Source organism: Aptenodytes patagonicus, chromosome 1, assembly GCF_965638725.1.
Source record: "Aptenodytes patagonicus chromosome 1, bAptPat1.pri.cur, whole genome shotgun sequence".
In the NCBI taxonomy this organism is placed as follows: Eukaryota; Metazoa; Chordata; class Aves; order Sphenisciformes; family Spheniscidae; genus Aptenodytes; species Aptenodytes patagonicus.
In genome coordinates, this window is record NC_134949.1 from 96,855,340 (window position 1) to 97,143,697 (window position 288,358).

The 288,358-nt window shown below is 40.5% G+C and overlaps 1 long non-coding RNA gene and 1 other non-coding gene across 3 annotated transcripts; both read left to right on the forward strand.

The window, feature by feature from the left end:
* Window positions 1–5,123: 5,123 nt before the first annotated feature.
* Window positions 5,124–5,197, forward strand: TRNAI-AAU (transfer RNA isoleucine (anticodon AAU)). The gene has a single exon. It is a non-coding gene; the product is annotated as a tRNA-Ile (tRNA).
* Window positions 5,198–61,201: 56,004 nt separating this feature from the next.
* Window positions 61,202–189,001, forward strand: LOC143155863 (uncharacterized). 2 transcript variants are annotated; one of them, XR_012994481.1, is made up of 3 exons: window positions 61,202–61,265; window positions 90,341–90,404; window positions 188,732–189,001. It is a non-coding gene; the product is annotated as an uncharacterized LOC143155863 (long non-coding RNA). The 2 variants fall into 2 exon arrangements; XR_012994482.1 differs by lacking the exon at window positions 61,202–61,265 and adding an exon at window positions 88,410–88,466.
* The last annotated feature ends 99,357 nt before the right edge of the window (window positions 189,002–288,358 follow it).

The following is a 288,358-nucleotide window of genomic DNA, read 5'->3' on the forward strand; positions in this document are numbered from 1 at the left end:
CTCATCTGCAAGCAGGCTTTAGTGAAACCATATGGTACTTTGACTTTTTACCATTCTAAGTTTTTTAGAAAGCTATCAGGAAACTGACTTTATAAAACAGATTCTAGAATGAGGTTTCAAACCACTCTGGAGTAATAGTTAAATTCCATCTTCCAATTGTAAATGTAAATTACTCCAAAATGTAAAGGGATGAGTGTTGTTTGATCTGGCTTAAACTTACAATTCTTTCTAAATAACAATGGGGAAGATCAAACTATTTCTATCTGCAAGAAAGCATCACTCGAATTGCATGGGAAGCTTCTGTAGTCTAATCCATTCTGCCCATCCATAGCAGGAACAAAACCAATAGGTGCTATTTAAAAATGGAAAAGCTGCCAACAATTTCAGCACTAATAATGAGATGGTATTCATATTAACTCATACTGGTGATCCCTGTAATGCTAACTGTAGGCTTAATGTGGCATGTTAAATGGTAAACTGATGCTTGGTGTTAGCTGGAGGCTGAGAGTTGCAGAGCATCTCAAAGCACTTTCCAAGGGAACAAACTAATCCAGGAATTGTGACACAGGCAAACAAGCAAAATGTCTTTATGTAGAATCTTCTACCACCAGCCTGGGCACTAAAACAATACTATCGAGGTTTCAATCCAAAGTGCTGCCTGCTGGGGGGGTTAGCTGTATGTGTATAGCTACACTACCTTAGGGGCAAGCCTGCTAAGGGGATATACTGGATGTCAGTGTCTTCTGCCCATATGTTACAGAGAATGTCCAGGTCTTCTGAGAAACGTGTGGGACTTCTGGTGTCCTTTGGACAGCTTACTCCTATGTCAGATTTGTGGCAAATTTGGCCTTAAATAAGCATGGTGATGGCATGCAGACATTGCAAGACCAGCTTTCATAGTTGGTGGTTCATTTTAAATGGTTGAAGGGAAGGCTTTTTGTTCTTCCTGGGACTCTTGAGTTGTCCTCACCTGTTGCTGGCCAATGTAGAGAAGCTGTAAAATATGTTTTGGTTATTCCATTCAAAGTATGACAGTCACTACTGCTGTACCAGGAACTTACTGTGGTGGTTATGCTGGGTATAATGTCCTGTTTCTAGATGTGATTCTTGAATCTGCAGGTTTCTAGTTCAAAACACTGATAATGGCTGGACAAGAATGGTCCTCTTGACTGTTTTATTCAAAACTCATAGTAGCTATTATTAAAAATGCTGTAAATGTAGGATGTATATACATGTTATACTTCAACATGCACTTTATGACCACCAAATGTTTACTTTGATTGGGGTAATAATAATAATTTTATTAAATATAACGTTATGGGTCTTTATTCTGTTTTGATGCACAGACATGCAAATAACTTGTATTAGCATTTTTGAGTGAGATTTCAATGGTAAGCTTTATTAATAAATCCCTGGGTAGTGCTCAGGCTGATAACAACATTAGTTGTCTGTACCCTTTTATTTGATCAGCTAACGAATTTTTTCCCTAGTTGTAATTCTGAATTGATGAGACATTAGGAACAAATAGGACATGGCTGTGGGATGCCTAAAGCTATATTTTGTTTTTAAATAACCCGTTCAGATCCATTTTGGACTGGGTAGTGAGCAGTGACCAAAGATCACTTTGTCAGGTGCCTTACTGGCCTATGTGAAATAAGATCTTAATGGGTCCTGCAGCGCAGGCACTCAGGAAGGGGCAGAGGGAAGCCAATGAGCGTGCTCTGTTCTACTTTCTGCTGAAACATCTTATTTCTTCTGGAAGATGGTCTTGCTTTCACACACAGGCAGGGTTCATGATGGCAGGGCCTGTTGCAGCATGTGATATGTAATACAGGCTGGAGCACAGTGTGTGTGTGTGTGCAAAGTTGATGTAGTTATAACTTGGCAATTTATTGCCAGTAAAAAGGAAAAGAAATTATTTGCTTGGGCGCAGAGGTAGGACCATCTTTATAATCCTGAACAACGCTGGGTCTGAGGAAAACATAGCTTTCCTCTGTAGACAACATACTGAGGCATAGCTCTTGGGACTGCAGCTCAAAGCACAGCCAGTGCAGGTTGTGCTGGGGGATGCCTGAGAGCACCAAGCTGGGGCTGCCTTCAGTGCAGCGCATTGCATTCTATGGGCTGCGTTCATTGCAGCGCGTTGCTGGCACATGGCTCCAATGCCAGCAATGTGCCATGGATGGCAGGGGAGCAGGAGAGGTCAGGGAAAGTGCTGCAGCGTGGGCGGATGCTGGGTGACTCGTGGCAGGGAGGGAACAAGCAACTGAAGAGAAGATCTGAGACAGAGCACAAGCACCTGAACCTTGTTCTTCCTTCAGTCTCCCACTGTCTGGGCCCCTGGTTGTTTAAATAGAAATGCTTTGGAGTCTTTGAAAATACTCTATATAATGCTAAGGTTATGAGGGGAATATTATAGCAGAACTTCTAAATGTGCTGTAAAAGTCTGAAGTTGTTGAGACGTCTGGCTGAGGGCCTGAATTAGCAAAACCCTTAGAGCTGAGATTCTATTTAATAAAGCACTTGTGAACGCAATTCACTAACATCAGTGGTGCTGAAGAATGCTTGCAAACACTTTGCATGTACAACCTCTAAATTCCATAATGTTACGGATATCCACTATGTAGCCTGGTAACTGTTTCTCATTCTAGGCTGGTTTGTTTCTTTGCTCGAGAGTATGGATCCCACACACTGGAGAGAAACCAGAGGTTACTGTTCAACTAAAAAAAAATGTTTTCTTGGAGACAGCATTGATCTCCTGGACTGCTATGTTATCTGTCACTGTCTAATCACAGAAAATCTGTTGCTTGTATAGCAGAGCCTGAGTGAGACTCTCCTAAAAAGGTAGGATGCTATTTCTGTGTGTGGAAGAGGGTTTCGGAACAACAGGGGGGTTGGCATTTGGCATGTGACTGATTAAACTTTGAAGAAGAAAAGTCTGCTTAGCCTGGCTAGGAGGCAGTGGAAAGAAATAGCCAAAGGGCATAGAGTTTTTCCATCTTAGCATTGCATAATTGGACCAGATTTGATTACAAAACAATGGTGGACAGCTGTGAATTAAGAGGTGATACATTACTGCTTTGAGCTACTTCTGGTGATAGTCTGGCCAGAAAGATGATTAATCCTCATCCCTGCTCCCTTGCTCTCTGTGGAGCAACTGACCAAAAAAAGTAATTAGCTAACTGTTTCTTACCAAAAACCAGACTGAGAACCTGTGTGCCAGACACAGAAATAAACGTCTGCTGTTCCCATACCTGCCACTTATGCTCTATCAGTCCAGAGACTACCCAGACTCCATACACAGGCCCATGCTGCAGCTTGTTTGGGAGTACTTTTCCTTTCTGCCCTTTCACTTTTCAGCTTTGTCTTAAGATTCCAGATGTGGCCTTGCTGTTGAATGTTTGAGTCAGTTTAGCCTAACACAGGGTGACATTTCTTGGAAAATATAGCTCGTTATCAAGATCCCAGAACATATGGACTTCCTGGCAGTTGGCTGGTTGCATGGAGATCAAATAGAAAAGGGGAAGGAGGAATGACAGTTTGGAGTCTCCCCCTTTCCTGCCTCCCCCCATGCTCCTTCCTCTGCTTGTTTGAAAGCCCCAGACAGCCTGCAGGAAAGTTTCCTGGGCTGATGAAACAAGACCCTCAAGGGTGAAAGAGATGACATATGTGGGAGTCTTTGGCAGAGGTTAGCACTTGGACAGCAAAGCTAGCCATCTACTATTTGACTACTGCTGCATATGTACTGTAACCTGGGGCTCCTTAATTGTTTTTATAAAACTGACTGCTGCCTTTCTGTAGGGGTGAAGAGAGATGTCCAAGGTGGATAGAAGCTGATGGTGTAAACAAGAGGTTCAATTAGAACAAGGAGCAGCAGCGGCTGAAGTATCAAGGAATGGCCCTCAGGTAGGGTAATGCTTCTGTATATGCTGTCCAAAAGCCAATGACAGTGGCAGTTACTGGGAGAAGGGTGCAGAGACGAAAGAGCGAATGTTCCTCTGTACAGATGAAGAGGTGACTGAGCGAGCACGGAGCAATGGTGCTGAGGAGGATGGCAGGACTGGGAGGCAGAGATGTGAGGGTTGGGACAGCTGAAGAGGAATGAGATGTAAATTATTTGATTGGTTGGTTCCTAGGGATGAAGGATTTTATGATAAAGCTGGGAAAAATGCGGTTTGGGGAATTTGGTGGCTCTTTGAGGAAAGTGCTGGTAGCAGATGGGCTAACAGCAATAAAGGGGAACTGATGGTGTGCGTGAGGCAAAAGAAGCATGGGGGGGGGGCACTGACCACAAGGATGAGTATGGGCTAGAAAAAACAGGGTGCTGTCAACCCAGTGATCGTGAATCAGTCTCCCATCCCAAGCTGTGATACAGGTATTCTTTGGTCTTCCTCTACAATGAGATGTGCCAAGAACAAGTACTTGAAAAGCTTGACTTTTTTTATTACAGTCAAGGCAGGAGAATTAACATTTTAAACAAGAAAACTTTGACTATGTAAGACACAATAGAGATAAAAAGGAACTGTGAATGACTTTTCCCTGTGTCACTGTATCCTTCCAGGGAAGGTATTTGCTTCCAGGCTCAGTTTCATTCAACTCTGCTGGGTGAATTTCAGTAGATGCTGGTCAAACTTGCCTGGTCCCTGGTTCGTCAGAGGCCAGGCTATGGGTCTGCTCTTAGTCTCACTCCTGCTGCAGGCTGTGCCGAGTCTTAGGCAGGAAGGGACCCTGGGAGGTGTCTTGCCCAAAGCCCCTGCTCAGAGCAGCATCTGCTGTGAGGGCAGGCCTGGAGGCTGCTCAGGGCTTGCCCAGGAGTCTGGAAAACCTCCAAGGATGGAGCCTGCGTGACCTTATTCTGCAGCCTGCTCTGTTGCCTCCCTGTCCTCACCGGGAGAAGGTTTTGTGCTCCTGTCCTAGCCTGGAGGCTCTGCAAAAGAAACATCCCCCTGTCACGCAGGGCTCTGCAAGGAAGCGTAGCCGGCGCCCCGGGGAACACACGCCTAAACCCCGAGCAAGCGGCACTTGCCCCGCAGGGAGCTGGTGCGGGTGTCAGCAGGGCAGCAGCGAGCGGCCTGCTTCCACTGCCGCAGACGGGGCACTTCCCGGAAAAGAGCATAGGAGCGGGCCGGTTAGCTCAGTTGGTTAGAGCGTGGTGCTAATAACGCCAAGGTCGCGGGTTCGATCCCCGTACGGGCCAGTGCTTTTGCCCGCCCCGACTCGGGGAGCTGCGGACGGGCCGGGCTGAGGGGCGGGAGTGCCGGGCCCCCTGCGGGAGCCCTCTGCGTTGCGGTGGCGGGGGAGGCTTCGGTTTTCCGCTTCGTTTCCCCTGAGGCGGAGAACGGGATCGGAGGCGGCGCGTGCCTGAGGAAGAGCCCGGCCCGCAGGGCGGGGGGGATGGTGGGAGGTGAGGGAGGAGGCGCGTGGGGGGCCGGTGCTGAAGGAAGGGGAGGCGGCGAGGGGCGCCGTCGGGACAAGTGGCTTAAGCTGGGCTTCAGGGCCCGCCCGGGGTGTAGAGATGAGCTGGGGGAAGGCGAGCAACTCTGAGAGGTGGCAAAAGTCAAAATGGAGCGCCGAAGGGTAGAGAACAAGGGGAAGGGATTTGCAGGGAAAGGGCAGTGGGGGCAGGGAGGAGGAAAGTGAAATAATCGAAAATGCAATAGAAAAAGAAATATGCAGGTAGAAAGCACACTCAGCAAAACCTTAAATCTTTCCGTGGGACATCACCCAAATATTAAGTAACTTTTGCCTCAGAGCATCTTCTCATCTTGTGCTTCTGTGAAGTCTGCAGGATTTCAGATGGTCCTTGCTTTCCCTTCATAGTCATGGTTAACTAAAACTTCATATCAGGTCTTTAGCATGTTAGTGTAACTCTTTGATAGCTCTCTATTGTCAGAGGCTGGAACCAGTGCTGCTGAAGTGAGTGGGGTTTATTTCTCCTTTTTTCTTTGCAGCAGGAGGACAAGCCAGTCCAAGACCTCCCTTGACAGCCTGATTTTGCAGAGAATGTTCTGAACTCCTCTTGAAAGCAGTCCCTGTACAGTATTGAAATTTAGATATTCATATAGGAGATATTCAGGCTTGCTAGACACTTGGCAATCTGTGCCAAGTTAATTTTTATTTATTAAAACATCTCAGTTTGGCCTGGAATTTTTTCTTACGTAAATTCATAGAGCAGTAGGTCTGCAAGAGTGGCTGAGACGGATCCCTGCTGGCTCAACTGGCCTGTATGTGAGGGTGTTTTGTCTCTAAAACTTCTCTTACGAGCTAAACACCATATTTTCTCCTATCTACCTCTGAACTGAAACAGGATTTCTCCAGAGGAGGGAAAGTTTTTCGTGCAAATGTTTTCCTTGTAGAAACCAGTGGTTTCATTATTGGAGCTGCATACCGTAAGGCCACAGCTTCTTTGGGAAAATGTCTTGAGTTAACAGCTTCCTATGGATTTCTTCCACAAATTTGCTAATATGCCCTTCGCTTTCCAGGCCTGCTCCTTAAGGCTTCTTCCAACTGCAGTGTTTGAGTCAAAATAAGTGGTGGTAATCAAAAAGAAAAAAGGAAGAAAAGCAGGTGACACTCATTTCAAAGTCAGTGTTTTGACATTGCACCTTCCCTATGGTGTCGCCAAGGTACAACAAGGGCACATGAGAAGTGTCATTCCAAAGTCACAATGTAATTTTTAAATTATACAGATGAATATTCATGTTATCTAGCATCCAAACTGCTGTCATGACTCCGTCAGATGTCAAGGGAGAGTAATGTGGTGCTGGTTTGACCTTCTGTCTTGCTACTCCACTCAATGATCCTTCTCAATTCCTTTGGGTCCAGTTATAGTGGTCAGGACTTGACTGCATATAATGACATCCATTGTAAATGAAATGAAAGGAGAAACAGCATGGTGTTTTGTTTCAGGGAAAAAAAAAATCTGGGAATAATATTACTTTGTTTTATGTTTCCCACATTAGGAATCAGAATTTTATTGCAGCTGTGTTGTTGTATAGCAAAGTCCTTGCTATAAACCAAGGTGATGCAATGACTCCTTGGCCACTTTTTTCAGTTTGGTTTGAATTGCTTATATTCAGTGTGGGTTTTTTGGCAGCCAGGATTGTATGGGCATATTTTCCCTAAATTTAATTTTGGCAGATGGCTGTCAGATTGTGAGGGTCAGCCATTGTCCCTAGGGGAGTCATTCCAGAGCCCAGTCTTCAACCTCAAAACTAGTTGGAGAATAAAAAGAGATTAAACAAACCAACCCATGTAGTGGAATAATGCTCTCGTGAGGACAGCAGAGGAATTTCCATTCTGAATGGTCTGCAATGGCAGATGCTGGGGCATATTCTGGGGTTACTGTTCAGTGTTTTGTTTAACCTGTGATTGGATTGCATAACACTGAGCCTGGAAGGTGTGTTGGTTGCTGTGTGCTTGAAGTGTGGTGTGAAACACAGCTCCTCTGTGCACAGCAGACAATGATGGAGAGGATGAACCTTTCTTATTGCCTGTGACGATGCTGAACATTGACAGCTGAGGAGGAACTAATCAGTCTTGCCAAACATCATCTGTTACCATTTCAGATATTAACTACTGCATTTTAGAGTTACACAGACCAAATAAGCCAATTTGTTTCATATTCTTCACTGAGGACTGCGTTTTTCTTTGCATGAAATACTACTAGGAGGGCTCTTAAATTCAAATAGTTGAAGCTAGCCAGAAAGTGGGTTTACACCATATTAAATTTGGTAGATGTGTATTCATTTACTCTGTAATGTTCTGAAGCATTTTCTTTTCTGGCCATGTCACAGGTTAATCTTATTCCTTATATTGTGTTTATTAGTAGAGCATCTAAGTGTCTTGTGATCAGGGTGGTTTATTCATTGAGTTTTCCATTAGGGGTCATAATTATGGTGAAAATCTGAGTGGCAAGGATTCATCTGGTATCAACAGAGTAATACACAGATACAATCCAGAAACATTATTGAAATCAAAGGCAGGATGTGGTGGAAGGGGTTTTTCTTTAGATTAACTTGTGTGTGACTAAGTGTAAGCATTAATGCTATTATCATAGGTGAAGCTTAACCTTTGCTTAAAACTGGTGAGTGTAGTGTTTACTTTCCATGCACTAGAAAAAATGGCAGCTCCATCAAAAAGCCCAACTCTGTCACAGCCCCAAACAAAGGTTTTCATTTAACATTGTTGTGAGCAGAGATGCAGGTGGGAGGGGGATGGGGAAGTGCTGTAGAAACAGACCCAGGAAGGAGCTGCCGGCCAAGAATGTGGCCAAATGGGCACGGGCAGCCCAGTGCTGCCGAGTCCAGGATCTGGCTAAAAAGAGCTGGGAGCTGTAAGCAAAAGCCCAACAACCAGCCCCCTGTTCAGGTCCTCTAGTGTCTCACAAACAGGGGTTATTCAGGAAAGGGGGCTGCATGAGAGGGATGCCGGCTTCCAGTTTTTCCTTCACAACTGAAATAACAAGGACCCTGAATTTTTGTCCTGCAGCTCACATCAGAACTTACTGCTGAAGCTGGAGAAATATTTTCTTCAAGTTTCTATGTTCTTAGAAAGCAATCGCTAAAATTGAAGTATGAGCAAATCTGAGTAATGTCTTAAAACCCAAGAAAGTGTGGTGGGCTGGACTTGAACAGGAATCCCATCCTTGCTCTTGAGATACTGTATAAAAGGATTAAGTAACTTTGTAAACAAAGTATCTGGTAATTTCTCCCCCAGTTTTGAACTAATGCCTGCCTGTAGAGTTACTAAGTTTATAATAGCCAAACAGTCCTTTTTTCATTGTGGAAGAATTCAGCAAGCGATGCCTATAGTACAACAGGGCTGTGTGGAGGTCACTGAATTCTCATTTAAACATGTACCATATAGAACCAGCTGGAAGATAAGTGTGAAAATAATCTGGCTCCTGGTGTGTGTTTCTGCTTGTTTTACAAAGAATAAATAAACTTCTCTTACTAGATTAGCAGGAGTAGCTATTCACCAATTCTATGTAAGGCTTCTTTCTTTGTGGTGAGGTACAACAAGTTTTCAGTTTAATAGGTATCTAGTCACTGTTTCAGAGGGAAAGTAAGCTAGAGGTAACACAACCTTTGGCGATATTCTCTCAAAGCTAAAAAGGAAGCATGTCGAAGTCTTGGTCTGAATTTTCTTATTTTCAGAGATGAAGAAGAATACAGTTTTAAAGACAAATAATATGAATATATTATGCTATGTCATTTTTGTCATTAACCATTAATGTAAGGAACAGTGAAGGGCAATGGGGGTAGTCTGGAGTTTGGCATCCTCAGACCTGTGTGGAAAAAATGTCGTGCTGCCCTAGAGGGGGACAGCAAGCGACTGGTCCCTGCTATTTGATAGGACCAAGGCTGACTGTGCCTTCTCATGCTCCTGAACAGACAGTATAGTTGTTAAACTTTGTCTCTGAGGCTTATCTGAGTCACAGCTGGCTAATAGCCATCACACCTTTTTGGAAGCAAATCGTCTGCTTTTCTATTAAATGGTTAAAATGCTGCATAGGTACGCAGACTGCAGCACACTCTGACTTGGTTTCCTAATGCTTTCAGGGGGAGAAATTCTGTCTTGTTCTAGGCTTAAATCTAAACCAGAGTGGGGAAGACAAAGCTGAAGACAAAATCCCATGGTCCTGACATTAATTCCCTGGTGGTAATCAGCAGCTCATATTCCCTCCTTGTACGCACTGTCTGTTAAAGCAACCATGAAAGCACAGAGCAAGCGGACAAAGCGAGATAGCTCATCTCCTGTATGCCACTCCGCAAGCTTGACAAACCCTCATGGCAGACTTCACAGAAGGCAACTCTGGCACTGAGCTAGGGGGTTGCAACTCATGCTGTTGGGGTGCGGGACAACTGTCAAGGTGGGTTAGTTTTAAGAAACGAACACCTGACATTGTACCCCTGAAACAACGCTTACCAAAATGGCCCTCAGCTACAGTTTCTGCCGCTTGGACTGTATTGCTGAGAAGTGGTTCAGCCTGCAAAGCGCAGCAGAGGTTTCACCGAGGGTCCAAAACTAGGCATAAAAAGGACTTCTTGGTTTCTGGGCCTTTCTTCCTCGGCCAGAGAAGATTCAAATATCTGGTCAATCCAAGGTCACAAAGACAGGTGTCAGTGTCATGTTCGTCCCGGTTGTGCTTGAAAGCCACTTTTTGGCTAGAGTGGGTTTTGCATTTCTTTGTGTTGGCTTTGTGGAGAATTCTCCTGAAGGTCAGGGAATGGGACAGGTTGAATGGGAGAGTTGAAGAAAATACGGTTCAAGGAGCAACTTATTTGATGCATAGAAGGAAGGCAAAGATAATTGTCACATGCCCAATGAAGTTTCACTAGCTTGTTAACATATGCTATCACCACTTTCAGTAAGAACAGCTTTTCGGTGAACCCTTTGTTCTTGAATTATTAAAACTGGTTTAAGGAGAAAATCTTCCTACATTCTACTTAAGCATGACTTTTCTGGTTTTACCGTTATACATACAAATTGAAAAACTGAATAAAAGCAAAATGAATATAATCCTGTATTTTACCACAAAGTATTTCATTTCAGCAAAACCAAGGCAGTGTGGGCCCAGCATCTGACTAAGAATTAAAGGGCAAATGAAATTACAGGTTCTCGATTCTGCTTTTGACTCCATGCCTAGGCCTTCAATTCTTCATGTCTGTCTTTCCCCATCTGTACAAAAAGGGGAAATGCTTATTCTAATTAGGAAGCACTCTTGAAAATCCACAGAGAAGTAGTACAAAATCTATCTCTATACAAAAAGAGGTGGTTACCTTACTGTATCTAGCTGTAGAATAACCTGTTGGGTTCATCTGCACACCTTCTAGCTAACAGAAAGTAGCTGGTCTGGTGATGAGTTAAAAATATTAGCCATTAGAATGTTTAAAGTATGAATTTATTTCTACTAGGCAGAAAGCATGCTGAGACTTCCCTATGGTGATGGAACTTTTAAAAGTGGTAATTTCTGCCTAATATTGGTTTTAATGAGGAAATTGGATTTTCTCCTTTCATGTGTACATACTTCTACTCTTCTCCACCTTTGTTCTCTAACAGATAGGTTTGCAATAACTCTGCCAGCGATGTAAAGGGCAAGTTTTCTTTTAAGCAGCTGAGGCTCTAAGCAACTGATGTTGAAGCAGCAGATAGAGAATATACTTTTATGGTATGTTTTGGTGGATACACTGACCAGGGTCTTCCTTCAAGAGCACTTATGAAAATATTTGCTTTTTAAGGAGTGAATCTGAGGTAACTCTGGCATTTTGTGGGCAACAAGGATAAGAAAGAGGTTCCACTGCCTGCATACACCTTCTTTTTCTCCTTTGTCTCCTTTTAGATAACTATTCTGGGAACAAGCTGCTGAAGGCAAGCTGACTGGTTCAAAGTTTAATTTTTTTTTAATGAGGAAAGAGTGACTCTGCAGAGATGAATAACTAGAGAACTCCAACAGGTCATTCTCTTCAGCTCTTGGATTATGTTTCTAGCTCACATGATGCCTTTTTTCCTTCCTGCCACCCTACTAATCTCACCTAGTCTTAAAAAGCAAAGTTATATTGTTGTGTAAATTACCAATACAAATGATTCTCCAGTTACTTCTTGTCATATCTGGCAATCTTGCTAGTGTTAGATGCTAGGCAGAATCCCTTTTGCTCTTCGACAGGTTGTGGATCTGCAAGAAAAAATGGGACTTCAGTTTTGTCAGATGTTCAGTGAGACTTACAAAAGTACAAGGATGAGCTTTGTAGAATGAGAACATGCCTCTTTTTTCTTCTAGGCCAGTTTTGTTTTCTGACTACAGTTGTACTTATATTTCCTCCTCCACAACCAAAGGCAAAACTGATTCTAGACTTGGGCCATTGCCTGCCAGTTGGTAAGAAATTTGAGGGGAATGTCATGATTAAGATTAGTAAAGGAGGGAAGGACAACAGAGGGTGGCAGGAGCCCAGAATAGAATAGGCTGTTCTTACAGTTCTTCCACTAACTGCATATAAAACACTGGCTGTACCCCAGCACTCATCTAAGTGGAAAGCATGGTAGGAAAATATTGTATTTCTCCCCAGCTGCTGTCTGAGGGTGGTGGTGGTGTCTTAAATGTACTGTTCAGAGCAGCTCTGCCTGGCCAAAGAGATTAGCCAGAAGCCTCACAGCCTTTTCATTCTCCCTTGTGATGTTGTATAATGGTCTCCTGCACCTGAGCTGTACCAAAAGAGCCATAAAACTACCAGGAGATTAGAAATGTATAAATTCAGGCAAGCTCCAGGAAAGCTGGGGAGGAAGAGGGAGGGTGTAAAATTTTGCTAAGACACAGCTGCTCGGACTCCCAGAAACTTCTAATGTTGTTAACTTTCTACAAGTGAGATGCCAGTCTCCTTACCTAGTTGAGTTTGCTTCTGATTCTTCCAGAGAGACAGTCCTGTTCAAGGCTTCACGATCTAAATTCCCCTTGAAGCCAAAAATGCCAAGACGGAAAATCTTGACACTTGAAAAATCAAAATAAATATATTTCAGTCAGTGGAAATGCACTCCTTTTGACAGTAGAGAATTGCTCTCATTTCCCCATGTTAACTCTGGATATTTTGGATTTTTCCTATCCTGAGTCAGAGCAAGATGTTGATCTTAAAGGGAATTGCACATAAACCCCAAATTTGGGTCAGGCTAATCTGTTTTGATTTGGACTATTTTAATAGATAAACTGAAATATCTAGTGAAAAATCACTGTGTCCGAATTTCTAAACTGTTGAGATGCTTGGGTATATTTCCCAATATAAGATGGAAACTTTATTTACACTAGGGATATTTCAATGAACATGCATTTTCAAAACCGTGTTCTGACTGAGAAATTCCTGGTTCATTCTATTCTCCAGCAGCATGTAATGTTTGAATGAAAGGACATCTCTGGCCTTTTAGATTAGTGGTATTTACAAAATTGTTAGATGTCTAAATATTACAAGATTTTTGTGTCACATCTAGGTGTTGATGGAAACAGCCCTACTGTGCAGCAACATATGTTTTTCATCACCTCTAGAATGACTGTTTCTCAGAAGTATTGACTTCCAGTCAATACTGACCATTCACTTTAGAATGGTCTTTAACTGCACTTGAGTTATCTGCACATTTTGCAATTGCTTAGCCTCGTCCTATTTCTCACAGATCTTGTGTAGTCTTAAACAATTATTTTCTTTTGTTTTTATGGTTTTGAAATACTTAGTCTCCTGTAGCTTGCACTAATGTTCTTTTTTCAGTCTGAAACACAGGAATCTTCAACCCCAAAATGGTACTTATCCTCTCTGTTTACAGTTGCTTAATGTGTATAGTGCCTCTTCCAGCACGTGTACGGTCACTGATACACTTACTGATATGTGCCTTGAATTGCTGAACCCTACCTGAGCGTAGTTAAGGTGTACGTATCTGACAGCTGAAATCATGCTCTGATCAGCATTGATCTCTCCAGCCTATTAGTCAACTCTGCTAGACTCTAGTTCTTATTTGTAAATCCTTTCGTGACATAGAGATCTAGGTCAGTGGTGTCAAACTTCATTTGGTTACTTAAGTAGGCACCTATGGCCATGAGCTACAGTACTGCTGAAAAATAGGCAGCATCCCACACTAAAAAAGTTCAGTATATCTGTCATACTGGGAAAGAATTACTGCTGTTTTCCTTTATAACTGCTGTACATAATTAGGTATGACATTAAAACTGTCTTGATTGCTAGCTATTAAATTTTGATCACTAGGAGGCTTAATTCTCAGTAATGGTACATTTCTTCTGGGCTCCTAGTGCAAGCAGAAACAATCTCCTGAAACTTCAAAGGACAAAATGGTTTACTTCCAGGTTCACAGGCAGATGAGGGTCTACACTGTGGTGTTGTACAGACACACTTTGCTTTACAAAGCCTTTACCATAACTTTAATTAGAAGTACGTGTGAATTAAAGCCTCTAATTCCGATTAGAGGTTGGACTATGTGGGTGAGCAGTAGTGTTTTATATTCCCCTTGTTTCTCCTCTCAATACTTGGGTCTGGAATATCTATGGTACATTGTGCCATTTTTTCTTCTCTGAAACACATGAATGAATCTTCAGCCCGAGATTGTCCGCTCTGTTTACAGTTGCTGTACTACATGTATGGTGCTTCTTTTAACACATGTACTACCACTACGATATACTAAGTTGCATGTTCAGTCCCAGAACAGGTACTGGACTCTTTGATTCATTGCCCCTTCAAAAAGGCAGCTATGTGCATATGTATGTTTACTTATATTTTGTACTGTGATATTTCCACTTTTCTCTTTTTGCTTCTGAATCTAAATCAGCCTGGGCTCCTAGGATTTCATCTCTCTTTACCTGGGCGCTTTGCCCTCCTGTTGCCTGGCCCTACCAATTCACTCCTTAACCTAGGCTTCCTTCAAGTGTACACCTATAATCCTTTACTGTGGAAGATACTTTGGTTTGCAAAGATGAATACTTATTTGAATGCCAAAATGTTAACTTTGAATTCTTTGTATTAAACATTTAAACCGACATTGATTCTGTCCAACTATGCAGGTTTTGTAGCTGTTACTTCTGTGTAGATCAACTGTTTTCTTTCCTATCTTCTTTTCTTCCATGTCGAAATGTGTTGCGACTGATCTGTTTCATTGAAGCGTATCACATACCTAAGGCAGGTTCAAACCTGAGGGACTCCGAAGTGAGAAGTCTTGTATTATCAGTCTCCCAAGGCAGTTGCTAGCTGCTATATGTTTTGTCCGTGGCTGGTTTGAAGTTCTTTCCATCTGACATCAGTTCTGAAAGCCTTTATGCTAGAAATAGCAGGAGAGAGAATTATTTTCTATTTATAACATCTGAAGAGGGGAGGAAAAACATTTACATCTGTGAGGTTTTTAGAAATTCCTCATACATTGTAGGTATAGTTCAAATGATAATGTTGCCTATATATTCTAACACAAAATTAAAAAAAAAAACTTTCTTCCAGACTGGATTTTTTTCCCCCAAAGTGAGTGTGTTACAGAAGTGAATATATAACATTCATATGTAACTTTTCAAGGAACAGGATATTAATGGGACATCAGAAGATCCCTGTTTAGAAGGGGAAGGAAGGGGGAAACAAAGTCTGAGAAATTCTGTTTTTCTGCTCCGAATGTCAGTGCAACTCTGCATTACTATTCAGCACATATGATTCACACCTAAAAGCTTGTGTTCTGGGGTTCTACAATTTTCATCAAATGCCCAGACAGAGCATTGTAACCTTCTGCAAACGTGCACTTGATAGGCTGGCAGTGGTCCAAATGCTGGCAGAAGCACTTGCACAAACACAAAATGTTAGCTTTTTCTTCTCTTTATTTTCAGCCAGACACAATTCAGCAGCATTCCAGATGACATGCCTTCTGTTAAGTAAGGGGAAAGAGTGATGAATGCCTTCAGAAGGGAAAACATGATGCAGTAGCATCAGTTCAGCATAGTCTTCCTCTCTGGTTAGTTCTAGCCCCAACTAGTTCTACTTAGCTGCCTGATTTGGATGATCAAAGATGATCAAGCCCATCCTGTTTGCTCACGGCTGCAAGGGTTTTTGAGATAAATCCAAAGTGACTCCCGTGGTCTGAGAAGGTAAAGGGGGGAAACTAATGATGGGAAAAGGGGCAGAGTAAAATGGAAAAAACACTATCTGCTGCATCAAATTACACTGAAGGATATTTTCTGTTAAAACTGGTTAGTAGCATGGGGTTTTATTTGCTTTTGTCCCCTAGTCCTCCTCTGTAAGTGAAAGTGAGCTGTGAGGCTGACATACAGTTGTAGAGACTTCTGCTGGCTTTGTGTAGGCAAAGGGTACGTAAGTGTAGGGAGATAAGAAAACCAACTCCTCTTCAATTTCTGCTAGAAGCAGCCAAGGCAAGGCTGATTTATCTCCAGGAAAGATGCTGATGGATGTCCAAAGTATTGAAGTCCCATCTCTGAAAGCATAAAAATAAAGTGTTTGCTTCCGAGTAATACCTATTACTCAGAAGAGCTCTTTTACCTCCTCCCTTTCTGTTCTTTGTCCAGTAGGAGTGAGAGGGGCTGAAGAGCACTAGTGTCCTGGGAACTGTTGTCTACTGTCAGTCATTTTCAGAGAAGTCACCACTTACAGTGACCCTGCATTTCACTGAGGGATGTATGAAGTTTCACTACAGGCAAAAAGAAAAGTTACAGAAATACACTTTAGTCTGCCTATTTTTCTCATTCCTTATAGACAGGTACTACGGCCCCCTGAAAAAAGGGGGTTGCAATGCCTGTGTAGAAGAACTAAGATCAAAGGATCAATTGCACCTTAATCAAAATTATTGGTTCAAAAAATACCATATAAACTAAACCTTACTTCATTTTGCTGTAGCCAAGGTCGCTGCAGACTAAAGGCCTTGATCTTAGACCACAAATACCAATGAGGATGCAATATTGTGCATGAATTTTGTGTGTGCCTGTGCTAGCCCAAAGCTAGGACCCCTCCAGGGACAGCATCCTTTCCTGCTGTTGCCAGCACAGCCCTTGTCCCTGCTGCTCAAGCAGTGCTCCTGGCAAGCACAGGCACTTGGGCCATTGCTGCCCTGGAGATAAAAGGTGGTAATTGGGTGTTACAGGCAAACCAGAGCTCTGAGGTGACTGGGGAGGGTATAAAAGAAGTTTATAATGAGGCATAGAAATGGTGAATGAGGAGAGATTGCTCAGTGTCTCTCAACCAGGGCAACAAATGAAACTCTCTGATGGATCAAACCAAACATGAGGCACGTCCTCAAACAGCACATGCTTAAAGTGCTCCAAGAGGTGCCACATTTTACGTGGTCCCAAAAGTGATTGGATCAGTTCAGGAAGGAATGTCTCTTCAGGGATTTTAAATGCAAAAGCCCTGGGCAGCTCAGGAGGTCCCTGGGCTGAAGGTTGCTGGACAGAGGGGAAGGGTAGTACTGCAGAAGCATCCCTACTTGCTAGTTCAGTTCCCAAGGCTCTGCTGTTTCTACAGGTGGGCAGAAGACACTGGGCTTGATGGACCTTTGGTCCATGTGTTCTCTCAAAACCCTGTATCAGACTGAGAGCGCATACGGAAGGTGGGGCGTTTGGGCTGTGTTTTGCTTTGGAGGAGAGGAAGCAGTAGAGACAACTGCTTTCTGTGGTCAAAGTCTGTCCCGTTATCTGCTAATTGATTTTTTTTTTCAGTGACTTAAGCAATAGATCTGTGCTATCCTTTTTATTTTTATTCTATATAATAGATTTTTTTTTTACCCTCTTTAGGTGGTGGTGATCTGGTTTAAGGAAAACCTTCATTTTTTGCAAATGTTTTGACTGTTTTACGTATGTGTAAATACATATACACGTACATTTACATCAACTTCAAAAATCAATTGTTTTTTAACCAATCTGCTATAATGGTAGCAGCATCAGGTACATCAGCTTGTGAGAACTTGTTTTCCTTAAAGTGCAGCACTTGCATATGCTGAAGGGCGGCAAGTTAAAACTTTGACAACTTGATCCTTATTTTTTCTTGGATAAGTTATTCTGAAAATTCTGGGAATAGCACAGCGTGCACCATTCAGGTTTTGCATGAGCTACTCATATGTTTGCAAAGGGAAGGCAAATATCCTAAGTGTGGCTACCCTATGAAAGCAGATTAATAACGTTTGCAAAGGAGGCAGGGATGAAGAACACTGAAGCTAATGTAAGAATCAACCTGATAGATGGTCTAGGATAAGCTTTCTGCATTTCTGTGGTTTCACAGTGAATCTGGTCATCCACGTGCTAACTTCAGGGCATGGGAACATAGGTCTGGAAAAGACCTGGATAATTAAGTCCATTCTTCTATTGCAGGCAACAGCAGCAAATAATCATATCATAAATGTATTAAAACCACATTTCCTCTGGCTTCACGCTATCCAGCGAAACTGATTTATGCTCTTTTGAGTAGCTGAGCTGCATTTGTTGCCTGCCAGTTGCCTGCACTTGAGAGAGAGAGAATTTGTAGCAATTGATCAAGAAGATTGCCATCATTATCAAAGAATAAAATCCCAGTTCACTAGGGGGAAAAAACCAAAACACAAAAGACAAGGAAAACAGGTGAGGTGTGTTAATGAGTTGACAGCAAATATTGAGCACACATTTCAGACATCCTCTGATTAAGAGCAGAGGCTGCTTTCTAAGGACAGTTGAGTAAAGAAGCGGGACTTCACTTGTCTAGTCTTCAGATCACATACTGCAACTCATATTCAAGTGGTATATGTGGATTTTAGTGCCTGGCTTTGCATATTCATATTTGAAGACTGTACCCTGTTTGTTCCTAAGCTCACTGTATTAAAAGCTAACAATAGGAACTTAACAAATTAATTTTTTGCTTGCATTAGAACTTGAATGGAAAAGGTTAAAAGACCTGGGGGCTGGGGGGGGGGAAATGTATTTTGTAGTTGTGTGATTTACAATAGTAGCCTGTCTTATCTGTATCATCACTATATGATGAAAGAGAAAAATGTGAGAAGCAACAAGAATATATCATCATAACAGTAACAATGTTTATCACATTAGACTTGTCACTCTTGGAATGATTAGATACTTGTCCAATATATAGTAGGTGGTGTGCTTCCAAAATGTTAATGTGTTAATGAATTAGATGTTTTGAGATGCAAGCAGAAATTTTTTAAGTTATTACATAAAGTTGTTTTTGAGTTTTGATAAATGATCCAAAAGCTATTGGATTTTTCTTATTCCATGTTTCTTTTTCTGCTGATGACAGTAATGTGTTTTGACCCAACCTTTAGTACATCTCTGTGGCATTTCCTCCTGTAATTGGGTTATGCTTCTTCTCCCATTTACTTGCTAGTCTGGGGACATGAAGAGGTTAACAGGCAAGGCATTCCCTCCCTATTTGTGCTTTCTACTACCTTTCTTCATCCCTGACCCTTCACACTGCTAAGAGGAGTGCTAACATTCAAAATGGATGAGATGATGTTTTGAAATTGATAACTCAGCTCCCCGTGTTACTAGTTGAATATGAATCTTTGATAATGTTGTTTGTTCTTTTAGTAACAAATCTTCATCAGTGCTGGATGCTCTGTCAGACAGAGCCAGGGGTTATGACTATGTGCCTGTTTCACTGTACCATAACCATATTCTGCAGACAGTCCAGACCCATGCCCCCAAACAGCCTGCATTCTCACAAGAATGATCTTGCCAAATCAGACAAAGTCCATTTAGCTTAGTATCCCACCTCTGATAATGGCCAGTAATGTCTGGCAGAGGGTATGGGAGCAGGTCTGGCATTTAGCAGTATTTTCCCAGAACGGTCTCCCAGACAGAGCAATTTGTGACATGGGGGCATCCTGAACCAAAAGTGGTGATTTGTATTAATAGCCCTCAGCAGACTTTTCTTCCATAACTGTGTCCAGCCTCTTTCTGACCTACGGAAATGTATCGACAATGTTCTGCGGCAAGGAGCTCTGTAGCTTATTTCATGTTACTTCAAGAAACACCTTGGGCTTGATACTCCTATCTCTGAGTTTCTGTTGATGCTGTACCCCTACCTGCTCCATAGTTCTTCATTTGGAAGCTGGTAATCATTTTGCCTTTATACTCAGTATCCACAGTTGTATATGTTTTTATCATACCTGCCCTCACTTCGAGATTTTCTGAGATAATCAGTCTTAATGATTCCCATCTGACCCTTTTCCAAAGGGGAGGAAAAGCTCAATGCATCCTGTTAGTTAAATACTGCAAAGTTGTTGCAGAGAGTAAAGCAGGCATTACCCCTGCTCTAAATGCTTGGGTGGTGTCACTCTTCCATGCTGCAGCAGCAGGACATGCAGACACCGCTCACCAGGCACCAGAGCTGGTGCTTGCAGGACTGACTGGAAGTTTCACCTGTTTTGGACCTGATTTGGTTTTTCCCTCAGAGAAGGTTGGTGCTCAGCATCTCCTTTAGAGTGAGGAGAGAGGGCTCAACAGCTATGAATATCAGGCCATTAATATCTGGTTCCTGGAGCCTCTGAACTTCATTTTTTGGCAATGTTTCTCCACCCTTCTGACTTTGTGAAACGCATCTCCTGGAGTCACTTCTTCATGGCGTGGTAGAAGTGTTTTCCTGAACTGCAGGGAATCAAGATACTTTGGTTTTGCCTGTGCAATAGTTGCTGCTACTTCCTAACAGCTGAACTGAGCATTCAGAGACTTTAAGTATAGAAATAGGACATTAAGAACTAGGTCATGCTTTTCCAAGAAAGAAGACTAGCTTCCTTTGGACTGATTAGTACTGATAATTGTGCAAATATGCTCCCGTGAGACAGAGGCAGGTTAAGGTTATATTTCTTTACTAAGCTGGTTTGATGCAAAAAGGACTCCAAAGGAAAAAAGCTTTCTCTGGATTGCCCTTATTGGTATTCTGTTAAGACAATAAAAGGCGCAGAGCTGTTTATTTAACCACTTTCTACTCTTTCATGTTTCCCAGGGAACACGGGTAGATGTAGAGACCTGGGCTTGGAAAGGGAAGATAATTGTCTGGCCTCCTTCAGCAGAAGGTTTATAAGAATACCCTTCAATGATCTGTGTTTGCACTGTGTGCAACTGCGATTTCAGCTCTGCCCTTGAAACACAGATTAAGCAATGCTGCCAACTTGTATTCTTCTGTCAAACATTTCACTGGCTTGGAAGTCTGTACACAGCCTACAATGTACATCCTCTGCCAGGGTTACTGCAGCTTGGTGCTTGGTTGTGGGTTTTTTTTTTTCCTCTTGAGCAGAGGACGCAGTTCAGATACTTGTTTGCTCCTGAGATAACATGATTCCTTGTATTTGCTGTTTTGAATATTCCAAATTTGTGTTGTCACTGCTGAGGAATCCACTGACTGTGAAGTAAAGTTGCTCCTGCACAGGAAGTGTAGGGGAGGGTATCACCCCGCACAGCATATTTCTGTTTCTTTCCTATAGTGCTCTGCCTTTTAGGCAGCCAGCCTCAGCTTGCTCTTCCTGGTCCCTTTCCAGGGATTTTGCTCTTTTTTTTTTCCAAACAGCATTTTGACAACAAAGCTGCAGGCATGTCTGCTTACATGTTTTCTCACAACCAATGCACCCGTCCTTGAGAGAAATTCACTGACTTAATATTAACATGCTCCTCCCTTTCCTTAGAGTTAAGTATTTGTCACTCTTCAGGGCCAGCTGAACCAGTGGCTCCTAGAGAGATATGACAACATTTGAAAGCATGAATTCATATACGTAATCTGCCCATTCCTTAGGAATTTCTCAAGTTCTTGGGTATGTTGACCCTCTTCACCACCAAAGGTACTCATGGGCAGTTGCTCTGAACTGTCCCTACTTTGTCCTTTCCTTTTGCTGTAGTGCATTTTTAAAATGGGCCAGTAGATCCTTCACAAACTCCACAGCTGTGGCATTTGCTTTCTGATGAGGCTTGACTTCTGATTCTGCAGTGGAAGTACACCTGTAGGAGTGTTTGCCTCTTGGAGGCAGAAGGGCCAGCATTTTTGGTGTCACATTACATTTGCCTGTACCCTTCCAGCGCCTGCAAGTTTCCTGGTGTGTATTTGGTGTTCCTGTGGAGTAAGGTGTTGGTGTTGGGTGGCAGAAATGATGTGCGAGGCCTGAGGTGTAGCAAATGTTACAGCATTATCCATCATTGGAGAATCCTCTTATAAATCAGTACATCCACTAGTTTCAAGGCTTCTATTAGTATAAATATGCTGGCAAGAAAGACCATACTGATCTTTTGGTGATGTATCCTATGCGGTGGTTCCAGCAGGATGGAGAATGCCATTTAACAAAACCTGGGAACAATTGCTGAGTTGTAGTTGTAGGTAAAATTCATTTGTAGCTTTCGTGGATGGAGTTTTCTTTTGGCTGGCAGCAAAATGCTCGTTGATGTAGTTTTCTGAGAGAAGTCACTTATTTTGGATCTGTTTTTTCTTTACCTTCTTTTAGAAATGTTCGTTAGGATATTATGGTTTTGAGGAGATGTAGTTCTTATGTGCCCGATTCTGTATAGCTTAAGGATGGACTGCTGTTTGGAGGAGAGGCATAGCACTTTCTGAAAACGGAGGGTTTTTTTTAAACTTCACTTAAAAAAAAAAAAAAAAAAAAGACGACATTGAAAGTCAATTAAAAATAAGGCTCTCAAAAAAATTAAAGAAATCGGTGACCTATTTAAGACTTGTATTCTATGGTAGTTTAGAAAACTTCTCATCTGAGAAAGAAGTAGAGAGAAGCAAAACTGCTAGGGTTTGCTGAGGATTTAAATCTGTACAAGGTGAACCAAAATGCCTCTTTTTCATAAGATCAAATTGTCAAGGGATGTGGGAGAAATGAGTCCTTGGTGCGTTGATACCTTCACTGTAGTGAAGTGAGTGCCTGGTCAGGGCTTTGGCTCTCTTGGTGACCGGGAGTTTCTCTAGGACTCAGCCCCATGTAGTGGGATTCTTGTGACAGTGACACCTCCTCTCCATGGCCCTTGGTCTGTTGAACTTGAGATCTGCAGGGGTATGCACTCACTTACATCAGTAATAAACTCTAGGTAAGCCAACTGGGGTGCAGACCCAGAATGAAGCTTAGAGCAGGGCATCAGGGGCTAGAAATCCATGTGGTTTCTCAGCAGTGTAGTGATTTTTTTTAAATTATTATTATTTGTAGTTTAAACACTTGGTCAATCTTGTTCTTGCAGAACTCAAGTCTTATGTAGCCTTTCAGCTCTTAAGAGACTTCATTTTCTCTCAGGATGCAGTCCTCTTCCATGGGTTGGATTTATTGCCGGATTGTCTGAGGAGGTTACATTCATTCAAAGCTGCCTTCTGAATTTTTTCATTTCATAGTGGAAAGAAAAATTCTACTAGCTGTATCTACAAGCTGTACCTTGCCCAACAAGCAAGGCCTTTGCTTCCTTGTTGACAAATACAGATATAAATATATATATGTATATCTGTATACACATATTTGCTTAACTTACCTTATTACGGAAATAATACAAACAGCCTGTTGTTAAGCTGAAAGGTACTAATAGCTGGCAGCTGGTGGTGGTAAATTTCTCTAAAAAGTCTGAAAAATAACCTTTTAACGAGTCCAGAGAAGTAAAAAAGCTGTTTTAGTAGTAATGAAAACTGCTGTGGATAAAGACATGCCAGCCTAAGGTGGTAGGTACCTATAGCAGGTACATCCAAGCTATAGGCACTGAGAGGTATCCTTGGTTGCAATAACAAGGCATGGTTTTTTGCTTGCAGGATGCGCACGTAGAAAGAGCAAGCAACAGATTTTTGCCTTGACAGGAGCTGAAGTAGCTTCTCCAAACAAAGCTTATGTGAGAGACACTTGAGGTTTCTGAGGTAGGAAACTGCCAAGTCTTTGCTCCTGCTGTATTTGAAAGGTGGGTGGATGTTTTGAACGTGTTTGCAGTTAATAAACTGATTTGCAGTTGTTAATTTGTTTTCAGTGACTGAACTGTGTTCTAATGGATGTAGAGCTGTGAATATTAGCCAACTGCTTGGGCTAAGGGCCACAGACATCAGACTTCTCAGATTATCTGGATGCTGATATGGGAAAATCCATGTTTTGGGTCAATTAATAGAGGGAGGCTTACAGTCTTTTTGGTGGGTGTGATGAGCCCAGAGCAGGATATGCCTCCCCAGGCATGTGGTTGGCAGCGTGCTAGGGGTCCTGTGCTCCATCAGAGGCCCACCGGCTGTCGGGACCTCTGTGGGTGGTATTGCTTTTACTGTGCCCAGCTTCTCTCCTCTCTCCGGCAGCAAGTGTGACCTGGAGTACAGCTGCAGACAGCTGGTAAGTGAGCAGGAGGTGTCCTGGAGCATGAAACTTGGTGAGTTCAATAAGTGCTTTTTCATAGGCAAACAAAGCAAGCTCCTGTTTAAACTTTTGCCAGTCATAACCTTTCTAGTGCTAAACAGCCTATAATAAAGTTGCTTAACATGTGACACAGCATTAAATTGTCACAACTTTATTAACATTGATCTTTGTTTTACTTTTTGATAACATCTTTTGTTCTTTTTTTATTTTAGAAGTGTGCAAATCAAGCTTGGAGAGATAGTGAAGCAAAGTTGGGCATTTCTAACTTTAACAAAATAAGCTGCAGTGAGAGAGTAAGGTATGGCAGGTCAGAGATACCAAAGTGAGAAATAGCAAGGGTTTCTCTCAAGGATCAGGCAGTAAAGTCTCACTCAGTAGTTCAGGAAGCGAGCTGTTGAATAGCTTAAAAGTACGAGGAGAGCCTCCCCTTGCCTCAGGTCAGAAAAAGGAATGTGACTTTTGGCTCCTGAGACCCCAATTCTCAGTTGCTCTCTTTGAACCAGAATGTAAGGTAACAAGAAAGAAGGATAGCTGCAATCCACCTTTGTATTCTGGGACAACTGACAGCTCTTAGGTATAATATTAGAGCAGCTTCAGAACGTCCTGAAATTGCACAGTGCTTTGCAATCTATGCCAGCCATAGAGGGACCATAGCACAGGGTCCTTATAGCTTGCGTGCTCTCTGCTGCTACTCAGCCTTTGGCCTGCTCCCAGTCCATCTTGTTCTCAGGATGGCATTTCTAACTCCTTTAGGTCTTTTTTACCTCTAGCCAGGTGGAGAAAATGCACTCAACAAGCTCAAGAGCCCTTAAGTTCAAAAGCTCAAGAGCTGCCTATCCCAATGAGCATGAAATCAAGCAAAGGTGGCAGGGGGCCTGCATGGGTGAGCAAGGAGCTCCTGACAAAACTCGGGCACAAAAAGGGAGGGTACAAAAGGTAGAAGCAGGGTAAGGTGGCACAGCTAATAGTTAGAGTAACTGTCCGAGCTTGCAGGGATGGGGTTAGCAAAGCCAAAGTCCACCTGGAGTCAAGTTTGGTGAGGGATGTGACGGGTGATATAAAGGGCTTCTACTAAGTACATCAGCAGCAAAAGGAAGCCAAGGGGTAACACGGACCTGCTGCTGAATGGGGCAGGGGCTCTGGTTACAAAGGACAGCAGAAAGGCCAAAGGTACTCAATACCTTCTTCAGCTTGGTCTTTAATGGTAAGATCTAACTTTCAGGAATCCCAGGTCCCTGAGACCAGAAGAAAAGTCTGTAGCAAGGAAGACTTGCCCTCAGTGGCAGTGGATCAGGTTAGGGAACACTTAAACTGGTCACACGCAAGTCCATGGGATGCGATGCCCCCGTGCATGCTGAGGGAGCTGAGTGATGTGATAGTACAGCCACTTTCAGTTACCTTTAAAAAGTCACAGTGATTGGAAGATGACTGATGACTGGAAGACAGTAAATATCACACCCTTCAAAAAGGGCAAGAAGGAGGATCTAGGGAACTACAGACTGGTCAGCTTCACCTCCATCCTTGGGAAGGTAATGGAACAACTAATCCTGGAAACCATTTCTAGACACGTGAAGGACAAAAGGGTGATCAGGAGTAATCAGCACGGATTTATGAAGGGGAAGTCATGCTTAACCAGCCTGATAGCCTTCTGTGAAGAAATGAGTGGCCTGGTGGAGGAGGGAAGAGCAGTGGATGTTGTTTAACCTGTCTTTAGTAAGACGTTTGACAGTCTTTGACAGTATCCTCACAAGAAATCTGATGATGTACAGGCTATATAACTGGATGGTGAGGTGGGCTGAAAACCAGCTGAACTGCTGGGCTCAGATGGTTGTGATCAGTGGCACAAAGTGTAGCTAGAGGCCAATCACGAGTGAAGAACCCCAAGTGTCAATACTAGGTCCAATGCTGTTTATCCTCTTCAATAATGATCTGGATGATGGGACCAAGGACTTAGGGACTTTTATCATCTTCGTATCATCTGCAAGTTTGCAGATGATACAAAACTGGAAGGAGTGACTGGTATGCCAGAGGGTTGTGTTGCCATTCAAAGGGACCTGGACAGGCTGGAGGACTGGGCAGAGAGGAATGTCATGAAGTTCAACAAAGGGAAATGCAAAGTCCTGCACCCAGAGAACCTCATGCACAAGTACAGAAGCTTTCCTTCCCACACAATCTCATCCAAAGCTGTGCTCAGGTGAAGCTTCTCTTTCAGTTCAGCTGCATACCACTGCTCTTAAAACTGCTGCAATTTGATTCCTGTTTATGAGGTCCACCAGGCTATAAATAAGATTAATATGGAGATATGCTTACAGCTATGGAGTTGCCTAACTTAGATTGAACTTCCTTTAAAAGGTTTAGTGATCCATAATTGCATTTTTTAGTAATCGTACTAAAGCATATTCTTTACATTGATCATTTTAGTTGTGTTTCAATTGTTTTTGAATTGATCACAAAGAAACTGACTGTGTTTTGGCTGGTTATCTTTAGAGCTGAACATGAAATGATCAAACTCAGTTTGTGAAAATGTCAGAATAATTTTTAATTTTCTGGCAAAATGTCTGTAAACTGAACACTTCTACACTCAAGCTTCTTCAATATAGGAAAACCAAGTCAGTTGCAAAGAGTATATAGGTCTTTGGGGTCTGCAAAATTGGAAATATCTCAGGAAAGAAAGATGATCTCTTTAAGTATCAAGACAGTATTTTGCAGGAGAAGAAGGTATTGATCTTGGTGAAGTGAATTTAGGTTATACCCTTGTTCTATCCTTGTTCTACCCGATGTGACCTATGGAAACTCTATGGGTTTCAGGATCATCAATTTTGTAAGTGGTAATAATTTAACTGCTTTCACTTAAAAATGAAAAAATAATACAAATTTTAAAAAATTACTTATATGTTAGCCACTTCCTATCTATTTTACCTAATAAAGAAGTTGAATAATATATTGACATGAAAATTTGAAGAAGAAAAAAAATTGAAAAATTCTCATCGCTTCTAATTAATTCTTCCTTTTCTCCCCCCTTGAGTGTTTAAATTTAATAGCAAAAGAACAAAATTGCTGTGTGATTGCCTGCCCTCACCTCTCCAACGTTTTTTGGAAACTCTTAGCTAGGCATGCAGAGATAACACAGTCCTGACAAAGAAGAAATGTTGAGCTTGTCAGAAAGGAAAATGAGTTGCTGGTTGGTGACTATCACCAAGCTACTTAGTTCCCCTCCCCCTCTCCTTTTTTCCTAACATACCTGTCTTGCTCTGATAAAATGAAATTTAGTGCCATACTTGGAAAAGGAAGGCAAAATGGGATACTGGTTTGGATGTATGAAATATATGCTTCAGTGCTACCACTGAAGGCATCAAGACTGTAGGAATTTAAAAATGAGTCTGTTTTGCAGAAATACTGAGAAGGCTTTTTATCTTAAAATTTAGTTTGACTTCCCACATAGGACAGGCTTATAATGATTTCACAATATCACTTCTACTTCACAGTCACAATTTCTGCTTGGGATGGTGTAGCTTACGCCAACCTTAGGCATTGGTATTTCAACCAGGGAAAATGCACACAAGATCTGAGGGCAGGGGCAGGCCTCTCAAATGGCTTAATATCTGATGCATGTGGTGGTTATCTGATGAGGCAGGAGCTGCAGGCTTCTGCTGGAGACTTAGCTGGTTAGTAGACTTTCTTTGAGGATGGAGCTCTGCTAGGTGAAAACATACAGCCAGGTGCTACCTCTTTTCTTGCAACCCTGTGCAGCAGCATTTGGTCAGCAAATCAACCCACAAGTTGCACGGGTAGGTGGAGCCATGGGCTGCAGCAAAAGGTCAGGTCACAGAGGAGCATGACAGTCTCACTGTGTTCTGCCTTGCTCTTGGTATAGAACACTCGACAGGTCTGTATACTTCCCAGTGTCTTACTTAGCCTTTTACCATTCCTTAGGAAAAGGAAATGTTATAGTGGCTGCTCTGATGGAGTTGTGGAAGCTGTGGAAAAAGGCCCAAGGCAGAGTGGAATTTGAGCTATCTGTACCTGACGCTCTCCATGATGAGTTAGCTTTCGTTTTTGTCCCTGAAGCTTCTGTGTCTGATCAGCTGCATTCAAATTAATGTGGTGTTTCAGTATGTACAAACAGGCTGCTGCAGGCAGAATTTTTGTTCCGCGTCCATGTTCTGAGCAGTGATGTATGGCTTGCTGTCCACTTGTTGCTTGCGACTGCAGTGTCAGAGTTGGCTTCTCTCTGAGGGATTAAATGAAACAAAAGTAGGAAATGTATGTTTGGGTGCCTAACCTGCTCCTTGCCGATGCAGCAAAAAGACTTCAGGTTTCACTTGCTGTGTGGAACTTTTTCCCCTGTCACTTCTAATATTGTGCTTCACACATAGCTAAGGACCTAATGTTGCTGATGCAACTGTACTTGTTTAATTTTATGTCGTTGACTGTGCCACTTAGTGTGCTTAGTCATCTGCTAAAAATCCTTTTGTTAAGATTGAGAACCAAACACAACACTGAGTATTTGATCCTACCTACTTATGCAAGGCTAACATCCTTTGCTTTTATGTTTAGCTTGCTACTACGAAAATAATGAAATATTTATTCAGCTGTTAAGGATCAGAGTTTTCCTTCTCTCATGATTAGATGGTCTGCAGACGATGTTCCTTAGAGAAGGAGAAAGGCTCTGGCATTCTCTAGGACCGCTGTCAGGAGAGGCTGTACACTGAGGTGGGGCATGTATTGTTATTTTAATAGGCTAGACTTTTTTTGCTCAAAGGAACCGTGGTCAAACCCTTTGAATTTTGGCTTGTCTGTTGATGTGACAGGTGGCTTGCTGCGGTCAGCCTGCCTCCTGATCGTCTGTTAAATGCTGTGGTTCTTAGGCGGTGGGGTGCTCTGCAGCCTCTCCTTTTCTGTTAGGTTTTGTAGGATTTAAATCAACATGGCTGATACTACAATGAGCTGCAGTGAGCGCAATGTTGTATCGCTATAAAAATCAATGAGGACAGAAGCACGATCAGATTTCTAGGACTACCAGGAAGGAGAAATTTTTTTTTCCTTTCCCACTTTCTGGGGTATGTGGGTACCTTTCGCCTGGGATTTCTACCTCGTTGACTGAATGCTGGGTATTCTGAGCATCTCACCTGAGGGGTATATTACTGTACAGATGAAGCTAGCTGAGAAAAATCTTCAATATATTTAGCTCACCATATGTTTTCAGAAAACTCTTCTCCTGGAATGAACGTTTTTAAAAACAAGCATATTAATAGGCTAGCATCTGTTCATTTAGTTGTTCAGACCTAGAGTGCGCTTAGACAAGAGATAGTAAATGGTGGAGATGAGGGAAGGAGAAAGTATAATTAAATGACCTCTGCTTTCCCTCTCAACAGTCATACACCCACACACCCTAAAGAATCACCAGTTTCTTGATGCTGTATGATTTTCTTATTTCCATTAGATTAAACATTTACTGCAAGGGTATGTGAACCTCAGGCTGAACTTCAGGTTGAAGTCTAGTTTTTGTATCATTGAAAATCTCAGCCAAATTAGTCTGTTCCTGACAATGCTGCCAGTGGCAAAAAAAAGGCATTTTATCAGCTTAATCCTCTATCAGTGGCCCTAATATGTCCAGGCCTTGAAGAAGGGACTTGAAACTTAAAAGAAGCTGACTTTTCTGTTAGAGTTCAGCCTCTACCAATTCTGGGAAATGCTACTAACGTGCAGCTAAGCAAGAAGCCTGTGGAAAAATATCACAGCTCTTTCATGCCTCATGAGTTTGTTGTAATTGTCAGACAAGATTTTTAAATGTTCTGCATGTGCTGTGTGATTTGTTTGTTCGTTTGTTTTTTGTTTTGTTTAACCTCAGTCTTTCACTGCTTCCATGTGGGATGGCTCTCCAGTAACAGAGCATCCTTGTCTACAACGCAATCACTGAGAGCAGTGGCATCATCACTTCATTTTTTTCATGTGAGTTTGTGTATGAGCAGAGTATTGGTATGCAAAGGTGGGCTGGTCTTCTTGTCTCAGAAGACTCAGGTACACCCCAGTGTGCAAAGCACCACCCCAGTGTGTACAGGGATAGGCAGCGAGCATCCTTTTTCATAAGGACTGGTAGGTAAGGTTACAGATGTCCATAGAGCCAAGCCTCATGGTTTTCCTAGCAACAGCAGCAATTGGAATTCTTATGAATGTATTGGGTTATGTACAAGAAGGTACAGACTGTGGTTTGTTACAAAACTATGTTGGCTAGCGTTAAGTCCTCCCTGTTGGCATTCAGTCTGTATCCGTAGGGCTTTAGGGGAGCTCACTGGTCACTTGCAGAGGCGATCAGCTCCGACGCAGGCGCGTCCTGCAGCGGAGTGGCGGATCGTGGCGTACAGGGGGGTTTCCTGAGCCGGGGAACCCACAGGGGAGCGCAGAGACCCGCCGGGAGCCGGCAGCTCTCACAAGGGCAGCTGATGAGGCGTGGGCACGCCAGGAGTAACGGCTGCCACCCCCTACTCCCACTAAAGGCAGCCCCAGGGAGCGCTAGCCACCAGGATGGGCAAACAGGGCATGGCACGTCAGCGAGGGAGGGCGTGCAGGGAGGGCGCCTCTTCGAAGGAGAGGCGTTCCACGGGCCGACTGGGGGGACTCGGCGCACACATAACCCTGCAACTGGGCACAGGTCAAGGGCACTCATCCTACCTGACCCTCAAGGCAGAATGGTGGGCACTCGTCTGAGGGTAAAGGCTGCGGCTCCAGCTGGGGGGTCTGCACCATCTACCCCAGCGGCGGCCGATGCCTCCACACAGACGGAACTGCTGAAGGGGGAGGCTGCGGTGCAGACCTCAGGCTGCAGGAAGTGCCTAGACCTCTCTCCTGGGGTAGGGACAGGCAGCAGACCTGCCTGCAAAAGGTGTGCCCAGGTGGAGGACCTCCTGCAGCAAGTGGCTGAGCTGCAGGAGGCAGTGAGAAGACTCCATAACATCAGGGAGGCAGAGGAGGAGCTAGATAGCTGGTTCTGACGCAGTCTGCAGCGGACCCACAGCCCATGGCCAAACAGCCAAAAACTCCCCCACCGGCACACGCAGAAGGGAGCGGGGGGGGCCAATAATGTAGAAGAATGGATGGTTGCAAAGGCAAGGGCCAGCAGGAGGAAGAGACTTCCCCCGAAGCCTGAGGTGCCCTTGCAGAACCGCTTCACTGCTCTGCAGGCCAAAGAGGAAAGTCCTGTCACACCAGGAGAAGCGCTGGAGCTGAGCAATGCAGCCCGATCTGACCCTGTGTAACAACCAGTGCCACTAAGAAAAGGTGACAGGTGATAGCAGTAGGCAACTCCCTTCTGAGAGGTACGGAGGCACCCATTTGCCGACCTGAAACACTGTCTAGAGAGGTGTGCTGCTTACCGGGGGCTCGTATCAGGGATGTCACTGAGAAGCTACCAAGCCTCGTACAGTCCACTGACTATTATCCGCTGCTGCTGTTTCACGTGGGCACCAGTGACACAGCCAGGAGCAGTCTGAAGACTATCAAGAAGGACTACAGGGCCCTGGGAGCAGCGGTAAGGGACTCGGGAGCGCAGGTAGTTTTTCATCAATCCTGCTGGTCAAAGGGAAGGGGTTTGAAAGGGCCAGTTGAATCTGGCGAGTCAATGAATGGTTACGGGACTGGTGCCACAGCCAGGGGTTCAGCTACTTAGACCAGGGGACTCATTTTGGGAAACCTGGTCTACTGGGGGCTGACGGGGTCCATCTGTCAGAGAAGGGGAGGAGCATCTTCAGTCATAGGCTTGCCAAGCTGGTTGTAAGAGGGCTTTAAACTAGAGATGCTGGGGGAGGGGAACCTAAATCCATCCCACCCCTACCAGTTTGATGCCAGGGCCAGCAGTAGATGCCCAGAGCCTGGAGAAGGAACACAGGTCAGCAGGAGAGCGCCTGAAGAGCAGCACAAAGGAACTCCAGCCAGTAAGACAGCTTCATCGGGGACCCAGCTTAAATGCCTCTATGCAAATGCGCGTAGCATGGGGAATAAACAAGAGGAGTTAGAGACGTGCGCACGCCTGCAGGGCTATGACCTTACTGGCATCATGGAGATGTGGTGGGATGGCTCCTATGATTGGAGTGTTGGGATGGAAGGATACAGGCTCTTTAGGAAGGACAGGCAGGGGAGATGAGGAGGGGGTGTCACCCTCTATGTCAATGGCCAGCTGGCGTGCATGGAGCTCTGCCTGGGGATGGATGAGGAGCCGACTGAGAGCTTATGGGTCAGGATTAAAGGGAGGGCAGGGACAGGTGACATTACGGTGGGGGTCTGCTACAGGCCACCTGACCAGGAAGACCAAGCGGGTGAGGCCCTCTATAGACAGATAGGAGCAGCCTCATGCTCACAAGCCCTGGTCCTCATGGGGGACTTCAACCACCCCGACATCTGTTGGAGGGACAACACGGCAGGGCATAAGCAATCCAGGAAGTTCCTGGAATGTGTCGGTGATAACTTCCTTCTCCAAGTGGTAGGGGAGCCAATGCGGAGAGGTGCTACGCTGAACCTTGTTCTCACCAACAAGGAGGGACTGGTGGGGAATGTGAAGCTGAAGGGCAGCCTGGGCTGCAGTGACCATGAAATGGTGGAGTTCAAGATCCTTAGGGCACCGAGGGGGGTGCACAGCAAGCTCACTACCCTGGACTTCAGGAGAGCAGACTTTGGCCTCTTCAGGGATCTGCTTGGTAGAGTGCCATGGGACAAAGCCCTGGAGGGAAGAGGGCCCCAAGAAAGCTGGGTAATATTCAAGGATCTCCTCCTCCAAGCTCAGGAGCGATGCATCCCAACAAAGAGGAAGTCTGGCAAAAACACCAGGAGGCCTGCATGGATGAACAAGGAGCTCCTGGACAAACTCCAACAGAAAAGGGAAGCCTACAGAGGGCGGAAGCAAGGACAGGTAGCTTGGGAGGAATACAGAGAAATTGTCGGAGCAGCCAGGGATCAGGTTAGGAAAGCTAAAGCCCTGATAGAATTAAATCTGGCCAGGGACATCAAGGGCAACAAGAAAAGATTCTATAGGTACGTCGGGGATAAAAGGAAGACAAGGGAAAATGTGGGCCCTCTCTGGAACGAAACAGGAGACCTGGTTACCCGGGATATGGAGAAGGCAGAGGTACTCAATGACTTTTTTGCCTCAGTCTTCACCAGCAAGTGCTCAAGCCTCACCGCCCAAGCTGCAGAGGGCAAAGGCGGGGACTGGGAGAATGAAGAGCCACCCACTGTGGGAGAACATCATGTTCGAGACCATCTAAGGCACCTGGAGGTGCACAAGTCCATGGGACCCCATGAGATCCATCCGCAGGTCCTGAGGGAACTGGCGGATGAGGTTGCTAAGCCACTATTCATTGTATTTGAGAAGTCGTGGCAGTCCGGTGAAGTTCCCACTGACTGGAAAAGGGGAAACATAACCCCCATTTTTCAAAAGGGAAAAAAGGAAGACCCGGGGAACTACAGGCCAGTGAGTCTCACCTCTGTGCCTGGGAAGATCATGGAACAGATCCTCCTGGAAGCTATGCTAAGGCACATGGAGGACAGGGAGGTGATTCGAGACAGCCAGCATGGCTTCACCAAGGGCAAGTCCTGCCTGACCAACCTAGTGGCCTTCTATGATGGGGTGACTACATCAGTGGACATGGGAAGAGCTATGGATGTCGTCTATCTGGACCTCTGTAAGGCCTTTGACATTGTCCCCCACAACATCCTTCTCTCTAAACTGGAGAGGTAAGGATTTGATGGGTGGACTGTCCGGTGGGTGAGGAATTGGTTAGATGGTCACATCCAGAGGGTAGAGGTCAATGGCTCAATGTCCAGATGGAGATTGGTGATGAGTGGCGTCCCGCAGGGGTCCGTATTGGGACCGGTGCTGTTTAATATCTTCATCAATGACATAGACAGTGGGATCGAGTGCACCCTCAGCAGGTTTGCAGATGACACCAAGCTGAGGGGTGCGGTCGACACGCTAGAGGGATGGGATGCCATCCAGAGGGACCTGGACAAGCTTGAGAAGTGGGCCCATGTGAACCTCATGAGGTTTAACAAGGCCAAGTGCAAGGTCCTGCACCTGGGTCGGGGCAACCCCCAGGATCAATAGAGGCTGGGGGATGAAGGGATTGAGAGCAGCCCTGCCGAGAAGGACTTGGGGGTACTGGTGGATGAAAAGCTGGACATGAGCCAGCAATGTGCGCTCGCAGCCCAGATGGCCAACGGTATCCTGGGCTGTATCAAAAGCAGCGTGGCCAGCAGGTCGAGGGAGGTGATTCTGCCCCTCTACTCTGCTCTGGTGAGACCCCACCTGGAGTACTGCGTCCAGCTCTGGAGCCCTCAGCATAAGAAAGACAAGGACCTGTTGGAGTGGGTCTGGAAGAGGGCCACGAAAATGATGAGGGGGATGGAACACCTCTCCTATTAAGAAAGGCTGAGAGAGTTGGGGTTGTTCAGCCTAGAGAAGAGAAGGTTTCGCAGAGACCTTATTGCAGCCTATCAGTACTTAAAGGGGGCTTATAAAAAAGATGGCAGCAAACTTTTTAGCAGGGCCTTGCAACAGGCCAAGGGGGAATGGCTTTAAACTAAAGGGGGGTAGATTTAGAGTAGATATAAGGAAGAAATTTTTTATGCTGAGGGTGGTGAAACACTGGCCCAGGTTGCCCAGAGAGGTGGTGGATGACCCATCCCTGGAAACATTCAAGGCCAGGCTGGACGGGGCTCTGAGCAAGCTGATCTAGTTGAAGGTGTCCCTGCCCACGGCAGGGGGGTTGGACTAGATGACCTTTAGAGGTCCCTTCCAACCCAAACTATTCTATGATTTTAGGGGTGGGGATAGGTCTTGCATTCTGTCTAGCAGCAGCAAAATAAGGTACCTGGATACACAGTGGAAGAGTGCAGGTGTTCTTTGGGAGTGAGGGGGCCAGGCCTCAAGGTCTTCATAAGAGAAAGTTCAGCTGATCATCCAGCAGGGTGCTAAATCACCCTGCTGTTGCTGCTAGTTTAGGCCATGGAGCCCAACCTCTCTTACTTCAGAAGAGAGAAGCCTTATCTTAAGGGTTAGCGTTTGGAGAAAAAAAATAGGAAGGAGAAGGAAGCTTGGCATTTTGCTATAACTCATCCTTGAGTTTAAGGTGGCTCCAGGTCATCTGTCCTTGTTGAATGACTTCTCAGAAGACTGAAAAGCCCATGTGAATGCATCTAAAGAAGCAGGTGAGATCCCAGCTTTTCTTCTGAAAAGTTCCAGAACATAGCAGACATACTCAAAAAGTCATAATTAATATGTTCCCTCTAGGTGCTGAAGAAAGAAGGCTTCAAGTGCGGGATGTGACTGGTGGCTGCCTTAGAAATTGAATGGATTTTGGAACATGATATTCTTGTATTTTCAAACTGTGTACTGCCACAGTGGTCTGGAGCAGGAGGAAAGATAGGGATGTGGGAACAGGTTGAGCTGTGGGAAACAGAAAGGAGCTTTCCCTAGAGATGCCGGCGTTAAATTGGAACATGCTCAGACTGTGAGGGGTAAGCGCGGGGGGGCAATGGATTTCTTTTGGGTGGTGTGGGAGTCTGGCACTGTGCTATTTTATTTAGAGTTCTGAGACTGCTAAAAATGGCCCCTACTATGCTTCAGGTACTTTTGACATAAGTTAGAAATACATGACAAAAATACCCTCAGTGCAGAAGTACAAATAAATATTTCAAGGAAAATGACAGTAAAATGAATTTAGGGTTGAGAGTTCACATTAATAATGCAGGCTGGTCTACAGCACCTTCATTTTTCATCTGTAAAATGGGGATAATGATGCTGACCCGGTTTGTAAATGAGCCCTGAGATCGTCTGATGAAAAGCATCACCAGCAGAAGTTGTGGTGGTAGAAATCGGTGTTAGACATGTGGTATAATTGTTTCAAACTAGAATTTTATAAGTACTGGGAAATCCAGAACAGAAGTTAAAGAAATCCAAATATTTTTAAGTGTGGGAATGCTCTCACAAGGTATATAATACTTCTGCTGAGCAGTGATGCCATATGGTAACCATGCAATTACAAGCAATATGGGTTTTTTATAGTCATGGATCAAACTGATCTTTTTAAAGAAACATAAATTTTCTTGACTTGGCTCCTTCTGCCATCTGTCTGTCACTGTCACTCATCGATTCCACATCACAGGCTGTTTCTCACCACCTTTCTCTTTCACCGCTTCCTACTTCTGAGGCCCTTTGGCCAGCAACTATACCACTGCTGAGCACTTTGTTCTTTCTGCAGTGTTTTCAGTTTATGTACCTAGGCAGTCTCTGTCGTCTTTTTCCTTCTGACTGCTTGTCTTAATCCTCTACTGTCAACTCCACCCAACCTTTTTACTCAGGCTCTGGTATCCTGAGAAAGCCCCTTTGTCCCAGTTTCTTTGCTTGCATACAGGCCTGAGTTCTGCCCTCTACTTGTCAAACACGTCTGCATCTGGCTCCCCCACCCATCCTTCACCTCCACACACAACCCTCTCTGCTGACTTTCCCACCATCCTCCTGACACGGTCACTCTGTTTTTAATCGCTTTGCTATATCCCAAACTTAGCTTCATCCTCCTCTCTCCTTGCCAGCACTTTGACCTGGGACCTGCAACTGCCTTCCCTTTCACCCTGTCAGTGCTGCCTGTTATGCCAGAGCCACCTTGCTCTTTGCCCCTTCAGTTTTGCAACAACAACAATAAGAAGAAAAATCTATGCAAATCTCAAACAAATAAATAACTAGGAAATGATTAGAAATAGATCACTTAAATAAAACCAAAAATGTTAGACTCTCCAGGTATAGTCACTTGTCTAGAAAAAGACACTGTACTTCATTTTACTAATGTGTTTTATTGACCTTGCTTATATTTAAAAAAAAAAACCACCAACACTTGGCTTCTGATCCTAGCCGTACATATTTAATTTTGTGTGCAGTATATTCCTTTGGACTCCAAGATAAGCAGGTGAATAAGCTTTTCCCAGATCAGAGTGTTGGAAGGCAAAAAGCAGTGTGGAGCTGTGGCAGAAAGACCAAGGGAGGTGATTAAATAAATGGTGGTGGGTCTGTATTCACATGCTTCTTTTTAAGTGTTCTCCAAGGCCTCTTGCTTGTGTTTGGTTCTGATGTGTAGAATGATTGTCAAGGAAGTAAAGAAAACACTCTTTTCTCCGTTATTTTTTTGGCTGTTAATTTCTCAGACTGCTAAAACTTCAAATGCTAGAGGCTTCACCAGGACTGATGGCTTTTATTGTCTCTTTGTATTCGTGTGCCTGAGACCAGAACAGGACTGACCCTACGCTAATAGAAAGATGGAGTTGGTTGAAAATTCTGCTAATAATGGAAAACTACCTTCCACTGTAGCTATGCAGCAGGCACTTTGTAATAATAAATCTGTCAGGCTTTCTCCCTTCATGGTGTTACAAATGTTTGCAGACTTTTTAACAGAAGGGACGTTTTTATAAAGGAAAGGCAGACAGTTTATATGATTTCTTTTCTGTCTGATATGCAAGTTTGGTAAAATGTTATGTGTAGCTTTAGTAATTTTGAATCTATGGGGTTTGAGGATTAAGTGTTACTCCCTGGTTTTTGACAATGTTATTTGACAGATTAAGAAATAAAATGCTAAAATAATCTTGCATCTGAAAACAAAGATGGAAATAGAGCAGATGTCATTTTGCAAATGGGGAGTAAAAAGGCTTTTGTGTTTGCCAGCATGTGTAGTTTAGAATAATTTCAGTGCATCAGGAAATGAGCTTTAAATTATTCTAAAGTGGTTGATAAGTAGGAGCAACACAGTTAAATTTATTAAAGCTTTTTTGGTAAATAACTGATATAATGTTGCAATAAGAGTACATTATATATTATAAAATGATACATTATGTAAATAGATGTACACACTTTTCCTTCTGCTTGATACTGGATTCCACACTGACTAATAATTATGAAGGAGCTCAGTCAGTTTTTCTCCAAGAGCCATGAGTATTTTAGCTGTGGAAAATTGGCAGGTGTGTTATTTAAATTACTTTCTCCATCTCCACACAGCTTTCAGCTTGATTTAAAAATAAAATAATAATAATTAAAAAATCAGCCCTAGAGGAGAAGATAGGCCAGCCTGCTTACTACAAGTGGCTGGAGGAAAAGATGGGAATTTGACGTTTCCCCCAGTGTCACCTGAATGATGTTCAGAGACCTATTGCTCTGGGCGATTTGCTGCTGTTGAACTCCTACGCTCGTCTATGTCTAATCCAAATGCTGGTTTGAATACAGTCTTGATTATCTCTGACTGTGGGGAGTGGTATATTTGTGCTTTTATTAAGGCAACAATACTATTAACAGTAAAACAGACTGTTATTTTCAGATTTTCCAGAAGTCAGGTTTAAGGTAGAGTGTCTCTTGAGAATTCTTATCTAGTTAACACAATATTCTCATTTTACAGGGCATGCCTCATACCATGCCTCAGCAAGACCTCTGCAATAATTGCAACGTGAGGATCTGTTCTCTTTTTGCTGTTAATGGATTGCAAAATTTTCTTCACATTTACTGTCAGAAATGGGACTTGTGGTGAGTCCATCATTTGTGTGGGCACCTTCTATATAGAAGTTTTGCCCAATGGTTTGGGAAAGTTTTACTAAATGTTGAACAGAGGTATGAAGCGTAAGTACAAAACAGCTATTATGTTTTCTGCTAGTAAGTAAATAAAGAGTAAGATCCATTAGCTACTTCTGGCAGTCACCAGTTGTTAACCCTTTACCAATGAGGTGCTGATGAAACCTTTATTTAGAATATGACCAGACTCTCTCTCCCAGGTTCTCAGCTCTGAGGGAGTGTTGTGGTTTAACCTCAGCTGGCAACTAAGCACCACCCAGCTGCTCACTCACTCCCCCCCAGTGGAATGGGGGAGAGAATCGGAAGGGTAAAAGTGAGAAAAGTCGTGGGTTGAGATAAAGACAGTTTAATAGGTAAAGCAAAAGCTGCGCACGCCAGCAAAGCAAAACAAGGCATTCATCCACTCCTTCCCATCGGCAGGCAGGTGTTCAGCCATCTCCAGGAAAGCAGGGCTCCATCATGTGTAATGATTACTTGGGAAGATAAACGCCATCACTCTGAACGTGTGTGTCGTTCCCCCCCCCCTTCTTCTTCCCCCAGTTTATATGCTGAGCATGACGTCACATGGTATGGAATATCCCTTTGGCCAGTTTGGGTCAGCTGTCCTGGCTGTGCCCCCTCCCAGCCCCCTGTGCACCTGCAGCCTTCTCAGTCGGTAGAGCATGGGAAGCTGAAAAGTCCTTGACTAGTGTAAGCGCTACCTGGCAACAACTAAAACATCGGTGTGTTATCAACTTTGTTCTCCTCCTAAATCCAAAACACAGCCCTGTACCAGCTACTAAGAAGGAAATTAACTCTATCCCTGCCGAAACCAGGACAGGGAGAGAACTAGGAATATTTGGGAGCATGAAAATGCACTACCTACCTGCTAAACTGGGTAAGGCTCAGTATCTCATTTAGTGGAGGAGGCACTAGAGTCTCATGACACCATTCTTGTATGCCACTATAAACTTAATACCAAATACCATGCCCAATCCACGTAGAAAGTCTTTCAGAAAAATTGTCCAGGACTGTGTGACGTTGGACTATCACAGCATTACTTCATGAGTATGCGCCTCCATTTTTCTCTTGAATTTTAAACAACACTGTTTTTTCACAAGTGTCCCATCTGTCTGATCTCTCTGGACAGGTGAAGACACCTTGGCAGAACTACTAGGAATGGCAAGTGAACTTCTACAGCTGACTTCAACCTCCACACTCTTCCCGATCTGTATTTACTAAGTCATTGTAGGTGGTATGTAAATAATTATGCAGATGATTAATGGGTACTGTATCTCCTGTCACCCCCAGATGTTGTCAAGACATTGCCAGAAGCTCTGGAAGGGACATTAAGGAATTCATTTACTATAGTGATGCAGCAGTGTTGTGGTCAGCACCATAATAACTATGTACTTACAGAAAAACACTGCATATGTAACTATCAGAAATCAAGTATTTTTGAAATGTCCACATTTTCCAGTGAGATGAGGAGTCAGAGGTGCCTCTTTAGCATGAGACAGAGATGCAACAATATCAAACATTGCTGTAAGGAATGGATAGGGAAGCACTGTCCCTTCCCTTCCCCTCTTCTCCTCCTTCCCCTTCTGCCTTGCCACATGATACAAATTTGTCTTGTGGCTATAGTGGCATAAACCCATAGAAACATCACTTAAAGTAAATGGATTTTCTGCTGGTGTGACTCAGAGCAAGTTTTTTTCCCTTTCTCCAGAGTCTTTATCTAAGCCTGCTGGCATTAGTAAAAGAAGACAAATAGTTATACAACAATAGTATGGAAAAATTGCTGCAATTTTCCTAAATGCATCACGATATTTATGTTACATCCAATTTAAATAAAAAAAGATAAGCAGGAAGGGACTGTGGAGTTTAACACAGCAAGTTCTGCTTCATGTTTATCTCCACCTCTCTTCTCCCTGTGACATTTGCTCACTTTTTTTCACTTTCTCTCTGTTCTTTCTAGGTGCAAGCTCCTACCTTGAGGAGTACAACAGTCATGGTGTAACTACACTAGTGTCTTCTCAGGTTAGACTGATCTAACGAACTAATGTAAATTATGTTCATTGCATTTGTATCACAGGTTAATTCTTCTCAGAGCTGTACCTTTGCTCAGCTGTGATAGGCCTAATTACCCCTTCCTCTCAGGGTCCTCCTCCAACATGTGCACCTTCCAGGCTTGTCACATGGATGTATTTTGCACCATTCCTTTTCTTCCTTCTCTGACTGGTTCACAATAGTGCCTTTAAACTGGGTGCCTCTCTGATCCCTTCAGATAATCTGAAAGAAAGGCAGTTAGGAGCAAAGGACTATGTACCCTTGTGAAAACTGGGGGGTGGGGGGGAACCCACACTGAGGGAAATGATCTGAAATCTCTTGGTGCACACCTGCGGTCCCTGCTAAGGGATGGAACCCATGGCACGTGGGGTAGTGGGAGGGGGACCCAGAACCACAGTGTGGGAAGGGAGTGGGACACCCAGCTGGGGGGCAGGGGGAGCTCAGTAGAGGGTGTATCAAACCCAGCACTGGGCAGAGGAGGGATGTCTGGTACTCAAAGTGATGAAAATGGAGGCAATAAGGAGCAAAGAACTGAGGGGTGTTATGAAGCACTTCTGGAGTGCTCATTGAACCTTCCTCAGTAGCAAGAAAGAAATATGACCTTTTTACAGTACTTAAATTGAATCAGATAAAGAGTGACCCTTTTGGCTGGGTTTTAGTCTGGGGTTTCTGAATCCAGCTACTACTACTTTTAATCAAAGTCTTCTCTGAGCTCTGTCAGTACTCTCCTCTTCGGTGGTGTTTTCTTTCCCCTCCTGCTTTCTGTCTGACATGTTTCTCCCTGAATCTACAGTTTCAGTTGTGGTTTCAGTCCTTCTGCTGTCTGACTACCTGTAGACTTTGAAATGGGAGGCAGAGTGGAAGGAGTAAGTGCACCCCGCAATGGGTTGTGTGGCAGCGGGGGAGTGACCCCTGAGGATCAGCTCTTTAAGGGGAAAAGATAGAATTAATGAGGCAGGCTGTCAAAATTGTGTTGCTTGTTTTCAGGACCTGTGCTCCTCCAGTTCAAACAAAGTATTTGAGCATCCACGCGGGGAGAGAGGGGTGCATTTGAAGGTACAGGGGGCATTGAAACAATTAAGATGTTCCTGGTTTGTATTAGTAGAAACTTTCCCCCGTCGGCTCTTCTATCCTCAGTGCTGGATTTCTGTCTCTTCTTGCCAGCTGCTGGCACTTCTGACCGTTGTCTGGCATTATCACAGCCAGCTTGTCTGGATGGCCTTTTGTAAGGGTTGCCATGGGATGTTGCTTTGTCCAGGAATGTTTATTCTCTGTTGGTCAGGTACAATACCCATTAGCTTTTATCCATCTTAATTCACTCTAAAACAATCTGATTTCTTGGTAAGAGAGTCCTTTTAATATGTCTGATGGTAGGATATCACTGGTAGGAAAGGAGTGGATTAGTGTGCTGAAACTGTGTGCAGAGCTAGAAATTTTTTTTTTTTTTTTTTAATAATTGGGTGTGACAGTGCTGTGACAGGAATTTTATGGAAGGTTGGAAGGAAAAGCATTTTGGAGTAACCCTGATATTCTGCTATGTCCCCAACCCTGGAGCCCAAGCAGCAATCATGGGGCACTTCTTCCCTGCTCTTTCCAGCTTATTAGTCCCATGCTGTAAAGTGTTTTGAATAAATCCCTGTAGGAAAAACGTTTGCTGTTGGCTAGGTTTGCCAGAATTGGAATTATGCTTGGACAGAGCTGCGCAGGTTATTTGGGGGGAGAAGCCTAGTCATCCTGGGAGGCAGGCTAAATGGAAGTAGATACCCTGCCTCCATCTGACAGCTGATTTCCAGTGCAGAGGGTAAAGCAATAACTGCATGCCACAACACTCTTAACTTATTCTTTGGTTTTGTTTTTTTCAAATTCTTTTTCCTCTTGCATTATCAGAATTGATATCCAGAATTGAACTGAACTGCATTTCCCCAAGTCCTTTGTGTGTGTGTGGGGGGGCTGGATGCAATGGGAGCAATCAGCAGGAAACAGGCTGTAGATGGACTGAGATACCAAGGCAGGTCAGGCTTAGCGATGGGATGCCAAGTGCTTTGCTTCATGATGCTTAGTGGTTTGTTAGAGGCACTCTCTTCCCTGCTGGTGGTCTGAGCCTGTTTGTACTCCTGATGTTTACCTGTGATAGCCCAGTCTGATCTAACTGCCCTAGGTGGGAGAGACAGCCTGACAGGTAGATGTGTGAAAGAACAGAGGAAACATGTCTAAGTGTAAACAGCAAGTGAGAGCACAATTCCTTCATTGTGGCATGCAGAGTATATGTGAAACACCTGTATGAAATTAGAAGCAGTAATGACAACAACAGTGGTGCCAATGAATTTTGTCGTGAACCATCCTCAAGAATAGCTTATTGAAAGTTTTTCCTTTGGAGTTTTCAGTGTAATGGGGCAACATAATAAGGGAAGCAGGAAAATACCATTTTGGGCAAGGACATCTGGCTTTGGTTATCTACTATGTTTTTCCATTTTAAAAATTACAGTGTGGTTTTTCCACCACTACCACCTCTTATGTCTCCTATTGTGTGAAAGGTGTTCTTTCATATTCAGTTACTAGTTAATGCTATATACTGCTTAGTAGAATACTATCGCCCATCTCTCCCCACTCTGCAAGTTCTCTGTGACTTACTGAGGAGCTATTTACTGATCCATGCCTTCACTGGCTGTTTCTCTGAAGACCAGATTGATCTGAGTTTAACTGAGTGCATGCAGTACTTATTTTTAAGGTGGTCATCTTAAAAGTTGCAAGCAATAAATGTTGTAAAGCTGTCCAATGCTTCAATGTTCATCAATAGGTGGTGCTCTTTGCATTTTGAGACCTGCCCACTGTTTTCAGAGTGTTCTTACCAGTTACAGCTTCAGCTGCATCATGTTGTTATAGAGATAGAACAAAGTCCATGGGTACTCATTTGTGTTGGGATGATAATTGCCCAGTGGCTTCCTCATCTTCAAACTGAGGACTTCATCTGTACTGTACAGAGCTACTCTCCGGACCATGAGAATGGCAAGATCTCTGCTGTGTCTCTGTTCATACTTCACTTCTAGCAGTTTGTGTGCCATGGCAAGTCTTCACCTAGAAGCTCAAGCTCACGAGTTCACAAATTCCAGCGGAAGTGGACCATTACCCTCCCCAGGATAATAACTCCAGTTATGAAAAGAAAAATTCTCTATTGGGATCTACAGGCAGGTTGCTTCACAGGCAGGTGAATGTTAGCTGATACTTAGAGGGCAAAATTGAAGCCATTGATAAAACCCCAATTTACTACAATGGGACCAAATTGACCCTCAGGGTCTTATAGATGGTTCTTAACTAGTCACCCAATAGAGAGGCTGATTTTCATCACTTTTAAAGAGGCTTTGCTTCTCCAAGCCGTTGAGCTTATTAAAGACTGCTTAAATAAGCTGTTTGTAATCGCTGCTGATTGTTTCCCCTCTTTATTTAACAGACTAAATATATTTATAAAATCTGTTTCTGTTCCCCTGTGACTAGCATTAATGCACTTGGTTATTTTATTTCCCTTATCACTGTCATATAACTCTGAACAGATTAATATATGTTGTAGTCTGCTGCTTTCCGATTTCTCAGTGCATATTCATTTTTACCCTCATATCTTTGAGCAGACTCTCCCAAAACCACATTAACCTAACCTTGTGCCTTGCATTTTCCTTTTTTGGCTAATTTGTAGATCTTTGTAGAGATTTGCAACACACAAAAGCCTTCTCCCTGCTGGCAATCCTCATACTTTATACTGCATTCTTGATTTTTTTTCCATAGTGCTTGTATATACCTTTACAGTAAAATATGGAAGGATGAGGAGGAACATTTTTCAAGAGGGCTTTTGCCTGTGTTGTTTAATATTCCATATAATTCCATCAGAAGGAGGGTATCCATTGCTCAGCTTCAGAGGCTGCAAGCATTGCTACTAGTTTTGGGTATTGGCTATCTTTGTATAAAGTTGGTATACCATGGAGAAGAGATGCAGAACTTCATGGATCTTTTGATTGTTAATGCGGTAATACAGCAAATAAACAAAGCTGGACAAATAGAAAAACAAGGACTGGTGGATATTTATGCACATTATGCTATCTTTAAGTGACCAGCTCTGGTAGCCCATGTTTGGATGACGTGTGTTCCTGTATCAATCTTGACAATTAAAAAAATCCTGCAGTGATATTGTCTTAGACACCAGAGGTTTTGAATGAATTTTCACAGCAACAAAGGCAGCATGTGAAGGGATGCCCATGCAGCTATGGGGCAGACTCAACAGGAATCAGCTGCAGGCTGGTGGTCTCTAGTTCTGAAGAAAGAGAGGTTTTTGCTTTTGAATCCAGGAATGTGGGGTTTCCTGAAGCCCCTTCAGGGAAAGTAAGTCTTTCTTTTTTTCTCTTTGGGACACTTGTCCTGAGGAACAGCCATGCCCTGGGGGCTTCCAGTTATCCAGAACTACAATGAAATGTTAATTGCTTGCTGTAAAAATGGGACCAAATCCAAACAAATCTCAAACATCTTCCTCCCTACCAACTGCATTTCAGATTACCAGCTCTGTGCCTGAACTGTAGTTTTTGCAGTGGTTGTAAGGATAGTCCTTTGTAAAATTTTTAAAACTGTCATTTTCTGCCTTAAACATAGGCTCTATGTTTTTCCAAGTTGAACTTTCTACATCCCTGCTGAGATGAGCTGAAAATTCCTCCTGTTGAAGAGCGTTGACACCCAGATTTCAGAAGAGCTGTGAGAAATATTAGACATAAACCTGTTCTGGGATCATGAAAAAACCTAGGGTTATTACAGTAAGACTAACAACTTTGGAAGGGATGTCTTCCAAAAATACTGGAAAAGCTTTTGCTGTTGAAGACTATCTCTATCCATATTTGTAGAGACCTACACAGATTATGTTCATGTGTGCAGCAGAAAATCTTCCATGAAGCCAAGCGCCACAAGGATATATTGGTTTATTAGCCAACGACTATAGCTCTGGCCTTGTCTGGGACTTCCTAAGTTCCTAAACATCATGTTATTTCTGTTTATCCTGGTGCTGCATAGTTGTACTGGAAAAAAGTGCTTCATGATCATTCTTAGATGTGTAATACAAGAGTAAGAGGCATCCTCAGTTACAAAACAAGAGCTGAGTGGTGCAGGGCTTGCCCTCCAGCATGTAAGGATTTGCTGATTAAGAAGATACCTTGAAACTGCCTCCTTCTGGGCCCTTTTGATCTTTTCTGCCCTCTCATTTCATCCTGACTGCTTCTTTGCTTTCCTGGTGTCTTTAGGGGCTCCTAGAATTTTCAAATTCAAATGGCTGAGGGATGTGCCATCTGTCTAGCAGGCACACAAATGCCCTGAAGATGGTCTAGTTCAGCAAGTGCATAACATAATACAAGCCTTTCTTTTGTGACATGAGAGCCGGGATTCTTAACAGAATCGTGAAATCAACATCTTTCTTTTACATTGAAAAGAAAAAGCCCAATTGTGAGCAGTGTCTGAAGAAATTCATGCTGGGCTAGGCCATTGGGCCACCCCGCACAGTGCTGCCAGGTCTGTTTTCAGAGGAATTTGGCTGTATAGTGCTCAAGACCTTCAACATCATCAATTTTTTTCTTTTGGTGGCTCGTTCTTTCTCTCTCTGTCCTTAATGAAACTGCTCTCACTGATTGATATGTTTTTAATGATTACCCTCACCATATACTCCATACTATGGTGATTTACAGTCTTTAAGATCCTTTTTTATTTGACAGCTCCTTCCTACTCATTTTTTGTCTCTGCGTGGCAGATACTGCAGTGATATTGTAGTGCTGACAAAATGGGAATTACAAAAAAGCACTTACCAACCTAATGAAGCTGTGGGGGGAGAGGAGAGACAATGAGTGTTTAAAGCCACTTTCTGTTTAACTCATCCACCTGAGCAATCAGTGTTTGTATTGAATGGGCTTGTTCATAATTCTGGGGGAAAAAAAGTCAAACAAAAAACCAAACCAAACCAAAAAAACAGTTGTCTTGAAAGACGTTGGTCTGGTCGTTTAATGAGAGAATGGCACTTGATGTAGGGCATCTCACAAGGATCTTCATCAGGCAGAGACCCTTTGTATTTCTGTAAAAACATTTTTCTTTCCCACAGGGCTGATAATATTCTCAATTGCTAAGATGGTGGCTGTGATATCCAGAGGGCAGAAATGGAGCCCCAGGGACTCATGCACTTTTGTGTTAATCTAGGAAGACAGAAATGCCAAACAGAAAGAGAAGTTTCCTGGGATCTAAACGTTCTTAGCTCATTACTGAAAAATAAATTGTATTGGCTTTTACCGTTTCTTATTAAGTGATTATAATCTCTCATTTTTGTCATTCCGGCTCTGTTTTGCTTGGTAGAGAGCAGCCTTCTGAGAATTCCCTCCCAAGGAGCAGGGATGCTTTCTGATTGAATACCCCCTGTAAAAATACCCACGTCATTTAAATGAACAGGATTTGTATCTCCCTTCAGCTTAACTGTTTCCTGTTTCCCACAAGACACCCTGTCATTGAGCTACTTAAGCCATATGAACAGCACAGCAACAACACAAGCAAATCAAGGCTTGGCTTATAGCATTTTACTGTCTCTTTATGGTCTCTGTGTTGTAGGTGGTATTGTTTCTGAACTGGAACTGGAGAAAATCTATTTGAAGCAAGCAGCTCAATGAATATGGTCCTTTTATTCTGATAATGAATTATCTGTGTAGAAACTCACATGAACAGAAGCCTTTGTTGCTAAAAAAAATTATCATGAGAATAGTTTAGAAAGAACATATTTTGGCTGACCATCTGGCTAGACGCATGCGGCTAACATAGTAACTATTACTTTAGTTATTTCCTATACCTAACTTGCTATTTGCTCTTTGTGACTGATGTCCTGTGTCAGGTGGTATTGCTTTTTTTCCCCCTCTGTGTCTGACTCCCAAACCCACGGAGGAGCTATCAAATATTTGGGAAACGTATATTCCCTCCATACATCTGACTGTTCTGACAAACAAGAACGTACCTGTACTATAGTATTTGTGTAAAGTGGGTCAACAGAATAGGAAGGCAATCAAGGAGAATTTACATTTGGACAAGGGTTTACAAGTAGCTATTTTGCATTATTTGCCCGGCTCAAGCGTGAACAAAGCTGATTTAAGTACTTTCCTTGTTCACAGATGGCACATAAATAGTAACTACAAAAGTACTGTGTTTTCTACATAGCTGGATGTTGTTTCTTTTAAAAGTCTCTGCATTTTTTTTATAGAAGTTTATCTATCTTAGCTAATTCTATCTCCCCTATTACCATAGTATCTGAACATCTCATAATCCTTGATGTATTTATCCTCATAACACCTCTCAAAGAAAGGGAGGTGCTATTATCTTCTTTTTATGGGTTTCTTATTTATGGTTCTATTCCTTCAAGATTGGAGATAAGTTGGCTTGAAGAGTTAAAATCCTGTGGTATACACCGCCTTGATCTCCCCCACCAAGTCACCATTGAAGGTTACGGTTCCCACTCCACAGCCAGGCTGTCTGTGTGAGGAATTCCCTAATGCATTTTGGGCAAAATGAATGGAGGAGGCAAACACTCACTATTTAATTTGCTGAAATAATCTGACTTCTTTTGACTGACATCAGGGCTTTTGCCATCGTGTGAGCAGCTGAGATGAAAGGTGTGTGGTGACAGTGGCCAGAGAAGAGGAGCTCGGGCAGGATGAAGGTCACAGGATGAGGAGGTGGATGCCAGCCCTGAAGGGCGTACTGTGGTAGTGCCACTGTGCCAAACCAGTTGTAGGCTGCCTGTCACAAGGTGGATTCAGTTCATACGTCCTAGCTGTGTGCTGTCACCGTTTCCCTTGTGCCAGCACTGCCTGATGGCACCGTACACTTGCCTAAGGCCGCTAAACCAGAGGAAAGTTTACTCTGCAACAAAGGAATTGAGTAGATTTCAGCAGGGATTTCTCCCTCCCCACCTTGCAGTGGTCAGGCAAGCATCTATGCTGGAGCAAGGAATAAACAGAAATGTGCCACAGGTGGCTGTTGCTGAAGAAGGGCAGAATGTCACCTATCTCAGCAGAGACTGTGTCATGAAACTTCACCCCTGACAGACTGTCTCAGGCGCACTGCAAAACTATATGTGAAATGACTGGCCAGGGTTATGCAAAGTCTGTAGGAGGGCAGAGACTTCTGCCCATGTTTTCCAGGTCCTTGGCTGCAGGCTGACTTTGTCCATCTGTGAGCTAGTTCAGTTCTTTTGGTCTCATCTACTCGCATCTGTTTTTCTGTTGTCTAATCCTGAATGTGGAGGTTACAGATTTTAAAAACAGTATTTCACATGGGGTCTGGTTAGCTAAAGAATTTATAGTGTGAAATAGTCTTATGCTTGGTAATCAGAGTTATGCTAAAATCTCCTTTTAGTAAGTAGTATTTCCATACTTTTTTTTTTTTTTTTGCAATGGGATGTATTGCTAATTTTAATGCTAGCCCTCAGAATTTGTTGGAGCTACATGTGGGTTTCTAGTAGGTCTATATGGTCTGTGTCTCTGGTTTCACATTACCTAAGTTACTATGTGTTAACAATTAGCTATCTTGTAGCAATTCCAATTTCAGAAATTGTTTTTGTAAAAATATAAATTATTTTTAGATCTTTCTTTATTTTCCCCTTTTCTGGAGCAAGTGTAAGAAAATGAAGATATGTGAGGTGCTTCTATTGAGCATATCAAAATGAATACAAAACAATATACTGAAGTGAAACATTTTAGTGTAACAAAACATTTTTGTACTTGGTATTCTTTCCCCCCGTATTTGACTTAATGAGGAATTTTGATTTTTTAAAAAAAACTTTCATAATGAAAAAGTATCAGATGTTGTAAATTTTGTTAAATGATGGAAAATTTAGCTCTGATCAATTCTCCATGTTGATGCTCTGAAAACTGGAAAAGAAATCAATCTGGTTTTTAACAGATTTGACAATAGTTTATATAGTTTTTGGAAGCAATTCGGAACAGAAAGTTTCATTTCTTTGTCCCCTAACAAACAGAAAAGCCTGCTAATAAGTTCTTCAAACAAGCTGTCCATAAAATAAAAAAAAGACATCGCAATAAACAGGAGATACTAAGTGTAACATTAGCTCTAAGAAACAGGATGAGCAGGAACATTAAAAAAAGATCAGAAAGGGTAGAAGAGCACATTAAAAGCCAGATTTGACTACTGTTCTGCTACTATGCCCTTCTGTTTTAATTAGGAATGGGCAAATCTCATCTCATGGCAGAGTTTATAAACAAGGCTATCTGAAGTTCCTAGGCTGCATTCTTCTCTGATTGAGAAACCTATTTGCGAAGCGAGTCAGACAGGGCAGTGTCCCTAGCAAGTCTGCTAGAGTGTTTTTCAACGCTTTAGTTTTCTAAACTAGGGAGTTTTTATGAGAATGGCCTTTTTTTTTTTTTTGTCAGGTCTGGTATTCCCAGGTTCAAATATATACTATGGAAAGTCTTCCTTGTGTCAATTCTAAGCCTTTCTTGTAGACTTTTGTTGATGATTCTAGTTCCAAGCCAAATTCAGGGTCTCCAAAACCTGTTTTGCGCCTTGAGACTGTAAGAAAATGTTTCACTATTGTCAGCAATGTAGCAAATCTTGGAGACTTTATAGGAGAGGAAGACGATTTTATTTTAAAACAAAACTGACTTCAGTTGTTTGCAGTTATGCATCCAGGTCTTGTGAGTATGCGTGTAGAAGAGTGTGAGACCAAATAGTCTGTTCAACTGTCTGGCCCCAGGATGCACATGTCCGAGTTGTCCACGCAGGATTTTGTGCAATGATACTTAGAAAAAGGGATGCCAGCTACTCTTCCAGGCTGGTGGCCATGTGCTGGTTTTGGGTGCACCTTTTTGTACTGTTCAGGACCTTGTAGTTATCAGTCTCTCCTCCTTGTGCCACCTGTGTGGGTCATTGGGATTTACTGCCTGTCCGTCGTATTGTGACCTGGGTGTTCGGAGAAGCTGCAGAGAGATGTGTGCTGGAGTCTTGGTGACTAGCTAATCTGACAGCCACCAGCACCTGCCCTTCATACAGTCCCACTCCTGACCCCCCCTCATTTCCAGTCATTCTCCAGGCCTACCAGTCCTAAAATTTCTCTGCAGAGGGAACAGGTCTCTGCAGGTGGAGACAGCTGTGGGTAGGTAAGTAGGGCTGTGTGTTATTCTCTGGGCTTCAGTCCCAAGTAGCCCTTCTCCCTTTCTTGGTCTTCCTTCCTAATTGTATTGAGAAGCATGAAATGAAAAAATATCGACTGAACATTCTTGAACATTGGACAAATAAAGTAAAATTACATTTTGAGCAAACTGGCTGGTTGTATCTCACTGCATCCGCATTTGTTTATAACTTAGCGGGTAAAAATCTGCTGCCATTTTTAGAAGAATTCTTTTGGGTATTATATATTACATTGTTGAAAGAGCAGTTCAAATCAAGTTTTATGCTAAGGCAATTTTGTTTGTTGATTGTTTGGTACAACAGTGAAAGAAAAAATGATTGTTTTCGTAGTGTCCTCTGTGAAGCTATGTCTCCCTCTGTTATTACTGGTTCCAAAGATTTAAAACCAGAAGGAATCCTTACTGTCACCAAGGCTGACACCTGCATGTAAAACAAGGCACACGGTTTATCCAGTAGCTCTTGTATCAATCCCTTAATTCCTGCAGAGCTAAAGCATAAAAAGGTATTGTAGAGGAGTCAGGCTCTCTAGCCGTCAACTCTCTTGTCTACTTTGTTGATTAGTTTGCAGCTTAAGTTAGAAGTTACTGAAAGTCCTTCTCTTCAGAATGTTGTTTTACTCAGTGTGAAATTAATTAGTGGGCTAGATCTGGTTTTAAATATGTCATTAACAGGGGAAAAAATCATCAGAAGCAACCTATGATTTGTCAAACTACTGTTAGGATGCTCACCAGTGCATGCAGAGCTGAAGGAAGCATAGTCCCTTCTACAAGGCCACTGTGTAAAGTGTTTCTCAGTGGGTTGGCTCACAAGAAATGCTGTTGTACCTAGCGTGGAAGTAAGAGGCTTTCAGCCTCTCATTTTCTGTTAATGTATTACATTAGTATCTAGAAAAGAAATAAAAGTTTTCGATTAAACATGACATAAATTTAAGTATACATCATTGGTATGTAATATGCAGGCTTTCTAAACCACAGCTAGTATTTTTTTTATCTTCCAGTGTTTAGACTGTTTTACCATCTGGGATTATGTCAGCATTATATGAAGCAGTCTGTTGCAAAAATTAGCAAGAATGAAATTAATGTCAAAATCAATGTCAAAATTCACCTCAGGGTAAAATATATATATATACACACATGTGCATGTATGTATACACAAAAAAAAATTCCAAATGCCCTTAGTTTTCTTAACAATCTGTATCTAGTTTCCTGTCTAGATTATGTTTTAATATATGAACAGAATTATTGGCCAAATATTCAATATTATGCCACTAAAAATCATGTGAAATAGTGAAAATATAAATCAAAATGTCAGAAATATTAATTTGTTTTCTGTTTTTCATGTTTATATATCATCTTCCTGGTTTTATTTGCAGCCATGAGATCTGGAATTATAATCCTATCTTAATGAAACCAGAGTGTGACAAAACACTTAGAGCATGAGTTTTTATAAGCAACCCGTCAAATATTGCAAGTTTAAATAATGGTAGCAAAATGGCAGTATCTTAACAGAATAGAGTTTTTAATGGGTGGGGAAATGTGCAAAATGTGACTTGGGATTTCTTTCTGTCTTTATTCTTTGCTTTCTGTCTTGATGACTATATTTTGGCAGTCTTTAAGTATCTATTGAAAAAATAAAAGCTAGATTCTGTGAGTACCGTGCCATTGAATTGGGTCATATAGTTTGTACCACTTAGATTGTTCACGTGTAAGAGTTTTTGCTAGATTGGCACCTATATTCTTCTCTGTTGCCAAAATGATAGCAATGACAGAAATTAGATGTTTTTTTCTTGCTAACTTAATCTTGCAGAAGATTGTTTACAACAAACATGATTATCCTGGTCATTAAATTTCCCTACTAACATACTCATTTTCATGGTATGGGAAAAACAAAACCTGATGAGGTGTCTATTTAAATATTGTTTTGTTTTTGTGTAGGATTCATCTTGGAGGGTGCTATGGATCTGCAACCTAACCAAAAAGGTACAGTACAGCTTGGTGTTGCTGAAGTGCATGTGAATGGACTTCAGTATGTCAGATCCTGTAAAGTGGAGCAGATGTCTCTGTCCCAAGGTCTGCAAAGTGAAGCAAAGGAGGGGATGGGGCTGTAACTTTACCATGACACTGCTTTTGGCTGTTGCAACATTTGCCACTATTGTGTTCATCTAGAATAGTCATATATGTGCTTTGATTTTTATTGCAAGGAAGAGGGGAGAAGAAGAGGAGAGTTTGGGTATGGAGAGGAGGGGCATACAGATGTGCCTTTATATGCTGTGGTTCATGAGGCATATTGACCACGGCTCCTTGACCAGCAGCACGGAGATATTCTGGGCTCTGCTCCTGAGAGAGGAGGAGGTTACGGCCGTGTATTTTTCCTCAGTCTTTTACCCTTCTACTGGATCAATTCTCACCATTTTCCTGGACATCTATTTGTGTGGTGAGGTCTTCAGGGAGGACGCTCTTGTTCTCTCTGCATTATATGTAGTGCCCCAGGGGCCCCTGACTGAAGGTGGGCTCTCTCTGCTAATAGTAATGGACTTTCTGCCTCAAGGTGGTTTTATCTTTAATCCTCACAGTATAGCTGTCCCTCGACCTCGATCTTTTATGATAGAAATATAGTGGCACAGATAGACCGATTTTTAATTTGACAAAAATAGAAATTTGTGTGTGTGTACAGTAAGGCCAAGTTCAGATCCCTAAAGTCAGACTAACTTCTATTTTTAACCATGCGAAGTAGAACTACGTTAACATATGCAGGGAGTGGGTTTTTTGTCTTTAATATCACAAGCATTAGCTACAGATCTTTATAGGCTTCACTTTAATTCAGGCTTTTCCCCTCTGTCAAGTAGCTGTAAAATTAGGACACATCCCATCCATCGCTTAGTGGGGAGCAGAAGGGAAGGAGAGGGCTGTGCTCTGCGTGGAGGTTTACTGCAGGTGGCTTGTGGCAATGTCACCAAACACGGGAGGATCTATAGATCAAAACAGTGCTGAGGACAAGTTATGCAGGGTGTATGTATTTTCAGGGACATTTGCCTCAGACTGCCGTCAGCTTGGACCCATGCACTTGAATGGTTGTTTGCAGCCGCAGAGCATTAGGTGTGATGCTAGTATGCACCTTCCCAGCTAAATTTCATTTGGAAGGGATCTCACTGTGAGGCTGCTCAATGATGCAGACCAAAGTGGAGATGAGACCTGCTTTGAAAGCATGCTCCCTTTTGAATTAAAAAAAAAAAAGAGGAAACCCCCACTAGGTGCACCCCAAGTATGACGGCGTATGAAATGTTTGGGCCCCGAGGGCACCATCAGCCCTGACTGTTCCTTACCCAGCCCCCCCCAAGGGCTCCTGCTGCCCTGCCCAGGCCCCATTTCAGCCTACTGGAGCCTCCCATGTCCCAGGACCCCATGTCAGCCTCCTGGGGCCATCAGCCCCTGCCTCAGCAACACTGCAGCAGGGCTGGTCTCCCTGCCCAGCCATGAGTCCTGATGAGCTAAGCCCACATCCCAGCCTGGGTGGGATGGGAGGTGCCTGGGGCTGCCCTGGTGTCCCCAGCTGCCCTGCTCCTGGCTGGGGGTGGGACAGGCACTGCCCTGATCCCCAGGGGAGCCCCTACTGCTCCCGGCCCCTGCAGTGCCCTGATGGAAAAAGGGTTGTTTTAAGGCCTTATGTATGTTGGGGGGAACTCCAAGTTTTGCAGACAGGGATTCATGCATTTGGACTCCCAAAAAACACCTTTGGCCCTCTCTTGTTGAGAAGGACCTATGTGCTTAGCAACTTCCGGAAAACAAGGCTGCTCTTGGTTTCAGTGCCCAAATGTGGATTTATGTCCCAGATTCTTCAAAGTATTTTGCTGCTTCATTACTTTTCCTTGTAACAACAATCCTGGCTTGTTTTATGTTTGAAAAACGTTGGTCTTGACCTTCTGGTGTGCTCGCTTCCTCACTTCTGCTCCCGATGCCTGAGGTACTGAGGACAGCTTCTGTGCGGCTTGATTTCAAGTGGCAGACACGGTACCAGAGGGGAGGAGTGTTAGAGCTGTGTATTTTGTGGTATTCATGTATTGTCAGTTTTCCCCTTCTTCTGCTCCTCTGAAAAAGGGCATGCTATCTCCAAGAACTGCGGGCAGGCAGCTTTGGACTAAGGGAAGTCAAAGGGAGAAGATGAGCCAGTCATCCCCAGGAGTGCGCTTTCTCTTCATTGCCTCTAGCTCTTGTTTTTCTGTGGATCTCATGAATCAGCTTTTGCTATGTGTGCTGCTGTTTCACCATGGATATTTTGGATAGTTGTGCATTTTTCAGTTTGTTTGCCAAAATGTTTGGGATCCACCTGATTCTTAAGCAACTATTCCACTTGTGCTGATGAAAAGAGAGCACAGATGGCTTCTGAATTAGAAAATTGCAATACATGCACTTTGCCCTTCAGCCTAAAGCTGCACTGTTCCAAAAACACAAACCAGTGGTACATCCTCTGTCTTACATGCTTTAAAACAACATAACCTTAGCTGGTGTGGAGTGAATTGGAGGAAGCAGACATTCTTCTGACGTGGAGGCTGGAAATCAAGTATTTAATAGCTGGAAGCAAGTATTCTACACTGGAAGTATTGACATTCTCAATTACAGTGGCAACATCAAAGCTTTCTACATGAAGCGTTAGCCAGCCCTTGAAACATATGGTAGAATATTTTTGTGGTGCTGCCGCTCTACTATGGTGTATTGGATTTGCGCTTGCATCATTTTCTTCCATTAGTTAGGCTCACCCTACTTCACCTTTCCAATTTATTGGAACTTAACTGTTCATTGTCAACTGACTCAGGAATGCAGAGCCAAACTCCGTAGCCAACATATGGCCTGAAGTTAATAAATTTAAATGCATGAAGTAGAGTAAATTAGAACTAGTATGTTAATGTTGATAGCTTTTACCGCAAAACTCTTATTACATCTGTCTCGGAGAGTTTGATTTTTTCAGATGTTCTTCATGCACATCATATTGTACATATGCATGGCATCACAACTCTTTTTTTTCCTTACAGGGGCCTAATGGGAAAACATGAGTTTTTGTACAAATAAAAGCTTTGCATTCACTGAAATGGAAATGATACAATTTAATCTTTTAGTAAGACCTTTGCTGACATTCTCATAAACAGTAAGAGGAAAAAATGGAAAAACATGTTGGGATGTGGCTGAGAGAAAAGCTCTTTCCTTCCTTAGAAGAAGGAAGTATTTTCTCTCTCCTTCCCTCCTCATGCTGGCAAAACATACAGGTAGTAGTAATGTGCAGGCAAACCTTTCATAAGTCAACATCTGTTTAGGCTCATGGAAAAAAAGGTCTCAGACCTGAGTGTGCTTTCACTACGTGTATTCATTTTATTTGTACAGAAAAATGTGAGAAGCCCAGTTACCTACAGGTACGTTGTCTGAATTTACTGATCTCTCTTTAGGTTGGCTTGGAAATAATATCATATTGTCCCTGTGCATTGGCTGATGGGTTGAGGATACAATTTTATTACCACTACCATCTGAAGGTAGCTACTCATTTAACTTGCTGAGGTCTGAGTTTCACTTCCAAATTTCTCCATTTGAACTGGGGAAATTTTAGCACTTTTGCCATCCAGCATTTGCAGGGTAGTTTGGTTACTTCCTGTGGAAAGCTGTGAGCCTCTCCTGACCAATATTAAGATTTCACTTCCCTTTACTCAAAGCAACGAAACAGCCATCGTTGTCTCTCATTTCTCCTGATTTTTATCGACGCCAGTTCCCAGGGCTGCCGTTGACTTTAACGGGAGCAGGACAAGCACCTTAGCTGATACTCTTTCTTGTTCTCCTCCTCCCTCAAGATCTGCAGTGATCAGGCAACAATATTTTATTTTGTTCTGTAAGGGCCAGAGACAGAGGGGACTCCTGTGGCACCCCTTCTATGGAGGGAGTAGGAGGATTACTGGGGTTGATGATCTGAGACCAGCTGAAAGACTGCATTGGCTTTTTTCTTTCCCCCTCCTAAAACGCCAAAATGACAGGCTAAAAGCTAATACCCTTGAGGCTTTAGTAGGCACTCTCTCCACTGTGGGTCTATGTTGGACGTCTTACTCAGCCCAGAGGGCAGGTTTTGGGGTGGCCTTCAGCCCGATATGCCCTAAATCTTGCTTCCGCTTTACTGCGTGGCCTGGGACAGAGGTCGGTCGGTGGGGTGCAGCCCTGCCCACAGGCAGACCTAGCAGCCAGGGCAGCTCCACAGCTGCCCTTCGTGTGCAAGGGCAGTGGTGCTGGGAGAGATGAATGTGCCCAGGGTTCTCAGGCTGCACCAGGGTTTCCTGCAGCCACCAATCCCCTCGTGATGTTGGTGGGTCTCTTGTGATACTTCCTTTTATTCTCTACCTTGGCACACCTACACTGGCACAATTTTTGTATCAAGTAGGTGGAGAATCACCCTGTTTTGTAAATAGCTGTTGAGCACTTAGGGGGAGGAAGGGGGAAAAAAAAAAAAGCTTTGCCCTCAATGGAGATCTGCTGGCATCTTTCTTCAGCTCCATTCCACCTCCCTTTCTTCCCAACCCCATGCCAAGCTCCCCCATCTATTCTCCCAAGCCCTGGAAACAGAGGAGGGAAGGCAAGCTGGAGATAAGGCAGCTGGAATAGAGATTAAGGCATTACCTGGTCCCGCAAAAAAACTCTATATGCTTTGGCAGCACCTTGCTTGTATTGCATCTCAGATTAAATGGCTGGATGTCATGAGGCCATTGCACGTGGCAGTGCTCCATGGATTTCTGAGGGTTGTTCAGTAGTTTGAATTCCCACATACGAAGAACTGGCCAAAACATGGTTTTTGTGGAAAAATGTCTCATTATACTTCATGTTGGAAAACAAAAGAACTGACAGTGATTAAGTATGGATATTCACAGATGGCAGAAATAAAACTTTATGAAATGGTATCAGATGAAGCAGCCAGAACTGGTATACCAGTCATTCTGCTGTTAAGTATTCGTGTTAACCAGGGGAACAATTTGGATGGTAAGGGCATATTGTTCTGTCTCTGTTAGAAGGAAACTAAGTAATGGAGAGGTTAAATGTCTTAAGTTACCCGGCCTTGTGCATGTTCTGTGTGTCCCTGTTTCTCCCCCTGCATTGTGCCTTAGTCCCAAAGCTTTATCTTTTTTCCTGTTACGTTATATTTAAAAAAACAGGAACATGGTATAAAATATATCTGATTATATGAACTACAGTGTTAGTTAATTTGTGGTTTAGTTTTTGGTGCTTTTTTTTGTAAGATCAGATAGTTGACTTCATAAATGTAAAACAAAACCACATATGTAAAAAAAAAACAAACCACAAAACCACCCCACCCCCCCCCCCCCCCCCGACTGAATCCTCTCTTTTGTCTGCGCTCCCCAATCCTTTGACACAAAAGTAAATGCTCTTTTATGGACACTTTGAAGAAGAGCAAAGGAAATGAATAGATATCATCCCCAGAGAAGAGAAGGAGGAATTTCTTCCAACTCCTCTTACTCTGTTTACCAGTGATTAGGATGCTTGTTGAGGTAATAGGAGATTTGAATGGATTTTCCTTTTGTCTCAGAGGAAATATGAACAACCCCATGGAAAAATGTGTGCCTTATATACAAAATAGGTGTGGATGTCATAATCTTCTACATATACAGCGTTTAAGAAAGCATTTTTTCCTGATTTTTTTTTTTTGTTTCTTCCCAGATGGCTGGCTTGAGTAGGAATCTTATGTGAAGGTGTTGAAAAGCTTTGTGGCTGAGCCAGGGACTGAACTCAGCTCTCTTTATTCTTAGATAAGCAATCAAACGATGAGACTGCACTTCTGTATGCCACTGTTTGGCTCCCCCTCCCCAAACGGAGTCAAGCCCCTGTTAGCTGGCTCCTAAGTTTCTCTCTGTTCCCCATTCCTTTCATAGGTTTTGGTGACTACTCAGAAGCAGCAAATATACAAGATGCTTGCAAAAGTTATCATGTTGTTAAAAGAGAAAATTGCTGGAGAAGTATTTGTTCAAACAGCTTTGGCTTGAAGTCTAGGTTCTGCAAGATTGATTCCTTGGATGGTATTATTTGCCCCTTGGGGGTTTGAATATATTTGCACGTTTAGACGTTTTCTGCTGCAGTGAAAGTTTTTGCATTACGCTTGACTTTCACAGTAAGCAGGCACTTACATAAACAAGGAGGTAATAACTAGATTCTTCTTAGTATGATCTTAAACTAGTCTAAAATGCATTAATTGAAAAAAAATAGATAATTTGCCTCCTCTGTGTGTGGGAAAGGCCCTGAGCATTTTTGTTGCCTGTGATTTCTAGCTCTATCATTGTTACCCTTCTACAATGTCTGTTGTGTCAACAAAAATAATCTACTTTATGAAATGCAAAATTATGCATCTGCTTGACCCTACTTTAAATGTAAAAAACCCTGCGCAAAAAGAACTTAGGTAGAAGCAGAGAGAATTTCTTGCTTGTGTTCAGATATACAGCTCTGATTCATACAGACGCCTGTTGAGTTTTAATGCCACGCTTAAGCCTTATTGGTTAGTGTGTTTTTTCTCCTATGTTTAAACTGTGCTTTTGCTCTGCAAATTTTTCAGATGCTCTCTGCTGAGAGATGTAAACACACAGCCCTGAAATGTTCTAGGAGAACCCTTAGATGTCTCTGAAGGTCAATGCAAGCCTGGATAACAGTAGTATACAGGAATTTTGGGCATAGCAGTGGTAGGAAAACAAGAAACTAGAAATTGGATTACATCAATCTATTTTTGGTTTTGATAAAGTAAAGCAGTTTTGGTTTGAAACAGATTATAGAGCCATGAGCAATTCAGGCAAACACCTCTTCCATGCCTTTAAACTATTTTGAGTTTTTTACAAACTTGTCTGCAATAAACAAACGTATGCATATAAAAGACAGTATGCAGACCTATGCTTAACAGAGTATTTGTAACTTTAAATTCCCACAAATCTGAAGATTAAATCTCTTTTGCACTTGATACTGTGTAGCCAGTCTCTTGAGAGCCTTTTGGCTTTGAGAAATGAAAGTATGTAAATTCGAGGCACAAAGATATACAGAAGAAAACTGCTTTTTGTCATGAGAGAACTCCGTTTCTACTTTATGTTGCAGACTCTGCAAAACGCTATACCTGGTATACCTCATGGATCACCTCTGTAAAGATAGTGGTGGTATGCTGTCAGCTCTCTGCAGTTTTGGGTCAAGGATCTCTGCATTTCGTGGGCAGGATTGGTTTTAAAAGTGATATAAAAATGATAGATTTCCCTAGAGTTTTTCCTCATTACTTTTTTCCCTTCTCTTGTGACACAAATCAAGACTCTTGTAAAATCATTCACCTTTGCTTCTTATTTACATTTTTCAAACACTTTTTATAAGACTGGGGCAGACTGGAGAGCTTGTTAGAAACTGTTTAAGTAAAACTTCAGCAAAATATTAGATGTATGAAGAAGCAGCGCTCTTTCTCTTCAACCCCAGACACCTTTCTCCCTTTCCTTTGTGTTCTTAGTTTTGAGGTATGATTAAGAAATATTTATTCATTACAAGTTGGTATCCGCCCAGTTTGGTGTTCCTTGTATCTTCTTCTGAAGCAACTGTGGCTCCTGGATACCCTTGTGCTGGATACTCTGAGCAATGGTATTGGATGCTCTGCGGGAGCTAGGCATTTAGTCAGCATCGGTGTTTTAATTTAAACTCCACCTATTGCTTTAGTTCCCATTATTAATTACATGGGGGATCCCTGCACGCCAAGAGGCAAAACCTGCTCCGCTTTCCCTGCGGGCAGAGGCTGATGCCGCTGGAGCGGTGACCAGGCTGCTGGAGCGGTGACCAGGCCTCGGGAAGGCCCCTCGCCTGGCAGGAGCGGAGGCAGCTGGGCGGTGCCCACACTTCTTGCTCCGGCTGCCTGCTGCTCTCGGGGTGGCAGGAGTTAAAATTATGCCTAACTGGTGAAATCTGTTTAGGATTAATTATAAACCAGGTTTAAAAGTAGGCTGATGAGGGGCCCTGCCAGATGGGACCCGCCTTTGTGTTTCTCCCTGGCAGCTGTGGGTGTCGGGAAAAGAAATCCCCTCCCCCAGCCCGTCTATCGGATATTCTCTCTGAGGTTACAGTTCAAGAAAGAAAACGAAAAACACAAAAAAGCCCCAAACACACACAGCGAGCGGGAGCTGCTCTCAGACACACCCCGGGGCGCTGCCTCCCCCTCCCGGCGGGCGGCGGCTGCGGGGCCGGCCGCACTCGGGCTTCCGAAGGCTGCGAGCGGAGCGAACCATGATCCCATCAGAGGGGGGAGGCGAGAGAAGAGCGGTTTAACTTATTTTATTCTTTGCAAGCCTCTGCATGCTGGGTCAAAAATTTTGTTTTGAGGGAGATTTTGGTACTCACCGTGATCTGACCAGTTGATGTCCCTTACCTTACTTGAAATTGGTTCCCCCCCCCCCGCCTTCTCCCCCCCCCCGCCTTCTCCCCCCCGTGTTCCCCCTTTCCCTTCTCTCCTCCTTCCTTTCTTTGGAAAAAAGAGGAAGTTTAGTTCTGAGTTAGGTCGACGTACAAGGTCGCTGGTATTACCGAATACCCTGGCTGGCTGGTAGGGTGAAGTACAGGAGGGATTTGTAAGTTTGTTTTAATGACGGTCAAAGACAGTTTTTGATCTTCTGAAAGGGTCTTCCCATGGATTTCCTCTCCCCCCGCCCCCAGCATCTCCCTCGTTTGTGTAAGACCGCAGGTATTCAGGGACAGACCCAAACTGCGGTTTCTTTCTTAATACGTTTCCCTTGTTCCGTTCCCACTTACTGCAAAATAACTCAGTGCAGCGGAGTTAATTAATTCCATTATGTGCAGTGGAACTAAAGCAGTGGAGAAAATACTGGATAAGCGTAATGGGGCCAAGGATATCTTTATGACAGCAGAGCTATCTTAAAGCTGGCTATTCTGGTGCGAGATTAAGAATTGCAGTTTGTTTTATCTTTGGAAAAGAGTCTAATAAAAACACCTGTGAGGAAATACTCTGTGCCACTTGAAATACTTGCATACCAAAAGAGCTGAAAGTATTCTTGTTACTAGAGATTCAGAGTACCTTTCTTTTCCTAGTTTCAGGGTTTTTCCTTTGAAGATGTCTAAAACAAAGGAAAAAAAAGCAGTGAAGTCCCTTTTCATCTCCTTTCCTACCCTTTTCTAGTCATAATAATCTGCTACTTTTAAAGTTTAGTCTTGTGACTCAGAGAAATACAAATGCTTCTTTTTAGAGGTGTCAAGAATATGTTAGTAAATGGATACAGAGAAGTTTGCTGCCCAAAAGCTTTTTTTCCTCTTTTAAAAATTATTTTATTTTTGATCAGCATCTTCTCTTCATCTAGAATTATCCAGTAGATTTCTTTGCCTGCAGCCAGCTGGCAAATCTATAACTAATCTGTAAATAACTGTCAGCAGCTAAAATGGCAAAGGGGACACAACGGAACAGCTGTATGGCTGCCCCCATTACATATAGCTTGTCTGGTCAAGCCTGGCAGGAGCTTTGCTCCACCGGAGCTTGCAAATCCACCCTGCCCAAAGCCTGCAGAAACTGTGTTTTGTTTGATGTGCACTTTAGTGAGGCTACAATGTAACCCACGAGTGGACTTACTTCATCTCCCCTCCTTACAGGAGGAAGTGCTATTTTTCTAACCCTAAATCTGCTGAATTTGATTGTAGGCCTCTGATTAATGTGCTGAGGAAAAGGCATGCAATGTATTGTGCTTCAGAGAAGGTGCACCCAGCTCTCTTGTGAACAGCAAGTCCAAAAGGAATACACAAGGTGCTGCGCATGGCTACACCTTCCTGGAAAGCATGGCACAGAAGGAAAAGCTCTACGTTTAAAAAACAAGCAAACAAAAATGAATGAAGCAATTTTCACTTTATCTAATTTGAATTTTAATAGATGAACATTTACAACAGTGGCAGACTGGAAGGAAATGATGATTGAGAAGAGCCAAAGGAGGGCATTACTAGATAATTACTGTACAATTTGAAATGCATATTCCATTCTTTCTGTACAGAATTTTACAAGCTCCTCATGGTATATGGAAAAGTTACAGCTGAGAGTCACAGCCAGGAATATAGCAAAATACAGGCCCTATTGATAGCAATCTGTGGTTTTCTCTCTAGCAGGTCCACAAGGTCTTGGTTGCAAATAAAAAGATACCCTGGTGGCCGTGCTTGTTCATCAAACCAGAAAGAATTTGCAGATCACGTGCACAAAAGAAAGGAGGCACATAAACTCTAAAGTAGGATGCGAGAATAGTGAGTGTGAGAGAGGGTGAGTGAAGGTGTGGAAGTTGGTTCTTGCTTTTTTCTGACTGTAAATGGAGAGACTACTAAAATATTCTCTACTGTGACTTTAGCAGGTACTCCCTTTATAAAAATCTTGATGATACAATATTTAGAAACATTTGTCAAATGGTGAGCAAGTTTCCACCAGAAATCTATCTCTGCAGTAAAACCTTAGTGCCTGAGCAATTAGAAAAAACATAAATCAAAATTGAATTTTAAACTGTTATGGGGTTTCAGCTTGGGTTTGTTGGCTCTGTGTTTCTTCTCTTTGTGTAGCTTTTCAACAAGTGTTTTCAGCTTTCTGCAAGTACACAGATGTGTCACGTTAAAGAGTGGATGGAGCTGGGCTTTTTATACCCACTTGGTGAAAAGGAAACAGAAGGAGAAAAAAACCCTCCTTTCTGAAAAGAACATAGTACATATAATCACCGCTCCGTTTGTGATTTAAAAACATCTGTTGAATAAGAATTTATTTCAGCAGTGTATTTGTTTTCTCTACTTTGCAGGGCTCACTTGAGAGAGGGGCTAGATTACCTGTATCTTTAATATCTGCTAGGCTTTTCATTGCTGCTCTTCTAGCAGATGTCTAGCTTGATTGTTTCTCCAGTTCTTTGGTGCAAATCTGCAGAAAAGGAGTATTTTGTAAGACTTCATTGCATTGTCGAAGGTGAGTTGAATTTCTAAGTTCTCTGAAGGGGGAGGTGGGCTATAGTACAGAGGTGTGCATGGCTGAATGCTGCCCTTTAGCTTCCACTCATTTGTGTGAGAGGAAAATGGACAAAAGAAAGCCCTAGAAATTTATTTTCTGTATTTGGGAACATGTGCGTTTTTGCTCTTGGAGACATGTGCTTCTTGCTCTTGAAGCAAGCTGGACTACTTTTATTAGTGAAAACAGATGTGGGCTTTGTATTATGCTCTTATTTATTGTGTACATTATTAAGGAGCCCTTTGCCAGCTGTGTTCTGGAGAGTGCCTGTTTTACATAGAGGTGAAGCTGGAAAAGTTACGTGGAAAATAAATATGTTGGTCTTGTGACCTAAGCTTTGGTTCGGTTCAGTTCCTCATGCATAGGAGCCCCATGAAACAACTCCAGCGTGAACCTGCCTGCAAAGAGAAGGGAGAAGACCAGTACATTTTACCCTTGGCCTGCAGGGAAGGGAGACAGTAGTTTTTTTCCTGATTGAGAACTGTCTCCTGGCATCTCTAGACTGGATTCTGTCATTCTGTATTGTCTTTAGAATAGGCAGCTGGTTTTATCTCATTCTTGCTGTTCCTCGGATTTTGAGGCAGGGCTGCTGTAGCCCCAGAAGGCATGGGCAGCCGTAGCTCAGGTGGGAGGCGGGTGCCCTGTTCCTCCTCACTCCTGCCAGCCCTTGCTGTGCTGAAGTTTGCAAGGACCATTTTGCAAGGCTATTTTGGTTGTATGTGTAATGGCTTCAAATGACCAAGAATAGGCCTAGCATGGGCAAAGTTTGTTGCTAAGACACTTCAGAACAGGACATCTCCTTCCGTTTTCTGGGACAAGGTCTTGTGGTCGAATGGTGTCCGTGCTGGCATGTGAGGTGGTGCGTGGGAGTGTTTCCCAGTCTCATCTTGCTGGTATTGCTCCAGCAGTAACACTGCAGAAGAATAGGCAGGTGGCGGCTTCTACTGTTCCAATTAGCCCTTCCAGGCCTGCGCATTTGTAAGCTAGTGCTGAGGAACTTGAATTGCTGATGCTGTGTCTGTTCAAGGGCTGGGGGGGAGGGGGGGGGGAAGAGGCCTTTCATAACTAGAGCTGTTAGTCTGGCTGTTTTAGCCTTTATTTTGAGTAACTTTTAAATTTTTTCTCCAAGTTTCACACAAGAGTCATGCGGTTGTGATTTTCTTCCAGAATGAAAGAAAAGAAAGGGAGTAGGAGACATTCCTCAGAAATAGTATCACTAAATATAAGTCACTAAAGAAAAATAGAAGGAATTAGTCCCATGAATGAGTCCAGATTAGCTTCCCCTACTGTGATACACAGTTTTTCATCCTACTTTTTTGGTACTGTCTTTTATGTACTAAGGTTAAAATACTTGCCAATGTAGCTGTAGTGTCATAGTGCCAGCACTGTCTAGCAAAAGCACTTTATACCTGCCAAAACCACTACTATTAAAGTCATTTACATTGGATTGCTAAACAAAAGCAGTTATGTCATCAAAAGCTCAGTTAGATTGCTGTAACTGCATCTAAACAAGAGCTGTTGACGATGTAGGAATATTGCCAAAAATTGTACCTCTAACCAACACTGCTACATAGGCAGGAATTTTCCAAAGTTGACCTGAACTGAGAGACTCCCCTACGTGCATGTGTCTGTATATCTATTTGTCTATCTGTCTCTATGTGTGTATACAGATATATGTATAAACTTCCTTGTCAGAAAAACAAGGATTCCCAAGCTGCTGCTTTTCTGATTTGAAAAATGTAATTTACTTTTTTCTTTCTTTTTTTGGAAAAAGGTCAAAAAGACTCTTTGCATTCAGTTTGCCTGCCTTGGCTTAATCTTATCCAGAAGTTAAACATTGGGCATCCCTCTACTAATCAGGAGAAAGCAAGAAGCAGTTCCGGGAGTAAGTCACGTATCATTTGTCTTAGGAAGGCTCGCTATGCCTTTGAAAGTGTCTGTCTCCCTCTTAGCTTACAGAAGGAGCCCAAATAACCTTCTAATGGCCAATATCAGGTGTGGTGTACCTCCTTCCAACTAACTTTCTAATGAATTCAATGGATGTAAAGAATAAGAACACCTTGAGCTAATGCCAAACTCGTTGTTGAACTGGAGGGAGTCCCGCCGGCAGGCTGCAGCGGCTGGGATCCAGGCTGGGCTCCTATGAGCTGCTCCACAGCCACCGGGAGTGGAGCGGCTGCTGGGTGCGTGCTGGGGTCCCCTCGTGCTCTGCTGCCGTGGGTGGTGTGGACCTTTCCAAAGTGGGTCGTAAGCCTGTCCCCTGTTTGTCAGGATTCAGTGCCTGTTAAAATGCCCAGTGCTTTTGTCTGCTGCTCTTTCACCCTTACGCAGGAAGGAGCCCATCTCTGCAAGCCTGCAGTTGTTCCTCTGAAGGAACCAAGCAGTCTATAGCTTTTCTGTCGTTGGGATCAGCTTCCTCCTGAAGTCACTGAAAATCTACTTATTCCTGACAATCCTGCAGCACTGGTAGTAAATCCAGCAACGAGTTGAAAGCTATCTGCGAGCATTGGGGCATACTGGGTCTCTCTATTAACTAGCAAAAAACATTTTGAGTGTTTCGTCTCTGTTTCATTTACTGGTTTGAAGTCCGTGGTGCTTTGTACTTTCTCACAAGGTGTGACAGTCACTCATGAATGACTTTTATATCTTCTTGTGCCAGAAACCATGCAGCACCTCGTTCTGTGAGCTTAAAAGCCTTTGCAGCAAGAGTCTTTACATTTCTTTGTGCCATAGCTGTGAACATTGTGAATTTAGGAACATTTTTTTTCAAAGGCTGGGGCACATGCTAACTCCACAGAGGTTGGGTTTAAAAGCACCGTGTTTGTTACCCCAGGCACTGAAAGGAATTGTGTGGCTCTGTGTCCTCATGGGATTTTGTGTTACTTGATTTTTATCAGATTTCACAAATACCTGCTAACTTTTCCCACTATGTTAGCCTTAGAGTTTGGGAATAATTTTGCTTTGTTTTGCTTGTTTCTCGATAGAATACCCATGGCTCAGAGAATGAAAGGAACAGCACAACTGATGAACAGAAAATTTATGAACAGAAAATCAGTCCGAGCTGTTTTAATCAATTGATGATGAAATTATCTGTGAATGTGTATTTTCACTATTTGACCAGTTTTATATATGGCTCAATAATATTCATCATAGAAAATCTCTTCTGTTCCCCCTTGTCGGCTGCTAAATAAATTACTAGGGAATAATTTTTTGTCGTTCAGACGGATCTATATTGCACAGGGATGTCTGGATTCTGCTATTACCAAGTAGTCCATTTTGTAGCTTTGCATCCAGCATATGTGTGTGTTTCTGAAGTTTGAAAGAGTTTGATCCCATGTCTTTCACGTAAGTTCCTCTGCAGGCTCACAAAGATGTATTTGCTTCTGCTCGTTATTATTCCACCTTCTTCAAAAATTAAGTGTAGGAATAATTGTGTCTCCCCCCTTTCCAATTCCCCAAGCAGACTGCCAGGGTCTGCAGCCCTGTAATATTCTGAGACACCTGAAATCAGTTCTTAATGAAAATCACTGGTTTGCTGTAGGACCAGGACTGGCTCAGAGCTTCTGAGAATTAGAGGGAAAACTAAGTTTTTCTGCTAGTGCAGTGAGACAAAAACAAATTCCTTTGTCCTCTGCTGAAGGTGGTGAAATTCAGTTTTGTGCTGGCAGTGGAGTTCCTCCGGGTGCAGCTCTTCTTTGCCGGTCTCTTAGGATTCAGTGGCAAGGATGAGGGATACATCTGGCAAACACTGGCCGCCTTTTCCCCATCCCTCCTGAGACCGTGCGCAAAACCCGCAAGATACCGTCATCACCTGAGGTGCACAGATGCTAAAGCTGTCAGTGCCCACCACTGTTCCAGGAACTTGCTTGGTCTCAAAGCTGCTGAAGGATGGTGATAGGGTGGATGCTGCTGAGACAAGGTGAGCTGGGCCACATAGGGAGACCTAGGAGATGATTCTTAATTGATCAAGGCTGTATTTAAGGAGTAGTTTTACATATGTAAACCTTGTTGGTGATCAGCAAATGGAGTTGAGTGAAATTCTGTGAGCTGCTTGTACGGAATGTATAAATCCCATGAATTATGTATTGGTTTTAGGATTAGACAACGGAACCATAAAAACCAACTTTGCTGAGCCACATTTTCTCAGCCATGCTGGCTCTGGAGGGCAATTGTAAAGTAACTTCATAATAATTTGCCCTATTCAGTTCCTTTTACAATGCGGAAAGCTGTGTAAAGTAATTTCTGGCTTTATTTAATATTCACTACTCCCCCCCCCTTTTTTTTTAAAGTAGAGAGCTCAATTTTAATCGTGCATTACAAAGGGAGAAAAATATGTCTCTTTAGAAAAGTCTATTTTAAAATAAGGTAGAAACTTAAGCTAAATCTTCACAACAGACACTTTCAATACCTTTTGAAAATAAAATGCACAAAACCAGTATTTGGTTTCTAAATGCACAATATAGAAATATATTGAGAGTTGATTAAAATACTTTCAAAGAAATGTTACTTGACACACATACTACATGAGCCACAGTCTTTGTGAAATCTGCATTGTAATGTTTTGATAAAATGGGCTTTGAGGTATGACACATTATACTCCTGTCAGTGGTCAGAAATCTGAATAAACTGCAAAGGATTACATAGTTCAAGTGAATGAATACATAAAACAAGTTCTTAGCTTTCAACTCCTGGCTATTTGATATTCAGCCATAACTGCCTTGTAACTAAAAATGCAAAAGGAGGAGTGAAAAAAAAATCACAGGATTTTAGATATGTACTCATAACTAGATATTTTGGATCATCTTAAAAAAAAGATATAGCCTGATACTTTGCATCTTCTGCGAAACATTGTATGCATGCTTTGTTTTCTCTCTTCCTGAAATCAGTTATCCATATCAAATTGCTATGGGCAGGGTTATGAAAAATCCAATTTATGGTTGAATTTCTTGGTAATATTGACACAAAATTACTTAGGATGTTTTAGAGAGAGGATTTTTTGAAGGGCATGTTTGGCATACTGGCTGCATATGATATGACGGATACTGTGCATTCAGTCACAAGGTGGCAGGTAATCATACTCTATTCAAGGGCAAAAGAAGGGCAATATTTTTGGTTGCTAATTATTGTCCTTAGCAAGTCTATATCCTTTATCCAAGGGGAATGCATTGACCATAAAAACCCACAAAGGTAAAATTCAAGTGGTTTGTTCATGTCACCAGAATTCCAAGATAAATGTTATAACAGGGATCAGCCATCATGTATTATATATCTATAGACAGTGCACATTTTTCTCCCACTGTACTTCAGGACTGAGACTTCTCTAGATGACAGTTATGGAAAATCTGAAGTGCCTGGAATGTGCAAAAATAGAAAGTTCTGAATGCGTTTAATAAAAATTTAATTTGTGAGTTATATCATCATAGAAATAACTACTGGTGGGTGAAACCCAAAGGTGCATCAGTTCAGACAAAGCTCTATATATGAACTTTTTAAAGATTTCAGTCTTTCTTGTGGTGTAGGCTTTATATCACTTTCATTCCTCCTTTCTTACACTCTTCTTCCGTGTTTTTTTATGACTAAATTAACCTGCTTGTTTACAGCAAATCTTAACACACCTTCTTTCTTATTAGTGTTTCAAACAGCTTATCTTTTACACTCCCAGAGCATACTGGTATAATGTGTTTAGTGAGCTTTTTTTTTTTCCTTTTTTTCTTTCCCCTTGTGGACTTTGGCAAGGGTGCCCTGTACAGATCTCCTGTCTTTCTCTGACTCCATTGCTATATTTCTGAAATGGTTCTTCCCCAGACTTGCATTTTTCTGTGCAGGATTTTATCACAGGGGTTTTGCAGACCTGCCAGGACTCAGCATGAAGTTCTTGCGGGTTTTGGCTTGTCTTTCTGTCACAGTAGAGAAATCATATCAATCACTGATCAACCCCAAGTCTTGATGATCAGTGTGGGGCTCTTACAGGTTTGCAAAGCTTAAACAAAAAATGTTGATATAAACAACACTCCATGGTTTATGTGGTTCCCTAGTTTGTCCCAAAGGCTCCCACATCGTTGTGTATAGACAAGCAGAACCAAATCTTGGTGAGTAGAGAGCAGCAAGCAAGTACTGGAGAGTAAAATGAGGGATTACTATTATAGCAATATTCTGAAGTAGCAAGCGAATGGAACTCGGTGAAAAAAACAGAATTTTGTCATGTATCCATTGTACTGGCATCATTAAAACAGGCATTTTTGCTTTTTTTTTTCTTCTGGATAATGCAGTGCTTTTGTATAGTTTTTTTCATGTTACTTACCTTTAGAGGTGTTCTGCAAGGGATGGGATTGTGAATAGATTGCTTGTAAGTAACAACTAAAGGTACTATTATTTCTAAGTTCAACAGGAAACATTCCCTTGTTATTTCTTCAAGTTGTGATTGAAGAGCCATAGACAGAGCTGCTATTTGCTAAAAGAACATTTTATTAGCTCTGGTGACAGCAGCAAATCACCTTTTATGAGAGGCGATTTATCCTCCTATTGGACCTGATTTTGATATTTGCTCTGGTGTAAATCAGGAGTAACCTACTGTTAGAAGCTTGTCCATTTGCACTGAATATGAAAGTAGAGTAAGTGAGGTAAGAACTGTGTTTGCTGGATCTAAGAAAGTAATTCTCTGGCCTCTGGTACTACTTACGTCTTGTCAGACTTCATTATAATTGGTCAAGACAACTGTTGGGACAGTGCAGTTCTACCTGTTCAAAGTCATGCCTGTCTCAGATCATGACTGACTCTCTCTCTCTCTCTCTATGTGTAAGCAGCAGTATCCCCTGGGACTCTTCAGTCATCTCTGCTAACTGTACCTTGAGAAAAATTATATCAGCTCTTAAAAACTGTGGAACTTGCTCTAGAATCCAGGACCTAGTTCCACTCCAGTGCAAGTGTGGCCTGGTATAACTCCCAGGATGTAAAAGGCAGTACGCTCATGAGGCAGGCTGTACTAATTTGATGAAGTTAAAAGTGAAAGCAGTAATTAAGAGGTCAAATTTTGTGTGGGGACTGGCAAGATATGGGAAGTGCAACTCTGCTGGCAGTTGTGTGAAAAGATGAGAAATCAGACCAGGAGAAGATGGTGTGGCAGGAGGTGGTAAAGGATGAGGAGGCCTCACCCCCTCACCACAGGAGCCCCAGGAAGCGCTGGAAGGGCTTCCACTGAGAAGGTGGCTAAACCATGGGCCTCTGTGCTGCCTCGGTGGACATGGTGATTCAGATCTAGACCATATGAGGAGGAGGTGAATAAGAAGGAAGAGGGAACTGATTAGCCCTGGGCAGTGGATTCTTCTATTTCCTTCCCTAGAACAGGTGCCAGCAGTAGGTGCCTTTGAAACATGATGGTTGCTAACTCAACGTTCAGAGATTTGTCTTCCTCATGCAACTAGAAAATTATGGCGCTTGTCATAGTATGTTATGTTATAGACACGGACTTACAAATATTTTCATATACACTACTGAAGATCTTTATGTCTGTAGTTTTTCACGTCTAGTATAGGAAACTATCTAAACATGCAGTTTGGAAGAGGCTCCATCTCTCCTTGGTTTCCTATGCTTATTGTGCTCTTTTTAGTCTCACTTGCCTGTCTTGGGACTCTGCATGTCAGCTGGACTGGGAAAGAAGGCATATGAGAGTGTGAAAAAAGAGCAAATGCAGTATAAGAGTGAGGAGTAGAAAGAAGGCAGAGAATCCAGTATCATTCATGAGGAAATACAAGGCAGGGAAATTCATTGAATAAAATAAAAGCTAGAATACGTTCTTGATGTATCATGTCAAGGGAAAAATAATTAAAAGTCACTTTCACACTGTTTCAAGAGATGGAATCAGGGATGAATGGCACAAAAGAATTAAATCTATTTATGTAAAAAGTACATCTTGATCTAAAAAAAAAAACCAAACCACTGGGAAACTGGCAAGGTAGAGGTGTACTTGAACTTTTCTAGCGTTTTTGGAGTATTACGTGATTATTTTTCCCTACCTGTGACTGATGGAAAAAGCTGTGAAGCATAAGAAATATTTTGTAGAATGGCTTCTAAAGGTCTGATAAAAACAGCAACCCTGTAACTAATTCTATGATTGTTCAGATTGTCTACTCTAGATGTGTTGAAAATTTGTCCCCTGACAAGTATCTTCTTCTGCTCTGACTTTACTTTGTTTCCTTGCTATCTGAGCTTATGGACTTGCTGACAGTGATGGTTGAGGATCCACACCATACTGTGGGTAGTTTGCACCACGTTACTGGTATGAAAAAAGATTTCCCGGGGTAATACTGAGTCAAAGCAAATTGTTCCAACACTACTACCTTTTTTTTTTCTTTTTTTTAGCCTAGGACTTTTGATGGGGTTCACTCTAGGCTCTTTTTACTCCATCCACATTTCTGAACCTGTTTTTGATGTCTGAAGGGAACTCTCATAACTAAACACAGTCCAAATAATTCTTCTAGCTACACTGCAAGATTTTTTTTCAGTGCATGGTGGATCTAGGATTAACAGACTGTCCAAGCATTTTCATACAAAATACTCTCTGTTCCAAGGACAGTTATGTTGAATATAAGCTGCCTGCCGGGTTTCCCCTTTTGAAATGGTAGCATCATCTCTATGCTGATGGGCTGGACCTGTACTTGTTTGAAAGTTTGTTCTTCTTCTTTAAGGCCTGACTAGGCCTGTTGTTAAATTCTGCGATCTTTGCTGCTTTGATCATTCACAAGGGAAGCCCTTGGGCAAGAAAGAAAATGATAAAGCTGGATGTTTATGGCATACTGAAGCCTGGACTTCTGAACAGTGTTTCTCTACAGATGGTGTCCTTAGAAAACCTTAGAGAGATTTTCGCATCTGCAGGTGCATGCACCTGTGAATGCGTTTGAGAACTACCAGGTCATATAAAAAATAACAAAGTACATTGTGAAATATCACAAACTATTTTAAAATGCTACAAAACTTTTTTCAGATATTGCTGGCAATACAGGGAAACTACTGTACAGGAAAAATGAACTTTGATATTTGAGAATATGTGGATAGGTGTTGATATGAAGGTTTACAGGTTTATGTATACCTTAAGAATTATATAAATATTATCTGTCTCTCAACTAAATAAGAAATCATACTTCTCAAACTACATACTGCAATATTAAGATAAATACTTCTTTTCTTCATATTTACAGCAAAGTGGAATAAGCCGTTCTCCTCTAAGATCATTGCCCCACAGAAATTCACAATGTTTCATAAAATGCACGGCAGATACTAAAATTAATAGACTTTGCAAATCTTCTTTTGAACTTGATCCTGATAATAGGTATTTTACAAGGGAAAACTGTTAAGAACTTGAGGAACTGAACTTTTCTCAAAAGCAGTCATAGCTTTTGAAATGTGACTGAGTTTTATGTCCAAGAGGTTTTTAAAAAGTGGGGTGGGAGTAGGGGTGGGCTGTCTGTTTGAAACATCCATTAGGACTGGAAGTTCTGAAGTCCCTCTCATGTCACCTTTTTGCGTGGAGCACTGTTGACAAGTTGTGGAAGATTCACTGACAGGTACAGAGCAACATATGCCTGGATACTCTACTGGCAAGGATTTGAGTTATATTTTTTTAACGGATAGTTTTCATTTCAAGCATATATTTTCTCCTCCTGATTCAGTACTTTTTTAGCAACTAGAGATGAATGCTAAAAATGAAGAAGTAGTTCTTTAATCGACCCATCCTATTGACTCCCACGCATTCGGTACCGGCACCTTCCTCATCTTTGAGGTGTCTGAAGAGGTATAGAGGCAGGATGAGAGTCAGAGACGAATCTGAATGCTTGTCCTCAGACTAATGGTCCCAAAACACAGTGCCAGACTTTATAACAATATGCTTCCTATGAATAATGAACAGGTCTGGCTTTATGAAAGATACCTTGATTCAAAAAACAATTTTAAAAAATGACAGAATAACCCTTATTCATTGTATTCTGCTAGCTAAGAAAGCAAAAAGACAGGAGCATAATATAAAGTTCTATTTGCTGACAACTAAATCAAAAAATGTCATCCCACTGGGCACACAAATACACAGTTTGGAGGAAAATATACAGGTGAGGACTGTACACTGTATCCTGTTCCTTCCCACAAAGAGAGCTGAGTGTATTTAAGGGCCTCATCTTTGTGAGTTAGTAGTATTGTGGGCAGAAATGGTGAAATGATGCAAAGCACTGTTTATGATCTCCGTCTCCATTTCAAATGGTGGTTAGTTTCTGTGGCTGCGTTGGCTTATTTAGATAGCGTTTCTGCTTCTTCACTGCATAGATGGGTGTAGTGATCCTTTCTGAGCAAATACTCATTGTCTTCCATTAGCAAAATGCTGCTGTTTGTCATAACTGGGGAGGGGGCAAATATCCCAAACTCCCCCGAGACCCTGTCAGATACTTAAGATAAACTGTGTGAGTTTTAGTCTTCTATTGAGGGCTTTTTAAGGAGGCCTTGTTATAAGCAATCTTTAGAGAATTAAGTATGAGAATAAGTAATCTCTGGAGAACTAGCACAGAAACCCCCAAATCTGAAATCACGAGTGTCTGGGCCAGACAGCCTGGGTTAGTGGATCAGTGCAGAAGTGTGGTGGTGACGATAGATTACACACGTGATGAGCGTTAACTCCCCTGGGGATGCAGAGGCAGGCTATATGACATAGGGCATGACACACATAGGGCATGTATACCAAACTGATTGTGATTTCACATACATGTCGGTTTGTTTTTTTTTTTCCCTAGATAATCCTGTCTGTAACTGGAACCCTTGCTTTCCATGAACGTTCATACCAGCTGTGAGGTTGAAAGCATTGGTATCACTCATTTGCTTAAAAAAAAGTTTGCATGTGGGGAGACTGTGTATCTGTAACACTTGGAAGTAATATGGAAGATGAAAACTAATGTTATAATTCAGCCCCAGAAGTTGCTTACATTTCCAGAGGCCAATGAATGAAAACAAACATGAAATTCTTATCAATGTTCGTTATACTATAGTTAGCACAGCACAAATGGTCAAAGACAATAAGGAGTGCATATAACTTATTCTTTTTAGTCTTTCTCCCGTCCCCCCCTGTTTACCGTTTTCCCCAGAACTACGTATTGGAACGGTGGAGAAATGAGGTGACAACTTTGTCTTCTGCTGAAAGTTTCTTTTTAATTTTCTGTATTTTTTTTATGGCGACCAATATTTTTATGAAATTGTTGATATTCCTGTTGTCTTTAGTTGGTGCTGAAGATGTGAAATACTTCAGAAACAAGTTTTAATTCAAAATGAAACTATTGTCTCTGAAAGCATTAGCTCAAGACAGAACAAACTTAGCCAAAATAACGTGACACTTCCTATTTCTCCACTCTTGCTAAAGCCTAAATTGACAATCTGCCTTCTCAGTGACCTCTCACTTTTCAAGAGCTTACAGCCTCACTTCCCTGCCTAACTATTCCACATTACAAGTTATGGCTGAAATTGTTACTTTTGTAGTAAAATATTCTTGAAAACTAAGTGTCTTGCCTGACTGTTATGTCCAGGGAAGCATGAAAATTGTAATAATAAAAAGATTTGCTTTGTATTCTTTACATTTACACTTTCAAATTCCAATTACAAAAATGGACACTGATAAAATGTAAACAAATATCAAGTTATCTGCAGTCCAAATTTCGTGACAAATGACTTTTTAAAAAATATAATTTCTCAACCCTCAGAAGCTTTACTCAGTGGGAAAGAGTAAATACTGAATAAGTGCTTGCGAAGCAGAAGGTTAGATTTGCTTCTAAAAAAGCTTGCCTCTGCTTCTCTGGTTGCTCAACCACATGTATCTTAACAGAACTGGAGTAGTAACCGTAGGGCAGAGAAGAATGTGATTTGAGAAACTTGAAGAGTAGCAGATTGGCAGCACAGCTTAGACAAAACCTGAAGTTTCTTCTCTCTGTCTCTTCTTCAGTCTTGGTTATATGTAACTTGATGGGGGTTGCTGGGTATTTTTTTGAATCTCTAAATTTGGATTGGCTTGGATCTCTTGAGTTTGATACAGTTTTTTTCCTTCTGTCCTTACCAATTCTGAGGTGACCAAGACCTCATTTCTGCAACTGGCAGTCCTTCTCAAACAGCTCTCTGATGTACCCACCAGAAGCCCTCTGTAGTTTTGTGGCCTATGCAACATATTTTGTGCCTGTAGGATTCCTGTTTGCTTTTTTAATACGTGCAAAACCATTATGTGGGCACACTTGTCTTCTGGTGTTGACAGACTGTACTTGAGATGATAGCACCTTTCCACCTGTCAGAAGTTGTCTGTTTCCTTTTCACAGGAAGTTTTCTTGTAATTTATCTGAAGGACCTATCAGGACATAATTATTCTGAGCAAGAACAGGGGAAATGTGGAATTATTGTGAAACAACATCCTTTTCTTGCACTTTTGCTAGTAGTGCACAAATGAATCATAGACTTAGTGAACACACTCAAGAACTAATGCTAATAATTGGCAATAGATAAAAGATGAGAATGGACTAGTAATAACAAAGACAAAGAGCCAAGTCTGGGCACAGTATGTAACTCGGCAGGAACACATCCAGACACACTTACAGCAGAAACTGCAATGCAGCATGATGTTACACAGAAATAAAACTTAGAGCTGTGCAAGTAATGGATTTTTCAGTCTAGTGGCCAAACTTAAGCATCATGTGTATGGGAAGGCTCATGTTGACTCAACACTTAAGGTTCTGAGGGGTTTTTTTGGTAATGCAAAGATCTGAAGAATGTCTTTCTGTTAAGTTACAAAAGCTATGGCTGCACAAAACACTTGGTACAAAACTCAGATAATTATCTTTTGAAGGTATTTAAACCTTAAAAATGACATTAATTTCAAAATGGATGTGCTGTTCTATTTTTAAAATGTCAAAATGCTTCCATTTCCCCCCCTTACTTCCTACTTGAACGTATTTATCAAGTCTGATCAAATTTGTGAATTCCTGTCTTGGGGTACATTAGAGGGCAGAAAAATGAAAAAGAACCTGTGTTTTTGTGTAAATTCACTGAATGAATAGTTCATCATATTTACACCCAATTACTTTTGTGTATACACCATTTTTTCCCCAGAAAATTTGATGATAGATTGCAATTAACTCATCAAACACTTCTGTCTAGAAATTTAAAAAAAAAAAAAAAAAAACAAAACTTGTGATGGTTACATTGAACCTGTAATAGTTTGGATTTTCCATTTGAAACATCTAAAAAATTCCTCTCCCAGAAGATTGCATTTTTCAGTCATCATGAAACAGGTTTATGATGATTGTGAGTATGAATTTGCTTTCTCTTCCTTTAAGCATGTGTCTTCATGGGCAAAATTGCTGTATGTGTAATTATATGCATACATATAAACAGGGAGTGTTCTGTAATACGACAGCCCTAAAATTTGAGGCATAACATACACGTTCTTGCCTGTGCAGTTTTTTTATGTGGGGTAGGTATTTGTGATCACGTAACTAATAAGGTTCACATTAAGATTCCAATAACTAGTTCCTTTCTATGTAGCACTTTAAGGGCAGAGAGGCTTTTGCAGCCAGCCTAAGCTTCTTGCTCTCTCCAGGCATCCCAGACTTGTTATAGCTGCTCTGGGATTTCCTGTGTTTTCTTAGTAGAGAATGTGTTGCTGCTCTGGCAGCAGTGTGAACTTGAGCTAATGATGTTCATGTATTAATATTTTTGATACACTGAGAAAGGCAAGCAAAGGAAGCAAAATGTTTAATAGGTTCAGAAGTCTCGAGGCATTTCTTCTTGCAGCACTGAAGAGAGCTCTGAGACTGTCTTGGGGATGGGGAGGAAGGGCAGCGTGACATTATAACAGAAAAGGGTCGTACTTATCAAAGAACTGTTTTCTTTACCATAGAGCCATGCAACTATCGGGCTTCTTGTCTCTGTATGTTTGTCTTAGACTGGGAGACTGCAGGTAATGAGAAGGTGTGATGCAGGAGCTCTGCTGCGATGATTGTTTTCATCTCCATTTGCAGTCACCTGGCTGCAGACCATAATAATGTCAGGATATTGCTCTAAGGACAGGAGCTTTCACCTGGGATACTTATGCTCTGCACTCTGTGCCTTTACATTGGCAAAACAGCTTCTTGAAACTGTTCTCTCTTATGGATATCTTACTTGCTATTTCTAATGATTTGTGCCATTTGGGCACATTTTTGCCTTTAGCCCTGAAAAAAAAAAAAATCTGGCCTTTTTGGGGTTTGTTGCCTTTAGATGTTTTCAACCTCTTAGAAATGTGTTGGGAGGGGGAAAACATTACATCTGTGTTCTGTAGCTAGGTTCAGGCCTTATATTCTAGGAAGCTTGCAGGAGGGACATAATCTGTTGATTTTGTGTGTGCATGGAATTTGGAAGATGTTAGTGTTTTCTTTCAACATGAAATGTGATTCATTAAAGTACTTCTCAAAGCTGTTATTTTTCCTTTGACAATGATGTGGAGGAGCTTACCTCCCAGGTACAATAAAGAGGGATCAAAACAGTAAGTACTATAAAAATAAATAGAAATAAATTAGAGGAAAAAACACTTTTTAGTAGCCTGGAATTTCATGTTAAATGGGTTTGGCAGGGTGTTGAGCAAACTAAGCTGCTACTATGAGATGGAGTGAGGATTTTGGGTTCCTTTTTTTTTGGTGTTCTTTAGCTCTGGCTCAAATACAATTTAGTTTCTTATGCAGCAAAAGAAGTTTGACTCCTTTTTCTTGTCAAAGAAAATATTACTAGGCTACAGCAGAAAAAAAAGGAAAGGATTGTTGAGCAATCTTATATCAGTGTATTGGTTGTGATGAAGTATGTACTGTATTCATGCTTTGTAGGTTTAAATGTATAGATGTCTTGTGGCAATATCGTTACAGTATCCTCAGATAACTACTGCTTTTTTTGAGGGGGGAGGAATTGTTGGTTTTATTTTATGAAATTTCAAAATGTCATATACACTGTGTGTTAAGTGGTTGAACTTTATGTTGATTTGCATCAGTATTTTGCAGGATTAATTTTCTTTATGAATATAAAAGACCAATTTAAAAAATTTTCTTGGTACACTTCTCAACCTGGTCTCCACTTAAACCATGTGTTTTTTAAAATAAATCACTTAATTTGGAGAGACGTTAATTATCTCCAAAACATGCACCTCGCTGTTGTGAACCAATATGCATCACACACTTCTGAGATTAATTTCCACAGAGCATTGGTGCAAATATGCCAACATTTAAAAGTTAAATACAAATGGATCCAGTTGAAAGCCAGTCACAGAGGTTCCCATCTGGGAAATAACTATGTACTTAACTTCATGTGCATGAATATTAACAATGAAGTTAACTGGATTATTTATGTAAAATCAAGCACATATGCTAAGGCCCATTTGTGTCATTTCCTTCTCACTAAGGACGTGAAAATGAATATTAATAAACTCTGCAGAGGAGTCTTGCAAAGATGTCTATATGTAGGCAGGTGGTTAATTTTTAAGGTCTGTGGAGTCAAAGTATTTGTGTCTGTAAAATGTAAACATGTGCAGAAGACTTGGCAGAATCAGCTCATGTGTCTAAGCAGATGTATTTATAGTATCAAACCACACTGGTTTACTCAGAATAAAGCCATTATTTGAGTGACTTTTCAAGCTGAAAATACTCTGGGAATTTGGAATGACAATGAACTTCCAAGTATTATTAAAAGAAAAATAGTCTTGTACCAGCTTCCTGTTAATTTTAATTGTATTACACCTCATTCTTAATTCAAATGAGCTAAACTCATCACTGGCTGTAAATCCATAGGGTGTTTATTTTCACTCATGTTTTCTCCCATGAAATGCATTATTAGCACATCATATTTGAGTCCTTGCTTATTGCAGATAAGTTCTTTTTCCATTCAGCGATAATTTCATATTAAAATAGTGTGTACATTAGCAATGTGATTTAATTCTCCAGTTTATTTATGTTTGAAAGGCTAATGTTTCCCAAACCACAATTTAAGGGTGCATGTAGCAAGGCAAATTACAGGTTCCCAAGTGAGTCAAGTTGCGTAAATTGTCAGCTTGCATTGACATGCAAAGGAAAGTTCTAAGCTGTCATAAGTTACGTGTTGTGGGGCCAGACAAGAGTAGGGTAACAAGCAAATCAAGTGAAAAAGGAATTTGCCCAGCAGGAATTCCCTACATAGCAGGTAAAATTGCACGACTTGTGTAAATCATGGCAGAGAGAATGGAAAAACAGATTGTAGTTGTTTATCCTCATAACTTTTCCCTCATTCAAAGAAGATATTCCATAAGCTTTCTATTTTAGGGGAAGATAGTGGCACTTAGGTCCCTGCCATGAATTGGGTGATCTATCGCTGTATCTCATCAAGAGCAATTCAGCTCCTTTCTGCCAGTGCAGACAACACTGTGCATGTAAAGATCTCACTTTTCTCCAGCAGAGGTGGTACTAATATTTTACCAAGGATTTCTGTGAAAGTAGTATGTGAATATTTCTGCAAAAACACCTTTCCTGGATGGGCACAAATTTTTTTTCATTAAGACTCTTCACTATGAATATTTATTGGGTCCTGGAAAATATCAGGGCCAATCCTACCTCTGTAAGGCATTGGTGTGCTTGCGAGAGACTTTATGCCATCAACTGAAATTAGCATAAATAATCCTGCAGTGATTAGGACATGTTGGCAGTATAGAAATGGGGTCAACTTTTGTAACTTGAAGTATGCTATAGCAAACTGTTATGGGCTTGAAGGGTGTGTTGTTAATGCTTGGTGTGGTGGAAGATTATGGTCCCAATTTATAGGCTGACTAGTAGTTTCAGGAATTTCTAACCATGAACTGTCTCAGAACCTTCCACTCATTTCTCAGCCTTACTTTGTTGAGAGATTCTTGGAAAAACTTTTGTAAGAGTGCATGTGGGCACAGCAATGCACTTATCTCAAGCTGGTGTAGATTTTCTAGGACCCTGTGACACCACTTTGATTCTGCACCTTCTTATCTGCTTAGACAAGCCTGGCAGAGTGTAAGATCATCAACTATTATTGTATCACTTCTCAATCAAAGCAATTCTTACTACATACTGTCAGTTACTTTCAGAAGTGAAAACGATGATGGCCAGCAGCATTTCTAAGCTGATAATTACTTGACATTAGAACTAGCGGAGGAGGGCAGGACATTGTCCAGGAATATTTATTTGAATTTTAACATGAATTTTTTTCAACCCCATTCATTCCTCACTGGTTCATTCTTCCTGTGAACACTTGGGCAGTTGATCCTGACTGACATGGAGACTTAACTGGATGGCTGATGTGTGTTTTGAGGTGGCTGTTGTCAAAGGGACATTTTGTTGGCTTTTAAAAAAAGTGTCAAGGACTAGAAATTGCAGTGGCAAGGTATGCACCTTACTTGTTTGGCTACTTTAGAAGAAAAAAAAAAACAAACAAAAGAAAATTAAATATTGGGCACCTCTCTACATCCCTGAGTGCCAAAATACCTCTGACTGTGGCCAGAAACAGTTGCATTGCATTGGTAGGAACAATTCTATGAGGGGAAAGGCAGTTCATATATTTGGTTCAACTGGAGAATGGAGACAAGATCGTGCAACTTCACTCATCTGTTGCAATGAACACTCAAGCTCAGACATCATAGACTTGCAGAAAGCTTCTTTGTAATCAGAGTGTAACCCATTGGGTTTTTTGCATGTGGATAATACAATTTTAATCTACACTTGTTGGAGAAGTTGCTTTTGCTTTGCTCTACTGCATAGTATGCACTGGCCCTCAGGGGAATATTTATTTCTTACAGACTTGCTGTAGGTTGAAATCATGGGTTTTTTTGTGGTTCTTGTTTTCTCATTGTTTTCCTCTCATTCATGGCTCACCTGAAAAGTTATAACTCCTTCTAGGGTGAGCCACGGTATGGGTCTAAGCTGGATAAATCCATAAGGTAATTTTGTTTTCTGTAGCTTAAATATGAGACTGAATAGATCGATTCTGTTCCTTGATGATAGATTTCTGTTGTGGTGGGGGCGAGAAGTGAAGTTTCTTCCCTTACTCAGTGTTGTGTGTAAAATTACTCTACCTGATTTGTGCCTATCAGGTAGTACTGTGTGATTTCTGCCTCCCCTCCCTCCCCCCTTTTTTTTAATCACATTATCCCAACTTTAATGTTAATGCTCTCCATTATCTTTCCAGATTGCATTTAGTTGGATCTTTAAAAGGGAGAGACATTGGTAAGTCTCTCAAAAAGCTTGCTTTTGTGCTGATCATATCTTTTCCTGTGATGAGGCTACAGTCTAAACTTTACTGAAAGATGTTGCCTGGGCTTTCCCATTTACTGTCTTCATTATTACAGACTTCATACAGCTACTACAGAACCACAGCTTTCTATCAGTTCAGTAAGTGTAGTTTCAACTACAGAGTAGTCTTGCCATTGCATTTCAATTTAATGTGGCCTCCACTGGAATTTTATCAAAGTAAATTCTACCATTTTGGAAATGCTTCCTGATATGTCACTCATAACATACATACCTGCACACAAATTACCCATCTCTGTATACTTCATTATTTCATAACACATTAAAATGTCCAAATTTGACGTGGAAAAAAAAAAAATCCAGAATGAAAATAAAACATCCCTCTGAATTGTGGACTTCAAAGGGAAATGCCACTTGCAATGGGATTAGTTGAATTTCTGCTTTTTCACATGTTCCTATTCTGGATTATGCAAGTGCTCCAACTCAACAATTTATTTTTCTCATTCCCTCTTTCTTACATGTGGAATCCCATATCTGTTTTTACAGAGTTCTGAGTATATTTTCACAGTATGTTTAAAAACTTTCTTTCGCTCTTTCTGCTGAGTCCGTTCTTGCTTCATTGTCTCATCATAGTCTCTGAAAGCAAATGTATTGACCCTTTGTTGCCAACAGTCCAGCTGTTTGTCAGAGTAAACTTAAATCTGCTTCCTCAGGAGAAAAAGTGAATAGAGGCTTGTTTCAATCAACTTTGCAGTACTTACATTGCTTAAACACACAGACTTCTAACATTAAGAAGAGAGAGTTACATAGTAGATACTTAGGGTGGTACTGAGTAGCTGTATAGGGATTTAAATAGTTATTTCCCATCCACAAGAGAATAACTACGGGCTTGAAAAAAGATGCAGGAGTCACTAGGAAGATGAGTGACTAATGAGGAACCCACTAATCCTGGGATGAGCCCCAAGAATTCCAGAGTCAATGTATTTTCATTTCCTTATGGCAGACTTTCTCTTCCATCAGATTATTTTCCGTATAATTTCTACCCTGTTCCTTAGAAACACAAGAAAGGGTTAGAATGGTCCAGCTCTTAGCATGTAGTACATGATGTTTCCATCCCTCTCCTGAGCAATTACACACTTAACTGCAAGAACTAATGTCCAGCCGTGTCAGAGGAAGGGATTGGTGACATAATGTCAATCCAGGAACAGTGCAGGAGCTCAGCTTGAGCCACTGCCTCACCCCGAGTGAGATATTTGCTGGAGCACAAGTCGGTTCACTTTCAGTCCAGCAGGAAAGCAGGACTTTCCAGGGGGGAGGAGGGGGCCCGGGCTCTTGCAACTGAGTGAATAAGTACTGTCTCCCTCTCAATTTTGAACTGTACTCCATGTCTTGATCCTTCCACCCCTACCTGTGCACAGCAGTACACAGGCCTTGGGAGAATGAGGTAGAGGGCTTGAGATAATCCCAGATTTAAAGGCATAGGACAGATGGTCATGCACCTGGCATCTGAAGGTGTCCTATAACAAAGTATTGAGAATGATAGCCACGCTGCTTAGATGGGAGAATTTAGCGAGTCCACTTAACATCTTAATTCGTGCAGGTTGCTTTTGACCAAATGTTCAGCTTACGGTTCAGTACTACGGGAGCAGACGTTCAGTGACTATATCTTATTATACATGACAAAAGAACCTTTCATATTCTTCTTGTCTAGCAATGCAATTCTTAAAATGTGGTGTCAGTAGCCTGCAGATGGCTTCCACCAAATTATGGGAATTCTAAAATTGTTTTAAAAGCACCAAATCAGACTCCCCTCCTGTAAAACATCTAGTATGTTATGCTGTGGTTTTCTTTAATGGTGGTAGCATGGAGATAGCACCTTTTGCGAAGCTGCAAAGTAGAAGCTTCTTGCCTGTGTAGCCTTTAGCATTTTCAGAAACCGGTGCATCCAAAATAGGCATGCGGATGTAGTAGAATAACATCTTTTGAAACTTCTTTGAACCAGCGAATTCAACTGTGAGAAAATCAATACTGTTAAGTCAGTTTTAACCATAAACAGGGCAAAAGGGAAAAGAAAATAAACCAAAAATATTATGGAGCAGGAGAAGGGGTGGACTTTGCAGAAGATTGTAAGTCAGGTGAAATGATAGCTGGCAGCTGTGTATCAGAGTCCCCCAGCACAAGGAAGGGAACATGTTGTTCTTCCCTGAGAAACCTAAGGAGATTCTAGCCCGTGCCAAGTCCTAAATATCACAAGTACTTTTCTGAAATGTATGTGTGTGCTCATATCCCTTAGTGAAGTTGCTGTTTTACTGAAATACACTGAAGATTAGTCCTATGTCCACAAAAGTCAAAGAAAGGATGTGTGCTGACTTAAAATGGGATCAAAGTTTTTCTGAGTCATTTCTACTGTGGTTTATTACAAGCAAGTAATAATGATACTTGCTATAGAGTGAAATGAGGTTTTAAAAATGTTTGGGATACTATTTAAAACTCTGTCATTGAATAATTACTTTTAGAATGGTGAGGCTATGTTCAGTCCAGGAGGATGGGAATGGGCAGGTTTTGAGGAATGCTGGAATTACAGGGCAGTGTGGATGCTGCAGGAGTGGGCTAAGCTACACTCAAGGAAACAAATATTCCTGACTGACTTGGTAACTGAGTAACCTTTGGTCCTTTGATAGACAATCAGTCTTAAGTTTTTCTGTACAGGGAGGATATCGTACAGTAAGCTGGAGCGGGTGTTTACAATGCGCTGTCTAGACCTCACTAAATCCCTGTGTGGGTACACCCAATGCACGTGAAGTATGGCCACACAGTTGCTATGAGTATCCTGTAGCAATGTCCATCTTGACCAACTGGGCTAACTTCCTGGTGCTAGCTGCTCCCTGCGGAGTAGGCGCAGTCCAAGTAGCCCCAGGGGCTGCTTCCCCACTGGTGTCTTTATGGTTCATGCAAAGTATGGTTTGGCTTTCTTGGGAATGCGATTTTCCTTTAAACTCATATTTCAAATGTTTAACTTTGAGGACTCTCCTAACTTTGCTCTTCTTTCTGTCCCTGAGTGTCAGATTCCTACCATGTGCTTGTAGCCACTTTACTGTGGTAAGTTTTAACTAAATGAATGCATGACTGTTATGCGTTTGCCTTTGCATTAAAATATTTGGGATACACAGCATCCCTAATTACTAACTTTGCTTCATCTTCCTTCATCTTGAATCTCTTGGTAATGATATTTTTGAGATGGGAGCTGTTAATCCTTTTGTTGAGATCAGCCATATGCTCTTTTCCTCTGATTATAATTACTTTCTTTTTATAAATTGCCACGGTATTATTGAATGTGCATTGGTGAGGGAATTTGCACTTTGGCTGGCAGGGAAAATGTTACAGGTGTGAACTGTGCTGTGTAATAATCTTCACAAGAGCTGTCTGATTTTTTTTTGACAGTTTTTCATCAAAACTATACTCTTATTGAAGTTGAAATGTTGGAGGAAATGGATTATTCTGACAAACTTTGATAAGAAAAAAGTTGAAACATTAAGTTTTGACAACTCTGATTCATTTTGTCTTGACTTGAAATTTTAATATCAGCTATTGGTATACTTAATATCATATGCACATATAATTTGCATTTAGGCTTGTGTTCATCTTGTTCTAATCTCTTTCTCTGCTCTAAGGCAAGGTTAACTAAAACTTTGCCATTCCTGGCAGAACCATTCTTAAAGTTCTCAAATCTATTATCTCCGCAAGTGATCTATTGTAGTGTTTTCAGATGTTTTTCCTATCCAGAACAAAAATAAATGCGCAATGTTCAATTTCACGGCGGAAAAGATTTTAGTTGTGGACCAACTCAACAACAATAGCTTGTCCTGCTATTTTGGGCAGTGATTTCTTCATGTTGTGTAAGCTAAGTAGAGCCAAGTCTAGGGTCTATGAAGGTCATGTTTTGCTGGGAGACTAAAAAAAAAAAAACCCAAACCAAAAAAACCAGCCACCTAAAAAGATGTCTTTGTTTTATGGAGTTCTTGATAAAATTAGGCTCATTTATATGTTTGTGTGTATATATATACACATGTGTTTATATATATATATGTTTTTTTATATATATATCACTGTATCTAGTTATATGTAACACCGAAGTGTTACCAGACATTCAAAAGTTTGAATCAGGATTTAGTTTCTGGTTTTCTCCAGTGGGGTATAAAATTGACTGCATTTCAGAGTTTCCTGTTATTTCCTTGCCGTCATAAATCCTTCCAATTACATTCTGTTGTCTTCTGCTTGAATCTGGTTAGGACTCTTCATTTCCCTGTCCTTACTCTTTGTGCTGCCTTACACAACTCCCCCGAGATGATTCCTTATGGAAATCAGTGAAATTGTTTTGTTTTGTTTTTCCTACATGAAAAATTCTAATTAGAAAAACAGCACCCATCAAAACCTAGACTTGCACAGTTGCAGCTCTAGGGAATCTGGTTCTGAATCAGCCTTGCAGATTGAGGTCTCCTGCAGCTCTGGGAGTATGCTGGAGACTCCACCAAGGGAGTGGAGTGAATGAACATAAACCCGTGACTTCATGAAACTTGTAACTGTAGCTTAAATTCAGAGCCTCCAATGAGACATCTGAAATGCTGATCTGAAAATTTAGGAGAATAATAATATAAGAGAAATATTAGTACCCCTGTGTGGCTGTTTTCTACCTGTTTCTCATTGGGTAAGACTGCAGAAGTCCTCTTTCACATGGCAGTTGGCCCATGTGTATGTAATGACAAATTTACTGTGAGGTAAGCATATGGGCATGGACGTTTGATTACGAAGTGCACGTTGCATTCTAAGTTTGTGAGGTAGCCGATTCCTTCATAATTTGTTATGTATCAATTAGTCATAACAGCTGGCCCCAAATGGCTTCTAACAGGCTTCTCAGGTTGCATCTCTCTGAGCTGGAAAAAAACATGTTTCCTTACTTTATACTACCTAAGGTGAATCAGTGCAACTCTGATGTCATCTTGCAGGTTTTAAAAAATATGGAGATAACGTCAACCTAACTGCTAATCTTCTGTAGTCTTGCTGGTATTTTTTCTGAGGCAGAATATTTAGCATTTTACAAGTGTTGTGTTGGTAGTTATCTCTATCACTATATCTAGTTATATCTATTGCAGACTGCGTGGTGTTTAAATCTAGATTGGATAGCCCTCTGCATGTAGGATGCAAATAAACGTGCACTCTTACTTTTAAACAAAGTAAATGGTGGTCACATACAAGGACTCAGGAAAAAAAAATTGATTAATTAAGTGATGTCAGAATGAAGTTCACCAAAAGCAAAAGACTGTGATTGTTTTAAATTTTCAGCTGCAGACAACAGAAAAATCCAATATATGCCGATTTCTTTTAATAACTGTGCTTCATTTTTCAAAGGCAAAAATTAAATCATACAGCTTTTTTGAATATGCACATGTAGTAGCAGACATGATTTTGTGTTTTCTTATAGAAACTAGCTGACATTTTTAAGGCTGTTGAAGAGCTATAGGCTGTATTTAAAACCAGAATTAATACATATTCTAATCCCCAACATGGCTTTGAAAATATCAAACAGCATTTATTAAGTGGAGAAAGAAAAACATAAGGTCACATTTCTCGTTCTGCAGGCATTAATGGATCAAATTGGGAAAACAATTTCTGACCATGAAACAGAGGAAATGGTTATATTTCTGTTTTCACGCTAGCTAAAATTGGGCTAGCTTGTCCTGATGAAATATTTCTGTTTTGGAAAAAAAGATGATTGAATTACTCCAGATTGTTTTAGGGCATGCATCTCTCTCACAGTTGCTGCTGAAGAATGAAGAAGATAATTGTTTTGATTTAATAATTTGCCTTTTTAGTACAAATAATATTATGCTTAATAGTAAATCAAGATGACCTGGCAGTTTTACATTCAGGTTGAACAGATGAAAGGGAGATAAAACACTGCAATGAGGTCAAAACAAAAACTCATTTTCATTGACCTGCAATGAAACCATTTTATGGAGGAAAAAAAAAGTAGCTAGAAACTTCAATATTTTTTTTTTTTTTTTAAGGAACAAAATAAAACTAAATTTCTTTGAACTTTTCTGTTATGGATATGTTCTGCTTTTTATGGCTGGGTATAAACATTGAATATTTCTGTTTTATTTGGTAGTGTTAGGAGAAAGCTATGCTGGTGGTCAGTAAATATTAATGATAAAATACTGTCTGTTCATAAATTCATTATTTTGTGTGTTAAATTTTTACACAGAAATATTCACTAAAGTTTAATGTAATGAAGCAAAATATAAAAGCTGAAATAATAGATTATAGTGGATTTTAAAAAGCATTTTTGTTTCAGGTAATCTCTAAACTTGTGCATCTGTTCTGATTTCGAACAAATCCAATTTTGAAATGTTGTGAGACCTGCAAGTGTAGTTCCCAAGCACTCAAGTTCATTTTCTTGTCACTGCAGGAGACATTTGTTATTGGCAATCTTGGAGGAAAGCTATAGTCTTGAGTGGGAAATGAAAAAGGTAATTTTCATTAAAATACAACAATTAACTTGCATGAAAATTTGAGACTACAGCCAATTCAGCCATGTAAATAAAACAGATGTTTTCTTGTGATAAAAGCGGGGAAAAACATGGCAGAGAATTAAAAAACCTGCCTTTTTATGCTTGCTTGAATGATTATAGAGATTGCAGGCCAGTGAAATACCAGATCCAGAGCACATTCCTACTAATTCTTCAACCTCTCCTTCTGTATTGGGGTTTTTAAATGGTCTTTCCAACCCATAAGAGGCAGCTCATCTCTCTCCTATTAAAAATGATGATCCGTCTACAGTTAATGAGAGACTGAAGTCCATCAGAAATGTGAATGGTGGCACAAGGTATTGAAAACTCATTCCTGGGAAACATCTAGGTGGTATTGAAAAGTCTAAATACTTCTGATTTCAGGTGGTTGGCCTTTTGATGAAAAAAATCAGTGAAGGCAGATACTTTTCAAAACTAATTAAATTGTTTTGAAGAAGCCATTTTGAAAATTTTCTCAAAAATCATTGAAGACTAGATTTTTCCATCAAAATCTAGTAGGGGATACTTCCAAGCAGCATTCTCGATATATGGGTTGTTTGTTTCCCAAGGACTGTGTGTGAAGGATGTGACAATATTCTCAAAAACCACTGAAGTATGAAGTGCTGCTCAGAAGGGAGGAGACCCAGCTAACACCTTGCCTTCCCCTGACAGGCAAGGGACCTAGCTGCCCTCGCGTTGCACTGCTCGGCCCTTCAGGAACTGAAATAGAGCCATTACTGGGTGGAGGTAGCATTGGGGAGGCCTTGGCAGCAAGACTCACTGAGCATTAACTTTTAAACATGACTTCTCAACTGTGGGGGTCAAAGCAAATCAGGAGAGAGCACTAAGAAGGCAAAGGGGGAGATGAGGTGGATAAGCTGGGGTACGGTGGAGACGGTGCCTGGTGAGTGCTTCAGGGCTTCCTCCTGGGAAGGCAGCCACTGATGGCAGCCCTGCCTCTGACTGGAGAAAGCCCTTGCTGCAGTTGTGGGACCAGCCCAGGCCAGGCCCTTTTGGGAAGGCCACCTTCCACTGCAGAAACTTGCCACAGGTAGCACAGATCTGTTTCTGAGTATTGGGCCCTGAGGGCACCGGCAGGCTGGGACCTCCATTTCGCCCCCACCCTCCAGGCCTGGGGGTGCCATTTTGTCTCAGCAGGGCCCACAGATCTGCCCCAGGTACCACTAAGGGGGGTGTCCGTGTCCTGACTGGGCTCCTTGGATGTCGCCTCGGGGCCCTTGAGGAGCCCCATCACTGCCCCTGTCCTGGCTGGGGGCCTGGGGGCTGCAGCCAGCCGGGGGGGCCCTGCCCCCTGCAGCTCCCAGGCTCCTGTGCATTGGTGGGGTGAGGGAGGTTCGCTCCTGCGCCAAAACTCTGTGGGGAGGTGGCTGGATGTCTGTCGGACCCTGCTGAGAGCCAGCCTGCATTGCTGGGCCTGGGAGAGGCCTTGCGCTGGAGGCCGGTGGGAGGGGGACAGGCCTTGCTGTGGGCCCCACTGCAAAGGCCTCCTTGTGGTTTCGGCTAAGTACCGGGATGCATGTGCCAGCAAAAAAGACAATAGGGTGGTTTTTAAGAAAAAAGGACAGCAAGATAAAGATGTATATTATTCTTGAAATGAAAGCCAGCGTTTTATCTGTGTGGATTCACCGATTTTGGTTAAAATTAAAGCACTGATAGTGGTGGAAGAGAGAGCCTGTGTTGTCCCACACAAAGCAAAAGGTAAACATGGAGACTGCAATAAATAATGCAGTTGTATATGTTCTTGAAGGCCACACTCTAGGTACTTTATCACAGTCTTTAACTTGACTCATTCCTTTTTTTCTGTTAATTTTTAGGACCAGCTATGCTGCCAGCTCAACAAAATGAGAAAAACAAAATCTTCAGGCAAATTATATTCATGTAAGTGTTTTATTTAATTGCTGCACTTGCTGGGGCCAAGGTCTAAAATAAAAAAAATCAGTGTACTGTGTGTTAGAAATACTAGATATGGTATCAATTTTCATGACAAAAAGCTGTTTTAACTGATGTTAAATGGCACCTCACAACTCTGAAAATCCATATCACTTAAGCATGTTTTTCCCATGTCATTTAAGAATTTTGGTGTACATAGGTGAAATATTAAGAAACCTCCAAAAGATGAATATAAAAAGACTTAGTTTTCAGTGTTGTCAGTCAAATATGTTTTTATTGTATAATGACAGTAGCTGTACCTCTCCCCCGATACATTTTTTGAGAACAAAAACAGTGGCTTGGAGCTGGAATAATTGAAAATCAGTCAGTCTAAAACTAAACTTAAAATATATTCTATTCTACTATCAACAACAATAAGAATTGCTCAGTACTGCTCAGTAATATGTTGACTTTTGGCATAAATGCATTTAGAAAAACTGTTTGCATATCTGACTAGTGAAAAGACAAAAAAAGAGATGGTTTAGTTTGTTTTCGCTTCTAGAAAAACTTGGAAATAAAAGGATTATTTAACCACTACCCTGTCACCAGTAGAATACAGCTTATCAGATTGTTCTCTTGGGTAAAGTATGATAAAGGTTATCCTGTAAATAGAATATTTTAATATGGGTTTAAAATGTCCTTCAGATATATAGTCATAGCTAAAATCAAGGGTTTATGGATTTTCTTTGAAAGCTTACAAAACATTCACCATTATTGATATTAATAGCTTTTGAAGTATTCCAGGTCTGTTCTATGTGGGTGATTTTAAATGTGGGGATAGTATTTTTAACTCTGATCATCAAACATGAGCTTTCAAAATATTTCACTCAGTTTTGGGGGGGGGGGAGGTTGAAAACATGAAAATCTATGTAAAAGGAAAAACTTTGAGGGGATTTTGGAGCGTCAGATTATTTTGCTGAGACTTTGTTTCAGACAGCTGTGGTTTTTTTGCACTCTTTCTTTGTACTATATTATAAAAGCCATACATCACATTTTATGTAATAGATAACTAATACTTAACAATTTAACAATACTATTAAATTTGAAAGTTTTACCATGTTAATTGTCGTATTTAATTTTTATATGTTTTGCTCCTCTCACATCCACCACTTTTTTTGTTATTAAACAAAGGTGTTGAAAAGGCTCTAATTGTTAAGGTTATGAATGGAAAGCCAAATAGTTGTTTTGGAATAGCTCTTTGGAAGGGCTCTCCTACTCTGATTTATACGAGAATGACACTGACACTGTGAAATACAAATTGCCAGTTCTTTGCTTCAGATTAGTTCTTTCTGCTTTCAAATGGATTCTTAAAAAGAGTAAGACAGTCCCCAATACTCAGTCTTGAATCATAGTTCTTTCTGAACCACGGTTATCCCTGAATAAGTCAGTTTGTAGACAAGCTATTAGGCCAAGACATCTCAGGAAAACACTTTATTCTGCTAGGGAATGTTGCAGTAAAAGTAATGGAAAATACAGAGGTCTAATAAAATCAAATCGTGGCAGATAAATAAAGGAGAGATTAGTGGTATTTAAAGAAATGTGTTAAGTATATGTAATTATCTTTGAAAGAGCCTTGTTATTGAGGCAGAGCAAGAGGGCAAACTGTTGGCTTTGAATGTCAGTGTGTAAGAAGAATTGCTGCAAATTGGAGTAGACACAGCTGCTATTAATGCCTGAAATTAATCCCCCCCCCCCCGCATTTGTTAGTTCTGTATTTCTTTTTTTACCAGCAGTGGAACAAAGTATCTGGTGAAACAGATTTTCTTTTTTTTTTTTTTTAAAATGCATATTTTCTGAATAGAGTATGAAAATGGCACAGAAGAGGGAAAAATAATCTCTGCTTGATACTGGGGTATTTCATGTATGGAGTATTGTACCCCTGCCTTGTCATATCACACCACTGAAATGTGATCATCGTCAAATCTGCATGATAAAATGCATAATAATCAACCAAAAAAATCAGTGTCTTGTATTACTATTCATTATTACTTTATTGTTTATTTACATGGGACTAAAACAGGTAGGCTGTATTTTTATATAGTACGTACTGTATATATTATATATAAAAAAATAAGGTCTTTACCTTTCAGATACAGCAATCTGTAAAAATTGCATCTCTCTCTCTCTATATATATATCACCTGCTACTGGAGTTCCAGTTACTCTTCTGACACTCCTGTCTTTTAAAATATCTGTCGCTCTTTTAGAATAAAGCATAATTGCTTTTAGCAATCTTGCTTTTCTCTGTCAGGATTAAGAGGTACAAGCGGCAATAGCTGCATATTAATGCCTTTATTGTGTATAAGACATTTGGATACCCTTGCTTTACCATGGCAACATATTGCTATTGAATAGTATTATTGGCTGCTGTCAGTAATAGAGAGTCATATTCATAAATTACCAAGGCTAGCAATACTACTGACTGCTCTTGTAATCTGGAGGGTTGAAGGGAACTGGAAGCAAATTACAACAGAGATGTCAAGCAACGCTGACTGATGAAGTATGGAGCAAGTAGAGTTTGAAGCTACTGGCATAGCCTTGATTTGCAAGGATTTTTTTTTTTTTTGAGCATCATCCATTCATCCCTTTAGGTTGGTGGTATAAGGGAATACTGTTACAGAGCGATGGTAATTGTAGCTACAAAGACAATTGCGATTTCTATTGCTAACATAGGAAATAAGGAGATTCTTGGGCCTGTTATCTTTCAGTTATCACAAAGATGCAGACATTCTGCTTCTGGACTTTGTAAAGTTTCTGTCTGGGTCTGAGACTTACCACTGCAATCTATGTGTTTTAATTATGTGAAATGAGAAATCATCCAACAGTTCCTCCCACGTGGGGATCCAGATTATGTTGGCAATCCTTATTTAGATCTCAGAGTGAGCTTTGAATCTGTACAAGAAAAAACAGGCTGGGCAACATGTATTGAGCTTTGGCCTTTGCAATGAATGTTTTACACAGATGCATTTGAAACGGGTTCATTTTTTGCAATGTGTTATGTTAAGCACAAAGGAGAAAACACAGAACGTTTATTAGGACATTGGCCAGAAAGCCCACGTCTGTGGACTTCTAAATTCATATCTAGGCACCGAGATCTAAATGGCCTAATTTTTAGAAGTACTGAACAACCCTAGGCACCACAGAACTGATGGTTTGCAAAGAGGAAAGGGATTGGAAGCATAAATTTGGATCCCAGTCCTTGCAAAGCAAAGGCTGTGTCTGCACCCTTGCAATTCCACAGAACTAATGTTCTGGCAATTGTACAGACTTTTGGAAGAATCTTGTAATTTACTAATGTTTGATATGAGTTGTAGATCCTCTAAATAAAAATATTGGCTCACTGGGAATATCAATGTTCAAGATTGTGCATATTCTCCTTATTTTCTGTTCCCCAAAGGAGTTCACCATGTGGCCAACAGATGTACAACATTAAGACCGCCGATCTTAAGTTCTTGCATTTATTGCTCTTCATTAAGGCTACTTTCTTCATCAGAGTTTGAATCTAGTAAATCTTTCTTTATTTTCCTTTCCTTCCTTTTTTATTTTAGATGAACTTTTAGAGAAGTAATTAAAGCTCATGCATAATTTGTTTCCAAGTGTGGTGGGTTTTTTTTGTTATTATACCAGGTCTCTCCTCCTGTATTTCAATTTACTAAAATAAAAAGACTAAATTATGAAGCTTGTATTTGGGGTTTGACCAACACTTCAATAAATATTAGTATAGTTGGTTATTTAGATAGATAATACTATGTTGACTTTAATTCCCATATTTTATTTAGTATGTACTTTTGCCTTTTCAAAATTTGCAACTAAAATCATCTATATTGACAGAGACTGATGTTCTTTTCCTTAGCAAGTAAAAATGTGAGGCTAAAACAACTTAAATGGCATATGAAAAATATTTTAAATTGGGTTTTATAGCATCTCAATTCATTGTGCTAAATTGTTTTTTTTAACAGTTGTCTTTGCAAATTCTCTAACCATGCAAGTTATTTGTAGAAATTTGAGACAGTATTTATTGCTGGGTAATGTAAACACAAAATACATGGTTTTTTTTTAAAATACGTGAGCTAAAATTCCTAAGCCTAGGTTTCTATTTCTTAAGCTTTAAGGGGGAGAATTTTAAAAATGCAGAGTTGTGTGAAGATCCAGATAGGTGCCTGTTAGGATTACTAAGACTCTTTCAGTTATGAGTCAGCTAGAGCTATGAAATAGAAAGCAAATTAGGGGTAGTTAATGTTGATGTCTTATGCTGCTGAAGTGGCTATTCTGCTTTTGTGTCCAGAGCAAGTCTTGACTGCTGTAAGCTTGTTGGGTGTATAGCATGTTCCAGATGCAGATGTGTCCTAAGCCCAGGTGAATTAGGTAACTTGTCTGCCGTAAATGCTGTTGAAAAACGCCTACATTACTTTTTTTCATTCTTGGTTCTCTAGATATCTTTGAAAATCTTTTTCTGCGTTGGGAGTTTTGACACAGTCACCAAGTGACATTATGGATTAAACTGCTAACGGATTAAAAGGTGGCTCTGTTTACAAAAGGTGGGAAACTAAAATGGCAAATTCTGTTCAGCCTTGACAGTACACAGGAGTGAACTGACTTGATGAATGTAAACAAACGAAACACGTTTTACATTTTCTTTACTACTGGTTACTCTTGTTATAACAACAGACAGTTGATAAATGTCTTCAAGTAGTAAATTGCAGTCTATCTTCTGGTGTGCTTTCACCAGATTTGCTGACTGGGTTTGTGCAAGTGTGTTAAACCAGGGTACACTAAGGTGTGTAAGATGGATACATCTGAACTGTCTATGACATCTTTTTACCCATCACCCAGCCTTTGTTCAGGTTCCTTTAAATGTCAGAGGATGAAGGTTTTGCCCTTGTTTGCTAATGTGGTTGGAAGTCTGTTGAAGAGGTGATTGTTGCAGTTGTTATTCCAAGAAGTCTTTTCTTAGACTCTCTGCAGACATCATTTTAATACTTTCCCTTGACTTAACTCTGGGGTATTCTGTGATTTAGAAAACTCAACAGCCTTAATCTTCTGAGTGGCTCTGTAAGACATTCTAGAGCTGTATTTTGAAGTGAAAAGTAGCTTTACGTCCAAAAAAGGATGAGATTTTGCTTTTGTTGAACTTGCTAGGGGTTTTTTTGTTGGCTTCAGGCCAAGACTTCACTGAGCTGATCTGAATGCTTAAGAGACAGTTTGAATATCTAAATGTACATATTCTGTGAAATTTGGTTACTCTCTCTTATCCACAGAAAATATCTCCCACGTATGTATACTTGTATCAAAGGAATGCTTTTTTTGTTTTATTTGCATAGTCCCTAACAAAGTGTGGTATGATACTTGCCTGGGGCTTTTGAATGGTATCATAATTCAAAAAATGAGTAAATATCACGTTTGATTTAACAATTCTAGCAGTTGCTCATAAAATGTTTGCAGTACATTTCGGTTTGGATTTAAAAAAAAAAGCCCCACTAACTGCATGAATTATTAAAGACTTTCAAAACTCAAACCTCCTAGAACTTGAAGCGTGGAAGTACTCTATATACAATGTGTTAGTAGAAACTTTTTCTAGTCCACAGAATTTATCCTGCACTTCATTGTAAACTAATATGACAGATTGAAATGACTAATGTTACTTGATTGACTGAATTTACTTCATTGATGTGTCATGAGAAAATGTGACTTTCTGTGGGTAGGCACATGGGCTTTGTCAGCGATTTGTCACGTTGGTAAACTATTAATACATAGATATTAGTACAGGTGATGAAAACATCCAAGATATGTATCAACTAATTAATGTTGGGATTATTCTCATGTTTTCTGATTTCTAGGCTTTATATGGTTTAGACCAGGCAAGCTGTTGCCAATAGTTGTAGCTCAGTTAATTAAAGAGAGCACCAAAATCCTATGGAATCTATATCTTAACCTATTTGTCCTGCTGTGCCTCCTGAATACTGTCTTGCCAAAACCAATTGGACTTCATTCATGGTATAACAAATTCCTTTTATCTTTCTGCAAGGAAAATTGGATAAAAGGAGATACCTCTGCAGTCTGCCTTACAAAGTATGAAAAAAAAAAAAAGTCCAGAATAGAGAAGTGCATGTGTGACTGTAAGGAGATGTACTGTATAACACTGTGTGTATGTGTTAAGCAAACTACAGGCAAAATATATGACATAGTTTGCTTTACCGCTATTAAGACCCACATTTCTAGTGTTTGTAATGAGACACTTCTACACAGCTGTGCAGGCTCCTGAGCATTAGTGTGTTTTGTGGTGAGGTCCAAGTGGGACTAACCTTCAGGATAGAGCAACAAGAACCCAGATACATGGTTAGTGTAAAATGACTTGTCTGGGAGGGCTGCAGGTGGAGCACCGTTGGAAAAGCTGTCTCCAGATACTGAAGGACATGTCCACCCTGTAGTGCAGAGGTTTGATTAAACCTCATGCGTATACAGCTGAGTTGTTTTTAAACTGGGTCAAAACAGCAGGGAAGCTGCAGTGGTGTGTGCTTTAACCACCAGATAGAGTACTCCTCACTGTGAGGCTCCTTATGCTGCACTTAACAGCTTAGCTTGCTTAAATAAGGTTTGGCTAAACAGGGTGGTGATAGCCCTTCGATGCAATACCAGCATCTGTTTTGTTGCAGTTAATTTCACTGGTGTCTCCCCTTGTATTCACATGTCTTTCTGACTTAGAAGCAGGAGCCAAACTGAGATTGTGAATGGTACACCTCCCAGAGTGCCAAACGCCCATACCGGCTCTTTCATGTACACTGGCTGCAGATCAGCTGGTCCTTACCAGGACTTCTGCCTTTCCATGTTGACCACCAGCTGCAGGCTCATGCCAACACCTGTGTAACAGCTCTTGGAAATGGTCCTGTGGGTTTCCTTGTCTTGAGCAGCACAGCCAAATTGGACACTGCAGAACTACTGGAATGGGATGCCTGTAGCATGCCTCTGGAAAGGCATAAAGGCAAATATGTTATTATCCCTACAAAGTACTCGGGTGGCCTTGAGCAGTGCATGCATTAAACTGGAAATTATTGAAGCATGAGCCCGACACTAGTGTTTCACTCAGTCTGTGAGGAATCCCTGCGATCCAGGACATGCCCCTCTGGAGACTTAGCCTTATCTGATCTGTCCATAGCTACTGCATTAGTAAAGAAGACCAACTCCTTCTCTTGGAAACATCCAGGAAGGCTTATATCTTCACTTTTATGCCTTACATCTCTTAGGGGGGAAAAAAACCCCAGTCTTTCAGCTGCCACTTTCAACGTTCTCATGCAATGCAGAGTTTATTTGCCATGTAATTATAAATGAAGGATGAGAATGTAAAAGAAAGGCTAGGCTGAATATAAATGTAGTGTGTCCAGATACAACAGCAGGCATATTGTAAGCTGGTAAATATAAAAAATAAAGATGGGTCAAATTAAAAATAAAAAAATCTTGCATCACAGACTTTTTTTTGTGGCTTGGTTCCTGGGCTGTCCATTTTCATTAAGTCCAGTATTAACATAGGAAGTTGGTTTGGTCTAAGCGAATTTGAGCCTGACACTGCTGGTTTCCCTGAGCTCCTGTGTCACTTCCCTCTGGTTATTGCACTGTTCTCTTTGCCCTCTTGTGCCTTTATACTCAAGTATGAAGTCTTTTGCAGACTACTGTAGACTTCTACTACTGCTTCTAGTAGTCATACATGAGTACCTCAGAAAGCAGTTTTGGGGAAGATGTCTTGGGCCATTAGCCAAGGTTTTTATGAGTGATTACAGGGTGTTGGATGCCCTATGTTTCAGACACTGTACTGAGACACCTGAAAGGAGCCTGATATTACTTAAGAAGTTACTCAGTACTGATCTCCTACGTTCAAGTCACAGCTGAGCATCCTAGGATAGACATTGCATGTCATCAGTCACCTATAAAAGTCTACTTGTTCCCAGCTCCTAACCATATCTCCAAGCACAGGTGCTAATGAGCTCTGCTTCCTCCTTGTCCCAAGTTTGTTCAGGCAGGCTCCTCTGAATTTACAGAATGTCTTGTGAATATGAAGAAGATTTTAGCATGCTTTCTTTGTTATCCTGTAGTAAAAGTCAGAAGAGGTTTTGTGATTATCAAGAGATACCTGGTGACGTCAAAATTCTGCCCTGAGTTTTGTGTGCTCTTTAGGTGGCACAAATACTTTTTTTCCTCCATTTTGGGACGAAATCAGAAGTTGAAATGTTGGGATCTTCTGTCGCATAGAGATTTTAAATTACTTGTATTTGCACTGCATGCTAATAAATGCTGAAACAGGTTGCAAAAAAATTGGAGAAAAGCTATGAGGATCATACACACAAACTTGATTGACATGATTAATGGGCTATTGTTTGTAACACAATGGAAGGTGCAAAACCATAAAACAACAATGATTTAAAAAGCTCTGTGTATTGTATTGGATACCTTAAAAGTACTGCAGGCCAGAATTAAGATCAGAAGTGTTCTGGCAAAAGTGTTAAAGTGAATCTGACAGGTTGATTAATGTGTTTGAAGAAGAGCAGAATGCTGGAATAGCGATTTTGAGAAAAAATAGAAGCAGGTTGGATACACCAGGACAGGCTGTATTCCAGCACTAAATGGGGTGTACTACTTCCTATACATTTTGTAATAAAGACTTGTATAGAAAAAGACCCAGGTATATTCAATGCAGAGAACATCTTCTGATGTTGCATAGTCTTTCATAGAAACCCTGATTCTGTAATGGATTTTAAACATGTGCTTAACTTTTTAGACACGTTTAAGTCTTTTTGAGATTGATGGAGCCTCATAATGTGTCTAGATTGAAGTAAACATTTAACTACTTTCCAGCAGGGAGGGAGGGACATTTTAAAAAAATTGACTTTTGAAAAAGTAGGTTATGAAACAATATTTTAAAGTTTACCAAATAAGGATATGTGACAAAAATGTATTGGCTATATTGAATCTTGAGGATTGAGAGTGTCACTCCTGCCATGTTTTGATAAATTACATTGTGTGTTGCTTTACTGACAAAGAAACAGAAATAGTTTCCTAAATACAATAGGAAATATTTTGTCCTTTTTCACATTTTGCTTTGGGTTTGCTTATCTATCAGATACTTTTATGGCTTCCAGGATCCCCAGGCAGTGAAATACTGCTATAAGTAGGAAACTACTGTATTTACCTAATGTCCTTTTCTAAATTATTTTATATTTTATGCCAGAATGCTGTTAGATATATAATGCTAGAAAAGCAATTGCTTGCTTGTGTGATTACATGTGCGGTTAAGATTACTTGGATGTGGATGGTTTAGTTGGCCCTGGGAAGCGTAGATCTACAAGGTTAAGTTTGAAGATCCATTGTATTTAGTCTGAGCTCCTATACAACAGAAGAGATACAGGAATAAGTGTGTAGTCTTACATTGCGACTGAGCTTCTGGATCTAGATCTATTGATCTACACTGGATTCAGTAATCAGAACTGGAGATGCTAATCAAGTAGTAACTTTTTTAAGTCCTATAAGCAAAGGCAATGTTGCATTTCAGCTTCACACATACCTTAAGAATGCATTCATCTTTTTAACTCTGTGAAAGATTAGAAATGGGACCAGATCTGAAGGCTGCTTTTTTGAAGACTTCCACCAAAAGTTATTCAAAGTCCATGATTTATTTGAATGTTTTTGGTCAACACAGTTGTTTTTTTATTTTCTGGAGAGGAGAGAAAATGACCCTTCGGTGCTACAAATTATGTATTGTAAAGAAGGTAAATATTTCTGAGTGTTCTGCTTAAAATTAAAACTATCCCTCCCCAAAAAGACCTGTGTACAAGGAGATGTACCATGAAACTGTAAGGCTCAGCATTTTAAAATTGAAAAAAAAAGTCCAAACAAACATTATTTTACCCAGCTGGTCTCTGGAACTTACTGATAAACTATTTGGCTGGGGAGGAGGAAGGACAGATTTTCAAAAAAGAAAAAAGAAACAAAAGAAACACAGAAACAGTGTGTTGGACCACTTACATAAAACATCAAGAATATACATTACTGCAATGTCAGGGATGGGAGTTTAGAAAAAATCCTACAAATTTGTGTGAGGCATAAACTCTCATGCTTTTAAAAAATATCCCAACAACAACAAAAATCCAAGCCAACTCAATCTTAACTCAACCTTCTTTTTGAGGACAGGAGCAGTTCTCCTGTCCAGAGAGAACAAACATGTCTTCCTCACCATATCATGTTACTTGCAGGACTTTTAATGATAACTAGCAAGAGAAGAGGAGCCCAATAAAGAAAGCTTAGTTTTCTGCAAATAAAAAGCTTCAGATAAGGTTTGACTTTTTTTCCTGAAACTATTAATCAAGCTTGGACTCGAAGAAAATGGATGATTACAGCTGAATCATTTCCATGTTTCTAAATCATATGTAATCCCATTTTATTTTGCGTCTGCCACTGTCACAAATGCAAACTTGCGAGTCCAGGTTAGTCCTTGGAGTAAACTGCATCCAAAGAAACAGGCTTAATTTCTGAAGTATAATTGGATTTGTGTGTTTGATCATGACTTTGATTATGACTTTAAAAGGATCTGTTGATCTACAAGGTCTGACTCGAAAGGTTGCTACATAATGAGTTACGATCTCATTGGTATAACACAAAAGGTTTGTTTCATACTATAATTTGGGAAATGGTAAAAGCTTGTTGTCACAGAAGACATTAATTCTGTAAACTCTTGTGGGGTTCACATTGAGCAAATGAGAGACTTTTCTTTAAGTGATAAAGCCTGATCCTCCGAGATGAATGGCTGTGAATGTGCTGAACATCTTACAGGATCTGTCTCTTAATTACATTAACATTTGGCTCACTTGTAAATGATGCCATTGACTGGTTATCTTCTAGCACTGCCTCCAGTTTGGCGTAAGGTGGAAAATCTCCTTTACTAAGGAACTGTGTAAAAATACCTTTTTGTGTTACATTTGTTGGAGCTGCACATCCAAATAATGTTCTTGAATGTTTTTTATTGCTAGAATCATCATGACTACAGTTGGATTCACAAAGTGAATCCCTTGTCCCAAAAGCACAGAGGACAGGCTGGTACTGGGAGCAGCTGTCAGAGGATTTGTACTGCCTGGGTTCTGTTCCCAGCTAGGTGACCTTGAGCAAAGTCACTGAGCCACTCTGTGCCACCCTTTAGTGACTTTTGTGAGTTAGGTACCCAGCTCCCAGGGGTATAGAGCTGGCTTAATTAATGACTTGGTAATGTGTTTTGAGATCCACTGATCTGAGCTTTCAGGCTGTGTTATCAAAGCAATTGTGCCTGTCCTTACCTATGTGCAAACTGATTACAGCTGTCTCCTCTTGCTGTCTCCTAATCATGTCATCTCAAGTCTGTTTGCTGTGCTTCTGCTTGACTTGTCTGTCTGACTACCTTTTCTGACCACTTTATTCCTCTACTGCTTTTGCTTTCTCCGCTGCATTAAGCACAGGCATCTTTATTGTCCCCTGAATAGCTATTGAGTCTCACTGACCTTTCAGGTTTAATTTTGTATGGCAAAATAGCCCCCAACTCTCTGTTCTGAGAATGTGCAGCCTTCAGCGTATTTCTTCCTACAAGCATCTTGATTTTTGTTATGCTACCCCTTGTACTTTGGAAGAATCTCCCTGTACACTGCCCGGCTCCTCCCCCGCTATCCTTTCCCTTTTGTCCTCTCCTGAGGTTCAGTTCAGGAAAATGCTATGTCACCATCTCTAGAACTCACTAAAGACTTACGCATGGGAGTTGTTGCACTGATTTCTGAGTTGTGCATGTGCTAAAGGACTTAGCAGTAAGATGTTCGATCTGCTATAGATTTTAGCCCTTAAATCTTCACTGGAAAACCTAACCTGGTTAGGATCTTGCATTTGCCTTGCTGATATATGTACCATTGTTTAGCTGGGTGTAGTTATTACTACAATAGAGCAATTGCACCTCCTCAGATAGCTTCTTATCTGCTCATCTACTTATTCACTAGTATAGTGTGAACCTAATTTCTTTTTGTTACTTCAAAAATTCCTTCAACCCGAACAAGTTGTAGCATAAGGAAAAATGCTCTTAGAACTAATACAGTAATCATCTTCAATTCCCTGTGCGTTATCTGGATTTTTTTGTTAGTAAGCAGAGTAAAAGAAAGAATAATTTTCCAAGGTTTGTTATGTATTTCTTTTGTGTGTGTGTATGTATATGAACTTTTACAAAAATGTACTCAGAGGAAGAAATCTTTTAAAGGTTTATTTTCAAATATAACTAGAATGAATAAAATGTTCTTGAAAGATAGGAAGCGATATAGAAAAAGCATTTTTATGCGGAACAGCTCAAGTCAAGTCATAGTGCCTGTGATGCTACAGCTTTTATCAAGGCAAAGCCTTGATTGTTTGCTCTGGAAGGAACTGAGGGCAAAATCATTTGGCCTGTAAATGTACCTGTTTTAATTAGTGCTCCTTGCTGTTCCAAAGAATTGGTTCTACCCATCCGGTGCAGAAATGTAACTCTCCTAGAAAGTCTTCATCCAAGAGTGCAAGCAATTGCATGACAGGATGATAGATGCCTCAAAAAGAAGAACATTCACATGTGATGGAAAGAAGGAAAGACAGAGACACCAAACATCTGGATGAAGGTGAGGAGGTGAATTAGAAAATATCCAGCATGATGGTGAAGCCCAGCTGGCAGAATATGAGAAGTAAAAGTATCTATAAAACATTTATGAGAATTTGTGGTAAAAGTTATTTGGCTACAAAACATTCTGCTTGTCATTCTACAATGACAGAGCAAGGAGATATGCAAGCTTTCCACATGGCTGATAAAACCATATCCTGAAAACAATGTCCATACTAATATGTATGCCCGTATAAGTTACTTTTTTGATACAGCAAAAGGTAAAGAAAGGAGACATCCCACACTTCAGTAGTGATGAGGTTGACAGACTTCCCAGTTTTGGCTGAGAAACATAGGTCTTCAACTGAGGACAATATAAGCCCATACACTTACTTTTTCATTCTGATACTATTACCCTTTCACGTCCTAACAGAAATGACAACTAGATTGCCTTTGGTTGTTGTTGAGGTCTTAAAGCCAAGTATCTTGAATTAATTAATCCTGTCTGTGCTGTCTACTGGGGCAGAGTGATGGTATGAACAATATTTGTTCCCTGTGCTTCGGAATCAGGTCGTCTTCTGGGTCTCAGCCAGCTGGGAACTTTTGTGGAAGCTCTGTGGACAGTCAAAGAGCTGACCTTGAGCCACGAGGTGTCAGAATAACATAGATGTTGTCATAAGTGACCAAAATGACAGACTAGAACTTAGCAGATATTTTCTAGGTGTCTGGAATGCTGACTTTTCAGTATTTTATTTCATTTATTTTAGTAATAGTTTACAGAATGAAGTCACTCCTTTTGGCTGAGGGAACCTTGAGCATCTCTAGGGAAACCCGTGAAGATCAGGTGGGATCCATACAGGTGTAGAAAGCTTTTCTCATGGAGGTCTTCAATGCTTAAATTAGGGAAAAACCTGTCTTAGAGTCTGACACAGTTTTCAGTAATTTGCAGAGATTCACTGACACTTTGGCCTCACTTTAGTGGGATGAATGTACATGGGGACTGGTGGGTGTGCTTGCCTTCACTGACAGACCAAAGCTGTCTCATACCTAAGGCTGTAAAGACTTTCATGCTCATACCCACAAGTCTAGATTGCTTCTGTTGCCATCCTGTTTAACAATATGTAAGGGGTAACAAGTGAAATGGCTCATATTTATTGACAGAAATAGACTGCAAACCAGATTAATTTGGTTTGTGGAGAAGAGGCCTGAGCTACAGAGTATGAGTAATAAGACCTGAGACAAAGAGCACAAGGCTTGTGAATTAATCGGTCTTTAAGTTGGAGACTGAAATGAATCCAGCAGAAATTATTATTTAGAATTTATTGGACTCAATGAAATGAAACCCAGTATTAACACAAATAAGTGCTTGAACTGTGGAAAAGGCAGACCTGATTTACAGGATATGAACCTAAATATGCAACTAGTCATTTTAGGAAAAAAATAAGCAGAAGGTTAAACAAGAAACTGGAAATGGATTTACCTATAGTGTCAAGATCTTTGTCTTCTGAGACCTGCTTCCATAGCAAGTACTAATGAAGAATGAGAAAATTTTTTACTAAGGGCAATTGTAGCTGGGAAAACATTCGTTTTTACAAACTTTAAAATATGCTAAAAGAGCTGAAAAATGTTAAGTGGTATTGTAGCTAGGCAAGAGTGGCCTAACTCAAAGAGAGGGGGAAAATGACATCGTGACAAAAAAAGAAAGAGTTAAGCAATCTGGACTTGCTTTCAAGTGGCCAGATTGTACTTCCTAAATAATTGCTGTGGGATTGGGCTCTCTTTGGTTTCATTGGCAACGTGTGTTGAAGCCAGAGCTGAACGAACTATTTACAGCGAATAATTTATTTGATCAATGTCGTCCTCTTTTCTGTTCATGAATTATCTGCAAACAGTTATTTTCCCCACTAATTTGTTCATTATTCAAAATTGCTCAGCAAATGCTTTATGTGAGTGCCTTTTTGGATCGTTTTTCCTCTCTTCCTTTGGAAGGTTATGGTTATACAAGGAGGGTTTTTACAGTGGGACTTAAGAAACCTGAATGTTCTTTTTTAGTGTGCTTTTGACTGAGGGGAAAATAACCCATTTTCTATGGGTTATTTGCCATATTTGCTGAAAATGTGAACAGTGCAGCAGCTTTTCCTTTTTATTCATAGGTTTTTAGGCCAGAAGGGACTATTAGATCATCTACTCTAATCTTTTTTATGATGCAGATATAGTAGGAATTCATCTAATTTCTCCCATACTGAGTCCAATAATTTGTGCTTAACTAAAGCAGGTTGGAACTTTACGTTAAAGCTTTTTCAGACAAATGGCTAAGAAGTGCTTTATGAAGGGGTTTTTATTCTATTTTCTTCTACAAGCTTGTGTAACTATTCAATGATCTTTGTGTTTGTCATGCTGGATTGTTTGTATTTGCTGATGTGATGTCTGAATCTTTAGACAGCAGGGAGGACATGAGAGGCTTCATGGCCATGTGGAGAGTTCTTTCACAAACCTTCCTATCTGTTTGCCCAGGTATAGCTTTCCTACAAGCAACTTCACAAAGAAAAAAATGGAATGAATATCCGAGCAAGGCAAACAATGACCCTTGTGAATGCTGTCAAAGCAAATGTATGTTTTTAGTCAAATTAATGTTTGTGAATTCTCCTTGCAGTATTTTCCCAGTGCTAGCCAAGAAAGTCTCTGTTAAATGTAAATTGTAGTGACAGTAATTTTTAAAAATTTGGAACAAGCCTTGTTACTCAGAAGTCAGGATAAGTGCATTTGTCACACAGTATTAAGATGAAAAATGTAGTGAGATGCTGCTTTCCACTGAGTTTGGATTGGAGTATGTATGCTGCATAATATAGCAGAAAAACATCACACTTCTGGCAAAATCTGGTGGAAGTCTTGTCCATACAAGCTTGGTGGAACTGTTTTTGTGAAGTGGAAATATCCAAGCTTCAAAAAATGCTATTTAATTGGAAAAGCTGTTCCCTACAATAGATCAAAATAAGGGATGTCTACTTTCTCTCTGTGGTGTGCCTGGTTAGATCTCCTGCCAAAAACCCCACAGCTCTCAAGTTCAAATTACGAGCTGTCCCCATGCTGCGGCAGTATTGTTGTGTACACGGAAGCTGTCCTTTAAAACTGATATGAAACTAACTGCATGGTCAGATGATCCCGAGCAGTTTGGTTGATGCAGTTTGACAGGCAGCCAGGCAGCTAACCCACTCACCACAGCTGAACTGCATTAACTGGCTGCTTGTGAGCTCTGTGCGCACCCCACTTCTGAAGTGGTGGTTTCAGCTTGCACATTTTACTTCCCTGCTGGAGTGGGCTGTGGCAAGCGTGAGGGTAGTTACCGCAGCTCGGCCATCAAGTCAGGTCCCGTATGCCTGATTGTGTGTGGCCACGTGGACAAACCCTAAAATACCCTGTGATGTGTGAGTGCAGTTTTAACCATCCTGCTTGCTGCCTTATGCAACCAAAGTGCCTTCACCTGTAAGGATCACTACAGCCTCCAGTGATCTTTGAGAAGCAGCAGTGCAACTGGCCTCATCTTGCAGGTGGACAGTCAATGTACTGAGTGAGTGTGTGCAAGCTTTGAAAACAGATTTGGGTCCCTAAATTCCCTTTGTTCCTCTCAGATCGAACAATAAATGTTTAGTAAGTAAGATTTCCATGAGAGCATGGGGTATAAATAACTTCAGAAATGTCTTTCTGATAGTTGGTATTCATCTTGCCTACCTCTAGCAATTTAAAAGATGTTGAGCCTGAACAGATGAAGTATCTCTCCTTTGCTAGTGGAGGACAATCCATCCAACTGCTTTAGGACGTAGTGAGGGCTTGTCTCATCCCCAGGCTGCTGGAGGGGCCTGGTTTTTTTCACTGACTTGTAGGTGGAACTAAATGAATAGATTACATTACACACCTGACTTTTAGACGCTAAAATGAAGTGAGATGAATGTCACCCCAAATTATTTGCCTCAGAATGGCTGTGATAAAGCAGCTGCACCTGATGCATTAACAAATAGCCATAATTTTTCTCTCTCAGCTGAAGAAATGATCACTTACTACTTTTTCCTAAGCAAGCAGAAAGGTCTGTAACATACTGGAATGTCAGTAAAAAGGTCCTTTTTAGTTCTCAAGGACTGGCCTTTTGTGGGTGTTCTTGAATACCATGCTGAATCTTTGAGTTGTTAGGGACATGACATTGTATAGTGACTGAATAAAGGACACCCACCTCACCTTATCTGCATCATGATGAAATATCAATTCAGTTTATTGTGAGGAGGGCAAGATCTAGTCTGCTCTGTACGTGAACGGGACAAGGGATTATTTGAAGCATCAGGTTACTTTTTCCTTTGATAAATCAAGTGTCTTGGCAATAAAGGCACTACCCTGCCAAAGCAAGCTAGTGAGAATGATGACCCTGCATTTGGGAATTGTCTCCATATTGCTCTGAATGGATATGCAAACAGTTCTTTATATGGTCTGTGACCCTTCTATTTTTTGTGATCTTTGCTGTTAGAAGATATAGCATCTCTGGGGGAGTGGTAGGAAGCCATTACATACCTTCAGGTGAGGTGCCTTCAGGTGACGAGCAGTGTATGATAATTTATGGAACATAGTCCTTGTAATATTTTATACTGCTCAAGTGTTCCAGATGATTATAGTCTCCAGATCTGCAGTTAAATTATTATCCTGATCAGAAATTTAATTGCTCTCACTTGTCTTGTTCTGTATGTGCTTTTGGCAGAATGACAGTACTTTCCATCACTGTTTCTCCAACCATTGAGTGATACAAAATGTGTCTTTAAAATCAGAGGAAAAAATATTAATGGGGGTTATGTTGCCTGATAAAGTGCTTTGTTGCTCTTTTCTCATCTGATGGTAGTACAAAGTACACTTTAAATATTTAATATTGTTCTTAGAACAAATTGTGAATTTTAAAGCTGCAGTTTTAAACCTGAGGTGAAAGTAAGTTTAATCAGTGTTTGGATCCCAGATGTCTTTTGATATTTTTCCTTCCTTTTGTGCTTCAGCGCAGATTTATAGTTTATAACGAACTCATTGAAGGCAAGACAGAGAACATGTTTTCTGCCATAGAAGAAGAAGGGATGTTGCTTCACTAGGAATTTTATTTTCCATACTGTCTTAGCAAAACAGGAGTCAAAATCAAAGCTAGCAGTTAGGATCTAATCTTGCCAAAGCAGAGGAGAAAAAACTCCGCCAAAACAACACCCGAACAAACCAGAAGAACCAAAATGTTTAAACTTTTAATATCACCGGGTTTTGAAACTGCTGAGAAATTTAGATTTCCTCTTTCACTAAGTTAGAAACTGTTTTAAGTGGCAAGACTGTATGTATGAAAACTTATGCTCGTTACGGTATTGAATAGCAGTAGAATGATGCTGCTGATAATTTATGGTTTGAAAAGTCTGAGCTTTTTTGTTTCTGAGGCAGATGAACAATATGTTTTGCAATAAATACTTTTTAATTCCAGTAGTGAAAATGATTGTAACTGTTTGGTTTTGTTGTTGTTTACACAAACATATCACAGAAAGCAAGTGAAATGAAGACAGAATCTATTGTAGAGTCTATCAAAACAGCAACAGCGTGGAATGCCAAGAGGAATTTTTAGACATGAGGGCCTTAAAACAGCAGGTTGAACCAATTATGTTAGCTATAGGTGAAGTAAAGGTAGGAAGAGATATATATTTTAAAAATATCTATAATACATAGTTTTATATCTAACATGTAGAAGTATCTTCAGCTATATAGAGAGCTCAGTAGGTTTAAAAGGGGTCGTTATTGCTCTCCTGCAATGTGTTTGAAAAATAAGCCTTCAAACTGGGATTTCCAAATGGTAGTTTTCCTGCATAGCATGTGAAGGAATTAAGCTGCAAGTTCAAATGTGGAAATATTCTTGCTGCCTCCTTTGAAAACTGCATGGAATATTTTTTCTTCGGGCAAGCTAATTCTTTGCTTGCCTTTGAATCACTCAGAGATACCCCAGCTTACCTAGCTTTGAATGAGTTGGGGCAAGTAATAGAAATGTTGTGGCTGTGTCAGCTCAGTGTCCTGACTGGGAACAAATCCTCTGCCTCTTGGCAGCACTGGTTAACGCCACCCTACATGAGCTGTCCCACGCCTGGCACCCAGCCTGGGTCTCTCAAAGCAAACTGGGCACATCTGCTGTGTTGCATCACACAGAATCTTGAAATAAAAGTTGTGGTACAAATCACACTTTAAGTACAGGGAATATTTGCATAAAAATAGGCTTTTTGATTTGTCTTCAAAAAAGTTCACTGACTCACACTGTCCAAAAGCACGAGTTGAATCTTTTTTTTTGTATCATAATCATCTCCATGACCACCAGTTGTGATATCGCTGAGAAACATACTGTAAATTAATTTTAAGTTATGATAACTATAAGCCACACAAGAGGAAGACAAATTCACACAACTAGGAAGGTGCTAAAGTTCCCAGACATCTTAATTTTCCAGAGCAGTGTTAGGCCCTGGAATCGTTTTCTCTGTAATGTGTTTCAAAATGAATGCACTCTGAATCAATTAAAAAATTTCCAGGCTGGTGGTGGCTTTTTACTGCCGCTTATAATTTGCCCAGATGTAGTACTTTGCTGCTGTTTTCACAGCCTCAGTGATCCCTTCTTCCTTTATGCATTTCCTCTTTTGTTCTAGGAAAGCACTAACTGGAATAGAAATAGACTTGGATTTCTTTCTCTGTAGTACAGCGCTTACTACAGTGACTGGGCCAGTCCAGCCTGCTCATCCCTTCACCTGTATTTTCAAACTCCTTTGGGTAATTTGATCCCTTCTGACACTTCCTGATGCCTAAATTGGCGTTTCACAAGGCAGCGCTTCTCCTTTGTGGCTGACAAAGAGATCTGTTGCTGTCAGCATGGATTTTCTCCAGCTTTTTCTCCTGTTGGTACTTCTCTGCTCAGTCCTCTAACTTACACCAGTTTTCAATTCTCTGTGCAGCTTCTTTTTTCCCTAGAAAATCTCCTTCCATCTCTGGTCACACTCCATCTGTCTTCCCTCTTTTGCCTATCCTTGTCTCCTTCCCAGATTTACTTTAAATTTCCCATTATTTCTTCCTTTTTCAAAACTCTTTGCCCTTTTCCACATTGCTGACCTGAATGGGTAACATGGTGTCATTGGTGCACATGCTGTCTAATCTCTTTCCTGACTGCACGAAGCCTTCAATGCAGAGCTTCCGAGTGGCTTTCTAATTTGTATTTTCTCAAGCTAGATTTTTCTAATGTTAATGTGAACATTGGAAAAGTCGTCCTGTCAATGGGGACTTTTATCAGGACTTTTTGACTCATATACTTGCTTTCTAAGCTCCTAAGCTAGAAGGTAAGAGGGGAAATTTCTGCCTGACAGAGCCCTTCTATTGCATTTGGAATTGTCAGGGGTTTTGATTAGATGATCAGTCTCACCATGCTTCCCCAAGTTTCATGAGAAAGTTGAAACTGAAATTCTGAAATTGTCCAACTACAGGACTCCTGTGACTATATTTTTTTGTTTCTTTTAGAATAGATTACTAGAATTCTTTTATGGAACAAAGCTTTATTTCATGAACCCAAGAGTTTAAGCTTCTGTTTCAACAATGAGCAAATAAAAAGGACCCCAAAGTAGTCATTATTACCTTTCTTCTGCTTGAATCCAAGTTTAGGCTTTTAAAGCAATTCAGTTCAACCATATTGGTGAGTGAGTTCCAGAGAGAAGATCTGTGAGCAGAGAGGAAAATAACTTCGTGTTGAGTTGATGGGAGGAGGTACTAAGAATCTTGGATCCAAAGCAGTCTAAACAGTGTTAAATTGTGTTGTTTCTGGGGAATGATTATTATATTAAGCCTTGCTGGAGCTTGTGTTTTGTAATACAAGGCAAATAAAAGCAGCCTGCAACCTGTGAGCTGTTTATTATTAACTACATGTTTCCTATGGCAGCTTCTATCAATGTTGCAGCTAAAAGGATATGCTTTGGGGAGAACGTTGGAAGGAATTACCTGAAATGAACTGGGGTATTTTGTTTTTAGAAAGTTATAATGAATACTGACAAATTCTGGAAGAAAAATTGAAATAATCTTAGGGGAAATGAAGCTGAACAAAAGCATTGAAAGTTTGCACACAGTGCCTTATTCCAGCAATGTAAGTTGGTTTGGGGTCATCTCTAAGAAGAAAGGCAAATCTTCCTGGAGTAAAGTAACTGATTGGTATACAATAGTATATTAAAAATGTTTAGGAATTTGGACTTAGACTTTAAAGTGCACTTCAGGGATCTGGGGATCTAATTCCTATTATTTTCCTGGACTTAATGGAAGTCTCTGTGATTTTAGCTCCTTTGCCCTACCAGATTTGGGCATGGATTTTTACAGTACCAGAACAGCAGAAGAAAATAACCGTTATCCAAGATCATAAAATGTTTCACCACTTTTACAGTTTCTATCCACAGGGAAAAGTGAGATTTAGCAGCATAACCTTTCTTTAGGTGGAGTACCAATCCAGGTATAGACCCTGTGGCATTTACTAGGCGATACATTGCCCAGTACTTGATGATTTGTTCATATGGAGTTTGGTATTGGCACTTATTTTTTTTTGCATTGATCTTACTGAATGCAAGGTATTCTGCAAGCAAACTATTGCAAAGGAGTGAATGGAGTGTTGCGTTAAAAGTCGTGATCATCTCATCACCTATCTTGATCTTTATTTATGATCAATGTACATTTATTTAGTGTTGTGTTTAACTTACCCCTCTGACAGTGAGGGCGGCAACTGTGACAGAATCCTATGGTCTTTCAACCGTTAGGCTGGCTTTATAGTGTTGTGCTAATAAAGGTAAGATATGGTTATGTCTGCATAAGTATGCCTAGGCTCCAATTGAATGCATAATGTCATCATGGATGGAGTGATGGATAGCCTAACCTAGATGACATTCATAACAGTAGCAGCGAAAATGTGTCAGTGAGATTTTCATTGTGGACTGTGTTAGTATAGGTATGTCTCACGGTTAGTGGATTTCTGCCCCTTATGCTGCTCTTTTCTCTAGCTAAATTAAAGCTAGAAGGGAAATAACTGCTGATAGTATAGAATAGCTACAATCATAGCTGTATAACTGTAAATTATGCAGTAGATTAAGGATAAAGGGATAAATTTATTATATCCTTAGCATTTAGACCTGCAGATTTCAGAATGGAATTAAGTAGGATGCAAGCATCTTTGCTATGTCCATTGGTTTGCTCTAAAGCAGAAGACACAGGACTGAGAGGACAACTTGTCTTATTGTCGTTGTCCTGCTTTGATTTCTTTAAGTCACACCATCACTCTGTTTCTTTGTCTTCATTGACCTGTCTGCTTAGACAGTAAGCTCCCTAGGACAAATCAGTTCCTCACTGATTGTGCGTACAGGGTTTAGAGCTGTGATGTCCTAAAGTCATTTGGAACTCAAAAAACCCTGAAATTTTTCTTAGTTAACTTCAGAAATCTCAGAAATGCTAGTTACTGCCTAGATTCCATCTGTAGGCACAGGGGAGAGTGAGGGATCTCCACCGTACAACCCATCTCAAGAATTTTAGACACCTATCTTAACGTGAGGCATATTGTGACCAGGATGGTCATAGCTCCAGCCAACTATAGAGGGTATGCAGATTATGGTGACGTGAATCTCTCCTTATCTTAGTGTGAATAATAGTTCTAATGGAAATTTAGAATTCTCAAGCCCTGTTTCTTCTGCACCCTGCATTCTGCAAAATGCTGAAATGTGCCTGACATAATCAAAAGTAGAGCCTTTTGATTATTAAATTGAAACAATGGTTAGAAAGTTTTGTCTTTTTTTTCTTTTCCTGACAGCTTTTTGTCCACAAGAAAACAGGCTATTTCCGTGTATCCCTTCATCTCCATATACTTGTATATGTAAAAAGCCTCTCTGTGTGGGTAAGTGGGAAAAGATATGCATAATCTTTGAGAAATTTGCAAAATTCTCAAATTTTTGTTGTTATGTTTGGGATTTTTTTTTTCATTTATAAAATATTTGAAACTATTAAAATGAAAGTAATACCTATCTTTCTTCTTGTTAAAACCTTGTAAGTGAAAGTCAGGTGCAAGTGGGATGCCTAAAATTGAAAGGAATCCTTTTTTAATTTACTCCTTTTTGAAAGTTATTCCTAATGCTTTTAATTTTAAATGTTACACTTTTTCAGTTTCTCTTTAAGTGGGAAGCAACAACAGAGATGAGAACTCCTTAGAATTCCTAATAAAAACTAAAATAAAAGTATGGACTTTCCCCCCATCAAATTCACTTTGGTTTACTCTGTTCTTCTCAAAAAAAGGAAAAGTAACAGCAGTAATAAAAAGCATGTCTGGACTTTCCCTTTAAAAACAAAACGAAAAAATTCCAGTTGGGAAGAAAAACTTGTCTGTCTTTCATATTTTCATTGCCTGGTTAACATACCCTCTTAGTTATATGAATAAAAAAGGAGAAAGAGAATGAGAGATGGGCTTTACAAAGAACTATGCTAGTATTGCTTGCATTCCTGTGTTTGTCTCTTGGAATGAGAACTATGCCTTGGTAAAGAGCAGCTGCTGCAGTTTCTTGGATGGCTTTGCAATTAGAAGTCCTGACATGACAGAAAGCCATGGGGCTTGGAGAAGGAAGACTTTTTATAATAAATAATATTATTTAATATATAAAATAATAAATATAATATTCATGCGGAGCTTTGAAAGAACATTGGTTATATGATGCAGAATACTTCACACAACATGAAAAAATAGGGGAAGATGTTGATGAGGAGGAAAGAAGAAGAAAAGAGGAAAGGAGAATTGTGAATGTTCAAAGAGGCTTTGCGTTTAGCCTCTTGTCCATTCTACCACTGAGGGAATAGGAAGGGCTTCTTTTTTCCCTCAGTCGTCCTCCAGGGAGGTTTCTAACCTTGGCTGTGTAGCGCTGATGAGGACTCTTTAACTTCCCTCGATGGTTGGTTCATTTGCCTAACTCCTCTTCTTACTGTGTGAAACTTTACGCAGTAACTATATTTGACCTAAATTTCCCCTGATGCTGCTTAAGTTCATTACTTCCTCTTCTGTCCTCATTAATTAAGGGGAATAATTGATTCCTGTTCTTTTTATAACATCACTTTATGTACTCGAAGATAGCTCTCCGTCACTCTCCCCAATTTTCTCCATGACACATAAATATGAAGACAAAAGGGAAATATTTCTCAGGCTGGATGATGTCAAGAAAATAGAACAACTCTTCAAGGAGAAGGGGGATAAACCATGAAAAATAGTGTAGTAATTGAGATTGGGAAGGGCCTGCAAGACAGCTTCTTGTCTGATCCTCTCTGGCTAAAATAAGGTTGCTATGCACTGTTCTCATTGCCATGGGATACAGGCTACTTGATCTCCAGCTAGTCATAGGTGCAGTTGTTTCCATTTAGCCAGCTAAGGAACTCCCTGCTCTGCTTTCTTAGGTAATCTGGACAGGGAGGGTTGCTTTTTTTTGTGTATGGGTTTTTGATATACCTCAAGTTTAATCGAGTTGTTTGGAAGGGGGTGTGTACTTTTAGGTTTCTCACTTCCAGCCTTCTGTTGAAACTGAACGTAGCTCTCAGTCCTTTACAAACGTAGCAATCTGTCTATCATTTTTGTTTCCTTTACATTTTCAAGGTTATCTCTGACAGGAAAATGGATAGAAACTTTTTTTAAAAAAAAAAGCAAGCTGTGATTATCTTTTATGCGTATATGGTTCCTGGAAGATAGGGAGGCCCACAGCTGCCTACCCTCATGAATTCCGAAGTGGGACACAGATCTGATCATCACATGATCATGCAGTGATGTGGTCTGCTATCTGTCAAAGTCATGTAAAATAATCCATGCTGGTTTTTAGATAGGTAGTATCAAGAGCACAGACGTACCTTGCATACATTTTCAACATTTCTGCAAGTGGAATAAAATAAAACATTTCTAACTACAGGGAATATTTAGTCTAGAGTCCTAAGGTTGTTTATATTGTCATTTTCATAAATGGTGTGATTGTTCCAGTTACCTAGGTAGAGGAAATTTTATCATGTTATTCCAGAGTGTGATCTGGCACTGACTTAGTGTTTTATGACCTCAAAGCTATCATTAGTGGGTAATAATTTTAGAAAATTATTCTGCTGCTCATTTATATAGCCTGGTAGCACTTTTGGTGATTTTCCTTAGTCTTTTTGTTAGTGATATCCTTCAGTGCTTGAATATGGTGGATGCTGTGCAGAAAATATTTCAATGCATTTTGGTGATGGAGAGAGGCCAGTGACTGTTTTTTTTTCCTCCAAGCAGTTCAAATACAGTGAGACCTGTTTGTATATTTCTTTTACAGCTGTGTTTCTCATCTCTGTTCCTGAGGTATAATGTATTTTAGTGCTTTGATGATGGGAGAGCTAGAATTTCATTGTCAGAACAGTAATCTTGAGCAATAGCGTAGGATACTTTCCAAATTGTGTGGGTCTCAAAGCATTTAAATAAAATGGGACAGAGCTCAGTTATTGCTCTATTGCAGAAGCTGAGGGTTTATCCGTAAATCCTCTCGCTGCCATGATTACAGCATATGCAGTGGGTCAGAATTAGAGAAGTCAGATAGTGTAAGCTGTGGAGCTGAAAGACTGGTCTTGATCTAGCTGCAGAACTTACTGTCTTACCTAACTTCTTGTGTTAACTGCTGGTATTACCAGGTGAGCAGATTAAAACTTGTTTGGACATGCACATATGAAATACTCTCACAGCAGAAGCAGCAGTCTAGGCCAGTGCTTTGGGCTGAGACCCGTGACTGAGTTTCTGTGATTTAATGAGTTACTGTGGGCTAGTTGGCAGCAACAAGCATAACTGCACTCAGGTGCATTTTACACACATTTGCCACAGGTGGGAGTACTCACACAGGGACATACTGGGGCTCAGATGACATGCTTTAACTCTTGAAGGCTTAGTTGCTCCGTGCTTATCGGAGGTCTGCAATCAGAGTTTCAGGAGCAGAATATGGGTATTTTTCCCTGTCGTTTGCTTCTATTAGGCTGTCCCTGAGCTGTGGTAACTAACCCTGTGCGCAGCAGGGTAAAGACCCCAAACATGTCACCCTATTCTAGCTGACAGGCCTAAGCTAATTCTGTTGTGCTTTAACAGTATGGTTGCCTCCTAGTATGCATGGGTTGAACAGGAGTTCAGGCAATGAGAGGTTAACTAATGGTAACTCTGGGTAATAAAGCTTTTTTTTTTGTGGTCATGTGTCCAAGGGTAACTTCTATTTATAGACTGAAATACTTGGGTTTCATATGTGTTTTGTAAGATTCCACGCCACCCCCACAAGCACAAGTCACTTCCGAAAAAGCAGAAAGTCTGACAGTGGTGCTGACATAATCACCTATGTAGATATATCTCTCTGTCCAGTAAAATCAATATTCACCTTCATATGAAGTGTATTTTAAAGGGATAGCCTGTGTAATATTCCTGTATTGGTTAAATTGTTTGTAGTCTACTTCTAAAGACATCAAAGACCAATCCAATGAACTTATTAACAGGAATTCAGTTAATTACAGTAGTTGGCACTGTTTCTCTTTCAAGGCTATCTAAAGAAGGTACTGTGAAGTAATCTAGGTGGCTAATTAGCTGGCCTGTCAGCCAGTCTACAGTAACAGCCCCTCATGCATCCTCCTGTCTGAGCTGATGGTGTCACAGCTGACCACGCGTTCACCGAGGAAAAATCACTGCTGTAAAATCACGCTGTGCATCTTACATGGTGTGTCCCCACCCTCAAGAGGCAGATTGCTGTTGCTTGGGAGTCTTCCACGACGTCACCAGCTCCTTATTCCCTTCGTGTGTTTTTGCCATCTGCATTTTTGTTTTGTCCTACTGCTATAGGCAGTATTGATGACAAGTGCATTTGCATTGATGTTTGCATATTGACGGACATGTTTGCGGTGTCTCTTCTTCGTTGTAACTCCTCTGGAACAGTTTTACAGCTGAGGCTTGTCACAGGAATTGAAGTCTGACGTGGATCATCAGACACTGTTGTGCTGTAGACTTGATGCCACGTTGTATATGCAGAGAAAGGCTGTTTGTTTTTTCTTCTTTCCATGAGGCTTTTCTTGTATATGCTGAGTCCTGACTCTGCCTTTTCCAGTGATGACTAGCAGAAAATTTAGGACGTCTTCTAATAGACAGAAATAGTTTGACTCCGTTTCCTGTCTTAGGCTTTGACAGTTGTTTTTTTGTCTGATTAGGTACTGACCCTGAGAGGAACAGCAGGAAATGTGGCAATTCTGCATTTTCTGATGAGATTTAACCATTTATAGCCCACTGCTTTCCTGGCTTCCTAATTTTAGACAGAATGGCTTAGTATGTTAGGCTTGCTCTTTTCCTGGCTTGGCCATTGACTCGCTGAGTAACAAACTCACTGCACCTTTTTGCTTTGTAGGTTTGGGCGTAGAGAAACTTTCATTGTACCTCATTTTATGTGTTTGATGCCTTCTTTTATTTGGAGTTACTGGCTGCTGCTCTGCTTCAAAGAACTAAGCAGTGGAAAAGGTTAGCCACAGACCTCTTCTGAAACTCACATGCATGAGAAATGTCATCTTTAAAAGCAACTGCTCTTACCAGTTCATCACGTGGGGCATGCAGGGGTTAGCACAGTGGGGGGGTTCCACTTGGGTCACAACATGTGGAGGACTGCCTAGTTGTAATAAGGCTGAAGTGAAGCCAAACCACTGTTGGATACGCTAGCCAGAGTTTTGTTTTGGTTCAGAGCATCAGCCAATCACTTGACACATGACCGACTCTGACCAGCATTCCACAGTGGCTAAACTCGTGGAGGCAGAAACAAGTATTGACTCCAGCCCACCAAATGGTAGAAAGAGGGAGCAAGCACGTTACATTCCCAACTTAGCTTTGGTTTCAGCTTGTTCCAAGTACGAATGGTTAGAATGAGCCAAAATATGTGGGTCAGTTGAATTGCAGCCATACCAGGTTTAGGGATTATACTGATTACATGCTCTCTAAATTGTTTCTTTCTAATATCCTCCTTATTGTAGCAATTTTCCCTTTTAGATTTTAATTTAGGTTTTGCTACTGTTCCTTTGCCTGGAGGCTTGTTGTCTCTGCTGCTCTTACGCTGTTACAGTATTGGATGACAAATTCATCTGCTAAAATGATTTATTACCCCAGCACACCGGGCAGTAGCAGTGATCACTGAACAGACAGATTTGTCAATTTGTTGCACAGATATCTTTATGGTCTGTAAGAGGTGCTGTGGAATGGGGAGTAGTGGAAGCGTATTTGTGATTGCAAAAGAAAAAAATCTCAAAGAACAAGGTGCAAGACAAATGAGTAGTCAAAGGTAGAGTAGCGAAAGCAAAGAAAAAGGGTTTAATTTTCCTGTGTTATGAGACATATAAACTAGTGGGATGAACTTAATTGCTAGCTCACAACTTGCCTTCTGTCTGATAAATTACTATTCTGGTCACTGTGTTTCTATTTGCTGTTCACGTTAGCTGTCTCTTCCTCATGTACTGAGGAGAAAAAAACACACTAGCCAGGAGCAATCTCTGTGAAGCGTCCTGAGGTTTGGAGCTTATTCCTTTCCCTTGGACTTCCCTGCTTTTCCTTACTCAGCTTGTCTCTTCTATGGTGACAATGGAAGCACCATTAGACTTGGTTTGTACTGTTTTTGATATGGAGAATGAAAAATTAATGCTAATACTTAGTTTTACTTTGCGCTTTCAATCATGGTGCAGTACCAACATCCAAAGCACAGATTCCTGTGATTGCTTAATAAGGATACTTCATTATTTTTGTTATCCATTCTGTGACCCCTGATCAAGCATTCCTTTCCTGATCCATGTCCCCCGCACTCTCCTGCCAAAGTACCTGCTTTTATTTCTCGCAATTCACTCTGAGGAGTAAACCTTTGTGCCCTTTGTCATTTTGGTGGAGTTAAGAGGAGGGTTGTCAGCTTTTTTTGGTTCAAGTTTGCCTGTATGCTTTTCTTCTGTGTTCTTTCTCCATTTATTTTTCTCTGGCTCAGGTTTTACTGAACTAAGTGCTTGAAAATGGATTTTTAATTAAAACCTGACCAATTTCTGTGACAGGAGAATTTTTCTTGCAAAAACTTTTACACTGTCACAGGCTAATTCATACTATAAAAATAAATAAACATTGGAAATACGTTCAGCTGTCTCTGAGAAGCCTGTTTGGACAAATCTATTGGAAAACAGATTGATATACCTAACATTGGGGTGGAATTGATTTTTTTTTTTTTTTTTTTTTTAAAGCAGATCTATGTGGCAAAACAAAACAACACATCATCATCTTCCAAATTAACTAACTGAATAAAAATTAATGTCTTTGTTTCCCCAGGTGGATATTTCATACATGACATCAGTGGGTTGGTGTTTTAATGTTGAGTTTCAGGGGGTACTGAGTATCAAGCTGGCACTAAGTTCACAGAGTCATGTGTTCAGCATCTCTGAAAGTGAGATCATTATTTCTTCACTCAGATTTGAACTGATGTCAAATGAAGTGAAACATTTAAAATAAATGAATGCCACTGCAGTAGGTGTGGAAAGATTAAATGGCCTAGATCTGGCCCTGTGTGTATGTGTATGCATGGTCATTGTCTTTTTTGTTGTTGACAAAAAGGAACCATGTGGGATCTCAAACACAAAAAGGAAGCCTACGGAGGGTGGAAGCAAGGACAGGTAGCCTGGGAGGAATACAGAGAAGTTGTCCGAGCAGCCAGGGATCAGGTTAGGAAAGCTAAAGCCCTGATAGAATTAAATCTGGCCAGGGACATCAAGGACAACAAGAAAAGATTCTATAGGTACGTCGGGGATAAAAGGAAGACAAGGGAAAATGTGGGCCCTCTCTGGAACGAAACGGGAGACCTGGTTACCTGGGATATGGAGAAGGCAGAGGTACTCAATGACTTTTTTGCCTTGATCTTCACTGGCAAGTGCTCAAGCCTCACTGCCCAAGCCGCAGAAGGCAAAGGCGGGGACTAGGAGAATGAAGAGCCGCCCACTGTGGGAGAACATCACGTTCGAGACCGTCTAAGGCACCTGAAGGTGCACAAGTCCATGGGACCCAATGAGATCCATCCGCAGGTCCTGAAGGAACTGGCGGATGAGGTTGCTAAGCTACTATCCATCGTATTTGAGAAGTCGTGGCAGTCCGGAGAAGTTCCCACTGACTGGAAAAGGGGAAACATAACCCCCATTTTTCAAAAGGGAAAAAAGGAAGACCCGGGGAACTAGAGGCCAGTGAGTCTCACCTCTGTGCCTGGGAAGATCATGGAACAGATCCTCCTGGAAGCTATGCTAAGGCACATGGAGGACAGGGAGGTGATTCGAGACAGCCAGCATGGCTTCACCAAGGGCAAGTCCTGCCTGACTAACCTAGTGGCCTTCTACGATGGGGTGACTACATCAGTGGACATGGGAAGAGCTATGGATGTCGTCTATCTGGACCTCTGTAAGGCCTTTGACATGGTCCCCCACAACATCCTTCTCTCTAAACTGGAGAGGTATGGATTTGATGGGTGGACTGTCCGGTGGGTGAGGAATTGGTTAGATGGTTGCATCCAGAGGGTAAAGGTCAATGGCTCAATGTCCAGGTGGAGATTGGTGAGAAGTGGTGTCCCGCAGGGGTCCATATTGGGACCGGTACTGTTTAATATCTTCATCTATGACACGGACAGTGGGATCGAGTGCACCCTCAGCAGGTTTGCAGATGACACCAAGCTGAGGGGTGCGGTCGACACGCTAGAGGGATGGGATGCCATCCAGAGGGACCTGGACAAGCTTGAGAAGTGGGCCCATGTGAACCTCATGAGGTTTAACAAGGCCAAGTGCAAGGTCCTGCACCTGGGTCGGGGCAACCCCCGGTATCAATACAGCCTGGGGGATGAAGGGATTGAGAGCAGCCCTGCCGAGAAGGACTTGGGGGTACTGGTGGATGAAAAGCTGGACATGAGCCGGCAATGTGCGCTCGCAGCTCAGATGGCCAACGGTATCCTGGGCTGTATCAAAAGCAGCATGGCCAGCAGGTCAAGGGAGGTGATTCTGCCCCTCTACTCTGCTCTGGTGAGACCCCACCTGGAGTACTGCGTCCAGCTCTGGAGCCCTCAGCATAAGAAAGACACGGACCTGTTGGAGTGGGTCCAGAAGAGGGCCGCGAAAATGATCAGGGGGATAGAACAGCTCTGCTATGAAGAAAGGCTGAGAGAGTTGGGGTTGTTCAGCCTAGAGAAGAGAAGGTTTCGCAGAGACCTTATTGCAGCCTATCAGTACTTAAAGGGGGCTTATAAAAAAGATGGCAGCAAACTTTTTAGCAGGGCCTGTTGCAACAGGCCAAGGGGGAATGGCTTTAAACTAAAGGGGGGTAGATTTAGACTAGATATAAGGAAGAAATTTTTTGCGCTGAGGGTGGTGAAACACTGGAAGAGGTTGCCCAGAGGGGTGGTGGATGCCCCATCCCTGGAAACATTCAAGGTCAGGCTGGACGGGGCTCTGAGCAAGCTGATCTAGTTGAAGATGTCCCTGCCCACAGCAGGGGGGTTGGACTAGATGACCTTTAGAGGTCCCTTCCAACCCAAACTATTCTATGATTCTATGATCTTCCCTCCCTCCTGCAATCAATCGTGTTAAATGAGAAACATTTTTCAGGGCGATTTTTATTTTCTCAGTCTAAACCTGGCATATTCTCAGACATATACACTAGCTCTTAAAGAATTAATTTTATAAAGAAAATAAAAACCCATATACAATTTGTCCAGCCTGCAGGCAGCCCAGTTGTCAACTAAATGCTCTTTGAATCTCATGCAGTGAAAATGGCTTTTATATAGATTTATTTCTAATCTGTTTTTTAATAAAGGTTAAAGAGAACAAATGATAGCTCTATGCCTTCACAGATATTTTGGTAAGTGCAACAATGTTCACAAAGTATACTAACCCCTCTCTTTTTTTACCCTGTTAAACGCTGAGCACACACAATTACAAGATAAAGTTTGAGCTACATCTCTTGAAGGCATTATTTCTCGAAAACAGAAAGATAAGATAGCCAAGGACAGTAAAAGAGAAGGGAGTATAAGAGTTACAAAGGGAAATCAAAGCCTTGTAGAATACAGAAGAGAGGGAACTGGTGTTTCCTATTCTTCTCCCCAGTTAGTCGAGGCAGAATTTCAAAAGAAAAATAATTTGCATTCAGCCCTACACGGTAACAGCAGCCAGCTCATTCATGTTAGTATTTTATCATCATCACGATATAGTCCTTAATTATATGATCACATACTGGGTTTCCCCCTGGATTCTGCCTTGTTCAGTGCACAGAAGAGTTGTGTACACTGAAAGAACAGAAATTCAATAGTTATTTTTTTTCTTTTGCTATTCAATGTGCAGACTCAAGCCTGATTGACTGCATGCTGTACAAAGTCTGTTCTCACAACGACATTATTCATTTTTTCCCCTAGGCTTTTTCTAGCCATCGCCTTCTATGTGCACTGTGCAAACACTGTTTTAGTGTAACAGAGTATTTTTTGAGGTGTTGGGGTTCATCTCCATTGTAGTAATGTGGAATTTGGATGCACAGGTATGAAGCTAGGTACAGCCACTTATTTTGGATACCCTCCTCGAGATAATTAGGGCCTATGTTTTCTGGGTGCTTAGCACTGGAGAGTATTTTGTGTGTTCAAAGCCTAGTTTCTTGTGACTTCAGTTGCAGCTGTAATTGCTCCTCACAGCTGCAGATTAGAAGTCAGGGGCTCTAGACTGGGTCTCCCAAAATAAAGCAGCAATTTGTGAGTGCAATTTGTGAGCATTTGTAAAAAGCTTGGTTAGAGTGGCTTGCTTCACATCCTAAAGGAATCCCCTGACAGCAGTAGGGATTGAGTCCAGTTCTCCAGGCACGATCCCACTACTTTAACTATAAAACTGTCATAGGAAAATAACGTCATTATCAAGACTGTTTCCCTCTATCACATGCAGACAAATCATAACATACTTCTAATAAATTAATCATGTCCTTTCTCAAAACTAGATAAATTACGCTATGCCTTTTAGAAATTTGCTGCAGAACCTCATTATTTTGGTGATTGAAAATCTTTTTTCTAATTTCCAGAGTGAATTTATTTATGGCCAGATGTATTTATATCTCTACTTGTACCGATATTGTTCTTTAGAGCAAGTAGCTCTTTTCCTCTTTGTGTTGACCTCTGATGTATTTACAGAAAGCAATTATATTTCCTCTTAGACCTTATTTTGCTAAATTTACAGAAGCTACTGCCTTTTATCCTCTCTTAAAAAAAAAAACAAACTCATTCTTTAGGTGTATAGCAGCCCTTTTCTGTGTTTATTTCCATTTCAGTTAAATACAGTTGATGCTAAACTCTATACGGAATTTGAGATGAGGTATTACCAGTGCTATCCGCCACACAGTGTAAATACTCACCTTTTTCCATGCCCATATCATACTGTTGGCTCATGGTCATCCTATGATTGATTAAGACAACTAAATCTTTATCCTTTTCTTGGGTCAGCCCTCAGCTTTCAGAGAAATGTGTTAGTGGTCTTTAAGTGCATGTTAATGGTGCTTAAGTGAGTGTATGTGTGTGTGCTCTCTTCCAACTTCTCTGACAAAGAATGCAGGGGTCTTAAAAAAATATTCTCGCCTTGCAGCTTGATTGGCCATGGAGCAGGAGTGCGCTGCTCACTAAATGGAAACACAGGTTCATTGCAAAGCTGTCTGTGACCCCACAGTTGGTCTATACTGTAATGCCCCTTGAAAAGGAGACCAAATTAAGAGTAACAAGGAATCTTCTTTTCGGCTTTACCTCAGATTGGAGAATGTGACTTTGCTGAAATAGTGGTGCTGAAGTAATGGAGTGCTGCTAAAGAAATATGTCAAGAGCAAATTTCTTCAAGTGGTGCATTTCTTAGGCTTATCTTGATGTTAAGGCAAAGTATTTAAGGTCTGCTACGTGGAACTGAGATGAAGACAGCTGTCAATTGAACTGACTGAATAACTGAGGTTGTCATCCTGTAGGCGGACTGAAGGGAGATCAACGTTTTCAAAGGGATTCATAGATATTTGCTGTTTACAGAACAAGGATGTTAGTGCAGGTTCTGGAGGGGTTGCGGACTGCCTTCCTCATCTCTTCCCTTGTCCTCTCAAATTCAACCCCTTCTGCCTTGAGGAAACAGTAAAGATTGAAGTATGGAGAGCATGAGACCTCATGCTCTTCATTGACATGACTAATGTTGCCTTGCATTTTGTTAGATCCTGTTACAAATATATCTTGTTTGATACAGTAAGGAAAGGGCACCCCTGATTGAGGGAGAATTAGCTAACAGTCGCTGTAGGTTAGGACTCTGGGGTGTGGTTCCTGATCTGCAATAGACCTTTGGGGTAACCTTCAGGTAACCCTTAGCCTCCCTGTGTCTTGGTTCTTACTTTGTAAAATCAGTGTAATAGCACCTCCTTCAAAAAAGGCACAAATATATTAAAAATTCTGAGATGCTCAGTTATTGCAAAGCTAGAAACGTAAATGTGTACTTTAGTTAGCCTGATTTTTCCACCTAGCTCAGTATCCTGTCCATGACAGTGGCAGCCCAGGGGTGATGTTCAGGAAAGGGGATAAGAACAGGGCCAGCATGTAGCTCTGTTCCCCAAATCCCACACTTTCCCCCTGCTCCACTGCCTTTCTGCCCTCTAGATGGAGACAAGCGTAGACAAGCGTATCCTGCCCCAGTGTCTGCCTTAACATTTTCCAGATAAGATTCTCCTACCTAAGAAATTTTTTTTTAATGATGGCTCAAAGAGCCACAATGAAGTTAGTTATTATTATTGTTATTAATTATTTCTACTTGCATGATTTCTGATAGGGATGAGAGCAGGAAGAATCCCCTCAACAGCCTTGGGAACCACATATCTTAGTTCCTAGAAAATGACCCAGTGTATTATCTCAAAGCTTTTAGTTGGTTACGGGAAAAACCAGATGAGGAAACTATCTCTAGTTTCCGTGGCTGGCAGGAACTCAAGCATGCCCTTTTCAGGTTTTGGCTGTATATGTGTTCATTATCGGCCTCTCTACCTGGCCACATGCGGACAGGGAGATAGCACTGAGCCTGGATTTGGTGGTATAGAATAAATTTGGCAGGAGTTGCCATGAAGCTTCCCTCTCAGACAGAAACAAACAGAGAGGGAAAAGCTGCAAAATAGTAGCAAGTCTTTGATGGTACAGGAGAGAAGTGCAAAAATAGCATTTTATTTAAAGTCTTGATCCTCTAGTTCCTTTGGGAAGCTACACAAACTGCCCTTGTCAGGAAAATCTGCTAGTTTGCTGCATCTATTTTGAAGTATGGCAAGCACTTCACTAGCATTTCACTTGTAACCTCAAGGGTCTCTGGAGCTGAGTGCAGATGCTGTTTCACAGTGAAATCCATTAAAGAATACCACTGCAAAATGGGGCTTACCTGTCTTGAGAGTGGAGATATGTGGGTGTGTCTGGTGAGGAAAGAGGTGGATTAAAGGCTCATGGAGACATGCCACAGCTAGCAGAGAAAGGAAGAAAAAATGGAAGAGCTTACTGCCAAATGTTTAGAAAGAGGAGCCTCAAGAAGAGTGGAGAGAGAGGGAGAGAAAGAGGGAGGGAGGTACAGGTAGATGTCTACAAAGTGCTGCTTAAAGAGGTGGGCTTTGTACCTGTTCCTAGAGATGCTGGAAAAAGTTGTTCTTTAAAGGCTCAGCAAAATGCATGAGTGAGTCACCAGGACTTAAGAAGGCAGCGCAATACATAACCCACACCCTGGAAAGTGACAGTGAAAGTTGCAGGGTCCTTTGGGATGGGTTTAGACATTGCAGGTGATGCCTTTGAAAATGATCTTATTAACTGTGCTGTTAAAAGCTGATCTGCTTATTTGCATGTGTAGGGCAGTGCATACAAATATTAACAATAGTTATTAGAAGAGAAAAAATATAATCATATAACTGGAAGAAAGCTAGGTAACTATTTATGCTAAAAGACCTACAGTAAAATGTGACAGTTGATTTTTAGCAATTAACATATTTTGTTTAGTATGCCAGGATTCTAGGTACTTAAAATATATGGTCTATTTTGTAACTGGCCTAAAATCTCTTGTGAAAATTGTTTTTAAAAATGTTAAGTTATGGAGATAGATTCTTTCTATTTCTTTTTATTCTAGCTAGATAAGAAACAGGTAATTATAGAAGATTACAGCTGCTTATCTATTAAATTGAATAACTATGCCATATAAGCCAAATCTCTGTTTCTGCTACTCTTGTTCTCTCAGGCCTGGAGCTCTAATGATAGTGCAGCTCAGCTGTGAGGAGACAGGTAAGGATGAGCTAAGTCCAGAAAAGGATTTGGGATAATATATCATGCCTGGTTTAACCTGATCTAAATCCTCATGGAAAGAATGTGGTCTGATGCCTCTTTGGTGGGTCTGTGGAGTCAGTCAATCCCCAGATCCAAGTGACCATACATCACTGTGACTGCTAGTAGTGGCACAAAGTAGTGGACTGGAGCATCCTTTTTGGTGACAGTGTGGCATTGGGTCACCTGCAGCTGATCACAAAACCACCCCCTTTGGGATGTGATTTTGAGGACAGTTATCAGCAATGATGCTGACTTAGGCAGTTTCTGTGCTCTCTATACCGTTGATGCCTTCTTCATGAGTTCATGTTACCTCCTTTGGACTGGAAATCAAAGCAGCAAGAAAATGTCATTTTCACCTGGATAAGCTCCATTGCCCGGTTGACCATGCAGCAGGACAGAAGCAAGAAGTAGCAAGGGTAAGGACAAGCAACCAGGGAGAAGAAATGGCTCCTTACCCAGCACTGCTGCCAAATATGAAACTGTAGCATTTGGTGGCCAGGGGAGCGACTGTCCCCGGTCCACCTACTGCTATGTAGGAGGGCACCTAAAGTTTTGTGACTAGCTGTATTGAAAACCATGTGACATAGTAAGCAACAGACTCACATGTCAGTCTTAGCAGTGGTAAAGGGGTGAACAGGAAGCCATTAACAGAAAAAGAGAGAGGAGGAAATGGTGATAACAGCCAGCATTACAGACTGGAGTGCTCAACTGGAATGTGGAAAACCCAACTGGAAAATTTCCCTGGAGGACCAGATTGGAGCAAGATCAGGAATCCTGGTCTCCCACTGTCCCTGGCAAGTTCCCTAACCTAACCAGAGGGGCGCTTCCAGGCAGTAGGTCTTCTTTCAATTTTGTCTATGGAAGCTGTTTCAATTAGCATAAACTAATTACCTATTTGTAAGAATACAGACTGGTGCTTCTTTTGTGGATGTACTATGCTCCAAGATATGGTAGGTTTTGCCTCTTTCTAGCACAGGCAGTATTTAATCAACTCATGGAAAGAAACTTGAAGAGCTTCCATAGGAGGAAGAAAAACCTGCTGTCAATATGGTGGGAAATGTGCACTCCAGATAAAGATACTGAACCAAAGGTTTTCACAGCCTGGCTGAATGCTCTGAGTGATGTCCCTGGTGTTTGTAGGGTGCCTGAGCCCCTGACTGGAGGCAGCGAATTGTATTAGGGCACACAATACCTGAAAGTAAGGTACTGAGATACTTAGTATAGCAGTGCTTACAAGCCAGGACTCAGCCCAGTATTGCTACAGAACATCTGCCTTTCCCATTCTCTGTCTCCTGGTTTTCTACTTACTTTCCCATTGCTCGCTGATTTGATTTGTTTTGTTTTCTGGGAAATTAGATCTCTACCAACTACATTTCCCTGTTCTGTTTGTTTATTGAGATGCAAAACCTGAATGTTGAATCCATGAGCGTATGTTTGTCAATTGTGACTTTGTAAACTTGTGTGGACCTAATCCTGGCCTGATTGAATTCACTGGGAATTTTGGTTTATATGTCAACAAGGCCGGGATTTCTTCTCCAGTAATTAGTATGCAGAAAATGAAAATTGCTGCAGAGCTGTATTTTTATAGAACAATTTACTAGCTGTTAAATTCCAACCAAAGTATTTTTATCTTCTGAAGGCAGGAAAATATTAACTTTATTTCATGTCATTGCTTAAGCTACATGTTAATAATTATCCATCATTATAATGAAAGTCTTCCAGGTACAGAACGTGCCCGTTACTGAAAAATGGAAGATAGAGAAATGAGATAGGTCAGTGCCAATACAGAGCTTGACACTCTTAGACAAGACATCAGCAAAATTGCAAAATCAGAGGTATGATAACACTGTAAATAGGCTCAGGTGTATTAATATCGGTTTATTCCTAGTATACGGATCCTACGTAGTTATCTCCATCACTACTAGAGCATCTGAATAGCAGCCTCTGACATACCAAAAGCAATTAGCTAGCCAAAATCTTCTCCTTTTCTTGCTTCTAGAATGTTTTAAGGATATTTTCCCTTTTCCTTCTCCCATATTATTAATCACTCTGTATTATAGAGACAGTAGGTATTACAGCATCTTGAGCTCCCTGTTCTTGATTGCCAAATAGACTTTTCTCCTGGATTTTTTTTTTTTTCTTCCCGAGTAGGAGTGTAAAGGCTGTGTGAACTTGTAACCGTGTCAGATCTATGCCTGTAGCAGGCTGAACTGTTTTTTGTAAACATATTTGGGGAAGAGAGCATGTAAAAAAATGGATACTTGACAGTATGCCGGGCCAGATTCTCTGGTAGTTGTATGAAAGCTCCCCTTCAGGCTGTACCACAAAGATGGTGCATGATTCAAAAAGAGGTGAAAGTCATGGTGTTATATATCTGCTATGTATTGAAAGCAGCACCTGGTGTTTGCTGGTGCTTAGTACTTTCCTGAAGGAACCATGCAAAGACCCTTTGTTGGACAATCTGATCTCCTCCTGCACTGCTTGTGAGCTCTCCTTCCTTGAATAATGTGGGTTCCTTAAAAAAGCTCAATATAGACAAATCCCACTGCACTGTGTGTTAGAAATATTTCACAATACAGGAAAAAAAAAGATGTTTCAAACAATATTAGTAATGCTAATAATGGAGAAATCATTCCTGTTTAGAGGTACCTTAAATATACAAGAGAAAATGTGTGTACACAAGACCTACAGATCCCCCAAACTTTGAATTTAATCTATGCTATTATTTTGCATAATGTAGGCATGTTGCTTGTGTTCTGCATATAAATTAGGCTACTAGATTGGGGGAAGAAAAAGCACACTGTTTCTGCTCTCAGTTTTTTTCTGCTTTTTTTAATTTTTATGGACATATAATTGTGAGAGCATTGGGCTGTCTGGAATTCATAGTACTATTGTCATAAGTGAGGGAAAAAAGGGTGTAACAAAGCAGCCTGAATGCCGTGAGCAACTCATGCTGCTTGGGCTAATGGTAGGTCTCTGCCTGGGATTATGAAGGTGTGTGCCACGGCTCTGAGAACGGCATGGACTCTCTGGAACATGGTGTCTCCAGGAGTGAGGAGCAAACACCTGCTGCCATACCCACTGCTACCTCAATCAGGTGCAGGTGGTAGGATACTCCTCTCAGAGATTTCACATTATGAAATATTTGGAAAGTTTAATTATGCAACTTGTTTTTAGTCTGGTAACATTCCATTTCTCCCCAAAATTGTGTTACAGCTGAGCCAGCTGAAACATACCATGACCAAAATGTTTCTTTTTTTAGAAGCCCTGTTTCTGCATGCAGAAATGGTTGTCTTGGCAAAGGGGTCACTGCACTATGGTGGGACAGTCCACTGGCAATACTTAAAGCCACTATTGTCAATGAAGTTTTCATATAGGCAAACCACAGACCCAGTCTCAAAATGTGTAAACCAGGGCTTGTTGTGTTTATGGATTTTGAAAGTGCCTGAGTAGATAAGCAAACAAACACTGAGAGATCGAGCCATGATGTTCATTCAGAAAATTTTTACAGATATACTAGAAGGATAATAGTGATGCCTACAGTTAAGGAAGGCTGATGCTTTCCATGATGAAATTCCATTTTCAGTTGCTTATAACTTTGCCAAACTTAAATCAGCCATGAAATTTTTCAGGCTGAGTGTCTGCCTCGGGCTGTTTGTGTGTGTGTGTTTGCTGTGTGCAAATTTCAGATAACATGATTCAATCATTTCCTGTAACAAGGTTAGAGGAAAGTGCATTGCTTTATGCTTGTTAAAGAAAAATAATAAATATGTAAATATTTCACTTACAAGTTATGGCACTTTGATACTTTAACAGAGTAAGTACTTGGCATTCAGCAGAGAAAACTGACCATGTGCCAGAGAAGTGCCTTTTATTGTGACTATAAAAGTTCATCAAAATGTGGGCAATTATAAGCCTCCCATATGTGCTGGATAGAAAAGCTGGTGTCTGGTAATGAGGGATGGTGTTGTAAAGTATGCTCTTGAAGGAGCTGAACTGGCAATGTTAACAGAAGTTTTCTATGACCTGGATGCTATGTGTGAAGAGATCAGTGAAAGGATGATACTGATTCTGAGACATGTTGGTTCCTTGTTTCCTATTTTCCTAGCAGAGATTAGTTTATAAGTCTTTAGATGAAGCATGGTTTGGGGACATGTTCCTTTAGCTGATTCAGCTCAGACAGACATGGAGGAATCGCCTCTGGAAAAGGTGATTTTTGTACTGCCTGTACAAGTTCTGAAGTATAGCTGTGAATATGGCCATCATAGTCCTTTATTCCTCTTGAGTCATAGGAAAAAATTATATGGGGCATATACTTGCTGTTTCTAAGAAATAGACTTGAACGTTTATGTTGAATTGTAGTACAGTGAGCAGAGCAGCTCTTGTTCCTTTATTAATCACGACAAGATACTGCTCCGGCAGTAGAAATCTTACCTTCTCTTTTGTTTCTTTCTACCCTCTCCCCCATATACTGTTTTCTCCCTGATATCTTCCTTTCTCTGCATCAGTTTCTCTACCTACTTCCTTTTTCTTCCTACTCTTCGGCTCAGTGAAACTTTGCATGTGACACTTCCATCTTACATGTCACCAGTGAGGGCTCCTTTCAGCCGGCTCTTTGCAAATGGAGGACAGAGCTTGTAGTTTGTAAACTGCAGCTTGTAAAACACAGAGGCTGCAAAAAAACAGTTTGTGAGAGGCCACTTAAGGCACAAGGTAAAATATGAATCACTTCAGCCTGGGAATGTGTGTGTTTGCTACTACCTCCCTGTGTGATGGTGATCAGCCTGTTTTTGATTGTTGCTAGTCTGAATTGACACTATTATTTTTTGCTTTCCTGATACAGCAAAAGGGTGAGAAAAATATTCCTAAGTTAGAGAGACAGAAATAATTTCTGATATAGTTTCTTTTACCTCTTAGACAAAATAATTAAATAGAGCAGCCTCATTCCCTTACAGTGTGCCAAGGCTCATCTGAGAGAAGGCAGCTGAGGATCTAACAAGGAGACACCGAGATATTCCTGATAAAATATACATCAAGCATAACGTAAAAGCAAGGACTAGTGATGTGGCACATTGAGCACTACAACCTATGGGCCATCAGAGGCAATAATCCATCATGGTATGAGCCTTATGTCCACTTGAGACCTCAGTGAGAATTTGGATTATTGTGTTGTGTCAGAAATCCATAGGCACTGTTCTGTACCTATTCAGGCTATTCTCCTCTGGCAGTGATCATTTCTGAAATAATGTTTGTCTGCAGAAGGCAAGGTCATTGTGAATGCTATAGTCTGGTATTAAAAAAGAAAAATGTGCTTTGTAGAGAAGAACAATTATTTTCTCTAACTAGAGCAGGAGGTCCTCTGAATCCACCAGCCAGCTGTCTCCTTGTTTTTCCAATGTAAATAGCTGAGGCAAGGTGCCAAACAGGATGTGAGAAGATGTGTCTGGCAGGCATAAAGAGAACCCTAAAAGGCATCATGGGGAAAACAGAGGCATTAATGGGGAGACAGAGGTTTGGCCCTGCTTGGTGCTACTGCAGTAGCACATGGACCAAGAAGTTTGAGTGGTGCTAGCATTTGATTTGAAGGGGGAAAGGGAGAAAACCAGGCTCATTAGAGATAAGCCTGGGGGCGGCATGCCAATGTTTGAGGGACGGTCCTTCGGTCTGCCATCTCAGTGGAGGTAGGGGATGGAGATCCATGTGGCAGCAAAGACACAAGGGTTATTGGTGTGTTAGGAACCACGGAACCACCTGAGAATGGTCATGTAGGAATTGGGGCTTCTTCCCCCAAAAAGGTGGTGGGATCAAGAGCCCAACTGAAGTGCATCTACAGCAATGCACGCAGCATGGGCAACAAACAGGAGGAGCTGGAAGCCATTGTGCAGGAGGAAAACTGTGATATAGTTGCCATCACGGAAACATGGTGGGATGACTCACACAACTGGAGTGCTGCAATGGATGGCTATAAACTCTTCAGAAAGGATAGGCAAGGAAGGAGAGGCGGTGGGGTAGCCCTGTATGTTAGGGAGTGTTTCGATTGTCTAGAGCTTAATGACGGTGACAATAGGGTTGAGTGTTTATGGGTAAGAATCAGGGGGAAGGCCAACAAGGCAGATATCATGGTGGGAGTCTGTTATAGACCACCCAACCAGGATGAAGAGGCAGACAAAATATTCTCTAAGCAGCTGGAAGAAGTCTCACAATCGCTAGCCCTTGTTCTCGTGGGGGACTTCAACTTACCAAGTGTCTGCTAGAAATATAACACAGCAGAGAGTAAACAGTCTAGGAGGTTCCTGGAGTGTGTGGAAGACAACTTCCTGACACAGCTGGTGAGTGAGCCAACTAGGGAAGGCGCCCCACTGGACCTGTTGTTTGTGAACAGAGAAGGACTTGTGGGTGACGTGACAGTTGGAGGCCATCTTGGGCATAACAATCACAAAATGATAGAGTTTTTGATTCTTGGAGAAGTAAGGAGGGGGGTCAGCAGAACTGCTACCTTGGACTTCTGGAGGGCAGACTTTGGCCTGTTTAGGAGACTGGTTGAGAGAGTCCCTTGGGAGGCAGTCCTGAAGGACAAAGGAGTCCAGGAAGGCTGGACATTCTTCAAGAAGGAAATCTTAAAGGTGCAGGAGCAGGCCATCCCCATGTGCCAGAAGACGAGCTGGCGGGGAAGAAGACCGGCCTGGCTGAACAGAGAGCTTTGGCTGGAACTCAGGGGAAAAAAGGAGAGTTTATGACCTTTGGAAGAAGGGGCAGGCAACTCAGGAGGAGTACAAGGATGTCGTGAGGTTATGTAGGGAGAAAATTAGAAGGGCCGAAGCCCAACTAGAACTTAATCTGGCTACTGCTGTAAAAGACAATAAAAAAATGTTTCTATAAATACATTAGCAACAAAAGTAGGCCTAAGGAGAATCTCTATCCTTTATTGGATGCGGGGGGAAACATAGTGACAAAGGATGAGAAAAAGGCTGAGGTACTTAATGCCTTCTTTGCCTCAGCCTTTAATAGTAAAGACCAGTTGTTCTCTGGGTACCCAGCCCCCTGCGCTGGAAGACAGGGACAGGGAGCAGAATGAAGCCCCCATAATCCAAGGGGAAATGGTTAGCGACCTGCTACACCACTTTGACACACACAGGTCTATGGGGCTGGATGGGATCCACTCAAGGGTACTGAGGGAGCTGGCAGAGGTGCTCACTGAGCCACTTTCAATCCTTTATCAGCATTCCTGGCTAACCGGGGAGGTCCCAGTTGACTGGAAGTTAGCAAATGTGACGCCCATCTACAAGAAGGGCTGGAAGGAGGATCTGGGGAACTACAGGCCTGTCAGTCTGACCTCGGTGCCAGGGAAGGTTATGGAGCAGATAATCTTGAGTGCTATCACGTGGCACATACAGGACAACCAGGTGATCAGGCCCAGTCAGCATGGGTTTATGAAAGGTAGGTCCTGCTTGACTAACCTGATCTCCTTCTATGACAAGGTGACCCGCTTAGTGGATGAGGGAAAGGCTGTGGATGTGGTCTACCTAGACTTTAGTAAAGCCTTTGACACCATTTCCCACAGCATTCTCCTCAAGAAACGGGCTGCTCATGGCTTGGACGGGTGTACTCCTCGCTGGGTAAAAAACTGGCTGGATGGCCAGGCCCAAAGAGTTGTGGTGAATGGAGTTCAATCCAGTTGGTGGCTGGTCACAAGTGGTGTTCCCCAGGGCTCAGGATTGGGGCCAGTTCTGTTTACTGTCTTCATCAATGATATGGATGAGGGGATTGAGTGCACCCTCAGTAAGTCTGCAGACGACACCAAATTGGGCGGGAGTGTTGATCTGCTTGAGGGTAGGAAGGATCTACAGAAGGATCTGGACAGGCTGCATCGATGGGCCGAGGCCAACTGTATGAGGTTCAGCCAGGCCAAGTGCCAGGTCCTGCACCTGGGTCACAACAACCCCATGCAGCGCTACAGGCTTGGCGAAACTTGGCTGGAAAGCTGCCTGGTGGAAAAGGACCTGGGGGTGCTGGTTGACAGCCAGCTGAACATGAGCCATCAGTGTGCCCAGGTGGCCAAGAAGGCCAAAAGCATCCTGGCTTGTATCAGAAATAGTGTGGCCAGCAGGACTAGGGAAGTGATCGTCCCCCTGTGCTCAGCACTGGTAAGGCCGCACCTCAAATACTGTGTTCAGTTTTGGGCCCCTCACTACAAGGAAGACATTGAGGTGCTGGAGTGTGTCCAGAGAAGGGCAGCAAAGCTGGTGAAGGGTCTTGTTGTGGTTTAACCTCGGTTGGCAACCGAGCACCACACAGCCGCTCAGTCACTCCCCCTCGCCTCCCTGGTGAGATGGGGGAGAGAATTGGAAGAGTAGAAGTGAGAAAAACTTGTGGGTTGAGATAAAAACAGTTTAATAATTGAAATAAAATAATAACAATAATAATGTAATAATAATAATAATATACAAAGCAAGTGGCTGTGCCCCCCTCCCAGCTTCTTGTGCACCTCCAGCCTTCTCAGTTGGTAGAGCATGGGAAGCTGAAAAGTGTAAGCACTGCTTAGCAACAACTAAAACATTGGTGTGTTATCAACATTGTTCTCATCCTAAATCCAAAACACAGCACTGTACCAGCTACTAGGAAGAAAATTAACTCTATCCCTGCCGAAACCAGGACAGGTCTAGAGCACAAGTCTTATGAGGAGGGGCTGAGGGAACTGGGGTTGTTCAGTCTGGAGAAGAGGAACCTGAGGGGAGACCTTATCCCTCTCTACAACTACCAGAAAGGAGGTTGTAGCGAGGGGGGTGTTAGTCTCTTCTCCCAAATAATAAGCGATAGGATGAGAGGAAATGGCCTCAAGTTGTGCCAGGAGAGATTTAGATCAGATATCAGGGAAAATTTCTTCACTGAAAGGGTTGTCAAGCACTGGAACAGGCTGCCCAGGGAAGTGGTGGAGTCACCACCCCTGGAGGTATTTAAAAGATGTGTAGATGTGGTGCTTAGGGACATGGTTTAGTGGTGGACTTGGCAGTGTTGGGTTAACGGTTGGACTCCATGATCTTAAGGGTCTTTTCCAACCTAAATGATTCTATGGTTCTATAATTCTAGCATCAAATGGCTTTTTGTAAGAGCTTGGGCTTGTATAGCTAGGGACCTTCTGCCATATTTGTACTACTTTGTGTCGAAAAAAGTGTTTAATAATAATAATACCCCATTATTTTCATATTCCTGCTTGGAATTTACTAGGAGTGTAGCTTTCTAGAGTTAAATCTGTGTTAGAGGCCCTTAGATTCTTAACAAGAGTGTTTCTTGGTATAAAGGCTATCATATTGGCATGATACTTGTAACTTCTGGTGAATTCATCAGCATAATTTGTCACCCAGTCATGCCTAGCAACTTGCTTAGAGTGAGGCCTTCTAGCTGACTTGTGAATTTAATTGGAAAATATGTCAATGGGTTTATTTTGCTGATCAGTCAGCTAAAAACTCTTGACAAAGAATAAATCTTTTGCCATCTTTTTTGTTTTGTTTGAAGATATGAATAATATAGATTTCAAAGTGTATTTTCTATTAGAAATCTTTTTTTGCAGTATGAGGAATGAGGGAAGGATATTTTAAAGCACTTGCATCCAAAATTGCAGGAAAATTGCAAGAAAACAAGCTGGAATTTTTAATCTGCAAGGCTACCCACCTGTTTTCTAACTGTGCTGCTGTTTACTGTTGTTTTTCTTCATGAATATTTAACACACAGACTCTCAAAAAAGTCTCTTCCTCTCTGAAATTTTGGAAGTATTAGTTCTTGGCATTCATGATGTTATGGTTAGAATAATGTGCCAGGTACTTTTCCAGAAGGCTGGGGTTGAGGAGATGTAAATTGCCAGTATAAAACAAGCCAAAACAGTAACAAAATATTTCCAGTCATTGTTATAAACAACCCAAAACCAGTAAAACTCAAATTATTTTGTCTTTTGAGGTACCTGTAAGAAAAGATAAAAGTAACCTGCTGTAAGCTTTAAAAAAAAAAAAAAGTGAAAGTATGAGACAACTTTTACAATTCTTTTACAGTGTAAAAATAAATTTATTTAGATAACCTTATTTGCCTTTTATCCTCCTAATTCTTTCCTTGAGACCTAGTTATTCTGGAGTCTTCTAAAAAAAGTGTTTTAGCAGTAATGGGGGTTTTTTTGGCATCATAGTCTCTCTGCACTTCTTTGTTCATCCATCACAAAAGGCTGGAAATAACAACATACGCTTCTTGTATTCTATTTTGGTATTTACCTGAAATGTGGTCCTCGAGTTAAAATGAAGTTTGGCATCTAGGGTCTCCACAGAATCTTAACAAAGTATTTCCTGCAATAAAAAACTTCAGATGAGAGTTGAGTGAACCATTAACTTTCAAAGTCTTCTGTTCCCTTTAACCTTGTTTGTTCTTTTGTCTGTCTTCAGCAGATGGCTGGATGACTGGCATCCTTTAACAATGTTCAGTGCTCATTAGCACCATGTCATTTTGAGTGTGGTTTCCATCTTTCCTGTTCTTTTTTCTTCCTTCATTTATCAACCTAAACATTCATATGTTTAGCAAGTCATTGACAGTGACGTAGGTTTTAATGCTTGACTTAATTATTTTCTCCAGAAATCCTGCTTGATGGCTAGGAGAAAAAAACCACCTCTGACATACAAGGTGATTAATGAAATATTAACCTCAGTAACTACTTTTCTGAGAAACTTTCAGAAGCATGAATTATTTGGTTTTACCCATCAGCTGCTAAGATCAGTGCATACACTTAAAAATTCAAGCCAGCCGTAATGTTTGAAGAAATGCTGATTACAATGTATGCAGGGTGTCATAATGTTAAATGGATTTATTTTAACAATGCAAAATCAAAACTATTTCTGAAATGAAATTATGAGTTTATTAATGCTCCTCCAGATCTCCATATTGTCAGATCTGCTAGTAAAGCAGAGTACATACTCCGCCTTCTCTTGTGGTCCCGTATGGGCAGATCTGATGAGTGCTCTATTGGCAGCTTCCAACACAGCAGAATGAATGTCTCTCAGAACTTGCTAGTAATCTTTAGTGAGGGAAATGTATCACTGAGAAATGGACTTAACGCAAATATCTGAAGAAATTCCCCTGTAATGCCCATTTTTGTTTCATTGATATCTGTTGAAGTATTTAAACTGATATTGGTGAAATCAGAATGAAGCCCCATGTTGACAGTATATTCGTATGTCTTCCAAAGGCTCCCCTGAAATCTGTTCTCAGAGATGGGATTATCAAAGTCTTGCCCACTGTTGCCGTGACTCTACTATTGATAAGCTCAGTGATGAAATTCCTGTTGGCTCAAATAGGGTAACAGAAGGACCGTGCTCAGCAGATTTTCCTAATTCAGCTGATAGCATACAACTGTGTGACAAGCAAGGAACAAAAGAAAACCTTTGACAGGCAAGGAAATACAACTTAGTGACTACACGAGCTTTTCCCTAATCGCTCTGACCCCAAATGAAGAGCTTGGTTTTCTCTTCTTTTTTTAATGTAAGAACATTTCAGTGTTACTCTTCAGGATATTATGTTCTGTAATCTTCTCTGAGAGATTGTAAAATACCTCGCACCTCTTTTCCTAAATTATTGGCAGAAGGCCTTTCTCAGAAAATCAGTCTTTGAACCTTCATATTTAATTTGTGCTTTACTCATTAAGTTATGAAAGCAAGAAAGGTCTGACTGCAAATCTTCAATTAATTAACCATAGCAAATTCTCCAACTGTGTGAAACATGATTCATGTCTGCCTCTTGACTACTATCCATAGCATTTTAGATTTGACTTTTATAAATTACCTGTGCCACCATTGTAGTGTAAATGGATGTGCAGTGGATTGTAATTACCAGGAAACTCAATGATGTCCAAATGAAAACAGTGCATAGCGAAAGAGTTATAGTCACAAACACTGCATTATTTAATACAGTGACTTTTAAAAAAAAGATTTTTTCTTAAAATAGAACAGCTGTATTTTCTTATTAATGCAGATCATTGTCAGAGTCTTTTCTTTGTACAGGAGAGAATGAATCGTTCCTTGTGTCACAGGCATCTCTACAAAAAACACAGTTTCTAATAAATGTTATTATATTAGAAACCAAAGAAGAATTTATGTAGAAGTAAATAAATGTGCTTTCACTCATGTTCAGTGACCAAATGAAATAGCAATTTTGCAAGAATTCATGGATAATGTCACTCAAGTGATTTGGGGTCTGGACTCTGGTAAAGTATCTTATATTCAGTAATTGCACATGTAACTAATGAAGGCAAGCATTACAAAAGTGAAAAAGTTGTATTTGAAAAATGTCAAGTGAGTTGCAGTTAGCGCAGATTGCACTTGGCATGTTGAAATGAAATGAATAAATATTATAACAATCAATAAAATTATATGTATAAATAAATGACAATAAAAACATTGGCTTGAGCTTAGACAACACTTCTTCCCAACACATATTTCAAACCAGGATTTCCATACAAATGGAAACACTTCTTTTTGTGATCAAGTTTGTATTTGAGTAAGTTACTTCAACCAGAAGGATTGTTGTGGTACCTGGATTCCCTCGGTGTTTTAATCAGAACTGAGAATAAATCTGCGAGCTTCCTTTGAGTCCTGTGATGGCTAGATCAGTAATGGATCTACTGGTTGGCAGGTAGCACTTTCTGTCAAAAAAAGCCTTCAGTTCCCCTAGGGGTTGACCATTGCATATTTCCATGCCATTTGACCTGGACTAGATTAGATGACTCAATATCCATTAAAAACTAGGAATCAGCAAAGACATCCTGTAAGATTTAACCCCACTGGGTTCTAATCTGCTTTCTCAGATGTGTCAGGTGTTTACTGAGAGACAGTGCTCAGGACTTGAGACAAGTGAAGTCTCAAGTACAAAAAAGACTATAACAGACTGTAAGTTGTGGTGGCACCTGGTGAAGAGGAGTCTTATTTCAGTGTGGTGGGTAATATGTTTCTACATGTTCCTGAAATATTTTGGGAGGAATTAATGAAAAACTCACTAAAAGTTAGAAATTGATAAATGGCAAGAGTTCTGGGTTTCCTCTTAGTTTTGCTGCTGTTTCAGCACAAGAAATTTCACAGAGTTATAAAATAATTCAGGTTGGAGGACATTTCATCTGAATCCCTGCTCAGAGCAGGGCCAGTGCAGCCCAGGTTGCTCAGGACCTTGTTTGGCCAAGTTTTGAACATCTCCAAGGGTGGACGTTCCACAACTTCCTTAGGCAACTTTTCCCAATGTCTGACAGCTCTCATGGTGAAATCTTTTTCCCAGCATTGGAAATCTACTGTGTTGCAGCTTGTGTCCATTGCCTCTCCTTTTTTTGTTTGCTGTAATTCAAGAAATCTGAATCATAAAGAAATGATGAGCATGTGGCAGCTTGATCTCCAGTGGCAGCACATCAGCCAGGACAAAACATTGGCCATGTTGCTGATGGCAAATGTTTATTAATCCACCAGTTGTATTTATTACAACTTTGACGATCATTTTAACCACCTCAGTAGTGATACTGGGTACCATGTTTCAGCTGGATGGTTCCAAGATTGTCACAAAGAGTGGCCCCAGTGGATGACAGTCAAAGATGCATTATCTTCTACAGTGTTAAACTCACATACATTGGGAAAAGGGGTAGGGTACTATCAAAGAAAAGTGGTGTCTGAAGGTGTGATTCTTGACCAGGATTTTTTCAATTGTATATTATGCTTGAGTGCAAAGACTTGTTGGTTTAAAAAAATTTACACTTGTATCTGTGGCAATCCCACAATGGAGACAAGGCCATGTCTAGAGTACATACTAGTTGTTAGGAGATGTTACAATTGTGCCAAAACTAAATATAAACCCAAGGCTGATTAGAGTTAAGGTTAGTCTCAAAATAAACCCAGCAAATGCAAAGAAATCTCTCTCCTCCCTCCAGCAGATATTCAGACTGTCCTGCAGGGAACAGAATAAGTATGTTGAAGGTTGTGGAAGGTGAGGAATATTCACTTTCATAATACTTGTATGACTTACCTGCTGAGGCTTCTTCATAGTTGTGGGAGATAAAGTGGGAGGAAGGCTTCTAGTAGAGGAAGATTCCCAATCCCTTCCACTTGGGATAGCAATCATGAGAGGAAATGAGCCCCATTAAGCTCCACCTCAAATGAGATTTACAGTAATACTTAAATACATGTCGATTAATTTTTTTTTCCAAATTTGCTTCATTGTAGGCCAGTCTCTGGACAGTATTGTTCTGAAAAGGAGAGCATGACTGACTGAATCCCTTGTGCATGGGAGGGCAGGGGACTCTTAGTTGTGCTAAAGCTACCAGTGTTTTCTCAGTGGAGTAATGCAGGTATTGATATAGATTTACAAACATCTCCCCTTGTTTGGTCTTTATTCAGACTCCTTGTAAAACTCAGGTAAAACAAACACGGAAAAAAAAAATCAATGTAGAACTCCAAAGGTAAATTCGGATTTGTTTGATCTGAAAATCTATGCAGCCCTGACGAGCCTAAACACAGTTCAAATTTGAAGCAATAACTCAGTCCAATCTTGTTCTCTAGTTTAGCGCAGTTTTATGAGTATTTTACTAAGCTTAATCTGTATTTCTAGTTTAAAATTAAACTAGGCATCATGAAGGCAACACAGGCTTTTTGGGGCTTTCTCTGCAAAAGTTTCACACAGCTTCAGTCAATCATAATCTATACACTAATGACTGTATACCCCTTTGGCTTGTTTGTTTAATCCTCTCAGCTGGAAGCTAGCAAAACACATACTGGCTTTCTGCTTTTAGTTATACAACAGACAGCTGTCAATCTCTGTCTAATGCTGTCACAGCATTAGTAATCCCCAGTGATCAACAGCTGTGTCTAGGGATATGAGCGAGAATAACTGGTACGCATTTTGTTGTCTATGCGGTACTTTCATGAGCTCTCTGTCCATAACTTATGGGTTTCTATGTCATTCAAACTTGGTGCCAGTCATTTTCTAGCACAGAATTCCCAAACTGCACAAAAGTGTTCTGTTCTTAGCATATGGACATACAATGAAAAGCAACTGAATTTCTTTCAAAGTAGTTCAAAAGCTCTTGTGTTTGCTTTGCTTTAAGGCATGAAGGAGCAGAGTCAGGGTGATTATCCTGGCTGAGCTGCAGAGCAGTAACTGGTCAGGCTTTTTGACTGTTTGGACTCACTTTCCTCAAACTAATTTTTGGTAAAAGTTACTTCTTTGATTTTTTTTTTTTTTTTAAAAACTGATTGGAGTTGCTGCTGTCACAGGATTTAATCTAGCGTGATATTCCATAGTGGGCTTGGCCTAAACTTGCTGATGAATGAGTTTGCGTTTGAGAAATCTGTTTTTGACAGTGAGGATGTATGAGTATTAATTTATTAATATCACCTGAAAAATGCAAAGTGATTCAAATCAGAATATTTTGGTTATGCTTTCTTATGTTTTGTTTTGACTTTCCATATGAGAAATGATCTCAACTTTCAATTTTAATATACTCTTGTGTATGTATGTGTATATGTATTTCATAATGCATATTTTATATCATATTGATATTTTTGGCAGTATTAAACTAAAACGTCTAAGAAGGTTTCTTTAATGTTTTTAAATCAAATCAGTTTGGATGCATGAAATAACAGTGTTTTCTAGGTTTAAGAAAATACCAGCAATTTGCATGAATGTATGTTTTCATCATCTGCCAGGCTTTATTCAGCGCAGAGGTCACTTTGTACTTCCTCCTCCTCCCTAGGCTAGTTCTCCACTCACTCAACAGCTCCATTTTCAAAGAGCTTAGTTACAGGAAGTAAGGCAGGATTTATGCTCTTGCATGGGATCAGACTTACAGGAAGGGAATAGGCACCAACAGTATATAAACCTGGAAGTTTTGCCATTGCTGAGACCTGTATTTTCTTTGTTCTGCAGGCGAGGATATGTGTATTTTTGTGTGCATCAAAGCAGCTGCTGCTACAGGTGTAGCAAATCTTCCAGATGGTGGGGGAGGATTCCTCCCATCTGTGCACCTCCTCAGTGCCAACCCCAGTTATCTAAGCTCGGTGCAGGGGTCTTGAATTTAGCTATAATATGATGGGCCTCATTCATCTTTGGTGGCTGCAATCAGTCCCATGCAGGATGACTTTATTCCCTTAAAGCTGAGATGTGGATAGTTATGTTCATTCACCTATAGAGAACCATGTGTACGTCTGAGCATGCACATAGTGTGCAAGTCAATCTATGGTAAAACACTTAAACTGTGCATTGGTACTTCAGACCAGTGTTTCTTTAGCAGGCATCACTGTCAAGTATGCTGTGCTTGAAATTCAACCATCCTACCATGAAAATGCTGTTCTTTTAGCTTCTCCCTGTTATAGAAGATACAGCTGAAATCCCTGTGCTGCTGTATCCAACAGTGAATGTTAGACTTGGGCATTACTGGGCTCTCTTTAAGCTTATCACTGAGCTGATCCACCATATCATGGCATGTTTTGTCTTTGTGGACAGGCTGGGTAGGAACTGTGTCTGTCTTAGTGTGTTTTTCCTATGGGGACACAGCAGTGAGGGAATGGAAAAGCCACTATACTCATGTGTGGATGGGTGCTTTGGTCATGAATTTCCACTTAGAGTTAGGTAGTTTTAAACTCATGTGATTGCTCTTGTTGAAAATTAAGTTCTCCTCCCTTCTGTTTTTCTATTTGAGTTTGAGGTTGGACTAGCATAAGGATTGGCCAGTCTTGGTGACAGACCAGCAGTGTTTTTGTAGAGAGCAATTAAAAGATTTTGATGAGGTTACTTCAGCAAAAAAATAAAGGCCAGTTGGCCAGACGCTCTGCTATGTGAGAGACAGCCCTGGAGAGCTGTTAACCAGTGCTGACAGATGGCCCCCAAGTTTCTTGGTGCTCTTAGCAAGCAGCTCTGAATTATGTCCCTGGTAGATGCATCCTTATTAGATTAGGGTAGTGAAATAGAGCTCCTGTTTCCCCCTTCACACTCTCTCTGCTTCCCCAGCATATCTCTGATGTCAAGAATAGATGTTAGAAGCATAGACTGACCTCCTCCACAGTTACTTCTATGCCAAGCCCTGCTGCTTTTCATCATCCTCGGCAATTCAACAGAGCATGATCTCATAAGAGAACGTTGGTGTGTCTTTTAATTTTATTTCTGGTTTCTTTATCACAAAACAACTACACAAGAGATCTTCTTCGCTTGCATTTAGCAAGCTGAAATTAAGGGCTTACATTATGGGAACACCACCATGAGGGAATAAATAGGCAGAAACTGTCTGAACAAAACAGAAGGAAACAAAACCCAAAATGCTAATTCACATACTATCTTTAACGGAGAGCTATAAACCATGTTAAAATAAATAAATAAATAAAGGTTCAATTAACTGTGATTAATTATGCTGCTGTACATTAGTCCTGCTTGTCTTTTTCCTCAGCCTAGTCCAGGAAATGATTCCAAATTAATACCTGGTCAGCCATGCGGTTCCTGGCAGAGTAAACATCCTATTTTTTAGACAGACAAGTGGTGATGTATCTCAGACCTGCAGAGTTCTTTTTCAGCAGTACCGACAAGCACATAGCGGTGTAGAACTACAAGTATTGCAAAGAAAACTTTTGTATCTAGATAACATCTTACAGACCTGATGCTCATTAAGTTACTTTGCGAAGGTGTCCAAGAGCATTCCCAGTGGAAGAAACAGATTACCAAGTTATCCAGCCGGGACAGAGAAGGGGGGGAGGCAGAGGATATTTCTGATTACCTACCTTACTAATTTAAAGAAGACAACTGAAAAGCTACTGCGGTAGAAACACCACTCTGTATTCTATGAATGCAGAATCAGGGGAAGATGCAGATGAGTGACATAGGTAATACAGCTTTCAGTGTAGGCTTGAACACATACCTAGAATAGAGCTGCTTTCCTATATGGAGGAGTAATGGGGTCTATGTCACTGAATCACAGAATGGTTGAGGTTGGAAGGGACCTCTGGAGGTGATCTTGTTCTACTCCCCTGTTCAAGCAGGGCCACCTAGAGCCAGTTGCCCAGGACCATGTCTTTGCCTCAAGGGCACATCACTAGCTCATGTTCAACGTGGTGTCCCCCAGGTTCCCCAGGTCCTTTTCTGCCAAGCTGCTTTCCAGCTGGGTCGCCCCCAGCACATTCTGGTGTATGGGTTTGTTCCTCCTCAGGTGCAGGACTTTGCACTTCTCCTTGTTAAACTGCATGATGTTCCTGTCAGCCTCTCTCTCCAGCCTCTTGAGGACCCTCTGGATGGCAGCACGACTGTGCTGGTTAATTTTCTTCACCGTAGCTAGCATGGTGCTATGCTTTGGATTTGTGCTGGAAACAGCGTTGATAACAAGGGATGTTTTCGTTACTGCTGAGCAGTGCTTACACAGAGTCAAGGGCTTTTCTGCTTCTTACCCCACCCCACCAGCGAGTAGGCTGGGGGTGCACAAGAAGTTGGGAGGGGACACAGCCAGGACAGCTGACCCCAACTCAACGAAGGGATATTTCACACCATACAACGTCATGCTCAGCATATAAAGCTGGTGGAAGAAGAAGGAAGGGGGGCACGTTCAGAGTGATGGCGTTTGTCTTCCCAGGTAACCGTTACGCGTGATGGAGCCCTGCTTTCCTGGAGATGGCTGAACACCTGCCTGCCGATGGGAAGGAGTGGATGAATTCCCTGTTTTGCTTTGCTTGCATGCGTCGCTTTTGCTTTACCTATTAAACAGTCTTGATCTCAACCCACGAGTTTTCTCACTTTTACCCTTCCAATTCTCTCCTCCATCCCACCAGGGGGGAGTGAGGGAGCAGCTGTGTGGTGCTTAGTTGCCGGCTGGGGTTAAACCACGATGACGACCCTCTGGCGTATCAGACATTCCTTCCAGTTTTGTGTCATCTGCAAACTTGCTGAGGGTGCACTCTGCGCCATCATCCAGATCTTTAATGAAGATATTAAACAGGATTCTAGTGAGGTTCTCCAGTGCAGAAGAGAAGTTTTGAGTTAACGCAGAAAATAAAAGCAAATAAAGGTGGTTTTTTAATAAGCTGGAGCATTACTTTTTTTTGCATGAAAGTTTTGAGGGATTATATTGCCTCCAATATCCTTCATCTGCCATTAATCTGCTAACATAATTTAAGATTCTGTGCATTCATCTATTTACTTTTGAGGTTCTGGTATGTAAAATAATTATCTTGCTTTGAAACAGGTTGTTCTGCTATTGCATAGTTAACATTTTGTAAATGACTCTGCTAGCATTCTTTATCCATTATGCCTCTTTGAATAAAAGGTAATGCCTCAGGCCCAAAGCTAAATTATTTACTTGTAACTTTCTGATGTGTTCTTTGTTCAGTTTAAAATTCCACTCTGCCTGCAACTTTGTCAAGCGGCTCTGCTTTTCTTGATGCTCAAAAGGTGGGAGAGATGTGATGTCAAATAGGCTTATATTTTTAGTAGGAAGAGAGAGAAAAATGGATATTAAACAGCTTAGATGATTAGATAGATAATACCTTCTAGTAGAATGTCTTCAGTATTGGTGAACAAAATGTGATGACATAGATGGCAAGTTGTTGGTGTGTGTAAAATGAACTGGTGTTCTGTGGATTACTATGTGTTGTGGTTTAACCCAGCAGGCAGCTGAACACCACACAGCTGTTCGCTCACTTCCTGCCCTCCCCGCAGTGGAATGGGGGAGAGAATCGGAAAAAAAAGTAAAATTCTTGGGTTGAGATAAAGACAGTTTAATAGTACAGAAAAGGAAGGGAAAATAATAATAATAATAATGATAAAAGAATATACAAAACAAGTGATGCACAATGCAATTGCTCACCACCCATCAACCGATGCCCAGCCCGTTCCTGAGCAGCGGTCACCCCTCCCCTGGCCAACTCCCGCCAGTTTATATACTGAGCATGACATCATATGGTATGGAATATCCCTGTGGCCAGTTGGGGTCAGCTGTCCTGGCTGTGCCCCCTCCCAGCTTCTCGCTGGCAGGGCATGGGAAGCTGAAAAGTCCTTGACTAGTGTAAGCACTGCTTAGCAACAACTAAAACATCGGTGTGTTATCAACTTTGTTCTCACCCTAAATCCAAAACACAGCACTGTACCAGCTACTAGGAAGGAAATTAACTCTATCCCTGCCGAAACCAGGACACCGTGCCTGGAGTCTTTGCAGCTAGCCTTAGAAGAGATGCTGGGATTTATTATGGAGAACATACTATCCTCTAGCTTACGTTTCCTGCTTCTCAGCACCTTAGCATTGACTGCTGCTGATTCTCTTTCTACTTCTTTTGGCTGTAGTTGTGCTGAGCCAAGCTCTAGACGAACGGAGGACAATGGTCCTTTGAACTGCCAGTCCAGCACTTCCACCAGCAGTCTCTGCTTGAAGAGAAGGGGAAAGTGTATGTTTCATCCTCTCCCATTCCTGTCCTCCTGTCCTCCTATCTTGAACAGATTAGGGCAGCTTCTTGAGTAGTCAGGAAAAAAAAGAGGGAGAAAGATTTCTTCTCTGTTTTTTTGTACTGTATCAAGGAAACAAACATACCCCTTCACAGAGCCGGTCAGTTGGGGCACACCTTGTAGCGTTCCACCTGCGTTTCAACAAAGATATTGATGGCATTATGCAGGCTGCTCTACACCATGCCATCTGGAAAGGGGGAGGAAGTAACAAATACTAATAAAACATTAATAATGGTTTGAGGAGACATTATTATATTTAGCTCGAATTAGTTCACATTTCTTTTGAATCCTTTTATGCCCTTAGGAAAGCAAATGTTTTGAGGCTTGGGTGCCTGAATTTAGCCTGCTGAATTCATATAGGAGCTCTTAAATAAATGTCTCATGTTGCTAAATCACATAGCCTCTTTCTGATGCTGAAACATTTTTAGCATCAGTCAGCATATGAAGATTTGTAATCCTTTAATTTTTTAATAATGGCTTATATGCAGAACAGCAATTTTTATAAAGCAATTCGAGATCTGATGATAAAAAGCACAGCATAAAAAAAGTGTTATTTACTCTTCTTCAACTGCTTGATAAATACAGAACATATGTTCCAGGAACAGTGTATATTGTTTTCATTTTTAATAATGGGTAAAACTATCTCTTCATAGGACACAGGTTGAATCACATATCAGTTCATCTTGCAAAGAACTTCCTTCTCTGCATAATGCTTTCTCTGAATTCCAACAGGGGAAAGCACTCATGTGAGAGTAGAAACAAGGTAGTGTTGGCAACTGAAGGACATAAGATCAAGTTTCTGCTGATCAAGTTTCAAAGGTGCCCTAATGCACTAAAATGAAACTTCCTCTGTTGTATATGGCTAATCTAGAAATCACATTGATCAATACATAAACTTGTAGACCTGCGTGATAATTAGTTTTGAGTTTACTAAAACAATATATAACAACTTGACCAAAGTTCACAATTAATATGTACGTAAATATCTTTTTCTTATATTTGTTTAGGTTTGCATTTTTATAGTTCAAATCCCATATATTTGTGATTTAGGGTTTAACAGGAACGCATTCACTTCATAAATATTAATTACTGCATAGGCTTTATTCCATATTAGAGCATCTGGGGGAAAAGTGCTGATCATTACCTTGCTTCTGAGGATGTATTTTTGCCTAAAAATACCCCTGGATAAATTCAGTCTGATTTAGAGAACATTAGTCTGAAAGGTGTAATACATTAATTTCAGGCATAATATTTTAATAGCAGCAACTGCAATGTAACAGTGTGTTCAGCCCTGCAGTCTGAAATGTGCTGCATTGTTACAGTGTCCTCCAGCAGAGTTTGAGTGGCCAACTGGGAGAGTGACGCCATCAGTTTAATGTTATATGGTAGTAACAGAATATGCATACCCATTGTCATTAAATTGTAAAAGGCTAGTTCTTAGGGCAGCTCCTCAGGTAAAAATAAATCAGAAAACTTCCCTGTCTTCATTAGCAGGATCCTCAGCTGGCATCAATCAGGATTGCTCCGTTGATTTCAGCACCGAGCCAGAGGAGTGACTGACCTTTCTGGCTTTAAAACATAGTCCACAGTTGAAATGATTGTAAGGTATGTGGGATGCTCCACCTTTGCTGCGTGGTGCAGCATGTATTATTTTCACAGGCACCTTTACTCAGTGAATAATTTGATTACAGTTATTTAGTGTCTGGAGATCATATTTGCTCTTTTACCAGGTCTTCATCATCTTAACATATTACTATGCCTGCCACCACTGCATTTGGCCCATTCTGCTGGCTAGTACAAAAAAAGGGGCATGTAGTTACTTGGTCTGTATTTGGAAGGTGAAATCCATAGCAGGTTTCACCTGGAATAGTACATGATTTTTTTATCAAGGTGATAATAGTTTGTTGTTATCTCTCTGGAGTACCAACGCAGGGCTGGGTACAACCCATCCAACAACCCATGCACAGAGCTCATCTCAAGTTTTTGTGCCTGGACCACAGTGTGGGCTGTCTAAGCTTGACCTTGAAATTCTGAACGTAATTTTTATTTTCTGAGTGTTCTGAGCATCCAGGGAAATTTTTCAAGTGTAAACTGCTTAGAATAAAAGTCTTGACTCTTGTAATATATTTTATGTGCCATATATTTCCATAGCTGTTTAGATGATGAATCTGAAAAAATTCTGGTTTTTCTCATAAATATGTTCTCTGTGTTGCCACCACAGTTGCTTACCTTCTGTTTTATTCCCAAGGAATGGTATGGATTAAGACTCAAATGACCCCAAATCCCTCAATACGGGCATGTTTAATTAGAGGATCAGTAACTGTATACAGCATTAAGCAAAGCACTGTTTAAAGAAGTGCAGATTTACTCTTTGCCAATGTTCGGATAATCGTACTGGAATAAGGCAAGAAATTAAATAGGAATATTTGTGACATTGCATTTAATTTTTTTTTTTGGGGGGGGTCTAAATATTTTACTATTGTTTTACTATCCATGTTTTCTAATTTATGCATGGAAAGAACCATGGTTTATGTATCCAGTAGCAAACTGTGTTTATTTTTGCCAAAAGTACATGTTGCTTCTTTATAAGAGTGAGTACAAAAAGGGAGGAGGCAGAGTTCTGAAACAGAGCCCAGAGTGTGTGAGGGTAAAATGTGAGAAAAGCTGTATGTTCTTGAAAGAAGCAATGGCTAGCAGAAAACCTTTGGGCATAAATGAGAGGTGAAGCTTCAGTCTAAAAGGCTGAGAGATACTACAAATATGGTAGAATCTGGGGATGAAATCCTGCCTCTATTCATGTCAATGGAATAATTTATTTTCTTTTTCTTATTTTTCAGTTAATTCATTGAGAGTTCTCATACTTAAATGCTTTATATATAATCTTTGTACTCTTGTAATCTGATCAAAGGTCCATTCAGGTTTATGAGACTAATTCTATTGACTTGAGTTGTTACACGGGCATGTGAGGTTGTATTCAGAATAATGTGCAAAAAAAGCCACTGTTTCACTGCAATCAAATGGCCAATTCTTCACTTACTTGCCGGATACTCTTAGGAGACTGTAAAAAAATCATACTTGTAACTCATCTTTTCTAAAATGGCATAATTCGTTTGTACCCAGACTTTTTTGTAAATGAAATGAGAGAGAAATCAGAAAACCCAATTGTTTACTAAACTTTCTGCATAGTCTATTTTGTATTTCTTTTCAGTCCAAAAGAAAATACTGTTAAAATCAGGATGTTTAATTTCAGTGGAACAGTTGCTGAGAACTTGATTATATTGCAAATACAGGGATAATTTATTTTTATTAATTTTAAAGCCTTATTAATGGTCATTGATAATTCCAACCTTCTTTTTTTCTGAAATGCCCAGAGCTGGTTGAATGAAGTCTAGTTGATAAACAATTAACTGATCACCAACTCTTTCTTGCATCTTAAGGACAAGACATTTTTTGTCAATTAAATGTGTGATTCGTATTAAAAGATACTATCTTATTTACATTTTTAATGAAATGGGGACATTTGAAAGATATTGCTTGATGGTAGGAAAGTAATTGTTTTATTAAGAGAGCTGAATTCTGAAATATTGTTGAAGATAAAGGCATTTTCATAACTGCGAGTGTTGGAGGTTGTCATTTTGGCAAAATGAAATAAGCAGTTTCTCATTTTTGCTATATTCTTTTCTCACATGGGTTCAAACCTCCAAAGGCAATGAAATAATCTGCAGCTCAGAATTAGAATATGTGGAGAGGTGGCAGATGCCTGCCCTACTAGTGGTATAGCAACCTTCTGAAATTCCCTAGCCTAGCCAGTAACTTTACTTGGCACTGTAGTTGGTAATGAGTTTTGCTACTTCTAGGGCAGTGTTTCACTGCACCCGGTAAGATGTGCACTGGGCTTGGCAGCTTGTTCCATACTGGTCTTGGCCTCTGGGCACTAAGGTGCTCGGGATTCTCCCTCGGCTCAGCTATTAAAAGAGAACCACCTTCCTTTCTGTTGTTGTTGCCTGCACTGTCTGTTCTCAATGGCTCATCTTTCCCTCTCTCCTAGCCCCTTAATTGGAGCTTTCTATCCCCATCATCACCAGAACTTAGCATTTTATCCCACTCTTGTAGGAAGGGGGAAGGAAAGCTGCTAGCAAGTAATTATGAGCCGGAATTTCCTACGCTTAGTGAGCCATGAAGAAAATAATATTTTTATCCTTCCTCAGTAGATTGATTGGGGTTTGCAATTTAAAATAGTTGATGGGGAAGCTATATTATGCTCTGAAAGAAATACTTGACAATGGTCCATGGTCCAAACAGTTTGGGACCTCTGCTACGAGGCAGCCTCTCTAGCAAACTTGTTCTCCTTCTTATGATTAACAGACCATAAGTAGCTGAATTTGTGGAGTGGTGTAGGGAAAACAAGTAACTTCAGGGAAGTAAGAGCTAATGAGAAGATCATAATCCTCACTTTGTCACAAACCTCAAAACTGTGTTGGGCTCAAACTTACTAGCTTTAGAAATGAAATATGGACAATATGCAGTGAGAGAATAGCAATTACTTGGATTCCAGTGTCCTGTCAGAGTTGATTCACAGCATTCTCTTAGGCTTGACCTAGATGACTTATTGCAAGTTTAATGAAAACTACAATTCAGAGTGTTAGGCTTTTTTTCTTTTCTTTCCTCCTCTTTTCTTTTCTATATTGCATGTTTTGAAAGAAGACTTCTCTGTGTTTTGAAACAGAGAGACAATAACGTTTTATTGTGATCTAGACTGATTGCAGCATGTTTTCCCCCCACAGCTTTTTACGCAGGTTTAATGAGGACAGCACAGCGGCCTATGCAGCATGTTTACTCGGTGAAAAATAGGTCTTATTCTTGTTTATATATTCACAATGTGGGAGATCACCAAAGATATATAAGGGCTAATACGTGAGATTGAGTGAGATGTATGCACATGGTCAGGTCATAGGATAATGTTTCTCATCTAGGTACTTCAATATATATTAAAGAGATGTACTATGTTTTCTGTCCAACAGACAACTTTCTTCTTATCAAATAGGAAGTGGTCCAGTCAGTGTAAAAATCCAGAAAAATCCATAGTATTATGCAGACCTACTTTTTTTGTGATTTTGAAAAGTAAACCTCTTTTCAGATGTGTCCAGTGTAATGTTTTCTACGGTGAAATCATAGGAGTCAAAAGATACGATGGATCTAAGTGAATGTTGTTGGCCAAAAAACCAAGCATCTTCCCTTTCAATTCTTTGTTTGTTTTGGAAGAGTTGGTTTTGGGTTTGGTTTTGGATTTTTTTAAAATTATGATGTGGAATTTTGGGAGGTGTGACCTTTTCTTTCCTTTTTTCCCTTTCCCCCTTTCTGCCACCTCTGTCCATGAGAGAGAAGGATACCATTTGCTCTGAGCTGTCATGTTAAGTGCACAGTAGTGACTGGGCGAGTGTGCTGTTCCTAGGAGAGGCTAGCTGCAGACTCTGGGCTTGGCTGGTGATTTGGCTGGTGCTTTGGCCTGTCCTGCTGCTGCCCAGATGTTCTCCTGCCTTCTGACACTGGGGGCGACCAAGTTCTGATTTGGGCAAACTGATGTGTGCAATTGGTATAATTCAATTTGAATGTTAAACACGTCATCATTTGCCTTATCCCAGTATCAAAATACCCTTTTAAGAAGTATCCACAGGCATTATTTTCAACCTTCCTGACAGCTGTAGAGATGCTTTGTTTTCCTAGCTGTCTTGTGACAGTTACATCAAAAGACATTTCTCATCATCCTACTGGGAAGTAATAGGTTTAAGACACGTATTTTTACCTCTGGGCTGTTGTTTTCCCTTTGCTTTGTTTCTATAATTGACTGAAATACGTGGTTCTCTGATGAAGCTTAAGAAAAAGTATCAAGTGTGCTAGTTTTCTGTCTTTGTGTGTCTGTCTCCTCATCTTGCCTTACATGAAACACGTTTAAGTATCCCCGAATCTCCAAAGTGGCTGCCATTCATTCTGGCACTTGTGTGGTTCCATTCGGTGCTGCCACGTGCTGCAGCAATCTGAGTTCTCTGTTCTTAGCAGATGGCAGGGGAATATATTTGCCTCTCTTTGGGAATACCAGTCTGGTGGAAATGTTTGTGCTGTGTTTGTGTGCAGGTCAGTCAAACAGCACAGCTGATCTTAGCGATCTAGACCTTGGTTTTGCAAGGTCTAAAGCATTTAGAAATGCTTAAGTGGTCCCATTAACTTCAAAGGGGTTAAATATCTGAAAAGTATCTTAATGCTTGTATCTCTAGATGCATTGGGACCTTAACATGTTCATTGCTATTTCCTTTGCATTAAGCCCTCAGATTCCAAAAGTGAGTTGCACTTACCTTTGGTAAAGGAAACATCACATTTTCCCTAGTGCAGTTCCTAGGAAAAACGGGTTCTGAGATACGAGGAAAGGAAAGGTATCATTTAGTCTAATCCTCTCTGTCTATATGGAGTTGACCTTTCTTTCCACAGTGATCTTCAAGATGCTAGAGTGAGTATGAAATGTCCTAAACCAGGGGAAGTTTATCTGTGTGTTGTTTGGAGAGAAACCACCATCCACCCAGTCTGTAGTCCTATATTTTGTGTATTGTATATTTTGCAGACACCACTAAAATTTGTCAATAGAAAAAGCCTGGAATGTTTTGTTTTATCTTGCTTTATTTTGCTTTGTTTTGGTTTGCTTGGCAGTAACATTTTTAGCATCTTCTCCGATACCTAATGCCAGCAAAACAGACATTGCTTTGCTTTATTTTCCTACAGAGTTTTTCCCATCAGGGACTTTAGACCTTTGTTCTCGTATTGCTCTGTATGCTATTCATACCTGTGTCTCCTGCCTTGCTTCGCCAGAATTTTTAATTCCCGTGTTCTCCATGTCCGTCCATCTTGTTTCTTGCTTCATTATAACTCTTCTTGGGGAAAGCTGAAGGATAGAAGGGTTCTTGGGTATTGCTCGTTCAATGTCGCAGCAAAAAGCTTTAAGTGATGTATCCGTTTTATCACCAGTACCTTGAACCTGCTTTGGAAATTGTTTTATGCATATGTTGGTATAAAACTCTTAGTGAGCTCTCTTGCTGCTGCTGAAGTGAGGGTGAGCGGTGGCAGTTCCTGTGATACCTGTGCTCAGTGGAGTGGCAAATAGGAAGCAGCAGCTTCATGTTTCATCCTTCCCCTTTGTTTTCTTCTCCCCTACTTGTCTCCCACTCTCAAGTGGCTTAACCTGTTTGCTGTTGGTAGCTTTATGGTTTGAGAGAGTCTCTGAACAAGCCACATCACCTTTTGGATGTTAGTCCCCTTGGCAATCAGACTGTTCCACCCCAATTATCTTTTCCAAGGATGTGCTGGAATCAGCAGCTAAATACAACAGTATGCATTTCTGTCCTCCTCCTTCCCCATTCAGCTCAAAACCAGCAGACACTGATGTTACTCTAAGTGTTTACAGCTCATCCATCACCACGGCACTGGGGACCTCTTAGACGCAAAACATCCTGGCTTGCTGTATCTCACAACTGCAAGTAGTCATTTGTACTCTGGCTGGAGGTGGGGAGCCATTTCTAGGCCAATTGTCCAAATGGACCAACAGAGCCTTTTCCTGAGTCTGGGGTCCAACTTTGGATTCTACTTTTATGCCCTCTCCCACACCTTCCTTTGGTATTGGAAGACCTGGCTGATTACCAGGGTGGTGTTTGCAGTCCGTGGTTTGAAAGATGAGATGGCTGGATGAAACATAGTGGAGTATAATGTGCCAAAGGTTGGATCATGTGCTCCAACAACCCTTTCTGGCTTAAAAATCTCTGTCCTCCATGTCCTTTGAAACAGTGAAATGGCTAGTTCTAGGTTATTCCATGCTTTTTCTAGGCTTAGCTTTAGATCTAGCTTTCCTTTGGGCAAGAGAATATTGTCAGCACAAAACATATCATTTTGAAGACAGCTGCATAGATATGAGCTAATGTTGCAAGAAAGAGGGAGGAGTGCCTCTGCATGCATGTCTGAGAGAGAAACTAACTCTGGGCAAAAAAAGGAGCTAGGTACAGCTCATTGTATGGATAGAGCAGACAAGAAACTTCTTGCAAGTAATGGGCATCTGGAAAGCCACCTGGTTTTTACTACTTCGTCTATAGCTTAACAACTTGGGCTTCTGCCATCTAAACATTTGCCCTACTCTGTTGCCAAAATTCACTGTAGAAATAGTGCCAGATAGAAATAAAAGACAGGCAGACAAAGGAATGTTTTAAGCATCTACTGTAAATTCATACTCTATCAGCTAGGAAGAGAAGTCTGGGTAGCTTTATCTCACTTGCTTCTCTATGTCTGTTTCTGTTCTCTGCCTCTGTGCAGGAGCTTATGTCCCAGAGAAGTGCTGCAGTATTTCTAACCCACTTTTGCAGATCCAAGGCTTTCAGAAATCTCTCAGTAAGGTTCAAACAAACCACCTTATGTGACTGAGAGCATGTCGGAGCTGAGCCTCCAAACTGCCAAAGTTTCATTCATTTTTCACCAAAACCCTGTCTGTGTTGCTAGAATCACACTTGCCCTTGCAGCTATCTCTTTATGGACAAGCTATTGTAATTTTTATTGGAACCAACAAATTCCATATTCATGTTTTAGGAGCAGAGCTGAAGATATTATTTGTTTTCCCAAGTGCTTCAGCTATCCTGAGTGAACTCTGTGGCAGTGACAGTTGACATGCCTTTGGAGAGGCCTTGTACAAAATGTATTCTGTTCTGAATCAAATGCTGAACGGTACAGTGATGTGACAGGCTTCAAGGAAATTGCCTGACTAGGCAGGCTCTAACAGGAAATGTTTAAAAGAAAAGAGAATGAGACAAAGGAAAAAAAACCCCCAAAACAACCAGAAAGTGAAACAGAGGGTGAAGATGAGGGATAATCACTGTGGTTCTGACTGGAGCCTTGCTGTCTTGACTGGAACCAAAGCTCTGCTGCCTTCTTTTGCCATCCTTCCTTGTTCTTTTCTTCCATCCTCTTCCTATGCCACTGTAGCAGGTGGGATGGATTAATCTGACGTAACTTTAGTTGTGTGAGCAAACCACCTGTCCTCCCTTTGCAGTCAGTGGAAATAAATGAACACTTTGAGGATGTGATTTGACTGACCTGTTTTTGATGTCCACGTTAGTGTGATGTGAATAGTACCAGAATGTGCATTTCTCCCCTTCAGTCAAAAGGGGAAACTTAAAACATAAACTAGGAATATACATTGTAGAACATGATATTTGGTCAGATGAATCATACTGAGAAACAGACCAAAGCTATGGTCACTGTCTTGGTGTGCTGATAAGTGTTGAGTTTGGGGCTCAGTAGCTCTTCAGTAATTGAATAGAGGATGTTTTGAGCGACCATTCTCTGTTCAAAAACACGGTTTCCCTTTGCAGCCACTGCTGAAGCTGAGAAGAAACATGGGGTTCAAAGAAGCTGCCTAATACAGTGGATGATTAGGTCAAAATTTGGACCACTTGTGTCATTATTAAAGCATCTGATAACAAACTATGGGGATCTTTGGAACAAGAATTGAGAGCAGGGGAACATTTTCAAAGGCTGCAGTAAACCTTGGAAAAGACCTCTGGAGATAAAATTATGAGAGAACTCAAAGCTTCGCAAAATAGAGTGAGGAAATCATAAAAAACAGCAGCAACAACAAAACAGGACTAATCTGAGCTTTCATGCCAATAATAGCCTGTCTTTGGAGTTGCTGGTATGAGGGAGAATGGATTTAGACTGTCCTCTAAGAAGGAAGATTGGCTTTTCAGATAAATAACTTTTTTCCCCCTTCTTTTTAACAGCAAATTGAAGTGTTGGTTTATTTTGAGATCTTTTTAAATGTTTTTGATGCTTCAGCCTTTCTAAAAAGAAAGGCTTTGTTCCAAAAGGATTAAAATGAAACATTATGGTGTTTAAAAGTAGTTACTTCTTCTTTGTCTTTTTTTTTCCCCTCCTAGAACTCTTTCTCAAATTCAATCTGAATTCATAAGAATTTTTGGGTTGCTCCTGGCTACGATTGAATTTAGCACCTGGTGAAAACATTTCATCCTTCCCTAATGGGTCTTTGTCTACATATAGATGATTTCTGGAAGATTCTTTGTTCCCAACTTACCTCCTAAGTTTATTTGCTATTCCTTTTTGTGTTTGTATTGCTGTGAAATTCATGCTTCCAGCCAGGGCTGCAGGCCTTTTGAATCAGGCATTCTGCAACACAATAAAAGCAGTGGTACTTACCCTAAAGAGGTCACCACCTGACTGCAGAGGAGAAAAAATGAAAAAGTACTTAGCATAATTTCAGATAACTTTTTTTGCTGAACTTTTCATTATGTTACTTGTCCTCAGGTCCTTAGCCATGATCTTGAAAACTGTTTGATGTCTCTTTATGCTGCCATATAGGAATGGCCACTAGCCCACATATCAGTTGTTTTTTAGGGCCTGCAAAGGTACATTTGGAGCAGTGAGATGACTGTGTCTTCATCAGTGAGAAGCACTGTCCTTGGCTCAGCAATTATGGATGAGTTCTTGGAGCTCCTGCAAACTTAAATCTCAATAAATCAAGGGCTGACTCGACACTGGAATAATTCCTGTCCTTGTACAAGTTAAGTAAGTCTGGCACTTTCAGAACCACTTGGAGAAAGTGGTTCTGTGATCCTTGCTTAGCAGAACCTGCCAGTGGGTCTTCTTGAGGGGCTCTGTGCACTAGATGGATTCATTTAGGAATATGTGTAAATCAGTTCAAAGACAAAGATTATTCACAATTCATCAGAGGTCTGTGGCCTCAAGAAAGTGTCCCGTAAGTGTATGTGAGGAACAGCAATGCTCTTGAAGAACTACAATTACTAGTAAGCCATTTTTGCTTTGAAAAGGATAGTAGGCGTTTTGTTTTAATGCAAAGTAGTTTTCTGTATTTCTGTTCATGCACGCTTCCCCTTCCTTATGTATGCACAAGAGAGAAATAGTAAGACACTGGAAGAAGGGTTAGCTCTATGATAGTCCCAACCCAGCAAGTACTGCAGAACCCACTGTAACATTTTACTCTTTGGAGAATTCTTAGCGAGATTTCCATGTGAAAGGGTTGTTGCTAAAATTATGTACCGTTAGTGGCTGCTGGGGTCCTTCCACCTGTAATTGGCAATTGGATCTACGTAAAACAGCTGAGCTACTATTAACAAATAGAATTTGCACACATCTGACACCTCTATGCAAATGTCTGAATTTCATACAAATCAGATAAGGGTAGTGAGTGGCAAAAAGCCCCAAACAACCAACCCCCCAAAAATGCTGTATAGATGTTTCTATGTCTGAATGCCAGTGCATGGTATTTGGTTGTTCTCAGAAAGCAGCTACATCTGGGTTTTTTTTTGAAAACTGGCATAAAGACATACTGCTTTGTTTTCGAGATGCTGAAATTAGGGTGGGAATAGCCTTGTGGTCCTGGGAATCAAGATACTCCATTTGCATATGCTTTTAGCTATAAAGCTGGGAATCCGTCTTAGCAGAAAAACCCCAAAAAACAAATGAGCCAACTCCTAAAATAAAACTAACTTTTGGCATTTTCCCAAGTTAAAGGTCAAATGAACTTGACTTGATACACTTAGTTTTAATACTGAAAAAAAAAATCAACATTGTCATGCATCTAAAACAACCTTTTACTTGCAGAGAAACACATAGGTTACTATTGGTTTTGAGTGATATAGAATTAAATACATGAACTGTCAACACTTTGAATTTAAACCCACAAAACAAAATCCAAATGTGTTCTATCCAATTAATTCAGTGCGAGTGGATTTATTGCCAAGAAGGAGAAAAGGTGAAAACAGAAGCTGAGCGAAAAAAAAATATCGGATCCACTCTGGAATTATATAGTGGGTAATATAAACTTCTGGACTCTGTCTATAATTGAAATACATCTCTGCTGTCAGGTGTACCTGGTACATAAACACGGAGTTTTGAAAATTCATTCTTCAGTTAGAAGGGGGAGAAAAAAAATTAATAGAACTTAGTAGTTGAACAAAACACATTTAATTAATAAACAGTCATATTTTCTGTGTATTGGTTTCCATGTACTCCTGGCCAGTTGGTGGCTTCCTGTTTCCGTTGCTGAATACTGCTACTGCAGTAAGACAATATATAGCCACGGATATTACATTGATTTACAGAAAGGGTACCACAGGAGAACAGGAAACTTAGTTGGCTAGTGTTGCACTTCCATAACAAGCATTACTGCCAGATAATTAACCTTGCTGTTTGTTTAGCACCCTCAGAAAGCTTCATTACCAATGCAGTCAATTATCTTCTGGTAATGGCTACTACAGAAGGTAGAATTGCTTAATTAAAATTATTTAGACCAAAGAGGCTGTATGATTGGGTAACGGATATTGGAATGGAATAGAATAATCTCTCTGAGCTACATACCTCATCTAAGTCTTGTGTTTCATATTTCAGAATGCCAAATTCTGCATCTTTTTCCACACAAAAATAACAATAATAACAATAATAATTATGTATTCATTCTCCCACCTACATACATTTCCTTTCTCAATAACATCTTTTTATAAAGCAGCTACAGTGGGAGAAGGAAAGAGCTAAATCAACCATACAGAGTGCTTTAAAGAGTAAGGATAGAAGTGGGTCTATTGCATGGAAGAAAATGAAAAGGAGGGAAGATTATTGCTGGTAAGAGATGTAACTCACAGCTATGCAGGTACGTGTTAGGTGTTGCTGAAGAGAGTCTTTTGATGGCCTCCCCTGAGGAAAGAGATTTGATTTATTCCCCCCTCTGTGACGATTTGCATTTCTACCTTCTTTATAGATCATCAAAGAAGTGGAAAGAGGCCTGAGTTTTTGATAGTCGGCCTTAGAGCAGGACTATCTTTGAAGTTAAAGGCTGGTTGATATGGAGATACAGCTTTGGGTGCCTGTTTCAGTAGGGCTTGAAGATAAGGTTTGTTTTCGATACTATAAAAGTCTTCAGAGCTTTGCTCCCACTCCCAAGAGCACTTTAAAGCCCAGTGGGTCCATTAGTACAGACTTAAACTGATTAGTTAGTCTTAGAGCTAGTTCTCTACTCCCAGACAAGTGAGCCCTGACTGATGTGTGTTTTGCCAATAAAAACCCCAGTGGGATGGAATTGTATTAGTAAAACTGTTCTTTTACCAGTCTGTCTTGTTTCATCCATAGCTGATTTTCCTGTGTGGCTGCAAATTTGCAGCCTTGGTCCACTTGAGTCCATGGTAAGAACTCTTTGCTGTATGTACAACATAACGTTGTTATTGTAACCATACTTGTAATAGCAGCCTTAGCGTAGGCATGGTATATAACTTATTCAGTACCTGGTATTCCTCTTAAGAGCTATATTTTTAAACGTATATAAATGTCAAATACGTAATACAGGTGAGGGGAAAAAACCCACTAAAGTAAATGGCATAGATGAGAACATCCATTTCAATCTGGCACCTAAGCTACAAATCCAGGTTGGAAAATCTGATTCTGGACAGGCATCTGTGCCCCAGATTACCTTGAAAAACTCAAGTCTTACATTATTTTTGATAATGGGACTTGGGCTTATATGTCACCTATGCACATTTTAAACCTTCATCTAAACTTTGTGAGTTATGGTCCTTTTGAGTGAATTGATAGTTGCTATAGAATAGACTCTGAAGGTAGAAGCTAATGAGGTGAAGGAGATCCTGGTGCAATGAGATTAATGGCAGAACTAATGTTGGTTTTATTCAGCCAAGATCCCACTTACAATTTTTGTACCAGACTCTGAATGTCTAGTGTCTTAAATACGTCCCTAATAACTATAGGCTTTTTATCCCCTGAAAACCACAGAAAACATGAGAGATTAGAGCTGAAAGCATATTTGCTCTAGTATCTCTATCTGTAAATAATCTCTGCTATTAAGAAAATAATTATGACCCTTTCTGCTAATTCTGGCTCAAAAGAATAACTGCAGGCACAGTACCGAAACCAGGTACGCTTCCTTACTCTTTCAAAAAAACCCAAAATGCAGGAATAAGCAAATAGCTACTTAAGAGGCACTGCTTCTTTAAGCATGCAATTAACCTATGGACCTTGCTGCCTTAAGAGATTATTGAGGCAAACAATTTAGCCAGATTCCAGCAAAGCCTAGCTATTTTTATAAATAGTAAGAATAATCCAGAGGTATAATAGCTGCCATAAAATATAATTAATTTAGGTACTCAGAGTTAAAGACACAAGCAAGATTACTAGCTCATAATTTTACCTTAAGCCTTGCCACGTTCAGTGTTTTAACAGAGCCTCAGGTCTAAAGTATGTTGTTTTGTGAGAAGTTCAACTTTCTCCTTTAAAAATGTGTAAGATATATGTTGCTCGTTCTCTTGAGAAGTCTGAAAAAGTGAAAACTGGAATTCAGGTTAGAAGAATGCTTGCTTTCTACTTTAAAAAAAGGCATTAAAAAGTCAGAGATCTCTTGTACTCAAGGTCATGGTTCTTTGTGGAGCTGACCTGTAAGGTTTGAATATTAGTGGCAATTGTGATTGCACAAAGACAACCGCTACTCTGTGGGGTAGTGTGGGGAAAGGAAACATTCATGTTGACAGCTGATACCCTTTCCATACCAGCACCAAGTTCTGTGAGCTGCACATGGAGACAGAAAGACAATCATGATCTCTGTCCTCTGTTGTAATAGAGCCACACTAGAAATTAGAGGGCAAATGCAGGCTTTCTCTAGAACACGCCAGAGATGTCTCCAAATAAATGAAAAGTTTCATCTTTGAATAAGTTATGGTGCTTCTACAACACACATCAGCAGAGCTATAGTAGAGATATGTGTGTATGTGTGAGGATGTTTGTCTATGGCAAATAATAATATGGCTTCTTTCTCACCATCCCTGGAGGAATTTAAAAGACGTGGAGATGTGGCATTTAGAGACATGGTTTGGTGGGACTTGGTAGTGTTAGGTTTATGGTTGGACTCAATGATCTTAAAGGTCTTTTCCAACCTAAATGATTCTATGATTCTTGTTTCTGGTTAGCGTAACTTGAATTACTGTGCCTTTACTACAATTTACAAAACTGCATATAGCCAATTCTGCAGCCGATAATAACTTTCTAAGAGCTTGGAACTTTTTTTATCTCTGCCACCTAAAAGAGGCTTGTCCACCCTCTGTTTAACAGATCTTATTGCAATACTTAGTGTGGCAGAGTCTTTCCAGATGATAGGAATATAAACAAAACCACAGGCAGCTTGCTCAAAATAATGAAACTAATAAACTAGTTTGTCTCACCTGGTAGTCCTCACATTTTCTTCAGTTGCTTCATGGCAATAACAGCGACGGGCTTTGTCGAGGTGCTGGTAGATATGAGAGATGGGACTGACCTAGGACAGAGCAGTATTTCTACAGAGCAGGAAAATTACCTTTCTTTTTTAGAAATCTACCTACAACTTTAGAGCATTTTATGGGTAACCTTTGTATTTGTTCCTTCCTTGCTCTGCAGAGAGCATTGGCGATGCCACAAGGACACTCTGCAGCCTAGAGCAGATGCTAGTACCACTTTAAATTAGCTCTTATCATTCAGTGATTGATTTGCAACCAAGTGCCCTTAAACATGTTTGTTCCCCCCAAATACAGTTAACTCAAAATAGAACCTCAAGTGAGAGAAAGTACAAACAGATTCAAGTACATGACATACAATTACTGTATGGAAACAATAAAACAGGAAAAAAAATAGAAACCACTTCAAATCTTATTTCCTCCCAAAAGAGAGTGTAATCAAGGTATAATGAGCATTGAAATTAATAAATTAAAAATAAATGCCCATAAGAGGGAGAAAAAAATGTGTTAATCAGTTGGCAATTATATTTTTGGCATTGTAAATTAATTCCCCAAATGAATCTCCTTCCAGCTTATTTCACTCCATTATCTGTTTTCTTCCTTATTTTTTATCTAATGATTAGCGTTTCTGAATTCTGTACATAATGATAATTTTTAAAAACCAAAGGTGTTTATTTAAAGATAAAAAAAGGACAGTGTGTCAAACACAAGATTATGACATTTTGTCCTTTCCAATCTGTGAAAAGAACAGAAATGTCATCATAATGAAACTGTCCTTTTAGAGTGTTCTTTTTTTTTCTTTTTCTTTTTTTTTTCTGGATTGAGCCTTGTGGCATTATTCATCTTTTCAGTAATGGAAATGATTCTCAGTTGTCTCCCAACTAACACTAAACAGTAATCTGCAACAAAGCTCCTCTGTTCAAACTCCTCCATCTTCTTTGCTCCACCCTCAAGTACTAAGAGGCTTGCAGACAGCCTGAGAAGTTTTAAGTGAAGGAAGGAGGGGAAAAGATCCTAACTGCTTATTGACAGTTCCTTCTCACTTATGTATCTCCTGATTTAATCACAGCAGCTTTTTCTTTCTGCCCATGTATCAAAATCTGCAGTAGCTAGACAATTATTGATGCTAACCTGAAATAAAGAAGGAAATAATATATTAGATAGCATCCAAGAAAGTGATTTGATCTGGAAAGTAATTAGGAGAAAATAAACAGCAGCTGGAATACTTTGTTTGCTTTTGTTTCTCCCTCTGCCCCACCAAAAAAAAGCAAAAATGTCAACATCGTGCTTTGTAGATGAAAATTCTTGAAATAGAGTGAATGTGTATAAATGTAATTTACCATAGCAATGCAGTTCAGGGGAGGTGAGACAAAAGGCTGTATTGTTCATGACTTTCTGAAGTACAGTGGAGAAGAGAAATTTATTGTGGAAGCAGGAGGAAGGGCAGAACTAACACATAAACTAAGGTTTCACTAAGATTTCAGAACTCAGGCAGTTTAGGATCTGCTGCACAGTGAGTGTTTCCTATATCTGAGAGGCTCAGACACTGCTGTCCTGACTCTTTGGAGCTGTGTTCAAAGGTAAGGTGGCAAGCGGACATGGAATCTGCTGCATTTTCCTGCCACCCATCTCGGGAGTGGCGGTTTGCCAAGCGTTGAACTTGGTGAGCTGAGGAAGAAGGATTCTCTCAGTTTCTCCCTCTGATCTGTTTTTCAAATACCCTGTACTCTTAGAAGAAAAACATATCAATGAGCTACTTTCACCTCTACCTGGGTCTATGTTTCCACCATCTGACCAGAAAAGGACTCTACTATGCTCCTTCCTGCCATCTGTCCTTCCATCCTTCCCCCTTACACCAGCTTCTCTACCATCTTGTGGAGCAGTGGCTCTGGGATCTTCACAGCATGGTGGAATTTTGCATATGCCCTCTCCTGCTGGTGTCCTCCCAGGCAGCACCTGTGCTGCTTGGAGTGGGGTGGGGGGAGATAGAATGATCTGCCAACCAACTTGAGCCACTATATCTGGTGTAATGTTGGGAGAGAAAAAATACCCAGAACAGTAGCACAAGAGAGGCGTGCCTGATGGGCCAAATGGTTTACTATATGAAAGCATGTGAAGCATGAATGCGTGCTGCCGGCTTGCTAAGGTCTTGCCTGGGAGCCGAGAGAGAGGGGCATCTGTCTTCACTAGCCTCTGAGGAGTTCTTTAGCTGAACAGGCAGTGGCCAGTAGTTTTGAAGTGAAAAGACAAAGCGCTTGTGTAGGAGTGTTTCCGATAGTCTTTTTTTAAGGTAGTCTTGTCACACGATCGTGCAGATGTTTCTAAATGAGCTGTAGCAGCTGGGTCACCAAGCAGCACATCTGTGAGTTGTCTTGGCTGTATGTAGGCTGTGCTGCTTGGAAGAGGGAGCACTCCATCCATGCCAATGGGTGCTGGACTGTGAAATAAAATTGTAGGTACTGTTCACATATCATGTAATGATTTACAATAAAATAAGCGTAAAGAACTTTGGAAATGCATGAAAAGAGACCTGACAGTGGCATCCAAAAGAATTGCCAGCAACTAACCACGTTTTGCATGTTAAATGCATATTCCTTTCAATTGTTCAATTAGGTCTGTATTAGTTTTGAAAAAAAAAACCCAAAACAATGCAATTATGGCAAAAGATTAACACAACAGTGATATGTTCTGTATTTTCCTGTCTCTGTTCTGTTTTCAGCACTAAATAGACTCAGGCTTCCTCCTTTGGAGGTGTTGGATTATTCAGAGATGTGAAGTCAGTAAATCTTCTACTAGTAGGATTCTTTGTGTGAGATTTTTGTTGCAATAATTTCAAGCTATTCTGTTTCATGTTACTCTTGTCATTAAATTTTTTACAACAGTATTCTTAGCCTGGCTGAAATTGGATAATACTCTATCAAGGATCTGTGATGTATAAAAGAAAGCCTATTATTAAATATTTCTGTGTAGTGTGCTGACAATGTATATGTGCTCTCCTATATCCTAACAACTTAGTACCTGCAAGTGTTTCACCGCAAAACTGGCAAATCCTGTAAAATGGGCCAGGGCTGTTGGAATACATTCATGTTTGGAGAAAGAACTAAAACTAACATCCTCACTCTTTTTCTTCAGCGCTCGTCAGGCATTTCAGGACATGAACAATCAGAGCTGTCCTGCTGAGGTTTGCTAGTTGCATATATGTGCTATCTATTCCCTCATGTTTTTCAGCTTTCCTGTAATTCATAACTAAGCCAGGTTGCAAAAATACCTGGTACCTGCCTAGCAGATCATGTGATGGCAGTACGTGGAGCAGGGCAAGAGGGAGTACTACGACAAAATGAGCAGTAACTTGTTTTTCCTACAGTAAACCTAATGTCATCTTGACATCCTGCAAATCCAGGTGCTGCCTACAGGAAAATTGTGTAGATAACCTCTGAGAAAAGACAGCTGGTAAACTGCATGATTTCTTAAGCCAAATCACCAGAGTTCCTAATGCCAAAAATCTGTTTTACATCGTAAAACAATATTTATTCTTCGTTCTGAAGTTTTTGGTGGACTCATTCTCACTATTCCAACTTCCCTTAACTTTTGCTCACACTTCAATCATTTTTCAATCATGATAGTCTCAAAACTTGGAACACTTTAGCTATTTAACACTCCAATCTTCACGTCCATGTTATTCAATCATTAAGAGTTTGATAAAGGGTCTGAAAGAAATCTACCTAAATCTTGCTTATCTGTTCTTACCAGCATTCAGGTGGCCTAACTACCTGTAATTTACTGCTTTTATATTTCACATAACTGTTCTAAACAACCATGGAGATTAGAATTTGTGTCATATGTTAATTCAAGTTTTTTTGAGGACTATTTTTAAGAGGATGGTTGTATTCAAACTTTGGACTATGCTGTATTTATTACTGTTGGCATTTTTAGGACAGAGGTCACCAGCGGGTGCTTCTTTTCAGTTGCTTCTTGGGATCTGGACATTGTCTATTGGGCTGAGATCTTGGGAAAGGGAGATTATTTGTGTGCCCTTTATCAGTGCTGGATGGAGGTCCGTGCAGCCAGAAAGGAGAGAGCTTAATAAGGTGCACGCTTAAGAAAGTTGTTTGTATGGGGAAAGTTACAGCCCTTTCCTGTTTCCTTCAGTAAATATATGCCTACTTAAAGTTGCCTTTGTTCTGAGCTCAGTGTGGTTAGATGAACAACGGTTTTACCCCTTTTCCTGTTACTGTTTTATAAAAGGATGAAAACTCTTAGGGATACAGCAGAAACAGAAGTGTTATTAACTTGAAACTGCCATATTGTTTATTTCCTGCTTTTCCTTGGGGGAACTTTCTGTAAATCACCATTCCTGAGGGTAAACATGTTGGTTGGTATTGGGCCTTACATTCTTTGAGGGTGCTTACTTTTATTTAAAACTTTTCACTGGAGTGAAGTGTATGATGAATCTGTATTTTCCTAAAAAAATCTAAAGTCATTGTACAATAGTATTACTTTAAATAGTGCTGTGGGAAGTAAACCCCATCAAATTATGCTGTGCTTCAACGAAGTTCTCACTTGACCAACAGGAAAAGAATGGATCCACATAAGGCTTTCTTTTAAACAAAAATAAAACAAACCCAACCCCCCCAAACTGCAAAGTCAACCACATTGCAAATTGTCTAATCAATAAAACAAGTGGTTAATTTTTAATGGGATGTTAAAAGCCCTCTCAAACTTGATCCATGTTTCCATAAAACTGTTGGAGGCAAATTTAAAGAGGAGCAATTATTTATTGAGGAAATTCCATTACGGCTGTGTAGCTGTGAGTGGGAGATGAACCTGCAGCACAAAGCCAGGGTTTAAGTCCATTCCCACACTTGACTTTCCAGCATAATTTCTGATTGACAAAGTAAATCTGTGAAGCAATTGTGATTTTCACCTATTTATTTTTAGTGCTGTTTCCACTGCAGGAGTGCCTGAGGTCAGACAGCACAAGGTGCTCTGCAGGTGCAGCCTGCAAAGGGTGCCTGAAAAGAGCGATCCAGTCAAAACAGGCTGCTAGCTGTTGCGATGTTCATTGTTAATGATAAATAAAGGCATGTCTATTATGCGTAAGTGCTCCACAAGCACTCTTTTCCTGAGCCTATCATAAAGGGAAGTGGGTCTTGGAAGACGAAAGAGCAACGGGCTTTGAAATGATTTCTGGAAGAGGATTCCGTGCTCTGAGCCTAGCAGTCAGGAAAATGTTGAGGCATTCACAGCAGAAGTAAGCAGGCAAGGTTACTGTTCTTTACAAAGTAGGCCTTGGAAATCAACAGATTTTTTTCGTCGGGGTGACTGAAGTGAATATTTAATTTGGTATCAGACCTGATTAAGAATCTTTTTTTTGCACCAAGATGTTCAAAGTGGAATGAGGATGAGGCAGTTAAGCACTGGGTTTCTTCTGGGAATTATTCAGGCTCCAGACTACTTTGCCATAGTGCAGGGCAGGTTTCAACATTACCGTTCTTCATTGCAATTAAATAAATGCAAATGCATTGTGGTAAGAGGAGTCTGATTGAGGAGTCTGGGTTATATGGTGTATTGGGGACTACAATACTTAGGAATTACAAGTCCCAGGAAGCACTGTGCCACCGTGGAAAAATATAGTTTAATGTTGAACATCAGACAAAGGATTGGAGTCTAGTCTTATAGCTAGATTAAGTATTTTGATATGAGGAATGTTGATGTGCTTGGTTGTTTTCATCAGAAGTGTTAAAGCAAAACATTTATTATCTTAATTTCTAGTCTGTGAAAATACTAGGAAATAAGTAGATGAAGTCTAAGTGGAATATATGGAAATCAGTCTGATGCAGGATAAAAATAGGTACTGGAATCTCCCACAGAACAGATATTCTGGATTTCTTTCTTTTTAAGTGTTAATGCTTTGCGTCTAGATGAGGCTTAATGCAAGCCGTGTTCAAGGTATTACTCTTAAGTTTCAAGACCTGAGTCACTGAGAACCTTTGCCTTCAGACTTTGTCTATCACACTGCCATTTTCCTCTGAGAGAAGTTGTTAGATTAAAAAAAAAAAGAGGGAGCTGTCATGAGCATAATTCCTGTGAGAAGTCAGCAGGAGCTGCTCTTGGTGTGTGACGCACATAGGATGGACATTCATAGGTCTGTTGCTAACTTTCTGGAAGTGTGTAGCTGACAGGAAACAATCCAGAAAAGTTTATTTTTACACTGTTTTTATTACTACAGTACACATACAAATACACGGACAGCCCAATACAGTTCATATATTGTGATAAATGATACGTCTGCTTTATATGTTAGGAAGTGCCTGGACTTGATAAACTCAAGTAGCAGTGTGAGATGGGAAGAGCTGTGACAGGCCACTTGAGAAACTGTATGATATAAATAGGTACCTATTTTTTCAGCAGTCGTGTGACAAGAAGGGAGTTGTAACTTGGCCTGTCTTCTAATTAGCAAATGGGAGAATCCTGCAGGAAGCCACAGCTGGCTGCTTTTCCTTCAGCAGGGCTGTGCAGAGGAAGAAAGCTGGGCTCCAGCAAAGCCAGGGAATAAAGTCAGGGCTGGCACTGGGGGTGAGAGCATGTGGGACTTTTCCAGGTGTTAAAAGGATAGACAGACTCTGGGAATGAACGTGTTGCCTTTGTGACTGTTCAGGAACCAGTGAAGATCCCAAGTGTCTAGTAACACTGCAGGAGTTCACATGTTTAGACAAGATTATTTCTTCAGCATTCATTTTCTGCATTTGCTTCAGTGATGGGGTGTTGCTCCTGAGCAATGTCCTTGAACAGCGGAAGAAAAACAGCAGCAAGGCGAGCTCCTGCTCCTTGCATTCTGAATTGAGGCTCGGCATCAACCTGAAAGGATGTCTGTTGTGCCCTCACATAGTTCATAGTATGCGTTAAATAACAGACTAGTTCCAGGTATGCTTTCGTATTGGAGAGTTCGTTTTGATTTTTTTACATTCTGCATCTTGAGTCACCCTGAGTGTGTGGTTTTGGTTTGGTTTGGTTTGGTTTTTTGTTGCTGATGATTCAATGTCATGGTGTTGCTCTGTGTGCTTCTTTGATAGTCTTGTACTTTGGTGCTCTATGGAAATGATCAGTCTCATCAGTTCCTTCAAGTGATCTTTTAATACTGATCTGTAATATTTATTCTGTAATGTACAGTCTTATGTTCTAGACAAACTCTGTGTTCATTTTAAGGGTAATTTTTTCTGAAACAGCTGAATTGCTTATTGGAGATGTAATTACACTATGTTTGTGGTTACATCTGATGTTTGCTTCTTTATTTTATTTAATTAAAAGTGATAAAATGAATACATTTGATCACTGCTTGCCCCCAACTCCTCTACTATCCAGCCTCTCGGATAGTAGAAGTTTCAGGCTGGAGATCCACAGGACCTTGGCGGAAATCACTAAACTGCTATGGTGGATGTGAATCATTTGCTTAGAGAGAGGAAGAAACTGCATAATCAATTATTGATCTCTCCTGCTCTGTGCTTCCTCTTCTGATTAAATCTTCCAAAATATTGATACAGACTTATAGCAAGAAAAAGGTATCAGATGGGGGTGAATGTGCCTGACCTTGCCATGGGATGAAGGCAGTTGAAGAGCAGTGAGACAGGGAGAGTGCAAGAGGAGAGGTGAAGTCATGTGGCAGCGTATGACTGTCATTGTATAGCTGCTGAGAGAGAAACTTTTGGAAAGGCTGCTGCTGGATGTTCCTTCAGGCGCTATTTTGGATAAGAACCCCATCCAGAACAGCTCCAAGATACGTGAACCAAGTCATTGCCAAACATGGGCCCAGAATTAAGCTCCTCTATAGTACGTGATTGCTTTCCTGTCTGGTCAAAAAGACTGAATCTGGCAGCCTTCTGGGATATGCTGGGAAAAAAAATTAGGTTGACCAAGTTTATTAAAAAGGCTGAGCGTTCATGTCTCAGCTGCTTGAAAGGATGGAGAGGAATTTTTGCAGGGGCTAGCTACCTTCCTGTTGGAATGATTGTTTAATGAGGTTTGACTGCTGTACTAAGGGATGTCGTACCTTCAGAGGAACGTGGGATCCTTATTATGTTTCTTTCTGGACCCAGGGCCACAGTCTCTGGGAGTTTGATGGTTAAATCCAGCTCTAGAGTTTTGTAGGTGCACCTTTAGCAGGTACGGAAGAGTACCTGGGACTTAGTAAATAGCCTTAGCTTATTTGAAGTTGTCACCTTCTGGACGGGAAAAAATAAATAAACCAAAGCAAGCTCCACACATACCACGTGGCAGAGACCAATCCACCTCAAACCAAAATCAATGTTACGCTTCCTGTTATTGTGTTAGGCAGAGGATTGAAAACTTGCTTTTTCAATTGATTTGTTTTCTACTGCAAAACTAATTATGTCCAATGCAGTTCTTCCTCTACCTGCCTCCGGAGGAGAAACTATATTGGCCGCGGTGGCTCCTGTCCTTTGCTCAGGCAGCTGTGTCAATATCCCTGTTGCTTCGTTGTTTGTTGAAGGGTGAAAGATCCCAAACTTCAGCAAAGTTCTCCATGCATTCATTCTTTCAAAATGCCCTTTTCAGCCTTGCCAGGCCCCAGACACATGCTGTTGGTTGAAGCCACTCTCAGTCATGCCCTCACAGGCAGAATGAACACATGGGTGCACATTAAGAGGAATCTGTCCCTAGGAGTGGCGGGTGCTAAAGCATTATGCCTTTGCCAGGGATTTTCAGAGATGCCAAATCAAGGTCCTGAATTTCTGAGGGGTTTTGAAACTGAAATGTAGTGACATATCAGAGGACTTTTATTTTTTTTAATACTTTGGAAAAGTGAGAGATTGGGAGAAAACCCTCCCTTCTTGTAGTCATTTTTAAGCCTAAAATGTTGCTTTCCTGGAGATGTTTGGTAGACATATAGAGAAACATCTCTTCCTGGGGTTCCTGTCTGGATTACTACTGTGCAACACTTCCGATGCCAGTGATGACTGCAGAGTGGATTTTATGGTCCATGTCAGCCTCAGAGATGTGGTGGCATAGTCCAATTTGGGGTTTAGAGAGCCACAGGCTTCACATGTAGTTCTTCTCCAGGTGTTAAAATTGTAGAGTCCCATGTGTTTCACTCAGGATGGCAGCAGACTGTCATGCCCATGCTGGACTCTCCTAAATTCTACAGACACACCGGATAACGCGGTAGTAGATCAGTTCTGCTGAGAAAGAGGTTTCCACAGAAGCAAAATTTGTTTTTAACTGAATGTAAGGGCTGGGAGGTGGACTTTTCGGAATAATGGTTTCCCCAGATGGTAAGAGCTGCATTGGGCAGTAAAAGCTTCTGTTGACGTTGCTTTGCTAAAAGAGCAGGTCTCAAGGCACCACAACAGCTAGGCAAGCTCATCCTCTGCAGCAGAGCCCCGGCTGCCGCAGAGCTCTGGTGCAGCGCTCTGGGAATTCCACAGCAGCTCCCCTGTATATGAAAAAGCAGAAGGGTCTTAATAAATTAAATGTGAACTTCCCCAACACAATCACTGCATTTGCTGCTCTCTAATACGTATTTTGTTGTTATTTTCCATTTGTTTCACACTGTCTTCTGTTTTCAGTTTTCAAAGATGCTAGAGATGTTTGCGTTGTTGACATGTATCATAGATGCCAGTGGCAAATTGGGAGGCATTTGGACATGCCAGGATGGTGATCTGTATGGTGGGTGCTCCTTGTTCGCTGGGAGACCCTCTGTAGTATGGGAGGAATTGACACGTGAGGGAGGAAATAAATAGGCACAACACACTTCATATCCCAGAAGCAGTAAAGAAACTGGGGATTTTCTGAGAGGTGAAATATTCATGAACTAGTCCTCTCTGGGGACTTGGGGGTTTTTAAAGCCCTGAACACTTCCTCTGAGATGCTCAGTACCTCAAAAACCTGAACTTAGATTTAATTCGGCATCAGATTAGGGAGAAGGTTCTTTTCATGCTTTTCTGATGTATAGGACTGTTTGGGGTGCTTAGAGTAGAGGTGAACAATTCAAGTGTAGGTCGGCAATGAAAGACTTCAACTTATCTGTCCTCCCTCAGCATCACTCCTCTTCCTGCCCTACTGTATGCAGCCTTCCGCTATGTGCCATCTCTTTGCTATACCTCCTACCTGCAGTGCCCTGGTTTTTTGTCATGTCCCTGGCTTTTGGTAGTGCTTTATTTCTGTTGGCTACTTGTTGTATTGGCCTAGCTTACGTGTTTTGCTGTCTCATCAGTTAATATATTAATGCCATATTTTTATTTTAATGTATTAGGCTATTTCTCTGGCTTTATAACTTATGGATATAAGGCAAGCACTGTCTTTCTCTGTTGTGTTTTAACACAACATTATTTGGAGTTGCAGTTTCAGTTCAGAGATTCAGTAATCATTAATCTCTTGGCTAGATGCTAGATTGCATGGTGAGGTCCCTTCCAACCTGAATGATCCTATGATAATAATTAGTGCCCCAGGCATTCTTGCAGGATTAACTGGCAAAATTAATACCCCCAAGTTCCAAATGCATTAGTGAGTACCAAAAATCACAACTCTTTACACCAAGCTGTCAAACCCTCTAACTTTTCCTTGATATCTTCGATGCAATTATACATGTTCAATACAAAAATCTTTGCTGTATCAAAAGTGGAACAAGTAGAAGGAGCATAGAATAAAATAGATTTAGTATAAAATAAACAATTGTTTATTTTTCATTATTATAATATTATATTTATTATTATCAATTTAATATTGATTGCATGAATAGATTTGGTGCTTAAATCATTAGAACATTACTTGTAAAGACTTGAAAGTTTTAGGTAAGTTGAACTTCCTGCAAAACAAGCACACAACTGCAAGTTTTAAACACTCAACTAATCCAGGGTTCTTAAGACTATAAAAGAGCTTGGTGCAGGTCATGCATTAGCATGTCCAAGTTATCATGCACATCACCTATAAAGAAACTTGGCTTTTGTACATCTTCGTGCCAAAATTAATACAGATGAGATGCTTCTGATTTTCAGAAACAGTGTATGTGGATAAGTCTCAAAACGTGTGCTTTTCTCTCTAAGTTAATGAGGTCGTTTTTAAGGTGAAATGGATTACTTGAAAGGAAGAGCACCACCTTGTGACACCAAGAATAATTTTGCTGTGGTATTTGATTCAGAGAAGGAAAGGAGAAGATTTACATGGTTTTATCCTCTAACAGGATTTATAGAGCTGGGTTTTCTCTTTCATTTGCCTTTTCTTTTAAGACCTAAGAGGGGAGCTGATTTTTTCAAGTGATACAAATTCAGCAAATCAGCTTTATTTCATTGATATGAAAAACTCATTTTCCAATTTCATCTCAAATTTCACTTTTTTAATAGATTCACTTCAGAGAAAGATTTGCTATGAAGTCTTAGCAGATTTTAAAACTGTCAATTAGACTATCAGTCCTTTAGAACTGAAATGTGGTTTTCTTTTACAGACTTCTTATCCCTATCTTTCAGAAGCTGTAAGGAAGGAGAGGGATTTTATAAGCTTTCTTTTAAGTAGCATGGAGGGACCCTCCTATTTTGGCTTGTACAGCTTTCAGCATTTGTATGCTCACATCCAATTTGTAGGGAGACTCTTGCAAAGGAAACTCCATTCTAGGGCACAGGACCTTCAACCAGACCTGTCCACTTTTCCTATCTTCAGCTATCAGACTGGATGTTCAGTCAGACTAAAATAAGTTATAGTTGCCTGGACAGGGCATAGATCAGGACAGCGTTAATCCTACTAGCACAAATTTCTTCTGACACATTTTTGCACAAGCAGAGGCTTTGGCAAGGATCAGTTGTTCAAATACAGTGTTAAATAATCCATGTAGGAGTGCGTGACTGCTGCCAGAGAACTGGATGGAGGCTATTCCTACTTTTATAGAAAACAGAGAATTTAGAGAGTTTAGAATATATTGATTGGAAAATGACACTTTTCATGAATACAAGAATATCAACAATAAGCCATAGGGTTTTTTCTTCCCCCTCCCCCCCCCCCCCCTAAAGTGCAAACTTTCACAAAATTCAGAAGAGAAGACATGTTTGTTAGTGAGGGCATTTTATTACTATTGCCTTAGGCATTTATCTCCATAACAGATTAGCTTTTACCACCGAGTTTTATTGTGCTATTTACATAACTGTGACTTAGCTGAGCCCTGAAAGCTGGATCTCACCTGTCTTTCAAGAAAAATGTCACTTTGTGCTTTCTGACTTGTTTGCTTAAAAGCCTGTTGATTTTTTTCAAATGCATATTTATATTTTAATGACAACCCCAGCAGCTTCAAACCAAACCTAAAGATGACTTAGAGAATAAAAACAAGAATCCTCTTCCCTGCTTGTGACATGGATTAGTGTAATTTAGCCAAAGATCTGTCAATCTTGTTCGGTGTGAATAAGATCCCACTGGAGGGATTTGAACTACTGCAACATTCAGCAAGAACATTACGCTAGGACAGACTATGATCCAGCAGTCTCAGGTGTCAGACTAATCCTGCAATGTTAACAGGATTTGAAACTTATTTGTACCTGGTTAAGACTGGCAGGTGTGGATGAACCAAACTCAAGCAGTGCACAGCGGATTGAATGTAATCCTGGATACCACTATTGCACAGTGCCCAGTCCAGTTCCTGCAGTTTGAAAAGGCACTTTCAGGGATTATGGTCCTCTAGAAAGAAACAGGGACAAAAGTCAAAAATACTCCTGAAGCTGTTCCCTGAACGAAGGAGAAAGGTTGGACCTAGAGCTGAGTAAAGAAGTAAAAAAATATTGCTCAAATTAGTTTTTTGCTGTCTTTGCCTGGGACAAATAAAAAGATGCTGTGACTTACAGACATTCCTGGTTTCCTTGGTAACGTTCTGTGTGTTGGGAAGTGGCTGTTTGAAAGTCATATGAAAGGAAAAGCCCTTGGAAAACTACAGTCTGATACAGGACTTCTTCCTTGTCTAGAACAAAGCAGCAATAAGCATGTATGTATTTTTTTGAGAGAAACTCCAATAGAAGAACAGATTTGTGCGTTGCTGGCCAATTCCATCTGCTGATAAAATATACTTTAGAACTCTTTTCATCCAGACAGGGATGTCCTGGATCTTTCACCTGATTGCTGATATGCAGTGCATAAAAGAGAATGCTAGGTATTAGTTTGCTTTAAGAGACGAGGGATAAATAATGTGTTTTGGTCATTTTGTGGCATGTCTTGTGGCATTTGTTGAGACCTGTTTGCTTCCTCAAGTACAATTCCTGTTCCATTTTCATAGAAAAGAAGAGAGAACATGGCCTGTTTTGGGAATTTAACATTTGTACAAAGTGTTCAACTGTTTAACTGATTAAAACTCTTGAATCTGGCACACAGAGGTATTTTAAAACCACACAAACACCTTCCGTCCCTCTGTCAGCAACCAAATACTTTCTGTTTAGAGGAAAGATGCTTGCACAGCCTCTTTTGCTTTTGGGCATTGATCCAGTGAAACTTTTAAGCTCCTATTTGTTAAAGGAGAAAAAAATCCAAGCATGAGTTTTTGAACAGAACTATTAATGACCTGAATGTTCAAGCAGGCAAGGGGGGCTTTCAGTCAGTTTCCTTCTCCTCTTGGCAACCTTTTATTTTAGAGTGGTGACGGGCAAGACTTTCAAAGTGATGCTAGTCCATGACACTCACAGCGGCTGCTCTTGCAGCATTAGAATGGCAAACCCCAGATCTATTGACACAAGTTTTGAAAATGCTGATTTTTTGGTAAAGCTGTTAGCACTGTTAGTAGTGTGAAGGGAGACTCCCAACTGTGGGCTCTAGGCTGAGAGGCCCAATTTCTCCCATGATCAGAGAGATCTGATCTGACCATCAAGCAGCTTTCTCCTCAGCAGGCTAGGGCTGGCAAATCTCGTCCTGAGGTCCCCAAACCCTTTCATCAGGTGTGCAGGAAGCCTGGGGGCCGAACTCAAGGCTGCAAGTTCCCTGCTGGGAAGGTAGCTAGAAGTTGAGGGCTGCCAGCTTGGTGGTCCAGCATGTGAGTCATTCATGGCTTGACGCCCGAGTATTTTTCCAAGCAGGCGTTCTGCTAAGTCCATATTTAGGAGGCAAACTGAGAAAAACTGTTTTCAGGACACAACTCTCAAATTGATTCATGTTCTTTTCTCTGCTGAATTTTGTTTTTATCAAGTACGAACAAATTTTGCTGCCAAAATCTACATAATATCTGCAGAAGAGAATATGAGAGAAATCGTTTACTGTTTTTATAATGTTTTCTGTTGTTGTCTTTCTTGGTTTTTTGTTTGTAAGTTTTTTCCTTCCCTTTTGAAGAAACCATCGACAAAGAAAATATAATCTTGATTGTACTCCTCCATAGACACAACTCCATTTACTTTAAATTCCCATACTGCTGAAAATCTTTTTGTTTATTTCTAGCAAAAAATTAATGAAACAAAAAATATTAAACCTTCTGAGTTCTCTACATTTTCAGGTGGACTAGAAAAATAGTCTTACAAGTTAGGAGCAGGGAGATTTCCAGTCTATAATAACTTTTTTCTTTTTTAAAAATTTTGAGGTTTTTTTTTTTTCCCTCCCACTCATATAAAACGTTAGGCAACAGTACTAAAAAAAAACCTGGAAAGACTATAGCTTGCTCACCCCCCTTCCACTCATATGATACAAGACAATCGGTTCCTTTAAAAAAAAGTTTGCAAAAATAATCATAGCAAGATCCAAGCCCAAATATTCTTTTTGCTGAGGTGGTCAGGATCAGAATCGCACATGCATGTCACTGCCTAAAATGCCTCATAAAGTGCATTTCAGCTTAATACAGAGGGTATCGTGTGGACAATCCTATTGGAATTATGTTGGCCATCTTCTCCTTCCTGCTGTCTTTGTTCACTGTTGCACACATTCTTTTTAACAACAGTAGAAACTGCTTATTTGGACAAGGAACACTTAGATGCTGCTATGGGTTTCAACTGCATGGTGTTTTGCTTTGTAGAAAAAAGTGAGTAGCTATGTCTGCATTTGTTCTTCCATACAATTCCTCCCTTCATCACTGTATTTGATCTGTTTCCGTGATCTAGTCTGCATTCAATTCTTTCTTCTGCACCTATGATGGAAATCTTGGTGAACTACCAAAAGTAGTCCAGCCTCTATGGCTCATATGTAACTTCTCTGAAATAGGGACTGTATCTTCTTCCTTCTTGTAAGGCTTTGCTTAGCTCTGTGGGACTACAGAGACACCAGGGGTTCTGGTTATAATGAAGAAATGCTTGGGCCGCTCTCTTACTAAGATATGTTTGTATTTGAGTACCGGGAGGAGTTCATATCCTACAGCATCAGAAACCCATATGCATTTTCTTGTCTATGCAGGGTATCATCTCTTTCTTCCTGTCCCTTTCTAAATCCCTTTAAAATCTGTTTTACAATGCCATTTCTGATACTCTATCTTGTCTCTATGACTACCGTAGATTTTAGCAATTGTAACTACTTTCTCACAGACGACCCTGGCATAAAGAAATATTTGATAGGTAGGAAACATTGCTAGGGAAGTTCTAGGGGAATCTTTACTATAATAATTGAATGGTCCCTGCTCACTAGCAGGGACTTTTAATTTTCTTACCATGTTTTCAGGCATTGTCTCTGAACCTGGACCTCAACTTTTCTTGCTGCCTTTGGGGAAGAGGAGAACAAGGAATTCACATCCCTATTTAGTTAGCTAGTTTTACGAATGGAATAAAAATATCAGCAGACTTGGTGGTAATTTCAGAGGAACTCAGACAGACGTCTGCAAAACTCCTTTCTTTTAAGAGCATTTTTGTTGTACTATTATACTTCTCTGGTTGTGTGGGATTTCCTCTTTTCCTTTCTAACGATGCTGTTCTGATCGCCTTTCCAGTATTTTAGTTAGGCTGAGCTGCAGAATTTGAGCCCACATATATAAACAAACAGCCTAATTTTGAGACCAGTGGAGATGTTTTATTGGACCAGTGAGGGGACAGCAGTAAAATTGTCATTTGTGTGCTGCTGCTGTAATGGCCCCAGATTAGGATTTTTCTCCCCTGATATTGGGGCCAAATTGAAGATTTCAGTTGTCTTCAATTTTCAAATCAAAATAATGAAACCATGTAATGCTTAATTGTTTAATAATAAACTGCCCAATAAGTCATTTATGTAGCATGACACCATTAAAGAATTTATCCATAAAAACTGACTCCGTCCCCTGGCAATTTGAATCTTTGTTTTAGCATGAGTAAGCATTTTAAAACTGATTAATTCTGTCCGCCAAATCAATTCATTACATAAATGTCTCAGCCCTGCAAATCATACTAAGCTGTTCCTAATGCATTACTTGTTCTTCCAAAATATCCAGTTTCCTCCTTTACCCCCCCATTCTCCCAATTAATTGACCTTCCCCCCACTTCCAAACCAATTTTTCCTCTATTCCTCCATGTTTTTGTAGGATTCCTCTGCTTTCCAGCTGTCCCTGCTGTTTTCCAGCACTCTAAAAACCCTCATCTTCTGAGTTTGTCCCCACCATTTCCCCGCTGTCCCACCTGCTGAGAAAGCTGCAGTAGCTTTCAAGCTACAGTGGGGCAGTGATAGAAGCTGCTTCCAGCTCCCTGACTCTTTACTTCTGTTGTGTAGCAACTAGTAGTGCTCGATCTGTCCTTTGCTCTTCAAACCCTTCCTTAGTTCAATGAAATGCAAGAAAGCAGGGGCTGTGCGAAACACAGAATAGTTTCTGCTGGGGATCAAGAGAGACTGGGTGGCCTAGCATCACCTCACGCAGCAGCAGGCAAGCCAGGGGCTGGCAAGTCTCACTCTGTCCTGGAGTCCCAGGACAGCTGCATTGAATCCAGGGCAGACCAGAAGTAGCACCCAGCTTTTGGTGATTGTTTGGGATACCTCTGTCTGTATAGATCCTTTTTGTACTTACTTTGTGGTCTTGTGCAGGAAAACAGTCACTGACTCTTTCCTAGCAAACCTAGCTTTGAATGGGAATGAATTAAAACTGACTATTGCTGTGATAGTTTGAAATCTTGTGTTCTGGGTTTGAGTTGTATCTGGAAAACACTTCAGCAATAAACAGGATCGGCTGCATTTTTTTTCCAAGTGGAAAGTAGAGGTGCATAGATCTTCATATGTGAGATCGGGTCCTGTAGGGAGCCAAGACGAAAGTATAACAAAGCCTCTGTTGTCCTGTTGCAGAGCAAAACTGACAACGAGCAAAGAAGTATTTTGCTAAATGTAAAGGAGGGTCCTTGGAATACAAAATCTTTGATCTCTGTGGGTTTTGAACCTCTACATTCTAAGGTTTTCCAATCAAAGCATAAATCACAGAACTTCATGGGAAGAAAAAGATAACTTTCTGTCTGTGATTTGGATTTCTCAATTTTCCCTATGTACCAGGAATTAATGTTGCACATAGTTCAGCACCAGTGGCCTTACTGTTAGATTAAATTGATTATAACAATGTGTGGGATTTAGGGGTGGTAAAATGTAGACTGTTTTATGTGTGCATTGCATGCGTTAGCTTTATCCATGTAGTAATTTTGCAAATCTCATTTTGTTTCTATAACTGCATATATTGACAACAGAAGTATTGATGGTGTTTTAATTTTGGTAAAAAGCAGGGGAAAAAAAGAGACAACACTGGAGGGGTAAAGTTCTATTGGCAGATTTATGAATGCGCTAAATAGAAACAGAAGAATTAATTTAGTAAATGCTTGATGGATAATTCACAAAACAAGTTTATGTCTGCCCGGCTGAATTGCTTTATTGACTCTGAAATGTAAGGACAAGCAACACATACCAAGAAAAGATGAAGAATAGCACAGTTGTCCCTGTCCTTCCCCTGCAAGGTAGGGTTTTCCTTTTTACAGAGCTTTAAAGGGCCTTTAAAAGAAAGGGAAGAAAGGATGTTGCTAAGGTTAAGTCCTAGTAACACTTCACTCTTCCGTGGTGCTTTAATTGTTTTTCTTTGCCTTCTGTGGCTCCTTTGCCCTCTCAACGTGATAAGATTTTTTTATAATCTTGAAGCAGAGGGAGTCAGCAGCCACAATTAGAGACAAAGTCCCTGATTGCACTTTTATATTGTTGGGGGAAATGTCTCTCTTCATCACATTAACTAAGGAAATGATGTTCCAGACTTGGCATCTGCTGTGTTGTGCCATTGCTCCTTTATCCAGTTGGGTTTCTCTAATCTTTTCTAGCAGCAGAGACTCTCCAGAACCCGTGAATGGTAAGGTACAGGAAAGCTGAACGGAAACGCACAGATTTGCCACAGCTCCCATGTGGGTTAGGACAAGAGCAAGGAAAGTGCTTTAAAAGTTACATAAAGTGGTTTTTGTGATGTGTGTTATAAACATAGAAGGAATATTTAATTTGTTTTTAATCCATAAATTTCAACTTCTACTTGCTGCTAGAAATAGGTTGAATAGAGCTATTCCTACAGTTTTGATGAATTCCGTTTCTTTCTTGGCCTCAGGGCTTTTAAGCCCACTACCAAGCCATAGCCTACACTGTATTTGGGGCTGACAGTGGGGTTTGGATTCCCACTTGTCCTTCCTTTGAAGTGTTGTCTGCAGAATTGATGAGGACAGAAGATGACCTCTTCAGCTGATTTCAAGTCCCCAAGAAGGTATACTGAGCATTGCTTGTGGAAATAATAATTGATAAGCTGTGACTATTTCACAGTCAAAGTTGGAACCCTTGTAGGCTAAAGAGAGACCTGAAGTTTCCCAACTGTCAGGGAGTTATTTAAAAACCTAATGCTTACAGCAAAGTTGAAAATGGTAGGAGGAGTAAGGGAAAAGCTACCTCTTCTTGCTTCCATGTTTAAGAGAAAGTCTTGTCCAGTTCTTTGAAAGACTTTATGGAGATACATGCCACCAAGGGTGGACTGCCCTGAATCCCAAGCCAGGAGAAGCACCCCTTTTGCCAGCCTGACTGAGGTGCTGCAACAGGAGGGTTGAGGAGGGGATGCTTGCACTGACAAGGTTCCCACTGAACAAATCCCATGCAGCTCCCTTCCCATGCAGCATGTGGGTCTCTGAACAGCCTGAGACACCTCACTCTTCCATTGTATCGTGGAGGGATACTGGGAACTGGGTTCTGAATCCTGCTTTAGTGGCCACGTGCCTGAAGCATAGATGTTGCAGGGCCTAACCTTTCATATACTCATAAGCCTTGAGAAGGTTTTACCCATAGGTTCAGAAAGTTTCCAAACTTTCTAATTCCTGTTTTATGATGAATCTTGTCTCACATCAAAATGTGGTGACAGAGACAAAGAATTCTGTTCTTGCCAGCCATATTTACAAGGGTCACCCATGTTGCATTAAAGGAGTTGCACCATTTAAGTGTGATTATAGTATGCTGGTTTTATAATTAGCACTATCTAAGCTTATTCATATAAGCCAGCCTCCTAGTGCTCTAATTCACATTTGATCTGCGAGGCAGGAAATTTGCATGCACCAAATGGCTACACTTTACAAAAGGTGGCTAATCATTGGAAAAAAAATCCTTTTGCATTTATTGTTCATAGAGAACTCGGTTGGTATTAATATGGCTATAATTTGCAAAGCTAAAAAGACTCCATTGTAATTGAATAGATTCATGTCCAATTGTTGTTAAGTGCTACTATACTTTTCGTGTAGCAGGAGGGATTGTTGCTGTAAAAGCTGATGAATCTCACTTGTGAAAAGGTAGGTGAGGTGATATTTTAAGGTTGAAACCAGCAATTGTAATTTGGAATCAATACTTTATGCCCTAGAATAATGTAAGGTACTAATTGGCTGGAAGCTAAAATGTTAATGCCAACCCAGCAGATGTACCCCCAGCCTGTAGTTTCCCCATGAAGATTTGGTTTGCAAATAGATGACTTTCTATTTATGGGTAAAGTAAAGCCTAATTGTGAGTCTTCACAGTAGCAGGAGCTGCAGCGACTGCGACTTTAAGGGAAGTGACTGGCTGATAACACTGATGCTGTAGAGCATACCAATGAGCTGCATCAATGTATCTTTTCCAATATGTGAAAATCTTCAATAATCAGCAGAATGTAGACAGTAAACATCCCATTGTTTTTCACAGTGAAGTGTTGCAAAATCAGAGAAATATGGCAAACTCTAATTGGATTGAAAACAACGATTTCCTCTTAAATAGATTTCTGATTGCAAACTAATATAATCCAGTGGTGTCCCAAGTAATAACTGCAATGCACAGATGGTGCCAAATTGAAAGACTAAGTGACTGAAAGTGTTGACGTGGTAGATTAAAAATCCATCCTAAAAATATTTCTATTTCAGTGTGTTTCCTGCGTTTCACCTCCTATCTAGGCTACCAGATTTTGTAGTTGTGTGGCATTTTCTCCTATTTTCAGTTCAGCCAATGTTATACTTAAAGCCTTTTTTTTTGGGCAAGGAGAAAGCACACCTTATGTATAAGTAAAGCCAATAATTTATTGTTAGTATAACTGAAGCCTTGAGAGTTTGACCATTATTAGTCCAGATCTAATTGCTGCAGAACAAGAAAGAATAGTAATGCAGTTAAAATTGCTATACACGCACACACACACTTAGTTTCTACCCCTTTTCTGGCGTTATGCTTGCCCTGCTGCCGCTAATCTGGATCCTAGTCAGTGGTTTAATTCTGGTGGTGACGTGTGTGGTAGGGTGTGACAAAGAGTTGTCAGCATCTGGAGTCCTTTGCCAGGAGGAATATGATGCTGAATATGTTGGTGTTTTCTTCTTTCTCTCTCTCGGATTGACTTGGGATCATTTTTGTATCTTTGTTCACAGGTTTTTACATCTTTCTCTTCATTGGTCTACAGTTCCAGGTTACATCTAAATCTACTATATACTTTATGTATATTAGATATTATTTCTTTGTTACCACTAAAACCAATTCTGTCCAGCTCAAGATCTGAATGTTTTTAACTGACCATGACTGAGCTGTTCAGAGCTGTGGGGTCTCCAGTGCCAAGCCTGGGGCCCCTCTCTTGTCTTCCTGTGCCGGTACTCCTCTATGCTGCATCCTGTGTCTCTGCTTCCCAAGGCCTCATCTGTTGTATCAGCCCTGTATTTCTCTACGCTACATTACTGTGCTAAAGTCATAAATATTTCATTTTATAGCATAACTGCTTGTTACTGCTTTCTGTATGAAACTGCGGTTGTACCACACAAAGATAAACAAAAGTGAAACAAATTAGCCATAGACACCTGATCAGTTGGACAAACTGCTGTCACAGCTAAATCAAGGAAAACAAACCTAAAAGCAGGTCAAGGGAAGTCCAGACGGAGCAGACCTGACAAGCCTCAGTCCTGAGGCCTTGTAAACTCAGTACAAAGCTTATGGCCTGCTATCAGCAATGGCAATGCTGTATGGCAGGGCTACATGGTTATACTAATCATAGATGAACTGTGTTAAAGGTACAGTGATTTAGTATTGTCTTTGGGGAGGGACCGTATTGCCTCCACCATGGTGATAAGCATTATTAAAAAGCTCTTCTCCCTTTTGATGAATCATAGAATTGTTTAGGTTGGAAAAGATTCTTAAGATCATCAAGTCCAACTGTTAACGTAGCACTGCCAAGTTCACCTCTAAACATGTCCCTAAACACCATATCTACATGTCTTTTAAATACCTCCAGGGATGGTGACTCAACCATTTCCCTGGGCAGCCTGTTTCAGTGCTTGACAACCCTTTCAATGAAGAAATTTTTCCTAATATCCAAGCTAAACCTCCCCTGGCGCAACTTGAGGCCATTTCCTCTTGTCCTGTCGCTTGTTACTTGGGAGAAGAGACCGACCCCCACCTCGCTACAACCTCCTTTCAGGTAGTTGTAGAGAGCGATGAGGTCTCCTTTCAGCCTCCTTTTCTCCAGGCTAAACAACCCCAGTTCCCTCAGCTGCTCCTCATAAGACTTGTGCTCTAGAGCCTTCACCAGCTTCGTTGCCCTTCTTTGGACACGCTCCAGCACCTCAGTGATACCTTTTGATAAATCTTGAATGCATGCTGTTTGTTTAAGCTGCAACACTTGACTGAGAGACAAAAGTTTAAATTTAGTTGGTTTTAAACACTGGGAAATGCACAAACCCAATTAAACACATCCTGTGATGTCCTACAAGCCACAGGTATGCTTCCAATGAGAAGCACCTCAGCTATTTGTGTGTCTGTCACTAAATCACCTGCCCCATTCAGCAGTGGTCCCACATAATCTTTTTTCAACCTCTTGCTGCTAGAGTGGCAACAGAAGCTCTTCTTGTCCTCGATGTCCATAGCAAATGTCAGCTCCAATTTATTTTTGGGTTTCCTAAAACCATGCTTACCTGCCCTAGCGATGTTTTAAATTTCTCCTTTGAGCTCTGTTTAGCCAAGCCAGACACCAGATATGTCTGTCTGTTTTTGTAAGTGCCAGAATGGACTGTTCTTCCCCTTGGAGGATACTGTCCTCAAAGACCTGCCAGCTTGCCTGAACTCCTTACCTTCCAGAGCCACCTTTCGTGGGATCCCACTGATCATTTTCCCAAACAGGCTGAAGTCTGCTCACCTGAAGTCCAGGGTCTGCACTCTGGTGCTCTCCTTCCTCACTCCTCCCAGGATTTTGAACTCTGCTGCTTCATGGTCACTACAGCCAAGGCTGTCACTGACTATCGCATCCCAACAAGTTCTTTGTGAACAGCAGATCCAACTGTGTGTCACCCCTGGGTTGGCCATCTTGTACCTCTGTCAGGAAGTTACCCCAGCCTCCAGAAATCTCCTGGATTGCTTTTGTCCCTTCCAAGAGAGGTGAAGGAGATTAAAGTCTTCCCTAAGAACCAGGGTCTGTGATACAGAGACTTTCTGAAGTTGTTTAGAGAAGACCTCATCCTCTTTCTCGCCCTGGTGGGGTGGTTTTAACCAAACTGCCCCCATGAGGTCTCCCTTTCTGGCCTCTCCTCTTCAGAGGGGTGTAAGGTGTGTGAGGGGAGAGTGGTAGATTATCAGGAAATATCCCTATCTGAGCCCTTGACTCTTCAGCAGACAAGTAGACTGAGACCCTGAGCGGGCAACAGGAGGTCACACTAAACAGTGGGCTCATAAGAGATGCTCGTAAAGCTGGTTGCCTGCCTGCCAACAGAGATACAGGATTTCAAGTAAGCATTTCGAGTGTGTTGGTAGACTAAGATCTGTTTCTGTCAAGAAATTATTGAGTTTTCATTGAAACATTTTGCTCTGAAATGGAAATATTTTTGGTTTTCACTGAAACTTTCTATTTTTTTTTAATCAAAAGTTGTTGCTTTCTGCAAGAAGGGACTTTGCTTTCCAAACAGCTCTGATAGGTGTCAGAGTCCAGAATACTGTTTGGTTTGAATGGCAATAAAAACAGCTTGCGTGTAAAGGTATCGGGGAGTGTCCTCTGACAGTGTGTTTTCTGGACATAAAATAACAGTGGTTCCTTATGCAGGTAAAAACAATGCATTTTGGAAGTATATTGGTGATAAGTGTTCGATTAACATTTGCTCAAATAGAACGGAACTCACTTTGATTTTTTTATGACCCTTTTAATAAACTTTGATCACTCATATGAACAGAGCTGAAAAATGATAGCTGAAAGTTTTACCTCATGTTTAACTCAACCACAACCCAATTCTGAACTGTTTGGAATTTGCCTTTCTCTGTAAGAAAGGTGCTAAGGGCTAAAAGTGTGCTTAATGTTTTACTAATTTTCTTTCTTAAAGCTTTTTTTTCATTCATCCAGCTTTGTCATCTCTCCCCTGCACCCAAACGTCACTTTATGTAGTACTTGAGAATATGGCTGTCAGTGCATTGAAAACATGAAACATGAATCTCAACCCTATGAAGCTAATGTTAATATGAATTCATGTAAGGTAGCTGCAAAATACTTTTCACGCAAAAAAAAAAAAAAGAAAGAAAAAAGAAAAGCGTGTGTCTTAGTGACATTTTTCACAGAAACAAACCCATTTTCAAGCTTGACTGAAATGTGAAAGTGTGATAGTGGTTTTGCTTTTCATCGTGAATATTTCAAACACATCTGATTTCTACACGTTATGATTGCTAATGTGTGAAGTCACTTAATTAACTATACATTTAACCTGTCTTTTCTCTGAGAGGAGCTCATAAGAAATTAAACTTTTAAACAAAAACAAACCCACAGCCAGCATATATAGTTACCTTAGTCTGGAAAAACAGGCAAAAATCACTGTTGGATTATTCATTTCTTTTGTTTGTCCTAAATGAAAATAATTTTTTATCCAGTTACAACTATTGTATATTCTTCAGCAGATGCTAGGTGTGAAGGTCAGTGATAAATTCTTCCTGCTGCGATGTTTTCTGGGCCCTGAAATCACATATAATGTTCATTTTCTTTGCATTATTTTGTGATGTTACTTGGTTGAGCTGAAGATTGATTTGAGATTATCTTTGTTGGGGGCAGGGAGTTGAGAGGAAAGGAAAGGAATGCATTTTTCTAACTCATAGCTGAAGAGACTTGCAGATTTGGCCTCAGTTTTCTTTTTTTATTGAAAGTCTTTCCAGAGAGACAGGGGAGAGTGTCTGTGCTGCCACATGTTTAGGGAGAAGGAGAGCGGGTGGAGGCTTCTGGGAAGAACGGGTTTTTCTTGCGTTAGCCTCTGCTGCTTTCTCACTTGAACCAGGAATAACAGCGTCCTAAAATCAGGTTCCTAATGACTTAAAAGGGCTTTGAATTGGGTTGTTGTATAGTTGTTTCCTGAATTCGGTCCTTGTGACTGAAGAGGCATTCCAAACCAGCGACTATAAACCCTATGCCGCCACCGACAAGCGGCCGTGCTGTAACCTCGCATGGCTCCATGACACGACTGACGCAAGTATTGCTCGCCTGTGCCTGATCTGCCATTGCAAGTGACTTCAAAGTTGTGTTCAAGTCTTTGATGGGAGTGAAGGTCACCAAAATGCACCTCTGACTTCCTCGTCAGTGACCTCTAGACAACAGCATTGTTCCTCTCAGAGGGAGGGGAAAGGGCAGGATTGGTGTTAGTGGTGGTGTTTCTCCAGTCTCTCTTAATTGAGCTGTTAGTGCTGATGGTTTGCATCATGAGAGAGCAGTGGGAAATGGAGCCAGGGGAAAAACTACATGGTGGGGCTGTCACCTCCATCTTTTGGTTGTACGTATCCAGTCAGTGGGCAAACACAAGGCCTGGGAGGCTGTATGAGGCACGGTAGGAGGACTTTTTACTTCATTTTCTACCACTTTTGCATACTTGCACAGGAATTAGACAAAGTCCTGCTACTGTTAATTAAGTCGAAGCCTGCTTCAGCTTGCTGCCACAGTGTGACTGCCTCCTTCAGCATGCATTGGCTCCTAGGACATACACAGCATGTGGAGAAGAACATAGCAGAGGTACTCAGGCAAATCTGTCCCAAAGGAACTGTACCTCCTTCTGATATCAAATCTCTCATGCTGCTCCTGACAGTTTTTTCTTAGTTAAAGGAGCTCTAACATCTCATGTCCAGCTACGGGAGTATTTTCCTCTGAGCAAATATTGTAGATGAAAGCTGCAAAATCTCCCTCAGGGGAGCTACACACGAGGTATAATATAGGGTTGTACTGGGAGTCAGTCTGGGAAGAGGAAATTAATATTGTTTAAGGGCACTGTGAAGTCCTCAGGACTGTCCGTGTTGCATCAAAGGCTATTGCAAGTCCTGATAGCCACTCAGCTTGGGGAAGCTACCAAGTTGTTTTAAGATCATGGTCCCTGCCTTCTCCTTCTGCCTGTGATGTCTCAGAGGCTCAGCTCTTTGAAGGCGTCTTGAATATCTTCCGGGGGTGAGGCAGTTTCCTTACCCACCAGAGTCAACAATGAGGAAGTCCTGTAAACTGTAATATCAATTTTGACAGCCTGGCTCCAAACAACCACAAGAAGCTCTCAGGCTATTAATCTCAGTATGATTTCTTTATCACTCTTTTCATATAAGAGAGCAAGGTGCCTAAGGTTTATGGGAATTAATAGGATTTTACAAAATGTTATGCTTTCATACCAGAGCTTTGCACAGGTGCCTTTTAATGTTGTACTGTGAGAAACTCCAGTCTTGTGCAGATACTTGTCATGGATGTCTGACCAGCTAGTAGGATTATTCAGATATTTAACATTACATATGGCTAAAAGTTTTATTGGATAGCATAGTCACTCCCAGTGATTCAAAATCCTACCTTCTGGTGACACAGTACTATGAACAAATATGGAGGAAAATAAACCAAAATGAGTAACTTAACTGAATGTTATTAAACATGCATGCAATTATTCAGGTTTTGTTACCACTAGATCAAGACATTAAATACTATTGAAAATAATTCTTCTCAGTGAATAAGCCATTGTATTGGAAGGGATGTTTTTCTTTTAACTTTACAGTATGCGAGTTCCAAAAGGATTGTTACTTTTCAGACTTACAGTACAGTTCTTTCTTTGTCTTTCAGTAATTCTGAGCCTGTTTAAATGGACCTTTTAATGAAGGCAAACCAGAATAAGTCATATCAACCACAGAATTTTCTAAAAGAAAAGCAGAGCAACCAGCAAGACTATGCAAAAAGCCTTCAAGAGTAAAGGTATTTTTGGATAATGTGGATTTGACAGGGCTGGAAACTCAACATGTATATTATTCCTGAAAAAAAAATTAAGCAAAATAAAAGTGCAGAAGGCTGTGAAAATTTGAAAATATATTAAAAATGAATGTTTAAAAAACTTGAGTCCAGTGAAAGACTTCTGTGAGCTGTGTGTAAATTGGTTTTCTCATCTCCAGTGTGTATCTTGATGTTATGGTTGGTTTGCTGGTTTTGTATTATCGCTAGTTTAGATTGAGTTTGTCTATGCGTGATAAAGAATATAACAATTGCTTCATGTTAGCAATACTAACAGGACCACATTAAGTCATTTTGAAGTCGAGATCACTTGACTTCACTGAAAATTCATGGCAACGACAGCAGGGGCAAGCTCTTTTTTGCGGTATTTGTGGGCTGTAAACTCATATTACAATGATTAAGCAGACCTTAGATTGGTACCTAGAAATCCACAATTTTACCGTGGACACAAGTACCACAAGATACAGCCGTGAATGTTTATAAATTACACATGTAGAATATTGTTCCCCTGATTGCAAAGGTGGACTTCAAATTGGTTAAGCGAAGCTTCTAGATAATGGGGGATATTTTATTATAAAGGAAGGGTACGAGTTCTACCTCAATTATGTGAAATACAGTGGTTTTGTGAGAAGTTTCAAATAAACTAAATTTTAACATAGGAATTTTTTTCTTATAATGAAACCTTCCAGGTGCATCATATCCCTGGTACCAACCCCTGATAATTTGTTTCCTAATGAAGCTAAGAGATGCTTAGCATATCAGTTCCCTTTGAATAACCATAGTAATTCTAAAAATGGTTGCTTTGTGTGCTATTTCTGCCCTACCAAAAATGATAGCAGTCCTTCTGCATCTTCCCAACTGTGGAATGATTATTTTTTTTTGTCTTTGGCTTCAGTGTTTTGTTTCATTCCTGTATAACAAATAGATTTCTGAGCTTCTCTCCAGGACTTTTTAAAATGCCAATTGATGTACTTATTGTCCTTAATCAACACAAGACCTCACACCTTTCTTTTAAGAAGGAATTTATTCTTTTAGACTGTCTGGGCTTTCTATCTAATTGTTATTCCCTTGTTTTCTTAGCTCTTACACCCTTGCAATTTATTCGTAAGAAATTTCTCATAATAGATTGTACCCTTGTTACTTTCCTTCCATCCATAATATTATGTTCTGTTCCTCTCTGTCTCGCGTCCCCCCCCCCTTCCCTCCTTCTCTCTCACTTGTTTTTTTTGGTAACTGACATGCTGAATTTCAATATTGCTGGGTAAATTAAACCACACCAAATGTGAACCTGTAGTGACACAATGGTAGTCATTTTTGTGCCAACCATCTTCAATCTCTGCATTTCTGCATTCTTTGGTATTTATCTACTTAAAACTTTCATTAGCATAGAAATGAGCATCTCTCATTTCCTGCTATCCCCCATCAGATAGGAATGTGTCTCAATTTTACAAGAAAGACATGGAGTTTTAGGATAGATTACAAGGTTTGACAAGAGCACGCAGTGAACTTGTGCTTTAGATAAGATTGTATTTTGATCTCCAGAATCACGGTTTTTGTTTAGTATTCAAATCTGTCCTACTCAACCCAAACAATGTTCGTGGACACTGTGCTATGAGGGGGCCATTCAGTGGGGAGATCATCGGCTCAAGACAGACAGAGTATTGTAGAGACAGTAACAGCTTCTGGCTATGATGGATAAGAAGTTATCAAAACTTATCTGCTCTCCTGGACTAGGTGCTTTAAAAACATACAATTCAGGTGAATACTGATGTATTCACAGCTGTTGCTTCTATACTGGTGTTCTGTAATGTCTAAAAGACAAACATGTCAATACAGAATCTCACTAACCACTGGGATATGAGCATACAATTATGCAAATGGATAAGAAAAATGTAAAAATTTCTATATATATTTGTTACATTTTTTCCTTATCAAATGAACTACCAGACTCTAGACTTTACTTAATAATTTTGAAAAAAATTATTTGGCTTCAGGATGCTAACTTCCTTATATTCTGGAGCTGTGCACACCTGTTGGTGTTACGTGGCAATCTTAGCCGAAAAAAGTCTTGAGTAAAAGTCAGAAAAGAGCTTTATCCCCAGCTCATGTCTAGAATCTCGTGTGGATGCTTTATATCTGAAAAGGTGAATTTCACAATAAGTGATGGGAGCGCAGAAATCTAAGACGTGAGACAAGATGGGTAAAACCACTGATGGGATTCACATTAGATTTGAAGTGAAGCTGGCAGCCTAGGGGAAATCTAAAGCTGTCATCAGTGGTATAACCTCTCCTAGTAAAGGGAGCTGTGGCTAGTTTAAAGCCAGCTAAACTCACAGTACAAATTAGTCTTCTGGTCATGAATGGCTTCGGAGTAGGAGCTGTAAGGATTGGAAGAGACTCCTGTGTAATTTAAGTCGCTGAACAGTGCTAGGGTTGATGGTCATCTCCATAGCAGGAAGCTTCAGAGAACAACTTGAGCCCAGCTAGCACGAACTCCTGAGAGCTAAGGACTTAGCCTCCATGCTTCACTTGATTGCTCTTTTTCTGCAACCTATTGTTTAGTTTTTCACAACTGGCTTCCAAGGTTGTGTCCTATGTCCACTTTGTCCGCCTCCTGTCTTTGGAGGCCTTCAGGATTTGCAAGGAGGGCCCCTAAGAGGCTTGGCAGGGAAGGTAGACTGGTCAGTCAGAGAGCCTGAAACAGCAGTAAGCAGTGAGAAGAGTGAAAGAGACTTTTCCAGTGACAGTTGCCCAAAAAAGATGAAGGCATACATGCATATCTCAATGGAAGGGGGTGTGTGGAGCCCAGGCTGAGACAGTGACAGTGCTACAACGTCCCCCTTCTATGGAAAACATGGCAGTTTCCCACACTGTACTGCAGCAGGGAGCTTGAACAAACCCTCAAATTTCCCCCAGTCCTTGTGGCTGGAAGTCCGCTCATATTCTGTGAGCAATCAAGGTTGAGATCAGCAGAGTTCATCTTGTTAGCCAGGATTTTGAGAGTGGTAACATCTTGTATCTGTTACTTATGGGCACCCCTTGGATTTCAAGGCATTCCTACAGCAGACTGTATTTGATGAATAACAGCTCCCTTCAGAAATGTCACTACAAATCATTTTCTCAGGCAACTTTGAATGTAGTTTTAGGGACTCAGGTCAGATACTACTGCTGGAAAGCCCATCTGTTGTGAGCTGCAGTGCCAGCGTAAAGAAAGTAGGAAACTCTGTATCTGACTGGGGAAAATCTTCCACCACGTGCACCAACGCTGGCTGCAACAGCCAGCGTTGTGCTGGGAGAATCACATCAACTCTTGGAACAGCGTGACGGTGTGAACTATCTTTGCATGAGGAGCGTTTCTCCTCTCCATGTGTAGGCTATTCCTCTTGTAGTAGTAACATTCAACAGCTCTGTCCAACGGAGGTGACTTAGAAGTTTAGGTGTAGAATCACAGGTGGTCCCAAATGTTCCCTGAATTTGGGCAGGGATCTGAATTTGAACTATCTGTCATTGCATGGTGGTGAGATGTCTTAAGGTGAATTCCTGTCCACATTGAAGTCAGTCACAATGTTTGGTGGGTTTAGGATTTCTCACGGTATTTTTGTTTGTTTGTTTTACCAAACCAAAGACCTTTTTCTGTGGGTTTTCGGTTTTGGGTGTGGGGTTTTTTGTTTGTTTGTTTGGTTGGTTTTTTTGGGGGGTGGGGTTGTGCTTTCATCAAGAAGCTGCTTAAAAGAATGAATGGGACCCCAAGTCTTTACTCTTTTTTGAGGTTCCACTAAGTCCCTTGGTACGTTGCTTTTTAGTTGTTTTGACAATACCTATATGAAACTCCAAAGTTTTGCTTGTTTTCAGCTGTAAAAAACTTGCTTTTGATCCTCTACTTTAATTTTCTTGTTGTTGAACTTTTTGAAAATACAATATAGTAGAATCTACATGAGAATTGAAATTGCTTACAGAGAATTTTACAGTAAATTGATAGCTAGAAATACTGTATTGCTGGGAAATAGTCTATCTTGGGATCAGGGCAGATATGATAAAGATATGAAACATAATCATCAAAATTTTATACCTCGGGCCAATTTCAGTTCAAGGCTAAGTAGGAACAAATCCCACCAACTTTTCAGAGAACGACATTGCTTTACACCAGATGTGTTTTTATTAAGGTGCACTTTCTGGTAAATATAGCATACACTTCCTATAAAATGATTCAGAAAAAGTTTATATTTCTCTGCAGCATAGCTCACAGAAAATGAAGTATTACGGATTCTATCTGTACAAACACAGACTTTATTATGGCATATATTCTTTGGCAAGGCAAATATTTACCATAATGCACATCTTACTAACTCTGAATAGCATTAGCACGCCTATAATCAAAGTTTGACTTGAAATCTGCCTCCCACGAGATAATCCCAAGAAATACTTGTGATGGGGGGTTGTGTGTATGATATACATATTTTCTTTATTGTAAAATATGATACTACTACTATCTCTGTTGTACAAGGTGTCCAAAGTTTTTCACCTGCTGATAATTTTCAGAGTCAGTTTGTGGAAACTCTGCTGTTTCCTGTCAGAACATCATGTACTTCTATACTCTGTTGCTAAATTATAGTGGAACAGGAGGGAGGAAGGGCTATTCGTATTCCTGAAAAAGAAATAGCAGGCTCCAGTCCTAAAAAGTCTCTTGAGAGTGGCTATGTTCACTTACCTATCCTAATCTAAATGTACGTATGGGTATTTTTGAAGTTGTCTGTGGCATGATACCTCTGTATACGATTACTGTGTCTCAAGTCCAAGCCTTCAAATGGATGTCAGGGTGGAAAGATTCATGGTAGATACAGTCTAGGGGCCTAATTCTTGCCAGAGATCCACAAAACCCCTGGACTGTGCACCTGCCTTTTTTTTTTTTCTTTCCCCCTGCCCCGCCCCGAACATATTTAGAGAATGTTCATGTTCACCTACACTGTGGCTTGCCAAGTTCTTCAGCTTGCTGCCTGTCTTCTACCTAAGATGAGCTGGATTTCAGGGACACAGTGTCTTTTAAGAGTGTACCTGAGGAAGACAGCTTTTGTGCACTGTAGCCTGAGAAATGACTAGGAAGTGTGGGACCTCAGTGCCAAGGGGTTTAAATCCTCATCTCTCATACCCATTAAAAAATATTCTAACTACAGCACAGATCTGGGATGGGGATCACAACCTTGCAAATTAAGTTGAGCCAAGGGACTGCAAGAGATTCAAGATCAGTTTGGACCCGAGAGGCAATAATCCTGAAGGACCCTGGCTGGCATCTTGGTGGCTGGAGGCAAGAGGATCACTGCTGGCAGTGGGGCTGGCGATCCATGCCATCATCTGTGTTTTGCTTCAAGTTTCTTGAAGGGAATCCACCTGTGGGACACTGGGTTTTAGGTGGAACAAAATCTGCTGAGACCCAAGTTTAATGGTCTTCACCTTCAGGTTTCTGTTTCAGACTGTTTGGGGCAGAGCTGCCAAACTGTCAATGTTCAAGCGCTAACATTTCTGTGGGACTTACAAGAAAACAGGCAGTTGCTAGCAGCAAAGATTTTTGTGTAACAGTTCTCTAGACTTGTGCAATATGACTCAAAGGTCTGGCTTCTGCTTATTGCAATTTTATTCTGTTGGAACTCTGTAGTCTTTATAGCAGTAACTCCTGATTTACAACAGTGCAGGGATTACCAGAAATAAGACTTGATGTTCTCTGATAGAAAAGTCTTATTAAGTTTAATAGCATATAATAAGATTTCCTTGGTTTTCTTTCTTTTTTTTCTTTCTCCTTATTCTCTTTATTTTACTAATTGAATCCCATCTGAAGAGATGGTTAGAGAAAACCGCAATTATTTTTGTAGGGATGACTAGTCTTTATCAAATTCTCACAGACTTAGATAAAGAGTGCTTTTTTGGTCTGAATCCCTTGAAAATTCTGCAAGATTTTATTTAAAAAGTTGATAAAGTTTATTTCTGGTCAGTTTTTGCCATTGCAGAGTTCCCAACACATACAGTTTCAACTGCAACACTGAGGCATTAGAAAGGAACACTCTGCGAGCCTGAATTTTGTTCTTATTTAAAGTACCGTAAATTCCTTCTTTTCAGTGGCGCTCTCCCTTATTTGCACCAGTGTAAATGAGATGTGATTCAGTCTTGAACTGCGTCTTGAGGAATTGTTTTCCTCTAGCTTAGACATTCTATTAAATTGAGGGCTAATCGGGTACCAGGCTTGCAAAGCAAACAAGAAATGAATATTTTCAGGTCTGAGCACATGAATTTCCCTAAAATTGCTGCCAAAATAAATCTCCCAAAACAAATGATTTATGAACTCACTCAAGCAAAATGGATTATTCAAATAATTACTTAGTAATAGGGGAAGTTTGAGCAATGATACTTCTAATAATGAAGCTGCGCACAGATCTTGATGCTCAGGAAGATTATGAGGGATAAAGACAGATTCTTTCTCATTCTTTCAGCTCTGCCACCATCCTGCTGAAAATGCGAAGATTTGTGTGTGCCTTAAATGATGAAAAAGAGGGAATATTTTTTTAGGAGGTATAGTAAAGTTAGGGCTGCAATTTAGTACAGTTTAAGCTCAGTGGAATGCAAGCATGTAGGTTACACTTTCAAAGTTACAGGCTTAATTCACTAATGTAAATCCTTTCTAATTAGATCTGAGAAAGTCTGGAAACATTAGATGGAGGAGCGGGAGGATTAAACTTCTTTCTTTTTTTCCTTTTTTTTTTTTTTTTAATTTGAGGGTTCTACAGGCTCATAAGCCTAAAGGGAGCTTAAATATGTCCAAAAGCAGATCTCCAAAGCAATTAAGGCACTTAAACTTTGTACATCATTCCTTCTCCACAGCTAGCCTGCTTTAGATAAAAGAAGGCAATGTCCAAGTATAAGTGTTTTAATGTTGGTAATTCCCAAGTGTGTTTTCCATCCATAGCCTAGCAACGAATTCATGCAGTTCTTCCTGGCTTACTCCGCCTCCTCTGGATTTCAAATTTCTGGTGAGCAAACAAGAAAATGCTTTCTCTTGCCTTCGTTCCTTTCAGTGAAGCTGAATAGGTGTAAGAGTAGTTGCTTATAAAATTGCAAATGTAACAGTAAATCAAACTAATCTGCAATTACTTCAATAGTGTAGTGTTCCTGCATGATGACAATAGAGAGTTCTGAGTTGCAGCTCATAATTGTGATGAGTCTAATATAAAAAAAACCATAAAGGGAAAGACCTTGGAATGGAGAGAGACAGAGCTTTGAAGACCTTTTTTATTCAGCTGCTTACTAAATAATTAACTAACCAACCATCTAAAAAAAAAAAATCTCTACCCAAACTTGCCAGGCATGTCACGTTTTTCACAAGGTGCTGAAATGCCCAGTTAACCTTGTAAATGGGATGGCTTGTAATAGCAGGCAGTATCTAGATCTGGAAATAAACTTCTTTTGTAGACTCTATTCTAACAGGTAACATCACAAGGTTACTTATCACTTCTCACTACCAAATCCTGATTGCTAACTTTAAGTCATATTTTCAATGGATGAGATGGCTTCTGATGGGTGGACCTGAGACAACTGAAGTATTGAGGACATATACTATCCAGTCAAATGCTATTTTTGACTGTGGGTGATTGGTGGAGTAGCAGAAATCGCCCTAGCAGTCACAAGAGACGCTCTGTTGCTGTGGCACCAAAAGCGACTGGGAGATGTAGTTGAGGCAGCAGTGTGTAGGAAGTGCTGGTAAGAAGGATAGGTGCTTCTCTCTGGAGGTAGCAGGAACACTGACTGTAGATACTATTGTGCATTTAGCATTGGGACCAATCTGAGACATCCATACTGATACAACAGCCCTGACAGGTATCCCTTCCCTCTCCCTCCTTTCTGTGACTGTCATCTTAGTACATAGACTGGTCTGCTCCAGGGCTGAACCAGGGATAACTATACAGCTGTACAGGTACAACATTATCCAACTGTACTACAGCTATCCAACTGTACTACAACTGTAATAAAAACAGTTCTTATCCATAAGACCCTGTGCTTCATTTATTGCAAGGTGCGTAGTGAGGAACTGAAGATAGAGGACCGAAGAAGAGATGGGACAATGTGATGGTTAAAGGATACTGAAAGCTCCCTAAAGAAATAGATTCTCACCTTGTCTCTGTTGTAGAGCTCTACTACTACCCAAGTCATTTAACCCAAACCTTTCAGAGGTAGCCAGTAGTTAGCATGCATCTTTAGAATACCCATGCTGCAGATGGGTCAGGATCCTGCTGCAACATACACAGCACCATGGAGTGTGCTTCAGAAGCATTCTGAAAAATTAGGCCATAAACATCTCATATGAGATGCCAAGACCTAGTAAGTGCCACCTACAGCTTAACATCTCATGGGAACCATCATTTTACAGGGATGTTGTGAAAACCTATTTCTATTTTATGAAGCATTTACATTTTATATCTGGGTGTACCGGGTTTGTCAATTCTTCCTGAGTGTGGCTGGAAGTAGACCACCTTATGGAGAAGGGAGTAGTGTCTGGTGTCCTCAGGAGAGGTGGAGGAAGGCATGTCCATCTGAATGTTTACTGTGTGTCAGGAGGTGGGTCACAGGCTCAGGTAGTGGCAAATCAGGGCACGCAGAAATCTCTCCCTGCCCTTGGCAGTCTGGCCCTGCTCCCTGTTCCTTTTTCCTGAGGAGAAGAGGAATGGAAAGATTCAGAGGTATGTTATCTTTACTCACATCTCCCCTCACAGTGGGTAGCAACAGGGGTAGAGCCACAGGTCCCCTTTCTCTCTTGGCAAAATCTGGCTAGGTGGGACATGATGCAGTCCCCTGTCTTCTGAAGCCTGAGAGCAGGCTTACGAACTCCAGGGAGTGCTGGAGAAATGCTGGGGCCACTGCGGGAAGAGGTGCTGCTGGGAAGATAATGAGGATAAGATTATTGAATAGTTGCTCGTTAACTGAGCACATTGTATCCTGTGCACTGAATGAGGCAGGATCCTGTGGGAAAAAAAAATCACGTGATTGTGTTTACTAAAGATCGCATCATAATGCAACATGTATAAAAGAGCTAAAGGATGTACAGCAATTTTAAAATGGTGTTTCTTAACTGTGAGTACCCAGCCATTGTGGTCTTAATGTTCTTTTTAAAACAGTGTATTTTTCTCTAAGCTTTGCAGAGATGCTAAATAGGCTGCTATTTGTAATAGCTGGTTAGGAAACTTTTTTTTTTTTTTAACTGTGAAAGAACGGTTTGTTTTCTAAAGGTGGATGTTTCCTCTAAGAAATATTTCTCTCAGGGGAAGAGCTGTTAGCTGAGGGCAATACTTCATTTGATTTTAAGACTCTAAGTTATTCTCCTAAGGCCAGCACTGCAGACTCTTCACATACTCGTTACTCCAAATGTTCTTTTCCCAAATGTGCTTTTGTGCATCTTCTGCTTCCTGCATTTTAGTCAACCTTAAGATTTCATTTACATGCTCATTAACAAGCTCATAGTAGACAAGACAAAGGCATGAAAAAAGCCACTGGGTTTGGGTTACCAAAAAAAAAAAGAAAAAGAAAAAGCTCATTATGGGTTTTAGCCAGTGAAGCACGCTTATATTTTGCACAAGTACTATCCTTTCAGATTGATTCTTTGTGTACATATGAGTTGAAAGAGTAATAACAAACTCACATTTGGCACATATGGAATGTTGTTGTTGTTTATTTGTTTTCTCAACAGCAAACAATGCACAGAAATGTGAGAATTTTGTTCATCTAGAACTCCTTAGAAAATGCCCATCAAATCTTACAACAAAAGAAACAGGAAAAATACATTTGGGAGGAATTATTCATAGTTAAACTTTCCCAAACAGTATATAAAACATTTAGGCAAGATTAGGTGTGTAGTAAATAACCCCTATGCCCTACTCTGTATTATGTTAATGGTCATATCATATCGTATAAGGTAACATAAATTTATAAATACATATGAATTAGCTTTGCAGTAATACAAAAATCAGTTTGGATGCTTTGAAGACCCACAAGTTAGGGAGTCTTATAAAGATAGATTTCTTTTATTTTTTCTTCGTAGTTAATAAAACTATATTCTTTGTAGAGATATATTGTATTCGAACCATAGGGACATTTTAAATGGTTAAAATATACAAAGATTGCTGGCTTTCATTTGAAACTCTTAACCTGATGTGGGCGAAAAGAACAGAGATGCTTACTGAATATTTTTTTCACATAAATGCATGTGAAGTGAGACTGTGAATTTTTACGCAGCTCAATAAAAGACTTCCTTCCAAATACCATTATCACATTCTGAGCATCAAGCAAATACCAAAATTAGCACTTGGGTCTGGTGTACAGAGGCAGAGAATACTTACTGGAAGTCTACATAATTGCACAGCATGAAAATAATGAACCCCTTAAACTGATCAAGTGTGAAAATACTTTTTAATGGAAGCATTGTTTTAAATGTTAGCAATAAACCTGGGAGAAAACCTGTTCTTCTTATTTCAGTGTCTGGACTCTTATTAAAATCTTTACTTCTCTGTAACTAGCAAAAATTATTCTGTCACCTTGGGCTCATTCAATAAGCTAGTCCAGTGATCTAGAAATGAAATGTCACATACAGCAGTTCATCTTGTGTCCTTAGTCTTTACAGACTGTCTATGGGTTAACATGCTGTGGTTAAGATTTGCTCCGTCATCATGTAAATTCTATAAATCGTAGCAGTTCTCACTTCCCTTGCTTGTTAAATAAGCCATCACTACCAAGTTCCCAATGCTTCCTTCTCTTACAAGCTGTTGAGTGCATTCTCAGGGAATTTCATTATTGTATCAATGAAGAGGAAAAAGTGCATAATAAATTATTGGATTTTCCCCTCTGTATGCCATAAAAACATAGGGACAGCACCATCTTTGTTCTTATGACTACAGATTTGTATGTTTATTGGTTTTCATCTGGAGATCAGTGTCATTTGAACCCAGATCTGGCATCAGAGCTTACATCTAAAATTCTGGCTTCAGCCCATGTACACATTATGTTACACCTCTAGCTTGTCGTGCAAATCTGAAGGCCAGGAACATGTCTGTTCCCTTCTGCAGACTTGCATCCATAGCAAATGAGCTGTATGGAAAGGGTATAGTTTGGTGATTCAAAGCTACCTACTTTGGAGATCTAATTTCTTAGCTATTTTTGTGCCTATGGGGCAATCTTCAGTTAACTCTTCAACTTCAGTTTTTCCTTCTGCAAAACTATAGTAATATCTATCTAATAGGACTGTTGACAAAATTAATTGTGCAATAAGTGCTGTATTTAGCTTGTAGACAGTAGTCTCTTCAACTTCAGTTTTTCCTTCTGCAAAACTATAGTAATATCTAATAGGACTGTTGACAAAATTAATTGTGCAATAAGTGCTGTATTTAGCTTGTAGACAGTAGTAACAAATGTTCACTGTCTTTAATGCCTTGGTCTTAGTTTCATGAAGTTCCTCTAGGACTGCGCAGGGCTCCTCCACAGCTATTATTCTTGAAACTCTGATGGAAGAAGCTTCCCTTTTTTTAAGCATGGAAATCAGGTGAGCTCCTGCTGTTTCTCTTAGAAGATGATGCATGAGGGTGCTCCAGATTCTTTAACTTCAGCTGCTGCTGGGCCTTCATTTGCACATACAACAATATGTACAACAGTTCTGGGACTTGTGCATGTGCTTGACTTTGTACTTTTCTTGTTGGCTGGAGTATCTCTCATTAGTAGTATTGGTCTTACCTAGGAGGCTATTGATTCAAACAGAAAAATATTCTTCTCTTGCTTCAGACTTTGTCCTTTCACAAGTGAGGATTTGATAATGAGATTTCTTTAGAACTTTTCCATCATCCTATACAATATGCTGACAGGAGTGTAAAGCTGATTGATTGACTGATTTTAAAAAACAGTATAGAAATCCTGTAAAGAAGATAGTAAGTGCCACAACATTTTCAAAAGATTCCAGTGGCACTTTATCATGTTGCTTTAGAATTTAATTTCTTTCCTCTTAGAATCTGTATTAGTTTCCTATAGATTTTTCTGGAGGTGAGTTGAAAATGTTTGATTTTTCAGTATTAGTGCACTGTAATACATAAGCACATAAATCACTACATAGCAAACATTAACACAACTGCTTCAGTCAGACTTTGATACACTGCAGTTTCCCAGGCTCTCCCTGGAAAAGAAGAATAGATTTAAGGAACTCCAAATAGAATTAAGGGCTTTGGGATGATTCCCTCCATAACCATTAGTAATGGTGATGAAGAGAAAATGTAAAGTATGTAGCTCATATGCAAACTGACTCTGCATGTTACTTCTGTCAGAAGTTTCTTATTTTTTGTAGACCTGATTCTGCAAAAGATTGGGAACTTGCTGGGATTTCCAGAATTTGGCATCTCCTTGGTTGGCAGGCTAATGGGGGAAATAAAATTGAGACTCTCTCATCTGTCAAGAGCAGCATATAAAACAAATCCTTGAACTAATGTGACCTAGAGCTTTGGTGAACTATCTAGCCTTCTGATTGACTGAACCAAGAGTGTAACACTGCTGCTGTTACTTAATAGTGGAAGTAGAGGGAAGGAATAAAACTATCCACTTTCTAAATAGGATGACTGGGATGAATTAATCACACTGTGAAGACTTGTTTATTTGTCTTTGCTGAGGTCGGAATGTTGCATCTTTTGACTTCAGAATTCTTCGCTCTGCTATTTGCCTGTGTTTAATTGCAACTTTTTCGTACAGCAGGTGCCTTATTAAAACACAGTACAAATCTGCTTTATGTTTTTGCTGAAAGTATGATAAATAGACACCAAAAACCAGCCCAGTCTTCAGCTGGGATTTTCATTTTCTAGTTTCAGTTTCAATACATCCATGCTTTTAGAAGTGCAGCAGGTATTTTTTCAAAAATGTCTATTGTGAGTTTTCTGATGCTGCCTTTTCAGGTACCATGATGAACTTTTCCGTAGTTGTTAGCATTCCTTCCTTATTCACATGCATTGTGTAGTCCTTTCTCTTCCAACTCCCAGCTTTGATGTATTTTGACAAATCATTTTCTTCTTTTTTTTATCTCATGAACATAAGAGACAGTGGTCTTGTGCAGTGCATTGGTGCTGGAAGCTGCTGCAGAAAGGTGAATAAGAACATAAGAATATGAATACAATAGTTGACGAGTATACATCTCTTCCAGCCTCTACTGAGTATTGAAGGCATGCTAAGTTGAGGCCAGTACCACAACAGCTTGCTAGGAAGTTACACACTTCACTTGTGATGGAATTAAAGCTTGTGTTCACCTTTTTCTCCTGCTTTGTGTAGAAAACCTGTCTTCTCTGCTGCAGAGAATTTACGTTTACCCTTGGAGCAGCTACCACCCCCTATGCTGGAAGTTACTGCTGAGATGCAGGAAACGTGAGAGAGTGGCTATTGCACAACCTGAGGGTCTTAAAAACAGTGAATTAAAATATCTTCAGAGCCTTGTTATGCAGAAGATGTGTTATTCTAGTCAGGAATTGTAACACACTTATTTTTAATGTTTATTTCAGTTTTGAAAGAAAACTTAGATACTATGCAGCACAAGCTGTACATCCTGGGCTGGGGGGGGGGATAATCTAAAACCTCACAGGGAATTTTAATGCTTGTCTTCAATATTCTTGGTAAGAGTTGGGCAATTATATCTACTTGGGATCTTTAAAAAGATCTTCAGTGCTTTTTAGGGGGTTTATGCCAAACAAAGACTGGAGAATGAAATTTTGTATTTGGCTTTATAAAAATACACTGACCACAACTGAAATCAGCCTTTTGTGGAGTACTGTGATGTTTAGAGTTGCTCTCCTTTGGGGAATACATAAAACTGAGGATCTCCTCAGGTCACTTTGTATTCTTTGGGGCTCATCAGAAAAGTAGTGAGATTAGCTTCTCTGTCTTGGCTGAACTCCAGATCTGTTAATGACGTATTACCTACTTAATTTTCCACTGCATCTTTGGTTATTAGGAAAGGTACAATTTTTTCACCGCTTGCTACAAACTGTAAAGTGGTATTCATGTACTGGTAAACAATGGCTGCATTTCAAGCCACAGCTGATTGCATTTCAGAGGAGTTTATTAAAATACTCCTGCTGAATTATAGATCAGTTAGTTTATAGTTCGTTTTGGGATCCTTCATGGCAAAAATATGCTGTGTGTGATCCTCATCCAATGCCCAGTTAAATGGAGAATGTAGTTCTGTTACAAGCAGAGAAGAGGATTTAAAGAAATACTAATTGTGGTAGGATTTAAAAATATGTGCTGCTTCTTGCCACTGTGCAAGCAAACTTAAGAAATCTTAAGATACAAATATTTAAAGGATGTATATAAAAAGGAAAATTTACACACCGGTATAGAAAGCATTAGTAATAGTGAATGATCATATTATTTTAACAAGGAATAGGGTTGACTAAGCCCCTTTATACATATTAAGCGATATGTTTAATGAGAAAACAGAAACAGAAAGTCCTATGAGTGCCAAAATCATGTCACTGCTAGAATGTAAACTTTTGTATTTTCTGAATCCTGTTGATTTATGGTACTAGACCAGCAAGTAGCACATAAATTGAACAACAACTTTAATGTAAGCGCTTGTGCATGTGCTTAAATATTTAACTAATTTATAGCCTAGTTGTTCATACTTAAGAGTTGCATTGAGTGGCTTTTGCATTTCATTTCCTAGACTTCAAAAAAAAAACAACTGCTAAGGTGATGTAAGGTCTGTTTGTATTGTAGACTAGAGCATAAGTTATCTCAATAATGTGTATGGTAGCTGTGGCCAAGTTTTTGTTTGACTTCACGGAGCCACATCACTTAGGTCGTTAAGTCCAAATCCCTGCTGTGTCCAGTAAGGACATGCCAGCTCTCCCATAGACCTTTATATCCCATCACAAGGTGACTTTTTCGGAGGCCTCCTTCTCCTGACTCCTTTTCTTCCTACGTACCTCAGGAGCTAGCCTGACACCAAGCTTGCCCGTGCCAACTAAATAGGTGCTGGGGTGTGTCCCTGTTAACCCATCATTAACCCAAGTATCCTACACTGGATGGAACAGTGTCAACTGCCTCACAAACTCAAGGAAAATGAAATGTAAAGGACAATGTATTGCTGCATAACTGCATTAAAGTCCTGAAACCACTACAGTAGTGTAAGTTATAGGTGTCCTTAAATAGATAAAAGTCAGCTCTGCAAATAGTTAAACATCTTTGCATGTGTAAGACATTGCAATTTGGACAGGAAATTGGATAGATCCTAAGTCTACATCTTATAGGATGCTCCCTATTCTCAGCTTCTTCTGAAGTCTGCAAGGGTGAAATGTCTTATGCACTCTACAAGCTGAAATCTTTCAAGAAGTGACAGCCAAAATAAAATCATGAGGATAAATTTTGCTTGTGTTTCCACTGTTAATGGGATGCCTCTTGAGACCCAGTTCCTTGTCTTTTACTCTAACCACTCAGAAGCAGTCTTTTCATCCTTTTTTTTCCCCTCTAGTCTTCCTCCTCCTCACTCAGTGACTTACTATGGAGCTGTATCTCCCTTAAAATCTTGCAAGGGTAACTTCAGTCAATCCAGTCACTCCTCATGCTCGTGGAACCTTTTCACACTGCCCGGAAAGTGTTTTCTCTGAGTGATGAATTTTTAGTGGAAATTACAGAACAGAGCAATTTGACACATGCTGACACTGATATCTAAATTACTACAAACAAATGAATCCCCAACCCCAAAATAAGCACTTGCATACTTGCTGTCTTTCCTGATCTGGATAAAAAGACAAATTTAGGTAAATTTGTGGTATGCAAGGGTTTTGCATTATTCATGCAGCTGTTTTTGGCTCTCTTACAAATATATACTGTACTGCATCCAAAAATCCTACACTAAAACAATTTTAAGGTTGCAAAGTCAAATATGTTGAAATTGGGAAGTGCCAGAATTAAGTTTGCCTGTGTGACCTTAATTCATCACCTTTGCACGTTTGTTATAATAAAATGTGCAATAATGTAATTAAAGATTGTCATATTTTTTCTCTGTCCAAGACCCCAGCTTTGTTCAATGAATGTTTTATTTAATATTGTCTTCACATCTCCACCTCCTTGATCTTTGTATTGAATGCAAAATTATTAATTTATTGAGGGACTTTACTAGGAGTGGCTCAGCACAGAAGCTGGATGTTCTGCAACATTCATGAATTTAACTCCTAGCTGAGACTGGTTGCTATTAATATACCTTTTTATAGGCCCAAGAGACCGAAGCCAAGGATTTGCTAAATTTGGGCAGCTAATTTAAGGCATGAATCTTCAGGCTATTTAGCATACAGGATACTTCTTACATTCAAACCCTACTTCCAATATTTTAGTTACATAATTTATGCAAAAGCATTCCCAGGCATCTTGGCAGAAAACCATGAATACTTATTAGTGAGTAACCTGTGACAAATTCGTTTTTGGTAACTTGCTAGCGTTAAGCAGAAGTGTTGAGGGGCAACACTAGTGGTTTACTGGTGTACTGTTTACCTGCCCTACCCATTAAATAATCCCTCCTTTTTAAGCATCTTCCTGCAACCTTGACTTCAGACCTTCTAAAGTGGTTGACAAATATCCAGGACTCGTACAAACAACAGTCTCTTGATACATAATCCTGATTCATTCTCAGATGGCCATCTTGTGAACTGAATGAAGCAGGACCCAATTTAGCAAAAGGTTAAATTCTGTTATCCCAAAACTTTTCAGGGGAAGGGGAAGATAGTTATAGTTAAACATACATAAAACCTTCTGAAAAGAGAGCTACCTGGTATTAAGGATCTTCTGCAGATTTGAAACAGAAATTTTCAGAGATTTGGCTTTTCCATCTCCTGCTGCAGAGTTGACAAGGGAGACAGCAACCACACGTAGACGTAAAATCCACAGGTCTTCAGCCACTGTCCTAGACCCCAGAGACACTAACTTCTCTTAAAAAAAAAAAAAAGAGGATCAATTAGATAAAAGAAAAATACTGAGTCTTTTCTCCTGGTTGTGAAAAATGGCACACTATTTTTATCTCTAACTTTAAGTGTAAGTATAAAGTTCAGCCTCAATATTTAAAACATGCAAAGTTGTAACCAACTGAAACAAGGACTTATGCTAGGGAACTGTCAAATATCATTAATAGGGCTACTAGCTCTATATAGAGCATTGTGCTGTTCTTTTTAAACATAAATTATCAAAAGGCTGAAATGTCACTTAGCAGTGCTTTTGTAGGGTATGTAGCTGGGCACACCATGCATACAATGGTACTTGTTTCTGCAAATCAACATGCAACTTTGTAGAATTTTGAAGGAGATCTCAGATAATGGTTTTCTTCCTGCAGAGATGTTTTTCGGAGTTGAGTGTCACTGTTATAAAATAAAAGGTTGAAGTAGCAACCTTTTGATACTTCAGGATGTTTTTTCCACATCCTAAGAAAAATATGGTTATTTTATTTGGAATAGCATCCCAAGCACATTACCTTTTACTAATTCTTTCAGCTCTTGTATTTATAGGGACGAGTGAATTGCAGTGGCTTCTAAGCAAGTACTTCTGATCCCAGATGGGTTTGAGACTGTTTCAAATGGGTTCACACGCAATTCAGCTGTATCAGTTAATATTTGGAATCATGAGTCCGGCAAAATGGAGCTCTCAACTAGAGGTGGGGAAAATTCAGGAGGTGACTGAGTTTTACATATGTAATTGGGTGTGCTCAGAGTAGTGATGTTCACAACTCTTGGCGCTACGCAGATTGACAAATGGTAGTGAGATCCTAGGCATGTGCCTTTTTGATTAGAAGTCACTGAGGTAAAAGTCAGTATATCAAATGTGGAAGTCTTGAATCTGTAATACAAGTACTTGCTTCTTTATCGAAGCAAAAATACATTTCAGTTGCACTCAGTGGCCTTTTGGCAATATACTACAGAAAGCATGTTTTAGCCGAAGCAGAAAGTTGTATTAAACAGGTACTGCATGAGATTGGTGATTGCTAAGAAATCTGGGGGGGTGGAGGGCGGAGGGGGAAGGTGTTAAATACTTCTGTTACAAAGTAAGCCTTTTCTCACCATTCTGTGTGGTGTATTCGTGATCATCAAAACCTCTTGAACACATGGGGTGTTGAGTTTTTACTAAATCCTGAAATAATCTCACTTTCATAGCATCACCTATATGATAATGACTATAATGAAATGGTACAAACAAAAGTGGGGTATGAAGATGTTAAATCCAGTGGAGCAGTTACCTACATTTTACTCCATCGTAGACAATATCACAACACAGAAACAGGTCGGAGCCTCCCTCAGGTGTTGTTCCAGACTTTTGGGAAGTGTAGCTAGAGGTGGATGGTTATTAATGTTTTGCAAAATAGTTGAGATAATTGCTTTGTCTTGATGCCATGTCCTGCTAAATGGAGTTCAGCAAGCTTCTGCATATTAGTTCTTGAAAGTTACAAATTTCTTACATTACAGTAACTTTAAGGATGTAGACAAATGTGAGAAATGAGATGGCAATCACACTACTTCATACAAGCTCCTTAGTTTCTACAAATGCTTACTGTTGCCATTATTTTTGTCTACTAATTCATACAAATTCATACCTTACAAATAGTTCCTTCCAGAATTACTGGTCTGTGAGCTGATGCTGTGAAAAGAATTGCTTGGGTCTAGATGCCTTGTTTTGTCAGCCAGCTAATATTATTTGTAGACTACATAGCTATATAATAGCGTAAGCACTGCAGTATAACAAAATCACTTTGAAAGAAGGTTTAGAGAAACAGACAGACTCCTAAACCTCAGGATTATTTGGTCGGCAGAGATAAAAACTCACTTCACCTTCTCAAACGCTTATGAATTTTTTGTTAAGAAGAATGAATGAACACACAGCAAACCAGATTTGAAAATAGAGTATTGTAGTCATTTCCCCTCCTCTAATCTATACTAGTTCATGTCCAAAACCGGTAATCAGTGTTATGGACACTTGGGAAAAAAAAAAAGGTTTCCACTTTAAATGAAAAAGATCAATTTAAGGCATGGGAATATAATTTACAGAAACAGCAAAAGCATTTGAAACCCACAGTTTCTGCAAGGAGGGCTGGAAGTAGAGGGAAGTCTTGCATTACCTTTGTGTTTTTTCACATTTGCTAGAAGTAATTTTCTGTTAGTCTGAATGACCCCCCTTAATTTTAAGATAAGTTGGAGTCCAGAGAGAAGCTTGGCTTTTTTCACACTTGAGTTACAGTCTGTCTGAAAATAATGATTTGTTAAAGAAATGCTGACAGGCCCTTACCTTATCTGGTATTTGAAATATTTATGGAAATGGTTTAGCTTTCATATCTATGCCGATTTCAATCTCTACAGCAACAAGGAATAGTTATGTTACAATCTTAAAAATCAACTGGTTTCACTATTTTAAAAATGTTATGCAAAACATGAAAAGACCTGTTTTGGGTCCCAATATCTAAAGACTCATGTGCATAATACATGGATATTTCCACTTCTACCACGGTCATAAATTGTTCTGATATCATGGCAACATTCAATTACAAAAACAAACAAAACCTTTTATGTCCAAGGTTTATGCCTAGCTGAGATATAATGATGTATCTTCAAAGATAGTAGAAATGAAAAGTTTAGGGATAGACATATAAAATTACTATTGATAGCAGCTTATGGAAAATACTAATGAATACAATATTATGGGTATAAAATATAGTTGCACTAAGAATAATTTTGGTGAATTGAAGGATAAATACTTCTCAAGCAACCAGAAGATGAGCTGTTGGAAAAGATATTTATCAACCAGAAATAGATTTTAAAATGCTCTTCAACTTTTGTGATAGGAAGACTAAACAACTTGATGAAATAAACAAAAAGAATCACAGATCTGCACCCCAGGTTTGGGTATAGTGGAGACCATGACTAAGGTTAATCTCAGAATAGTTTAAATGTCGACTTGGCTTTCTTGAAGTCCATGGGATACCTTGTCATGTGTAAAGCATGTACATAAATCACAGTAGGATCAGATTATAAATTGGCCAGTCACTGGGAAGGGTCTGTTTATTATTTCGGGGACAGGCAATTCACAGCTTCCAGGCCTGTAACATTGTTCAAATGGTATTCATTTTATGGTTTCTAGTGCATGTTTTCTGTCTTTTAAGTAAATTACATTATTGATTCTTGGAAAAATACAAATTTTAAAACATCAAGATACCTTTAGAGAAGAAAAATACGATGGCAAAGTGAACTGTGATTGAATTTTATTACATGGATCATGTTAGCAACATTTTACAAGTAATAAATAAGTTGCTTTAGAACAAGATCCACAAAGAGAAATTGGAAACTTAAACTATACTTTAGTGGATCCCTACTACTTGAAGAAAGAGGGCAACAATTAAAACTGACTAAAATGCTTTATGCAATTCTCTGATTATTTCCATTACCCCTATTGGATAAAGCCTTCAAAAGCTTTTTTCTGGGACTTTGTGAGAATTGCAAAGTCTTGCATCTGGGGAGAGATAGCCCGATGCACCAGTGCAGGCTGGGGAATGACCAGCTGGAAAGCAGCTTTGCAGAAAAGGCCCTGGGGTCCTAGTGGACAACAAATAGGCCATAAGCCAGCGTTGTGCCTTTGTGGCAAAGAAGGCTAACAGCATCCTGGGCTGCATTAGGAAGAGTGTCACCAGCAGGTCAAGGGAAGTGAGGTGATTCTTCCCCTCTCCTCAGCACTTATGACATCACATCTGGAGTGGTGTGTCCAGTTCTGGCTCCCCAGTACAAGAAAGACGTCAACATACTGGAGCAAGTCCAGTGAAGGGCACAGAGATGTTTATGGGACTGGAACATCTCTTATGTGAGGACAGGCTGAGAGAGCTGGGACTGTTTAGCCGTGACAAGATAAGGCTTGATATGTATAAATGCAAGTGTGTAAAGCAGACAGATCCAGATTCTTCTCAGTGGTGCCCAGTGAGAGGGCAGAAAGCAATGAGCACAAATTAAAATACAAGAAATCCCATTTAAACATAAGGAAAAACTTTTTTTATTGTCAGGGTGATCAAATACCGGAAGAGGTTGCCCAGAGAGGTTGTGGAACCTCCATTCTTGGAGATACTCCAACTGGACACAGTCCTGGGCAACCAGCTCTAGGTGACCCTGCTTGAGCAGGGGAGTTGGACTAGATGACCTCCAGAGGTCCCTTCCAACCGCAACTATTCCATGATTCTACAAATCATCTCTGCTAACATAGAAATCTTTTGACGTTGATTAGCCCTTAATGACCAGTATGAGCTTTCGATGTAACTGCAGACACAACAGTCAGTCATGGTTTTCTAACACAAATCACTACCTCATCCATGAGTAACTCCTCTGTGGAACTTCAGTGTCTCAAGTGGATTTGCTCCACTTGTGTCCTTTGAATGTGTAAACTTGATTTCCAGACTTGCTGAGTTTCAGAACATCTTTTTTCCTTTTGTTTCAACTATCCCCAGCCAGAGCTGATATTTCCTCAAACTCTTTCTGGAAAGTTTTGTCCAAGTCCTTTATTCAATAACTACAGAAATGTATTGTCAGATTACCTTTTTATTTATTATTCCTAGTCTTATATAAGCCACTGCTCATTAGCATTTTTATTGAAAAATGCCTTAGTTTTTGCCTATCTCTTTTCTTGGATTCGCCTCTATTTATTTGTCCAATTTCCTGACATCTGACCTTTTGACCTCTTAGAAAAATGTGTGTATAGTCTAATCTATTTTTGTCCACTGATTTAGGATTTCTAGCCTAAACTTAATTCACCCTAGTAGTGTGCTGGGACTTTACTTGCCTCTTTTGTTCATGGCCTCTGGGCTTAGAAAATGTTCAAGCTCTCAACGTTAAATCAAATAAACTTTAAGCGAGGGAAAATGGCTACTTTTTTTCTTCTGAAATGTTAATGAGTTGGGTTGCTGTCCTAACCATTTCAGTGCTTCATCTAAATAGCTCAAAAGAGAGAGGATTTGGAGTTTCTTTGGCTTACTGACTAACCCTCTTATCTGTTGTGATCTATAAAATATATCTGAATCTCTAGAAGGTAGATGCAGGAGCGATTCCATCACTGTGTATTTCCTGCATTGCTAGCTGTATGACTAAATAACTCACAGACAGACTAATGAGAGTATATATTTTATATCTAAAATTAAACTTCTTTGAGCTGAGAAGACTGAGATAAACTCAACCCTTTCAAAATAGGCATTATGAACAAATAATGAAAAACATTTTCTAATAACATACTACTGGCAAAGTGATCTTGCCATAAGTAAATTATCAGCAAAACAATAAATGAACTCCACGTCCTTGGTATTATTCTGGTGTATTTTTGCTGGAGATTAATGTGATATTGTTTTTTCCTTTTTGGTTCAGGTGTGAACATATACTGGGAAGATTAATTAGATGTCAGTGGGACTATACCATTTAGTTATTCTAGGGTAAAGATTTGTGGTTGAAACTCAGCAAGGCTTTTGAATAGGTACCTAACTTTACAGCTTATGAGCAACTGTTCCAGCAAAGGCAACAAAAGTGTTTGTTGGCTCAAAGGTTAGGTGTGCGCTAAACTGTGTGGTTGGACTCGAGCCCTGTATAGCTACATGAAAAGCCAACTAATGTCAGTGGAAGATTCTCAGTGACCTCACCAGGGCTGTATTGAAATGAGTATGTTGGCCTTCTTACATCTCCTCATTCAGGCTATTTTCTAAAACCTTTCTGTACTTAGCAAATTCAGGTTTGGTATATCTTCTCTTGCCACTTAGTTGCTTTAGACTCTACTTTGCTTATCTAGACATTTCTGAAGTTTGATCCCCATGCTTACAGCTGCTGGCAGGCTGTGATGGGGCAAGAGCAACTGTATGGAGGGAGAGCTCAGCTGCGCAGGTCTGCACAGCAGCGTCTGGACTGCTGAAGACCAAAAGGGTGTTTGGCTTGATATTTGGAACAGACAGTCCTAGCTCCCCTGCATCTGCTTCACAAAATGTCACTACATCTGTGTGTTGCACTAGGGCTTTTAAAGAAGTCCTAGTTTATCCCTGCTACTGGGATATAGAGTTTACTCAAGTTTCTCTTGCTGAAGAAATCATGTAGAACCAACCCCACCCAAGTAAGACTTTTTGTCGTTGTTTGTTTGTTTTCCTTACACTAACACAAAGGTGTCCAATGTTAAGGCACTTCCCCGTTTGCAGCCAGAGATAGGAGGCAAATGTAACTTGGTGTATAGACCACACTCTGTTCTCCTTCACATCATTAGCATTGACTGGGAACTCTGTACTCTGTAAGGAAATAAATTTGTTCAGCTGTTTTCTCTCAGATTTTCACCCCATTTCTTTCCTCTTTTCATGCAAGAATGGTGTCCTGGTTTCAGCAGGGATAGAGTTAATTTCCTTCCTAGTAGCTGGTACAGTGCTGTGTTTTGGATTTAGGATGAGAACAATGTTGATAACACACCGATGTTTTAGTTGTTGCTAAGCAGTGCTTAGTCAAGGACTTTTCATGCTCTACCGACTGAGAAGGCTGGAGGTGCACAAGAAGCTGGGAGGGGGCACAGCCAGGACAGCTGACCCAAACTGGCCAAAGGGATATTCCATACCATGTGACGTCATGCTCGGTACATAAACTGGGGAAAGCTGGCCGGGGGGGGCCACTGCTTGGGAACTGGCTGGGCATCGGTCGGCGGGTGGTGAGCAATTGCATCGTGCATCACTTGCTTTGCATATCATTATTATTATTACATCATTATTATTGTTGTTGTTGTTGTTGTTGTTGTTATTGTTTTATTTCAATTACTAAACTGTTTTTATCTCAACGCACGAGTTTTTCTCACTTGTGCTCTTCCAATTCTCTCCCCCATCCCACCGGGGGTGTGTGTGGAATGAGCGAGCGGCTGTGTGGTGCTCAGTTGCCGGCTGAGGTTAAACCACGACAAATGGGATCTCGATAAATTACTTCACTATGTGTCATATCTATTGCTTGAGCAGTTAGCAAGACTGTTCCCACTGGGTGGTAAAACTGCTGAGATGAGTCAGGTGTTACTTTATAAAGAAAGTACTCATTCTTTTGCTTTCCTGTCTATAGTAGAAATGGAGGAGATGGGAAAGTTTCCTTGCATAGCTAACCAGTTCTGCTGCAAGAGAAATATTGTACCTAAAATTAGAAACTCTGCCTCTTTGTTTCCTCACACTTGCTCAGGTTTTCTCATAGCATTCTTCACTGAGCTGCATGGCCCACCCACTGGACCCAACCAGTGCTCTGACCTCTGCATTTGCATTAGTTCTTGGCCAGCTTGACATAAACTCTCCTGAGACTTTCCATGCTGACTTGGTCTTGGGGCAGTAGTTGCAATTGTTTCAGCTCCTCCCATGTGAAATGTATTTTTATTGCTTCTTCATTCACCCTGAATGAAAATTGCTCAGCATATACATCAAATCTAAGCAGGTCAGTGATTGATGAAAATCATGAACAACTTCCTGAGTGACGCTGACAATTTTTACTCCTGTATATTACCAATGCTTTGGGATAACAACCAAGATCAGGACCCAACTGTGCTGGTCTCTCTACAAGCCCCAAATATAAAATGATTTCTGCCACCAGAGGGTCTGACAAGCTCAATGAGCAGTGTAGGCAAAGCGTTCATATGTAGAGGGTATGATGTACAAGTAGGCTGACGAGTGGGAGAGTTTTAAATGTTGTGCTGGTATTATTATTATTTTAAATTATGGTTCAGGAGGTAGGACCACTATTATCCAAACAAAATAAAGGCATCTCCTTGGGTCTCATTTGATTGACACCAAACAAGGAGCACTGGCATTTTCTTGTTACCTTTCAGCTTTCTGAAAGATGAACATGTATTGTAATCTCTGTAGTTTAAGCAGGGAAATTTTTATCTGCCCACATGCTACAACTGCTTTGCTTCACTCAGGCACAGATTCTAATACCATATCCTTACTAATCTCCCTTCCCAAATAAAGATCAATGGTGCCAAGGCCACATACTACCCTTGGTAGCTATGAAAAATCACACTGAAAATCAGTGTGTGTACTTCATGCAAATTTAAAACCAGCTATGACTCAGCATTCCAGTTGCTTGTTTTCTGAAACAAAGTGATGTAGTAGGTGTCTGCTTGTGAACAGCAATGTAACTTGCTTATTCCTTAAACTCTACCAGCTTTTTTAGTCTTTTAAATTCCATTAACTAGAATGATTTCTGTATGCATTGAAAAAATACAAGTAAGAAGAAAACCTAGAGAACTGATCAAAATGCAGTTTCAATAGTATGTGTTTATACTGTGTAGACTAATAATGTTTGACTTGCAGTTATTTGGGCATCGGTGAAATTACAAGATGACCATCACTGCAAGATTAACAGAGGGTCTGTCATATGTAGGATTATTTCATGCTTAAAGATGCAGATTTTAGGAGAGATGGGTTCCTCATTTATTATTTAACTCACTTTCACAGAGTTTGTATTTAAAAGAGAAATGTGGGGGTAGATAACTTTATTCAGTTTCTACTGAAGAGTCTCCTTGTGTTAGACCTGCTACCCTAAAGTATTAAGTACTGAGGACAGGCTCTTTTGTGTTGTATGGAAAGTGACATCCATAACACCTCATAACAGCAACAGCAGTTGTGTGTGTCACTTGCTGTGAACTTGAATGGGAATTTAGTTGCCAATGACAAGCCGTATGTTCTCTATACTGTTTGTTCTCTGCCTGTGAATAACTCCATGCAAGTTCAGCTGGAAGAAGAAAACAGGTTTCATATGTTTACCAGGATACACAACTCCTATTGGTTTTGTTTTGTATCTCAAGTTTGGTAAAGTGGTAGTCACTGTAGCTTTCTGAATGACTGGTTTTAAGAGGCTCCTGCCTTTTAGTGTTAATTGCCATCTTTCCTCAGAGCACAGTCCTACAGCAGGTTGAGTGGTCACAATTTAAGTCAAAGCTCTGGAGGGAAGAAGAGAGCAAGAGCAAGTGTCAGGGATGAGGGAACAGCAGTGGGGGTCCTGAAGATGATCAAAAGTCAGTACGTAAGAGGATTGAGGCATACTTGCTATTAAGTGTTGTCCTTATTTAAATATTAGATTAGCAGAATTTGGTGGAAAAAAGACAACCTGCTTGGAGGTGTTTAAAATGGCCTCAGCAAATCATGCAGGGAAGAAGGAGGAGATGGTACTGACTTGGAGACCTAGACTGTCAGTGAGAAAATGAAGTAGAAATTGCAGGGTTGTCGAGTTCTGTATTGCCCTATGGAGGAAAATGAATATGTGAAACAGTCATATCTAGCGCTGCTATGATAGGAAGTTCTTACCTGGAAGTAGGTAGGTATTTCTTAGCTGTTGTGAATGGACTTTGAATTCACCTTTATCTGTCCTTTTCTTTAACTGCTTCCAGCAATATCTGGCATGAGTTTTAAAAGTGAGGGAACTGCTCCTGAGAAGTAATCAAGTGATACATGGCTTCGATTTCATCCTTTTCTTTGTGAGCAAATTGCAAGACTCCTAAATGGACATCTTTCAACTTTACTATTTTCATGTACCACTCATTATATGTGACATTTGTGAAGTCTGCTGAGCATGTTGTCATGACATGACAATGCAGTCTTACAGGGTTAAAATGTCATGATGGTGTGGAATATAATTAGGAGAAGACTTTCTTCTTTTGATGAGCCATAGTGGAGGCTCTTGTAAATTAAAATGTGTACCATTTCCTGCACGTTAAACTAGCTGCAGATCTGGGATTGGCATTTACATTCACCCCTGCAATTGGAGCTGATAGAACGATTCAAAAGGGATTTGTGAGTAAGTGTGTTGAGCTGATGTGCTCATTAGTGTGGTTATGTGGTATCAGGAAGCCTAGAAAGTGCAGCTGCAAATGGACAACACGGCATGCAACAATGTTACTTCTCCTTCAGCAGAGACACCCTGTCTCTGGTAAAGGTCAGCACAATTTAGCTTGTTACCCGCATTGCTGAAGTGCATATGGAGAAGAAGGAGAAAAAATTACCATCTTCCTCCATGTTACCCTTGTACTACTTGAAACTATGCTTAACAGGACAGTTCTAAGTATTTAAGACCATATTCAGAGATCTCCCCCCAAAACCCCAAACTGATTCTTTCTTCTAATGTCCCTTCTTACATCCCCTCCCCTACTCCAGCAGACTCCCATCTGACAATTTCATGATGTTGAACTCTGCATATCTGTTGGATATGGGGGAGAATAAAGACTGTGGTATTTAGGTTAGGAAGTGAAATTTACAGCAATTGTAACAACTTCCAGCTGAGGAATGAACTGTTAAGCTGTTTGGTTTGGGTTTTTTTTCCCCGCCTGGTTTGAGTGCATCAACAATGCCTTTAAACACCCCAATAAACAAACATGCATGAAGGAATGCGTCGTGTTGATGCAATTCTGCAGTCTTCTCTTCCAATGCTTTCAAAACTAATGTCTGGAATATTTGATCTCTCTCCTCCTCCCCTACCTGCTAACTTGCATCTTATAATTTTAAGTAATTCTCAGTAAATGCTGTTGCCCATCTAAACATCCTGCTCAATAGAATTATGACATAATATTACATGCTCTTCTGGCTCAGTGTATTGATAAGAATAAGTGCATGTTGCATCAGTGTAGGAAGAGCTAGAAAACAGAAAGCACTGCTGTCCCCACTACATTCTGCAACAGTTCATACAATGAAGTCTGGAGAAGTTCACAGAGATGGGCATCTTCCAGTGGAGCCAATGTCCCCCCAGGAGGTAAATGCTTAATTCTAGAGCTATTTCCATGATTAGATTTTAACTGATGTTTGTAGTATTGATTCTTCTTATGTAATGATTATTTTCTCCTGGCATTTTTTTTTTTAATTAAAAAAATAGGTTATTACCAGTATCTTACATACTTTGGAATTACTTTTGGAGGACTGAAGACACAAAATAATACATCAGTTCTGTTTTGAGTATGATGTTTCAGATTTTTTCCATCATTTTCATCTTCTGGGCAAAGTTAGAAGAGAACAATTTTAATGATTTCTTTTATTTACTAGAAGGAACTTAAATATTCTTTAATAGAATAACACATGGAATATAAAGTACTGTGTAGTATCTTTTATCACAGCATATCCATATAGATATAATGCAGTGAAAGCAACGTTAATATATATTGCTGGTTATGGTGCCATTGCCACAGAAACTTGGGTAGTTTCACTGAAATAGATGAAACTACAAAGATTTACATCAGATCAAAGCTAGGTCTCTGAAAAGGATGGAAGTTAATGAAATACGTAATTCTGTACATAGAAAACTTGCAGAAAAAGCAATGCTGTGGACTGTGCAGGACGAAGAGAACTGTTTTCTACTGTTGGTTGTTTCCTCTGCAATTCATGGCAATGTGACAACATTTCCATTTAGAAGTATTCAGCATCAGTTCTGTAGTAACCCACGTGTTCATGTTTTGAAAAAGGGTTTCACCATATATTGTCAAACACATTAAACTTCTTAAAGCAAAAGTGAAAAAAAAAATCCATCTTCTTATCAATGTGTCTAATTGTTTTCATGCAAGGGTTCTTTGAAGTCATAAAGTACTTGACAAGATTTATGCTTCCCACTCTCCTCAACTTTGTGACCTCTATTACCTATTGTTTTTTCAGGTATCATCATCTGTAGGAACAGTTGACATTATAACGACTTTTAAAAACACACTGTGTTTGATAACCTACCACATTCAGAACATACAGTTTGCATTCATAAATACAAACTGAAAGTTAATCTTCATTGCTAAATCAACTAGTTAACTCTCTATAGCTTCAGTCACCCCTGCGTAAAATACTATGAAAATGATGGGTTTTACTTAAAAGCTAGTATGTAGTGAAACTGTCTGAAGAAAAGAGCATGGGAAACTTTTCAGGACCTGACTTGAAATACTTCAGTCCTAGAGTTTCAGTGCAAATATATCAGCCTTAAAAACCACAACACAAAAGATAAGTGGACACATGAAATCATGGTACAGGCTCAAAGATGAGTGGCTGTGGTAGAGGTGTGCTGCTAAATGGAAAAGACAGCTTTGCAAGGCTCGTATAGACAGCTGTTGGTTAGAGGAATGCATCCCTCTGGAGCATGTAAAAACAAAAATTAAATGAAGCAGCAGGTAAAATGTCGTATGTGGATTGTATAAGAAGTTGAATGGGGAAACTTGTTTTCCTCCTGGAGAATTTCCAACATTTTTTAGCATTAGTGTCAACCAAGGATTTGCCATTACCTCCAAGATAAAATCTTGGCCAAGATAAAATCCTGCAGGTGAAGATCCCTCCTTTCCCCACTTTTTCAGCAAGGGAGGAACAGTTCGTAAACCCTGTTCAGCCTGTTCTGCCCCCAAAGAGCTGCCATCTTCTTACAGTAAATTGTCAGAATTTCTGGAGAGTAAAAATGGCTTTGGGGAGTAAAGATGCTTCATTTTCAATCTGTACGTCAGGAAAATACTGTTTCTGCTGAAACGTATCAACCACTCTCTGGAAGTGGCTAATGAGTATTACACTGGATTTCCATTTATTTACCAAGTTGTTAAAGGGCAGGCCTATGAGATATGGGATGATGGAGTAAGTTTTAATGTTTCTCCTGTACTCAGCACTATGGGCTCACATGCTCTCTGAGCTTGGTTCTTGTCTAACTCGGCCTGTGTTGGTGTTAGTAATGATTTTGGTTTACTTTTGTAGAAGCAGAAAAGCCTGTGTTCATTGCTTTCAGTTCTACTCTCCAATAACCTACTTCTGTGCTTATGGTGAGGTGAGATAGGTTTCACATGTAAGAGGGAGAGATGCTTCTAGAGTACAATTAATATTTAGGAAAGAGGAAGATAACAATATGGAAAAAAAGAGTTTCCTCGTAAACAGCCCAAATACTTTCCCCCTGTCTTTTACTGATGAAAAATTTCATATGCTGGAAAGAAAGCTTTGAAAAAGTAGTTCTTCTGGCCTATTTCTGAATGTCTTGACCTACTTAGCCCAAAGCTGCATGAAGATTTTGATAGAAACAGCATACTGGGGAACGAAAACCAGCTTTATATATTCAATTCTAACTCTCTTCTCTCAGAATTTTTTCTTAAATTGCAGCTCCTAGATACAGACAGCTCATGTGTGCACCTCTAGATTATAAAATTCTGTATTTCACTGCTTGATTTCATACACCAGCATCAGAGGTCAGTGGGGGTGGTACGATTTAGCGGGACCCTGTCTGGTGACGGGAGGTGGAATCGTCAGCACTGGGGCTAGAGACAAGAGTCTGTCTCCGTGCCCAGCGCTATGGGCAGGGCACTCCTTTGCCTCGGTAAAGATGTGCATGTGTTGGAAGTGGGAATTGGTTGTTTACGTCACATGGGTAACACCAACCGCTGATGAGCCAACTGTCTATCTTTCACCAAATGAACCTGAGAACTGATTAATTACAATTCAACTGTCTGGAGAAGGGGTTGGAGGGAGAGAGGGTCCTTTAGCACAACAAATGAGGGATAGAGGTACACTAGAAGACTTCATGGTTATTTTTACTAGTATATAAAATGATGCCAAAAAATATTCTTGGGCAATAGAATTCAATCATCCACACTTTTAAGTCAACTATCATTACCCCAAACAGTTTCCAGGCCTGTTTAGGGAATCAATATGGGGTAAGACTATTCCCAATAGGTTGTTTTGATGCAGCCACCCTGTTTGCAGGACGAGTTTGATATTGGCATTTGGCCTTAGTGGCATGGAATGGTCCAAGACATTTAATTTACATGCTAATGTAGAAGTCGTCTGTTTCCAGCTAGGAACCTACCATGCAGCGACTACTGTAGATGATCCCAGCTCAGATCGGCCATACAGCTGCTGAGAATTGTGCCATGAGCCATACCAGTACCTGCCAACTTTATACATCGGCTTAGCTGCTTCCCTTGCACCTTTACACTTTTTCAGTGCAACCAAAGACCTGACCTCACCACTACTGTAGAGCAACAATATTGCACCCTTTAACCTTTCTGAAGCTTTTCAAGTCCAATTTGCAAGATCTGGAGAAATGAGTTGTGGGCTGATGGCTTTCGGTCAGCATTGCATATAGATAGTCACTTAAAAGGCTTAGCAATGTGATCATATTTGTTCAAGAGGATTGAGCTAGCATAGATATAAATACCATCTATTCTTAAAGAGGTTGGCCCCTCTGGATGAAGTTCTTAAGAATCTGGTGACTTACCATCCCTTCATTATAGAGGTCAAGCATGATTACTTTTTACATCAGTGCATTTATTTGCAGCGTAGGGTATGATCTGTCAAATGTGGTTTTTTATACTTCTTTCCAGCTAAGAATGCAAGAATAAACTCAAAGCTGCTAACACATCTAAGTAAGCCATTAATAGGGCTAATTATATAATTGCAAGCCTGAGTTAGTTCTTTTGATCAGTGTGCTGCTTATCAAGTTTCATAGACGTCAGCAAGGTCAGAAGGAGTTTCTCTTCAGATGTACAAATAAGAGAAATGCATGAGAGAAAGGGGAAAGAAGAGGTAGGAAGGAAATCCACTGATAGGTTGTTTTTTCCGGACATCAATGAGGTCTATAATGTAGATTCACTATTATTGTTACTGAGGTCTGAAAATGACTTCCGAGTGTCAGTAAAGTAAACTATATTTAGTAGCAACTGTTAAAGGTGTATGTGCTTGTGAAGTGAAAAATATTCTTTGTGAACACAATTTGCTTGCAAGACTCTATGTTGCAGGGTGACTCTTGTAGTCTACTTGAAGGACTAAATCTAGTTCCTAGATTACTTCTGTGGAAAAACTGAGTGGTGAAATCCCTCTAATTCAGTGTTTTGCTAGAAGGTATTATCAGAGAGTAGCTTATAAGAATTCTATTTTCTTTTAGGTTAATATTAAATTAATAGTTACTTTTTCATAGGAAGAAAAAGAAAAATCCTGTAGTGCTACTGTGCTATACAACGTTCTATTTCCATTTGCTGGGCATTCAGCTATATTTTTTTAATTTTGCTGTCAAAATGAGATTATTTGCACTCTGTTTTTAATATTGGTATGTGCTACAATTCCCTTGTGAATATTCTGCTGCAAAAAATTGTTTATTAGAATGTTATGTATTAATGTTGCTGACATGCTTCTAAAGGTCGCACTTAATAAACAGAGCACTGTGCCTACTGCCTATGAATTGCATTTTAAATTAGTGGATAATTATGCCAAGAGTGAGATTCCCACAACACAAACCATATGGCTTGCTTATGCTGGAAGATTCAGAAAAAGCATCATCTGAGACTTTGTATGTTTGATGGAAGAGCTTTCCCATCCCCTCTGACTTCCTCTGTGATACCAGTGAAAATACTGGAAAGTTACTGAATCATACCAAGGGTAGCAGGACTCTCAGTCTTGCATGTATTTCTTTACTTGCATGATGCACCTTCAGTTGCAATGACTGCAGAAGAGTAAGGTAGATCTTGCTTGGTCCCATGCATTATTTTGGGAGTGGAGTGCATTTGGGAATGCATTATTTAGAATGAAGCCCAATGCCATGGAACTCACTGCAGACAGAGATGTCTGCACAGACAGAGACACATCTGATATAGCTATTGGAAGGGGATTAAATGTTTCTTAAATTAGACTAAAATTGACAGCTTCCATTGTCAAAGGCAGCTGTTCTGTCTGTACTCCAAAAAAAGAGTGGAAGGAAGCATCGCTGTCACCATAGAATATTAAGACTCTGTTTTCAGAGTTACAATGTCTTTAGTAGTATGGTAGCAACTTCTGAGGTGCCTGTGTTGTAAGATGATTAACTGCAAACTACATTAAGAGACAAATGAACAGGGGAGCCTAAAATATGAGCTAATCTGAATCTTCACCGGAACTACAGGTGAATCTGAAAGTTAGCAAAGCTCTGACTTGTTAACAGATTTGGGGGCTTCAATCCACTGGTCAGGGTTGCAATAGCCAACTCTCCCTCAAATCAGTAAAAGACAACTGAATAGCTTTTGTCTCGCTCAAGGTTTATATTCCCAAATACAGTGCATTGTAGTAATTCACTCTGAAGGACAGAAAGGCAGAGATCAAAGTGGCAAGAACTGCAGAAGAAGAATTACCGTCACATCCTCTAGGACGTGGTAAAAAGGCACTGTGTGCCAGAGAAGCTAAATGCTCAGGAACTCAGCAGTGGGATCTTTTGCAAACAGGGTTAGAAGAGACCAGAGCAGCCTAAGGAACATGACAGCACACATCCGTTTAGACAGATTTCCTTATTGTAACATCACAACCACATTTCTTTCTAGCAACTGGTTGACTTTTGGGAAGAGAACTGCAACTTTAAGCATGTGTCAGTAAGGTAAGGGATAAGAAGAGAGGCAAATGTTATCAGAATATTGGGGAACCTCTAGAGCAAGATGAAGCACTGTCTATTTTAATAGCTGAACAAGGAGGACAAAATGGGAGTAATTCTGGGTGTCACAAGTCCATAGCCTCGGAAGAGAAATCTCAGCACTTACTACTACCATATGGAAACTCTTCCAGAGAAAACCATATGAACAAAACTACCCATTTGGTCAGTGTTATTCAGTAATATGCACTCATCTGATGGGACCGTAACAAATACCATCAGCAAGATAAGATAAGTTTTTGCCACTAATGTAAACTGATTGTTATTCTAGATGGGAAAATCTGTATATAATGAATTCAGGGTGAATCCAGATTGGCTGGATTGAAAAGCCTCCTGGAGATCAAGAAACTGAGAAGGTAACTCAGCCACCATTATTCTAAGAAAATACTGACTGTTTCCTTGACATCACAGCCTCAGGAATAGTGTTTTTCTGCCTTTGCACAGAATCATGTCACAGAAGAGGAAAGTAATTGTGTTTGATTATAGTTATACAAAATTTTGTTAGCAATAGTGCTACCAGTAGATCATCACAACCTGTAAACTTGATTCTAATATTTTAAACATAAAACAAAACAGGATACATTAAAAAGAATAAAGAGGTTAGAATTGCAAATGGGGAGAAAACACAGCTGTAGCATTTCCCAGCTGAAAGAGTTGTTCAGGGGCTAGCAACTTTAGAGCTTGAGTATATATGCACACGCACACCTATCCTGAGACCATACTATTCTTTCTTTATATATTTTTGAAACTGTAAATAGTGAAATCATGAATGTTCACTGGGATTTTACTGATGGAAAGACAGAAAGCAAATGGTTCCCCAAGATCAATACCAACTTTGGCAGCAAGTTGGTACTGTGCACGTCTGTAGCAGGAGGTGATGGTTGTATGCATTTTTTTTAAGTTGTTATGATTATTTTTCTTCTTCAGTTCAGCTTTAATTTTGTTTCTCTAACAAGGGACATCAAAAAGATGTAGCTAGTGACCTTGTGGAAGCAGCTTTCTCCTCTTCTGTAGTCCTGCTTGAGTGGGGTTTTCAATTGAGCTGCTTTTCAGTTATAATGAAAAGAAAGGAATAATTAATGTAAGTTTGCTCCCCCTTCCATCCAACCAAATAATGCGTTTGTTTATTTTACCTATGTTAGTACTTATTAAAACGCATCCCCATTCCCTAAGCCTCTGGGTGCGTTTACATCTTTAGAAACATAATTAAACTTCAAACATTCACAGCTGTCTGTCCACATTTGATACTGCCAGAAGACAATCATTAGATTAATGATTTCTAACAAGCGTATCAGAGAAGGAAGCTGACACCACTCTTGAGATGGACTTTGTTCTGAGCACGGAGAGCTGTCTATGTTCAAGTCCAGTGACTCAGCAGGGAATGTGTGCAGGCGGGGAGGAGGATACAAGGGGTGACAAAAATTACCTTTGGTGATTTGGGGTTTCCAGGCATGATTGCTAACTTTGCATGTCTCAGCTTTTGGATGTCAGCTGGACACTTCAGAGTGGTCTGATTTTTAGAGGATATGTGGGAGGCATTCTTGGCAAATCAAGATCCCTTAATGTCCTGCAAAACAGGTACTCTGAAATAGAATTACTTGGTGTGATTTACAGAAAATTTGAACTACACTTTCGTAGGATTTTTGCTTGTTGGTTTTTTTTTGCATAAATGGTGCCTCTCATTTCCCTCCAGCATTTCTTGAATGAAGAATTCATTCATTTATGAAGATGCTGAAATGGAATAAATAAAAAGATCGTATGTAGATATCTAAAAATATGTATGTACTGTATAGCAACATGAGCTGTCATTTTAAAGTAGTGTGCCACACAGGAAAGGGAATAAAATTAAACCCACTCCCCATTACCCCATTAGGCTGTTTTGGAGAACTTGTATCTCACTGCTGCTCTTGCTTTCTCTCTTTTTTGAATCTCTTTCTTTTCTCCTTTTTGTTTATTCATTTTTTTTCCTCTTCTTTTTGTGTGTTGTGTCATTCCTTCTTCTAATTTCCTGCCTTCCTCTCTTCTTCAGTGGGGCTTTGTTTTTCTTCTTCCATCTCTCTGAATTTCTTTCCAGCTCCACCAAAGGCTCTCAGGGCTGTGTTCCTGTGTGTCCCTCCTACGTCCCCTGACTCATGCTATCCCTCTGTTGTTTTATACTGTCGCTTCTACATCTTCTTCCTGTCTTCCCCTATAATCTTCCTACTATTTTCTCTTTCCTCTTTTCATTTATGGGTTAAAATACACATGAATGAATTCTTACTGTGGCAAAACCCCAGTCTCTCATCCAGCTGTCCCTGGCTTCTGCTCTCGGGCCCAGCAATGGACTTCTGGGGGAAAACCTCTAGCCTGCTCTGTCAGGATGGTTCCTCTTCGGCGTAAGTGAATCATATGCCAGCTGAGGAGACGACCTCCTCTCTGTCTGTGTCAGTGTCCTCTTTTGGTGCTGTAAGGCACAGCGTGACCTAGGGGACTGCACAAGCACAGGGGTGCAGCTGTGGCATGTGTCCCACATCCCTCATTACATGGTGCAACAGCAGAGTCCTTGGCCCCGCTGGTAAAACTGTGCTTACTCTTCTGCTGCAGAGGGGGTGGAATACGAACTAGGGAGGTTGTTTCATTCCTTCCCCTGGCTGATTTGTAGCTTCAGGTCATGTTTGTTGTGAGATGGTTAAAGCACAGCCAGCAGCCAGCTTTCAAGACTGAGCTGTGCCTGTGGCAACAGTGGGCACTGAAAGGCAACAAGTTACAGCAGCCAAATGCCCTGCTAAATCCCGTAGGCTTTTTGCTTTCCTGTTCAGAGCTCTCCTCTCCCAGGGAAGAGCAGTTCAATATTTAGGATGCTGTCCTGGAATTTAGAAGAACTGCTTTCAGGTCTCTCTGTGCCGCAGATGTGTTGTCTAAGTGTAGCCACTTGACTTCTCTTTTCTTCAATTTCTTGTCAGTAAAATCTTTCTTTACCTCCTAAGGGCACCCTTAAGGGCAAGGATGAGATTTTCTACAGCCTATGGGTAAAGTGCTTAATTGCCACTGTAGCAAGACCATGTATAGACATGGTATAGTTAGATCTGTTGTGGAGGAATCTTACCTTAGCTGTCTGCAGGTCAAGTATTCTGATATGAAATTTTTTCATAGTTAATACAGCTACTTTTTTTCTCCCTTCTAGCATCCTTTTAAGAAATCAAGCAAACACAGGTTGTCTATCATTATGTGAAACAAATCCAATCTTGGGAAAATGAGATATGATAAATATATGGAATATTTGTTTGTTGCTCAGCTGACACTATATTCAGCAGTTTGTTTAATTTGGATTCTGGCTGGCTTTTATCCATATTGAAAGGTATGAGATTCCAGCAAAAAGGTGTGAAACAGTCAGAGCAGGCCAGTGTGTGATGGGTATCGGGTATTGTAAAGAAGGATGTGGCCAAAGCCATGAGAGAAAGGGGCTCTGCAGGAAAGAGTTCCTCTGAGACCTGTCTGACATCAAGGAGGGAGAGAGGCTGTTTAACAGAAGCAGGGAATCTCTTCTGGGACCGCATCCAGCCCTAAATGATACAAAAATATCTTGACTGTACCTCAAAATACAAGCAATAGTATTTCTTTTTAAAAATCAGACCTATCTTAGGGAAAAATCCTGCTTGGTTCACATAATTTAAATCAAATCATGGCTGAAGTAACTTACTGTTTTATTACTGACATGTAATTAACTGGCAATCACTGAACTATACATTCAGGGTCAGCATCAGCCATACAACAAATAAACCACAATAACAGACTCTTCCAAAATATTAATAAACACCTATAAATTTCTAAACATCCTTCTGAAATAATCCTAAAATATCCTAACCTAATTCTCCCCTCACCCTGCACAGTTATACATATATGTATACCCCCCACCAACCCATCTACACCCAGTACCAGTGGGTTGCGAGGACACAGCTCCCCTCCCCTGGCAGTGCAGGTTCCCCTACTTGCACACACCTCTTGCTGGGGATGTGTATCCGTGCTGCTCGCTACAATCTGCCAATCCACCCGGTGCGAAAGCACCCTGCAAGTTAATATATGCCCACTGAGGTGGGGATTCCTACATGTTGTACCCAGTACTGTCAGTCCACTGGCTGGCTGCTCACCACGTGGGGTGGATGGGGAGGCTGCTCTGTAAGGCCTGGGCAGAGGCGACCATGCTGGTTGGGCAACTTCTGTCTGTGCCAGACCAGGTTTTGGCTGCTTCTCTGTTTCCACTCTAGGATCTTTCCCCCATGCTACAGATGTTCATGTTTTCTGTTTATTTCTTTTCAAGTTGATTCCTTCTTTGTATCAAAAGTCAGTGTAATTCCCTGGTTGCTTTTTAATCTGGCTGATGGCCATCTTCCTCTTTAACCCCTTTCTCAGTAGCTACAGGATTAGGTGCAAAGAATCTACAATCAGAACATTGTTCCACCCACGCTGACTAGCTTTGCTAACAAATAGGATTAAATAGCTTGGTTAGTATCTCTGTAGTCTGTCATGTCATCTTGCTGTGAGCTAGCTTTTGAGACTGCTACATTATTCTGTGTAAACAAACAGATACAGAAAACTCTCACAAGCAAGAAAGCAAAAATGAAAAAAATGACCCATGAGGTATGCCTGTAAGGGCTAAAAGCACCTTGGCTGTCTGGGGAAAGCCTGCAGCGTTGCTCTCTAGTTTGTAAGGAAAGCCAGCTTGAGCTTTTGCAGATGAGGTCTGTATTGAATCTTACTGCAGTTTTTCAGCTTTACAATCCATTCCCCTGCCAGAAATTTCTGTCTCTCTGGAAGACTTGCTAGAAGAGGACATGTGCCTGCATTTCAGTCCCTCCAGTTCATAGTCTGGCATCTTAATTCAAACTCTCCTTCTCTCCAGCAGAGAGGATGTCTTAAAGGCAAATAAGGAACAGGGCGATGTTAATTACCACAAGTTACAGGCCGAAGATGAAAATATTTGAGGGAAGAGGTTTGAATGAGAAGCTAGGAGCAGCAGCACCTTAAAAGATACAAAGAAGAATCATCAGACTTTTTTTGCCAAAGCTCTAACTTGGCATTAGTGAAGTGTAGCATTAGATGAGATTGGGTGTATATATATGAACTTCTGATTGGTTTAAATACTTCTAAAAGCTAGGCAATGATACTAAATTCTAATTGATGCTAAACAAACATCCTTAATTTTCAAATGTCTACTGATCTATATTGCATATTTTCAAAAGCAGGAACTGCAAGGTCTTACCCCTGAGTAGGATTCCTCCCTGATAAAAAGTATCTGTTTAGGAAACCAACTAAACTTTCCAGAAAATATGCAATTGGTACATACGGAGAATAATTAAAGTCCACCCAAATGAAGATAAGAAGTTTATATGCTCAGAGAGACCAGAAAGAAAGCAGAATCCAGAACTGCTAGTAGTCCCATAGCTTCCCCGTACTGGTAGCAATATGAATAGCAGACAAAAAATGGAGAATTTGAAAAAAGTAAAATGTCAGTGGGGTGAAAATGTTGCAGGGGAAAAAAGCAATACAGCCATTCTTTGTAGTTCTCTTTGTTCTCTTAGAGGAGCAGAACAGGGAAACATGGAAAATGTTTTGGCTGAGAAAAGATGAGCTAGTGGATTTGTACAGCGAGGGAAGTTAAACTTGAAAGAGATTTTAAAACATACAGCTTTCTGTACGTGTATAACAGAAAAGGCATCTTGCACTGGAACTCAATGACAAAATAAGTGAATTGGCAGAGTAGAGTTGCATGCTGAAACCAGCAAAAGCAGATAAAGTAGGAGCTCTTGTGGAGGCTGAAGAGATCCCCAAGAGAGGCATGGATAAAGATGTTGAGGGTACCCAGTGACTGGAGGGGAAAGTGGATGCTTTCTAAACTGAATTCTGCAGTTCACTGAAGTCTGAAACATCAGAAGTTACCACTCAAAAGGGAGAACGGGGACTGCTGAGACAATATCTGGTCATCCTTGAAAGGAACAGGGCCAGCCAACCAAAGGAATGAAGACGTGTTTGAATTGGATCAACTGTGCAACCAGCAGCACAGGCAGGCAGCAAATGTTGACAAATTCCATATGTTCAGCTTCTCAGGTGATGTAGATTATAAATGATCATCCTAGTATCTGGACAGGAGTGACAACCAATGAATTTGTAAATGCTTTTGAGAGCAGTGAATTAGGCTGATTTTGAAGAGACTGCTGGCATTCTTCCATGTTCTTTTCCCCATCACTCACAAGTGTCTGAGCAAAATTGTGGATTAAAAGGAAACTTTCTAGAAATTAAATAAATAATTGTCTTAGAAGCACATTAATGGCTGGCTGTGTGGTAGGGAAATGGGGATCCCTAATCTGGAAACAATCCACAGATCCAGAGTGTGGACTGTTTATGTACCACAGGTCATTCCTATGTTTATTTAAGGTATGTTACATCAGTGAAATTAACTAATGTTGGATAACTTTAAAATTTTAAATGCCAAGAAATTTCAGTATTTCGTTATGAAAGTTAGCTATTTCATTGGAAATAACAGAGGAAACCTCAAGAAAAATGGTTAAAAGTCTTTGCTTTTTTTAACTTTTCCTCAAAACATGGCTAGTTTGTAATCACCTCCATTTATTTCATATGAAAGCATTTATTGCCATATATGTATGCGCAAGTACAAACACATACATATAAATGATACCTTAAAAATCATTCATATCCTAATATATGAACTTCTCAGGTAGAGAGGAGCTAATTTGTCCACACCAGAACATGCTGTCTTGTTGTAGAAAAATGTATCATGCAAATACTGGCATTCAGACAAGCAGTTTTATTACTGTGTTGGCTGCTTTGCTGCCATAATGACCAGAGATAGCTGACCAGGTCTGCAGTGGATCCCCCACCTTTTCATCAGAGATTAACGAAAGGATTGACTGATACCCTGATTTGTAATGGGGATAGGGGAAATGACTCATGTCTATTAGCTCCACAGGGCATTTCTGGTTTTATAGACTGGTTCGAAGGCATGGAAGTATCCCAGATAATGGCACATTAGTATGGCACAGTGCACAAGCTAATGAGCCTTGCCTCTTGGGGGAATCATTAGGTTGAGGGCAGTGCTATTTTGACATGAGTACTTTGCTCCCAGTGTCATAGTTAACTCAATGATGCTAGCTTGGTGGGAGGGACGAAGTCTCTGAACCATCCTATATTATTATACGGTGTGGACTGGCTTGCAGTACCTCTAGTCGTGATACTTAGGTAATCTAAATTAGGTTAAATTAAATTTCTACTAAATTAAATTAAATTAGATTACTGCTGAAATTGTCTGTTATTATATATTGGATCCAGTTCCTGGTTAAGTCAGTGGGTCATTCCACGGACTTCACTGGGTTAGATCAGCCTTCAAATGTTTTCATATAAGAGCAATAACAACAAAGTGGTGGAGGGAGGAGAAGGAAATGTAGACCAGCCCCTGGCTCGGCATGTTAGGAAATTTAGACAGATATTGCAATAAGACCACACTGTCTTATCTTCAAAGGCAAAACAGAGTCAAGTCTCAGTTACGACAGTCTATGCAGAGAAAGCTGCAGGGCTGGTTAGATGATGAGAGACTGATTTTCATGAAGAAAGATATACCAGCTGAGAAGAACATGGAATCATTTTAGAGAGTAGTGCATAATGTGCTTTTTTTTTTTCCCAGACATTTCCCTCTAGCTATACAGAGACAGGAAGGACGTCCTAGGGAAAAGGGTGTTAGCTTTAGTTCTCAAGAGATCACACCTGCATTTCTTGTTTTGCCACAAACCTTTTGTGAAAACTTGAGCAAATCACTTAGTCTTAAATCCACAAAGGTTATTTAGGTTTCCTAGTGCCAGTTTCAGTCCCTCGCTCCCACTGATTTCCAAGTCACAATGTTTTCGTATCTGTGGGCGCTGGGCACTTTCTGACGAGTGTAGTAGCTAAACACCCTTACCTATCAGCACCTCAGTTTTCTTTTGTTTCAATTCCCCCTCAGTAAGAGAGAAAAAGAGGTGCTGAGAATTGCAGCTGTTATTCAGTCTAGCTTTAAACACAGGGGTTTTGGAGAATGATTGCAATGCTCTGGTTTTTTTGCTGAGGGAGGGGTTAGTACAAGGTTTTTCCAGTTGCTATGGGTCCCGTGTTGCAAGGGCAACACTGTCACGGTGCAATGATGATAAGTGTATTTAAAGAGTGTGAGACTACACAGGTAGCGAAAGTAAGCAGCTGCCTGGTCTTATCCGCCTAAGAGTAGTAAAGACAAAGAGATTGTAGAGGGCCAGTTCTGAGTAACTGAATTTCTTGGTGTTGCCATCAAGGATATATCTATACTGCACAGCACAGTGCTGTATAGCCTGCGTACCTGGGCTACCTCATTCTGAGTAGAGGCAGCTGTTTCAGCATAGTAACAAGCCCTGCTGCGAGTCCTGCACTAATGTGGCTACAGAGCTTTTTAGAGCTGGCCTTACTCATTGAAAGCCAGCCTGGGATCTCTGTAAGGTCCAGTATATATGGAGATGCACAGAAGTAAGCATGATGTGCAGGTCAGCGTCAGACTTGGTCTCAGCAGATTCCTGATGACTGAAGGCAACGTTTCATTACTTTGAAACAATTATATTGTGTTTGGACAATTGGTCTCTAAATCCTCATTATAAGGCTCCTATATCCACTAAAGGGTCAAGGAACTGCTTTTTAAATAGAGGCAGACAGATCCTCAGCTGTGTAAATCGGTGCAGCTCCCTTTAAATCAATGAAGCTATTCCAGTATACTCAAGGTGAGCACCTGACTCAAAGACTAATGGAAGAGAGGTGACACGAAGAATGAGAGTTTTCTAAAGCTTCCAACATTAGTCTGACTCTGTGCCCATTTCCTTTGAAAGGAAGAGTCTTATTAAATTCAGAGGTAACAGAGCAATGTCAAGGTTGAAAGCTGTTTGAGAAATCCCATCACCCAGGCCAAGAGTGCCTCAGATTGCTCTCTGGTGAGAGATGATTGACTGTGAGGGTTCAGCAGTTTGGTAGTGTCCTTCTTGGTCAGCAGTGACAAAGCTGAAAAACTCCGTACCACCCAAAACTCAGGAGAGGAAAGCCAAAACAAACTGGATGACCAAAAAGTAGCGTATTTCCACTGCATCCCCAAGTGCTGAAACAGACAAGCTACAAACCCTCAGATTCTCCCAGCAGTCTAAGATGTCAGTGTCTAACCGATCTCAGAGGAGCTTTTTGGCTATCTGCTTCCATGAGGATTTCAGAAGGTGTTCAGGGTCAAGCTGTTCTGTGTTGAAGCCAATGTTACTGTATGCCTAGAAGCATGTGTTATGTGAGTAGGGGCAGTGAGGGCTTGTTTTTGAGGGGGGTGGGATGGTGTCAATATACACTGAAATGGTCAGTATCTTTGCTGGTCAATAGTGGAATCCGAAAGCTTTTCTAGTGTTTAATTGACCTTCACTGTCCTTGCTGTATTGGATCCAAGCTCCAACAGATGTCAGTACAACATAAATAACCCAAAGAATTTAATTAAAGAAAAAATGTCAAGCAAAGGAGCATAAGTGGACACGGAAAAAAAAAAAGTTTAAGCAACCCTCCTCTCAGAAGACCTTTTGTGTAATGATACAAAAAAAAAGGGGAATTTAAGTTCATACATTAACTTCTAAAGGAGCAGGGAACGGGTTAATGTAACTGGAGAAGATAAGTGTCAGGATAATTTTTTAAGTGCTTTTTCTGCTAATAGCACTGAGCCCAAAACAGCACCAACGTGTTAATGTAACTTGATCAAGCTGATTATATAACATCATAAAGATGTTTTCCTTATCTGCTGGCCTCATCATCATTCATTTGCAGTATGTTCCAACTGACTACACTATACATCAGTAGTTATGTTCTATACGCAATAAAATTACCACATTACATGTTTGCATTGATATATGTATATATATTCGCTTCATGAGGACAGGAAACTTTCCATCATTCTCTCACTTTGCAAGTGCTTTCTTTGTGAAAACAGTTTCACAGAGGAATTGTTTCAGGTATCATGACTGTGCTCTTAGACTATTGTAGTTTTGACTCAAGCAGATATGGTTAACTCAGCAACAAGTAGATTCTTGACAAGAATGCAAAGATTTCCCTCAGTAGTAGTTACTTACCTCAGATGGCTTTAATGGGACTTTCTGAAAGTGTAAGTGTTCATTTTTCTGAATGAGGGTCTCAAAATGTAGAACTTGCTTAGATATTCCTGACCCATGGTTCACAGGCAACATACTGTCTGTAGGACCTTCTCCATTACCCACTACCCTAGGGAATAAAAATGTTAAAACTGAAGCTGGCAGGCAGAGAAAAATAAATATTGTCTGCAAAATGTTTCTGTGTTATGGCTGATGGGCCAGAAATGGGAATAATATCTACATGGAAGTGGGCTAACGCAGGACATAATTTTTAGCTGGTACTGTGCAAGCAGCTCCCCAGCTCTCTGGGGTTCTCAGTAACACAGACAATTGTGCTGGCACAGACAGACCTTCAGGAGGCCATACTTAGATGCTATAATTTAGGGGAGCATACTGTGCATGCTATGTTTTATAGAAAGCAGATCAATCCCTGCTTTCAACAGTACAATCCAACACAGATTACTGTTTGGAGCTTTAAGTGATGCCTCTATCTATTGTTTTTGATAACTTCTCAGTTTGCATCAATAATGAAATCTTAAAAGGGAAGAGAAAAAGGAAGCGTCTTTAAAAAGTTAGGAAATAAACAGAAAGTACTGTTTTGGGTAGGAAACTTTTAATGTTAGCATTCATATCAGAACACATGCAGTGCCAGTTCTTCGTAATTATCAAAAAATAGAAACTGTAGGCATGGGGGAAAAACATGAAGTTGGAAGTACACATGATGAGAGACATAATGTCTAAATTATTATTATTTTTGTAATTTCCCCTTTAGTGTTCCTCTCACAGAGGAGACCATATTTTTCACTACTTTTTGAAGTTTCACTAATTGTTTTGTTTGCTTTGTTCAGATTCTGGAGAAGTTTGGTAATCCTAATACCACTGCACGGCCCACAAACAGTAGCCCCAAAATGGAAGCAGCTTATTATGAGATGTTATCTTCATACCAAGGGACATTTCAGGGAAGTAAATAGCAGTTTGTGGAATAAAGCAATTCAAAATATGCAAGTACACTCAGCAAACAGATGGTGTTTAGAATGAGCTGGATTCCTTTTTCATAGCTCTAGCTCAAAATATTTGATTCAAAAGTTCACTTTGCAGTTTTTTCTCCCCTAATCCCTTTGTAAGCTATAGCGGTCTTCAAGGTTATCTGTCGCTTCAGCTTAAACATAGGCTTTCATTTCTTGAGTATGATCTTACTTGCAATTAGACCATATAAAATACCAGATATGCTGTTCTATTAAAAAAGAAAAAAAAAAAAAGAAAAAGCCCCACCCAGTTCTGCACACAGCAGTCTTCGGATTCAGGAAATTATACTCTAATAGCTCCAATAAGCCAATGGGGTGTTTCTGCAAGAAATCATAAAAGCTAATAATATGCCTGGTTATGATGAACCCCACTTGTTCATGGAAGGCTATTTTTATCAGAAATATGGAGAGATTTCAAACACCATTACAGATTTAAAAGGGTTATTCCTAGTGGAAGACAAATCCAGCAAAAACCAGCCAAATCCGTCAGCTGACATTTGTAAATATTCATTCCCTTTCCTTTATCCCATTGCATTAAAGGAACGGAAGTTTGTCTGTGGTCAATAATCAGCGTATGCCTGAGTTATGGAGGGACTAGAAACTAAAGAGAAGGGGATTTGTGGTGTGTATTGGCTTGGGACAGAAGAGTTGTACCTTGCTTTCTTATTTTTAGAGATGATCACGCAGATAGCCAAGATTGCAAAATTAGGAAGTGTATGGAAAGGCTGAAATAATGATCTTGATCGAAAGGAGTGAATACAGGCCCCAGTTTGGCGGAGTTTCTGTATCCGTGCGTAGTTATGTGCTATATGCTAGGTTTTGTTTCTGAATCACGAGAGGCATTGAAGGGGACATCAGCTGTCCTAGTATGGGGGAGAGAGAAGAGTTCAGGTACATGCCTTGTCTCTTTGGTGAAATTACGGAGAAATGCTTTTAACCGAAGCTTGTTACATGTCTTATGGCCATTTACATGGGGCATGGTTTTGCCTGTGAATGCTGAATGTGCCGCTTGTGCGCCTTGTCTCTACTTGGTCCTGTCATAGCACTCCTAGTGTCATCTTCAGAGCCGAACTGCCCACCCATCAAGCCCAGACCAGCCCTTGATTTGGAGTCAGTCAGGTGAGCACCTAACCCAGGATACGCACAGTGACCCCTGGCCCTGCTGGCCTTTCCAGAAACTGCTCTGGGCACCCCCGCTCTCCCAGTGACTCCCTTTTCATGAGCACCCTGAGCAAAGCTGCCACAGTGGGCCAATACCCGTCCCGGAGACTGCAGCTACTCTCTGTCACACCACGTCCCTGTGCTCCAGTTTGCTCACGTGCAGCACGCCCTTGACACAACACCACAGCCCAAGCGTGGCATCTAAATCCTCTTGCTCAGTGGGCTGACCGCACTAATCCCACTACCTGAAAGCTGATCCTTTCTCTTATTTTCTGACAACATCAAGGCCTGGTGTGCTGGGTTTGCTCTCGCACTGGAAGAGCTATGTCTATGGCAAACAGGCCCTAAGGTATGAGCCCTTCTTGACTTACCTCCATTATGTGTGCCGAATCAGTGGCCTTGCAGCCCCGCTCAGCCCTGGTACCTGTGCCTGTGCCCATCCTTAGTTATTCACAGATAGCATCCACCTCGGCCAAGGACAATGCTGGCCAGTTGCTAAGTCCAGGGTTGTCAGGAGGCCGTTGCGTAGCTTACAACCAGATACAATGGCAACCATCAAGCACCACACCGCTTGCCAGCCAGTGCCATGTATGTGCGTTCAGCAGACAACGTTTCTGCACATCAGCCATGGCTAAAACTTGCTTGGATGCACTTTCCTCTCTGACTCTTTCTCATCCATCCCACTATTTCTTCCAGTTTTCACTGGAAGCTGTGCTATACCGTTTTGAACGGGTAATGGTACTGCCCACATCCTGTATGCACAGGCGCAGAGGCAGAGAGCGATCCAATAAGGGTGATATTTTAATTAGGAAAATATGTGAGGGGGGAGGAGGGGGAGAGGGAAAGAAAGAAAGAGGAAGTGGGAGAGGGAGAGGGGGAGAGAGGAAAAGGCAGGCAGGCAGAGGGAGAGAAAGAGGAAGGGACAAAGGGAGAAAATATGAGAGGGAGAAATGCCATGACATGTACAAAAGCCTCCAGTTTTTCTGGAGGAACCTAAGGGGCCGGTACTGCAGGTGGTGAACTATCACTCTGGCAGAGAATGTATTTGTGGACATTATTATTTTTGTACTGACCTTCTGGTTGAGAGAAAAAGACAATCTATCTATCTGTTGGTACCTATCACTAGAGGTAGTTTTAGGAGTGTTTATTTGTTTCTTCCATGCTCTTACTCTTCCGTGCAGATTTGTTTTTTGGTTGTTTGGTTGTTTTTTTTACTTTTCAGGAAAAGATACACCCTCCCCTCCAGTTAGTTCATCTGCCTTGTGTTTTTTAATAGCCAGGTCTCCCAGGTTGGACTGCAGTACCCAAGTTGAAATACGGTGTCCATTTTGGAGACTTTTCATGGTAATCACATAGCTTCACCACAGAATCGGGTTCATACGAATGAACAGAAACAAAAACTAAACGGTCTTCATGTACCCTAAGATATGATGACTACTCCAGAATGAAAATAACTGTTGCTAAAATACAAGCGTTCTGGTTTTCTAGTGTACTTTAAAATGCAAGTTCTGATTATAAAGAAAGCAAGTAGTTTCACATACAGAAATGTTTTTTGAAAAAGCTACTTTTCTAGCATGAAAGAATTTCAGAAGAAAATTTTTACTAACTGTGATTGGCACAACTCTGTTGCCTTTTATTGATAATGCTTGCTACAGAAGCAGACCAGAGGCCCAGAAATTTTTTTCCTAGGTTGGGGAGATGTAGACAAATGCACCAATTGCATATTCCAATATAATACTGTATTCTGTGGCTGTCAAAACTGGATCAATTAGATTCAATATTTTTTTCTACTGATGGGTTCGTAGGACACAAACATACGTATGCCACTTAAAGATACATTATTTAAAACTGGAATTAGCAATATGCAGTCAGAGCCACAAAAATAGGATACTTATCAGAAACCATGCTTGTAACTCACATGATCTGGGAGAAGCAAATGTGGAAATATATCTTCATAAAAAATTCACACAGTCACAAATTGTGCCATCTATTTCTGTACACATTTTTGTTACTCCTGAAGAGAGAAGGTCTTTTTATTTAAAGTAATTGTTGTTGGTTTTTTGGAAGACATAAAGTATTCATCTTCTCCCCTCTCCTGCTGCCTTTTAGAAGTAGTCAAAGAACAGAAATTAATTAAGTTCTGACCTCATGCCAGCATTGTATATCATAATTAACGGAAAACAACATCGTTAAGGTCTAAGACCTGCACAATTAAAGCCAGAAATCTGTGAAAAAGACAAGATTAAAAAGAGAGTGTTGGGAGAGAGGGTCTTTAAAAGTTGAATTCCCCTGCATGGGGAGATTCAGTCGCTGAAAAGTTCACCTAACGTACCCAGATACATTTACACAAATCCCTTTGTTCTTCTGTGCAATTACCTTTCCATTTGCCTCCATGGAGTTTCCTGTCTCTAAACCTTGTATGCTTTTCTCATTTATTTCACACTTACATGTTACAGCCCAGACCCTTTCAAAAACAAAGATCCATTTGGATAACAGAGGTAATCAGGCTGCATCCTGGATCCAGCCCTGGTGTACGCAAAACAGCCTTTCTTTATCTTCTAACAGCTCTTACTGGCTGTCAGGCAAAACCACATGCCAGTCAGGACATGGTTTTCTCTGCCTTACCTTCCTAAAAACCCTGATATGTCAAGATCTACTGGTATGAGAGCTGATTTCATTGCATTTTTGTTGATTTGAGAGATCCATTAGACTGGTAAGGCTGGAAAGATAGATTCTGCATTTTGCTACTCATTGACTTAAACCAGGGTTGTTCGTTCTTATACTCTCACCTCCAAGAAATGAAGCCTTTGCTTCTTTTACTTTGCAAGTTTGGTAATTTCCAAACATGTGCCTTTTGTCTTTAATGCCACCCCGCTTATCTCTTAATCTTTAATAATTTGATATAATTTTTGGTTTGCATAGCTCAAAAAGTGACCAGGTACTCTAGTTTCAAAAATCAGTATAACATTTGTTGTTTGAAAATGCAGTACTCCTTTTTCCATTTCCACTTTGCCCTTGAAAATAAGTTGAAGAAAAATGATATATGAAAAACAAAAATATTGACTATTTTGTTCTTCAATTTTATCACAAAAGGGGAAAAAAGAAAAATTAATTAAAGCAAGCCTTGATTTTCCTTTAAGAACAGTTAATTCAAAAACCTGACAAATTGTTTTGATGTCTTCATTGTTTTTTATTATTCCTCTGGGCTCATCTTTAGTAGTCCTTGGTACAGTCTCTCTTTCTACTTATTTCAGTCAAAACCCCAATCGTTCTTCCTGAATGTTGCTTAAGGCAACATCTTTATTTTTATTGTTTCTTTCTATTGCCTTTACTGTGATTTTGACTTCTTTTTGGCCAACAGCACCTTTCTTCCATGGTTCTTTTACACTAATAAATTATTTCCTTGCTGTTGAGTCCTCCTCCTCCACACTCTCTTTCAATTTGAATTCCTCAGTCCTACTGGCATATTCTTAAATGGATACTTGGTCACTTATGAACATATTACCTCAAGGCAGTTTATTTCAAAAGATGTTTAATGGGAGATGACAAGAAGTCATCATTTAAAGAAGTCACAACCTAGGTGCACATTTCAGTCACCTGTATTTTAGAAACTCTGTCTGCCAGCTTGTCTTTTCATTGAAATTGTGAATGATCTCATCTGCTTGTGTACTATCCCTGTGTTGAAACTGAACAGCCTTTTGCATAGTCCTGGTGCAAAGGGCTTTTGCATGTTCTCATTTTGGATCATCCCTCCAGTTCACTTTTTCCTCCACTGATGCAGATTTCCTTAGCTTCCTGCCCATCACAATCTTTCAAGCTCTCTCAGAGGCACTTTGGTTGTTACTGTCTTGTCTCCTAATACAAAGTCTAATAATAAAATCTTGACTGATTTCCCTTCTCAAAAATCTTCTTTAGTTTCCAGCACAGGTTTCTATTTTATTACTCTAATTCTTTCCAACTGAAGTCTTGTCTTATCTTATCCTTGTCTATCAGAAGTGCAAGAGCTCAAATAACCTTAGACTGCTGTTCTGAATATGTTATTCAGAGGGCCTCATCCAGGCCCCCTTTCTTCAAGAAGTTTAAGATAATACTCTTTCCCTTCAGTACCCTATACATCTTCCCTTGTCTATATATGTACTCTTATCTTTCCTTCCTAACTTTTATATTCTCTATCTGTCCTGAAGCCTTTCTTAAATTTCTCTCCTCTGTCTTCTGAATTCCTTTCACATGTAGTTGTACCCAGCTCTGCATTCAAACCCTCATTTCTGTTTTGCAAAGCTCAGTAATGCTAATCCATCCCTATAAAAATATATCCACTTGTTATGGGACTGATTTTGCCTCCCTCAGTAATATTAAATGATGCAATAAGTAGTTCCCACTGGAATCTGTAGAACTTCTCTCTAGCACGAGTGGCTGGATCTGGCCCTTCCATAATATCCTATACAGTGTATGGTCAGGCTAGAAACAAAGTCAGTCTGCTAGAAGATTATTCTCTGGATCGGCCAAGGTTGTTTTGTTTCTGAATTATATTCTCTATTTTAAGTAAAAGTTGCCTAGAACTGAGAGGCTTCTTTGTGTCTTAAATGTCCCAAAGGACGTTGTTCACACTTAACAAATACTGGTTACTACCAGTGGGGTGTAGCATTAATAGCAAAGAGAACAGAAAAAAAAAAAAGAAAAAAATAGTTCCATAAAAAGGTTACAATGAGAACATACAAAACCTGCTAACTGTTTCAACTGAAACGCATACTCTCGTTCTGGAAAGGTGATCACAAGAATGAAGGCAGAGGAACAAGTTATTGAACTACCAGTTCACTTTAACTTGCCCCAATCCTGTTTTTAAATAGCAGCACAAAACTGGCAAGTTTTGTACAGAATTACAAGGAAAGAAGCCTAGAGGTACAATGGTGTGGCAAATGTCAACAGTCGTCTCTCAGCTGTTTGGGGTTTCACTTTCAGCATGCTGCCAATTCTAGCTGACACTGCTGCTTTCTGGAAGGGAAAAGAAAAGCTGCTGTTTTTGTTATATCACAGTTGTTCAAGCCACTAAAATAGGACTAGCTACAGCTTTTGTTGTTGTTCTGTTAACAGAGGGCTTGGAAACAGTACATTTACAAGTATGTAGAAGCCACTGAAATAGTATTTCTCTGGTAACTCTCACTAAAGTTGTCTTAGTATTTCCTCTACCAATGTTCTTTTTTTTTCAGTGGGTTACTGAACAAAAGAATGATTTCCGAAACAGTAAGGAGGGGCTTCTGGCTCATCCTTCCCTCTTTCCAGACATCTTAAGCAAGAGGGCAAAAGTGACAATAAATTTCCACTCTTAGTTAGTCTCCCATAAAGGATATGTGAAATCTGTATTCAAGATCATACAAATACAAAGGCAGTTAGGGATGCCCATCATGGGGAAGGGGACAGGCTTTGGATCCAGTGTTTCAGGTCAGAAGGAACCATTTTATCATCTATGCTGGCATACCATCTCTTACCAGCTATTAACTTTCACCTAATTGCCCTTGTACTGAGCTCAGGTTTAGGGCTGACTAAGATACAAGGAAAATATCTAGTCCTGATCTGAAAACATCCACTGTTTTCCTTTGTAGTTTGCTTTAGTGGGTTGACCATACTTTTTTTAAAAAAGGTGAGTGATTTTTTTCTCAATTTGTCTGGTTTCTTTTTCCATATTGTATCTGTGTCTTTCCTCGCTTTAATAATAAAGATGCTGTTTTAGCACCTTACATTTTTTTCCCATGAAGATATTTATATGCTGGCATCGAGTCAGCTGTCAATCTTTTTTTCTGATAAAGTAAACAGACTGAACTTCCTAAGTCTGTTACTGTAAAATATTTTCTCCATTCTTGAAGTAATTTGTCTGGCATTTCCCTACCCCCTCGCCAGTGTTTATAATATATTTAAATGTCTATGAAAAATGTATGCAGTTTTCTAGTATCAGCATCGTGAATGTAACAGAGGTAATTATTTCCCTATGTCCAGTCTCCATGCTCTAGCATATAGTGCATAAGAAATATACTAGCATTTCTTACCCCAGTGTGGCATTCACCGTGGCTTATCCAATGTAACTCACGAAATTTTCTTAGAGTCACTGCGTTCTAGGATACAGCTCCCAAGATACAGTGCTGATAGGGCCTATATCTCTTCACCCTAGATGTTTCTTCATTGATTTCTCTGCAGTAAGTGTATTTTGTTTGAATGGACCCAGGACACCAAGTAACTCAGTTTGTTCTTCCTGATTCATCCATCATCCTCATTACTTCTTCTTTGGCATATCCTCAAGTTTTATCAGGTTGTTGGTTCATTACTCATTTACACAGGTTTAGTTTGGGAGTAATCCCACAAAAGTCAGTGGAGATACTCTAGGGCTGACTCATTGCCTCTGTATATGAGTAAATTCTTGGCTCCTGGGATATAATTGTCTGTTCTAATAATCAATCAGAACATTAGAATAGAATAGACTATTGCAGTTGGAAGGGACTTACAATGATCATCTGGTCCAACTGCCTGACCAATTCAGGGTTGACCAAAAGTCAGAGCATGTTGTTAAGGGCATTGTCCAAATGCCTCTTAAACACTGACAGGCTTGGGGCATCGACTACCTCTCTAGGAAGCTTGTTCCAGTTTTTGACCACCCTCTCGGTAAAGAAATGCTTCCTAATGTCCAGTCTAACCCTTCCCTGGTGCAGCTTTGAACCATTCCCATGCGTCTTATCACTAGATACCAGGCAGAGGAGCTCAGCCCTCCCTCCCCACTTCCCCTCCTCAGGAAGCTGTAGAGAGCAATGAGGTCGCCCCCCAGCCTCCTTAATAATAACTCTGCAAGAGTTATTTCAACTCTGCCTGAGCTTTCCCAGCCCTGAGTGTGTGTACAAGGGAAAAAAGTGTGTGATTGGGCATCTTCTTCCTGAAAGACCTTTACTTGCCCTGGAGTAAAAAGGAGGAACCAGAAGCTGGCATCAATTTTGTCATAGAAGATGAACAAGAATAAAAACCGCAGAATTCAGGGAAGGAAATACAAATGGCTTTTCTGTTACATCACCTTCCAGTTTTCCTTATCCAGCTCTACCTGGTTGCACTCAAAAACCAGGACATATACGTGTAGCAAGAGACAGCTACATCATCTCCTGGAATCTGCAACTTCTTATTTAGCTTCTATTCAGTCTGAAAATCACAAACGCCATACGAATATTCATCCTTCAAATTGTAGTACATCCTAGCTATTATATGGGTGCAGTCATCCACTATCAAAAGTACAAGAGGGAATGGGAAACACTTCCCAGAGCAGTTAGTGCAAATGATACTAATAACTGAATTGAAAACTTGCAGGGACATCAGTAAGCTTTATACCTAGATTAGCTCATCCAGTTGTCAGAAGTCAGAAGCTTCATAAAGCAATAGGGAAACAGCTATTTCTTTTTTTCTAGATACTATGGTGGCATCTATATGATAAAATGAAGCATTTCTATGAACATTACCAGGACTATTTAATTTACTGATAGAACCGTAGCTGATACAGAGATATTCTCTAGATTGCAGAAAGAATGAGAAAACTGGACTGCCAGAAAGAAATACATTGTAGAAATATAACAGAGTAATACAGTTGTCCTCCTACACAAGCTGTGGTTTTGTCAGGTAGTTCCCAGCTTTCAGGCATCCAGTTCGATTCTGCTTTGAGGTCTCACCTTCTGGACAGTTGCTGTTCTCCTAAGATTTTGTTGGTGAGGAAAAGGGGAAATTTCTTTGCGGCTCAGAGAATAATTATCCTTGGAGAACTGCTAATAGCCAAAAACATGCTGCCAGTGTGGATGGTAGAAAACAAGGCTGAAGCGGTTCTTCAACATAGTCAGCTGAATTATCCCAGTGAATCTCTAGAGGGCTCTGTAAATGAGATATTCTCCCTTGGAAGTAATCTGGCCAGTGTTCCTATTCATATGTTGTAAAAATACTCTTTTCTATCTGAAAACATAGCTTTGGACTTTAGTTGGTACACTGCTTCTAGCTGCCTTTGTTATGCTTCTTTAGTATGTTGCTCTTTCTGGATTTCCAGTCTGTCGTATTATACTCCAGTCAGGCTATTTCTACCTAATGGCATTAAAACTGTCTTAAAAGCTCAGTACTGGGGAGCTTTCTGCACCTTCTGCATTAGGTTTAAGTGTTTAAGCTTTCCACCTCAGTGCTCAAATCTCTTTATAACTCCACATCCACAAATATTTTTCCCCAACTTTTTTTGCCATCCATGAGAAAACCTACTCAGAAAAAAGTCTGGACTAGAAATAAGAGTATCTGTGAAACAAAAATTGCAATGTGTCTACTCCCCACAAAGCTTTTTATTTTATTTAGGAAACACAAAATTCAGAAAAAAATGTCCTGAAAACTAACCACTTGTTTGCTGTCCTCCCAAGGAGATTTTCTGCTAAGTGCTGACAAAAGCAAACTCCTCCTTTTCCCCCATCTTGGAGGGGAGAAAGAAAAGAAGGAAGGACGGCCAGTTAGGATATAAGAACTACTCCTTTTTTACTCTTCCTCTCCAAGCTTTCATTCCCAATGGCTTTTGCAGCTGCTGCAGCCTTGCTAGCCACAAACAACGCACATTGTGGTGCGCTTATTCCATTTGCTTTGCTGCTTTGCCTCTCAGCTACTGCCTGTCTGTCTCCTAGAGTGAAAATTCCTGCAAGCACAGTCTCCCTTTCTTCCCTGTGTTACATACACCGCAGAGTGCATTCCCAGTGCTTAGTAAATTAAATAAACTAAATGAGCTACTGCTTGTTGTGATCACCAGTCACACGAGAATGGGGTATATCAGTGGATGTGATATCTGGCTTCTTTTGCCTTGGTTTTCAATTGTGCAGAATCATCCAATTGCACTGGTACATATTATGGGGATGGTTTTTCTTTTGCTCATATGCAAAAGCCTTAGTGTTATGCCAGTACCCTATATGTTAGGTATTATATTGTGCGTGTGCATATACACACATGCTAATTTAAATAAGTGATATAAAAATGCCTTATGGTACTCAAAGTCTCATTGAGACTTTTGTGCAACCAAAGGGCATGAATAGGTAGATACCTGCTGGGTAATCTACTGAGTCTGGATAAAGTTAGATCTGAAAGGAAGACGAATACTGACATTCAGTGGTTTAAACAGCCCAAGGCATATCACTTTGAAAGGAAATTTCCATGATTATTATTTTTTTACCTTTTAGTCAGCGTCACCTTCCAAAAATCTAGCTTGTTGCCTTTAATGGCTGAAATTTTAATGTGACTGGAGTCATTGAAGTAAAAGGTTGCACTCAGGTCTCTCCTAAGCACATCGTTAACTAATAGCCAGCAATGTCCTGAAAAAAGAACGGCTTGAGCTTCTGCGTGAAGAGTATAAGGTTTCATCACACAATAATTTCTTTCCTCATTCTAATGGAAGTGTTAATGTCACCAGGAGGAAGGGCCCACAACCTAGAGCCTCACCAAAGCTCAGAGAATATTTTTAGTGATATGGAGCTGCTTTTCTGTTCCCTCTGATTCTGCGACTGCTCACTTAAACTGTTGAGCTGTTTGTTCTTTATCACATATCCAAGGGTCTTCATGGGTGCTCTAAATTTCACTGGTGTAGGAGCTGCACTAAAGGAGGATGTGCTGGTCAGGTGATTATAGCTGAGGATCGAGGTTCAGTGTTCATCTCCACTAGAAAATTTGTCTCACCATAATGTGGCTTTATTTTCCAAATGGGGGAAGAAGTACTTTCCATACCTCACACAATAAATACATTAATATATGAGAAACACTGGTGGAAAAAAAAAAATCCATGTAAGTGTCCAGGATATAGAGAGGTGTCCAAGATTTCAGTGTGATACTCAGGGTGAAAACTCTGGCCATCCCTGAATGTTCATTCCCTAGAAAGTAATGTGATATGGTTATGGTGTAAGTGCTGCCCCAGGGATGCTGGATAATCTTCTAATTTACAGGGGAGTCAAACATGAGACTGTTTTACCCCAAACAAGCAATTTAAGCGTGGCCCAGCATGTGGCACATACTAAGTCTGAATACATGAAGCATAAATTTCCAAGGTGAATATATAAGAATGCCTCCTCTAAATATGCATCTTAACCACAACCCTAGAAGAAATCTCTTAAGAAATTAAACCCTCTTAAGGAAAATAACATCCTGTAACAAATTATTTTTAAGAAATTAAAATGAATTAATTTCAAAAGGCAATTACATGCAAATACAGTAGAAGAAGAATAATTTGCGCTAATGACTGGGATACCCATTGCAAATTACTGAGTTTCACAAATTACTGAATGAATAAGCAAAACAAATCCAGGCCAAGAATAATGCATCACAAAACGTCCAGCATTTCATTTTTCCAAATGCAATTTAGTTTTAATTATGATATAGTAAAGCAATGAAGGGGCCACCCAGGGGAAAAATGCTTCTAAATGCATGAGACACCTATGGCCCAAATGCTGTAATCTCAATGTAGAATCCCAGCCAATAAACACCTCTTTGAGCTATTTAATTGTTTTTTGGTATTTCCTATAATAATGTAGGGAGAAATAGAAATGCTAAGTTACTGATATTAATCATAAGGTATAAATGGGATGAGCCTAAAAGAGCAAGGACTATGAATGCTACAGAAGCAGAGGTCAGCTTTTAAAATGATGTATCACTGTCTATGTGCTTGTAAGTTCCCCCTCACCATGATATCTGAGTATTTCACAATCCTTGATGGATTCTCTCCTCTCATCATTTTGAAGCAGGGAATTTTTCCATTTTGCAGCTAGCAAATAGCAATGTGGAATAGACTCTCACATACAGAGTCTGCTGATGAAGTGGGAATTGACCTGAATCTCCTGAGTCCAGTGAGTTACTGTGCTGGTTTTGGCTGGGGTAGAGTTAATTTTCTTCATAGTAGCTGGTATGGGGCTGTGTTTTGGATTTGTGCTGGAAACAGTGTTGATAACACAGGGATGTTTTCGTTACTGCTGAGCAGTGCTTACACAGAGTCAAGGCCTTTTCTGCTCCTCACCCCACCCCACCAGCGAGCAGGCTGGGGGTGTACAAGAAGTTGGGAGGGGACACAGCCGGGACAGCTGACCCCAACTGACCACAGGGATATTCCACACCATATGACATCATGTTCTGCATATAAAGCTGGTGAAAGAAGAAGGAAGGGGGGGACGTTCAGAGTGATGGCGTTTGTCTTCCCAAGTCACCATTACGCGTGATGGAGCCCTGCTTTCCTGGAGATGGCTGAACACCTGCCTGCCCATGGGAAGGGGTGAATGAATTCCTTGTGTTGCTTTGCTTGTGTATGCAGCTTTTGCTTTACCTACTAAACTGTCTTGATCTCAACCCATGAGTTTTCTCACTTACCCTTCTGATTCTCTCCCCCCACTCCCAGGGGGGAGTGAGGGAGCGGCTGTGTGGTGCTTAGTTGCCAGCTGGGGTTAAACCACGACAGTTACCTGTTAGATCAGGCATTCATCAGGTGAATGTGAACCTGCAGATCTGTATATAGCACAGAGCAATCATCAGGTAATCAGATGGCCTTCAACTTTTTGATGATGTGCTCAGCAAATCCCACCTTGGTGGGAGCAGGAAGGGGATGAATGATGAAATCATAAAACACAGTGGTGTAAAAGTTGAAATGGTATCAACTGCTAGATTAGAGTTCAACCCAAATATATTCTTCCAGGTGTTCACACAAGCTCTACTGTTATAAATCTTTCAGCTACTGTCAATGAACCAAAGCTGTTCATTGCTGAACTCCTGCTCTTCCTTCATCCTCTTTTTCAAAGTTACGGATGCTGTCTTTTCTCTGCAGTTTGACTGGGAATCAGTCTGTGTCAGAAGAATCCCAGAAACCACACATTTCCCTCGTGGGCAGAACTTTGCAAGGTACAACAAAGCTGTTGTAATGCCTTCCTCTAACAGTGTGTCTTTAGTCAGTAGGAAGGGATTTCCTGTACTTGATATTTAAAATAAAAGGGAAGCTTAGAAAGTAAATGAAACTACTGGGTTTTTTTCATTTGTTTGTTTGTTTTGCTTTGCTTGTTTTAAGATTAAGGAAGTTTTAAGAAATTTAAAGATGAGGAAAAAAGGCCCACCAGTAGAATGATGGGACAACTTAGTGGCTGCCAACAGAGGCCAAGGAACTCTTTGATAATGGAAACCCCCATAATGATACTGTTTGGATGGAGAAGCGGGATGGAGATGTCTCATACAGGAAAAGACTTTCCTGTAGGTTGAAGTTTGGAAACAATTATTTGAGACCATTTGAGTGACTGTATTATAATTTTGTGAAGCTGCCTTCGCTGTGATTCTGTTAGAGCTCCAAGGTCACGAACAAAGAGAGAGATCAGGTCCTCTTGGTCCCAGTGCTATCCCAGTGTGGACTGCAATACAGAATTGGTGCCACTGTTACTCCTGTCTGCTTGGAAGACGACTGGCCGCACCTGAATCCTCAGTGTTTCTGACTCTGGGTATTTGCTACACAAATTTACATTTGTGGCAAGTAGCTATCTATGACATGGTTCCCTGTTGTGGTTCCCATTGAACACAGTCCGTCTCTAATAATACTTCAGGTGTGGCTGGCACTTTCAAAACTTTGCTGAGTTTTCCTCAAAATGTTCCTAAAAGGTTGAAGACTTACAGGTGATTGTGAGGCTCAGAATACAAATTTCTTTCCTGCTACGAAATCAACAGACCATCATATTGACTAGGTATATACTTTACTCTGTAGGCCTCTGTGAAAGCTGGGTGTTTAATGACTTTAGAAATGGGCAGTGACGACACAGGTTGGAAGTATCTCTCTTCCTGTGTGTGTATAAGCAGACTAGTGCAGGGGGAGGAGTAGCTGTTCTTCCTTCTGCCATGGTACAGGTCTCTCACTGGAGCAGAGTGAGATGACTGAACCAAGCCTGGGAATGTTTGAAGTGGACTGTGCTGCTTCCCTTTTAGAAGTAAGCAATAAATACAGGCATTCAGTCAGGAAGCTGATAACGCATTTTTAAAAATGTGCGTGTCTGTCTCGTTTTCTTTTTTAACATGAAGTATTTCTGATTCTTCAGAACCCAATCCTCTCCTCACCTCTACATTGTGAATATGAGGAAACTGTGGAAAGAAAATTGTAAAATTCTCACCCTCACTTTCTCCTTACGAGCCACTGACATACCAGTATACATCCTATCAAAATGTATCTAAAGAAATACACATTTCACATACTAAGCTGTTCCAACCACATTATAAGTCATGGAAGAACCGTTCCAGGTTGTTGCTCAAGCAAGCACAAAAACATACTTAGTTTTAACTATGCGCAGATACTTTTGCTTCCCTAATAACTGTTGTGTCTAGTCGGCAACTCAAATTTTAGAAACCCTTGCACGTGGTCCACTGAGACAATTTGAATGGGATTGATGGTGATTGACCATACATATGCAAGCCTTTTAAAGACCGTGGCTGATATTCACAATTTCTCATTTTTTGATGAAAAACTCTGTCCAGAATAACAAGGTAATTTCCCCTTGGGAAAATACAACCTGAATTTACCCCAGGGACTATCATATCATCTTGGAAGACCTTTGCCTGGGATGTCTATCTGGAGCAGTCCCTTTAAATGTGGAAGGTTCAAGCAATGGCTGTTTTGCAAGTGTGTCTGCAACTCTTCTCTGCAGGAGCTGGTGAGCATACTTGATATTGACTATGCTTCCCCTTGCATCTTTCTTTTATGTTTCTGCAGAAGTGAAGAATTGTGGTCTGGTATCTCTCAAACAGCGGTTTGTATTATATTTTGGAGTGTTGTCCTTTGTATATGCACGTGCATTTCATGTAAGCTCTTTATCCCAGCACTTGTATTTCTAAAACAGTATGTACTAGGTCTTCCTCCAAAACCCTGGTCGTGGCTTTTATTGATTTTTTTTCTTCTTCTTTTTTTTTTTTTAAAGACGTACTGGGGGGTGAGGGAGCTTTTTATTTGACTTGTTGGTAACTTGACCTGTCTTATGTTTTTGCCTGTGTTTTTTTGATGGTACTCTACAGCTGTGAACACAAGGTAGTAAAGAGCAATATATCAATACTATGATAGTAATAGGGCTCTGTGTGTGTGAAATAACAAAGTGGGGCTTAAAAAATCAGGTACTGATATAATTGTATTGTCCGGAGCCCAGCAGACACCAATAGAGTGGCTCAGCATGCACTGTCAGGATTCCTGTTTTCCCATCTTTTACCCTCTTGTCTCTCCCTAGGCTATTACAGTCCCACTTACATGTCATTATCTTACAGTATTAGGGTTCAATACCTAGTAAAACACAATTATTTAAAGAGGTTGATAGAATATTCACCTCTGTCACTGCGTGGTCTTTTTATCTCCTTTCTAACTCAAGTGAAAATAGTTAGGGGTTGGGTTTTTTCCTCCGTTGCCTATGCCTCCTTATTTCTCTTTCCCTTTGTTATGATCTCTACATCTCAGCTGGCTCTGTGACAGTTCAGTTAACTCTGACATTTTGGGGACATGGTTTGCATGAAAGAAACTACAAAACAAAAACTACACTTCATCTTCAGAGGTTGAGTTCTGCAAAACTCTGCTGAAGCAACATACTGAGAGCAATAATGATAGTAATTCCTACATCATTAATTATCATATAAAATCTCTTACATCTGAAGAATGTTTTTTATGCTGCAAAATCAAGCACTAGAAACATCTGACCTAGAAGTTACCCATTCAGCTTTAGCTCTGGTCCTTTTGAGTATCTGTCCTGTGTGCAAGCTGGTTTCTATTGGAGATGTTGTTTGTGTCTGTAATTAAGTTGTCACAACTTTTATGGGACCATAAATAATATTTTGCTGGCACCTAAAAAAATAGATTTTTGTATATTTTCAGGAGGCCTTTGCAGGCTTGATCTAATTTAAAACTACACTCTGTCTGCATATAGCACATTATACAGAGACTATATATGCAAGACTTTCAAATAATAAAGTTCGATGATCAGATTCTGGGACTAGATTCCCTTGTTTCCACCTGAATTCCCCTCTTCTCCATCACACTAAGTTCATTTGTGTTATCTGTGCTTCTCAGTATGCTGTCTCTATTGCCCTCTTGCACTGAGTGGCATCAGCAGGTCCAGTGAGGAGTAAAAATCTGTAATGAATGGTAGGTCAGTAGATTTCTGGTAACTTTTAAGGCTGTATTTGTAACAACCACTTTATTTCTTACCAATCAGATTATTGATGTTGTTATGGTCACACCTTCCTTCCTTTCAGTACTAAGGTCTCTATATTCAGAAGCTGCAGTTGGCTATTTCAGTGTCTTTTGTCTTGTGAATGTTAGTAATAGAGACTTTTGGACTTGTTTTGCAGATATTTTTTGCTTGCCTATACAGACAGCTAATCCAAAGGTGCACTTGACTTAATGTTTCCTAGCTTATGTTTCAGTTCTGCGAACACTGTAATGGGGCTACTCATGAACTTATTTCAATGGATTTACTCCTGCAAAAAGCTAATAATTTGTAGGTGGCTTTGCAGGGTTGGGTCTCGTTTATATTCTGCTAGGCAACGGCTGAAGTCTCTCAATCATGAAACCATTAGAATACCTTCAACCAGCTGGCAACTCTGTGTATGGTCAGGAAAACCAACCCAGCTGCAAAAGGAGAAATATTGTCTTTGTAACCAGGGAAACAGAAGACATAGCGGGCACCCGTCCTTCATCTTAAGACCAGGGTATGATGGTTTGGACCCTGTCTAAGAAGTATGGTAAATGTAATAATGTCTCTCCTTTCTTTTGTTAAGAAAGTTGCCTGATAAAGCAATGGTAATGATCAGATCAAAAAGTGATAGTTGAATCTTGGACCAATACAGTACTTTTCTTAAACAAAAGACAAACACTTTTTTTTTTTTTTTTAATTCTAGGAGATAACTATAGTGGGTTTTTTGTCATAGTTATGTACCAAAAAAATATACATAAGAACAGCCCGTAAATCTCAGTTCATGTGTTTGATTCATCTGTTGCAGCCTGCTTTCTGTACCATATCCTTAGAGAAGAGGAGAAACCCAAAATATAGCTTTTAGTATTTCCAGAGGAGTGAAAACTCAGTTATCAAAATGGATGCGTTGCTTTTTAACACTGCCCCCTTTTTTTTTTCCTTACCCTGTCATCAGTTGTGAGCAGCTGACAGTCGGCTGCTGAAGTTAACACTTCTGCTTCAAGTATTTCCTTCTGCCGAGGTCTTCAAGGCACTCTGCCCTTCCAGCCTGACCTGGGCTCTGTCTTTCCTTCCCACTCTGGAGTCCCCTTCCCTCCAACTCTGGCCTGACTCCTTTGCATTGCATCACCTTGAAGTAACACACCGTGGGGTGGGAATACCTCCCTGCAGCGCAGGTATGATAGCTTTCTCACTCCTTATTTCCCTTTGTTTGCTTTCTTGCCCTGCTCACATTTTTTTATTTCTTCCCTGCTTATCCTCCTTGATGAACATTCATTAACTTCACTTAAGCTAATTCCAACGTTGCAGGGGCTGCCTTGCCAAGCACACATTGCTCATGGCAGAGGAACTTGTCTTTGTGAGTGAGTGCGAGGGAGGTGGCCTGCACATGGCTAAAAGCTTTCTGATGCTGCGTGTGTGTTGAAAAGGAGTAAATGGTTGTTGCTGTGCTGGTGTGCCCAAATGGGAGGTTTTGATTCCTTTTTAGTTGCCCAGCCACTTGACAACAGTCTGCTGCAAGCAATCATGCTGCAAGAGATCACCATGATTTTTGAGAGCGTGGATTTTTGGTGCTGCCTAGGGTCCCTTGCTGAGCCTGGAATTTCTATTCTGAGGTCCAAGCACTTTTGAACCCTGAAGCTGGTAAAAGCTTCCCTTCATGGTTAAAATATAGGAAAGGATAAGGGAACTTGAAAAAATGTTGATCTAAAACATTCCTCATACAAGCACACCCAGTTTTTCACAGTGTGCTGATGCTGGCTCCAAATGCTGTGATTTGGATCTATTCCTAAATAAGAACAACCAACATAATAACACATTATCCAGAGCTATAGCTCTGCAAATTAAATGTTTGCTGAAAACAGGACTGGAAGGGGAGCAGTAGTTCACGTAATGCTTTGTAATATGCTTAAGTGGTATCTGTATAGCTGGGGAATTGGAGGTATATTTGTTTTTCATTGCCATCTTTTCAAGTGGTGTCACTAGCCTTGTAGCCAGCTCTCAGGTTGTTTCAGGAGACTGATGTTCCTCCTTTTATATTTCACAACTGTCTTCACTGAGACAAGTGTGGCATGTAGGGAAATCTCCAGTAACTTAACCAGATTGAAATGGGGCAAGAAGCAGCAGTGGAATATTAACCCTGACATGTCCCAGTGCAAAGAAACCCCTAACAGCTTTTATTTTTCAAGCAGCAGGAGAAACTGAAACAACCTGACTGTAGTAGAAAGTGATGCAGAAATAACAGCAATAGCCGTAGAGAGAAATCTAGCAGAGAAGTACCTGTTCCAATCTGATCATGTTAATCTGGAGAGCTGAACACCTTTGGGAGTGCTTCTTGCTCAGGGAGCTGAACCTACTCAGGATTAATACATGGCTTTATAGAGTTGGGGCGTGCACTCTCCCATGCCATCTGGGCATGAACCAGCTTACTTTGGCAGATGCATGCTGCAAGAGCAGTGGGATGTTTCTTATCATAGGTACCTTGGGTGGCTGGCAGAACCAGGCAATCTTCTTGTATAGAGCAGAGAGCCATTGCTGTGATTCTTCTTTTTTCCATCCTCTCTTCCTAAATCTAATGGAAGCTGTCAGAGGAAAAGCAACTTAATTTGATCACATCGTTCTACCCATTTCATTTTAGTTCACATGTGTCGTGGTTTAATCTCAGTCGGCAACTGAGCACCACGCAGCCACTCGCTCACTCCCCCTCGCCCCCGGTGGGATGGGGGAGAGAATTGGAAGCGCACAAGTGAGAAAAAACTCGTGGGTTGAGATAAAAAACAGTTTAATAATTGAAATAAAATAATAATAATATGATAATAATAATAATACACAAAGCAAGTGATGCACAGTACAATTGCTCACCACCTGCCGACCGATGCCCAGCCAGTCCCCGAGCAGCGCCCCCCCCCCCCCCCCCCCCCCCGGCCAGCTTTCCCCAGTTTATGTACTGAGCATGATGTCACATGGTATGGAATGTCCCTTTGGCCAGTTTGGCTGTGCCCCCTCCCAGCTTCTTGTGCACCTCCAGCCTTCTCAGTCGACAGAGCATGGAAAACTAAAAAGTCCTTGGCTAGTGTAAGCATTACCTAGCAACAACTAAAACATGGGTGTGTTATCAACTTTGTTCTCATCCTAAATCCAAAACACTGTACCAGCTACTAGAAAGGAAATTAACTCTATCCCTGCCGAAACCAGGACAACATGCTTGATTCATCTGTTGCAGCCAAACAAAATGCTGCAGACATGCTGGCACAGACAAAAAGGATGATCTAAGCATGAAGGTGTTAGCAGAGGACTGGCAGGGTTGATCCAATTTCTTGCTCTGCCACAGACTTTCTGTGCTGGCTTGAAGAATTCACATGATTTCTCTGGGCTTCAGTTCCTTGTCTGTAAAATCGTGACAAAACTAAGTGATGAATGGATTTTTTCAGTTCACCAGCCAAACTGTAAAATCAAAGGAAGAGGTGAGAATTTGGTTCAGAACAAAAATATCTTAGCAAATCAGACTGAACAAACATAAAGGTCATTTGGAGTCTTTCATTCAGTCTAAAATGAACTGTTGTGATTAATTTTATATATTTAAAGAAAACCCACCTTTTTCTTCGACAAAAATATTGTATTGAAATGCAAATTTAGTTTTTGTGACAAGATCTGAATGAAAGACTGCCATTACCAAACAGTTCTCTGTTTTCCTGTTTTATACTCTAGCCGTTCTCCCTACTTTACAGAGCATTATTCACCAGAGTTGGAGAAATAGTTTTGCTTCCTCTGAAACATTACTTTACTGTTTGGGCAAATAATAACGACAGTAATAAATTGTGCAGTTTTATACAAGCTCCTGTTGCTCTGGCATAAGTATTTAATTACCTAACACAGCGTATGTGTGTATATGGAGGATGCAGGATAAGATCACCTGGATATCTCGCATAGAGGTATTCGTATCTGGATAGAAAAGCAGACAAATCATCTTCTTTCCAAGAGTAATTCTTGTTTTAGAAAGAAGTGTGCCTTCGTGGTGGAACGGTCAGTGGTGATAATGCACAATCTGGGTTTGATGCCAGCTCCGTCTCTGAATTTGGTCTAATCTCACTCCTGTTAACATTAAAGCAAGTTTTATAATAATTTATATTACCATAAAGCAAGTGAGCAGAATCAATCTCTTCTGTGTGACCTTGATGAGTCACCACCTTTCTGTGCTCTACTCTTCCCCTCATTGATTAAATAAGGAATCATCCTTCTTTCTTCACAGGGGTGTCGTCTGGTAGAATTCACTCAATGTTTGCAATGTGCTTTGAGATAACCATTCCTCTCTGTAGACTTTCAGTAACATAACATGCTGATCAAATTCAGCTTGGTCAAACACCTGGTAAATCTAGGAAATGGGACTCAGAGCAATGACCATGCTGCAATCTTTCCCTTCTGTGTCTTTTCCCCTCTTCTTTTATGCTTTAATAATGAGAATGAGCTTTTATATGGACTATTAACACTGAACAGGGTGCCGGGGAAATGAAATGTCATTAAAATATAAAAGACAAATAAGTTGTCTCTGCTTTTTTCGAAGTTTAGATAGGTAAAATCAGTAGCTAATATCATCTGATAGAATCAGCAGAGCAAGGTATCACGTAGCAATATAGGAATAAACTAATAACAGTCTGCTAGTTAAAAGATTAGCTTTACTGTGCCTAAAGAGGCAGAGCTCCACCGCTTCCCTGCAGCTATTTCTGTACTAGTGTTTCTGTGAAAAGCAATGCTGGAAGGATTTCTGGAAAAATAAAGCCAGAGAAATAGTTGTCGTTCATATGAGCATCTGACACAGTTATATAACTTCTGAAATCACTGCAACAAGTTCTGAACAGTGTGTAAAATGAAAAAATGCCCACCAAATGCAGAGAGCAGTGAAGAACTACAAGGCCACTTGGAAACTGCTGTGCTGTATTACTCCGCGCAGACACATAATCTTCAGCCTGGTTGGAGACAGAAGTGCCTGCGACGTTGCAGATTGCCCACCTTCCTCTGTAACTAATCTGTTTGTTTACTGAGGGCTAAATGAGAGCTATGCATGCTCCTGGAGGATGACCCCCCCCCCAGTGTTTTAATTTCTCTTTTTCTAGGTAGAGCATTGGTGACAAGGCATGAGAAACATAGAAAGAGGATACGTGCATGCTGTATTCTTGCATTTACTCTCTAGTTAAAAAAAAGTCTACTTGAGAAAAGTTTGAGAATGCCTATGTATCTAACTCAAAATTGAATACTTCTGCTACCTTTTCTCTGCCAGTGATTTCACTGGTTCAGACCAGTGAAATGTGTTGATGTTGATGTTGACTAGTGTTGATGTTGACTAGTGTCGATGTTGACTAGGGTTGATGCTGACCATAAAACCCTATACCCGGTATTGCTGATTCTCATCATCAGCTACAGCTCTCTAAACTATCAACAACAAAAATGACACAAAGCAAAATCCAATGTCAATTTCTGTTGGTTTCTTTTCCTAAGAACGACACTGCTTCTTTTTATTTGCTCCCATTTCTTTAGTCTTTAGGAGTTTTGTTTTCAAGGTTTTCTCTGTGGTTTGCTGGGCCAGGAGTAGGAGAAGTCTGAGGTTCTCGTACAATTTCCCAACTCCCAGAGCTGGGCTGAGTGGAAAGCCCATTTGCTTCATGACTTTCAATGATGAAAGTCCCAAGATTAGTCCATGCTACTTACTCCAGTGTGGAGTCTCAATGAAATCGGTGCTGCTTTTCACAGAGAATAATAGTTTGGCCTGGATCCAGCTGCAGAACCGAGGTCTCTAGTGGCCGAAAGAAAAGCGAGAGAAGGAGGTATCTTTTTTACTAGAAAAAATGCCCTACCCCATGCAGAATCCTTCCCAGTTTGATAAGTCTCCTGAAGGGATTCAGACCAGCAGTGCTAGATGGCCGGAGTACTTGTGGAAATGTGCAGGTCTTGGAATACTTCCTCACTTCTCGATAACTATACTGATTGCTTTCTAATTTCGTAATACAGTTTATGCATGGGTAGCAAATGGTTTTTCAGAAAGTAGATTGCTTAGAGTAAGTGTCCTGCGAGCCTCTGAGGCTGCATCTTTTTTCCAGCCGCACTCGGGGGACGGTGGGAGCGGAGAAGCCTTTGCCGGCACCGCCGGAGCCAGCCAACACCGCGGCGGTCCTTCCCGGCTGGCTCGTCCGTAGCAATGCACGGGGGGGGGCGGGCGTTAAAGGCGCGAGCCTCTAGCCCGAGGGCCCGGTAGGAGTTAACAGGGGGGCGGTGGCAGCAGCTCGGAGCGGTGTAAGCAGTTTAGCCACTAGAGGGGACTAAAGACCGGCACTGGGTTGTCCCGGGTCATGCCTTGGGCTTCCTCGGGAGCCGGGCAAAGGCGGAGGAGCGGGGGTGAGGCGCAGCCGGCGGGTCCGCGCCGCAGGTGAACTGCTGGCCCTGCCCTTGCGAGCAAGGCGGGGGTGGGGGGGTGGGGGGGTGAGGGTCCCTCCGGCCCGCAGCAGCGAGGCGTGGAGCCAGCGCCCGCAGAGGATGGCGCCTCTTGCTCAGTACGGAGTCAGGAGTAAGAGCGAGATCGAGCCCGCGCCTGTCTCCCGGGGCACCTCTGCAGTTCACCAGAACGTGCCGGTGGAGATACTGTCACTACCAGATTTCTGCTGGGTAGCGTGTTATGCCAGCGTTCGTTTTGCCCCACCTTCACCGAGTGAACCTAAGCCTGATCTGTGCTTTAGGAAGTACATACCACACAGGATTAGTAGTCATCTGTTCTGCGATAGGGGGAGATAAAACTTAAAGCTATACTAACTCCTTTCTGCTGGAGATTGCATGCTGAGTTGAGTCATCTTTGTGCAGTAGATGAACTACCCTACTACTAATGAGAAAAAAGAAAACTCGCCTCTAAAGGAAGGATCTGCCCGCGAGATGCTCTTTGAGTCTGAATGTTGTGTGTGGTCTTCAACCCTTAAACGTGTGTCATCCAATTGACCTCAGGAGCAGCAACTGTTTCCAGCTTCACTTTGGCTAAACAATTAAGTGTTGGCTCGAAACTAAGCTTGGAAGATGAGCGGTTGTTCACCACCGTGACTTGCTTAAATTGGTTTTATTTACAGCTTCCTCTTCCACAAAGGTCCTTGATCCATTTGATGGTATCCTATCTGCCTAACATCCTGCTACAAAAGGTGGGATCCTGCACTCTCTAGAGCGCAGCCTGCTTTTCAGAGCAAATTACTTTCTGAGATATCAGTAATGAATCAGAAACAGTAATGAAGGTTTTCTTTTATCAGGAGTCCTAACATACTGTGAAAATGTACTGAGCTGTTGGAAGAGCACAGCAGAGGAGGATGCTATGCTCTCTAGAGTGCCGCTTATGGACAAGCTTCTAGGTTTGCTGAACATATGAGCAGCAAATCCAGGCTTGATAGTAGTTCAGGAGATGCCTTATTATAGACATGTGTATTCTCACCGAGTGTTGAATGTATGCTTAAGTGCTTTCCCAATTTCTGTATTTCAAAATCGAGTCAAGGTCCTTGTGAAATCTAAGAGAAATGTTCCATTTGCAGAAATGGATTTGAAATAATGCCTTTCTTGTAACTGCATAAGAAAGGATGGAGTTCGCATACGGACACTTGGGGGTCTGGATTCTAAATAGTTCCAAACCAGAATTTATTTGTGATATTATCCTTGGACTGGAGAACCAATACAAGCATCATGCTTGCGTTGTATACAGATAAATCATATTTAAATTATTTAACAGTAAATGGCTAGAAAAACTTGGTTAATTTGAATCTGGTTTGCTTTATTTTTTTTTTATACTAGCACATCTCATATTATGATGTGAAACACTGAAGGTTGTTAAGATAATGTTCACTCCCACAGCAGATGAGTCGGCCTTTCAAACCCAATAATGAGTATCCTCATTGATTCATACTATCACTCAACCCATGATGGGTCATTTGTGGCTTCCAGTCTTCTGGACACAGCCATATGGCATCCCAGTGGGATCCAGGGCACTGACCCTGGGCTATTACAAGGGATACATGGTTGGCACACTAGACTACTGATTAAATATTAACCACAGCAGACACATTATTTTCATTCTGCTTTGAAATGAGTCTTTAATTAGAAAGAAAATAACAGCAGCAAATGAAGTTTCATGGTTGTTGTCTGAAGTAAATATTTTGACCCGTTGCCTGTGGTACAAGCTCAGAAAAGTCCCCCGAGACTTTCAGGCTGCCACTCAGACCAAACACAGGTGTCTTGAATGGTATCCAGCCATCCATCATCTGACATAGGTAAGGAAGTTTAAATAGGAGATTTAAGCCTAGATAAAAAGAACATACTCGTGTTAAATTTAGCCATGTCTTTTCTAGGACCAGCTACTCTTGAAGCCATAGTTGTACGAGCAACTGAAAATACTTCTTTTTTTTTTTTTCCTCATAATGGAAATTCTTGTCAAATAAATTTACCAGGAGCTTTAATTTAATTCTTTATTTAACAGTCTTGTTTATTATTCTTACATGCGCTGAAAGAAGAGCCATTGGGTTTAATTACATTCTGGGGGGGAATAACTAGTTAAGGATGCACATTTTACAGTTCATGAATAATATATGGATTTAGGTACATAACTTTCATGTTTTATGTCTTTATAAGATGCTGAGATAATCCTGAATTTACTTTTTTGCCCCCAGAAATGAAGATGTAGTTATTTTTTTAAATTCCTTATTCCTAAGCCCTTGATTTTGTCTTTGCTGTTTTCCAACCCCTGAGAAGTCTTTCCTAAAAATGAAGCAGATACGTAATGTTTAAAACAACCCCTAATTTACTTGTAATTAAATAGAAATAGATTTGCTGTTGCTTAATACTTATTATAAGTCCAAGGGAGTATTTTCTAAACAGTCGTTTGAATTTTTTCATTGCAGAGAAATATAGACTCACTGTTCCTGTCAAATAACGTGCATCTCCTAAAGTTTATAGCAAGCCACTTCTGCGTTTTTATTAAAAAGAAATATGATTAAGCCACTTACTAATAAAAGCAGTGGTTTCATGTGCATAAATCCTGCCACTCCCTTTTGTGTTATAAGCCCTAAAAGTGACTATTTTGTCTTTCAACACAGTTTTCTCAGAGACAAGGCTGAGTGAAACGTCTTGGTGTGTTATTACAGATTTTTCTTAGTTTGGGGTTATACTAATTTATACCTTAATTATGACCACAGTCTTAGAAACAATTTTAGCTGTGGATCAAAGCAGAAGCCCATCAGAAGCACTGGTAGTACATAGTGCCAGTCTTAAAGTGTATATTATAGAAAAACTTTCTCACAGAGGATCCCAAGCAGCTAGTGGTTGTTTTATGCCCTAGAAAGTGTGATTTATCACATACTACATGCTTGCCCTCATGCTAGTATTTTATAATGTCTGTCTCTTAGAACCACTGTTACTTTTTGTCTACAGCATGTATATACTATAGACCTTATTTCCATAAATAATGCTTTCATCACATACATTCATGTGACATCTTGGTTAATTTTCTTAAGTTAAATTTCACAGCAGCCCACTTATTAATTTAGGTTTTCTAGGTGATTTTTAGCAATGGTGGTTTTGTTGAAGACCCTAATTAATGAAAACAACCCTACCCCCCCAATGTTCTACCCTGAGTTATACTTCTGCGAGTTGAAAACATGTACTAATTTTCTTTTTTGCCTTTTAATTAAAGCTGACTTCCATAGCTGAGGTTTGAATTTGGTTTAGTACTCTTTAAAGTAGTGATGTCTTAATCCACAAATGAAAGTGCATGTTTTCTCTGTAAACATTTAGGAAGATTGTCTACTCAAGCAGGTGAGAAGATAACAAACATAAATCGTTCATGTTGGTATTGAAGAAACTCTCTACTTATTGAGTGAGGATGAAGTGTTTCTTCTTGGAAACAGAGGAGCCGTTAATGAAGAGGTGACATTCAGGAGATCACAGGAGTTTCTGTAGGGAGATTGTGCCCTCTGAAATTCCACCTTCATCACCAGTGCACGCTAAACCTTTTAAAAGTGGCAGCAATGCCCATTGCCAGCAGTTGTAAGGCCTTTCCAGCTCCTGTTGTAGCTGCCTGATCATTTCAGTGGCTCTCGTGCAGAGGTCTTGGGTGGTCTTCCTCAGTTTTGTTCAAAGGGAAGCTCTCTACACAGTCTCCCTGTGCCTCTTCAGCCCCGTAAACCATCAATAGCAAAAGGGAGAATCTCTTCCCTTGGTGTTTATCCATAGGGTAGGAAAGGTGACTATCAATATCCTCCTTTCATCAGTAAAAATAGCTCAAAGACTAAAATCCTTAGGGAGATTCCCTGTGACTTCCCAAGGCTTTGGGTTAGCAACTGCTCATCTTTCCACTTCTGTGTGCTCTGTCTTTTCCTCCTACGTTATGAGTTAAACCTTTCAAAGTTTCTAAGCAGAAATCTATTTTGAGAATTAGTGGGTTCATTTGATTAGTGACATGGTAGAGAAAAATAGCTGTTTTACTAAGCTGGTATTATTTGCAATAGGTCAAATTCTGCCAGCAGCTTCTCTCTTCCTGATGCAGAGTAGATCTGTTGAGATGCATACGGATTCTTCTGGTTTCACTTCCGAACAATTTGAAGCAGAATTTAGCCCGTTACACTTAATTACATGAAAATCATCTTGTAAAGGTCTCATTAGTCTTTCTATTTGTGCTGCTGTTTTTCTACATTAATCATTTCAGCAAACATATGAGCAATTTTGGGTCTCGCTGTTTACATACAGAGAGTTTATATTATAATTCTCTGTTTGAATCCCTAGCTATGTTCTTGGGTTTTCTTTTGATGGTAGTAGAACTTGATTTAACAAAGGGATATATGATTTCAAAACTATAATGAGCCTGCACTAGAGAAGACTCCATTAAGTCAACAGGTGCCTATTGATTTTTTTTTTTTTTTTTTTTTTAAAAACTATGCCAGGAACTCTGCAATATGTGGCTGGTTTTCTTCAGGTTCCTCAGCATCAGCAGGGCCTTAAATATAACGCATATTGGAGACTGGGGACTCGTGTAGAAATGTACTGATTTTAATTCAGGCTTGCTGTGCTGCTGGAATGGGAAACATTAGTGTTTATGATAATAGAAAGAAAATGAGTAAATTTTTCAGTGCTTGGAGATGCAGTGTCTATTTACGTTACCTGTTAGCAGATAATGCAGTCTCTGAAGAACACTGCCCTGGGCTGTGTTCTTGTCACTCCTTCCTCCTTCATATCTGATTGAATAATTGGAAAGAAATCCTCCTGGGGACAACTGAGTTAACTGAGTAGGAAGTGGGCAACTATTGGTAGCAATCTTGCTTGTTAATTGGAATGATAGCTTAATAACCCAATATGTCATTTTGGATACTGTGGGACATAGGGTTCTAAAATAGAAGCCAAAAGTGATGTTCTCATCACTTGTCATCATAGATCCAAGAGTATTTATGGATGCTTTATGACTTTTTGTACTGTAAGACAATTAACTCCATCTTACCCTCACATAATGGGAACAGTTGTTCATTAACACTTCCTCAGTCTTTCTGTAAAGTGTCTTGGATACCATTTCCATCTTTAAGCCTTCAGACTGTATGTAAACTGTGCAGTGTATTGTGGTAGATGGATAGATATTGGTACATGTGGCTTCCAAAATACTTTCAACTAGAAGATGATGTAGAAAATATACAATAATATGAAATATTACATTTCCAATCATGTTTGGTTGTTGTGTGTGGTGGTGGGGGATTTTTTTGCTTTGGATTTTGGGGGTTTTTGGTGGGGTTTTTTTGTGTGCATGTGCATGCTGTCCTTCTCCCAATCACATCTATTCCATTACTTAGAACTAGGGGACAAAGTTCTCCCCTTTCTTGTATGCTGTATAATTTCAGATCCTGCCAGATCATAAGGACATATCTCTCCTGTCAAAAGGCACTCATAGAAACTTATTTAATTTTTTCCTCTGACCCTACTAAGCCTAGAAAATACATCCTGTGAACCCTGACTATTGATGTGTTAGACCTGCTGAAACACTAATCAGATGGCAGACTGGCTGATTTCTCTCCTTTTTCTCCAAGGAGTGCAACAGTTGCTCAGAAATGACCCAAATAATTTTTATTAATGGGCCCAACATTACTTTCATTTCAAAAGAGGCAAATCATTTAATAAAATGTGTGTTCAGTTGTGTTCATTAGTGCTAATCAGTAGTTCATTAAACCTTAATCATATCAATTTCGGGCCACTAATATTCAGGTAGTTTAATAAAGGACCCAGCAGTAAAAGAGCACACATTGCATATTCAGGAGCATATTCATCCATAGCAAACCCTGCTTGAATACATGCTGTCCATTCAGTTGGGTATCAGGGATGTGATAATAACAGATGAAGGCAAAAAAGTATACATGGCAAAACACCACTGATACAGTTTTAACTATAGCCCATGCTGTGCTTTTATATTATGAAGCCTTTGTCCCATAGAGCACTGTTGCTGACTTTGGTGGGAGCGCTGTTTGAGCAAGGAGTGCATCAGGCTGAAACTTTTGACCGATGGAGTTAGCCTCTCTAGTGGAAACAGCAGGACAGAGTCGAAGTATATTGGGAATGCTTAGTATTTTGAAAGGATGATTTGTAAAACAGCATATTGGAGATGTCCTGGAGACTCCAGTTCATAAAGTAATTAACATACGTAAAATGTTAGGGTATGCGTAGTTCTACTGAAGTCACTGCTACTGATGTCTTATTCAAAGCTCATGAATCTGGCTTAGTACTTTTCCAAGATCTCATACTGTCTTCCAAGAAAGGCTGTTACTAGTTGAACAATTTGCTCTGGATGTGTGAAGCCCAAACAGTGCTACAGACAACGCTGAACAAATATGCTTCACTTATTACTATTTATGTATTAAAAAGTCACTCTGAATTTCACGGTTTGCACTGAAGTCTGAGGAATAAGAGTGACTTGTATTGATATACTAATTCTGTGTCAGAGCTCAGATGTACCAGAAATATCATGAGCTGTTTTATTCCAGTTAAAATTTTATGCTAATGCATGTTTGTACAAGCATGTCAGTCATAATTGTTTCTGTGAACCAAACGAGTTAACAGCTGGTTAGAAAGATGAAATTTTAGGGAGAGGCCTGGAATTACTTGCTGCTTGTTCTTAAGATCTTTTCTTCATTGAAATCCAGTCATAGTTTTTGAGATGCTGGTTTCTGTATTTTAGGTGACCATAACTGAAGAATGTATAGCAACATGTGAATCTCTTCCCTCCAAGAAGTGCAGTGTACTATTTTTATCATCTAGTACAGTAAGTTGTTACCATACAGTGAGGTCATCCTTCTGATCCTGTCCAGGTAAGAAAATTATTGTTTAACTCAAATTGGACCCCTACTTTAATCTCCTTTTACACTCTCTATCATCTCTTCTTTCTGACTTAGCAGTTCTCATGGACACTGTTAACCCATTTCAGTGAGAGATCTTGATGTTTGTAGTAAATTTTTGTCCTACAACAAAACATTGTGCCAGAAAGAAAACAAGAATTTACCTCTTCCCTCCTCTGTAGATTGAATACCATATAGAGCCTATTTCCTTTTTTTTTTCCCCCCTTGCTCTATAACCACCCCTTTCTCCTTTTCTTCTTTTTTTCATCAAATAAGAAAGTGAAAATAATATGGGAAGATATATTCTATACCAACTGCATTTAGTAAATGAGTTTCCAGGCATATTAATGCAATAGAGTCATAAGTGTCTCTGCTAAGATAGTTATATTCATCATGTCTTTACTAAACACTTTTGTATAGGTAAGTAAATGGTGTATTTGTTTTCCCAGCCTACTCTCATCAGAAATGAGTTAAATGCCTACAGAATGATCCTAGATCATTGCTATTTAATATCTTGATAATTTTTACAACTGTGTATTCATCTTGCCTGTCTGAGGGTCTCCATTCAGTCTGCCTTTCTGTTGACTGGAGTCTCATGTCTCATTTTACCACCCCTCTAAAACTCTGCTTAAAATAAAGCTGACATTACAACAGGCTGGTGATGCTTTCACATGCTAGATAGGAGCTTATCAACAGCTCCAAGAAGCAGTGTGAGTTCAGACATTGTTGTCAAACCTGCACTACATCATTGGGATTTCCATCCCAGCAGGTGAAGGTTAAAATTTTAGTACAGCATGGTCTTTTATTCTCCTGCTCTGTTGTCACATGACAAGGAGAGCAAACAAGTTTAGTGGAGACGGACAAGTCTGTGCAGATAGGTTGGACCCCCTGGGCGCAAATAGCATACTCCATTCTTGGATGTTTTCCCTGCTGCCCCTTCTTTTCTCTTCCTTTGAAGCTTACAGACATCTTTGGCGTATGGTATGGCAAAGTCTGAAAGAAGAGGTTAGATAAGGACTGGAGGGAGAAGACAGCTCAAACCATGTGCAGCCTGGATTTGGCAAAGGGTCCAACACACTACCTTCCAAGGACTTGCTTAAACCGTTTGTAATACGAAGGTGCTTGTTTTTGTAAAGTCAGAAGAAAATCAAAGCAGAGGTTTCTGGGAAGTCCTAAGAACTGCCAACAGCACAAGCTCTCTGACACATGCACTTTGGGATATGCAAGCTGTTGGCAAAATGAAAAACAGTTCAGCCTATAAAAGTCTGATGGTGGACTGGCATGAGATTCTGTTATACCTGAACTGGTCATACTTACGAAAGTGGCATGTCAGATGTTGAAGAAGTCAAAATGTAATTGGTCTGATCTGAATATGAGGGCTCAGGTAGATGCAAGTTCTTCTGGACCCTGTCTGGAGTCACAGGCAGTGCTTCGGCAGCTGAAATCAAAGCTGTATTATTGTAGGTGAGCTTTTTTTTTTTTTCCTTTCTTCTTTTTTTTTAATTTAAATTGATTTTATACTGTCATAGGGGATCTCCAAGGAAAAAAAAGAATGCATACAGCTTAGCTAAAGAGCAAGGCTCTCAATCAGCAGCTATAACAGACTTATTCTCTGTGGCCTGGGGTACCTGGGGTACATTGACTAGTGGACCAGTACCAGAATATAAATAATACCATATTGGGAAGCGAGGATGGAAAGAATGTAATTAGGAATGCATGTTGCTCTTAAAAGTTACCTACTGGTATTGCTCAGGGCATAAAACAATTTAAACACATGATTTCTTTACAAAATAGTAAGAATCTAAGCTAAAATACTAATAAAATACTGGGTTTAAGAATAACAGTAAGTGGATATTTGGACCAGATGAATCCCATGTTTTATATAGGCTAATAAAATATTATGAGCTGGATATTTTCTAAAACTGCTACTAAGGGGGACTGGATGATGCGGGGGGATTGCTAACATGGTGTAGAACCATTAAATTTCGCTCACTGTAGTTCAGGAAATTTTAATAAGAAGTGAGCCTTCTCTTTCTCCTTAATGGCTGTTTGATGTCCTACATGAAATCTGTGTGGGTGGGTTTTCATTCTAATACTCAATAGGCAGACGTCCACATCGTGCAATAGAAGTGTGTTAATTTGCTGTTGTGTTCTCTACAGAAACTAGTACGGGAATGGGGGCTGAGTGCTGAAGCTGGGGGCTAGAGAATGAACCTCTAGCAGATAGTCCGTGTTACCCATCAAATATTATTTAAATAGTTTGAAATAAACATTTTTTGTTTTGTCTTGTGTTTTGGTAGGGTATGGTTGTGTGTGTATGTTTCATTTTTGTTTTTATAATTGCCTTTAAGTCGTCGACAGCTGTTCAGCCAGCAGAAGTGTCTTCTGTAAAGTTGGCAACCTGAATTCCTTGTTCTCAGGACATTACTTTTCCCATCTCTGAGATATTTCCTGGACATCCTTCATGTTCACTTTGATGTCCTCCATTGTTGCTTGATTTAAAAAAAAAAATGCTTAATGTTAACCTGTTGCCTTTGGTGGACCTTCAAATGAATTTTGTTCTCCAAAACCCTTTCAACTTGGTTGTGGGCTTCTGTTTTCAAAGGAATAGTTTTTCAACTAAACATGTTCTGTCTGTACTCTGATCCACTGTATGAGAGACTAGTGAAAGAGGTGGGAAAAACACACTGAGATGAAGAAAAGGGTTTTGTCTTTTTTAATTAACAGATAAAAAACAAAGGAAGTGTATTTGAAGTATAAATAAGACTTGGCTGATTTGAAGTGTAAGATATTGTAGGAGAAAGTTAATGAAAAGATACGTCAGGAAAACTTGAGTGAAATATAGAAACTCCAGGAAGGAAAAGTAGTTAATGATACATGAGAAACCAGGTTAAATATGCAGAATATAAAAAAAGTGTGCAAGAAATCTGCAGTCAAGCCAAGGGTCATTGGGGCTGTTGGAAAACCTGAATGGGGTTATTAATGAATGAGGTTAATGTTGCTAAAAGCTGAAATGATATTTGTTCAGAAGAGCACCGGAAGATCCCATGCTAGAGACTATGATAGGTGTTTCTTCTGTGAGGAAGTAAAGTAATGGTTATAATACATTAGACCTGGGAAAATTAAAACACCAGCTGAATTGCATTCACAAGGATTCAAAATAAGTAAGGCGGGAAGTTGGAAATCTGATGGCAGAATATAGAGGAAAGTAATGTAGAGATAGATGAGTAGTGTTTCCTGCAGCCTGCATTGCTGGAGCTGTGGTGTGGTAGTAGTATGTTGTCATAGCAATGCCTAATTTTAAGAAAATGGAGATTAAGTTTGCAAACACTTCGTCGGTTGCTGGGTATTGCAGCCTTTATATATATGTTGTTTGGTAAAAGAATATACAACCATAGTAATTCAGCAGAGTTTGAAAATGGGCCTAAGGGATTTGGAAGCAGAAATTGCAGTGAAAAATTATAATGAAACTAGTACTCATGTATCAACTAAAATTCATTAAAATCTACCCTAAAGTGTTGAGGGGTTTTGTTGTTGTATGTTTGCTTGTTTGTTTTCCCAGTAAACCTGTCTGCATAGGCACTGGGAGAAGTTTTACAGCTGAAACACATGGCTTCCAAGAAGTATAGTTGCTTCTGTGTTGGGTGGGTTCAATTAAGTTTCATTGTCTAAATTCATTTCACTTTGTCTTCTACCCACTTGCTGTGAAAACTCTAATGGAAAGATGCTGGTGTAAGACCATTTGTTGAATGGGGAAATTTTGTCTGACAATCTGAACTAATTTACAGCAAGGACATCATAAATAACATCAGGAAAAAAGGGCTTTGGAACTCACTTTGAAAAGAACCATAACTGTAGTTATCACTTTAACTAGATATTACAGCTTGAGTCTCAGACGCTCGGCACAAATTGTTCATAGGGGTCTGCAAAGCAATGTATGCATGTACATTTGGTAACAGAAGGGAACTGTAGGCAGATGGCAATGGGGATTTCTGTTGGTGAGGAACTCTTGAGTCCTTAACGTGTGTTTTAAATACACAGAGAATGTGCACTTACAAACTTGAATAGGTGGTCAGCACTTTACCTGAAGAGCACATTCTCATTTTTCTTTTTCTGTGGTAATCCAGCTTAAGCTATTGTTGGTTTTTATCTTATATTTGATTTTTATTCTAAGTATTTTTTTCAAGTGAGGGATTTTAATCATACTTGGACAAAAAATTAAAAGATAATTTTTTTCTCATTTCTGTCCAATTTGCACTGCAGACAGATGGAAAGATGTGACTAATAGAGTGGATCAGTGTATCCCTATAACTTGAATCAAAACAGCCCAGTGAAACTAAAGGCTCTGGTTTTGCTCCCTTCTTTCTGATCCCAGCCTAAGGCAGACCTAAAGATCAAAGCTTACCATGTCAACAGGTATAAAGATGATATATTGCCTTTCTGCAATATTCTCCAAGTCTGATTTACACCGCATGGAGCACAGAACTAGTTGAATGGTAGAGCTTAAATAAAGTGAAGGTAAATATCTGAATCATTGAGGATGAACTTTGGAGAGAAAACCAGCTAGCTAGTTCTTTGGCTTGTCATTCTCAGGCCTTATGTAAGTAACGTCAAAACGCATTGGGACACCTTTAACTGTTCAGATAGAGGTATGAATCAAACTGAATGTTTCACCATACCATTTTCCCCCTCGCAGCTGAAGAAGTCCTTTGATAGAGTTTCACTAATTTAAAAGGGGACTTCTTCAGAAGTCCGACATTTTCAACTGTTAAGTCCTCACCTAGGGCAGCTTTCTTCGATATTTTCTTTAAAACTGAACCTAGTAATCATTAGCCATGAGTTACAGAAAAGAACAATGCCCATTTTGTAGGACATAGGCTTATCGGCAATCATTTCCATCTTGGAATGGGAAGGGAAGAGCTAGTGAATAACACTTTTCACAGAGCCTCCAGAAAGGACGCTTTTTGGTTTTGTTTCTTTGGAGCTAGAAACAGGATTAGATATAACTGTGTCCCAGGTATAAATGCTTTATGGGAATTGTAGCTCAAGAGCCTCCTACTCACGTTTCCTTGAAGCAGGCTATAGCTGGAGCCTGTAAGACTTGTGACTTGGCTAAAAGTAGAAGGGAGATCTGGCTGTTGTAAAGTTGTAGCCCAGCCCGGAAGCTGGAAAGAGAGCAGGAGGCCCTTGAACTGCCGTTTCCATGAGGTACATGAGCAATGCAGTGACACACACTTTGGTTTGGCTTAGCAAGCTTCTGTCTGAGGACATCATTAAGGATAACTCTTTTTTTCTTTTTTTGTCTGTAGAGAAGATGAGACTTTGACTAAGATTGCCTTCTCCAAAAAAAAAAAAAAAATTATGGTTAATTGCTTTGCTCACAGGCATGAAATGATTCCATCTGAGAAGTACAATTATTTAGATGATCTTATCATCTATGTGTCCTGTTCTCCCAGCTATTTTGCAGATACCGCCCGGATAGTCCCACTAAATATTACTTATCATTGTTCATGTGCCAAGGGCTTGGTTTTCAGTTTCCTTTGAATCCAGGTGTCCAAGGGAAAACTGTTTCCTCTACAGTGCCAGAATAAAGTACAGAGTAAAGGCATTGAAGTATTGTACAAAAACTCTGCAGTCAGATGTTGCCATTGTGATACTTCAAGACAAAAATCGCAGTGGGCATCTGGTGAGCTGTATGCCCATCCTACTGAAACCTTTTAAGGATCTGGTGAGTTACTCTGGTGCTTAAACAGAAAGAAAAATTGGATTCAGATTATTTACGCAAAGCTCTTTTGGAAACTATCTTCACCATGCCCAAAGCCACACTAGAAACTTCATAGCTACAGACAGAAGATGCCTCTGCCTCCAGGAGCTTGGTATCTAATTAAACGTCTTGGTTCATGTCAGCCCAAGAAATTACTTGAAGGATGAGAAGTGGAAGGGCTATATTTACTGTAATACAGTGATATGACAACAGTTTGGCCTTTCTGAATTTCTAGATTGAGTTGCATCAAATTCTTTCTACCTTTTTTTTTTTTTAATTTCAGTTATTCAGGTCAAGCTCACTTTGCCAGGTTGTATACAAGGGATGGCTTATGGGGGAATTTAAATTAGAAAAAGGTTACGGTCAGTTGAATTGGAAGATATTCCCTATAAAATGAGCAGTGTGGAATGTTTGAGCAAAAAGAGAAACTAATACACAGTTGCTTTCTGAAGCCTAACTTTGAATGCTTTGATCAGAGATCAAAATATTTAAAAAATAAAAATTTCCAAGGTAATGCTGTAACTTGTTCTGTAGGTGTGAACTTACCGGGACATGTGGGGATGCCCAAATGCTGGGGATGCTGGCATTTCCTGAATGCTGACAGGTGCAGATCTAACAAAAACCTCCTGTAGTGGTAGAATACATCCCAAATGTTGCCGTGCACCGAGCTGGTGTTGAAAGACCTGTGGCTGGATGGCTTTACCAGATGCCTGGAAGCAGCGCAGGCAATGGCACTGCTGTGGCCACTGCTCCATGACAGTCTCACTAATACCACCTTGTGTCCCATCGGGGAGGGGAGCACGGTGAGTTGGGTTAGTCGCTGTGAAGCCTTATGAGCTGGGCTGAACTTGCAGGACCACGGTTCTGAAACTTAAATTGCTTCGCAGGACTGCAGATGTCTTTGGCTTACCACATTAGATGTGTGTATAAATTATGTCATGAAAACCTGTAGTTATTCATTCCAGAGCTGCTAAGATGCTTTGATGTGCTTGGATTAGATGGTGAAGAAACCCTAGCTCAGCTGGCAATATCCAACAGAGGTAGATGCATGCTTATAGTACGAATGTACATTCTCTTTGAGGCCTTACAGAGAAACAGGGTTTACATACAGATCTGACAAACTATTTTGGGTTTCTGTAGGAGGATCTGAAAAGTGGAGCATACAACAGAAAGACTGTATGTGGAGTGCTGCTTTGAAAATCACAGGTGAAAACCTGCGTGTGCTCTTAAGAAGAATCAGTAAAGTACCATTTTGTTCACGGTAGAAATGGCAGAGAAAGGTCATGGCACTGAGCATGGAGTTTGCAGTGGCTTTGTTTGAAGGTAGCGATGAATGAATGGGACTCGAATGCCCGTGACTTGTCCTGAGTCCGAGGGGACTGGAACGGAGCCCCGGTCCATGCATTGGACCTCTGTGCATTGTGCTTTTCTTGTGTCTATAAATTGCTCATATGCGAGAAGGACAGTATATTTATAACACAGCTAAATCAACATTTATTTATTTCTTTATAGCCACAGACTTATCTGAATGCTGACAGTTGAGGGATTCTCTGTGAAGGAGCACTAGTCAATATGTTTATTCTCTTCTAGATAACAACAGCAATAACAAGCCCACCATGAATTTTATTAAGCCATGTTAATTTTCTGTCTGTTCTGGGAGCTATAGGTTTTTGGTGGTGTTTGGTTTTTGGTTTTTTTTGTTGGTTTTTTTTTTAATTCTTGTAATGATTTCTGTCTCAGCTTCAAAACAAGACAGAGAATTTCATCTTTTGTAACGACAATTAAACACAATGTAAAAGATCATAGCCTGGATGTAATAGCCAGATTCTTGGAATTTATTAACTGAGGAACTAGGTGAATAATTCAAAACAAATAGCTTTCCTGAGAAATGGACCCTCCAGCATTCTTAATATTTTCACTGGGCAGATCATATTGTTGTCGTCATTGTTTATATCAGAGTAGATAGCCCTGGTTTCAGCTGAGGCTTTCTTTTAGAGTAAGCTCTCGTCCTCCCAGAGCACTAAGAAATGTGACTGCGTCGCTTTTTTTTTTTGTTTGTTACTTTTTGGTGGGTCTTTTGGTCCTGTTTTTTGACCTGTCCTCTCGAGTTTAGAGGGTTGGTTTGCTTTTCAAAACATACCTGTAGCTGTGTATGCAACAACATCTTGAACTTGTTAAGGGGAGAGTGATTTATTGTGCAGTCTTGGACCAGCATCTCAAGAAAGCTCTGGCCTAAGCCTAGATCAGTTCTATCCTGATTTGTAAGGAGTCTCCCTGTGCCAGAGAAGGACAGATCTCAGCTGCGATCTTCATCCCACTTTTTAAGTGGTCTCTTAGAAGGAGTGTGTCGAAGATAAACTTTTAGTTTTACGGTTTTGTAGAAAGCAATGCGTAAAGTAGAGCTTTGATGTATATGCAGTATTTCTGAGAAGATGTACTAGAGAAACAGTATGTAAAATTCGAGTTTTCCAAGTGCTGGAACCATCTTTACCAGAAGCTTTGATTTGTTGTAGTCCAGAGATAACAAACATGTATTTGAGGCCACTCCTTTATCACTTTGGAGGGGGATCAGCTAGAGCAATTAGGACATTAGAAAGCACCAGCTCCACTGTGGTATTCTCCGTATGCGAGATATTAAAGTTAACAAGTGAAAAGGAAAAAACAGAAGGCAAAACTGTTACTAGCGCTGGTCAGAGACATGCAGCAGGCTAGTGGTGGAGAAGGATTAAAATTTGGTTCTCTGGCAATTCCCTTCAATATTAGAGTCATGGACCATATGTTTTTCTTAAAATGGTTTTGGTATTTACTGATATTCTTCCAGATTTCTTAGTTTTATCCCAAACTGTACATTGTATATGGTCTCTATAGCTTTTATTGAGCAATAATTTTTTCTGATTCACTCATTAAATAAAATACCATGGTTTGAATAACATAGAGGTATATACTTATGTTTTTTGAAAAATGTACTCAACTGTCATGTTTTGCTTCTTCAAATTTTGTCAATTCTTTCTGTAAATACTTGTCTCTCTTGTCTTGGGGGGAGGCAGAAGGTGGTGGGAAAACCTGTCAAAGACCCTTCACGGAAAAAGTGGCAATTGGTAGGGCTATTTTGTGTAGAGTTAACTGTTGCTCAGCTCTCTCTAGGACTGAAGAATTGGAAGCAGGGGAGAAAATTACTTATGATGGGAAATAAAAGGTCAAAACATAAACTTCGAGTAATTAAACATGTAAAAAGCTACAGCAGGAACCTGATACTTATAGTATGACAGTTCCAGTTTAATCCTGGCAGAGAGAAAACCAGGACAGTTTCGCTTCATCTGTACGTAGAGCCAAGGAGTGTCATTTTGCACTGCAGGTTAGGGGCTATTTATGTGCTGTGAGAATTAGTGGTTTGGGGGGTGGCAAAAAAAGTGCCAGGCACTCCGAGTCTGCACAGAAGAAAGTGCAAAATAGTTTCTTCCTCCTACCAGCTTAAACCTAAAAGGAACCAGCATTTAGCTTGTTATTTATATTTAAGAGGGTTTCGTGCCTTCCCCCCTACTCCCTCTGGGCTAACTCCTGAACTGCTTGAAATCATTTAGGGGATGTGCAATGAGAGAGCTCCCAAAAGAAAAGGGAAAACATTAAATGAGTATGCGTTAGCCGTGTAAAGAGACAGCAAGCAAGGATATTTGTGCCAATGTATACATCTATGAATCATGCTTTTAAAGGCACTTATTTCATGATTAAGTGTTTAAAAATGGTGTATTTTTTTCCTCTCATCACTTGCAGATCTTTACATGCTGTTTACTTAATAGAAAGTCTTGAGAACTTACCTAAATACTTTGGGGATGTGTGTATGCTTATCTAAGCATAAATTCTGGGTAAAAGTAGTGGAAGAGCTAGCTGCAAAATGAGTAGTTACTTAAGAATGTGATGCTGCAGGTGCCAACATCTAAGGTTGCAGAAAATTAACCAGTGGAGCAAGAGCAGGGTCAGCACTAATTTCAGGATATTTTTCATTTCTTACTATTTTGAACGTCCTGAATTCTTGTATGAGAAGCAAAATCAGCTTCCAAATGAAAACAGGGGAAGACAGAAAATGCATTTTTAGATTACAAATTATCTGAGTCAGCGTAGATTTGTCCAGAACAGTCAAAAGCAAGTCAGTCCTGCCTTTCAGTTCAGCAAGATCACACAAACACCTAAAAATAAAGGCAGAGGAAGAGAATCTCAACTAAACGACAGCTTGATGATGGTAGAAAGTAAAGAGTGATTGCTCATTTGAAACAATAGTCCAAATTTGACCAAGATAGAAAGCCAGGTAAATAAGATGCATTTAATTCTAATTTGGCATACATTTCCCCCTCTTTAAATTTAAAAGCAAGATAAGCTACAGGTATTTTAAAGATAATTAGAGGATTTTCGTTTTGTTAGGAAAAAACCTAATCGTTCTGCAATGTCTGCAGATTACTAATTGTGTTGTGTTCCTGGAGGAACTGAGTTACTTGTCTGCTTTGAAATTGGAAAGATAATAAAGCCATTTAATGTTGTAAAACTTAAACTCTGAACAAGATCTTTACCTACGATTGCTTCAAAGTTATAGAAGCCTCAAGCTAGACACCTATCAGCGCTATCAGATTTTATGGTGATTTTTGTTGTATGTAAAAAAAAAACCCAAAAAACCCACAAACTCAAAACAAAAAAACCCCACCAAAACACCTTTTCCCCCAAATTACACTTGTGTAACATCACTTCTGAGATGTAACACAGACCAAGATTTATCTCTCTGACATTTGTTCCCTGCATTAATCTTCAGGTCTTTTAATAAAGGTGGGGAACAAAGGGTCGGGATGACTCAAAGAAGCGGTAATGGGATACATAGAGCTTTTCACCTATAGGTCATTAGATCAAGTCCAGCCAGGATGAACGTTGCCTTGAAGCTTTCCCACCCTTTTATTACTCTGTGGCTCTGAAGGATATAAACTGAAGGATCTATTTTTGCTTTCTAGTAAACTGGTGACCAGTGCTGGAAAAAGCTACTGCCCCTCTAATCCAGGTCAGTGGCAAGGGCAGAGGTATGGCATTTGCCTTCCATGTCCAGCTGCTCTGGATGAGTGACTGAAACACACTGATGAGAGCAGCAGTGGAACTTGCTTTATTGCTGCCTCAACTGCAGTGTTTTTCCTCTTGGTGTATGAACGATGTTAGTTCAGCCCCCTCAGCTCAGTAGTAGCATAGTGGAGGGGAGAAGAAATAGAAGTGAGATGTGTCTAGATCCCAACTGACAAGAAAAAAAAGGTGCAAAAATAAGTAAGATCTCTCTAGCACTTGTTTGTGGGAAATCCCCACAAACATAAACCTGTGAGTAGGTGTAGCCCGTGAGAATAGGAAGTGAAATCAGTGTGCGCTTAAGTTGCTCTGTAATTTTCAAGACTTACTACAAAAATGTATGGAGTCTTGTAGAACCTGCTTTAGGGGAATGATATTAGCACAAGACCCTCTGGCTCCTGTAAAACTCCGATTCAAATGAAATAATGGACATAACTTTCAGCTACGATAATTGTCTAATACTTGGTTTCTAAATGGTTGGATGTGGGCTTTTGTGTATGCATATAAAGGGATTTTTTGCCTCCCCCTTTTTTTTAAAGGACCCAAAAATATACTCTGTAGCTATTGAATAAAAGAATTCAAGAAAAAATATAGAACTAGGAAAAGGATTTGCCATATCAAGAAACAAAACTGATTCTTTTGCATATTCTTATAACATGAATGTCATACTGTATCCTGCAAAAAATTGTCATGTGTTTTTCCTGCACTTTTTCCTCTCTTTTTTGGCTCATCAGGGAGAAAACAGCATGTAGTTCCACATCTGTCCACTGCAGCGAAGTCTATCCCATTTTGATTTCTCCATTACCATCTCTCATCTCTCTCACTAAAACTAGCATAGGTAATACAAATATAAACAACTCAGGCACAGAGGTGGCATACTTGTGTTTTATTTGGCTCTATCAGATGAATACTTTAAAAGAAACCTTCTTCTGCATGTGTTAACAAAGAAAACAAAACAAACTTGGAGGTAAAAAAGAAAAAGCCCTCACCTACTTCTTTGTTTCATCCATTGGTTTGTCTAAATCTCCAAGGAATTCAGAACTGAATGTGAATTTTATGTTAAAAGACCATAAGCAACTCTTCAAACTTTCTGATGCTTGCAAAATGTTACAGTAATTGAACTGCAAAAACACTTGCAGGGTTTTTTTGTTCGTTCGTTTGTTTTTTTAAGTGATTGCATTACATGTGCCAAATCAAGGGTCTGTTTGGTGCAGTATCCTGTCTCGCAGGAGCTGAAGGTGGATGCTTAGGGAAGAATATAGGAAACGGGTAGGCATGTGATATTCCCCCTGAGCCTCAAGCCAAGGGCTTCCTAAGTCAGAGGGTAGTTTCTATGTATTTTACAGCCTTTAATGGATTTTTCTTCCTTGATCTTGTCCAGTTTCTTCTTGAGGCCATGTAAGCTTTTAATGCATCCCAGTATCCTGCGGCATGCTGCATTACAGAACCCGCAGCACCCCCCAGCCATGAGGCTTGTCTCTCTTTTATTAGGAGAGGCAGTGAACAGTCACTATGGGGCCACCCCCTTCATGTGCCATGGAATATGTACAGACCTCAGTTATAAACTCCTCTCAGATGTTTGTTTTGGGTTTGGTTTTTTTTCCAGATTGAGGACTGGACTTTGCTCTTTTCCTTCCGGTTTTCCTGTAACACTTTGATTTGCCTATTGTTCTCTCAAAAAATTTCTCGGGTTTTAAAAAAATTGAGCCGCGTCGTTAAGCCTTTTTAAACTGTTATTTTAAACAAGAGGCCTGCCAACAAACAGCCCAAAGTCTGTGATCTAGGATTCCCCAAAGGACTTATTTAGTGGAGGGTTTGCATGTACCTATTTCTGCCTAAATACATGGCCCTAATATTTTGAAAATGCCTTCCATGAAAAATTATAACCTTTTTTTTAGATGCCTAAAAATGACTGTAAGAGATAGAACAGATTTGAAAAAATGCCTCTTGGGACAGTTCATCATTGTTTTGCTGGTATAGTTGGTACCTGAGGGAAGGAATCTGTTTTTGACAAATGCATTTCCACTGCAGAGTTACCTCTGGCCAGGGACCAGTGCTTCCACTGACTGTAAAATAATCGGTAGGTCTCTTATTACCGGTAACATTACCAAAGCCATCTCTGTGTTTGGTTATGTGCTTCCAGATAGTCTTCCCCAACAGTAAAAGGCATTTCTAGCTTGATAACTTCTAGTAATGTCCAGCAGCCCCCATCGCCCCTCAAGGCAGTTCCAGTTGCTGGTGAGGCAGTAACAAGGTTTAAGCAGTGAGGGTTGACTCTCGCCTTATCTCAGCTGCCAAGCCTGCTCCCTGCCACCGTCCCTCTGGCTTCCCTCAGGAGGAGGGAAGCAGCACTCAGACGCATGGCCTGGAAAACTTAGTCGCACGGAGAACTGGAGATACCCACTTACCGCAGACACAGCTGGTACCTCCTGCAGCACGCACTCGCCTGGCCAACAAGGACCCTGGAGACTGCCTGCCTGGAAGGAAGGAGCTGTTGGAGCCTGGTTTGAATTGTCCTTGCAGTGTCCGTACCTGACTGCCATCCATTTAGTGTTTAATCTGTGAGACTGAAAATCCACTAGCAGTTAAGGTTGCTAATGATTGATTAATCCAGCTCGGTATGGACAGAGCACACTAGGCAGTTATAAACGAATTGCAACAATTTCTCTGATGGTGCTTTTCGTAAAAGGTACTGTCTGGGGCACAGATGAACAGCAATGGCTCCATTTCTGGTCTTGACCCTGAGCTAACTAGGACAGATCCTGCTCCCTTCCATCCGCTGAGATGAAAAAGAGGATGTATAAAAAGTTTTCAAAGGAATAGTTTTGCCTGATGTGGTGGTGGGGTTTTTTCTGTTTGGTTTGGGGGTTTTGGGGGGTTTTGTTTGGTTTTGCTTTTTTTTTTTAAAGAAAACATGGTATGGGACTTTCTGTAAATTCACTGCCCTCTGTAGCCATGTGGGATTAATTAGAGGTGTGAAAGCCTGAATATTGACGTTTGCCAGTGTGCATGTGTATGATAATGAGTTTTGTTCTGAGCTTTGTTCAGGTTTGGATTTTGTTTTGGTTTTTGTTTTGTTTTTTTTTTTGTTGTTTTAGGAGAAGGTGGGGGTGATCAGATACCTTATGCATTTAGAGTCTGCCATGTTCTTTAGTGCAATGTGTAGCTGGTTGCAAAACAGAAATGCATGCTTATTATAATGCCTGGCTGATTTCTAAGTCAGGAGGATGAGAAGAAATAGAAAATTAAAAAAAAAAAAAAAAAAAGATTTGAGCTGGAACTCAAGCTGCACAGCTTTCCATGAGGGTATTGTGGAAGGAAGGGTAAGTTCTGCCTGTACAGGTGACAGAGGTTCCTTCCCTTCATATGTTCCTGCTATATCTTGCTCTTGTACACGTAGCTTGTGCATCTTTATCAGAAGTGATCACTTCCAACACACGTGGACTTGTTCAAGTTGTGTAGAATGCAACCTTCAATAATCCACTGACCATAATAATGACATTTAAAAATCGGCTTCCTATTAGAGTCCATTCCTGGTGCTCAACAGGAAGCTCTTCTGCATCCTGGCCACTGAAAAGATAAGACATTAGGAAATCAGTAGCTAGGGAACTGGGAATTGTGCGGAGGCAACATTTTGCTGTTCTGTCATCAGCAAGTCTTACTAGAGAACTTTTCAACAAATAGAAGTCAATTTGCCCTTACAACTGCATGCATTCATTTATCCAAACCACTTGGTGTTTGCTCCATGAACATCTGGAAGGAAGATGAGGGTGGATGTGGGGAGGAACACTTTCAAAAGAAACAATCAACGCTAGAACAGAAATCAGAGCTTTTGCATTTAAAGCAGCTTTTCTCTGAAACTGGAGACTAATGTGATTCCAGGCTGCTTAGATTCTAATGTTAACGTGTCTCTTTAGGTTTTGATGACAGTTAACATAAATATTAATGACAATTTCATTAAAACTTGATTTCATACAAAAGTAGATTATTCTTTTTATTCGTTCCCTTGTGCTAACTGCGTTCCCTGTTGAATAGATGCAACATCATGCAAAATTGCCATGTATGACAACTACTTTATTACATGCATGGAAAAACAAAACATTTTTCAGATTGCAGGCATTTGCACAGAGCAAGAGTAGGGTGAACCCACATCTGATGTAATGACTATCAATTACCCTGCAGAACAGAGTAAGTGTCACAGGCAAAACTGGAGGACAAAGCTGAAGGACAACTAATATAGCAGGTGAACAGGAGACTAGCATATTTTTAGTAAAACATTCTTCCTTTTATTTCACCCCTTTTTTAATATTTATTGCCCCGGGTTTCTTTTCCTCAAATGTGCATGTCATAAGTGAAATTAATTTCCAGCTATGTGATTAATATTAAGTTCATAGGATGTTTTTTATCTTATGAATCTTGTTTGTGTTTATGTAGCACTTGTTGATGGACTAGCTAGTATTCTTCACTTTCTCTAATAGCTTTACTGTAAATGATTCCTTTACAGAAAACATATAAATACTATGATTCCCAGCATTATGATGTCATAGCACCTATAAATACTCAAAGTACACAAATGCATCCTTCTAAATGGAGAGTTTATAGTACTCTTGTGGATACCTTCCAGCCAGAGGATGAGCAGCTCATAATTCTTTTTTTGACAGAATAAATAGGAAATCCATGATTCCTATCAAGTTCTGTAGAAAGACCCAGACACCCAGATCCATATGACATACTTTGCCTTATACATGTGTGAAGCGCTAGCAAATTTAATTGTTATGCCCTGGGAAAAATTCAAAACTACTGTTGGCAGATACAAATGATATTAACAAAACAAATATGTCTCAGTATATTTACCAGGTGATTGCTGCTGTTTCAAAAGTAGTAAATTTTTGTATTTATTCATCTATGATGCTTCCATGGGAACAGAAGGCAAGCTGTATTTTTAATTTTTTATTTTTATTTTTTTTAAATTTGAGGGAGGGTTAAGGATAGGGAAGGGGGAAGAAGGAAGCAGGTTTGGATAGTGCGATGGAGGCAGTCAAGTTGCGTAGTTTACTATTAACTCTGTTTCAACAGCAACATTTAAAATCACAAGGTTTTCATTCTGTCTGTGCAAGTGATTTATGATGCCACATACCCTATGTGGTAGCATATGTAGTCTCCAAATGTTTCATCTGTGTCTAGGCACTCTGGTTTTTAAATCACTGCAATATGTTGAGCAAGCAAAGGACTTACCGTATAACTTGATTTTGTGTGTGTGTTTGTTTATATTTACAAAATGTTAAATGTACTATCTCCTTTCTCTCATCTGCACTTCTTTTTTCTTCCTGTTTCTTCTCGCCTCTTCCCCAAGACATTATTAACTAACACTTAAATTGTGCGTCCCTATAAGTTTTGACTTCGGTAGTAGTTGGCTTAAGGAAACTAAATCAACGATACCATTTTCAGCATAAAATCTTCAACCTAAAGCTGTTCATGAGAATGAAACAACATCTTTCCCCTTTCCCCTGCAACCCACTCCATTAGGGCTGAGTTAGCCCAAGCTTTTTAAACCTAAGCTTCCTTTGAGGATGAGCAGATGTAGTCCTGACTTGTTGCACAGAGGCTGAGCGTGGGTAATGTGACCACTGATGTACTAATTCTGCTTTTGCTTACTTTCTCTCTCAGCTGGAAAATCCCCTAAAAGGTATATATAATGTTGAAACCTTTTTATGGGATTCAGGAATTTATGGCAGTGAGATGCTACTTTTCCCATAATGACCACAACTGAAATTGCAAAATCAAAGCCGCAGTTACTAGGAAATGCCAGAGTTAAATTTTAAAAATTAATTAGGCCTCTTTGTATAATATCTTACAAGGGAGGTGGGATTGTAGAATGTGTTTAATTTTTTTTGTCTGTGAAGCCTCACCTCATTTGCCAGATGGGCAGTTCTTGCTTGATGAGCAGCTACTTGGTTTTCTCCCCATCGTTCAGTACAGGTCTCTAAACCTCACCTGTTACATGCTATTTAAAATTGTCTTGGGAGACAGCGTTATTGTTTTTAGTGCTTATTCTAGTATCCACATACTACAAGATGCTTATTTTCAGCAAATTGCTGTGAACTAGGGTGATAGTACTGGAAATGACGTATGAAATTACCTCCTTTGGGTGTCTATTTTGTAATGCCTAAGGAATTTGGTTTTTTCTTCTTTTTTAGCATACTTAGCATTAGTTAACACTATACATAGACAACAAGTTTATAACACTTATACTTTATATATAGAAACACAATTCTCATTGAGCAGTTCCCAGAGTACAAGCACAATTCCCAGCTGCAGCTGTGAGGGCTCAGCACTTCTGCAAATCATGTTTCAAGCTGAACATGAAAATGGGGAACACATGATGAATAACCAGCAGTAAAGCACTCAGTTTAAGTGACTTGCCTAGCTTGACATAGGAACATTAGTTCTAATAGAGTAAGAACTAATATTGTTGTTTGTTTTTCTTTTTTCCTCCATAAATTTTCTCCTCCCTTTCCCTCCATCCCTTCTGGCCGCAGAAGAATGGGGAGACTCCAGGAAACTTTCATACTAAATCTGGAGGGGTGAGAGCTCAGTGAGCGCAGATCTGGCCTCCTCTTCCCATCATATCCATGATTCTTCTTTACCCATTGATCCTTGCTTCCCCCTTACTTGTTGTGAGTTTTTTGTTGTTGTTTTTCTGATAGATTAGTTCAACTTTTTCCTCCTTAATCTTCTTACCCCATTACTTGTTTCCCTTGTTCAGCCTGTTCCTGCTCTGGCAGCCTGTTTTTTCTGACACATATGCAATTATAGAAAGAACATATTTTTTAGTTCTGCAGGAAATTTCTACACAACTATACAGCATTTTCAGCTAACTCAAGACTCCTATTAGTCAAGAGAACATTTAGAATAAAGGTCTCACAGCACTGCTGGAGACAGTGTAATTGCAAGGAAAAAAATCAACATAGAGCTTGGCTCAGTGTCAGTGATAGGATGCCTGTGTTTGATACTGGGCTTCCAAATACTTCTAGTTTTTGCTACACTTGCGCTCCCTTGGCATGCCTGTTTTGAGCAGGAAAGAAGCTTGAAAAATTTTTAAGAACTTTTCCTTGTATGGCAATGGGCAAGCCTTCAGATTTCTGTGTAAACAAAATAGTATTAGGTGAATGCTGCTGGCAAAGCCTGGAAAAACACACTGTGTTTATTGTTCGGTATAGTAGAGTATTCTGTTGGTGTGATTGGTAGGAGACTTGAGAAGGGATAAAAGGTTTTAGAGAGTGTTATCTCACATGGTAATGTTTAGGAGATATCTGCCCTCAGTCAGGTCAAGACCTTTGCAAAGACAAAGAATTTGTGGCTCAGAAATGTTTTCAGGAGCCTTGGGGATAAACCGTTTCTGTCAGAGATGATTTAGCAGCATCCAGAGGGGAAGTGATTCCAGCTGATGCACCATAATCATCATCCCAAACACCCCCTTGATTTTTTTGTGGAATTCTAACAAGGCAGTCCCAGGGGGTCACCTTGCTGCCAGCTCTCCCCACAGACACCCAGCCAAAATGCCACATGCGGCTGCCCTTTTGCGCAAATCTGGAGCATCTGCTCTAGAATCACACAGACGTACCTGATAGCAGAGGCTAGTGATGGGCTTAAACGGGACTTGCAACGGGGTTATCTGGTGAAACAGTCATCTCTTTCTGTTCTTATGGCTACTTTCTGGTAAGTTGAAAAAAAAAAAAAGAGCAGATAAAACACATGAAACTTCTCAATTTTTTTTCTGATAACTGCCTGATATTTTATTTCCTTTCTAAAATAACTGTAGTTAACTAGTAGATGCCAGATAGAGGATTTGGAAAATGTAGCATCTTGCTGCAGAGCCTTTCCTATAACCACTGTATTTCTACTGGGGAGAGCTCATTCTACATAACTGTTGTCATCTGGTGATCATGCTCTTACTTACCATCTGTCATTGAAACACCAAGTTAATTGTCTGATATATCGATCTCATAGCTCTGCAGCTGCCCATTTTGAAGACCTCCGTCTTACATACTACTTGCTTTGCATCCATTGTCTGTGTATCTTGGAAATCATAAACTTCCACTTGTTGCCTTTGACAGACAGTTGACAATAGCCTGTTGAGAAACTGCAGAAGTGCATACCCTGACTGCATAGAGGACCCTGTAAGAGATCTGCAACCAGCAGAAAGAACCACATGGAGATGAATAAAACTGTGTCTGCACACTTAATCCCAACAACAATTTTTAAAAAAAATGGATTTCTGATTTCCAAAATCAGCTTGTTTTGTTTCTTTTTTTCCCCCCCATGTGTAATTTCTACCATGATGATATTCTTGCACATACTCTTTCTGCATTCCCACCAGCATGCTTTAGCACACTTTAGCCTTGCCTTTAATATTGAAACCTTGCCCAAGTTTTACATTGCTTGCCCTCTGACTCCGGCTGAAGGGAAGGAACTGCCTTCCCTTACATGATCAGAATTTACCCTGCTTTCTTTCAAAACACAGTGGAGACATTGGGAATCTTGATTTCCAGCTTAAACAACACTGTTTGTTCAAAACACAGTGGAGACATTGGGAATCTTGATTTCCAGCTTAAACAACACTGTTTGTTCATTCATACCTTCTGGACCTGGTGATTATCCTGACCACAGCATCCAGCCATGCACTTCTTATGGGGGCATCTCTTCTGCATCCTCTGGCTGTGTAGGGATTAACAGATCCAGACTCTGGCATGCATCTGGCTGTGTCATAGAGCTGGTAAGAGCACTGCATCAGATCTCAGATTGCTTGTGAAGGGTGAGGTAAAGAGCTGGAGGAACACAGCAATGTAAAGGCATGAAGCCTAAGACAGTATCTATTCCAGCAATTCTTAGAGAGGTGGGGCCAACATAGGCCACTCCCTGAATTGCGTGAGCACTAGGATGGGACTTGGTATATCTAGTTGTGGACATTTTGGAAGGGAGGTAAGCCTCACTGTGCGCTTACAGGTGGTTTTATAAAAGATGCAGAAAGAAATGTATGACTGTACTCTGATCCCTCTTTCAGATTTTTCTGACTCAGTGGCCAGCTAGTCTATGGTGTTGGAAGTTCAGATTTCCATTGGTTTTGTTGAGAAAAGGGAGGTGATTCTGATCGTGTAATTGATGGTATTGTGTGCTCACTTTATATATATAGTGCCTGTACATCTAGACATCTGGTAAGTCTGGCATCTGTATTTAAAACTTACCACTTCCACTGCAGGCAGACATAGCATGTTATGTGCTTTGTAGAAAGTGTGAATTAAAGGTCTTAGATTACTGTCAGATGATTTGAAAATATTCTACTCCTTCCACTGAAAGAAGCTTGTGAAGTAGTTCATGGAAACTTCTACTTAAGTGTTTAAAGATTTATCATCCTGTTTATTGTTATTATTATGCATGGTTAAAACCAGGGAACCTACAACAAAGCCTGTTAGCTTGGATGGCAGTTTTCTTTCCTTTTGTGAAGATCAATCCTAAATGTCCTACATGGGTTTTGTATTTTGTAACATTTTGCACAACCTTATTTTTTATTCAGCTTCACTGGTATGAGTAATTCTCTGAATTAAACTGAGATAACGCTAGGTTTGTGTGGAATAAACATTGCTTTAGAATAGGAAAGGAATAATAATTGAAAGAGATGTTCACTGACATTTTCATATCAAACAAAGTAATGCTCTGTGACTGTGCCAGCAAATATTATTTTCCAGCTCTGTCAAACAATGCCCTTAATGTAGGAGTGAACTAACTATTAATCCTAGGTCGATAACTACAGTCCTGTTTTTCTTGTCTCTGTCCCTGGTGAGTCCAACAGTCCCTGTTGTTTCTTTGGCCCCACATACCCCTGTTGAAAGAGCATGTGTTCTTGAGGCCTTATCAGTTTGCTACCTGGCAGAAAGTATTTGACCTTATCTGTGCTCTCCAGTGGCTCCACGAACCAGCACGTTGTGTTGATTGTTTTCAGGATGTCTACTTTGGCATCCAGCTGTGGTTGGACAGTTCTCCCTAGCGTTGGCAGTAAGTAGTTCAGAGCCCTCCCTTTCTGCTGTTCCTCTTTTGTCTGACTTTCTGGTTTTCTTGCTTGGGTACCTACAAGTCTTATGTAGCTGAGCTGCCCTTGTATAGTCCCTGGCATGGAGAGCTGAGCTGTGCCCGTGTTCTGGCATCTGCACTTCTGCCTGGCCTGTGAATCTGTGAATTGCCATAAAGCTGCGGTTTCTCACCCTTTGATCTCTCTTGCTTTTTTTTTTTTAAATCTAGTCTTCTATCTTTTTGTCCTTAACAAACCTGTAGGTACAACAGTACTTATGCAAATGAGCATAGGTACAGTACATTCCTACTTCCTCTCAAATCTGTATGGCCTGTTCCCCAATAGTACAACTTTTTTTTCCCCCTGCAGCACTACCTTTTTCTTTCCCAACCCCCTGTATATAGCCTGCATAAAATGTCCGTCTCGAGAATATTTTCTCAACTCTCACCATTGCTGGAAAGCTCCTACCGTTTCTCACCTATATGAACAGGATACTGCTTCTAGCCAGTCTTTTTTCCCCACTTTCTTTCTTTGTTTTTCTCTACTTGGTTCTCTGAAGTGCATGTAATGAACAGAGTTAGAGACAGAAAAAGACCTTCTTTGACCTGAAATATTGTCTCCTACAGTACATTTTTTACTACTTCATTGAGTCTTGTTCTAAACATCTCATGAGATGGGATTCCTTCTGGAGACAGTTCTGTGGTCTAATTCATCTTGTTTTTCTTCCCTGCTGTTCAGCCTCAATGGCCCATTTTTTTAAATGGCTTCCCATTACTTATAGTTATATCCTCTTACACCATTCAAGTGCTATTGCACTATCTTCTTGCTTTCTATACTTCCCATGCCCTTTCAGTACTCCTGCTGACATTTTTATGCCTGATTCATTATGGCTGTGCCAAGTTGCATATTGTTGGGGTCAAATTTGCCTCCGAGTTGGTAATTTGGTGCAGAGGTATAATAGAGCAAAATTGACATTTGGCAGTGTGCAGGTCTCAGCTGTTCTTTTAACTTTTTGAATACCCACGATCCTTTCTGTTTCTGTGTACTCACCCACTGTTCTGTGCATTTCTTTCCTGTTGTACTCCAGTGAGCTCCCTGCCACACTAATAGCAGTTTTTTCTCTTCCTCCCAGCTTCCTGCTTTAAGGTACAAAGTGGACTTCACAGAGCTTTCAATTTCTTGTGGCCATGAACCTGCTTATTTTAAAAGTGGACTAATATTAACAATTTACCAGTAACTTTCAGTCTACAGAATTATCATAATTGCTTCTAAGTATACGTAGAACAAAACTAAAATCCTGCCTGAATGACAGCCTGAAATATTCCAGCTGAGCAATAAGCCTGTTTGTCTTAAGAACTATTAGCATTTATTCTTTCAGTGGTGTTTTCTCACTTCAGATTTTTATCAATTTAAAAAACCACATTTTTAATGCTCATGTAGTAGCAAGCAGAATTCGGCTTCTACTCCATCTTCTATATTCTCTCTGTTTAATTAATTTATTTATGTGCATATCTAATCTAAAGGCAAAGGCATCAATCGCAGACTATGAAGCCTTTGAAATTATTAAAATTATAATGGCATAAAAGATGAAACTAGCAAATATTCTGTTGCAACTGTAACTGCTGTCTTGGTCTGTACCAAGCTATTAGATAGTCCTGTCTCAAATTCCAAGGTAAAGAGAGAATTTGTAAAGGTAGAAACCAGTGGAAATGGAGGGTTTTGAAATAATTTCCCAATTTGACATAAAAGCCATTACAGTCCCTGGTATTTTACAAAGTTTTACTGGTCCTGTTGGTCCCTTATGTCCAGAAATACAAAGGACAAGGTGCAGATACTCTGGGAATAGATTGGCAGATGAGGGAAGGAAAGAAAGTTGCTGACCTCCATTCATCTTTGCTCTCTTGGTAAATTTGAGTGATAACCTCTGTTAAAGCAACCTTCCAACCTCAGCAGAATTAGATCGATGAAGGCATTATGGCAGAGTAATGCAGTTGTAAAGGATGTTTGCAGTCTTTCGGCCAGCCAAAGATTATAGGGAGAAGAGTCATTGATGGTATTGCTGTAGGATGATCCAGTGTTTCTTACAGCTCCAGATTAGAATCTAGAAAGCATTAGGAGACACTGGTACCTTCAGCTGTGTAAGGGTAACGTAATCCTTGCTGCATCTTTCCAACTAATTGTCCCTCTAGCACCAGGTTGGTAAAGTGGTTTGATATTGGGCAGGAAAAATTTATGGTTGTGTGTGGTAAGCACACTGAGAAGATCAGAATGCTATGGACCACTTGGAAGAGGAAGGAATAAAGTCATCACATAGCCTGTCTTGAAGGTTTTGAGACCGGCTACCAAACTGTAATGAATCACTATATGACAGATTAAGATAGTGTCAGGCTTGCTTTTATTTGCAACATTTTTGACTCTGGGAGACAGTCTACATATGATACCTGATACGAGACAAAAGATCAGAAACTACTGTGAGAAGTGTCTGGGTGCAACTCGAATAATCTCATGAGAAATGGAAGATTAGATTCTGGGTGTCAGTTGCACCCATCTCCTGATGGTGATACTGAGGGGCAGGTACGCACAGCTAGCTACCTTTTCTGGAAGTTGGCAGTCTTAAAAGGAACTCTCATGATCTCCACTAACACAGGGCTTTGTCTCTAACAATGATCTTTTCTGTAAGTTTGAATGACAAGTTATGGCACAAGTATGTCTGGTGTCTCCAAGGGACGGGGTCTCCCTGCCTGTGCGCCTCCCATGAAGATCACTTACATGCAAGGACAGAAGACCTCTCTGCTCCAGATTTTTCCTCCAGAGTATGGAATATTCTTCTCCCCTGAGTGTAGTAATATACTGCATTTCGGTATATCATATCACTAGCTTTTAAAATACAGTCTACCAAAGCATAAATACCCAGGGGGTTCTCTTTTTAGTAGTGTGTGACTTTTAGTAGTGTGTGACTTTTAGTAGTGTGCCACCTTTTTATCTCTTTTCTTTCTTATGCTTAGAGGGGTTTTGTGCAGGGTGGGTTGTGGGGTTTTTTAAGTTTGTTTGTTTGTTTCCTGTTTGGAAAGTACCAGGCAATTGTCTATGTTGGCAAGAAATAAGAAGGAGAGCCGTAATGATTTATGCTGCAAACAGACTTCTATCCTTCACCTGTATGTAATAAGCCTGGAGCTGGGGTGTGCAACAGAACAGCTACTGATGGTGGGTGATCTCCTGCCTTGGTACCTCAGAGCTTAAGGTTCTTACTTTTGTCCATAAAATAACAGTAAGAAAGATCCAAGTAAACTTGATTGAGTGGTGTATAATTTTTCCACATACTGAATATATCATCCTTTGGGAAGAATCTCATGGCATAAAAACAAATATCTGACATATTTAAAAGGTTTGAAACTGGATAGCACTTAGTGAGTCAGTCAATCATTTGCCTGTTTCTGTTAAAGATATATTAACGTCTGCTTTGATCTGCTGGGGATTTCACCGAGATATACTGGTCATATGCAGTGCACCCATAGGTACTGAAAGCTGTATTGGTCCTCCTCCATAGCACTGGAAGTACGAATGCATTATAGGGTGTAGGCTTAATTATTTACTGGATTAAAATATAGATTTGAAAAGAAATTGAGATGCTATTTTATTTGGCCAGTTGGGGACATTTCCTTTTCCCTGAAAAAAAAGCCACTGGTACATATCCTCAGCTGAAATAAATTAGCACGGCTCCATTAAAGCCACTGGAACCGAACAAAGCTGTGTGACATGAAGTGCTGACCTTTGGTGTCTTTAAGAGGCAAAATGTAGAAGAAAGCACAAAACTCAGAGTAGCCCTGTCTGCTGGTGAGAAAAATGTTATAGGCTATGAGAGACACTCTAAAATTGGAGTGGGACTATATCCAAACATACGTTTATCCTTTCAGTTTTGTGAAAGGAGAGGGAGGGTCAGGAAGTGCTGAGGGCTCCCAAGCAAAAGGAGACAGCAGCTGTGTATATGACACGTCATGCTTACTGGAGGTCTCCTTTGGAGATGTGTCTAAGAACAAGTCACAAACTCCACCTACAACTTGTATTTGCTGAGGTAAAAATTTCATTCCAGGCACTTCACACCTTTCGATCAGTGTGTAAGGCTGCATGGCAAGGCTAAGACAAACAAAGGCAGGTAACAGAAAGAAGAGAAAAATCTGTGCTTTTGAATGTGAAGATTTAAAT